The 285,768-nt window shown below is 38.6% G+C and overlaps 20 protein-coding genes, 1 non-coding gene and 3 pseudogenes across 43 annotated transcripts in view; 11 read left to right on the forward strand and 13 right to left on the reverse strand.

The window, feature by feature from the left end:
* Positions 1-17,553, forward strand: part of LOC146467940 (ketohexokinase pseudogene) — a 49,896-nt pseudogene extending 32,343 nt beyond the window's left edge. The window contains exon 2 of the transcript XR_014867632.1: positions 16,541-17,553. The product of XR_014867632.1 is annotated as a ketohexokinase pseudogene (transcript). The remainder of the gene's footprint in view (positions 1-16,540) is intronic.
* Positions 1,661-9,332, forward strand: LOC146467944 (QRFP-like peptide receptor). The gene is made up of 2 exons (XM_085125255.1): positions 1,661-1,761; positions 7,697-9,332. Exon 2 carries the CDS (start codon positions 7,730-7,732, stop codon positions 8,948-8,950), a length of 1,221 nt encoding a protein of 406 aa, XP_084981381.1. The 5' UTR covers positions 1,661-1,761; positions 7,697-7,729; the 3' UTR covers positions 8,951-9,332.
* Positions 17,554-18,333: 780 nt separating the features above from the next.
* Positions 18,334-36,614, forward strand: LOC146467945 (substance-P receptor-like). 4 transcript variants are annotated; one of them, XM_085125243.1, is made up of 2 exons: positions 18,334-20,182; positions 33,460-36,614. In XM_085125243.1, the coding sequence occupies exon 2, from the start codon at positions 33,487-33,489 to the stop codon at positions 34,732-34,734; it is 1,248 nt and encodes a 415-aa protein (XP_084981369.1). In that variant the 5' UTR covers positions 18,334-20,182; positions 33,460-33,486; the 3' UTR covers positions 34,735-36,614. The 4 variants fall into 4 exon arrangements, with proteins under 4 accessions (XP_084981369.1, XP_084981372.1, XP_084981368.1 ...); XM_085125246.1 differs by lacking the exon at positions 18,334-20,182 and adding an exon at positions 25,947-26,081; XM_085125242.1 differs by lacking the exon at positions 18,334-20,182 and adding an exon at positions 29,807-29,921.
* Positions 36,615-47,830: 11,216 nt separating this feature from the next.
* Positions 47,831-49,043, forward strand: LOC146467946 (substance-P receptor-like). The gene has a single exon (XM_085125345.1). It carries the CDS (start codon positions 48,030-48,032, stop codon positions 49,041-49,043), a length of 1,014 nt encoding a protein of 337 aa, XP_084981471.1. The 5' UTR covers positions 47,831-48,029.
* A 51-nt stretch (positions 49,044-49,094) lies between these two features.
* On the reverse strand, positions 49,095-52,605 carry LOC146467947 (neuropeptide FF receptor 2-like). Its single transcript, XM_085125344.1, has one exon. The coding sequence runs from the start codon at positions 52,110-52,112 to the stop codon at positions 50,997-50,999; it is 1,116 nt and encodes a 371-aa protein (XP_084981470.1). The 5' UTR covers positions 52,113-52,605; the 3' UTR covers positions 49,095-50,996.
* A 3,730-nt stretch (positions 52,606-56,335) lies between these two features.
* LOC146467948 (uncharacterized) lies at positions 56,336-74,940 on the reverse strand. The gene is made up of 7 exons (XM_085125619.1): positions 73,268-74,940; positions 70,983-71,069; positions 70,306-70,485; positions 69,041-69,460; positions 62,623-62,844; positions 62,014-62,178; positions 56,336-56,781 (listed from the first exon to the last, which is right to left on the reverse strand). The coding sequence occupies exons 1-7, from the start codon at positions 73,320-73,322 to the stop codon at positions 56,654-56,656; spliced, it is 1,257 nt and encodes a 418-aa protein (XP_084981745.1). The 5' UTR covers positions 73,323-74,940; the 3' UTR covers positions 56,336-56,653.
* Positions 74,941-75,675: 735 nt separating this feature from the next.
* LOC146467949 (neuronal acetylcholine receptor subunit alpha-10-like) lies at positions 75,676-127,086 on the reverse strand. Of its 6 annotated transcripts, none has more exons than XM_085125615.1 (9): positions 103,454-103,645; positions 91,349-91,496; positions 88,070-88,144; positions 87,515-87,672; positions 87,288-87,332; positions 86,721-86,830; positions 85,307-85,606; positions 78,597-79,041; positions 75,676-77,752 (listed from the first exon to the last, which is right to left on the reverse strand). In XM_085125615.1, exons 2-9 carry the CDS (start codon positions 91,401-91,403, stop codon positions 77,444-77,446), a joined length of 1,497 nt encoding a protein of 498 aa, XP_084981741.1. In that variant the 5' UTR covers positions 91,404-91,496; positions 103,454-103,645; the 3' UTR covers positions 75,676-77,443. The 6 variants fall into 6 exon arrangements, with proteins under 6 accessions (XP_084981741.1, XP_084981736.1, XP_084981737.1 ...); XM_085125610.1 differs by lacking the exons at positions 75,676-77,752; positions 78,597-79,041 and adding exons at positions 82,362-84,524; positions 127,043-127,086 and having other exon boundaries at positions 103,454-103,532; XM_085125611.1 differs by lacking the exons at positions 75,676-77,752; positions 78,597-79,041 and adding exons at positions 82,362-84,524; positions 119,652-120,230 and having other exon boundaries at positions 103,454-103,532.
* On the forward strand, positions 111,090-142,101 carry LOC146467950 (neuronal acetylcholine receptor subunit alpha-7-like). 4 transcript variants are annotated; one of them, XM_085125606.1, is made up of 11 exons: positions 111,090-111,240; positions 111,365-111,442; positions 114,760-114,812; positions 117,924-118,014; positions 119,286-119,408; positions 129,037-129,182; positions 130,444-130,488; positions 131,005-131,114; positions 135,145-135,225; positions 136,124-136,342; positions 136,970-142,101. In XM_085125606.1, the coding sequence occupies exons 4-11, from the start codon at positions 117,963-117,965 to the stop codon at positions 137,790-137,792; spliced, it is 1,599 nt and encodes a 532-aa protein (XP_084981732.1). In that variant the 5' UTR covers positions 111,090-111,240; positions 111,365-111,442; positions 114,760-114,812; positions 117,924-117,962; the 3' UTR covers positions 137,793-142,101. The 4 variants fall into 4 exon arrangements, with proteins under 4 accessions (XP_084981732.1, XP_084981733.1, XP_084981734.1 ...); XM_085125607.1 differs by lacking the exon at positions 119,286-119,408; XM_085125608.1 differs by lacking the exons at positions 114,760-114,812; positions 119,286-119,408.
* Positions 142,102-143,031: 930 nt separating this feature from the next.
* LOC146467951 (uncharacterized) lies at positions 143,032-156,303 on the reverse strand. 2 transcript variants are annotated; one of them, XM_085125617.1, is made up of 16 exons: positions 156,199-156,303; positions 156,031-156,074; positions 155,847-155,910; positions 155,619-155,684; positions 154,203-154,364; positions 151,974-152,116; positions 151,615-151,706; positions 150,649-150,756; positions 149,425-149,492; positions 149,065-149,102; positions 148,108-148,160; positions 146,807-146,890; positions 145,245-145,338; positions 144,622-144,734; positions 144,029-144,088; positions 143,032-143,164 (listed from the first exon to the last, which is right to left on the reverse strand). In XM_085125617.1, exons 1-16 carry the CDS (start codon positions 156,233-156,235, stop codon positions 143,056-143,058), a joined length of 1,335 nt encoding a protein of 444 aa, XP_084981743.1. In that variant the 5' UTR covers positions 156,236-156,303; the 3' UTR covers positions 143,032-143,055. The 2 variants fall into 2 exon arrangements, with proteins under 2 accessions (XP_084981743.1, XP_084981742.1); XM_085125616.1 differs by having other exon boundaries at positions 149,065-149,105.
* Positions 156,304-156,407: 104 nt separating this feature from the next.
* On the forward strand, positions 156,408-158,967 carry LOC146467952 (GSK3B-interacting protein-like). The gene is made up of 2 exons (XM_085125346.1): positions 156,408-156,679; positions 157,792-158,967. The coding sequence occupies exons 1-2, from the start codon at positions 156,497-156,499 to the stop codon at positions 157,975-157,977; spliced, it is 369 nt and encodes a 122-aa protein (XP_084981472.1). The 5' UTR covers positions 156,408-156,496; the 3' UTR covers positions 157,978-158,967.
* Positions 158,968-166,007: 7,040 nt separating this feature from the next.
* LOC146467953 (sulfide:quinone oxidoreductase, mitochondrial-like) lies at positions 166,008-179,456 on the reverse strand. The gene is made up of 9 exons (XM_085125241.1): positions 179,212-179,456; positions 175,546-175,716; positions 175,088-175,141; positions 174,004-174,198; positions 172,873-173,091; positions 171,228-171,479; positions 170,395-170,505; positions 168,463-168,530; positions 166,008-167,142 (listed from the first exon to the last, which is right to left on the reverse strand). The coding sequence occupies exons 1-9, from the start codon at positions 179,398-179,400 to the stop codon at positions 167,082-167,084; spliced, it is 1,320 nt and encodes a 439-aa protein (XP_084981367.1). The 5' UTR covers positions 179,401-179,456; the 3' UTR covers positions 166,008-167,081.
* Positions 179,457-185,353: 5,897 nt separating this feature from the next.
* On the forward strand, positions 185,354-202,435 carry LOC146467954 (ceramide synthase 1-like). 2 transcript variants are annotated; one of them, XR_014867698.1, is made up of 8 exons: positions 185,354-185,589; positions 190,748-190,907; positions 192,909-193,089; positions 193,395-193,556; positions 195,550-195,830; positions 197,472-197,625; positions 198,299-198,319; positions 198,442-202,435. XR_014867698.1 is itself a non-coding variant. In XM_085125686.1 (7 exons), exons 1-6 carry the CDS (start codon positions 185,377-185,379, stop codon positions 197,591-197,593), a joined length of 1,119 nt encoding a protein of 372 aa, XP_084981812.1. In that variant the 5' UTR covers positions 185,354-185,376; the 3' UTR covers positions 197,594-197,625; positions 198,444-202,435. The 2 variants fall into 2 exon arrangements, 1 of the variants encoding a protein (XP_084981812.1); XM_085125686.1 differs by lacking the exon at positions 198,299-198,319 and having other exon boundaries at positions 198,444-202,435.
* Positions 189,421-189,493, forward strand: Trnap-agg (transfer RNA proline (anticodon AGG)). Its single transcript has one exon. It is a non-coding gene; the product is annotated as a tRNA-Pro (tRNA).
* Positions 202,436-202,824: 389 nt separating the features above from the next.
* On the reverse strand, positions 202,825-206,336 carry LOC146467956 (riboflavin-binding protein-like). Its single transcript, XM_085125688.1, has 3 exons — positions 205,826-206,336; positions 203,916-204,155; positions 202,825-203,228 (listed from the first exon to the last, which is right to left on the reverse strand). The coding sequence occupies exons 1-3, from the start codon at positions 206,087-206,089 to the stop codon at positions 203,004-203,006; spliced, it is 729 nt and encodes a 242-aa protein (XP_084981814.1). The 5' UTR covers positions 206,090-206,336; the 3' UTR covers positions 202,825-203,003.
* Positions 206,337-206,407: 71 nt separating this feature from the next.
* LOC146467957 (uncharacterized) lies at positions 206,408-215,401 on the forward strand. 2 transcript variants are annotated; one of them, XM_085125689.1, is made up of 6 exons: positions 206,408-206,537; positions 208,838-208,868; positions 210,749-210,883; positions 211,190-211,378; positions 212,284-212,340; positions 213,834-215,401. In XM_085125689.1, the coding sequence occupies exons 1-6, from the start codon at positions 206,535-206,537 to the stop codon at positions 213,857-213,859; spliced, it is 441 nt and encodes a 146-aa protein (XP_084981815.1). In that variant the 5' UTR covers positions 206,408-206,534; the 3' UTR covers positions 213,860-215,401. The 2 variants fall into 2 exon arrangements, with proteins under 2 accessions (XP_084981815.1, XP_084981816.1); XM_085125690.1 differs by lacking the exon at positions 206,408-206,537 and adding an exon at positions 207,024-207,411.
* Positions 215,402-215,484: 83 nt separating this feature from the next.
* On the forward strand, positions 215,485-225,216 carry LOC146467958 (uncharacterized). 3 transcript variants are annotated; one of them, XM_085125683.1, is made up of 11 exons: positions 215,485-216,547; positions 217,341-217,537; positions 218,977-219,288; positions 219,900-220,898; positions 221,968-222,165; positions 222,368-222,571; positions 222,761-222,964; positions 223,111-223,269; positions 223,735-223,876; positions 224,553-224,700; positions 224,919-225,216. In XM_085125683.1, the coding sequence occupies exons 1-11, from the start codon at positions 216,451-216,453 to the stop codon at positions 225,094-225,096; spliced, it is 2,838 nt and encodes a 945-aa protein (XP_084981809.1). In that variant the 5' UTR covers positions 215,485-216,450; the 3' UTR covers positions 225,097-225,216. The 3 variants fall into 3 exon arrangements, with proteins under 3 accessions (XP_084981809.1, XP_084981810.1, XP_084981811.1); XM_085125684.1 differs by lacking the exon at positions 222,368-222,571; XM_085125685.1 differs by lacking the exons at positions 222,368-222,571; positions 222,761-222,964.
* A 1,950-nt stretch (positions 225,217-227,166) lies between these two features.
* Positions 227,167-232,266, reverse strand: LOC146467959 (serine incorporator 1-like). The gene is made up of 5 exons (XM_085125440.1): positions 230,864-232,266; positions 229,786-229,978; positions 228,794-228,990; positions 228,088-228,306; positions 227,167-227,855 (listed from the first exon to the last, which is right to left on the reverse strand). Exons 1-5 carry the CDS (start codon positions 231,243-231,245, stop codon positions 227,179-227,181), a joined length of 1,668 nt encoding a protein of 555 aa, XP_084981566.1. The 5' UTR covers positions 231,246-232,266; the 3' UTR covers positions 227,167-227,178.
* A 299-nt stretch (positions 232,267-232,565) lies between these two features.
* On the reverse strand, positions 232,566-236,787 carry LOC146467960 (putative serine incorporator pseudogene; annotated as a pseudogene).
* Positions 236,788-237,000: 213 nt separating this feature from the next.
* On the reverse strand, positions 237,001-254,189 carry LOC146467961 (putative skeletal organic matrix protein 5). 2 transcript variants are annotated; one of them, XM_085125296.1, is made up of 7 exons: positions 253,631-254,189; positions 250,662-250,689; positions 250,221-250,278; positions 249,596-249,728; positions 249,106-249,186; positions 240,408-240,626; positions 237,001-239,432 (listed from the first exon to the last, which is right to left on the reverse strand). In XM_085125296.1, the coding sequence occupies exons 1-7, from the start codon at positions 253,910-253,912 to the stop codon at positions 239,175-239,177; spliced, it is 1,059 nt and encodes a 352-aa protein (XP_084981422.1). In that variant the 5' UTR covers positions 253,913-254,189; the 3' UTR covers positions 237,001-239,174. The 2 variants fall into 2 exon arrangements, with proteins under 2 accessions (XP_084981422.1, XP_084981425.1); XM_085125299.1 differs by having other exon boundaries at positions 240,426-240,626; positions 253,631-254,188.
* On the reverse strand, positions 241,728-245,155 carry LOC146467962 (uncharacterized; annotated as a pseudogene).
* LOC146467963 (uncharacterized) lies at positions 246,869-249,099 on the reverse strand. Its single transcript, XM_085125300.1, has 2 exons — positions 247,574-249,099; positions 246,869-247,415 (listed from the first exon to the last, which is right to left on the reverse strand). Exons 1-2 carry the CDS (start codon positions 248,252-248,254, stop codon positions 246,888-246,890), a joined length of 1,209 nt encoding a protein of 402 aa, XP_084981426.1. The 5' UTR covers positions 248,255-249,099; the 3' UTR covers positions 246,869-246,887.
* Positions 254,190-258,638: 4,449 nt separating the features above from the next.
* On the reverse strand, positions 258,639-264,955 carry LOC146467964 (uncharacterized). 2 transcript variants are annotated; one of them, XM_085125401.1, is made up of 2 exons: positions 264,645-264,955; positions 258,639-262,686 (listed from the first exon to the last, which is right to left on the reverse strand). In XM_085125401.1, exon 2 carries the CDS (start codon positions 262,644-262,646, stop codon positions 259,752-259,754), a length of 2,895 nt encoding a protein of 964 aa, XP_084981527.1. In that variant the 5' UTR covers positions 262,647-262,686; positions 264,645-264,955; the 3' UTR covers positions 258,639-259,751. The 2 variants fall into 2 exon arrangements, with proteins under 2 accessions (XP_084981527.1, XP_084981528.1); XM_085125402.1 differs by lacking the exon at positions 264,645-264,955 and adding an exon at positions 264,504-264,632.
* A 2,232-nt stretch (positions 264,956-267,187) lies between these two features.
* On the reverse strand, positions 267,188-275,462 carry LOC146467965 (uncharacterized). Of its 3 annotated transcripts, none has more exons than XM_085125682.1 (5): positions 275,362-275,462; positions 272,960-273,001; positions 272,450-272,706; positions 270,272-270,400; positions 267,188-269,892 (listed from the first exon to the last, which is right to left on the reverse strand). In XM_085125682.1, the coding sequence occupies exons 2-5, from the start codon at positions 272,970-272,972 to the stop codon at positions 269,731-269,733; spliced, it is 561 nt and encodes a 186-aa protein (XP_084981808.1). In that variant the 5' UTR covers positions 272,973-273,001; positions 275,362-275,462; the 3' UTR covers positions 267,188-269,730. The 3 variants fall into 3 exon arrangements, with proteins under 3 accessions (XP_084981808.1, XP_084981807.1, XP_084981806.1); XM_085125681.1 differs by lacking the exon at positions 275,362-275,462 and adding an exon at positions 274,304-274,387; XM_085125680.1 differs by lacking the exon at positions 275,362-275,462 and adding an exon at positions 274,068-274,242.
* Positions 273,577-285,768, forward strand: part of LOC146467966 (uncharacterized) — a 12,911-nt gene continuing 719 nt past the window's right edge. Inside the window, exons 1-8 of one of the 2 annotated variants that reach the window (XM_085125676.1) lie at positions 273,577-273,906; positions 274,567-274,987; positions 279,133-279,523; positions 280,277-280,633; positions 281,280-281,505; positions 281,826-281,938; positions 282,855-283,026; positions 283,560-285,768. The exon at positions 283,560-285,768 is cut by the window's right edge and continues 719 nt beyond it. In XM_085125676.1, the coding sequence (XP_084981802.1) occupies positions 273,846-273,906; positions 274,567-274,987; positions 279,133-279,523; positions 280,277-280,633; positions 281,280-281,505; positions 281,826-281,938; positions 282,855-283,026; positions 283,560-283,816 (1,998 nt within the window). In that variant the 5' untranslated portion in view covers positions 273,577-273,845 and the 3' untranslated portion in view covers positions 283,817-285,768. Of the gene's footprint in view, positions 273,907-274,398; positions 274,988-279,132; positions 279,524-280,276; positions 280,634-281,279; positions 281,506-281,825; positions 281,939-282,854; positions 283,027-283,559 lie in introns of those variants that run through there. The other variant, XM_085125677.1, reaches the window with a different exon arrangement.

The raw sequence follows: 285,768 nt of genomic DNA on the forward strand, positions 1-285,768 counted from the left end.
CGAGTTTTTAGAAACACTTCAGTAATCAAGGGGTGATAATTTAGATTGTCTTCTTCGAAATGGCTGTTGCATACATAGAGAAACCATGGTTGAATTGCCATCCCAGGATCTATTTGGTACTGTATCTCCCGCGCAGTTGGGTTTTAGGGTGTACTCCCAGTAGCCTCATTTTAACATCCACCAGTGGGGGAAAACCCCGGGGGGGGGGGGGGGTACTCGGGTATATTAGTTACGGGGAGGTGCGAATGAGGCCAAATTTTGAAACCCCAAAAAAGTCCCGTCACGCTAAGGAAAACCCAAAAATAGTCCAGCAGCCAAAAACGTAACCCAAAAAAAGTCCAAATTTTTTAAGCATCAAAAACAATAAAAGTACAAAACACCAAGAGAATGCGAGATATTTCAAGCGTCCGACTTTATTCATTCCTCGTGCATCTGTCACAAAACTTTAGGCAGACTGCAGTCATTTTTCAAAGTCGAGCGCAATATATGTTTGTTCAGGAAAACCAAAAACGGGTTTCGAAACACTGTGAAACACTGTGTGGCTTCTAGTTTCTTCAGAACTGAACAAGAATCGAAATTGAAATGTACTATTTTGTCGACGTACAATACCTTCCTGAGACGACGAAAACCATAATCGTTCGCTACATTACAAATCATATTCTTCACCACATACACTCGCTGAAAAGATGTCGCTCGCAATTTCATTGCTGACGACTCTACTAACCTAAAACAAAGCTGGCACCTCATTCCAGCGGTCTTGATTAATCGCAGTGTTCAAACTTCGTACTACCGCAAAATAACATGCTAACAGTAAAGTAACAATGACTTAATACGAATGCGTTTTCCACCGTCAAGTCGCCACAGACAAAATAACATGAATCCTTCGCATTTCGCGCATGCTCGTTACGGTTTTCGAATGATTGACAGATTTCTTTACTGGGGCGATCATCACTTTCCGAAAAGCGGCAAGATCAAAGGTAGCTGCCAGCCCCCCCTGATTAGTATTCTTTTTAATGAATCCACTACTACGTTTACTTAAACAAACTTTTATGACTCAAAAAACCTCTTGTTGGCTTAACACGATCGGAGCTTGCAATTGGGCCATTTCTGAGTTCAGTAAAGGTTTTTTCATTGTTTGATGGCTTGCATATGATCCTATTTAATTATTGTTTATATATCCGTTTTCTGAAACTCATCAGGTTTTTTCTCGCAGTGTAGACCTGAACAGCCTTCAGGCTGATGTAAAACTGAAAGAAGTGACCAGCTGGTGAATAAAGTTTGCAAGGGTGTACGCTGTTGCGTTGCAATTGGCTTCTTTTTTTGATTACCTTCTGATAAATGTACCGGTCTAAAATAAATTTTAGCTTAATTTAAGACAGTAAAATGAGCCGCTTAATGTATTGTCATTTTCAATCTTTAGATGTTATATATTAAACTAAAACGTTATCTGTCTAATAAAGTGCCCATGTCATTTTGTCATCGTGTCCGTTTTTATTAACTTTTTAATTTCTGTATTTATAACCAAAGAATATAAAGTTTCTGAGTAGCCAATGAACTCGAATACAAAGAATTTAAAAAAATATGTCAGTCTAAGCTATCGCGTGGTCAAACCTCGCACCCACGTCTTTTGTCTGACAGTTTATGACGAGTATAATGTTGCCATCGATTAACATAAATGTTAGTTCTTCGTGTGATGTCGCATGATCTCATAGCCACTAATACCTACATTTCTGGTTTGTTGTCCCTCGGGCTATCTCTCTGGTGAGTATTTTCATTGCACATTGTAAAAGGAAAAACACTATATTTCGTCATCCAACATTTAATCGTTGAATGAATGGCACAACTACTATGATATCTAAGCGAAAGCGATTGGGTGATCAAAGATCAGTGTTGCCCTTGACGAAGCGCTGATCGGGCATAATACTCCAAAACAGGCCTTACAAATGAATACAGGTTGCCTTGGATGAGAGGAAAACAGAAACTGAGAAAATGTACCATTTTCCCCACGAACTTAACTTATTGTCTGAGGAACAGCTCCTTTTTTTTTTAGTGTAATTTCCAGAGCTTCATTTTTGTAGCGGCACCATACGGAAATGGAGTGTTCATTTTTTATCTTTCTTCAGATCAGTTATATTCAATTGTCAATTGGCAGCTGCAAATCTAGTAGAAAAACAATATGAACGTTAGACATGTACGCGATTGTTTTGGTTCCTCAAACCGCAGTACGAATTGGTTAGGTGCATTCATTCGGTGTTAGATGGAATAGACTAGGGGCCTGACAAACTAATTCTTATAAATTTTCAGAGATGAGGAGGTGTTAAACTTTTCAGCTGTTAATTTGGCGGATAACCTTTCATTTGTTTCTTTGTTCTTTTTCTTAGAGTCTTTTTTTTTGTTTATGTAAATGTTGTGGTTCAATTTTATCCTTGGTTTAATTTTTACTTTCCTTTCAGGTTTTTGTATATGGTAATGTATGATAATGTGTATAAAACAAAGAAAAAGAAAAATTGAACTGAGGATAAAATTGAGCCACAACGTATACGATGCTGCCAATTGCAATTCCTGTTCTTATTGTTTGTCATTATCCTTACTACTAGAAACCCGCAATGATTAACCTAAGCTACTTGCGGGTTACCTGTAACTTTGCACGAATGTTTATAGAACATTTGTACTGGGTAGAGAGTATTGTAAGCAACTTTAAGTAATTGCAAGTCTCTGTGGTAAACCGGATAAAAACAAATGAGCAAACAAACAAACATGGAGGGATGAAGATCCTAGAAGGCGGATCAACCAGAACTGATGTTTCCCACATTAGGTTTACATAAGGAGCTATACTAGCTAGGGTCAAAGTTGATCCTCTAGCTTGCTAAGATGATTGTAGAAGCTGAGACATGGAGTCATCCTAGCTAATTTTAACCCGACTTTTTGTCATGAAAACACCGAGTCATGTACACACACTGTTTAAAACATCGGTGGAAAATGAATTTCTCAATGACTGTTTTGAAAACAAGTTTACTGCACTGCATGTTATGGCGGCTTTGGACAGAAAAGAAGATGGTATAAGAAGACGTATAAGTTTAAGCTTTTAATGCCGGTTCATTCGTTTCGTTTTTTTTTTCCTGGTCATAGAAAGGACAGTAAAACGTTTAAATAACTTTTTATCTATTCTGCAACTCTCGATCTATTTTGATTGTAATTTTTCTCATATCACGGATTTCCTCAATTAATAATACCATGTATCATAGCAACTTTAACATCAAAATATCGATAAATAAATAAAATGCTTCCGGAATTAAGCCCTGAACAGGTGAAACGAAACAAACATGCAAACGGCAAGCATTCATGACATGGATCGATGTTAGTTTTAAGTTCCGCATGTCCGAGTGAAGGAGCATTTGGCTAATTTAAAGTCACGATAAGTGTCCCTCGGCCGAGCTCGCAGTTCAGAATCCACTTCGCACTTTAAAAACTATTTGCTCCTCAGAATACTGAGGGTATATTTTCGTGCCAGTTAGTTGTATTTATTTATGTAATATCAGTCTCAGTGGAAATAAAATGTACGACGTAAAGTAGTTGTACTGTGAAAAGCGCTCGGTTTTCCGTACGGGTTCTTAGAACGTAAGTGTTAGTGGGAAATATGAGGAGGCAAAAGCCGTGATAAAAAACAACCTGGCGTATTTTTCACATACTCCCGAAAAAAATTCGTAACCGAAAAACTATTTTGCATTACACAAAATTCATTACCAAAACTTCAATAGTTATTGTTGACTCTTTCGAAAGCAAAGACATTTTAAGTTTTCCAAGCTTAAGAAACGCATTGCGTTAGTACAAAGAGCAACCGGCAATAAATGTGTAGAAAAGGAATAAGAAGAACACTTTTTTGGAACTAGAAAGAGTCTTCTTTCCATTCAACGCTGCCAGACTAGAGAAACGTCTAGAGTTGCATTAATTATCTGCGCTTAAAAATTTACTTGTCTAGGATTAGGCACGGCTGGTGGTGTCTCATGCGCGGAGAAGAATGACTGCGGTTGGATAATCATTCCGCACAAAGTGAACACCGAGACTCATATGTTGGGGTAGGAAATTAACTGAAAACCAATAGATTTTCGGGAACCTATAATTACATCAGTGACCGACTGGCATGTTAGCACTTAAATTTTCCACCCAGTTTATTGAAAGAAGCAAAATCCGCCATCATACAAAGCCAGGGAAATTAAAATAGACAAGCTTTACATTTCACTTGCAATCAGTAGTCCTTTAATACCCAGAGTACTGCGCGCGTGAAAAGAACGAATTGTATACAATACCCTACGGAAAGTGCTGAGAACTGACTACATATTTTGCAGCGACCAGTTGGATTTTGTTCTCGATTTTTCTGAAAATTATAAATTTCAACACAGATTAGTGGAGAGCTGAGAATTTGTGATTGTTTAAGGATGCTATCTAATTATTTCTGCACCTGGTTGTGTTTTGATTTGCCGACCAAGTGAGCAAACAATCGTCACACTTTTGCGATCGCGGTGTTTTTGTTTTATGAGAAGCCCTAGACGACACTTGTTAGTTAAGACGGCTGTGGAAACTTGCCGATTTTCTAATCTGATAACATGCCAGATATCAGCGGAAAGCGATAAACTTGAAGTGAAGCAATCCGGCTTAGATTGAGGACATAACACAAAGATCTAGCTTCACCATAAATGCGCCATTCAGTGTATGATGACCCTAAGAAAGCATCGAAAGCCACGCAAATTTTTAACAGGTTAGAAATACTTCCAAATTTATAAGAATTTTTTATTAGCATCTTGACTTGACTTGGCTCAGTTTCTCTAGAAATCAGTATCACTTGAAGGCAACTGAAACATTACTGGAGTTAAGTATCATACTCAAAGTGTTTTAATTAATTTTTTCCATTTTTGGTCAAAGCTTGATGGGATGAATTTATTCCTAGCTGGATCCAATTTCAGTGACTGAATTTTTTTCTGTCGATGTTTATCAGCCATACATGGAAATTAGAATCCGCTTCATTTCTCTCAGCTTCCATTTTCTTCAGGCTTGTACATGTTCATTATTTTACCTTTAGTAGATTTCGATCAAGCAAAATATAATATGAAAAGTAAATTGTAGTGTTCGGATACCTCATATATCGTTCAAGACATTCATTGTTTACCTTTTTGTTTTGTTGAAAAAGTAAGAATGAAAACTGATGGTTTAAGTTTTTGCCTTTGCTCTAGTTTTATTCTTGAAAATTTCCTAGTGCTCCTAAAAGGATGGTATCGGAAATGAACGAATGTTTCGATTTTCCTAAAATGGTTTATTTTACAGATCAAACAAACTCACAAGTTCATATCCAATTTAACATGTACTAGTAACGCTTCTTAAAACATTTTCTACGTTTCTTTATCATTCTACGGGATCCTGATTCGAAGCAACCTTTGAAAGCGAACTTAACCGGACGTAGAAGATTAAAATCATCTTTAATCCCGTATAATGCAATTCAAGTTCGGAAAGGGTTGAAATTATCTTCATAGCAACAGATAATAACTTTGTTTCCATAGTATACTGAGTTTTATTAAAGTTCACGACAATATAATGTAGAATATCAGATTCTCTTTTCGACGCTTGATCAGTTATTTGACCAGTTGACATACACTGTATCCTTTTAAATGAATTTATGAGTTTCGTGTACACTGAGATTATGTCTAAATATCAAAATAACAAACCATCTCGTTTAACATGCAACCGTCCGTAAAATTCACCGTATGTAAAATTCATTTTTATTGTCCTTAGATACGGTTATTGGACACTTTTTAAACAAATATCGGTCTTAAAGAGCAATTAAAGTTTCGTAAAATGGGCGCCTTATCCAATGAGATGCCCTGGAGCCTCCTACACTACTTACTTTAAAGAAAGCACTGGAGATTGTTGCCGTCAGAAGGTACCACTTGAGCCTACGATGACGATCGCTTTGATTTACTGATTACAGTCTTCACCATGTTATGACAATGATATTCTGTGATCGTGGTACACGAGGTAAGCGTGTTTTAGGGAAGAAGGATTTACCTGTCAGTTATTAGAAACGGAGGGGCACACAATTTTCATTTCAGTGAAAATTCGGGTTCAGTTGTGAAGAAAATACTCGGCAAAATATCGGCGTTAAAATTTCGTAATACTGGAAGACTAATTTCTTTCTTTCTCAAAAGGGTAGATATGGCTGGCCTTTCCGTAAAAAACAATTGAAACAACTGCTAGTAAATTTGGAAAATAGCACTCAGTTCCCTAAAATAATGGGCAATTTAAATTTTTAAAATTTTCCTTGCTTTAACTGTTCTCGTTGAGATCACCATTTAGTACAGTTAATCACAACTTTTTTGCTTTGTCAGCGTCTTATATTCGAGCTAATCTGAAAGATTCATTAATATTCAGCTTGGATCGAAAGCAGAGATCGATTCTTGAAGAAGTCAAGTCAGTTCAGTAAAAAATATTTATTTACTTTCGTCTTTCATTCAGTTCTTCGCCGCGACACCTGATATCAACAGCAAATCGCCCTACATCACAGCAACCAGATAAACGCTTACGTAACGCTTATTTACACGTACAAATTTATCGCCCAACAAGTTGACAAGATTCAATGATCGAATTGCCCAGTTAACGCCAAACGTAAATGAGAATTTGTCGCCCGATTTCTTTTTCCGTGTTGGTCAGTGTATCTCGGGGTAAAAATCGGCCACATTCAAAACATGATTGTAGAACTGCAACACAGTGACTAGATTTTTACAAATCGGGCCGATTTTTGTTCGTTCGTTAATTCGCTCACTCATTTTCTTTGTCAATTGGGCCAAATCAGCCCGATTAAATTAGCCTGAAGGCAAATAAGCCTTATCAATTATTCCTTCCTGTCTTCAAGGAAGTTCACGAATACGGACGAAATGCCGCTTTAATATTTTTGTCTCAGTTTTCCCCAAATTTTAAGTGGACCATTGGCGTTATCGGGATTTAAGTGAAAACTGTTAATCGTTACATTGGAGTAGTGTTTTGCTGATTTTTTCGTTAACAAAGACTATTTGACATTTTCAGCGACCTTAGATAGCCGTCTTTCGATTAAAGGCCGATAAGCAGAATAACAGTTGTCGTTTTGCTAATGACTGCAACGATAAATATTTATTTTTTAATTTAAAACATTTCCTCTTCCCGAATGGGAAACTAAAATGTATAAATGGGATTCTAAGCACATCTCAGAATACTAAAGCTGTATTTACTGTTTCTACTCTGGAGAAACACTCTGTGAAAAAGGTGAACTTCTTGTTGAAAGCTAGAGAATTTAAGACTTATTAAACAGAATGACATTTTCTCATTTGAATGGCGTTTTGCCCACTCTTTATTTATAACCAGCCACCATTAAATAAATATTTCAGCACCGGGGAGGTATATTATACTTCCCCGTATAGTTGTTTGTGATACAAATGTTTCGTTCATGAATATAGGTTTGGGGTTGCACATTACTATCTAAGACTAACAAGGGGTGCCGCCACCTCCCCCCGGATTTCTTTTTACAACTGAAAATGCAAATTGCGGAAGATAATACCAAATATGGGAAACAAACGGAATTTTAACAAGTAAAAATAAATAAACAAGACGCATAAATTGTTTTTATCTGGATTTTGAGGAAGTATCCTTTTAATCTCAAAACATTTTATTTCAGGTTCGTTCTAAGATATAACGGCTCGCAACAGCAATGGATCGTAACAACAGCTTGAGCTCCAACATGTCCGCCGAGTATATAGCATCGAACGACCAAGATGCTCTAACAACTGAATGCCCAGCGGATGAAGTATACACGTTACTCAAACGTTGCACGCGGACAGCACTGTACATGTTGGCAATGGTCATCTCCGTGCTCGGCAACAGCGCTATCATCTGGATTGTACGCAAGAATCGTCGAATGAGAACTTTAACGCATTATTTGATAGTGAACATGGCGGTGGCAGATCTATTAATAACAATCTTTCACATGCCTTATAAACTGCAAGTTCAACTGACAAACAGTTATGCAGTGGTCGTGGGAGGGCTGATTGGTACACTGATATGTAAGCTTGTGGGGTACACTCAAGACGTGTCCATCGCTATTTCTGTGCTATCACTGATGGTAATATCTATAGACAGATTCATGGCCGTCGTATTTCCCGTCAAGAATGTCGCTTTCCTCAAGAGGCCACGCCATGTTATCATCCCCATTTGGATCACCTCTTTCGTCATGTGCTCACCTCTTCTTTATGCGAACAGAATGGAAGAATACAAAGGCCAATTCTACTGCTACGAGGAATGGTCGCCTCTTCTTGATCCACTCACGGCTGGACAGGACTACACCATCATTCAATTTACACTGCTTTACGCTGTACCTCTTATCGTCATAACAACACTATACTCTTGTATAGTGTTTAGAGTTTGGCACCGACGAATCCCCGGAATTGCTGCACCTCACTTACACCGCGGTCGGCAACATTCAGCCGCCAAAAAGAAGCTCTTGAAAATGCTCATTGTCATTGTGTGTATTTTTGCAGCTTGTTGGCTACCATACCACGTGATATTTTTCCTGCAGTTTGCAAGCGATAAGTATTTGCATTGCAATATTCCCCAGACCATATTTTTTTACTGTCTTTTCGTGGGACACGCTAACAGTGCAATTAACCCATGCATTTATTTCGCCATCCATAAGGAATACCGCCAGGGTCTGCTTCAAGTCACACGACTGCACGGCTGCCATCTTAGAGCCATGAAAATTTCGAGATGTCGAACTTCTTCTTATGATTTGAAGGCAATCCACGACCGAGATGGCCGCACTGAATTCCCTTCATCGTTTCCAGATATGTTCAAAAATAGGCAAACTCTAGAATGTAATCAGCTGCAGGTGGTTGTCACTAGGGCCACTGTACAGGATTCAGATTACTCATTATGATGACTAACCGATGATCTCGGAGCCAGTGCATAGCAGTTACTCAAGTTTGAAACGTTTATAATTACAGCACAGGAATAAAAATGAAAAAAAAAACTTAAGTCCGGCTAAGACCATAGAATGCACCAGAATGAATACGGTATTTCCCTTCTCTCCTCCACAGAGGCCTCTTTCGCGCTCGAGCGGAGACAACTAAGGGACTGGAAAGAGTGAAATAATGAGGAGCACGGAGACGATGGGAAGGGAGTAGAAAGAAAGGAGGCTCCCCTTTTCTCGCTCTTCCCGTCGTCCCCCGCGCCACTATCTCGGCTCCATTTTCCTTTTTTTTCCCTCTCATTTCCAATTTTTCGCTCCTTTCTTTATGAAGAAGCCTCTGCGGAGGAGAATGACTCGGTAATACCGTAATAATTAATAATAACTGCGGAGAAAAACAAAAAATAAAATAAAATAAACTTTATACTCGAACAAATATTCTCTTTGTTTCAGTAATGGGATGCTGTTAGAAGTTTGGTCGTAATTTCTTTTCTCCTGCGAAAGAAAAGAAAATCATTGCCGGGTATTCGGGCTCGCTCGAAGAAAGAAGTGGTTCTTTGACCTAGGAACAAAAACGAGAAGAAATCAGGTTTGTGAAACGAGCACGTTCCCGTGATAAAGAAACTAGACTTCTAAAATTTGGAGCGCGACCGACCCACAAAGGGGTTGCCGTATATGTCAGCTACCTTGAGCAGTTTTGCAACTGACAATTGTTAACTCTGCAGTTAAGAATACAAATAACTTCGGCGCCAGTCTTTGATTAGATTTCTATAAAATGGCTCCCAACCATTCTAAAATAGACTGTTCACAGTCTCCCTATTTTTCCGTGGAATTCTCGAGACTGGTACGTGCTTCGATGGGGCTGCAGCCATCTTGGTTTGTAAAAGCGAGCGCGATCTGGGGAGAGTGTCTAAACTACCGAGGGGAGGGTAGCGGAGTTTTTTCGCTTCCCCTCCCCCACTCAACTAACACTCACTCCCGCTCCCCTCGGTAGTTTAGACACTCTCCCCAGATCGCGCTCACTTTTACAGACCAAGATGGCGGCAGTTCCATCGAAGCGTACCAGTCTCGAGAATCCCACGGAAAAATAGGGGGACTGTGAACAGTCTAATTCTAAAAAAATTTGTTTTGCTCTGACAGAGGTTTAACGTTCGAAACGTCAACACTCGAATCTCTTTTGCGGTGGCCAATTTACCTTTGGTTATCAACTCTAGCTCTGTTGATAAACCAAATATTCGATTCTGAAAGAGAAATCACGCATATTGCTCAGTAACAGAGGCCACTCTGTAAAGCTATTAAAGAGTGATTTAGCTCATGATTCAGCTACTGCCCTCAAGCTGTGTGCGACCGGAAAAAGTGAAACGTTTCGCCGAAGATTCCCAAACTTAGCTTTGTCATCGAAAGGCTCTTATAAAACAAACTTACTGCGCGAGAATAATAAAACCACGAAGTATGTTATTGTTCATTAATTATTAACAGGATACTTGAAATCCGACACCAACGCTACTAATTTGAACTATTTTTTTGTTTCCCCTGGGAGTTCTAGTTAGCAGGGTAAGGGCCCGGACGCACTGGGCAAATTTTGCTTATTTTGCGAGAAAATCTGTCACCAGTTCCCTGAGACAAGTGCGCCCCGGTGATTTTTAGATCTACCAAATTTTGTCAAGGCTTACAAAACTTCAAAGACGCCGTCGTCCTGCCACGGAGCAGGACAATTTTTTGTCAGGCGTGAAATCTGACAGATTTGTTAATTTACACGCCATGATTTGAAGGAAAATGTCAATCAAGAAAATTTGATCTCCATTTTTAGTCGGAGTATTTCAGTTCGAAGCCCGCCAAGAATTATTTCATATTTGCGCGGCAATCAAACGGTGAAGATGGAAAATTCGTACCTCGGTATGCTGCAATGTTCAAGGTTCATTTATTTCACACTATTTACACAACATTAACATAGAAAGAAAAGTATTACAACAGATAATTACAAGATAAAAATAAATACAGTACAAATTATAAAATGTGTGTGGTGGTCAAAGTAGCAAAGGCTTTCTAGTTGACCACCACCTACTTTAAAGTAAACAAGAAAATGACACTGTGCTCTATTGAGATATTAGAAGATGTAGGAGATGTTTGTAGAGCCTAGGATAACAACAACAACAATTTACTATGAGAAAAGACAAATTACAATATTACATACCTACAATTAGCAAGGGCTATTCGAGGTGGGTAGCATTTACAGTTGTTTTCACGCTCAAAAGGAACAGAAAATTAACGGCACAGTACAGAAATTATAAAATGTGTGTGGTGGATTAATGTGCAAGAGAGAATTACATTTGTGTAAATTGCATAACGATCCTTACTCAGACTACAACGATTACGGTTCCCAAGTCTATGTTTCAGCTGAATCTCCAGAACCAAATACTGTTCAATTTGTACATCCCTATGCAAACCGACCAAATACACATCCGTATGCAAACGACCCGAGTAAGCCGAAGTAGCAACTGCCTCTGCTGGAGTTGAACGAATTCAAGGAAGAAAAAAACTACAATACAAGCAATAATATGCCGAAGCAACATATTCGATCGAAGCGGTTAACGAATCACCATAAGCCCATGACTCCTGAGATCTCGTGCAACCTTTCCCGTGCACAGCGCGCAAGCGATGGTGTTTATTTCCGTGTGATTGACACTTGTGGTTAACAAATATTTTGCTGTGTCTCAGTGCGCCCACGCTTGACAAATTGAAAATTTGGCAGAGACAAATTTTGTCGAGATTTTTGGAAGGGCCAAACAGATTTTGTCAGTCCAGTACGTCCGGACCCTAATTTGATGTCACTAGTATTCTCGGTGACAAGTTCTTTCATGAAACATTTATTTGTGAGGACAACAAGAAATACTCTTCAAGAAAACATATTAATTGCCCATTGCTTTCTCACCGCACCACAAAAAATCAAGTTTGAGTACTCCATAGAGCCTTAATTAAACTCCACCAAAAGCGATCGAAGGCAAACTTAAATTTTCTCAAGACGCTTGTAGATAATAAACACCTCACTTATTTTCGAATTCCCGAAAATTAAATCAGCGAAAAAAATCCTAAATATAGTCGGTCCTTCGTAATGTAAATTTGACGATGTTTACTTGCCAACCAAGATGGTTGTAAAAAATGTTAATTTGCCTTGAAAGGGTCTTTAGAAGCTGTAAATTTATCACCTTCAATGAGTCAGTTCCAGTCTAGGTTTCGAAAATTCCAAGGAAACCTGCTGATTTTGAATGGTTGTCTCCAAGATTATGATAAACATACTCAACAGATGTGCCAGTTTGTATTGCTACTCATCACAATGTAAGAGGGCTGTGATTGGTTACCAGGGTAACACTTCCCATGAAAGAGTGCTCTTATTACATCTATGTAAAACATAAAATTGCTAAGTTTTTTTTAATCCCGGCTGAACCTCGGCGGCGCGGCACTCAACTCATTTTAAGATTATCAAGGTACGACTTTCAATTAGTGTGTAGCTGAGTTTATTTTGGGTAGGGGTGAGTTTAATGCCGGTGTAGAAAAGTCATCATGAAGTTACAGGAAAATTAGTTCAGAAAATTCTGACTGACTATTGTCGCAAAATGTACCGGGAAAATACAGGCCTCAAGACAACGTGCAATCATAAACTACCGTACAATTCCAAACCTAAGCCCGGAGCTTGTATTAAGAACTCTTTTAGGGGGCTTATTTTCGGTTAGAACTTATTAAAGGAGGCTTTCACTAACTAATGTGCGAAGAAAATACGGGCCTTCAGAATCTGGAATTTTCCAAGTTAAAACTTAACACAGCTACCCGGCTTAACAGCTCAAGGAGTAGTATTTGGAAGAGCTTATTGTCGCAAGGTTCTTATCGTGTGAAATTTTATCCAAGTCACGCTTGGACTACCAGCATTTTCTGGTTACCAAATATTAACGGCAGACTGATCCCAACGGCCGGCGGTGGTGACGAACTTGATAGAACAAACAACAAAGGCTAGAATAACTGAAATATATTTGTTTTTAAAAAAACAAATTGTTGCCCGATATTTCGATTTGCAATACAAACCTTCCTCGGGGGCTGAACGAAAAAGAAAAGTGAGAAACATGAAAGGATCGTTACAAAGGAAGATTTAAAATATAAAATGCGTGACAATGATTGGTTGTTTAGGACCAAGTTACAAGTGTGAGACATGTCATTGAAATATATTTCAGTTATTCTAGCCTTTGTTGTTTGTTCTATCAAGCTCGTCACCACCGTCGTTGGGATCAGTCTGCCGTTAATATTTTGTATTTGAGATAATTTGCTGATCCAGGTCTACAAGTGATCCGGCACCACTCATCGGTTTGTCGCTGTGGAATTGCAGATTTTATTGTATTTTCTGGTTACCACGAATTTACATTGCGTTTAAGAACTAAGGAAACACTCAGTACTTAAGATATTTGGGACCACTACTCTGGTCCAAATTAGATGCTAAAGTGAGGGAACAGCAATCTGTAGATGCTTTTAAGAAGTAGACTGCAAGCAGTCCCTTTCTGGATAGTCGAGAGGTCGCGCGAAATAGCCGAGTACGAAAAAACTGGAGCAAACGAGCGGAGGGGAGCTTGGGGAGAGGCGTGAAAGAGGGGAAAGGAAAAGAAAGGGACTGCGCTCTTAGCTGTAACAGATGCGTTCAGGGTAACTCCGCCCACAATTCGTTAAACCCATTAAAAATCCAATTTACTGAATGACAGCTAATAAATAACAACTCAACATTGTTATTCAATCACCAGAATATAGGAGCGAAGAGGAAGAATCGCCGAGCTTGGGCATTGATCCAAGCTTCTCTGAAAAGCCAAAATCTCTAGAAGTTGTGGTGCATTTAATTTCTTTTTCGAGGCCCAGAGTAAAAGAAATCGACGACACAAACGCCCGAAGTGTAATTAAGAACGTGGTACAGGACAACTGGAACGCTGTTGTTAATATCATGTTTAAGCATCCTGCGGTGAATTCTGCCGACAAAGCTTGTTCCGCGGATGCAAAAATTACATTGTACTAGTTGACACCAATGTCTTTTAATAATTTTGGGATCTTGTCGAAGGCAACTGCTTTTAAACCAAAGTCATTTGACTGCAACTGGTCTTCGATAATACTGCGAAGCGGATCAACAACCACGATCGAAGCCGTGATGGCAAAGTTTTTCGCTATTTGATACAAAGCTTTGATATATAATGGATTTCCCAAAACCAGTGGGAAGAACGGCCATTACATCTTTTCCCGACAAGAGTGCTTCTACTGCTAGCTTCTGTCCCTCTTTGAGAACCAAGCCGCCGACTTGATCGCTTAAATTTACGAAGACATCGCTGCTACTCTCTTTCACGACTGAAACCATTTTCCTAGTGATCTGAAGTGTTGACTTCAAACGTGTGAAGAAATTAATTACACATCAAACTTGTTTGACAGCAGCTATTGTTTATGGACCAATCGGAATTTTCTGTTGCTGGAGCGACGGGAAATTCGAACGCGTTTGTTACAGTTAGCAGCGCAGTCCCTTTCTTTTCCTTCTCTCCCCCAGTCTCTTCTCGTTTATTTCTCCTCGCTCCAGTCTCGCTGCGCTGTGAGCGCACCCTCTCGACTGACCAGAAAGGGACTTCTTGCAGTCTATTTAAGAAGTTGATTAGGAAACAAAATCTAGCTGCGCTTATTTCTACCTATGACTACGAAAATTGCATACTGTGCAATTCTTAAAATTTCTTTTGTGATTGAGAATGTTTATATTTTGTTAGTTTATTTATGATATAGGTTTTGCATATTTTTATTTTTATATTCTTAGATAGGTGTTCTTACTTATAGTGGGAAACCGCTATATTATATTGAAAAAAATTTAAGTTTTTATTATTTATTATTATTATTATTATTATTATTATTATTAAAACTATTACTATTACTATTATTATTATTATCATTATTATTATTATTATTAATTATTATTGTTATTATTATTATTATTATTATTATTATTATTATTCATCTAAAGGTTGGTCTTGTCACGTTTCTTCGCACATGTTGTTTTTTATTTTCCTATATGTTTCAAATTTGGTTTTGAGTTTTCTAGCCTTGCGTTGCTGTCAGTGTCAGAGAAACTTTCTCAGTTTTGAGCTTTTCACGATCGAACTGAAAAAATACAATGAATTGGATCGAATTTGTCTGATCGCGTTCATTGGTTTCCTATAACGAAGATGTCACCTCTTGATTTATATATCAACCAGAAGTCCACTGGCTGATGAAACACAGACTTTTTTTGTTTCAATAAGGTGTTAGTTTCTAAAGAAATTATGGTGCTGCCTCTGGGGACGAGTGGAAACGAATGTTTGGTTTATCAACAGAGTTGGTAGGGTAATTTGACCACTATGAATAGATTTGAGTTCTGACTTATCGGGTAGAGCCTTTCTTCAGAACGAATCGGTTTGGTTGGTACAAAAGAAAACATATATCTTCCCTACAGCTGGTTACAGTAGGGACGTGCAGTGTAGACCAATGTTTGAGAAAATTCAGAAGACAAAAGCGCTTCCTTAAATCTGACACCTACGAATGGAAAATATTGGAATTTTAAAAAAGGTTATCTTTCATTTCTAAATATTATATTGCTACCATCATAGTTATTTGATCGTCATCATTGGCTAAATTAATTCTGTATTGATAGGAAATAGCACGCTAACAATGTGAGTACGACCAACCACCAACCTTTGACCGTATTTATCTAGGCGCCGCACACCCTTCCGCTGGGTGCAGGAAAAACTAGACATTTGCAAGTCACTGGTAATGTTCATATTATTGAGTCGATCTTTGTTCCAACGCAGACTGATCGATCCGGTGCTCAGTGTGAACAGCAACGGCGGCTAAAAAGACCAGAGAACAACCGGTACCTCGTGCCGGAACAAAACCGGAAAAAGATTTTGTTAATGCCATACCAATCCTGCACCCTTTAACGTTACGCTCGGACCGATCCCGCAACAAAGTGTTCTGCACTTTAAAGACGCGGATCAGCGTAGCCGCGCACCGGCGCAGAAAGTCTTACCGAAGCCAGCGTCTCAGGTGTAAGCAAAAGGCCGTCAATCCGGCATGGCTTTTGTGCCGACACAAAAGCTATCTGAAATGAAATCGATGAAATCGACTTCGTACGTTTTTATTTTGGTGACATAAGAGCCGTGTTGAAAAGCTCGAATGCATCGAGATTGTTGCTCAAATTAGCAGGGATTTCGCGCACAGTGCAGGAAGAATATTGGGAATCAATATAATTCTTTGAAGGTCTCTATGTTATTAATCATTTCTTACAATCACTGAAATAAAAGGCAATGGCAATAAAGCCAAACGTTTTGTTTTAATATATGTTTTTTGTTAGCAGATGGAATTTATTAGATTCAGAACCATAATTGTATACAGAAATCAGGCAGAGTTCCTTGAAAAGCTCACTGAGATAAAATTTCCTAAAACTTCGTACGTGCAAGTTGACCTTGCCTTGTGGTGATCTCTATTACTTAAACAGCTGTTTCTATGTTTGTTTCTCAGCAGATCGAAAGTTGTTATGTCCAATCAACGAATCCTTTGTGTTGGTCTCATTGCTCTCGACATTGTTAGCACTTGCGAACGATACCCTGTGGAGGACGAAGACATCCGAGCTTTATCCCAAATATGGCAGACCGGAGGAAACGCGTGCACCAACGCCACGGTCCTGACCCAGTTAGGGATGGACTGTGAGTTCCTTGGATCCTTGTCACGAGGAGTGGAAGCTGAATTTATCTGCAAGCATCTTCGTGACCGAGGGATACGTTTTGACAATAGTGTTCGCCATTCAGACTGTGGCACCCCAACCTCATTTGTGATCCTGAGTCAGGCAACTGGCAGCCGAACTGTCGTCCATTCGCGAAACAACCTTCCAGAGCTTACGGTGTCCGCCTTCGAAAATATCAACCTGGCAAGGTACGATTGGATTCATTTTGAAGGTAGAAGAAACGAGGGCGAAATTGTCAAAATGATCGCCATTGTGGACAAATTTAATTCCACGCTCTCGCCCCAAGACAAGATTGTGGTTTCCGTAGAGTTAGAAAAACCCAGGAAAAGTCTTCTACCTTTGCTAGATAAAGCCGACGTCGTTTTCACGAGTAAAGATTTTGCTCGGTTCTGTGGTTTTTCATCAGCCTCAGAAACCGTCGAGTCCTTCCGCGGTAAAACTAAACCCAGTGCTACCATATTTTGCGCTTGGGGAGAGGAAGGTGCGGACGGCGTTGGACCCGATGGTGAATTAAAACACAGCAATGCCTTCTCCCCTGATAAAGTGATTGACACCCTCGGAGCTGGTGATACATTCGTTGCTGGTGTCATATACAGTCTTATAAGCGACTCGTCAGTAGAGGAAGCGTTGAACTTCGCCTGTAAATTGGCCGGGTTCAAGTGTGGTATGCGTGGAAATGATGGCCTCGTGAAAGCTCTCTATGATAACCTGGATGGGAACTATGTATCACATAGCTGAGGAAAAGAAACATATAATACTTAGAAAGCGAAATAAATAGATTTCATAAAAATAGTTAACTAAGATGTATGTCGCCTTAGTTTTGGTTTACCGTGTAGGGGGTAGGCAGAAAATAAAAATTTACGGTTAATGGCGACTGGTGAGTGGAATAATTTGTTTGGAAAAAACGTTTGCTCGAATTTTCTCCCCTCATACCTACCTGCCTCGACTAGCTTCAGCTATTTGCGGGTAGGTAAACCGTATAAAACCAGCTTGTAACTGTCTGTTTTAATAAAGTGTTGTTGCTGTTGTTGTCATTCATTCATTCATTCATTCATTCATTCATTCATTCATTCATTCATTCATTCATTCATTCATTCATTCTTTTATTCTTTCATTCGAATTCATTTTGATTTTTTTTCTTGTATAGTTGTTGTCGTTGATCTGCGAATAAGACTTAACTCTAATAAAACGTTTCAGTGCCTCCCTTCCATTTGCACCGAACTACTGTTTATATATTATACATGTACATTTGAAGGCTAAATAGGCACTGTCAGTAAGATAAATTAAATTTCCAGGAGTCATACATCGGTTTCAGTCGATCTCGAACCCTTCTTTTACATCATTATCATGCAGAATAAAGAGAGTCAGGCTTGCCATAATAATTCGCGGGACGTTTTTTTGCTTTTGGGAGCTCTGGGCTAGTGGCACTTACTGGCGATGTGGTGCTCAGCCATACACTAACGAAAAAGAAATTAAATAAAAATAATCAAAAACAACTTTATACGGTAGGAATACCGGCAATGAGTTAAAAAAAAAACTTACCTATGGTCAGTTAAGGTCTGTCACTCATCAATAATAATAATAATAATAATAATAATAATAATAATAATAATAATAATAATAATAAGAGAGTTCTTTATACAGATGGCCTATATCACACAAAGTGGTTTTCCATAGGGCACTGTAAGAAATAAAAGTTACTAAAATGCTAATCACAATACGTTCAGTTTAACTACTTCTAGCTCTTTAAAAGTATTATGTTTACCTTGGGATAATTACCTACCGTTTGTTCCTCTGGCACGTTGCATTTGAAAGGCTGCTTTAAGTACTATTTGCACATTTAAGAGTGCCATTTGTTTGAGTACGTTTATCAAACAAATCAACAAAATGAGAAAGTGCTAGTAATGAAAGCCGAGGGGAACACATATTTTTTTACTTTGCCAACTTGGGAATAGAGATGAAAAGTGTCCAGTGTAGTGTATGCGCTTCGTATAGATACCGGGAAGCGTGCACGGTTTATCATAAACAGTGTCAAGCCCGTAAAACGTGTTATACGTTCAGAATTTGGTCCTCAGAGAACTTTATTACTTTATTACTGATGTTTTCTCGTTTTGTAATCCTCGCTGGACAAGTAGTTTGCAGTTAAAGCTCCTACAGCTATAAGACAAAAACTGATCTTGATAAATATGCAATAATAATAATGATCATGATGATTATCAGCATCATAATCATGATGATGATGATGATAATGATGACGACGACGATTAATAATTGTTCGTCGTTTGCATGTGCGTGTATGTTACTGTGACACATATACTAATTCCAAGTACTCAAAAAAGAGTCTTTAGCAAAGTAGGAGCTAAGTGGCTGTGCGTAAGAACAGTGTTGCTATAAAAAAAACCCATTGCTAATGGAAAGGCGAGGATTCTGTGAAACGTTCTTGGGGCCTGAGGCTGCAGGCGCTCGCTTGTCCTCAATTGCGTAATGACCAGAGCAGATCATAGCTGTAACAATTTAACGATAATGATAATGATAATCTGTCTCGGGCCTGAAACGTCTTCGGGACGCGACACGCATCTCAGCTTACTGATAAAAACAAACTCAAGAATCGAAACGCATGTACGTTTTCTCAACTCTGAAAGCCTGTCATTCGTCCGTGATCCAAGTAAATGACGACGAGGGTAGTCAAAGGCTGCCGACAGTCGCGTCAGAGAGAACTCCAGACGAATGTGAAGAAATATTTGAGCAGGGTCCGAAAAAGGCACCCTACACAACAGGTGTAATTCAATCGTTCTCTTTTTCTGGGCCCAGTTTAATTTAGGAAGGGCGCCTTTTCTTTTTCAAATTAGCAAAAATGAAACAATTGTTATCCTTCTTCCATTAGTCGACTTACAGATGAACAAACTTGTTGTTGTTAGCAGCGACCAAAATAAATAGCGCTTTTGACAGAAACGCAAATATTCATACTATATTACTTTTGAGTACACACTAATATTTTCTGAAACAAAACTAATCCTTCATGCAGACAGTGCTCTTGAAGATAGCGAAAATTGTAAAATAAACTGTTCAGTTAACTAAATCTGAGTTTTTACCGCATGGTTTTGGCAACCATAACAACACGACAATACGAGTTGAAGAAAGCGCACATCAAACACTGTGATTGGACAGTCATGCTTGCGGCATGATAAACACAGGTGCTGTTCATGACAAGTGCTCATAAATTGCATTTCTATATATACAAACTGTAGCAGACAGGTTTCCATTTAATCCTTCTGAGGACAATTGCTTAAGAAAGAATCCTTGAGACATAAGTTGGCAGACTATACCGTATTCTGACCCGTCATATGATGGGATTCGAAGATATTTAGCTCATGCAATGCTGATAAACAAGCCTGAGACGATCGATTTTTACTGACACTGGGGTGAGTAACATGCTTTATAAAGATGCTTTCTTTACCCTTTGAATATGTCGGCAGGAAGGATCCGGGTACAACTGCTTACAATCGCTCAGTTGTGTGTCTGATGAAACTGTTTAAAACAACCGAAGCTTTTCTCCGCCATTAACCTTAATTTCCTTCGTTTCGACAGAACTTGATGATTACCGCTTTTGCGTGCAACCAACACTCATTAGAACTTTTGACTCCCTCGCGGTAATGTCGGATATCTTATCTTCAGATAAGGAACTTAATTAAGGGTTCAACTTAACGCTTTAACTTTTTCTTTCAGTTTTGTTTCCTTTGAGGCTTTCATGTGAATAGTGTCTGATAATATAAGCTCTTAAGAAAAGGCTTTTAAAAAAATGTCAGTGTGTCCGAAGAATAGAGCGCCTTTATGTCAATGTTTATTTTATTCTTTTTTTTCCTAGACGATTGTTTTTTTTCGAAACTCTTTATCCCTCGAAAAACAAAAACGATCTACAGTTTTTGTTTTGCCAAACGAAAGACATGCATCGGTCAGTTTCACGTTATTCAGCAACATCGGTCGGATAAGGCCGCATGTATTTCATTTCATTCCAAGTCAAATTAAAAGATTAATAACATCGCAGCTCTCCCTTTGATGAAAATGAAGTTTGTGTGACACTAAACTTGAATAGCCCAATTTTACGATGGTGTCATTTGACTAGGACCAGTAGAATTCAATTCGTTTTTCCTTTCTTATTCAAATTTTTTAATCCCAGTGGGGTGTCATTAACATCAGCTCTATTTACAAGACATTGTGAAGCAAAAAAAGTCCATGAATAATTCTGAAGCTATTGTGAAAATGTCCAGATTAATTACAAAAGAAGTACTCTTTTAGTGATAATTTCACTTTCTACAGTATATTAACTCGCCGTGGATTACCTCCTTTTTTAAAGACTTCCGCCCAGCCCCTGTATTTATAATACATGTATCTTTCAGTCTAATAAATTTCTTACACAAAGAACGAACTAAATGTATACATAATTAATGTATGGGGCTGTGCGGAAATCTTGTCATTACCTTTCACTTGAAAGAGTGACCTTGTTTAGAATTTAAAAATAAATCAATTTGAAAATGAAACAAAACATCACAACGTGACAATATGACGTTCAATAGCTTTCCTTTAAGGTTACCGTGTACCCTCAGGGGTGGCTTCAGTTTAACGGGTGTAGCGCCTCTCAGTTACATCACAGATACCCAAAATCCTATATCAAATCAAAGCTTATAGAACTGGGTACTCAAATATTTCCATGCTTTTCCAAGAAAATCAATTCCCAAGTTTTCCGTAAAGTCGAAACTTGAACGTCCAGATCGTCGTTGAAGAGTTCCAACTCAACGCGATTTTTATATTTTGGAAGTTTGTTTTTTTCTCCGGCCAGGTCAGGATCCCAAAAGCTTGAAAAACGTGTCGGGGTTTTCCTTAATTCGATTGCGTTCAAAATTTACAGAACATTTTCAAAACTGCGAGAAAACCATGCGGAGTAAACGCACGGAAATGGCTTCAAGGAAAGAATTTTTAGAAATATCAAATTCCCCGACACGTTTTTGTTAATTGTATATTTTCCTAGCATCTGGCCAACTTTGACTGAAATCGAACAAATCGTTGTTGAGTTGTTACTTTTGAAAGTGTCCCCTCCAAGCGAAAATTAAAGTTTGAAAAAACAGCGCTTGAAAAAATTCTCGCTACAAAAACAAGTACCACTCCCTAACGCCTTTATGGAAAATTAGCCAATCACTTTGCAAGCTACTTTTTCTTCCGGTCACCTCCTGTGATAATTTTCTTTTTACAGTACTCGCGTTCCAGAGTAATCAATTCCTTCACCATTTTGTTGGATGTCTGCGGCGTATGTTGTACGTCGATTTTGTAATCTGTAATAATTATAGGAAAACAAAAAGGGGACTGAAGCCGACCTCATCAAGCAAAGCTGTTGGGCCGAAGCAGAAGCGGCTGAGGTGGGCAAAATTGTCAGCACAAAGCACTACGGAATTATCGGGGAATCACCGTAACCGCATGTATTGTCTCTGTCAAAACGAAAATTCTTGCTACTCTTCGAAAAGCCGGCGAATACATCTATTCGAACGAAATATTGTTGAGAAATCAATAGCGAAATTTCGAGATTGCTTATCGAAAGTTCGGGTGAAAATTCAAACTTGAATGAACGTTCCAAAACGTTAATGCTGCTTGAAAGAAAAGGTTTAAACGGAACCGTTTAAAAGAGTTGTCGGAAAACGCTACAAGCAAACGCGGCTACTTTCCCTTCCCTACTTATCTTATAGCGACGGCCGACGTTACTTTTCAATTGCATTTTTGGGTTTTTTTTTCCCGGTTGCCGAGAATTGTAAGTTTTACGCACCCGAACACAAGATTCAGTGATCTGATAACGTTCAGCCGCAAACAAGAAGAAAGAAAAAAGAAAAAAGGAAGCTTATGAAGCGCGATTCACGGACGCCCGAATTAAAACAATCGCGTCTCCAATATTCACGGCTTCGCTGGAAGATTTTAAGAGCGGCTGACTGGGAATATCGAGAACTCGCGGTCAAAACTGAAATTTCGGATTTCCTCATATTTTGTCAAAAGAATATCTTTGGAGAACTATTTACGAAAATAACAATAAAACTTTCCAAAGATTTTTCGTTTTCGAGAATTCCGGCATAATGTGAAACGCCGTGATCGCGTCGCAGCCGGCGTTAAATTTTGACGCGATTTGGTGCATTTTCAAATCGCTCGAGAAGGAAGACGGCTTAGCGTATTAAAACGATCTTTTGAAGTTAAGTTAGGCATCCTACTGAGAATACGGTCTTATGAAAATATTGCTGGAGGATTCTTTTTACATGCAGTTTTCAAAGTCCGAAGAATCTTATTTTCAGCATTTTTGTTGACACTTGAAATTGTGGAAACTTTGCGGACAAAATTCTTTTCCTGGTACATCGAAATTTACAATGAAAGTTACACCAAAGAAAAGCTCTATTCTTGTGCTGAAACTTATAAAAAATTCAACTTGGGTAATTTAAAAGCCAGCCTTTGACGGAATCAAACACATAGGGAATTCTTGACAAATTTTTTTCAAAATATTCCAGTGGTCACGCAACGACGAGATGACATGTTTCAATAAATTATTGTTTGTGTGTTATTTTTACCGGAGAATTATAAAATTATTGTTCCAAAAGTAAATCTAATGATCTAATAAGTTTTGTATTGTTTTATATACCTTAAATAAAATAAGTCTAACTAGGGAGTGAGATCAGGGAACCCCAAATTTGAAACGGTCAAAGTGTCTGGTCGTCCAGATCTCAACCAATTTTTTTCATTGTCACATGGTGCATCTAGAACCAAGTATTTATGATATATCTTACTAAATAAGAACTTGTTTCAATAATAATGCTAATTAATTACAGGCCTTAAAATCACTTTTGGGTTTGTGAAGCTGTGCAAAGCAGGCACGTTCTCTAGATCACAGCCTGTCAACAACATTTCGACTGTTGAACTCCTCGCATGTGAACACTTAAAAATGAGGAAATATTTCGAGGCAAAATCTTGTCCTGGTAAATCGAAACTTACAATAATAGGTATACTTGAGGTACGATCTGTTATTTTACTGCAACATGTAAGAAATCTAGTTTGGGTATAACATTTATAGTCAAGTGTTAACAAATTTTTTTGTGTATTTTCTTCGAACTGATATCGCCAGTGGTCACGCAAGTACTAGTTAACACATTTGAAATACATTTAGTTTGTATAATATATTTTCCCTAGAAAATGACAAAGTTATCTCTACAATACAAAATGTAATACTCTAAACAGTTTTCCATTGCTCTTTTTTCCTATACAAAACATTATTCACAGTTAGAGTGAGTGATAACTAATCTATGTAATGCCACGGCAAAATTCGTAAAAGCCGATTGCCGTGGCATGTTTTCCGATAACGCAACGTCAAATTTCATTATTGTACTTCACGCAACTAGTACATTTTTCACTAAAAAGAAGAGTGACAATTTGCTCATTTCTTAAATGAAGCTAAGCTTTATGAAATAGCGACATTTTCTACCTCACAGTCGATAGCTAGGGTTAATGACCGTTAATGACTGGTTTACGTTTTTTGTAACTACAGTGTAGTATCCGAGTTGTATTTACCTGCCGCTTCGATACCGCTGATATGAGATAAAATTCCATTTTGCCCAGCGCTTTGGCATATTTTCGAGTAGAAGGTTTCATCTACACGTGGTATTGCTCACTGAAGACGAAACTTCCATCAAACAAACGCTGCGGTATTTTCATGTTTTTCGCAGGGGTTCAACACTAACCCGTGAAGCGTTTGTCCAAACGACCTTTATGCATAGCTAACTAAACAGCATTTTCTGAGTCTTTTTGAGTATTTTCTTCTATAGTTAAGAAAATAACATTGATTTAAAGCTGGTTACAACGCATTCAACTTGTTAATAGATACATAAGTTTGCTGAAAATAATCCCTAGATCCCTGGCGCTTGATTTTTCCAACCGGCCCTCAAACAATCTTAGTGAATAGAGGGCAATGAATGTAGTTATAAATGCGGAGAGAAGAGGAAGCGGGGAAACTATTGTTTTATCTAAGAGGAGGGTACAATGTGGTATAGAGACACAAACTCTGGTCTTAGAAGGAAAGGTGACTGATAAAACTTAAACAAAAAAAAGGAAAAAAATAATTTCAAAAAACCGCAATGGTCTCAGCAATCATTCTTTCGCTGTGGCTACTTTAATTTGAACGAATTTTGAATCTCCTTCAGTACACACATACCCTTGCACGTAAAAGGTATTCAACAATAATCCGAAGTATTTCAGCACTACAGATGTCATTTAATAGTAACTGCAGGTTTCTCATGCTCACAAAAAAGCAAAGCAACATGCCGTACCTCTAAGGCCTTTATTCGATTCACCATGATGATCACAGATGACGATAATGGAGATGGTGATGATGATGATGATGGTGATATGGCGATGGTATGATGATGATGATGATGATGATGTTTTTAGGGCTTATTGAGGCATCTCTCAACCCCTTCCGACTAAACTAGACGTCTAAACTAGATGTCTACGGTCTTCGTTGTCGGTAGCCTCCCACGCAGTCGTTTTGAGGGGACTCGGGGAGGAAGTAATACGAGTCCCCTAAAAACGACTGCGTGGTAGGCTACCGCCAACCGTAGACATCTCGACGGCGCGAGCAGATGGTCAGATTGTTATTCGACTCATCCTTTCAGAATACCAAATTCCATCAATGTAAAGATCATCGTAGCTTGATCAGAAATATCGCCGCTGTTTGTATTCCATCAATGTAAAGTCAGTAACGTCTTATGTCCAATCAACAACATCAGATGATCGATAACTTTACTTACATGCGCGCGAGAGGATTAATTGCATTTCACTGTTAGTTTTGTCATCAGAAAACACTTTCCTGGCGTTGGGACCTGGATGACTGGAGATATATTTCTGGCATTCACCCAAAGAAACGGAAGTTGCTGTAATAGTACGAACTTTGACCGCAAACCGGACTCGTCGTCCATCAAGGACGAAAATGAGCACTGAGCCATAAATGCAACCGAAAATATATAGAAACTGCAAAATATGACATCGCGGAAGAAGAAATACAGTTTCTAGTATCGAGCAAACCACTCCAAACCAAGAACGCACATTGCTATTTATAACCATTTTGCGTCATTGTTTATAAATAGCAAGTTTAAAATAGCTATGTCCACAGTGATGGCCATAATATGCAAACAACCGTGGTTATTTTCTGGTGCTCTTCTATCCGGATCGGACTGAGAAGGGTGGGCTATTGCTCGCATTAATGGGGATAGTTCATTAAATGCCTATTTTGCAGGCATTGGAACGGTAAGTGCTCCGATTCAAAGATACTACAGCCGTGTAGCTGTTGAAGATAAGGCCAGCCTTGCACTAAAGTGAAAGCATGATTTTCTCTACCGGCTCTGATATCTCAGTTCTGTTTATGATATATAGTCTAGGACCTGCAAATTGAAAACACAGATACCTTGTTCTTCAGCTTTTAGAATTCTCGTCTTCGCTTGTCCAGCTCAATCAGTACGGTAGTGCCTGCCACGACATTTTATGACAGTGAGGATGAGACGCATCTTTGACAAACCTAGGATTTATAAAAACTGCAACTTTTGGGCAACTTTTCTCAACCAAAGGCGTTTTTCACGCAAGTGGATTAGTTATTTAATGAAACAGTATCGTCTGTTGGGGGTTTCAGATACACCTTGATATGAAATATTTACTGATTTTGTTTCGTATCCTTCGCATTGTTGACGCCAGCGTACCGAGGAAAACGTGACAGAACACCTGAACGTTTCATTTTTTCGTTTGCGATAATAGGAACTAAATCAAATTTTATACGGATAAACCCATCAACACATCAGATTTTGTTTCCGAATAACAACTTAGTTTTATTCCACCAGAAATGAAACATAAACAATAAATTTATTTTAAGCTAATTAACTTGTCCTTGCATGACCACTGCCATTTTTGAAAAAATATATATTAAAATTCCCTATGTGTTTACTTCCGTCAACGCTTGGATTTTAAATTACCCAAGCTGGATTTTTTAATATATTGCAGTACATGTATAGAGCTTTCCTAAAGTATAATATTTGCTACAAATTTCGATGTACCAGGGCACGATATTTGTCCGCAAAGTTTCCACAATTTCAAGTGTCAACAAAAATGCTGAAAATAGGATTCTTCGGACTTTGAAAACTGCATGTAAATAAGAATCCTCCCGCAATATTTTCATAAGACCGTATTCTCAGTAGGATGCCTAACTTAAACTTCAAAAGATCGTTTTAATACGCTAAGCCGTCTTCCTTCCCGAGCGATTTGAAAATGCACCAAATCGCGTCAAAATTTAACGCCGGCTGCGGCGCGATCACGGCATTTCACATTATGCCGGAATTCTCGAAAACGAGAAATCTTTGGAAAGTTTTATTGTTATTTTCGTAAATAGTTCTCCAAAGGGATTCTTTTGACAAAATATGAGGAAATCCGAAATTTCACTTTTGACCGCGAGTTTCCGATATTGTCAGGCAGCCGCTCTTAAGACCTTTACCTACTTTATTAAGGCTGGTTTCCATATGATCGCGGATTGCAGATCGCAGATCGCAGATCGCAATAAGGTCTGCGATCGTCTGCGATCCTGCGATCGTGATCACAGACGATCGCAGAAGATAGAACCATGTTCTATCTAAAGGCTGGTTTCCATATGATCGTGGATCGCAGATCGCAGATCGCAGATCGCAATAAGGTCTGCGATCGTCTGCGATCATATGGAAACTACTTCTGCGATCGTCTGCGATCCTGCGATCGTGATCGCAGACGATCGCAGACCTTATTGTGATCTGCGATCTGCGATCCGCGATCATATGGAAACCAGCCTTAAGTGTAGCTTAAACAATAAGCGAAATGCATAAATTCGGCATGGAATAAAACCAGTGTTTTTCTTATAGGGAGAAAGAAAGTTACGAATGACTTTTGAATAAAATAAAAAAACAAAACAAAACAAAACAAAAAAAAGAAAGAAAGAAACATTATTTTGATTCAGTTTTCTGTTAAGTGATTGTATTTTTATAGCAGTTTAAGAATTACCTTTATTATTTCAGCATAAATACTTTGTTTTTTTGACTGGTGTACGACATACGAACGCCCATATTGTTAACATTGGATGACCATCGTTCACAATTCCGGATTTTATCCAAAAACTCCGATTTATCAGCAATTCGCGTTCAGTCACCTAGAGAGAATAAGCTTCTGGAATATGGGAAAAAAACACAGTTAACATCAGTGCTGGCAATAGCCACACAAATAGGGGTGAACGACATAAAAGTAGATTACTGGTTTTCGCTTTGAATTATTTCTCTCGATAATCAGCGAAACGACCGCACACTCGGCACGCGCGCCTGCCAAATTTGGCATACAAACGGTTTCCACAACAATGTCTTTATTCCTTAAGCAATACAGTTAGTGAATTTAACGAATCAATGAAAATCGCGGTTCAAGAGATGGCGCAACCCGGTCTGGGGAGACTTAATGACGCGGCCCTGCTCGCCTCCGTGACCATCCCAGTAAGACGTGAAATAAATGAGGGAGTACTAATTGCAAGAGTCAAGCAGAGCAGAGAGAATTTTTATCCGAAACTTGTATTTTTGAATGACTGAAACGTACTTTTGGACTTATGGGCCGATCGGAAATTTGAACCTTCAACATCATAACTTCCCCGGGCATTTGACCCCGTACAGACTGCGCGAAGACTCCGAGGGGAGAATTTGACTTATATTAATTATAAAAATTACGACGCATAAATCAATTAAGTTTTTCCAGAAATAAAAAAACCCGGTCCTATGCGTCAAACAGGAAAACAGCAAAAATATAACATATAAAGTCAAATTGTCGTAAATAAACTGAGTTGTATCCATAGTTTGGTTAGAGCTATGTTAAATAGGCGAAAGGAAGTGAGATCCGTTGACGGTATGCCTCGGTGGTTGATTGGCATGCTCATAAGGCACTTACCATTAAAATCAGGTTCTAAGCCGGTTTATCACGTGATTCCGAGCCTCCAGTAATGTGGACGTAACGGCGGCGCATGCTCAAAGTGTCCGGGTATCGTTAAGTTCTTATCGCGGTGAAAATAAAAACGACAAAAATAAAATAAGAAAATAGAAAGCTCTGCTAGCAGGGTAACCTTTCCGTGATTAATCAGTTAACGTTTTTCTTTAAAATGTTGACTATTGACTTTAGATTGAAACCGAAATGTCTTTTATTTCTGTTACTACCAATAGGAATTCAACATTAATTTACTTGTTTATTCAATGTCTGATGCCGCCTGGTGTATATAATTAATAGTATGATTTGCTTGCTCAATTCCAAAGTGGTTTCCTTTTTACTAAAGCCGGCACTTATTAAGAAAAAGTCTTCGAATTTAGTCTTGATACCTTTTTCCTCTGAAAATAACAAAAATGTTCATTACGCCAGTGTGAAGATCTTTCGCGGATATCAACCGTATATATCTTTTCTGAATTCACTAAAGAATAGTATTGCTACAAGATACAATCTTTTATTGAAAACAGTAAGGTAGGCTTTTTCAAGTGTTGCAATCAAGCAAAAATGACAACTATTGATCTTGACATTTATATAAAGAAAAAGTAAAAAAATATATATATTTTCATATTCATTACGTTCTCCAGCAGCCTGCTGGCATGAATTCGTTATATTCTCTCTCTTTTTTCTTTTTTTTTTGTCACTCTGCTGGAGACCAGTTAAAACTGAAGGTAATTAATTATCTTGTTTCTTCTCCCCAAAATGAGACTCCTTTCAGGGCAATTAATTTTCTTGTGTTAGACATTGCAAATTTTGGGTTTCCAAATTTGAAGTCATTAGTATCGCGCCAGTTCGGCGCTGAACATCTTCTGTCATTTTTAAGTTAAATATTATGCCTACCAAGTTGTACAACACGCCACGCATGGCAAGGAGGGGGTCAAAATTTGCACGATAAAATTTGGCTGGGTGCCTGACAAATCCCTTTGATACAAAATGCAAATCCTGATGAAGGTAAATTGGTTTCGTCTTCCTTATTGATTAAAGCGAGCAATAGCTAAGAGGATTGTCAGCAGGTACAGCTAATATCTAACACACGAATTCAATTGAAGGGAAAAGAGGATAAGAGTGAGTATATGAATTACTCATTTGTCTCATTTTATATTACAATATCAAGCTTTTAGAAAGCTGTTTTTCTTGGCGGTGGTTCCGTGACCTTAATTTAAAGCTATAATGATAAAACCACAGCATTTAAATGATCAATGCCCACAGATAAAAGTGATCGGGACATCAGGGCAGAGCCGAACATTAGAAACGGCAAACGTCGTATTCGCGTTTACGTTTCTTTAATGAGTCAGTCAAGAATAGATAGGAATAACGCAAAATAATTCTCGCCTTAATACGAGCGACAAACGTATACGCAGGACAATGTCGTGGTCACGTGATCAGTTTTGCCGTTTGTTGTTTGTCGTTGATCCTAAGCAGCAACGACTCCTCTGGCAATGCCAAAGAACTGAAGTCAGTTGAAAAATATAACTTTATTCCATTTGTGCTACATCGCGATTATTTCAACTCGTTCAAATTTTACGGATAAGGCGTACTACCAAATTGGTAGGCTTGGCGTTCAAAGTAAGAAAGAGAAGGAAAAATTCACCGTCGCAGTCATTTCACGTTGTATGTTTTAAAGAGGACAGCGAAGAAGTGTACTAAAATTTAAAACGTACTATATACGTGTAGAGCGATTGTTTTTGCTCAGTAAATTAACTTATTGTTTGGCAGCATTGTCGACGTTGCCGTCGCCGTCGTCGTTGCTTTAAGTTCTCCAATAGCTCGGTGAGCCTTCAAGGACACGTTAGGACTAGTGGAGGTATTGAACTACATTTCAAACTGAAGATCATCTTCATCCGTTAGCGATAAAATTATCGAGCAATGTTTAGACTGATATCTTTATAACGTCACTGCCAATTTCAAGAGAAAATAAAAAGCTTACTGCATATAACATGTAGGGAAGCTCTTTCGTTTTATTTTACTTCAGTGATATAGAGACGTTGTTCCTCAGTAATTTGATCGCTGATCTTTGTTTTTGAAACATTCAAACTACACCAGAAGCACATCACCTTGAAGCGTAAAACTTTGATCCACAGCTGATGATTTTTGAGAAACCGAAGAACCAATCAGAATTTACTTCCTTGTATAGATGTACAAAATATGCGCGTGTTGCGAGTTTGAGTGTCCCGATGCGGTCTAAATGCAAAACTGAGACACGTATTGTAGGGACGTCAGTTTTTTTATACCTAATGCGGGTATACAGCTGTCTTTGTAATCAGTTTTAACTTCGAAACTCATTCCACTTTTCTTGCTTTTAGGCAAATTAATGGAAATTTTCTGTCGGCTTCTGTTGCAAAGTCAAAGCGAAAATCCAGGACGAACATAATGATGCAAAATTATTGAAACAATTCACATTTTAAATACCTTTTCAAAGCGTGAATGAAATAATCCTTGCAATTTAAAACCGTATTAAGGACGGTGCCTACTAATACCGAAGTATTTTTGTGCGGCTTGTGACTATGAGGGAAAAACAGATCTTAGCAAGGCCTCTTGGAATCCAAAAAGAAAATTGGGGGTAACCACGCATTTTTCAGAGATAATTAAGCAATAATATCTCTAAAAAGCGCCAAAATGTAAAGCAATGTATGGGATTTTTTTCCTAAATTAAAGTTTAATTATCTCTGAAAAATGCACGGTTACCCTTAATTTTCCTTTGAGATACCAAAAGCACTTGCTAAGTTCTGCTTTCTCCGTATAGTTTTAAACTGCGCAAAATTACCCCTGTATTGGTAGGCACCACCCATAGGAAACCCGAGTATCTCGAGATGCGCAGAACGTATGCGTAGTAACAATAGTAGGCACCGTCCTTAAAAGAGTGAAATACAGTACCAAACTGTTAAAATAAATCTTTAAAAGAACCACTAGAGCGATATGAGTACTTCAAATGGACCAGAATTTCTTGTTTTTTCGTCGATTGTATCGTTGCCGTGAACACGGCTGATCTTTTCGTCGCTTCAGTTTTAATCCGTACTTCGCCATTCGTAGAAATGGATTATTCAATGACTTTTCTCATTTTCATTTCTTTTTTTTTTTTACTTCATGATTTTCTACCGCAAGAAAAGAATGATCTAAAAAAGCGAACTCTACGATTTCGCAAGGCTCTGAACAGGGTCTCGACTTCTTGTTGCTTTAAGCGCCGCGCGGAAATGACACTCCATAAAGGCAAAAATGATTCTGCGATTCTGATTGGTTGTTTAAGCCATGTAGGAAATTCCCAAGACGCTTAAAGGTGAGGTTTTTTTTTTGAAGAATTGGTTAGGATATTCTTGACTTTAGTGTAAAGGAGAAAAACAAAGTTTGGGTCTGAACAACATTTAGCCGGAGGTATTCTACGACATCAAATACATCAAAATTTACCAAGCAGCTAAGAAAAAAATCGTCTTTACTAATTAAATTCCCCAAATTACGTTGATCAAAGTCGGTCCGCAGTTTCAAGATAAGCATTAATAGTAATTGGTAGTGGTAGAAAGCAACAAATCGAACAAAGAGAGGGTAGCTTTGCTTTAGCACAAGTTTGAATAAATATATTCACCATCTTACAAGTCAACAATTTATTTTTCATCACAACGTAGTTGCCTGAACTAATGCCGCAGGCTCTAGGTTAAGATTCGACCTCTAAGCTGCTAAGTTTACAAACCTACCAAGCAATTTAATTGAAAATTTAGACAATCTAGGAACCAAGAGCCAGCATCGAGGTATAACTAAATACAGACACAATTCCATATCAAGTCATTAAGGTTATTGTCTACTCAAGACACCGAGAAAAAAAACCTGCAAATTTTCCATATAATTTGTCTGTAGGGCGAAGATATCACCATATTTAATATCTTTCAAAGTATAAACAAACGACTGAAAAGGGGCATTTATACGGACAACGTTATAATTTCCAAATTCAAATGCATTAAACTTCAACAATTTAAGCACCTAATATCATGCTAAATATGTTTTTGCATAGCCTGTCAACTCCCGGGGCCATTTCGAGACAAATAATTAACCGAAAATTTTACAATAACTGAACGCTTATTACTCAGATAGAGACTGTGTGTCTGGCTCGGTTTTAACGACAACGTCCGAGAACGTTTAACTTATTAATCAGTCATGATCATGGACTTTTGGCTCTTTATTTTTCACTTCTTGATGTTATTTTCTCGTCAGAATAGAGAATACAAGTTTTTTCGCTGCCATTTAATTTTTCGACGGATGTCATTAAGATATTACACAAATTGAACCGGTTGTTTATCAGAAGGAATTAAAGCTGCAATTTAATGACAATGCAAATTCAAAGTCATATCATGCCAGTCGTTTTCATCTGTTGTCCCTCTAAACCACAACTGGAAACAAGACAGTACTGAAGCCTTCATTGTCATCATTATCTTAAAAAGCAAAGGTTAAATAACTATTCATTCATGTGACATGTTGCTTTTACGTGCAATCAGTATTTGAAAATATCTTTGGCACCTAAAGCCACGGAGAAACTGCGTCAACGGAACATCTGGTCAGTTTTTATTCACGTATTTCACCCATATAAGTTTTTTTTTTTTTTTTCATTATATTTCAGATGTGATTTTTTCTGACCGTAAACAACATGGAAAGCATCGGTAGAAATCTCACCAACGACACCTTTCCAGAGGAAGGGGAAGATAGGCTTTACACGAATGACTTCTACGACTGTCCTCCGATTGAGGAAAAATCCGCCGTTCAAGACGTGGCCAAGATAACAGCAATCTCGGTAGTAATGGTCATATCCTTCGTCGGAAATATCCTGATAATATGCGTTACCAGGCGGACGCGGTGTCTGCGAAAAATAGCTTACAGCTTTGTTGTCAACATGGCCATTGCAGATCTCTTGACCACCATCATCAACATGCCTGAGTCCCTTACAGTTGAGATACGAAATACAAACCAGTGGCTGCCAGGTGATGTGGGCGTGGTACTATGCAAACTTTTGCCTTTCTTTCAACAGGTTTGCGCATTCTGCTCCGTCCTCAGTTTGCTGGCCATAGCTTTGGACAGGTATTTCGCAATTTGCCTTCCACTGAAGAGGATTATGTCAGAGAGGCTCTCGAAGGTTATCATTGTCTTCACCTGGCTGATACCTATCATATCGAGTGCGCCAATGTTCGTTGCAAACAATGTGGTGGAGGATGAAGGCGCGATTTTTTGCGTTGAAGAATGGCCTGATCCTTTTGACTCCGACAAGGCACCGACGGACTATACCATTATTCTCTTCGTGTTGTTTTACCTGTTGCCGTTGATCGTCATATCTTCCTTGTACAGTTGTGCAGTCTTTCGAATTTGGCGGCGAAAAGCTCCCGGAAACCGTTCCAAAATGACAAATCAAGTTTTCTCACGAAGCAGGCAAAAAGCGTTGAAAATGTTCATCACAACTGTGGTTTGTTTCGCGCTTTGTTGGCTTCCATATCATGTTGCCTTCTTTTTGATGTCTTACAATAAAACCTTTACAAAGTGTGGTCTCCCTGTAGATATATATTTCATCTCGCCCTTTTTTACGCACGCCATCAGTGCCTTTAATCCGTGCATATACATGATATTCAACAAAGACTATCGCACTGGAAGCAAACGGCTGCTTGCCTCTTGCTGCTGTAAGCATTCATCTGCAGTGTACCCTGACATCAGCACGGCCACCCGCGTTCATTCGCGAACAGAAGCAAATGAACACCACGAAATGACGTCGATCTCTCTCCAAAGCCAGGGGTTTAACATCACGAGATTTCGGCGAAGAAAGGTGCAACCAAGTGATCACGATCCGCCAAGGCACGTTGCTTTCATTGTACCTGACGATCAAGGTTCGATAGACAACAATGGTGCATAAGACACAATACACAGTCATTTTTATGTAAGAACGTCTTAATTTGGTGCTGAGGCTGAACGTTCTTAATTTGAGTCTTAATTTGAAAGCGAAACCAGGAAACTATCAAAGAACATTATTTCCTGTTATGTGGTGTTAAGCCAGTGCAGTGAACATCAAGATATCATGCAAAAACCAACTCTCAGCATTTGAGTTAATTTGACTGTAAAGACTGAAGTTTCACATTCTAATTTACCTGTATCTCATTTAAAAAACGAATGGTTATCTATAAACTAAAAATGTTCTATCCTTGGTATGTTTTTAGTAAAACAAGTCTCTAGGACTAACGAGGGATTGTTTGTCATAAATTTTAAAACGAACCCCTAAAATTTAAAACGTAGAATCACAGGGGACTAGTACGCGTTTGTTTATTTAACATAGAAAATGCTACAAATGGAATTTTGCGGTGATGTGTTCAAAAACGCTGTACATTAATTGATAATATTGCAAAGAATGAATTACCTATGTTTCAGTGCCTTTTTCAGTCGTTTGGGAAGAGATAAGCTGCAGTGAGGGCGAGGACGGCCTCTCCTTGCGATTTCAAAATTAATGTTACGAAATGTGAGACCTCGAATTTTCAAAACAAAAAAAATGAAAACTGCGAGAAAGACTGCAAAATTTGCCCGTTTCTATACAAACGTCCATAAAATTTTCAGACTTAACGGAACTATATCTTCGCTATTTTAGAAGTCAAGACTCCCAAACTTGGCAGCCTACTAATTTAAAGTGTTAATTGTTTTTTGTTGCCTGGCACACATCAAAATTGTAAATTACCTTCGTAATGGAGAATTGTTCAGTACTGTTCTTAAAGGTTTAGCTTCTATTATTGGTTTCTGGATGCCGTTTTTACCCCCCAGATGTTTAAGTCAAATACGAGAGAAAGAAATGGTCCAGTCTCAAAAGAGCGCTTCTGTTCCTTCTGAGTGTATAGAATCTGAATGAAATTATTTTTCAAATAATAATAATAATAATAATAATAATAAGAATAATAATAATAATAATAATAATAATAATAATAATAATAATAATAAGAAGAAGAAGAAGAAGAAGAAGAAGAATAATAATAATAATAATAATAATAATAAGAAGAAGAAGAAGAAGAAGAAGAAGAATAATAAATTGATAATTGATAATTATATTAATGATAACGATAATGATTATGATAAAATTCTTAACTGCAGGAGACACCACTCAACAGTGTTAAAAGAATTACCCAAAAGGAGAAAAACGGAAAATATGTAAAACATAAACTAGTATATAAATAATTTGTCATTATGAGATTAGTATGGGACGTACACGATGATTAAACTACAAACAGTGCCGCAAGTGAAATATAAAAGAACGCTAATGATTACTTAAAGAGTGGAGATCATTCCACTTGTCACGAACAGTCGATCGTATTTTCGTTTAGTTATATTTAGTCACGCGCTTACCGTTTTGTTTGTACAGCTGTAACTGCTGTGATTTCAACCTGATTTACCGGTTTTATGCCACTACCAAATTACTTGTATGTACTTTCACACATGTATAGTTCTAGAGAGACGAGATTAGGTTAGGTACAATAAACAAGTTTAATCCGGATTTACCAGTACGTCTGTTACGAGTCTTTAACGAGTTTATTACACCACTTATTAATAACAAACTGTAGGATGAGCGTTGCTCGCCTCGCTTTGACACCCATTTTACTACTTATTTAAGCCTGACATCGTTAGTTTTGCGTATACAAATCAGCCATAAATCTCCCGGGGGGACTCTTTTATTAAAGTGACGAGGGTGATCGTCGTACCTTTTAGGGGCTAAAATTCGTGGCTTTGGACCCCTTAGAGTGCTTCAATCTCAATGACTTCCGGCAAAGGTACGGTGGTCCCTTTTTAGGCATTGGGCCGAAAAATACGAGAGGAAGTAAATGTCAGTCAATTGATTTGATACCTCTCAGGTATAAAAAAAAATTATTCCCACCACGCCCACAAAACAGAATTCTGGTACCTTAACTTTTAGGAATTTTTTTTTCCCGACTATCACCCCCATCACTTTTATATGGGAGTTTCGCCCCCTCCCCCCCCCCCCCCTCCCAACCCCTAAGGCATAAAATCAAGATCATAGGCATAGAATATAATTAACTGTTAATAAAAGAAGGTCAAAGTGTAGTTCGGTAATTAGACTGTTCCATCCCAGGGCAATTCGGGCTAATAAAAATAAAAATAATAATAGTTTAATAGTTTATATAGCACTATTCGCATTCAATAATCATTGGCCCCTTATAAGAATAATAAAATTAATTTAAAAATATATATCTGAGCTGATTTTCCGGCTTTTACTTCGGGTAGAAGAGCACAGAACACGTCATCAGAATGGAATGAACCAAAAGCAAAATTATTCATAATTAAGGCACTGCAGAGCAAATTTATGTATGAAAATAATAAGTTCCAAGCGTGGAAGTGTGGAAATATGAAAAGGAATACTTAAGCTGTCAGCGTCTGTTAAATTTTTCGGACTCGCGCTTTTTGGCAGAAACGATTGAAGGATTTCTTTCATTTTTGCATCCTAAATGAAGAATTTTTGAATTTTAAAGTTACAGTTTCTATTGTAGTAAAAGTGTTTTAGATATGAGGACATTTTTAACGACAAATTTAAACATAAAAATGGCCCAAATTTTGATATGTACGAAACATTTTTTTCTTGATCAAATAAGCCTCACAGTTTTCAAATTATCAGTAGTCCCCAACCTTTCCTCGTAAGAATCAAAATATAAACGGGATAATTACTAACCTAGGACGATGTTGCTGTATTGGAGACGATGTTAGTGTTATTTCATTGTACGTTGCTGTAATTACAATGAAAACATGCTACCAAATGAGTTATAAATAAACAGATATACAAAAAGCATTATCTGAGGTTTTCGGGGTGTACTGAACATTTTTGTCAGAGAAATATAGCATTAAGCTGGCGCATTTTTGTGGTGGAAAGTAAAAGCATAATGTATAGTATTTATGTGCGGTCCAACTTGACCAAAAGCTGCAAATACTGTAAAAACAGTGACTAAGATAGTCCTGCACGTGTTTGATCAATATAAATTCCGTCTGTGGTCCATTTATGATATATGATTTATTGTTTTATATATATGACATTTTATATGTAACCAGTTCAGTGCAAATGTTCAGTAAGCACAATTGCAAACTAGAGGAATTTTTTTTCTTGCTTGTTGTATGAGAAAATAGTTTGCCAGAAAAGCTGGTTATAAATAGAAAATAAATGTGCCGCTTTAACACCTAAGCTATCACGTTCTCGAGCATGTAATTTATTTCATTTAATTGATTACTTAGATACGATGAAAACAAAAATACGTTGATGAGTTAAGGGAAGTCAAAATGCTTAGTTTTGATCTATAGACTGATAAATGGCTTATCATGCGGCAGAACTTTCAGGAGAGGCGCGTCAAGCGTTGCCCCTAGAACCCAAGTCGCTAGTCTCTGGAGAATCTGGAGTCATGCATGCTCCCACAGACAATATCGAAATCTAGATGCTCGGAAAACCTCTTTTGGCACTTCCTCGTTCAGTGACATTTCCAAAAAAAACTCAGTCTTGCTCAAGCGTAAAATGGTAGCCTTTTATTGCTTAATAGTTATAACTATTAAAACAAATTATGTACAGTCGCTCATCTTTGAAACAAGTATTACAGCACTTCCTTCCCGCTCCCTCGGTTTCTACGACTTTGGGGTGTACGTGGTGGAGGAGCGCCATTCAATCATTCTTACCTCTGTTTGTTTTGCGTCTTTGGTTCTAATACCACTTGAGCCATTTCACCTATTGAAGGTTTAGTTTGAATCGTTTAAATGCGTGATATTTCTTACAGCCTTTCTTATTGAGATCTATTTAATGATAGGCTTCTCAATTATTGTTTGGGCCGTGTACAAGTAAGCTTTATCGTGTAATTTTTGAAACGCCGTGCCAGGACATTAGTTCTCGTTGTAAGGTGTTGTGCTTCTATGTGTCTTTGACCCTTTCCGCCTTTCTTTACGTTTTCTTTAACGTCTTAGCATGTTGTAGCGCTATGCAACAAATAAATGAAGGCCGACTGAAGTCTGTTTAGGTTATGGCTGTGTTTTGTCATGGCCTTGCGGCTCCACTTTGTTTGTCAGTTGTGGGAGATCAATCACGGTTTTCCGTAATTCTTTTTCTGTCTGCCTGAGTCTGCCGACTGTGTTTTGAATATGTCATTATACGAAAAGACAGGACCGCAGTTAAACTCTCTAGTTGATTTCATCAGTTTCCCGGCGGGAATTGCAACGCCATATTTCTTGCGGGATATGAAACATCAGTAATTGCAAAACAAACAGAACGGGAGGGCAAATTGAAAATTGAAGAGAAAGCCGGAAAGCCACGGAACTCATAATTCACATAGACAAATAACGTTTGAACGCCAAATTTTAAACCAGCGACACGAGTTCACTACAGGGCTCTATTCAAATCTTCCAGTTCAAAGTAGTAGTAGTAGTAGTCGCTAAATGTCCGTCGTTGGACGTAGGCGACACGGCGCCAGTGCTTTAGGAAACTATCTTATTCGTTCCTCTAACTCGTCCTTGGTCTTCCTCGGTCGGCCTAGTGTGTCCCCGGGGCGTCCAGAACGTAATGCTGGTTGTCCAACGGTTATTTGTTCTTCTCGCTACATGACCATCCCAATTCCATTTGAGGTTGTTAATCATTTCCATGATATCTCAGTACAAAGTAAACTCGCAAGAAATACGGTACAGAAGAAGCTGAATTGGTCCCGAGTGACGGAAAGAAATAGAGGCGAACATGGGGTACGAGTTATGCAGGCCTTCCACCATTTTTAATTAACTAAAACTTACGACTATTGCTTCAGATATATGACGACGGAATTAAAGTTCGACTTTAACAGAGCTGAGCCGGTTTGGACTTCTTCGAGTTCACCATTTAATCTTCTTTATAACTTTCTCGCAATTCCAGCTACATTTGAAGAACCAGTTTTCGTGAACCGACACTCACATTTAGTATTGAAGAAATTCTCTGTCGAATGATTTGCATTTTCCCCTACATTCACTCACCTTTTGGGCTTTTAGCTGTCAGAACACAATCGCAAAAATCCTCTGATTTGGAAATTACGTTTGCTTCGTCTTGCCTCGTGCTATTTACGGCCTGCCGGAAAAACCGTAAATATTCCGAATGAAGCGATTAGTTTTGTCTGATTTCAAATGTGTGTACATTGTTTCGATTTTAGACAAACGTAAAAGTCTATTACGAAAACCACGTGGAGTTACAAGGCATAAACTGGGACGCATTGCTTATTGTAAATTATCCCCCTTGCATGCGTCGATGTTCATCGAAGCCTGACAGCATCCTTAACTTTGAATTAAACTTGAACTGGCATGAAGTCTCTCCGGTTTTCTCGGATTTCTTCGATCAGGTTCTGTTAGATCTAGTTTAAAAAGTGTTTGCGTATTACGTTTTCAATGAATATAAACATAATTTATTTTGTTAATGACAGTCGTGTGGGTTCAGGAAGGAGTTACGAAATATTAGAAGTAGAGACGACAATATTTGAGCATTAATCCTGAGTATGTGAGGAAGATTATTAGCGTCGCCTGAATACGACTGTTGGACGGGATCGTGGAACACTGCGATCGTAAGCGAACGGCTGACGGTAATGTTTCTTTCGAAATAAGAAGACGAGATGTATTAAGTAAACGTGGACCGAACCTGTTTAATTGTTGGCGCGTATGTAAAATTTTTCGGACTCGCGCTTTTTGACAGAAACGATTGAACGATTTCTTTCATTTTCGGCATCCTAAACGGAGAGTGTTTGAATTTTAAAGTTAAAGCTTTTATTATAGTAAAAGTGTTTTAGAGATGAGGACATTTTCAACGACAAATTTAAACATAGAAATGGCCCGAATTTTGATATGTACGAAATATTTTTTCTTGATCTAATGAGCCTCACAGTTTTCAAATTATCAGTAGTCCCCAACATAGCCTCGTAAGAATCAAAATATGAACGGAATAATTACTAAACTGGGGACGAGTTGCTGTATTGGAGACGATGTTAGTGTTTTTTCATTGTACGTTGCAGTAATAGGACATTTTCACTATGGCGTCATCTGGCTACAACTACCATGGCCTATTACAATGAAAAATCGCTACTGGATGAGGTATAAATAAACAGATATACAAATAGCATTATCCGAGCTTTTCGGGGTGTACTGTGCATTTTTGTCAGAGAAATATAGCATTAAGCTGGCCCATTTTTGTGGTGGAAAGTAAACGCATAATGTATAGTATAGTGTGCGGCCCGGCCAACTTGAGCAACAGCTGCAAATACAGTGACTAAGATAGTCCTGCACGTGTTTGAATATAAATTCCGTCTGTGGTCCATTTATGATATATGATTTATTGTTTTATATATATTACATTTTATATGTAGCCAGTTCAGTGCAAATGTTCAGTAAGTGCAATTGCGAACTAGAGGAATTTTTTGTATTCGCTTGTTGTAGGAGAAAATAGTTTGACAGAAAAGTTGGTTGTAAACAGAAAATAAACGTGCCGCTTTGGTGACCTTGCTTTTCATCCCGTTCTTGTACATGCATGTAATTTATTTCATTTGATTGATTATTTAGATACCATGTAAATATAAAACTTTAGTGATTTAAAAACTGATACGGTGGCTTATCATGCGGCAGGACCTTTAGGAGAGGCGATGAAGAAGCGATGTTTTATTAAAATTATTTGACATCGGATTTCCATGTACAGACAGTATTTCAAGACGTGTTCGCCTACCAGTCAAAATGGCGTCAAAAACCGTGATAAGATCTATTGTTTCGGTCGTGTACTAGTAAGACCCCAGTAAGCTTTATCCTGCAATTTTTCTTATATGCCCAGGGCGCGAACATTTTTTTCTTGTTGTAAGATATTGTGGTTTCGTGTGTCCTTTTGATGCGTTCTTTTGTAAAATTGTACATGGCCAGTTTCTTGTTATTTTCGTTTACACGTGTAAAACTCTAGACTTGCTTACAAGTCGAGCTTGGAGAGCGCGAAGCGCGATCGTCAGAGCTCGAGCGAGCGAGCGCGGAGCGCGAGCGAGCGAGAGCTCGACTTGTTTCCCTTGCTGGAAATCGAATCAAGTGACGTCATTCGGTCAGTATAAGCCACAAAATACCGATCTATCGCCTCTTGATGTTGATGTCCATTTAACCGGAACCAAGCAAATGGACATAACCTCTTTTCTTTCGCCGTGACGTAGAAAATCGAAAACGAATGGGGCCACCTCAAAGGTCAAGCTTTTTTTCCCGATCATCCTGTAGGCGCCGATAAAAACACGTCCTTCCCACAACAGTGACTTTCGGTTACTTTGCGCTGATGTTCGCGGACGTCTCTGTACTTTGCTTTTTGCAACCCATACATGAATTGCGTCGTTAAATGAACGTGTAATCAGTGCGAGGAATTTAGAAGTTCTTGGTCGTAGACCGAAATAACAATCGCTATCGAAGAGCTAGTGTTGTATGTTCATGTTGGAACAGCTTTGCGCGTGATCTGGTTATGATCTGGCTTGATTGACGTGTACTTTCATATCGCTGGTTCTGATTGGATAATGCTACAGGAGGAAAATTCCTCCTGTAGATTTGGCGCGCTGCAAGTGATAAAAGTCGCTCGCGCCAGTTCCATCGAGCGACTTTGAGAAAGTCTAGTAAAACTCGTGTTTGTTTATTTATTAAAGTTGCCTCACATCAGGGTAATTTTCTATATCAGATGAATACGATCGATACCAGAATTTTACATAATAAGAATTGTTTTTCTGATCAATCGGTCACTGGTTCGCCTTTTCCACTGATCCATTAAAAGATAACATTGTGATGCACCATAATTTTGACCACTTGTGCGTGCAAGAAGCACATATATAAGGAAGTGGGTAAAAGAGGATAAGTTGTAAGGAGAGTTGGAGCATAAGAGCTACGTTGGAGCCCGATCTGAAGTAAAACATTGAGAAAGAAAACTGACTACCGCCCAGAAAGGTAAGCGCTTTTAAGTTTTTTCGCTCAGGCGTCTGAGCCGGGGAAGAGCGTTGATCTCGTTAAGATTATGCAGGGTCACAGTTTTATTATTCTTTCCTGTTGGTGTATTTTGGCAAAGCCAATTCTTATTTCCGGTAGGGACCACCTGGCCTTGGTTGACATACAGTCGTAAACATGTTTTTAGTACGCTATAAAGTAAGGCGTGATTTGACTGATACTTGTAGAATTGATGTCAATAGAACAGTTTAAGAATAGATGACAGAAGAAAAAGTATCTTGTGAACAAAGAAGACCTACGAAGATTCCCGTTACCTCGGCTCTGCTTAGCTTAGTGAGCCTCCCAACAGCTGGTGGATGCACAACGCCCACTAATGTGGTTTATCTTCAAGTGAAAATTTAAAAAATTCCAAGCCAACTTTTTAAATTGCATCAGTAGCATCCGAAAAGTATTGCACCGAAACTATTCATTAATGTTTTGGGGTGAAGATTGTCAGTTAATCATTACAAAGTATAACAGCAGTGAATGCAGAGATTCTCGGAGAAACCAAGAGAGTGGACATCAGCGTGGTTTTTTTTTTAAGCGTTTCGAGAGCGGCAGGGGTCAAAAGATCTTGTCAGATAGGTAAAGAATAGTTCATTGCGACTAAAAGATCAGCATAATTATGTGTTTGTAGCTCCTACCACAAAGTCATCAAATATGCCCTAAATGGAATCGGTTTTCGTTTTAATGCAACGTTATTAGGAAGATTAATAATGCACGAGACTTTTGTTGTTATACAATTCCTTAACCATACAATAAGAGAAACGTTTCAATTTACATTCATTATATATAAACTCGGTGGCCCATTTTCCAATATTCTCCTTGGGCAAAGAAAACAATTATAAAGAAGTCATGTGATATATAATTTCAAGTTTTGAAGTTAGAAGTGAGATACGGTCATCAACTTCTGCTCACTAAGTTTGGTGGTTTTTCAATTAATTTCTGTAGAATTGCAATTTTTTTTTGGTCTGCCTAAGCCAAGCCTTAACATACTTGAACCGTACTGGTGTGTTGAATCAGTGAATGGATAGAGAAGATGGACTTAAAAGAGTCATTTAAGCAATAATTGGTCTTTTAATGAGACTGTTGATAAACAAAAGGGAGAAGTTCGATGTTAACAATGTCCTTACTTGCACTCGCGCGATTGAAATGTCGAGGCTTCTCCCCAAGCCTTTGCTCAGCGCAATAACCGCGAGGCCAGTAAAATCATGAAGGTGGCGCTTGAACATGTTTAAATCTCTATGGTTCTCTGTTGAGATTGGCAAATTAAATTTTTCTTTACTGATGAATCGGCTGCCCAGAAGTTTGTCCAGACTCTGTTGTGAAATAAAAGGACACCAAAACTCGAATTGTCCAAACGGGGCCAGCGCTGTTCCGGGTTGTTCGAAAGGTGATTAACATTAACCTACGATTAAAAGTTAGTCAAGGTTTTCATCTCGCTCTTTAAAAGTGATTTCAAAGCCTAATTACAAGCTAAAGGTATAGAAAATTCTAAGTCAAAACTGAGAGCCAAAAATCATTTTAAAGAATCTTTATTGATAAGTAATTAAACTCGAATCAAAGTTCACGTTAATCCAGGATTAGCTTAATCGGGCTTTGAACAACTGGGCCCTGATGGTTGAACCATGCGAGTTTGAGGTACGTGCAGAGTTAACCGATTAGCCAATTGTGAAATGTTTTATTGTAAAATACTGTAAAAATCGTTAATCAATGCGTCCGTTGACAGACGAAACACCAGCCTATTACCGGAAACATGCGGAAAGTAACTTTTGTAAAAGTTAATTGATAAATGAGCCACTATTAGCTTCTCGGTTTTAACGAAAGACAGACAGGCAAAAAAACTCCCGCATCCCGTACCTAACTTTTGGTGAATTCGGCTTCCCGGGGAGCCGTCAAATCCCGAATCCCGTCAACATATTTTGCGTTTTCCCGAATCCCGCACCGTTTTGGGGTCAAATCCCGGATCCCGTAAATACCCTATTAGACGAGGCAGGACGCTGCACTCGTAAGACTTCTTCCCTCACTAGACTTCATGATGTCCTCAGGAAAACTTTGCTTCAGGAAGCCAGACAAAACGCTAGGTCTAATGAATTTATTCTGAGCTCAAAGCGCGCCGAATTCAAAGCGCAATCGTTCTGTGGTTTGTATAGCCATTTGACAGAGAATGGGGCTGACTGTGCCATATGCAGGCACGATGGGAGGGGGGGGGGGGGGAGGGGGAGAAAAAGATTTTTGTTTCACAAACGTCTACCAATGACCCTTGTAATCTATGTACTTGTTGATGTGAAATTCAATGGAAAACGCTAAAAAAAAAGAAAGAAATGAATGAATGAAAATCTTAAGAAAAGTCAACAAAAACTTTAAGGGGGGACTTAACGTAAACGCCATTTTACCGCACTTTACATTGCTTTAATGGAAATATCTCGTTCACGTTTCAAGCGATCCAAAAACTCTATGTTCATCCCGTAAACCGTGTGTTGAAACCAGCCAATAGATTTACCGGAAACTCCTACAGATTTTAGGTTCTTGATCAATAAGACACAGTTCATAGCATCAAAGGCTTAAATTTGAAAAAAGCTAGGGACGACATGTTTTAGATCTGTGAACCAGCTTATTTCAGTCTGAGAGAACGACAGACGGGAGAGATAGCTCCTCAAACTGATTAAATGCATCACCATGGTTTGAAGAATTAAAAAGTAAATAAAATAACAACCCAAGTTCTACAGTAAAGCTAACTAAATTACAAAAACATGTTCTTACATTATACAGATGGAGATCCGAAGGTTCTTTTGAACTGCTCTGTGTAACGAAATTTAACCGGTTGTACTTGTTAAATATTGCCGTATTTTCAGCACGAAGCTGAGGGAAAATAACAAGAAAATAGTTCAACTGGATACTGGTTTGACCAAGCGAAATCCAGAGTTAGGGGGCGAATAACCTGCAAGAAGACGAGAAGTAACGGCATAAGGCGAGTGTTACTAGAGCCAAATATGGCGACCACTGGCTAATTAGCAAAAGCACTACTTTTGTCTTCCTCGACCTTTCGGTAGAGTTAGCTTCGATGGAGTTTACTTACCATTTTAAAACAGTGAAACCTCTATTAAAGCGAATCTCTATATAACGAAGTCCTCGCTATAACGATAGATATTATCCAGCCCAGCCTTTTAAAATGTATAGACCAGAACCTCGAAATAACTTCCCACTCTAAGGGGTATAGAATGGTCTTTGCGAGCATTTGCGAGCATGCGAGCAATTCGAGCAAAGGCCAAATTTTGCGAGCACTTGAATGGGACTTGAATTGAATGGGACCATTCGATACCCCAACTCTATGATCAACCCATGCAAGGTGCACAATCGTTGCTATGTGACGTCACACTGACAGCGATGAGTCTGGACAAAGAAGTATTCTGTGATCTAAAATCTTTTGCCACAGCTGCACACAGACAATCTACCTCTCCATGCAAAGTAGTCCCTCAGTGTGTATTTTTAAATGCAAATTTAAAACTTTTCGTTTTGTAAATTTCTTCTTAGGGAGCTGGTCATAACATGTTTATTCAAAGAGGACTCACTTTGTCTGGGGTAGAGGGGTTATCGAAGACATCACCTATCTTATGAACGTTACCCGGGGGCAAATGATTTTATTGAATTTAAAATTTGAGTTGACATACACAGAAATATTCAGCTAGCAAGAGTCAGCATTGCTACATAAACAAGAAAAGTGAGGCTTGAATCTAACTGTCATTTTTTACTGCTGGATAGAGGGGTGGCTATACACACAGAAAAAAAACATCTTTTGAGGTTGAGGAAGGGGGTGTAGACAGACTGACCAACATTTCCAAATTCCAATGCGACCTGGAACGCACGGACCTCTTTAAACGAGTTCCTAGAGCTCTTTGGTGCTTCGTGAGAAAATATACTTTTACATTTTGTCTACACGGTATTTCCTTTTCAATTCTGTGCCCACCGAAAGAGGCATATTGGATAAATTTCTCACGTTGTAAATTTTAAGTCGCCCTTGAACAATCTAAAGGCTAGTGCGATAGAATGATTTCTGTTATTATTCCAACAAGTCAATACACATAAGATCCCACTAAAATTACTGTATTTGAAAGATCATCCAAGAACATTCATTTCTTAAAAAATCATTAACTACGCTAAAGACATCATTGTCATTATGTGTACCCACAAAGGCATCTTAATGGAGGTTTGCCTGCTTTGGCGGACGACGCAAAATTGGTTTCCGTTTTTCCAACGGTGGCGATCATATTTTGATGGTTTGAGTGACAGTTTATCTTGCTTTGGCCAATTAAATTCACGATCGACGGCTTTACTCTCAATTTCCCGCCGTCACGGAAAAAAATTCAGCGAATTGCACGCTCTGACGCTGTATCAATCAATTGACGGTATAAAATATTACCTTATTTATTGGTTGGAGGTTGAAACTTTGACCATTTTACAGGTAATGGCCTGTAAAATGAATGAAATCATAACTAAAATAGCGTTTTCGTGCGCCTATTTTGCAAGGTTTGGCCGTGCTATTTACATATCAAAAAGTTGGGACTTCGAGCTGATAGCAGCTAAATCTATAAAAGTACCGTCCTAATTACAGATAAAAAGGAGCTATGAAAATTTAAAAAGCACCTTTCAAGAGATGTCTTATGAAGTTTTTATTTAATTGAAAAGCTTTCACTATTTGTTTTTTTTTTTCTCTCGAGAGCCTTCATTTAAAAGCCAAGAGTTTGACGATTTATCTCTTAATATCAAAATATCGGTCGGCAAAATTCATGGCCATATTCTAGCTACACAAAGTAATTATAGTTTGGAAGTTTGATCGACTCAGGCCAAATAGTTATTTCTCTCGATATTACTTCAGACTGGCATTCATTAACGGCGGCCAACAAAGTCATTTGAACAATATTTGTTAGTTTACTTTATTGATGATGCAAAATATAGATGAATAAAACAATCTTTGATCATCTATTTTTCTAACAGCGCTTCAAGCGATGAAATGATTTCATTTATTGATGATGCAAAATGTAGATGAATGAAACAATCATTGACCATCTCAGTGCTTCAAGCGATTTGGTCATTTCGCACCTGGCCACTGGATTATCAGTTCTCACTACGCTGAGTTTGTATAGCTCAGCTCGTAATTTCGAATGAACTTTGGCAAGGTCTTTTTTCGACTTTTCCACCATGAACAACAGCAGCATTTTCACGAACGACACCTATAAGGCCGGAGAAGAAGATGAGCATCGTGATGGTTGTCCTCCGAGTGGGGAGAAAAACGTCCTCGAAAACACGGCCAGGATAACAGCGTTCACGGTGATACTAGCAACGTCGTTGATTGGAAATGTCTTCATAATAGTTATCACGCGACGGACACAGCGTATGCGGAAGATGACTGCTTACGACTTTGTTGTCAACATGTCCATCGCAGATCTCTGTACTACAGTTATTAACATGCCTGAGTCTCTGGCAGTGGAAATACGAGATACAGACGAGTGGTTACCAGGTGCTGTGGGAGTGGTATTGTGTAAACTGTTGCCCTTCTGCCAGCAGGTTTGTACATTTTGCTCAATTCTCAGTTTATTGGCAATCGCAATAGACATGTTTTTTGCTATTTGCCTTCCTCTTAAAGGCATTTTAACTCGAAATCGCAGCAAGATAATCATCGCTGGTTCATGGCTTATACCTTGTATAGTAAGCACGCCGATGCTTGTCGCAAATAACGTGATTAAAACAGAAGGGTTGATTCTATGCCTTGAGGAGTGGCCCTCCCCTTTGAATTCCATGAACGCCTCCAGGGACTATACAATAATTCTATTTGTGCTGTTCTACTTGCTGCCGCTGATCATCATCTCGCTGTCGTACGGAAGCGTCATGTACACTCTTTGGAAGAGAAGGCGTCCCGGAAATTTTTCTTCCCAATCTGATACAATTTTCTCACGAAGAAAAAGAAAAGCACTGAAGATGTTCATCGCAATTGTTATTTGTTTCGCGATCTGTTGGCTCCCTGAACACGTTACGTTTTTCGTTATGGCTAACGACGACGAAGTTTACAACTGTGGCGTCACGGAAAATGTTTATTTTATTTCACTTTTCTTCGCGCATGCTATAAGCGCGTTTAATCCATGCATATACATCGTATTTAACAAAGACTACCGCTATGGCTTTAAACGAATAATCACTTCATGCTTTAAGTCGTAAAGAAAACCCTGCGTATTACTGTCTAGAGGCTAGAGACGCATAATACTTATGAACTTTCACAGCTGAGAAAACAATAGTGTTTTCGAGAATGATGCATTATGCAGTGAGTGACGCAGGCATACTTCGAAAAAGGAAATCCGAGGCCTCCTTTGAGGAGTCAAACCTAAGACCTTCTATTATTAGAACGGATCTCAGGGGACCTTTGGATGTCCCACAGTTAAAAAGAAAATCTTATAAAAAAAGAACAATGTTATGACATTTAGCTAGGCTGCGTTCGATTGCCCTTATTCCGGAATAGGAATACATACGTACAATGATGACACGAAATCCATCGTAAGAGGTTTTTGGAGTTGCTAAATGACAAAATATCTCTTAAATTATCGTGCAAGTAGCTGCGAAGGTTTGCAAAAATGTCTTCCCAAATTTTCTTAAAAGAGAAATCTAACGGCTATTCGGCTTGTTCTTATTCAGTACGATCAATCGAAAATTGTAATACATCATACGTTTTCGTAGGACAAAAACTCAATCTAATTGCGGAAAAGGGTTGACCCAAGGAATTGATACAGTTAGAGGCTCCTGGTCACGGGCTCCTGTTTTCTTTATTTTGTTTTTTTCTTGGTTTTAATACGCTTGATGTTTCCTCGCCATATTTCATCATAATCTCCAATCAAAACACTGTAAGCGATCGACTATAAAATTTTGCTTTATTGGGTTTATAAAACGATCCCAGTGGTCATAGAAACTGTCCAGACCCCATAAGTTCTTGGACCACTCACACCAAGGAACCAATCCTGCCCAATGTTCCGTGTCATTAATATGGATTTGTTCTTCTCTAGTTGCTCATAATAGGCCACTTTCATAATGGTGTCATGTGACTACAAATACTACAATTCATGCCGATCATTTTGTTTTCTTTTCAAATACAGCTTTTGTAACTTCAGTGGGATGCCAGAGTGCATGCAACAATAGTTCTTATTAACATGACAAACCAAAAACACTGAGGAACTCTGATAGTTGTAGTGAAATGACGCCAACATGCATGAAATTGTCCTGTGCTACTTTATAGCCATGAAACTGAGAATCGTCTTAACCTTCGGATGAGACGGGAAAATAAAGGGCTTTGTTAAGACAAGAAACTGGAAACTATATCAACCACTTGAGTGTGGGCTGTATTTTTTTAGCTAACAGTGATTGAAATTTCAGCCCTTAAAGTCCACGCAGAATTGCTAATAAATTTTGAAGAACAGTTCACATCAGACTAGGTTTCAACATAAAAGGAGATATCAAAGTCATTGTACTATAAGCAGCTGTTGCCATTGTTTCTGTGTTGCTTTCTTTCTGCGGTCTGATTTTAAATCCATGTCAATGCCCTGGCTTAAATTTAAAGATTTCGCTTCTTCAACTCACCGCAGATTTTGGCTGAGACTGCTTCCGAATTAAGCTGTTTAATTGCAATTTGATAACTAATTGGTTTTGCTTCCTTACATGAATATTTCTGGCCCATAAAACAAGCAGAAATATTAACTGTGTAATTTTGTGTACACTCGGTATGGAAAATCACGCTAATTCGAGCAATTGAATCGCGCTTTTTTCTCAATTGAACATGTGTTTATTTTGTGCAATCTATTTTTTATGTGCAACTGACATTGTAATTAAAGGGAACAAACCTTCAAAAGTTCACAATACATTAATTCAGATATCACTTTACTTTTAATTAAGACATCTAAGAAAGCTTTAACTGGACGCAAGATTTACACTTGTCAGTCTTACATTTCTATATGAGATTTTCCAACAGTGTTTTCATTGACGAGGTTGACTTTTTTCTCTGTTTCGCATTTTTGGCTAGTTGGCGGCATAACGATGTCCTTACTTAGTACAGAGTTTGGGATTTTGTCGCTGGTAGAACCATCATTTTTGCTTTTATCTTGTGCTGTTTTCTGTAAATACATGCCATTAAATATATTGACAACGGGTTGTCTTTTGTTTTGAAACGCGTACTGCTCTGGTGTCAACTCTGGACCGGTCAGAACTTTCTTCCGTCGCCGGTTTTTGCAAGCCGTGAAACATTCGAGCACAGCACTGGAATATTTCCTTTAGTCCTTTTCGATAATTCTTGTTAAACATAAAGTAAATGCATGGATTAATCGCCGCGTTTGAGTGCATGATAAATAAGGCGCTGAATTTGAAGTTAAGTCCGTCTATTTCTGGTGGCGGTGGTTTTAGATCCCAAACGAAATGAATGAAACATCCAAAAATCGTGCTGGGCGTGATACACGAGATGAAGACCACGACCACGGTAACAACCTGTTTTAAGACCTTTCTGTTCTCGTATTCGCGTCTTTGTCTTTCTTGTGACGAACGTTCAACGGGTCCCTTTTGCCTCCAAACTTCAACGCCAATGGCGGTGTAAAGTATTGTGATTACCGCGATTGGGAATAGGATTAGGACGATGAAGATAATCAAAAAGTAAACTTTCTGAGTGGAGAACGTGTCGAAAGCCGGCTCCCACATGCTTCTGCAGTAGGTCACGTTATTCAGTATGTACAGTCTGAACGTGTAGAAGTAAGGAGAGTGAATTCCCATCGCTACGGTCCAGATTACAGCGATGATAACGCGGCACATCTTGGGGGTGATTATGGCGGGCTTGAACGGAAACTTCACCGCGTAAAATCGATCGAATGCAATAACGACCAAACTAAGTATGGAGACCGCTGTTGAAATATCCTGCGTGAACGGGACGATCTTGCACAGGATGCTGCCACCAATTCCTCCAACCAACCACGTACTTTGCCCTGTGATGATCTGCGCTGTTTCGCGCGGCACGGCGAATAACGGAAACAGCAAATCACTGATGGCCATGTTGGCGATCAGATTGTTCGTCGTGGTTCGCATTCTCCTGCTTCGGTATATTATCGCTATAACCAGCGTATTTCCCACCAACGACATCAACATTATCACGCAGTAAAAAAACGTTTTTGTTACTTTGGAGATCACCAGTTCCCCGGTCGATGGCTCACTTTCGGCATTGGTAGTAATGTTGCCATGAAACGTGCCGTTGTTAAGCGCCATAGCGAAGATTCTCCGACCGTTGGCCTTTTCTTTCAGTGATGCAATATTTTAAAGTTTTGTATCAATAGTCTTTCGATATGAAGTACAAACTTATGACTAACTCACCGACGGCTTCTTCGCTGCACTTCACAATGCCTTCGAAAGTCTGAGGTTTCCCTGGAAGCCTGTTAAATTGGGGCAGACCGAACGCTTAGAGGGAAGAACTGATATGTCATTTTGCGCAGCTCTAAACGTGTACCGAACTCGTCTTTATGTCTTGAGCTTGATTGATGAGTGTAAACGATTTATGTACTTTGCGATGTTAGTGTTTCTGGTGACCGAAATAATCACTAAAATCTTCACACGAGGACTCACTTGTTTCCCGACCAAGTACCTGGGTGCATTTACAGCAAAACACAATTTGTTCCATTATCTTGAGCTCTTAGCTCAAGTGCCGAGAAGCGTCTTTTTGTCCATTCACTATCTAGTAATCCCTTTAATGCTTGTGTGCCACCTGCCTGTGCTTTGGTATAAATTAAAACAATAACAAGACAGAAAATGAAGCAAATTGTAATTACTGTGTTCTAATGTAAGCTAAAGGAATTGATATTTCTTACCAGAAGTTGTCGGTAATTCGCCAAACACTGTACTGAATTTTCATATTGATTTATTACAAAAGCAGCAAAACAGAAAGAAAATTAATGTCAAAGAAAGCGTTTGTTTTCCGTCCAAATTTGACAGACGGTTTTGACGTCCAAGGGAAAATTAAACATCGCAGGATTAAACAGTAAAATGCGATTTGGACGCATAACGGCAGCTGCGCCGTCGAAAAATAGGTTACTCATTTTTGCTGAATAGAAAGAAAGCGAAATGGTTGCTCACAAAACGTTTATTAAGTGGTTTTCACTTATAGACAGTGAATGCAGCATTGAGTTAAAACAATAAAAAATAAGTCCAACATTTTATCGTTAGGGTGTTGCAACTAATCTATCAATCTAATCTCTTGTACGGAATACTGCCGTAGAGCATCGTTAATGTGAACGAGGTCCACTAAGTAACATCCTCCACTGTTCGAAGAAATTTGTGAGCAACTTATTTTTCTCGTGGCTGAAGAAAAAAAATTAACCACGCAATACACCAACTTGAAACAAACACTGAGAGGACTAAACGATAGTTTTGTCTTTTCGCAAAAATATCAGTATTCTAAATCTCGATATGATTTCTTTTTGAAAGCGCCGTTTCCTACAAGTTGAAGTGTACGGAATTAGTTGCCTACAGAAATTTGTTTAGGACTTATTGAAATACGTACACTGTTTTCTTGAATTAAATTTTCCTCATTGATTTATTACATCTGCGCACAACCGTAAGACTTAATGAAGACATTTTCTCCATCGGTTGTAAAAGGTGTTAAGTTTATAGCATGTTTTATAATCCTTCGAAACACATTCCGGAAATCTCTCATCGAAATATTGCACAAAAACGTTTTGCGGTAATGAATCAAAGTAAGCCGCCGAATTCAGTTCTCGGCCGTTTTTAAGATCCAGTGTCATTACTTTTCCCGATTTCATCGTTTTTTGCATATCCTCTACAAGGCCGGTTGCTTATATTGCCGCGCAAATAACAATAAAGTTGGGGCGTAAATAAACAAATATAGATTTCCTAAATATCAAAACTTGGAGCATGTAGGACAATCCAATGTGTAGCAAAATTTTAAATTTATTGTTCAAAGAGCAAATTGCTGAAAAACGAATAAATGAATAGCCGCAGAAGCGTTTTGGTCGTCGAAAAGGGTTTTACAAATGAACACCAATAACTAAAATTACTTACGATAATGACTTAAACTTGAGTGCCGGTGAGTTGTTCTTGCTATCGTTGTTGTTGTCGTTGTTGTTGTTTTTTTCATTAATTATTACAGCGGCAACTCTTAGGCCTTTTTTTATGCTGGAATAGCTTGTCATTGAAATTTTTAAGATAGCTTGCCTTAGAAGCCTAGTGGTGGATTTAAAAAATATATTTTTAAATATCAGGTATATCGTTGTGCAGTTCAATTTCTATGAGCAATCACAAATGTAAGATATTATTGCGCGATCACGGCAGATGGGCTCATAATTTCAATAAATAGCCAGTACGGAATTAATTTAATTCCAATGTACCAAAACCTCTTTTCTCCATTTACTCTCACTGCCATTTCGGATCCTTAATTTGGGATCCGTTTGATATGAAAAAAAAAAAAAAGAAAGAAAGAAAAAGAAAAAAGAAGAAAAAAACCGTCCAAGAAAAAAAGAAAAAACCAAAGGATTGAGGGAGTATTCTGACAATACGGAGGCGCAATAAGCCCACATCCCTTTAAGGAACCTGCTGCTGCTTAATGTAACACAATAATTGAAAAACCAGGCAGGATTTGCATGCGTATTTTCAGAAATTATTTGGTTACTGTGGTTACTAAATGTACATGTTATCGCTTCCTTTTAATATTCTTTGAAAACGTCGTATCAAAAGATCACTGCTTTGGCTTCCACTGTGTACTTCCCAGTGTTTGTCAAGAAATTAATTGTGTACTAAAAAAAGAAAAGGAGTTTGGATATTTGGATTGCACAAATTTAACTGCGATTCGTATTTTAATCAACTTGTAAGTAATCGATTCGGTTGGCGGAGAACTCAATAAAACCAAACTATGAACTCATCTTAACCTCTTGTCATATTCGACACATCGCAATTCTAATAGTGTTTAAAATCGAGATTGTATTTCTGGTATCACATGAGGACGCCAGCAGGATTTTTTACTGGGGCAGCGCTTGATACGTCGCCGCAAACTGGTAAGTTGCCCTCATCTCGCTTTCGCGCATGAACCGCTGGGAGGGTACTGCTGTGCAGTATTAGTTTCGTTTAGCGTCATTCTCGTCCCCAGTGCCCTACTGGTCGCTCAACCGGCGATTAGCCTTGACATGAGAAACGTGGACTCTGAAGAAAGACAATTTTCCTGCCCTAGGTTTTTGGACTTCCAGTCTTCATGTAACTGTCTTTGTTTTTAAGAAATGCTGCTTAAATTTTGACCAATAAACACTTTAAAAATACAAAACAGAAAAAATAAACAAAATTCTAACAAATTTCAGCGGCTACTAAAACACTTTCGACCAATTCTTATTCTCTTTCTCCACAGCCCTCCGTTTCTCACGCCAGCGTTCCGACGGTTAAGAGTTTGGAGGGCTCTGGGGTAAAGAATGGTTCCAATGAAGTGGTCGCTACGATCGCAAAGCAACTTGGTATTTGTTGTAATTTCATCTCATTTGCACATGTTCAGCTCTCATGTGATCGAGGAAAAAACACGGGTTTTCAAAAAATGTCGCGCCGCTGTTTTCTCAAATCACTCTTTCCTAGTTACACGGGCAGTCTGAAACAGGGAGGGAACGGATTCTGCCCGAAGTGAGTTAACTTTTTTTAGCAAACGCCGTGAAAATTTTTTCTGGGGACAATTTTTGACAGGCGATTTTTTTAAAAAATAAAATGTTTCTGTTTTAAATGAGGAAAGGAAAATATTTCGTTACTAAATACAGTAAATTTTACGATTCTAGCTCATTCTAGTGTTGTTGTATTGGTTTTGATTCCTTTCTCGTTCGATTTTAACGGTTTACTGACTTTTAGGGAAAATTCAGAATCCAAGATAGCCGTCTTTACCACGTCTTGTGACGTCATAACCTCTCGCCACGGACCTTAAAAGAAATATCTCTAGACGTACTATTTGTCCTCCAAGTATCATTGTGCTTGCTTTGTTAGTCTCGGAGTTATGGAGGCGGGAGGAATCCCCTTCTCCAGGCCACAGAATACAAAAAAACCCAGGCCTAGAAAGGGCTAAAATTGCCACAAAAATCACCACTAAATCGCACAGAAAATTTCACCGTCGTGCGTAAAAAGGCCCATTACAGCGTAGCCTATAAAAGAACCAATTCCAAGTTGACATGAGAAATAAGTACGTACGTACAGGAAAGTGATATCTTCGGAAACTCGATATAAGTGGTTTGCATCGCCACCATGTTGGTGGACAAAACGAAAGAAAATTTGCTCACAAAGTTTGCATAAAAATGGCAGGTAACTCCCAGAGGAGAAAAATCTTATTTTTCCTGTCCACCAACATGGCCGCCATGACGTCACATGCAAACCATCAATTTTTAATCACAACTATGACTTTGTTGGTTTATACATGTTACCGTGTTATGACTACTCAGGGAGTTTTCTCAAGTTTAAGATGTGTTAAACGTCTCACTTTATTATCTGACACAAAAAAGTAATCGTTGTCGTATGGAATAAAAAGTATTTTTTACCAGCAAAAGAACCAGTAAGCTTCCGTTTTTAGCATACAAAATCATTATTCAATAATTCAAGTCACTGCTTAGGTCTGTGGTACGTTGCTGCTCTTTACAGTTTACCAATCGAAGTTTCCCACCATTAAATCGTCTTTAAAGAAGATCTTATTGCATTCTGACCACACACTTATATAGCAGTTAATACAAATGTGTTCACTCATAGCGAAAATGGATTCACGGCAGCCGTTCTATATAATATTTTTAACCCAACAGTTTACTGTAGAACGTGCGACTGCTTTCATTGGGCTGGAACACGTTGTCCATCAGCTTCCCTTTCTCGTTTCCCGCTGGTTCATAACGAGCTACAGCCACGAAGCAGGTTCGTCCTGCTGCAAATGAAAAAACAACAAAAATCTTCAGTATAGATTCTTAAGGAGAATAATGTCTGAGAAATAAAGTCAGGGCGTTTTGATCGTGCAATAATTTGAATCATTTGTCCCTACGCTGACAATTATAATCAACTATTTCTTCTTCTTCTTCTTGTTCTTCTTCTTCTTGTTCTTCTTGTTCTTCTTCTTGTTCTTCTTGTTCTCCTTCTTCTTCTTCTTCTTCTTCTCCTTCTTCTTCTTCTTCTTCTTCTTCTACTTCTTCTTCTTCTTGTTCTTGTTCTTGTTCTTCTTGTTCTTGTTGTTGTTGTTGTTGTTGTTCTTCTTCTTCTTCTTCTTCTTCATCGTCATCATCATCATCATCATCATCATCATCATCATCATTATTATAATATTGATTAATGATACGTTTTAGATTCATGAAACTTAAGAGACAGTCCGCGTTAGATTCGACCGGTCAATTTGGGCCAGTCGTTCGATTTCCTTCAAATTTTCAGCAACAGACAAAGTTGATATAACATTAATGAAAACACATTTCTTTTGATTCTAAACTCAACAAGACCCGAAATTTTGAGGCGAATGTTCAACCCTCCCGAATCCCCGAAAATCGACCTTTCACCGAGTCGAAATTAACCCGTTTTCGGATGTTTGCCGCCGAAATATTATTTATCCGAAAAACCTTACATTTATACCACGAACACATACACTATACTTCTTTACAAATATGGTATATAGAACTCATATTATTGAGAACTTTTATAAGGAGGGCATCTCAAACATACCGATGTTAACGATTCGTGCACGGAGCGTGTCAAGTGCTGCAACAAAAACCAACATTTCTCAAAATTCTGACTTACTCTGGAAGTCTCGTGTATTTTTTCAAAGAGTACTAGGATAGTGTCCTTAAACTACGGAATAATATTTAGTGGATCTCTATACTGCGAAAAGATACGGCCGCAACAATTTTGGGCAAATCTCTTATTTTCCGACACGTGTTGTGTGACAGCGATGGCATCCCAAGGCAAAACATTTTGACTTTTTCTGTCTTGACCGCAACTTAAAGTAGACAAATGCGTTTTAAAAGGGTAAACAATTAAAAACGTACCTTAAAAGTTCCACTGTTTTGCTTCCAAGACTTCATGTTTCACCGATAAACTGTGAGCAAATTTGATGGCCGTGTCACGGTATTCGTGACACGGGATCCGTGTTCTTTATTTGTTGGCTTGCAGGCGATGATCATGCTGGCTAAAAACCTGAACATCTTTTTAGAGTTCCGTGAAATTAGTTCTGTTATTCAACCGGGCACTCTGCCGACCAAACAGTCTTAAGTTGCAGAATTTATATCGAGGAAAGACTTTTGAAAGTTGTCGTCCATCTTTGTTTTGAAATAACAACCGCTGACCGCAACAACACTTCCGGTCTGATCGAACCGGAAACAGAACATCGTCTACAGTAAGAAGTCGTGCACTAAATTCAATTTCTACTGTTAATTACTTGATTATTTCTAGCTTATTTTCTACTTCAAATGCATACATGTTTATGCCGGGCAACTCATTATTTAACCCTTTTACGTTACCTATGATGTATTTTACTAAAATAATAACACTGCGAAATATATAGAAATGAGACCTTAGAAAGGTTTCAACAGCAACTGCAAATTTACGAAACTTGCAATAAATGAGACGTCAGAATGGTCTCATTGAGAACTGCGAATTCCAATGTAAAAGAAGAAAATGAAGGAAACTGCGAAAATTTGCAATTTTCAGTTGAAAATCGTAAACTTTGTAGCGACAATTTCGTCCTTGACCGGCATACCGCTACAAGAGACTCAGGCTAGCAGAGTTTTTCTTTATCTTGTTTGTTTCCCGGGGGTTTTATTTAGGCTAGACTTTTCAGCGGCTCTCCTGTTTGCTATCTCTGAGAGCGACAGGCAGCTGCATGGAAGGCAATCATTAAAAACTGAGTGTACCTAAATATTATTCTGTCTCTTAGCTAAATAATTTTACAGAAAACACGAACATTTTTCAACAAAGATAGCCAAGTGCTGAACCAAATCCTTCTTTCTGTCCTTTGCTGTAAATGGGACTTTGTAATTCTTTAGAATGTTCTTTAGCATTGAAAAAACAAGTTTGTTGGTTTTCCGGTACTGGCAAAGGTGATAGTAGACGTCGTAGTAAATGGGATGTAGAAGGCCGATCTCGTCAACAATGCATTTCACCACTTCTTGTCTGTTGCTTTCTTCTTCCTCTTCCAGTATTTCTTCAATTTCTGTCATCAGCTGCATCTTGCCCTTTCGTCTTGGATGACACTAGCTGAGAGAAAAAGTTCTTTATCTGAACAACTGTTAGCCATTCTTCTCTGGAAAAGCGACGCTCATTTTGTTCATCTCGGGCGTTTCGCATGTCTGCAGAGACTTGTTTTGGGTTAGCCTTCAACCCCGTTCGTTCTCCTTAGTTAAACTTTGCTTTCAAGTAATCCTTTACATTTTCAGAAAAACGAGTTGGGGCACGTGGCTTTGAAAGGGCCCATCCTCGCGTGAGATTTGAGGGTCTGGTTGCCTGTTCTGAACCACGGGCGCTCTCTCTCGAATTATTAGAAGCTTCTTGACTGTCTTCATCTACTGTAGAGAAACGCGCGGCCCACTCTCTCCTTAGTCGATCATAAATACTTTAATTCATTGGCTTCTTTCCATGATCTCCGCTTTCAATGTGTATTTCAACAGACAAGAAGTGGTGAACTGCATTGTTGACGAGATCGGCCTTCTACATCCCATTTATTACGACGTCTATGACCTTTGCCAGTACCGGAAAACCAACAAACTTTCACAGTTTAATGTTTCAATGCTAAAGAACATTCTAAAGAACTATGAAGTCCTATTTACAGCAAAGGACAGAAAGAAGGATTTGGTTCAGCACTTGGCTATCTTTGTTGAAAAATGTTCGTGTTTTCTGTAAAATTATTTAGCTAAGAGACAATAATATTTAGGGACACTCAGTTTTTAATGATTGCCTTCCATGCAGCCGCCTGTCGCTCTCGGAGATAGCAAACAGGAGAGCCGCTGAAAAGTCTAGCCTAAATAAAACCCCCGGGAAACAAACAAGATAAAGAAAAACTCTGCTAGCCTTAGCCTCTTGTAGCGGTTTGCCGGTCAAGGACAAAATTGTCGCTACAAAGTTTACGATTTTCAACTGAAAATTGCAAATTTTCGCAGTTTCCTTCATTTTCTTCTTTTTACATTAGAATTCGCAGTTCCCGGTGAGACCATTCTGACGTCTCATTTATTGCAAGTTTCGTCAATTGTAGTTGCTGTTGAGACCTTTCTGAAGTCTCATTTCTATACATTTCGCAGTTTTTCGAAATTTTTTTTTACAGTTTTTGTTATTATTTTAGTAAAATTGCCGGTTTTCACATGACGTCATAAAAAACTGAAATTCTTATCTAAACACAATTTTGGGTTTTTATCTTCATCACATAAAAGAAAATATAAAATACCATCGGCTTGCTTGTTTTCAGAAGGATAGCATTTTTTTTAAAAATAGAGCAGTTTGAATTTTAGATTTTTGCGCAGTGCGTGACAGAAGGATTGCTGCTCCAAACATGTCACGAATACATGAAAACATCGATTTGCCTCGTGTTTTATTAGGTCTCATCGGCTAACATGTAATAGAAACGTCTATGTTAATGTGTGAAAGTTCAGCAGAGAGAAGAAGGGCTTTGAAATAGCCAAGGTAAACTCCAGATGTTTTTGCTGGTTTCCGGCCGCCATGTTGGTGTCCCTCAGACGGAACACCAACATGGCGTCCCCGTACTAAACTCTGTAATTTTCCGTGGTACATTTTCTTGAATAACTCGTTTTTGAGATATCGCACGGCCCTGTGGCTTTCACAAGTTGTTTATGTATCACTCTTCTACAACATATCTATTTCTTGACTTTATGTATTGAATTGTTAAGGATTTTATTTTTTTTACTTGCGTGACGATGTGTGAGGTGAAAACCACCAATACATCTTAGATAACGTAAAAGGGTTAAATAATGAGTTGCCCGGCATAAACATGTACACCTTTGAAGTAGAAAATAAGCTAGAAATAATCAAGTAATTAACAGTACGTTAATAACAACAAAACTCTAGAAATTGAACTTAGTGCACGACTTCTTACTGTAGACGATGTTCTGTTTCCGGTTCGATCAGACCGGAAGTGTTGTTGCTGTCAGCGGTTGTTATTTCAAAACAAAGATGGACGACAACTTTCAAAAGTCTTTCCTCGACATAAATTCTGCAAATGATGACTGTTTTGTCGGCAGAGCGCCCGGTTGAATAACAGAACTAATTTCACGGAACTCTGTAGCGTTGTTCAGGTTTTTAGCCAGCATGATCGTCGCCTGCAAGCCAACAAATAAAGAACACGGATACCGTGACACGGCTATCAAATTTGCTCACAGTTCATCGGTGAAACATGAAGTCTTGGAAGCAAAACAGTGGAACTTTTAAGGTACGTTTTTAATTGTTTACCCTTTTAAAACGCATTTGTCTACTTTAAGTTGCGGTCAAGACAGAAAAAGTCAAAATGTTTTGCCTTGGGATGCCATCGCTGTCACACAACACGTGTCGGAAAATAAGAGATTTGCCCAAAATTGTTGCGGCCGTATCTTTTCGCAGTATAGAGATCCACTAAATATTATTCCGTAGTTTAAGGACACTATCCTAGTACTCTTTGAAAAAATACACGAGACTTCCAGAGTAAGTCAGAATTTTGAGAAATGTTGGTTTTTGTTGCAGCACTTGACACGCTCCGTGCACGAATCGTTAACATCGGTATGTTTGAGATGCCCTCCTTATAAAAGTTCTCAATAATATGAGTTCTATATACCATATTTGTAAAGAAGTATAGTGTATGTGTTCGTGGTATAAATGTAAGGTTTTTCGGATAAATATTATTTCGGCGGCAAACATCCGAAAACGGGTTAATTTCGACTCGGTGAAAGGTCGATTTTCGGGGATTCGGGAGGGTTGAACATTCGCCTCAAAATTTCGGGTCTTGTTGAGTTTAGAATCAAAAGAAATGTGTTTTCATTAATGTTATAGCAACTTTGTCTGTTGCTGAAAATTTGAAGGAAATCGAACGACTGGCCCAAATTGACCGGTCGAATCTAACACGGACTGTCTCTTAAACATTTGATTAAAAGTTCACCTCCCAAAAATTCTGAAATATTATCAGTCAGTAAACAGCCATTACCTTTGTCCTTAAAGCTCGCTCTGCCAAAACCAGCTTTAGAGGTGTTTTTCCATACCATCTGTGTAAACCTTTCTGTCGCTGGTGTAAGTGACCTGGCATTCCAGTTGAATTTTTTACTTTCGTCGTACCACAGATTTGTGGCTCGAGCTCCAGTCAGAGGAGAAACTTGTACCCAAGAAAAAAAAGGAAAAAAGCTGTTAACACCAGTTATCCAAAGTTCATAGTAAGGTTATATGTATTGTGTAACTTATGTGATTAAGAGTAATACATTTTACGAGTCCGTTGACGTGTTTCGAATGCACTTGTTGAGGTCGATCATTGGTTTTCGCCTACACACCTTACTAAAATTATCGACATCCTAGCTAACCAGTGACATATTCAGTACAGTGAAATTCCCCTCACGGCTGCTTCTTTAATTTTGCTACTCCATTATGTTGTTACGGTATCTTTAAGTTGTTCCGAATCCCTCTTATTCTGACATTGCTGTTAAAACTGCCTGATTTTCGTGGCCCTCTTATGCTCAGATTAACGGAGCTACAGTAAAGGGGAATTTTATTTCAAATTTATCCTGTAAACGGAATTCTAAGCTTAAAAGAAATAAAATTATACCTTTTAAAGAACAGCGAACAGCAATGTTTTCTCCTTTTCCCACTCTATCTTGTAAAGGAGAATGCGTCAAGTTCCTTTGACTTGCCAGTTTCACAGCAAAACTCTGAGCCTCTCTATTAAGCTTTTCATCCTCCCTCAACGGCTGTACCCTATGAAGCAGACGCTTGTTGTTGTGTGCGGAAAGGATTTGTTGTCTGAAAGCGGCCAATTCTGTGCCTTGTGCTGTAGACAAAAACCAATTTATCACTACACGCGACTTTTGTTTGTTCAAAGCCCTCGCTATGCTGTTTACTAACAGCTAGCAAACTACAAACAACAACACTTTATTTCATAAGGGAAGAGAACGTCATGCACTTAGCTTCCCTCAAGTAGCAAAAGCTAATCGAGGCGGGAAACGATTACTTAAGACAATTTACAGAGCTCAAAAACGATGATAATCAAGAAAAATAGTACAGTCGAACCTCTTTATTACGGACACCAAGGGGACAGGAATAAGTGCCCGTATTATAGAGGTGCCCGTTTTAGAGAAGTAGGCTTTATATGGATTTTGGTCTCTCGGGGACCAAGTGAAATGTCCGTAATAGAGAGGTGTCCCGTATCATGGCGGAACTCCCGCGCGCGCCTTGCGGCGCCCCATAGCTAAGAGATTTTGGTAAACCCATCAGTGCGAGAAATTTTGGTTTGGTTATGACGTCACTTCCGTCCGACCAACCGTACAACGTACGTACGTACGCTCCTCCATGTAAGCAATTTGAAATGAGACACTCAAACCTTTTGCTGCAAATCAGGTTTTTTTCGGCGGGAAAATGCATGGCCAACTGCGTTCTGTTGGGGAGTAGTTCTTCCACTGAATGAAGTACTCCTCTTTTCTTCCTTGCGCTCGTTTCGCGACTATACGCTCAACTTCGTAAACACCCATGACAGTGGGTTTTGCCTTCGGTCGGCATTTCAAGCTGCAGCCACGCTCGTGAACGTCATTCAATAATGATGCGTAAAAGCCTGGTGGATGTCTCAAACGCTTCGACATGTCGTCTCCAAAGGTCTTTTTTTTTTAAGAAATTGGATGGAACTTTTATATGTTTTTATCGATCGAAACGGATCCAAATATGAATAAATAAATCAACAAGGAAAATAATGTTTCCTCAGGGGTAAGTCTGCTAGAGGCGGGAGCTGTTTTTTTTTTTTTTTTTTTTTGGCTTGTTTGGGCGTACCTAATTTATTTCACTTTTCCCATTCTCCTGCTCAAAAGAATGACATTGTTTTTTTTTTTTAATTCCCTCTTGGATTCTGGTTCTGAACAGTTTCAACCGGTCGAAAAACGGCACGCGACTGTGAGGTACTTGCACACCTAACGCCCGGCGTATCGAATTCGATAATTGAACGGTCGGCAATGTAACTCAGTCGAACTTTCGATAATCAGTTAGTATAACCGAACATTGACATTTAGTTTGATATTTTTGGGGACGTTTTTCTATTTATTCCCTTCAATAAAGGTTGAGAATGATTACTCTACTTAAGAGATGGATTCCGAACAAAACCTGATCAGATTGATTTCGATTGCATTCGGATTTTGTTCGATTGGTTCGATAATCGAACTTACCTATGATCTCAAATGTCGGCAGACAACGAGGAATGAAAGCTGGTCGGATGCATGGCGCGCTTTTTTATGTTATATCTCTGGGTAGCTTCTAACAACTTAATAGATGGCAATAAAAAGCAAGTCTTTTATACATTTTGATCTCAATAAACGGATCGAAATTTGAATTTTTTTTTTTGCACAAAAAAAACTTGTTTCCACGTTAGTCACCAATTTGCCGTCGTTCGGGATTTTACACTTGTTTTTGGCCTTAAATTCTTTTCGCTAAGTGAAACGCAGCCAGAAGTGTAATCTTTCACCTACTATGAATACTACACATTAAATGCAACAGGAACTGGTGTTGCTCGGCTCAAGCGGAGTTCTTAGATTATTGTTCTTTTACCGCTAGCGGCGCATGAATAGATTTTTTTATCCCGACTGCTATTGTCAATTTTATCTCACCTTCGCACATCTAAAAGTTTGATTGACAGCACCTATTTCAACGAAGTGAACACGACGCGAGCCCGAAACAACGAAGCCAGTTACCTGTTACTCCCGTGGGAACAACTCACCATCTTTATGCCTCATTTTGCAAATTTTGGCACCGTAAGTACGTGTCGCGAAAGACAATAGAATTGTTGGCGATGGCTGCCGGCCGGGTTTGTTTGGCAGGAAATTGCATCGCCAACTGCGTTCGAGAAAAAAAAAATTTTTTTTGAAGACGACGTGTACGACAAAACACAAACTCAATTTATGAATAAGTCTACAAACATGTAAAGCAAAGAAAGGGAGATAGAAAGAGATCGAGAAAACAGGCGACGGAGAAGCGAAGTTCCACGTCAAAGAGAGCGATTGAGAGCGGTAGCAAACAGGCGAAACATGAGTGACGAACAAAGAGAGAAAGAACAGGAAAGGGTGCCGAAAAAACCTTGTGTTGCGGCACAGGGCTTGAGTGTCTCATTTCACATTGGCTTACATAAATGAGCGTATATGCTGTAACCCAGGTTGTTTTTCGGCGGGAAAATGTATGGCCAACTGCGCTGCCGGCCGCGTTTGTTTGGCGGGAAGTTGCATCGCCAACTGCGTTTGAGAAAAAAACAAAACAAAAAAAAATAATTTTGAAGACGACAAGATACAAAGTCAACTTTTATACGTGACCAACAGCAGGAGAAAGAGCAAGGCAACTAGCGGCGGGAGAAACAAATCGACTGGCACATCATCAGAATCTGGAAGTGAAATCATTTTACTCCGATCCGGCGTCACGAAACGTTGGATTTTTCCTCTTGAAGTGAAACTTTTCCTTCACTTAACGTTGTAAAACGAACGGAAAAACCAGCAATGGAATAGAGGGACTGGTTATTCTCAGAAGAGGCAAGTACATTCATGCAATTTTGTTGACAAAACTTTGCTAGTTTGCTGGTTTGCAAGATATTGTTTTCTTGCAGTTTTGACACGCCGTTTAACTTAAGCTTAAGCTAATACTGCTAACTTCAGAACAGTATTTTAAGCTCATTTTTTCGGTCCATGTTAATTATTTTCCTTGGAGTTTTATTTTCTGATCTTGTCCAATTTTGCCGTCAAAAGCGGGAGAAAGAGCAACGCGGATCGCTGCGGGAGAAACAAATCGATTCTTTTAGCAGCTTTTAGAGGCGGCACTTCATAAACAGCGGCCGAACCTTGAAGATAAATTATTTTACTCTAATCAGTGTCTAATCCGGCGCGATGACATGAAATTAAGATTCGATGGATTTTTCCTCTTGAAGTGAAACTCAACGTTGTAAACGAACGAAAAAATCAGCAATCAAATAAAAGGACTGGTTATTCTCCAAAGAGGCGAGTATATTGATGTGATTTTGTTGACAAAACTTTGCTGTTTTTGCAAGATATTTTTATCTTGTAGTGTTGACACTGCAACTTGTTTAACCTCAGAGCAGCCGTTTGAGCTCATTTTCCGGTCCATGTTCGTTATTTCCCTTGGACTTTTATTTTCTAATCTCATTCCATTTTGCTTCATTTAAAAAAAATTGATTCTGAGCCAAAATAGTCAGTCAAACAAACGTCTCCCGACATTGTATCGTTGGCATAAACTACTGACAATTTTTTTCGCATATATTTCTGACAATCTTGACAGAGAACAAACAAAAATACTTAAAACAGTAGGATATAACCGCAAAGATTAAGATGTGTGAGTAATTTTCACTGAAAGTCTTTTCAAAGAACGTTAAAAGCGAATGTAAAATTAAAGTGTGATTTCATTTTCATCAAAACAAAGTTTACGCAAAACATTAATGCATTCGCTTGTTTTTTGTGAATTTTTCAAAGATCGTTGTTTAGTTTATTTCTGTACTTATTGCTATGAATTATCACAGTGCTTTTTTCATTTATTACTCAAAGATATATTTGAAGTGTGTTTTTTGGTTAGTGTATCCATTTTCTCTGCGGTTTATAGCGTACGGCCTTCTTGATAAGCAAAATTTACTAGGCAGTGACAGTGCCGGTAGTGCGCGTTGGCTGTTCACAAACCGTTTTGCCTCGATCATCTTAAAAACTAAAAACAATAATAAAAACAGAAAATATCATTTTGAGCCATTTACTGAATTCCGTTTTAATAACACAGAGGGCAAAATGTTGCTAAAACTATCAAGGAACTTCGTAAAACAGTCAGTAACTGACACTCATCGAAGGCGCAAGCAAACCAATGAACAAATTATTTAATTTTTTCGTAGGGTACAAAACAAACAAAACCGACGAGAACAGTTCCCATTAAACACATCTAATTAAGATAGAATACAAGTTTAATCCAGGAGCAAACTAACAACGATAAATCAAATGTTAGGCATCAATTAATTGTTCACCTGCGCTGTGAAGCTTCCTACGGCTTGGAAATCACACGAACATAGAGCGATACTAAAATAGCAAACGATGGATCCAAAGAAGGAACTTGCGGAGTAATTTCTTCCTGCTCCTTCCTCCCATCAAAAGGACACTTTCATGCTCGGTTATCGTTCGTTGAAAGCACTTGGACGCCATGACTGATTTCAGTTTCTCAACCAGACAAAATAAAATCAATCCGATCCAAGTCTTTAGTTTTTGACACAAATAATCTTTTGCTGTTTCTTGTGAGAAACACCAAAATTAACCTTTAGGAATTTCCCTCCGAGCTGCAGCACTTGATTTCCATCTATTTTTGGTACAAAGAACCCGGCTTAAAGAGTCGAACTTCGAAAGAACCTCAAAGAACTGGTGTTTTTTTTTTTGGACACAAAATGCAGAAACCAACAAAATGTAAAACTGTCGTGCTCAGCCAATCAGGAGCGAGTATTTTCGCCGCTCGACCAATCAGGAGTAAGTAATTTTGCCCTCGGTGAAAGGAAAATTACGAAGAACTGCCCTCTGTTACAACAAATCAGCATTCAGTAATTTTGCCCTCTGTTTTACATTGTTGTTGTTGATGAGCAGTTAGCTGCATATGCATTAAAAAATGTACTCTATAGCTGCAAAATTGATGAGGAACTCATAAGTACGTTCATACAATAAGCAGACTTCTATTGTGGAGCTCCGCTTTTAGGCTTGGCTAAATATATATATTAGAGGTGTCTGTAAGGAGAGGTTCCACTGATATTAATTGGTAGCAATTTCACTAATACTATGGAAACCTTTCTTCAATTCTTATTATTCCCTTGATACTTTTTCTCGTGAGAACAGATCTAGGAAATTGTTTAAAAGATTGCTTATAATCATCACCAGACCCATCAAGTCTTTGCATGTCAACATTTCTAAGAAGTTGTCATGATTAGCATTAATAAATCTCCGGAAGAAGTAGTATAAAGTGGCTCAGCGTATATATAGCAAAGGCCAGAAAAGAGAGAATTGGAAATGTGGAAATCGAACAAGAACTGAATCAAGCATTCAAACAAGATATACCCATGAGCACAGGGCAGTAGATCTCATTACACTTCTCTAATCCCATGCATGATGCTCGACACCATGTATGATATAGCTGTCATATTCAGCAAACCAGTAACAAATTTAGTTCTAGTGAAGCCTGTTAGAATCTGCAAGGCCAAATCGGAAAAACGAAATATCCAGATCACAAGGGCTGGAAAAGTGCGAAAACAAGCTGTTCTACTACATGACACCATAATCCCAAGATTGTTTGTTGAAAAAATCGCAGGGAGTCAAAGAGGATCGGCCTCAGAAGGTCAAATATCAGTTCGACTTGTAACTCTATTCCAGATCGACAATATTTTTGGCAGGAATGTGGCATCAGACATGTTCTCATTTAAGAAACATGTAAAACAGGAAAACGAAAATCCTGTAGACAAGAGAAAACATGTAAAGACAGACAAGAGACTCGTTTCCACGCTAAGGGTAGATAAAGTTCGCAGCCAAAGAATAGATTTCCACGTTCACAGAGAGTAACGGAGGTGCAGGCACGGTACTGCAGTGGCTAGCGCGGCGGGCTTTAACTATATAGAACCTTACGGAGGGTCGGTTGTTCGAGCCTTCTTTAGATAACTCCACATTGTCTGTCTACCTGCAATCCATTACGGAAACCTTATAAACTGCTGGAGGCAGACTTGTATCCCATCCGGGGAGGGGGTGGTTGGGGGGCGGTGGGGTCAGAAAAACTTCTTGTTGCTTCATTGGGCTGCCTGTGACCCGAGTAAATGCGACTTCACCTTTTTTCCCTTTTCCATACAACGATCAATCGCCTGAAGACATACTAAAATTTCCTTAACCGTCGTTTAAATGGTTAAATGCCTGGTCGCTTTACTTTTCAAGCGTCAAGTACACTTCCCTGACTCTTAAAAAGATAAGGAAACAAATGGGGCAACCTACCAGGCATAATAGCTTTCACGTTTGACCGCACATTATGAAACCCGCGCCTTTTTGGTACAAGGAGAAAGGATGGGCCAATGCCGTAGTTTTTCTGTGGCTGTTGAGGTCCTAGAGGATTGCTCACCGGTGAGGGCTTTGCTGCAGATAGGTCACCTTGAAGGCCGCCAACTAGAGGACTGCTCACCGGTAAGGGCTTTGTTGCGGATAGGTCACCTTGAAGGCCGCCACCTGCTAACAAACCGGACGGAGGTAGTGTTGAGACGTCTTCCTGGGTGGTGGCTGAGTTGAGATTAGCGTTCGGAGGCACGATCTTCACCTTATGGGCAACATACTCCCCCGTGAGATTTGCCTTTAACGCTGGTTTCGGTGTTGCATCATCAGAAACGACAGTTAGCGTTTCTGACTCTTTGGGCTTCTTTGCTAAAGAAATGAAAGCAAGCACCGGCTTAATGTTTACACCAGCACGTATTTGAACATAAAGTGGATTTGACACATTGTTTCACAATCCTCCACAAGTCACTGGAAAGAAACCGAATGAACCTTAACAGCATTTCTTCCAATGCCAATGAGCTTTCATGTAAAAAGGGTCTAATTTAGCTTGGTTTTTTAAGAATTAGTTGTCTCTGCTGTCTTTTATGGCGTGATGTCCTCTTAACGCGTGTACCGGAGGCAGATAAAGCAACTGGAAAGTTTCCACCAGTGTAGATCCCTTCATTTTCGCGGTACCTGACAAAACGTTCTCAAGAGAGCTAGAGGCCATTCACTTCCGACTACAACTTATTTCGCACGTTATCCAAAATCAATCCTCTTCAGCGAACTGAAAACAGGAAAATGTGATCGTAATGGACTTAGAAAGCGCTCCAAAGACAGCTTAAGAAACAGCTAAGAGTGGCTGGACTCGCTGTAAGATGCAGCAACAGCAAGGATCGTAAGATTGGGGTAGGTGGCGCACATCAGTTAATAAGTTCGAAATTAAAAACAGTCAAACCATAAAGTAACGGCATTCAAGGTGGAAGCCATCAAAAGCAATCTAACAATGTTCACCACATCTTTCCTATATCTGCGTTAGGTAAAGAAACGCCTGTTGCGTTGCGTTAGGTAAAGAAACGCCTGTTGCGTTGGGATCTATAATTGCGGGCTTGCAAGAAGTATGCATGGAGTGACTTAACAAACTTAACCACTGTATTTAGAAAAGTGAAATTTAACCAATTAACCAATTTACTTAACAAATTTGCTGTGAACACTTAACACTGTTGTAGAGATACCTTGATCCATAAGGAGCCTTAGATTGAGTACTAAGTTGATCGCTGGTGGAGAGTCTGGTTTATTTTGCTCTGTCACTGGAAGCAGGTAGGTTCCTTCAGGTGCTTCTGACGCAATAGCAGCCGGAGCATCTGATGTTTCATGGCTGGTGTGAGTTTTCGGAAGCGGAATATGGATGGTGACTGAAATGTAAAATGTACACGTGAACAATATTATATCGGTACGACTTCCTTTTATGTTCGTAAATGCAGTAAAAATTAAAAGCGCTCCAGAAAACCTTGCGTCCTGCAGATGATTTCCCAAGCCACTGTGGCCACTGAAAGTAGAGCAAGCCAGTGCAACGAACCGATGTCGAGGCAAGATCTTATGACAAAAATGTTGAGCTGATTGGTTAATACGCGAGTTTTCTGAACCAATTATAAAGTGAAACGAAGACTGTTCTATAACGGCAGCGGGAGATCGGCCGGTCTTTTAAGGAGACCATTACATTGGTTGCCAACTTCTGTTTTCTTTAAACGGCGTTAAACATACCAGAATCATAACGTTTAATATGGCCGTAGTGGTCTTGATCACTTGTGGAAAAATCCACTCAGACTGAAAAATCCATTCAGAAAACCCAACAATTTCTACTGATTTATTCTCAACAACTGATTATATATTGTCTTATACACTCTCTTACTTGGAGCAGTGTTGATAGTTTGCGTTCCTTCTCCCTTGGGTTCTAATTCAAGAACAGGTACTGGAGAAATGCTCTTCCGGTGAATATCTGAAATAGAAATTGTATCACTTAGTTTTAGAACACGAAAGTAGCATAAAAAAGCTAAGCATAAAAGGATAGTTACTTTTCCTCTTTTTTCTCAGAGTCAACTAAGGTTATGGTTCCAACCTTTGTGTCTGCGGTCAAAACAATGAACCGTGATGCTGGATAAAACATAATTTTTCTAACGTCATTAAGCAGAAATTTGGCTACATGATGTTTTTTTTTATTTAATTTATCTTTCGTACAAGGCAAAAAATAACTAAACATTATGAGGAAAACATAATGGCATTTTATGTCAAGTCATTTCTCAACAGACAATAGCCCGCAGAATCTGATCTAATAGGTAGCCTTTTGTTTCCTCCACCAATCGAACGGCAGGGCGTGTTGGCTGTTAGTGTTCTTAATTCAAGTCTTACTATTTAGCTCCCTCTTTCTATCATACCATCATACCGTGCACGTCTCTTGACCTGAAGTGAAGTCAACTTTTCTTTCACCGTCCCTTCCGCCGGCCTGTGGGCTATTCACTTATGACATTTCAGGTGGTGCTGTTTTTCCCACACCTTTGCTAAAGAGATAGTTGTTTGTTTTTTTTATATGTTGGTTTAAAATAAAAACACGTCACTTTGGTGGCCTAATTTATTCCAACCATCTGTCTGTCCTTGCTATCTAGTCATACTCTCTTCAGCTAACAAGTGCTTCGCCACGTCCGCAGAGCTGTCTGTCCCGTTCAGGAGTAATTCAGCTCGTTAAGATAGCTTTACATAAAAAAAAATACACAAAAATATTGTTCTTTTGGAAATTGATATATCTAACCCTAGGGAGCGTAAACAACTAGATGTTGACTCATTAACATCATGTAGCACATTTAATATAATGAAGTTTTGATGTTTTTGTTGCTGCCAACTCAGGGCCAGCGAAGACGATAACGATACTTTGCTGGTCATCTCGGAGCGTGTCCTCAAAATGGCTGTGCATGATACTGGGATCAGTCTTGCCAGAGGATGTGAAGACCTCCGCCTACGCATATGATGCCTATAGGGTACCCAAGTAACGCATTCTATAGAACAGTGATAAAAGGAAAGCGGTCCTACACACCAACAATTTAGTTGATAGCGCTAGGCGGTCATGTAGCGGTGACCTCGCCTGGCAGACCCTTGCGCCATCCAAGGACCCGTCAGTTTCCAAGGTACTTGTTGCCTAGCATTTGCTGTGTGCCATCGTTGTAGACTTTGGGAGTAGGTTCTGTGATGCCAGTGGCAGGTTGAAGACAAACCACAGCCTTAACAAGACTGATAGTTAGTCCAAACAGTTTGGACCGCCTCTACCATCTTGCTGAGTATGAGCTGTAGATGATTCTTATTGTGTGCTTTGAGGACACAATCATCGGCAGAGTGTCTCAAGAATTAAATTTAATAGGTCGTTGTTACTAGTGTTTTGGCCATTGTAACAGGACGGCAGAGATCGAGCAGTGAACCGTTAACCCAATACTCCAGGTAGAACCCAATGTCCTTATCACTTACAAAATAGTTCGAGATGCAGATAAAAAATTGGTTGAAGAGATTATATTCTTGTTTTACTCCGTTTGAAAATGTCAAATGGGAACTAAGTATGTTTGTTTTGAAATAGCTGGATGATATGATGGGGGCTGCCTTTCCTTGGACTTTTATTCTTTGTCAGGCTAACGGAATACAAGCATTTCATAGGAGCAACTGTTATTCAATAATATTTTTTTTACATTTTAGGTCACAAGCTCGTTTCTTTATAGTTTAAGCATTTATGATTTTTCTCTTAAATCAGACAAAGAGGTAACATAGCTCCATGAACCCAAGTGGAATATACGAAATATTGACAGTATTGAGTCAGACTTACCGGTTACGGAGTAAATTAGATACAATTAGTTCACCAGGGTATACGTACAGATCGAATGAGTAATAACTTGGGTCAATCAGTCTTTCTTATGAAAGGTATCATTACACAATTAATCGCAATTGAACAATATTTATTCATCGTTTAAATAAACGTCAGTTTTTCTAAAGGGAGCTCCGTACAGTTATTACTATCTTTAGCCCATTTCCGCCCTCCTGGCATTCGGATACTCTCCCTTCTTCCAATAATTTCTTTTTCTTCATCTATATCTTTGATTTTGGGCGCTCACCAGTGTCACATATTCGTGTGTGAATGGTTAGAATGAAAATGGATCTTACCTGTTGCACTAAACACCACTCGTGCAGTCAGTGAAACCCACACCAAGAATATCATTGTGTCGAAGTCGTGAACGGACAGAAAGGAGGAGTACACTGTAAGCCAGACTTGTCCAGCTAAAATATAGCAAAATGGACTAAACTGTATATTAAATACACTTAAAATGTATCGGGGGTATGTAAAAATGGGAGACTTGAAAGAGCTGTGGTTTGGAAGCTGATAAGCTGATGTAAGGACAGTGAGATAAGGGGAAGATGGGTTTAGCTTCTGTCACGCCACCTGAACCGAAGTACTTTTTGCAGGTTGTATTTTGTTTCCTTATGAAAATGTCACCAGTTAATGACCTGAACTTGACCCATCAATAGAGGACAATGAAAAACAGCGAAAAATGTCTGTCATGTCTTCGATGAACATATTCTATAAGGAACCTGGTAATGACTAAAAAAGAAACAACATCCTTTTTATGTACCTTACTTATATATTCCAAAAATTGCAGTAGAGATTTTGTAGAAAATTTTTGGATCGGTACGCCAGGTAAAGGTCACAAAACAACTGATACGGCAAAACAAGGGGCATAAAAGTTGAAAATTGCTTTCAGTAGAAATTGGTCCCTTACTAAAGTTGTTCTACCGGTTTAAGGTCCAGGACGACGTCTAGGGGCCGGATTCATTAACCCAACCCTAATAAGTCAGATAAGTTGTGTCCTAAGTATTGTGTGAATAAAAATTAAAGTTCAATTGCTTAGGATTCATATATGGGGGAGCTTATGATCTGGCCCAAAGCCCATAAACATATACGAATTAAAAATGGTAAGATCATTATATTCAACCATCTTAATTGACCATCACCCGCACTAAAGCTTGGTCAGTAAGAAAATTTTTAAGTGAAAATTAAAAAATTCCTAAAATTTGCTGTGAAAATTGTCCGTTAATAAAGGGATCTTATGGATACAAATTATGCCTTGAACACTATAAATTAAAACTATCGTAAAAGAAGAAAAGACAGGCCATCTTTGAACTTTAGTGATGGCGGAGCTCCGTGCGCCGAACGCGTGCGCGGGGAGCACCATGGGTAATGAAATATGGTAACCCATCGATGCGAGAAATATAATTTTGGATTTAGTTATGACGTCACTGTCCCTCCATACGTACGTACGTCCGCACGCAGCACCACAGGAAAACCAATGCGAATGGCACAGCAGCGGAAGAAACAAAACGACAGAGCACTGGAAAATTAGCCTTTAATAGACGGCACATCATAAACAGCTTTTTAGCGAATACCAGCCGTAAAGACAGAGTATTCCACCGTTTCAGTCGTCTGTGTGCACCTTGTGGAAGCGGAAATTAGGGTTAGGGTTAGTACGTTTTTGTATTTGTTGTGACGCCACAAATTCACGCTCGCTGCGGGCTAAAAATGACACAATTTCATGAACTTTGCTTGCAAACAGATTACTCATCAGTAAATGGCGCATCATAAACACTTTTGTAGGGAAATTCATCCTTAAATGCAGAGTGGAGGCCGAGTGGAATTAAGGATTAATTTTCACGCGCCGAGAGCAATTTGCGGAAACTTTGAAAATACAAATGAAAAATAATCCTTAATTCTACGAGGACTCATTGCGCTTGCAGTTTATAACATAGGGTACAAAAATTTCTTAAAAACCATTGAGGCACTTCTTAAAACAATCAGCCCTGGAGTAAAAACACTCACCCGTAAGCAAAGCAAAGAAAACTGACGAGGAAAGTTGATTGTTGTACACATGTAATTAAGAGAAAATACAAGTTTAATTCAGGAGCAAACTAACAACGATTATACCAATTGCAAACGTTAGGTATCTATTAATTGATTAACCTGCGCTGTCAAGTGAAGCTCTCTGCCGCTTGAAAATCACACGAACACAGATCGATAAAAATACCAAACGGTGGACCCAAAGAAGGAACTTGTTGGGTAATTTCTTCCACTGAACTTGACCTGTTCCTTCCTCCCGTGAAAAGGACACTGTTATGCTCGGTTGCCGTTCGTAGGAAGAAGAATTTGGTCGCCGTGGTTGATCTCAGTTTTTCAACCAAACAAATTCGATCAAAGTTTTTATCTTTTGACACAAATAATGTTTTGCGGTTTCTTGAGAGACACAAAAATTCTCCCTTAGAAATTTCCTTTATAGCTGCAGCACTTGTTTTCCATGTACTTTTAGCACAAACCACCCAGCTTAAAACATTGAACTCCAAAGAACCTGAAAGACCTCGCTGTTGTTGGGCACAAAATGAAGAAATGGCGTGCGCAGTTAATCAGGGGCGAACATTTTAACTTAACTTGGCATACAAACTTGAAACAAATAACAAATAGGTAAAACACTACAACGCTCTACGAATAGCAGAAAAAATATTTGGAAGAACAAACACCACATGAGTAGGCATTTAATCCTATTTTTAATTTTGCTTTATAAATGATACCTAAAAAGGTCTCGTAGCTACTTGAATAACACCTCAAAACAAACAAAGAAACATTATCCTGACCCCTCATCTACAAATAGTTTTCGCAAATTTCCTGTCTGTATTTCTCATGATCAGTAAGTAGCCTTCAGCGTCCATTAAAGACCAGCTATGGAGAAGCTACTGTTTCCCAAACTTAGCTTGTAACTAACCATACTAAGATTCAAGTGAAAGCATGAAATAACTCAACGCCAGACTGCCAGATTTCCATAAGATCGTGCAACGGGGTTGACTTTGGCCACAAGAAGGTACGTTACAGTCATTTTGAAGAATATCTTAATGAAAGCTTCTATACGTCCAATACGTAGAACGGTAAGCAACGAACATACATTTTACTATATTATACGAACTCCTTACTATCTACACACAATTTTGAGTGCTAGCAGCACCATCTGTATAGAGGATATCTGTAGAAGGGAATTTTTTTTACTATCTCCCTTACCTCGATTGCTACTACCATGGTGGATCGTTCAAGTGTAATTTTTTTATATTGAAAAATTGAAAAATCAATACTACAAGAAGACCCACGAAATGTTTTGATGTCTTTAACGCTAAAACGGTTATTACATAGTAAGTCTTAATGTAACAAACTATCATCCTCTGTGTCTTGCAGAGACAACGGCCGTTTGGAGAATGTGGAACAAGTTTGGTATATATCGGTTCAATTTTCCCACAACAAAAACTTCTGGTAGATCGAGCATCTTTAACTTCGTGTTGCATACGTTTTCTCTGCTTTGAAAATGGCGCTCATGGAAAAAAGCAGATCACGTGACCCTGAACTCCAGATAACAGCTAACGATCGATGCTGGAGACATCTACAAGATATCACGTGATCTGCTATTTGCCAACCGCTGTGTTCTACACGCGGTCATTTTAACATATCATGGAGACCTTGGTTATGAGGCAGGGTCAGAGAACCATCTTAAAATCCATTGTTCATCTAGGATGATTTGGATTTAGCAAGAGAAGATGATCCCTAATCCAGAGAATTTTTTTGCTTCCAAACCATTACGGGGTAGGAGTTCCAAACAAAGTCGCTTTTCGGTGTGTAGCGCCAATAATTGAATTCCATAAGTTTTCTCGGCTTTGAAAATGGTGCTCATGGCAAAAAGCAGATCAGGTGACCCTGAACTCCAGATAACAGCTAATGATCGATGCTGGCGACAGATTGTGTTAACTAAAATCTACAAGAAATGACGTGATCTGCTTTTTGCCAACCGCTGTATTCTACACGCCGCCATTTTAACATATCATGAAGACCTTGATTTTGAGGCTCAGAGCACTCATCTTAAAATCCATTGTTTATCTTGGATCGTTTGGATTTAGCAAGAGAAGATGATGTCGAATCCAGATAATTGTTTTGCTTCCAAACCATTACAGATAGGAGTTCCAAACAAAGTTGCTATTTCGGTGTGTAGCGCCAAAAGCATTTTTTCCAATTACCAATAATTGAATTCCATTTTCAACTTAACTTAAATCTTGCTAATGCTTTCGTTCTGTTATTCGCCATTAAACTATACTAGGCCATTACTAGGTAAAGGTAGTTTTTCAGGCACAGCAAACGTTAAAAGCCGCGAGAAATACTCTTTCATCGGTAACGTCAACTAACGAATTTAATTGCCGAGGTTATACCTGACAGTCCCCGGAAACCAATGTTTGAATTCTTAGATAGCTTCATTTGAATCGCTATGGAAACGAGTAATGGTCAGGGATCTCTGAGAGAATAGAACTAATCGAACAAACTAAAACAATCGAGAAAACGATCAAGAATACTCGGTCTGCGATCTGAGAAGCAAAGATCCAGAACTCTCTGTCTAGTTCACCCTCTTCTTCCCTTAGGCTGCTCTTAACGAGCTCGTTAATCCCATCCGTAATTTTGGTGAAAGTGTTTGTGGGTTTGTTGAGCACCGCTGGTAACTTGCTTGGTGTCAAATTGACTGGCTTGAAAGGCCTGGCTCCCATAAGCTTAAGGTAGTTTGACTCAGTCTCGTCCACCTTGAAATAATTAGAAACAAAAAACTTCAATTATCAATAATGAACAACTGAGTAGGCTTGACTCCAATAAAGGTGAATCAGTTAATTCTACTCCAATCTAAGCATTAGGAGGTCCTGCGAATTAACGAAAGAAGTATTGGGTAGTTGAACTATTATTGCCACCCAGCATTCAAATTATAACGTTTTCTTAACACGTGTACACACGTAACATGTCCAGGCGTTGTATGCTTGATTTGTCAGCTACATGAAAAAACGGGTGTAGTACATGCACCTCATGAATTGAATACAGTTGTAACTTTTTTAAATAAACCCCAATTTGCCACGTCCTTGGGAATGCAAAGAATAAAATCGGAGTCCTCAAGGGGACTCAAATCAATACCCCTCCGCATACCGATCGGGGAAATGTAGCCGCTGAGTTGCCGGGAAACTCAGGGTGCGGCAAGGCCATAACAGGTCATTTTACTGGGTTTGTATATCACATGCATTCTTCATGACTCTGACAACAGTAACGATTACAGTACTAAGTAATAATTCCATACATTTCACTTTCATCTCATCACCTCTACAGGTATGTTCCAAAATGACCAGTTCCCAGTTGGCTTGATAGGTCAGTCGGTAGAGCACTGCACCGGTATCGCAGAGATCATGGCATCAAATCTCGTTAAAGCCTAAATATTTCTCAGGCTTTCTTTTCGCATTTGCTTAAGTTGCGTACATAACTGCGATGGTCATCCACTTATTCACCCTTCCACCTGCATTTCAAATATGTGAATTTCACATATTTCTCTTTCACAGTTTACTTAAATTAACTAAAAATTACAACGCACGCGCACCACTCTCCTACCTGAACGTCTACTCGTCTTGAAGACCTCAGATTGGCTTTAGGGTGACCAGTGTCAATACATAATATCCGTGCCAGGTAATGAAGAAAAAACACTCGAATCCACTGCGGCATCTCAGTGGTCTTGTACAAATTCAGCGAGATACAGTTGGCAATTAGGGCGAAGCCTATCTGAAACATGGCGGCCAGCAGGATTTTGACAATAATGGGCGTGGCATCCGACGTCACTGGGATGCTGTCAGCGACATTGAGGATCACAACAGACATGGCGAGGAAAGATTCTATGACGAGAGTTACACGCTCGCCAAATTCCGGAGGGAAAGCGAAGGTGAAGACAGAGAAGGAAGTGACCACCAAACAAGGAATAATGATGTTGAAGAGGAAGAAGCCTGGGATGCGACGAATATGGATGTAGAATGTGATATCGGGATAAGGTTCAGGGCAGCAGCTAAGAGGAGAGAGAAAAGAAAGCCAAGAGAAAGGTAATTAGTAAACAGCAAGGAAGGAAATTTCACCCAATTATCAAATAGAACAGGCATGACAAAAGTCGTCAAAAAGGTGGCCGCTATGCATCGTGGTAGGTGCCAATAAAATAAACTGCAATGATGTTTGTTATACGATGCAGCCATTTGACATAAAGATCAAACCAGTCTATGGTCTGATTCATTCGTCACATCTCTGTCTTGTTCAATCAAATTCAAGTTACAGATGAGTATGGAATCAGTACTCTGTCCGACATTGATGCCATCCACCTATCACTTGTTGTTTGTATAGTTATCGAGGTAATATACAGCTAATTTCGCAGGGGCTTGAATCAGATTTAACACGACTGACATGCGACCTATAAATTGAGTCGAAGGATCCAAGTGACATAAGGCCCCGTCCAAACTACTGCGTTTTCGAAACATTTTGTTTACGCATCAAAAGCTTCGCGGCCGCACGATCTTTTCGTATCGTTTTTCCCATCCATACTAAAAACGCTCGAACACGCTGATATTTGCGTTAGGAAGAAACGCGCATGCCATCTGCGCATGCGACGGATGCGCGCGCGCGATGTTTGTGATTTGAATGACGTTAGTATTTTAGAAAGCCTCGGTTTTCACTGTCCACATCAATACGATACAGCTTGGTTTTCAAATGTCTGCACTCTGAAGAGCGTTTTCGAATGTATACGTTTTCATCGTTTTAGTTTGGACACAAAACGCATCGAAATGTATGCGTTTTAAACAAAAACTCTTTAGTGTGAACATGGCCTAAATCGTGAGAAAAACGACAATGCAATTCCGTTGTCATTAAAAATACAAAGTTTTATCACAAAATGAATTCCACATTGCATTTATGATGAGATTTGATTTTAGGTTAGCTGACATAAGCCAAATGCACTGTAACGCATAATCTCCTAGAATAATGTAATTTGGATAGGGGGTTAGTTTCTAAAGCAACGGTGGTGCTGCTTCGGCGGGGAGTTGAAACGAATGTTTGACTTTATTAACAGAGTTGATAAGGTAATATGGCCACCGTATAGAGATTCGAGTGCTAAGTCTCTTTACGGTGGCCAAATTACGTTATCAACTCTGTTGATAAAACTAAACATTTACTAATAGTTTCACTGAATTGACTCTTAGCACAATAATGGTGCATGGATCAACATTTCACTTAAGCCGCTGTTACACGTTGAAACTTTTAGCTAAAGCTTGCGTGCAACGGCGCTGCGAAACAAGTTTCAGCAGGCGTTGCACCGCCTTCTGTAACATGGTCGGTCTCGAACTTCCGTTGCGAGACAAGTTTCACGAAAAGTAGCACCGCTTTCTACTTCTGCAACGGCTCGCAACGGTCGCAGTGGTGAAAAAAAAAACCAAGAGTTTCACCGTGTAACATCACTTCGTGAAACTGGTCCCGTTCGCCGTTGCACACAAGTTTCAGCTCAAAGTTTCAACGTTACGGCGGCTTTAGTATACTTTCCCACAACTAGAGGTGTCGCAACAGGAGGTAAAAGACTTCACCAGAGCTTATCAAGAGACTTCCTGAGCAAACACACTTAACCTAATGCCTGCTTGCCTAATTCGAAAACCAAACCACGTCAGTCCACCTCAATCGTGATAAAGACTTTCACTCTAAATTAGGACTTGTCAAGTCATATCAAATAATTTCGCCATATGATGCATTTTACTACGTTTAAAACAATTATACTTAAAATCTTAGAGGGTCCGGGTTTTTAAAAGAAATATTTATGCCTCATAATTATAACACTTCATCGGAGGAAAAATGGAAAAAAAACAACCCTTTGGAAACTCCTCACTAATACATGCCAAAATGTTATCGTGAGTCAATGACGTACCTGTACCTGAGTTGCTTGTCGTGTCCTTGGCGAACAGTGAGTTCAGTTGTACGATGAATAACGAACTTGCACGTACAAAGCGTCCTGAAAACCTTCTTCGTTCGGCACGTAAGTTGAGTGTTGTTATCCAGTCACTTCTTTGGTAAGTTTCAGTAGTTCTTTATGTAGCTACAGTCCTCCGTAAACACTGAATTGTAGGAATGTTATGATTTAACGCTGAATACAAATATCTACATGTACTGGGTCTGCTCTACTTCTGCTTACAAGATTTTGTTTAGCCATTATCATACAGTAGAGGTAGCGGCATGCTTGAATGATTTGGTACAGAACTGTAGTTGCCACTCTTTAACTCCGTGCGCCATCACATGGGAGCTAGTGATTGGTTAAGAACGTACGGTGTGGGATTTTACATGCTACCTTAATATTTGTTAAACGTCTAGCTAGAAAACTAGAAAGGTAGCTAGAAAGCGAGCCGAATAACCTCTCCAATCTCCTAAGTGAAGAATTACAGACGAGGTTAAACAAAACAAAGCATAAGCAATTTTAACGGAAAAAGAAAATAGACAATTGAACAAGGAAATTGAAGCATACAGTTTTCTTTCAAAACATTTACATTCTGACTCTAAGTGTTGTTTTAGTACTAGAAACCACTTGCGATATTTGGTATTGAAGTAGTCTATGTTTGGTGATTTTGGCAATTGTTGAACTGGTTGGTGAATTTCTAAATTCAAAGAACAATTGGCAAGGAACGAGGGGACTTCTTTATCTAGTGACATTTTACGAACATTTATCCAGAATAAATTCATCACGAATCATCTCGATCGACCTTGGAATATTTTCGAGTATTTTCAACGCTTTAATTATTGATTTGGTGTCGAAGAGGAGGCAACACCTTTTAGAGTGCACTTGTGACTGAAACGCTTAAAACGCCCCAAAGTCAAATTGACTGGAGATCATGTGTGGGGATATCGATGTAGGAAGAATATTTGAACAGAGAACGAAGAGGTGGGCGGTGTCACAACTTAAAATTAACAGAACTTCTGGTTAGAGCAGGTTTTAGACTCGTTGTTCGATCGACATTAAATTGGCATTTCTTTCTTGGAGGGTTTTCAGCGTCACGTTTTGCTTTTATTGGCATCTAGTGTTTCGTATTGTACGTCTTGACTGCGGCTTTTAAAGTCAGCAAGTGTGTACGTTTTCGTCATAAATGCTAAGCAGTAAAACCAGAAAAAAAAAAACATAATGCAAATTGACAATGAAAATAAAGAAATGATAACAAAGAGAGATTGCCAAAACAGTGGGTCGATGAATTTAGTTTCCTTAAGTGCATATTAATTATTGAAACCTTTTAAAACCAGAACTAAACGTCGGTAGTCTAATGCATGAGTCTAACCAAAAACGAAATCAAATACTTTAGGATTCACAAGTTTTGAGAGATCATGTTACACATCCCCTCCATAAAGCTTGAACGGAAAAACAAAACCAATAGAATCTCTTAATACATTTCCTTGTACACCTGAAAGTTAAGTGTTTTGATAAAACCTCCTAAGTTGGGATTAAGTTTTCAGGTTCTACCGTTCTGTAATATATAACTTTTTTCTAATTTAAATTTTCTTAGAACGTGACTGATTGAATGTTTGTTTATATTGGATTTGAAATCTCTTTTCCGATGTGTAATCAAAACTATACATCACCGTACAAAGGAGATTGTATACTGGCCTCCTGCATCCTCTGGTTATAATCAAAATGGGGACAAAAACAAACAATCCCACACATCCGTAAATGACATTTCTTCTTGCTGATATTGAATTTTACTATTTCCCTCAATTAAAAAAAAATAATAATAATAACTAGCTACGCTTTACATTCAAGTATATGTTCTCTGAAACTCTATACTTAAAAAAAAGGGCTTGCGAGTTGACCTAATCACCATGTAATTGTATACAAATTTAGATCTCTCCTAATTAAAATATTGTCCCAACTCAGTTTTCGCTCGATTCCTTTTATTATTGATATTTTCTTGTCAAGTCTGAAAATGCAATACCATTCATGATTACTTCCACAAAGAGAATTGGTTTTAGTTAACGTGAAAAAGAATAATTTTTAAATTTGGTCTTTTTTTCCTCTCTCATTCTCCGTCCTTGTTTTCTCCAAAAAAGACATAGTGCATTCCTCCCATAACTGGTGCGTTTCTCGTAGATACTTTTGTTTGATAAATAATCTTCCCATCTATAAAGGAAATGCTCTATGCATGCTAGTAAATAAAACACAGACAACAAATGGATTTGAGACATCTTTTATACATAATTTACGACACTTTGTGACGTAGAATTGCAAACAAGTAAAGTCAAGTCAAACATGCACTGGACTTACAGCAATGCTGTCAAAACTGTTTTGCCCAGGATAGAAGACACTTTTTTACATGAAGTTCAAATTCATGTTGTATTTCACTGATGCCACGTATTTACCACATTTCCATGTGTTCTGCAGTCTACTTAATTCTCTCGAAAAACGAAATCCCTTCACACGATGATCTATTTGCAACAAAATCTGATTACTTGTTTCTCTTATAGATCTGTCCACCAGAATTGAGCATTCTCACTGCTGAACAGTGGGTTTGGCGGTGGTTGAAAGAGAGGATTATTCGTTCGTTTACACTTATTGTCATCAATGGACAGTTCAGGGACCCTTTGGACACTGGCATTCTTTACAGAATAGGCGGGCAACCCTGCTACAAGGCTTCTAGTACAGATTTTTCCTGCTATACATTCCAGCCCCTTTACATAGAGAATGAACTTCATTTTCAATTTATCTGTAAAATCTGCACCATCTTATACTACAGAAGTAAATTGTAGTGATCCGGAACCTGGGCAAAAATCAAGCAAGAAGAAATAACAAAAGCTATGGAAAATATCACCAGCAACAACCGGTCGACCACCCGAGATACAAAGATCCAGAAAAAACGATTTGCTTGGTGCTCCTCGTTACTGATCTCAAACTTTGCCAGCTCCATCAGTCCCTCCGCAAGTTTGGAGGTGTTGTCGTGATTGGGTCGATGTGTAATTGCACAGTGTGTTGGTGAGGGTCCAGAGGGTGAGCCAAGCGGTTTTGTGCCCGCGAGCTTTCTGGCCTCTAGAAACGGATCTGGCGGTCGCTCTTTCTGTCGTTGTGCCTTTATGCTATCTTTTGGTTGTCCCGAGTTAATGCACAAGCACCGGGCTAAGTAGTGGAGGAACACCACTCTCACCCACTGCGGCATCTCGTACTTTTTGTAGAGATTCAGCGAGACACAGTTTGCAATTAGTGCGCCTCCGATTTCGATCATGGAAATAAGAAGGAACTTAGTTAATAAAGGCGAGCTGTCGGAGGTGACAGGAACGTTGTCAGAAACCATCAAAACGACGAACGACAGAGCAAGAAAGGACTCAATTACCAGCGTCACTCGTTCGCCAATCTCCGGTGGAAGGACAAATGTCAGGACTGCTAGCGAGGCTATTACCAAACATGGAATGATGATATTGTAGAGGAAATACCCAGGCTTTCGGCGAAGATGAAGAGTGAATGTAACATCAGGGTACGGTTCCGGGCAGCAGCTGTATACAACAGAACATATAGTTACCAGCCGGTAGGGTCCACTGTGCGATGGTGCAAGTGTTGTGAAGGACTCCAGTGCATTGCTAAAGTGACTTTTGTCACAAGTGAATCCTAATGAATCCTTGTCATGCTTTCAAACTAAACTATAAAAAAATAATAATCTAGCGAACATTCCAGCTTCTGATGAGTGCAATAAATTATGTGCAAGTGGAACTTACAGGAAAAGAAACTTTTTTCACACCAATAATGTGATTGACAATATCTCACTCCTAAGGTGCAGCAGATAGTAAGAGTGCCTCACAAAGAACAAAAACGTAATTAAAGTAACACTCAGTTAAAGCGAAATGTGACATGCAAAATGTCAGCCAGTAACTGTCTATCAGTTAGCTCTGGTATTCCGTAATTTGTCATTCCTGTAGTTTCCTAATGAGTAGACTGCTTTTTTTCCTTAGTTTGACGGTCTAACTGTCCAATAAAGAGACTCTGTCAGTAGTCAACCGGTTCTTGGAGTGCAACCAGTCAATCAATTAATTAACCGATCGATATCGATCAAGCGAACGATCCATCAAACCATTCTATTTTTGGTACATTTGCTCAGTTAAACCAATTTCCTGCAGTAATATAATTTTAGGATTGAACTGTTTTCTCACGACCAGTAACTCTCGTGAGGAAAACGTTAGCTATGTCCGTTATAAAAGAAAGCTGTAAAAAGTACTTCACCCAAAGAAACTGACCGGAATTCCCCGATAATTTTGTAAAGTTTCACTCAATTGTGCATTACCTGTATGTTACCACATTTCTCTTGGCCTTTGCTGAGATTAGTTCAAACTCAGAGCTGTTCATATAGAATTTAAGGTCCGCCTCGTCGCTCATTTGAACAACGTTCACCTCCAGGCCATTGTAAGTCCAGGACCCGAACTTCAGCTCACACATTTGGTCGTCAAAAGGGAAGTAGGTGATGTCAATATTGCATCCACTGCGAAGGATTGTTGGGGCATACCACGTACATCCTCCATCAGAAGTCAAGATGACTCTGTTCTTAAAATTGTAGAGAGTACCACTGGGAAGATTCTCTTCCGCGCTAAAAAAAATAAAATTTACAAACATATAACAGTGAGGGAAATTTGCAGTAGATGCCCAAAGTGGTGAAATTAAGGTCTGATCAGACATGTCGCTTAGCTCAATTTTCTGGAGCCCAGAAATTCAATTCTCAAACTCATTAAACATTTATGAAGACAAACAAAGAAAATTTGATCTTAATTATCAAAACATTTGGTGAACTTTGGCTTTGAATTTCTGAAAGAATTATTAATGATTTGAGAAGTTATGTCAAACACTAGAAGGAGTGTTTCATCCGATTTCCAGGTACCTCGAAGTTGGTAAAAAAAAAAGACCCTCAATTCTTGACAAATGACAAAGCAGATTTATGAAGAGTCTGAATTATTCATTCAGACTTAAATAAAAACAGATTGTGATTTGGTGGGAGTTTTGATCCAAGAACAGTAACATTTTCTGTTTTCTGTTTTTGTGTATTTGTATTTTTTTCTTTCAACTACCATTCATTTGATTGCTGTTGTTTTGTCATTATTATCGTCTGTGGTTTTATTTTGACCATAGAAAAATTGTAATCGTGTCTGCCTGTTTTGTACGTATTCATCTCTAAAACCCCATGAAGCCAACCTTTGATACAAACTTGATCAAACCACACTGCACTTTCTCAATGCAGATGGTGTAACTAGTAGAAGCAGGTTACAAAAAAAAGCTAATTTGGTTTCTTTGGACCCTTTCAGACCAGGTGCCGTGTCCGGTTCTCGGGCACGGCCACTAGCTTTTTGTCGGTGCCTGAGCAAAAATCTGGGCACCGTACCCGGGCACGGGCACTTACTCCAAGGACAACGCTCGGACACCTTTCCTGGGCACGGACATTGGTCTAAACAGTATTTCGTCAGTTCTCACGCTTTTTCCTCGTGCCTCCTTGAGTTACAGTAAACAAAATGGCGGGCGCTAAATTGACGGACGAGAACACGATTGCTCCTTGGGCATCAAGGAGTCTGAACAACGTCCTTTTTAGTGCCCGGGCATAGGGTCCTGGCATGGGCACTTAGTCTGAACAGGGCCGTTGTTTATCTGAGATTACACGTAAATAATGCTATCGGTGGCTGATTTTACTTCTGGTTGTGTCTTAATTCCCTTACTTGTTGTGCAGGACAATGTCAGGAAGCCAAACATTCAATGGGCGGACGTTAATCGTTTTTATGTCACCATACTCAGACGTGTTCCACTTTAATAGATGGTTGTGCCATTTCTGTTTAAAATTCAAAGAATAAAATCAACAAAGTTGACAAATAGGAGAGCAAAGGAGAGCCTATAACCTCGAACAAGTTTACAAATATTTAACTTGCTGTAGCCATATTGAGGTTCAAAAGTCGACCGTGCAGCATTTCTGACAGTAACAACACTGTATAAGAACTGCAAAGACTTCTCTTGGCCCCCTTGCTTTAGTCGTCTAACCGCCACGATGGCCGCTTATAAGTTGTACCGCATGAAGAATGTGTACTATAAACATTTTAAGAGTTTTTAGAGCGGTTCAGGGCCGTTTCTAGTCAGAAATCCTTGATCCTCTAAGGAAAGGGTATTTTCTATTATTCCTTACGAACGAAGGAAAGATGTTTGCTTGCAAGAGATTTTGCCAGAGATACAGCTGTAGTCGTTAGCGTAATGAAGAACTAGTCTACTGAAAGATACACGTATATGTGACTCACCATTCTGACCCAAATATTGCTCACAAGGACTTGATCTTTTTCAATCTAGAAAAGAAAGTGCGTATTTTCTCACCAAGAACTTCTCCCTTTGGTACATCTAATTATTTACATCATGAGCCTGACTCGGTTTGAGATCTCATAACCTGTAATGTTTTTAAGCACATCATGAGCGTGATTTGGAACGAAAATCAGTAAGGCGAACCAAGACGTTTTATGAAAATACCTACCAGATCGACAATCTGCGTGTACGCAATCCCAAATTTTACTTCAACTGGTAAGTCTTTCTCTTTCGTGGGACGCACGTTCTTGTTGTAACCGTTGAAGAGATCTCTCACCAGGCGATATTCGTCGTCATCTTCTTTTACTGCAACAACGGCCGGGGGTTCTGGAAAGTGCAATCAAAGCAGTGTGAAGTCTCACGCGGCTAGACGTCCCAGCATTTGGTAGATTTAGCGTCACGTTTCAGTTTACAAATAACCATGTGATCACGATTTTTCGATTTGAAAGGGGGAATAGAACTGATCGTGCAGTTTACCCTTTGCGTTAAAACGCAAGAAAACACAACTAATTAGAGACTATGCATAACTGCAACTGAGGCCTAGGTATTTTTTTTTCCTTTTATGCAAAAAGACCTGTGTAATAGAGAATAACGTACTCGCTGTATATGTAATAAGAGCTCTGGAATAATACTAATACTGCTAATAATATTAACCTTTATTTAACCTCGGCAGTATTTATAAACGAATCAAAACTGGACCAACTAAATAAAAAATAACACTCACCATAATTATCAGTAAGGTTCTCGGAAGCAGCTTCAAACACACTGACATTATACGCCACTTGGGAAAGTACTTTGCCTGTGTTGAAATAAGGTTCAGTTAAAATCGCATGCACTGAGAATACGTTTGGAACGCTGAATTAGCGCTTTTAACGAGGCTTCATTTCTCATCTGCAGGCCGTATCCAAACTCTCAGCTGCGCCCACTGAGCGCATTTATTAGCAGAACTTTTGAAACGTGGTCAGCGAAAGGCAAGAAAGGTAAGAGGGCCTGGGTGTTCTGGAAGCCGTGAAACAATTTTGAACAAGACGGTCAGTTGTACATCACACGCTAGTTAGGAATCTCGGGGCACAGTGCGAGCACACCAACGATACGTTTTCCGAAGTCAAGTCACCGGTTGCTTAAGGGGAAGTGTCACGGTGCTTTTGACCAATCTTTGTGAAAACGGTGGTACAATAATTCTCCAACACCGTGAGAAAGAAATGAATTGAATTCTTAAAAGGAAAAACTTATAATCTGTTCGCGCGTTTAATGAAAACCAAGATGCCTAAACTGGAAAAATGTTAGTGGCAATCCATTTGAACCCAGTCCATCCATGGCCAGAAACACTCAGCGACCGTTTTAGTACACTCAGGTGGTAATTATAACAAAAACAGGTCCATGATATTTTGAAGTTTGTGTTTACACAACACGTTTTGGGGTGTTTGGGATCAAACACCAAATCCCTGTGAAAACAAACCGTGGTTGCTCATGCCATTTACCAGACAATTTCAGAAATTCCTCTCCGAAGGTAAATGCTAGTCTTTGTACTGTGTCTTTGTTGGTGCAATTGGAAAATTTCCGAAAGAAACTGAATTCCTATAAATGTAGTTCCGTTTTCCGGGTTATAGTTCCTGGCTTTCCAAGGTCGTTCCTGGACGGCTCAACCAAAATGCCAGGTTTTTTCCAGCGTCAACTTTAAATTGCAACGGAAATTTCTCGAAGCTACTGGTGAATGGTAAAAACCCAGAATTCTTGGAGAAAGAGTTCCAGTGGGAAAAATTATCTTTTTCAATATATATATATATATATATATATATATATATATATTCACACTCGTAGTTTGCAAAAGGGATACCCGAACTTCATGACATTTTTAGCACCAAAGAAAACAAGAAACGTCTCAAAATGAAAGAACGTGTGTAAAATTACAATAAGTAACAAAACAAGAATAAAAACCATACCAGCGATGAAAAACGACATTTTAGAACAACTATTGATTACTTATTGAAAATAAGATAAAAAGATAAAGATCATTTGACTGTGTCCAAAAATAATTCCGTTTTTTTATGAATCTACATCTCATCGTTTTGAGAAGCTAAAGCCTCCAAAGAGAAGGAAAATAAAAAAATAATAATACTAATATTAACATCAACAATAATAATTTAAAAGGCTAGAAATTTACAGGATAAAAATGTACGAGTTAAAAATAGAAAAACAATAAAATTTAGGTTAAAAAAAATACATTCTAGAGAGCTTGCTTTAAAACTAAAAGTGACTTAATGTCCCGTAGTGATTTATGGAGGTTGTTCCAATTGGCAAGACCTTGATACGCCGTACCTTGATATGCCGTACTTGCCAAAATTACATTTGAGACGCGGTAAATAAAAATTGGATTTGCTGCTAGTATTGTTGGAATGAATGTCACTAATCAGTCTCTTTGCACTATATTTAAAATCAAAATCTGTCAGGCCATTTACATATTTAGACATAAAAACGTGACGATGAAATAGTCGGTAAGCTGATTTGAACTGGGCCTATAAAAGAAACTTGGTTGGTAACGTATGATCGCTAACGCATTAAAAATACGAACGATGTCATAATTAATTGTTTGGTGGGTTTGAACCACCAGTCGTGAAGAGGTTGTTGAGGATAACTGAATTCAATCGCGCAAAGAATCAGTTTTATGACAAAACTTAATGAACCGATTTCTTCCACAATAGAAGCTATGACAAAGTTTATTTTCAGTTGTAGTCGACAAACTTAAATTACTGTATGTATTCCTTCCCCAAGAAAATTTTTTTTCAAAAGAATGTTATTTTATCAAGCAATTGTACCCCCTGTGGAGAAGAAAAGGAATATTGTCGATTCTGGAGCACTTTAAAGTATGAATAATTTTTTTCTTTTTTATTTTTTCTCGATGTCTCTAATTGTTTCAAATTCAAACGACAAGATCAACGAAGGAAGAAAAATTATAGAAACTATATTTTTATGTGACGAAGGTGGTTCATTTGGGGTCTATTTAAAACGCATAACTTTTTCGATAAATTCTCAATAACCGCAGGCAAATTTTCAGTTTTCCTTACTAAGCCAATGGTGGAAAATTCTGATGTACCTCTGTGAATCAGATAAATGAATCATTTATAATATCAATGGTCTCTCTGAAGAAATAAAATCGGTTTAGATATTTAGGTGACATATGGCGCGATCTGGAATCCTGTCAACAATAAAACCCTGTTATAGAAACTCGTGAAATGTAACTTGAATGCAATGCTTTTCCTCAGCATTTGCTATCGACCTTTCTTCAAAATATCGCCTTTAAAGGTTATGAATGTTCTTCTCTGAAAAATTCAAAATAAGTTCATTAGGATTGGGTTTGGATGAAAAAATAAATAAATAAAAATAAAAAATAAGGAAAAAAAACATTATGCTTCTAAAACTTTCTAGTCTTAAAAAAAATTTGGAAAATGCTATCAAGATGAATGTGTGAATTCGATTGTTGGATTCAAAAATTAAATTTATATTTGTCCGGTATGCATGCCTGTAGGTTAATACTTTGAAATAAACTGTAACGAAGAAAGATCTTAAGACGTCCGCAAGGAGTGCATTTGATGCAAAACAGGTGCGTGCAAAGAGTTTCAATTTCCTTTCAAGTACTCGAAATCGAAAGACATATTTTACCACAAAATGAAATTAGAAGGAAGACCAAAACAAAAATATTTTGCACAATTTGCATATTTGTGGTCGTCTTCAGAACACATCGCGATGGCAAATTGTAAAGAAAAAGATGGAACGTGACATTATCCTTAGATGATCGTTAGATTTGTGAAACTATTGCCTTTTTTTTTTCACTGTACAAAATTCGAGTTTAACTTTGCTGACCGAACCTTGGCGGCGAGATTCGATCGCAATTTTCTCGAGTAGTAAAAATAATCTAATAGAAAAGAAAAAAGTGCCCATGACTTACCACTAAGTGCAATGTATGGCAACACTTCAATAAATCAGGTAGCGGTTCATTTCTTACCTGGAATGAATAGAAAGACGAACATGCAAGCGAAGGTGAATGATTTATGGACCATGGTGCCTCTCTTGAGTCAGATTGGAATTCTGTGTTGGACTGCAGGTGAAGCGGTGACGAGATAGCGCGGAATTGAGCGAAGTGTAGCTTGATTCTGCCAAACAAAACCGAGGAATGTGAATTATTAATAACCACCAGCTTTTCTTTTCTTTATCAGTCGCAGTCTGTGGGCATTGCATTTATTATCATAACGTACCTCGCGTAAAATAACATGCGAATTCAAAATATCGAGCGATTTGGTTTTGAAAAACGTTGGTTTTATCCTGACTTGCGTGCGAATCCTGGCTCACACAAAAATGCGAGTGACTAGCTCCGTATCACTAATCTGTTAATCCTCCACCGATTGTAAGTAATTTCGTGTTTTCAATTTAGCCATTATTTGAGAAAGAATATTTAATGAAATACGGGACAGCTTTTATCTTCACCCAATTTGCACGTCAACAGGCTTTGGAGGTGAAAAGGTCTTTTAATGCTATCCATACCAAGCTGTGCAAGACAATAAAGCCCACTGTTTCAATATTTACCAATATATTTGAAGCATTGAGTTAGCTTTTTCACACCGTACACGAAAATAGCTATCCCGCCCCTAACCCTGAAATAACTTACAGTATATTTTATTCAGTAGAAATTTTCCTCCGCTTAAGTCTAATTAACAAGATAAAACTTCAGATTTGGAAAGAATCTAACACTCTCTCTGTCTCTCTATTTTTTTTTGTATAAGTCTGAGGAACTGAGTTACTGTTTCCGCGGAAAATATGCAAGGCGGAATTTTCCTCCGCTTAAGTCTAATTAACAAGAGAAAACTTCAGATTTGGAAAGAATCTAACACTCTCTCTGTCTCTCTATTTTTTTTTTGTATAAGTCTGAGGAACTGAGTTACTGTTTCCGCGGAAAATATGCAAGGCGGAAATTGAGCACAGTTCGCTTCTCCTCGACTTAAATAACTAGAAACCTTATCGGTTTCAACAGCGAGAAAGCGAATTACTGATCATCGTTCAGTATGATTTTGTGCCAGTCATTCTCATACACGGTCCTGGTTGGATATGCATTTATTCTACAAATCCAATTTAAACTGGCTTAAATTGAAAAAGAATCAGACGAATTAAATCTGGCTTTTTCTTTTTTCTTTCCTTTTCGGTTAATTCTGATAAATACTGGCGCTTATCATTAAAACAAATTTTCAATCGGTAAGCCGGTGTAATATGTGCACAGATGTCCTTTTAGTTCATTTAAGTAATGTTTTTTTTTTCTTTTAACGTAAAACATCTTTGGTTTAGATGTATTTTTTCAGTCACTGACACCGGCATACTCCGAGCTCATAACACATAAAATAATTTCTTTCAACTAAAGTTAAGTAAAAAAAAAGTGAAAAGAGAAAAGTGTCTCTACTACTTCTACCGCTACAGAATAGTCGCTAAGCCCCCTGTCGGCAGATATACAAAGGCCTTATTCTGTTTGTGACTAAAATATTTATATCGAAAATTACATATCAGAACATGGACGTCCGCCAACCTACACATGCGGTGGTGGTGTACTTTTAATTTCCAGTGTACGGATATCCATTTTAATTTGCTCCAGACCTTGGCAACACAGAACAGAAATGGACATCATTCTATCCAATCCGCATTCTTCTCTGAACACACACAAAACGTCATGATAATCAGAGAAATTATGTAAGGAACTTGGCCAATTTATCTTGCAATTTTGTTGCTCTTATTTGCATTTTGAACTTAGGTCGATCGTTTATTAGTTCCTAGCTTATCATGTTTGTCTGTTTATTCGTCCGTTCACGTGTGCCTGGCATGTTGTCGGATTGTCTGTTGACTGAAGATAAAGAAGAATACAAAAAGGGTTGTTTTATAAACATAGCTAGCTTGTCGTGTTTCAGAAACGCAACTGGAAAAACATTAAACCAATAATTGTCAAGAAACTGTCAAGAATTATTTGTTATTTATGTTTATAACTTTATAACGGACTTAAAATTTCTAGCGGTCTGCTGCTGGCACGAAATCCTTTTCGAACACAGGTACTGATAACATGACGGGAGATCTGTGTAAATAAGTGACAATTAGGGCAGGGCTTGTTGTCCTGAAGTAAATAACTTACGATAAATACATGGGCCAACAATGCACTTAACAGTTGCCTAATTTTTCTGAGTTATTTTCTGCAAAATTCAATCTATAAAACGAATTTGCTAGTCGGACGAAAAATCACGACATAAATTGTGTGATATTGTTTAACCAATCGAGATTATCCCAGATTGCCAAATGCGGGCCAGAGTGACAATTAGAGTAAAGAAAAACAAAGTATGCACAATTTCTTTCGAATTTTTATCACCAATGTGACCTGTAACCAAGATTTTGTGCAATGTAAAGGGAACAGCATATCTTACTAATTTCAAGCTTTCTGGCCATTTTGTAAGCAGAAAATAAAAAACAAGCGAATACTAATTTGTAAGATTGCGAAAACAGCAGCGAGTAATTATAATTGTCTATAATGTAAAATTACCAAATAAGAAGGTGGAAAAATGTACTATTTGCTTCTAAAGGATTTCTTCAAATTAATTGTGGACTGAGTAGCGGTCGGTTTTACATAAGGAATGCTTAAGTAGTATATTAATTACATCGCTTTGTTAGTCGTCCCTCAAAGGATACCGACAGGATGAAAAACGATTGACTTCTGTAGTCAGTTTTCCATTTAATCAAAGAAAAAACATGACGTTTATAAATAAAATTAAATAAGAATCACAAAATATATATTGCAAGTATCATTTTTAAGGTCAGCGACAACGACACTCGATATATGACAAATCAGTGTCAAATTAAAAGAGATATTTACATTTTTTGTGCTTTTGCTAAAGCCCTCATTAGCAGGCTCGCGGCAAATGAATCTATTGATTCATTTAATTTTTTCTTACCAAGGTGGCTTAACAAAACACATTGTCTTAAGCACGAAAACGTGCCGTTAATCATGGCGACAGTTTGACTATGCTAAGAATCACGTTTGCTCGAGGTTTACATTCAACATTTCAACATTAAATGCTGCCGAGTTACTTACCAAGGTAAATGTAAATGTAAATTAATGATTGAAGTGTTCTTGCAGTTATCATTTAACAATAATTTTCCGGAAAGCATGTTGCATACTCTGCTTGATGTCATCTGGTGATTACCAGTGGCTTTAGGTTTAATTTGACTATTCAAAGCATGCACAAACCCAGCCAGAGGATTACAAGGCACTTCATGTGTATTTTATAAGCTGACAACTTTTTCTTATTTTCAAACAACTGAATGGTTAACCCAGGAGGGGAGTACAACCTTTGGGATTCCAGCGACTGAGATAGTAGGAGTGTTTTGAAAAAACTTGAATCTCGTAACAGGCACATAACCATATTTGAAAAAGACACATGATACACGTATGATGAAATACATTTGAAAAACACAACTTCTTAAATCAATAGTTCACAGTATAGCTACATAGCTACAACGTGCGTGAAAAGGGAGGTTTCCCTAAATTTTTTTTTTTTTTTTTTTTTTACTGAGAAAAATATGCGCGACCACCAGGACTGGGCACGGGTGTGATGAAATACGCTTGAAATGTTTCTATGGTAACACTATTGAAGGTTTGGGAGAACGCGAAATGCTCTGAAAACGCAAACAGAAGGCGAGGTTGCACAACTGCTTTCTGATCTTTAATTCGTGAAATGATGTATGTTTCCATAGAGTTATGGTACATAACTTTCGATCGGAGTGTGTATAGTATCTATTTTGTTTCATAGATAGGTTGTCTGAAAGGGACAGTGTCACATATCTGTAGCGTCACTTTGAGTGGCTATTTGCATCGGTGGAATCGTTAAAATAATTGTTCAGTTTTGTTAACAATATCCCTACTAGTGCACAGAAACTAGTACTAATTATTTTTGGCTGCGGATGGCTGGGATGGAAATAGATTGCAGCTTGAAAAATTGGCCAGTTTTTTCAAGTTCTTCTTGTGTATTTTAGAGAAGTCGATAAAAACTGATTATATTGAGTTATCTCTCCTTTGAAGAAACCCTCAATATTTTTTTCAGACGTTCTAAAAGCAGTTTCATGTTAGCCAAAGGTTTTTCGTCAAATATTTGAGCACTTTTAACCAAAATACAGAAAAATCGCTGTGACAGTGCCCCTTTAATTACTGACCGCATTCAATTCCATTTAAGATGGACCACACCCGGTTGTCTACGATTAGCCATCGTCGACTCTTGTATCCAATTTTCCACAGGATGTCATCATATGGGATACACTGTGTCTTCAGTCGCAATTTCTTTTCCAAACTGAAATGTTTGTTGAAAACATTCCCGATACCGAATTGTTTTGAACTCTATGTAATGACTAAAAATCAATTAGGCCAAACAATTTTACTCACAAAGGGTAACTGAGAACAGAAACAAACACAGATTTCTCCACAGCACCCCTAACAAACTCCTGGCAGCTTTTCGTAACAGCGAAATTTTTGAAAACCTGCACATTGCGGATAAAGTAGTGCTCCTCAAAATGACTCGATATCAAGTAGAATTGTTCGCGGGCTCCGTTCTCTGGTATCGAGTAGCTTTCCTCAAAGCGAATGTAGAACGCGTTGGATTTTCAGAAATAAACATGGGCTTATCTGTACAATTTTCTTGTTTTCTGTGTATCTTCATTCACGCAAACTAGTAAATAATCAATACATATATAAGAAATAGATCTCTCTGGCATTAACAAACCCACATCCTCCATTGCGATTTAATTTTAACCGCTAGTATGACAACATAAGAAAACTTATGCAAAATTTTTGAAGTGTCGACTGAGTAAACAATGGTGTGTTTTCTGATCAGCAAATTAGGTATCATAAATATTCCTCATCGTGTGAGTGTTACTTTTTTAAGCCGATTGCTAAGTCAGGAAAGAACTAATAAGATCCACATTGTCTGAAAAAGAAAAGTCCTGCAATGAATCCTGAGCTAACAGCTGAAAAAGAACTCACATCAATCCAAATGAAACAGTTATCCCAAATAACGATGCCAGTAAGAAAGTAAGTAAGGTGCTCCACTCCTTGGGGGCACCACAATACTGGATCTTCCAAAAGTAAAATCAACAACTTTCGGCATAAGATCATGGGGATACGCTGCCCATGGCATCGAAATTGAGGAACGCTATAGCGGACGAGTCTCGAAAGATACAAACATTCGCTACTTTTAAAAACAATTTAAAAACATTAGATCCCACGGGACTCCGAATGCGATGTAGGATCTATCCTTGACTGATGTTTACTGCTTTTAATGATCACATTTTTTTTGTACATTTTACTTGGTGACAACATTGTTAAATTCTTATATTTTAATATTAGCTAGTTCTTAACCTTAATTTATTCAAATATAATTTCTTTTCTCTTTTTTTTCCGTGGCGTACCTGTAAACTAGCTTTTTTAGCTAAGCGTACTGACCACATTAAACATATTGATTGATTATTGATTGATTGAGAACATCGGAAGGAAATATCGTCTTCACAGACAACGTAGGGGCACAACACGTGAAAATCCAATCTGCACAGAAATGTCGATTCAATTCTCTATTGTATACCAGGTCTAGAATTCGTTGGAAAGTTTTCGCTCACAGAACTTGCTAATAACAAACATCGTTCAGTTTTGTTCTCAAATGAGACGTCTCATTACAACATGGTCTGTATTCACTCATTGACAACCTAAAGAACAAAGCCGTCCCTTTTCTTTTCTTTTTTTTTTTTTTTCCCACAATTGCTCTCGCTACAGACCTTTTGGTAAAGCGCGGTAGTAAAGCCAATAACTCACGGTCTTTTAAATTTGTTTCCATTCATTAAAAATGATACGACTGCTGTTCAACAAATACTCAGTGCCATCATGCCATCTTGGACGTTGAAGCACTTGATCGATCCGCCTCAGTTCCCTAGCAATGTCTAATTTCTAATTTGCGGTCGAACGAAAGGGTTCAAGATTTTATAAAGACTAAAATGCAATGAGTGAGCCTTGTAATTCTCACATGCCTAACATTAATTATTGTTAAGCAGAGCAGACATCTCAAGTATTTAAATCAACCACAGTTACAGCAGGTGGAGCTTTGGATAATATCAGCACGTTGAGAATGTCCGGCTGTCAGTATGCTGCAGTAAAATCTCGTAAAAAAGGAAACACGATATTGAGCAGCTGAGAAATTCAGGAGGTTTTAAGGCAAGTTCCATGAGCCTTCAAAGCGTGTGGATTTTGTGTTTTCCTTTAAAGTAATTTCAATAAAAACATATTAGTTCCAGTTGAAAACCTCACACTGGGTTGATATTAAGTCGAAAATCTATTGATACACAAGGTTTGATTACCAGCTGTCAGGAAACATTCTAACCTTAAAAACATTGGTATTCAATATAATATCTGAAAACTGATACACTTAAACCACCTTGAAATTCTTTTTTCTCTTCTTTTAAAGATTTGTTACGTCTAGTTAATCTAATAAAGAGTATGCTCTGGCTTGAAGCTGGCTTAATTTTTCCTGAGATACAAGATCAAAATGAGAGATATCAAGCCTATAAATTAAATTTGGTTATTATGCAAATCACTGCAAACCGAAATATCTTGATTCATTACCGAGTAATTAATCAAGATGCTTTTGTACTTTCCAGTTCCAAGATGGAAAAACTTCTCACTTCGAAAACCACAACAGAAAACCGTGTGATTTAACTGTTACGAATTGTGTGATTATTGTCTTGAAAGTAAGTGTCAAGGTAAGAAATTATGGGTATAGGATCCATTCCATGCATTTAATGTCCACCAAGTCGAGAAACAAGTCAAAACATACAACTTTATCAAGTTGAGAAATGTAAATCCTCCCTCTTACTGACTTGAGTAACTTCTAACATGCATAAGGCATTTTTCTAGGAGGGTTTACATTTTACACTCCACTTTCAATTCATAATTTTCTCTTTTCAATACCAGTTTGATGCCTCTGTTATGATAATGAGCATTGTTTTATGGTGAACACGAACAGATTGTAATATTTGTCACTTTATATAATGCAGAATAAAAACCTTAAGACCGCTAAAGATACACGGACACTGCTGTTTTATCAAAGAGCACGTAGCATTTACAGATGTTAGTTTCTGTGGCGCTTTCACAAACACCAGAATATTTCAAACGGATGTCGATAATCCCGCTTGGACCGATGAAAGAAAGTGATTAATTATTAGTAACTGAGCAAAAAAAATATCTTTTCAAATGCTCTTCTTAGAACAAAAAGAATTCGAGGAGGAAGGAATTGAAGATTCGCCGAGTTTATTCAAATACCGTGCCACTGAGGAGAAGATGTAAGTACAAGGTCAGTTTGTCAACCCTAGAATGTTGTTATCTCAGTCTCCAAAAATAATCTGAGAATATGACTAAGGATATATATACAATGTATGCTTTTACTAAATTTATTTATAACCTAAAACTGCACTTGTATGGAAAGGGTCTGCAGCTAACATTGAAAGATCACTTAAAAAACTATGAGGTATTCAATATATCGGGGTGCAACTGCAATTCGTGTATGTCGTGAGAATTTAGAAATAGAAATCTCATATTAATATTCCTTCTATATGGCCAACAAGTCTGGAACATATTTAATTTTAATTATGTGAAAGTCGTGGGCTGTTGTTTTTTCTGTTGAATTTACATTACTGAAACGACTTTCACAAAACAACTTTTACGAGGAATGGTTTGTGATTTTACATTGGTCCTAGTTGTCCAACATTTACTGATCATATCTTTTTCATAAAACAAATACAGACATCTCCATACTGTTAAATTGTGACGTGGCGAAGATAGACTTAGTTATCTTAAACGACCCATCTGTTAAGACTAAAATTCAACAACGCTTTACCGATGAGTGTAGATAACGATGAATTATTAACGTTATATTGTTCAGATACATATTGCTGCATGTTCATCATCTCAAATCATCATCATCATCATTGCTAAAGTTTCCTTATAATTTGTCTGCATTTCCACCCTTGTCCAGATAAACGCCATAAATGCGCGGGCTAGGGTGGTTCTAAGTGCTAGTTAGCGCTTTCTGCAAGATTTGCGAAGTTCTTATAGGAAGGTAATTTTCTGCGTTTTCTTAATCCTGATGTTTCCTGGCATTAAGCTGCCATTCTGTCCTTATTAACCTGTCTTTGTTGATAAATCCCGATGCCCCAGTGTGATCATGTGTCAATGTCCCACATTTGCCCAATTTTAACTTCAAGAACTTTGTATTTTGATAAGTTTCCATTTCCTTGACTGACGTATTCCTATCGGATAGAATAGATACCATTCTTTCTTTTTGTGGTTCATGTTGATCAAGACTCTCAAACTTGGACATTTTACCAATTTTTAAGGTGCTCTTTCCAGGAGTGTCAATGAAGGTTCGTTAACTACTATATATGAAAATTAAAATTACCCTGATAAAGGGTTATTAGCAGATCACTTGACTAGAGGACATTCTCTGTGGGTCAAGAGGGCACACTAAAAGATATCTTCATTCTTTCTGCGCATGCATGACTGTGCAACCGCTCCTTCAGCTTCACCACTCGTTTGAAGATATTTCCGGCGCTGATTTGGTATGCTACTGCAAACTGTGGGAAGGACACTACGTTGTACTGTGGGACATTGCCGCACATTATTAGGTCTGGAATGCCGTGTTTACAATAACACCCCAAAGTTTTGATCAATTTTTCCCTTTAAACCTTTAAAATAATACACGTCAGTCGCAATTTTCCCTTTCCCAAGTGATAAAGTAGGAACGAGGCAGTCATAAGTGGTCCTCTTTGTTCCTTAGCACATTTTACAGAGCATTTCAGGTCCTTTATTTCCAGGTCTATTTGTTTATCGAGTCTCGGCCTCCAGACGGATATGCGCCTTTGGGGGAGTGCTCAGTCGTTTGCACGTAATCATTCCGTAGTCGCCAGTGTGGATGCAGTCGAGGATCTGTACTCTCGTAAACTCCTTGGATCAAAAAACGATAATCATACAGTAGCAGTTCATCAACGATCATGGTCAGGAGATGACATTTGACTGCAAACTGGACGACGGAAGTGGTATTCTCGGGATCTGTGTTGAGTCTGGAGCCATCAATGACGCATATATGTTGTAGGAATAATTACCGTGCCATGTTAATTATTTTGTATTTCATTACTCCACTCTACAAATTAATGTGCTTAACTTTAATCGCCTTGAGTGATTATCAGTCCAAAAGTAAATCGCCGGCGCGTGGACCTTAACGAGAGTTTCAAGAACGCTGCACAGTGAAATTCCTAACTATATTAAAAGACGCCATTTTGTTTTTGTTTCTGTCATGTGACATGCTGAATTTTCCATAACTCTACGCTCCACGCTTACACCCGTCGGGTACACTGACGAGCCTATTCAAGGAATTGGGTGACAAAATGTGGCCATTTCTTGCTGGATGTGAGCCACCAGAGGACCCTTCTGTAAACCACTTTTGTGATGTTGGCATCCTCATTAAAGATTACACACACTCACCACCATCAAAGAAAACAAAAGGTGAAGACGATTCATAGAAAAGCGGGCGGAATTACGACGAAGAGGTGGTACCAAATGGTAGCGTGTTAAAACAGCATCGTCCAAATGGTGTTACAAAGGTTGTGCGTAATCTGGACCCTTGAGCAGTGGGTATTTGCTAAAATCACTACTGGATGGGTGGACTTCACGTTGGATTCAAGATGTCGGCCAAGCAACAACACGTGGTTCCCAGCATGCCTGTATGCATGTGTACACTAAACTGTCCTGGACTGGTGATTTTGGTCCTGATCCGAGTTCGAGTCTTATCCGTGAATCTAGGAATTTTAGACGTCTTTGCGCAGGATTTCTGCTGATCCAAGTAGTGCTGCCTTTCTGATCTGTAGCGAACTCAGGTGTTTTCCAAAGTCTCTGGGAGCCGAGGCTCCGACCACAACTGGCACTGTCGTGGATTTCTTTTCCTAAAGTCTCTCAAACTCATTTTTAGGTCTTGGTACTTGGCGATTTTCTGTACTTCCTTTTGCTCTATTTTCCTATCTTCTGGCATTAACACGTCCTTCTAGCTTGTCATAGAAGCTCAGATATAAGTCTTCCCACTATCACTCCGGCGCGCGCATCGCAATTTTCTTTGCTCCCTTCCCCACCATCTGAACGCCTGGAACAGGCTACACGTCCATAAATCACATCTGTTTTTTTCTCAATCACAGTGATTAGATCCTCCATTTATGAAAGAAGTCTATAATTGTAAGTTTGGTTCGTTTTCTTCTCCCATAGGATCTTGACGTCACCTTTATGACGTCATTTCTCGGCTATACGTATCATTATTATAATTACTAAATGACTAATTATAATAACAGCATCACAGAATCCCTTTAAACCAGAAAAAATTTGAATGCAAAATAGCTTTGTCAATTTGAAGCCCAAGAGGATGCGACTTCATGTGGAAATAAAACGTGTCATCAAATATCTCTCATATCAAACTCAGGGCGATGACAACATAACTCACTAGCTACACCCAAATAAGCGTCATTACTTCACTGTGTGAATACGGTGCTATCAGCTAAAAAACAAAGGCTTTTGGTAAGAGTTACTTAAAATTGGGAGTTTGACACCGTTTTGTAAAAATTAAGGGGGCTTAAAATAACTGTAAAGATAAGGGATTCTGGGACTTTGGATAACCATATCTTCGCGAGTTGGTGGCACAAGGCAACCATTGGCAAATTCGATATGTTAATAGAAGTACGTGTAAAGACCGTTACATAAAATTCTTGACTTTCTGACATCATCGGTCACGTGACCGTGGTGCACTGAATAACCCAGTGCGTTGTAAAATTAAGTTAAGCTATAAGCTAAATGAATCGACAATTTATCATCACGGATTTGTGTCATTTACGCATTTCAGGGGAAGCATTATTATTTTTCTGGTAATAATAATGCATGCTGCTTCCAAAAATCTGTAATGTTACAAAGTTGTTTAAAGGCTGGGATAATTTCCAATAGCAATCAGTCACAAGGCAAAGCGAAGTGAATAGTCAAAGATAATTGCAATCTCCTGTGACAAGATATAACCTAGAGTGCCAGAAGATTTCATCCTATGAACAAGTTTACGGTAAGCTAAGTTACGGCACTCATAAGATATGTAAACAAGAGGACACAAGCACTTCCTCGTACTTACTGACGGTCTGGTTACATTATACATATATACATAGCTTGCCTTAAGCCTGGTTCCCACTTGAGAGATAAGCACAAGCAAAAGCATAAGAAAAATCGTGTGGGAACGGCATGAAATAAGCGTGAGTTAAGCATAAGCATAAGGGCAAGAAAAAGAAACTTTTTCCATTCCTTGTGCTTGTGCTTATCTCATGCTTGTGCTTATTTCACAAGTGGGAACCGGCGTGAGGTAAGCACAAGCACAAGCAAGATGATTCCGCCATCTTGAATCAGTTTCCAGATCTCCTCCAACGTTACTGCGCTTGCGTAAGCCTTATTTTCTTGGCTTGTTTCACATGTGGGGACGTCGCAAGCTTGTTTGTGCTTATGCTTGTGCTTATCGCACAAGTGGGAACCAGGCTTGATGCAATACTACATTTAAAAAACTCCTTGATTGGTAATTAATCAATCCAATTTTAACTGAAAGCTGCCTTTGCTCAACATTTTTGTAGGGTATATAGCTTAGCACAGTTTTGTCCCTTTTCCGTTGAAACTTGTTTTCTCAGGCATGTCTGCTCCCGACCACAAATGAATTACGTAAGATCGTTCAATTCTGCATACAAATTCGAGAATTGTAATTTACGACGCCAAGACGACAGAGAGTTGAAATGATCTTTCAAAGCACATCAAAGAAACGTCGCAGCATTGCTCAGTAAAGATGTTAAGTTTACTGATCATGACATTCCTGAGAAAGTGGTCCGGAAAGTGTGAAGTGATCATATCAAATGTTTAAATCGACTAACTTACTAACGTGCCGGCGATTATATTATTTTCAAAAATAAGAAGTTTTGGTAGCTGAGAACTTACTCGAGAAATGTAGATGTCCAACTCCATCAAAAATGGTCTACATCTCATCCAAAAAGCAGTCAACTTCTGTTTGATCCAACTGCAAAGGAGGTATAAGTCAAAATTGATTCACACCGAATATGTTATAGGAATTGACTTAGGTAATCTCATAGCGAAGTGTGCGGATCTTTTGTCCACTCGTTTGACAGTTTATATGCGCAATTTATTAACTTTCTGAGTAAACAATATCTACGTGCGTCTGAATAGCTTTGTTTAACGAATTAACTCATCCCCTTGGGAGGTTGCCGTTTTCAAAACTATATCCTTATGACGCCGAGTGTATTGCCATGCTTGCTAATAGCCATAGTGTGTTATAATGTGCAATAAATGCACTAAAGATGCCTGACACAAGCATCCAGTCCATTAAAAAGAAACATCTCTAGTGACATTTCCAATGAAAAACATGCCCTGTGATTCAATATACGAATTGTTGTCATTTAGAAATAACATTCCATATTAACTTATAGAATTTGTTTTCTCGTTCACAGTCGCTTTAGACAAACAGAACAACAATTCAGTTTCAACATGCCATCGAGCAAAGTGATAATTAGCAGAGGGGTAAAAGCATTTGGCATATTCAAGTATCATTTAAAATGTGCGTGCGAAGAGGCCATCGCACAAAAATTGTAAGTAAAAAGGATCACTTTTTGAACACACACAAAGAGCGTTTTACGCTGTTATTTTTAGGATCATTCAAACGGAAACCTAAGCAAAATTTAATTAAAAAGACCTCGACAGCTCAAGAAGAATTCGTCGCTTAATCTCACTGCCGCGCAATAAATATTATGTTTTGTTAGTAGTAAAATAATGATAAAAAGGAACAAAACAGATAATAAGAATCATTTCAAAGACGACTTATGATGACTCCCGGGTGGTATTCAATTTCCTTAAAGTCGGCTGCCTTTTGACTCCTTCACACACAAACAATAATTAATCAACAAGGCACACGAAACTAACGGTTTCAAGACCTCCCAGAGTTCTGAACTTTGTTGACGTTGAATGCACAAAAACAACAGGTAACCATTGCTACGTTGTGAAACCAAACTTTTCTTCTCCCAAAAACTCTTTAACCAGCTTTCACTTTAGTGGCGTTAAAGATATGCCTTCGTTGCTCAGCGCAGAAACCTGAATTAACAAATTGGGATTTTGTATCACGTACACTTATCAAGCTTTTGTAATGAGCTAATATCCCCTTGTATTTGATGAGGGGTTAGAACTAATCAATTTTTTGTTTTATATATCGAACGCAAAAGCGAGGTTACAGTGCACACTAAAAAGGTGTTTCGAAAAAAATTAAGCGTTCATTTGTATCCCGTTAAATTTATGCAGAATCGAAAAAGACAAGCTTTTTTCACAATTAATAGTGCACCCGGCTTTACGAGAATAGTTTACATGTAACATAATTGTTTTCATGGCTCGAAATAATAATACTATACCTCGGTAAGATGATAATTACTGCTTCAAACAGTCCTCGTAAATACAAACAAACCATCATGAATAATCATAGGCTCGTGAACAGACAGAGACGGTGGGCTATTACATAAAAAATGCATACCGAAGTACAACGAATAAGGCTGGTTGCACACGAGCAAGGCTTCTTTGACAAGTTTTTCGACAATTTTGACTCGTCCATGTGTAAATGGCGAACAAGTTATCCGTGACTACTGATAATTTAATCCAGAGCTCGTGGGTTAAAATTCCGCTGGGGTTGAAGTTTTTCTTCGCTAAACCAAATTTCCCTAACAGGGCTAGCCAGCCCGGAGAATCATAATGATAGCAGTACAGGCATAGTCCTCACATCAGCACTCTAAAATATATATTTAAGCGTTCTTAAGTTTGTTAATAGAGTTTTATGTGTAACCCAAACCTATATATCTAGTTTCGTTGTGCGTCTGTTGGCGCGTCGTTTAAATCCGCTTGATCGTACTCGTGTAATCGTTCAAACGCTGGAACATCAGAAGATTTATCAAGGATAAGCCTGACAAATTTTGTCGGTGGTACTCACGAAGATATAAAACTTGTCAAATTCAAACTTGTCCAGGAAAACGCGCTCGTCTAAGACAAAGTTAATAGACTGGTTATGAAACCTTGCCATGAAAACAATAGTGCTGCAATTTAGTATGTCGCCGGAAGGGCTACGACCGTGCACAATCCTTTGTTCATACAGTTGAATATCTCAATAGGAACGATTCTATTGATCAGTTGGTCAGTTGCTCCAACACAATTCAAAATCTATTGTGGTTTGTGCACGGTCAAGGCCAAAAATGCTAACAAAAGCATACAAAGAAGTTTGTCAGGCTTCATAACCATTGCCTTTTATTAACCATGTCTAAGACAAGCCTAAGTTCAAAAAGCAGGATTTTTTTTCTTTGATGTCACCTGTCCATAATTTATTCGTTGTCTACCTGTGTTGGGATTCGAGCTTATTTGAAGCTGTTCAGCGACATTTAGATCATTGGTCATCCATTCATGATATTGCTGTGAGAAACAACCCGATTGACTAGGTGAGGAATAAGACATTTTTAAAACAACTTCTTGATTCTCATTTCATTAGCAATACAACTTCAGTAAAGGTACCGATTTCCCACCGTTTCATACCTGCCATGCCGCAGTTCCATCTGTTCTTCGGACATAAAGCACACGAAAAATCCCAGGAGAACAAATTAAACTTGACCAACAATGCGTAGGGTACTGAGGAAAACTATAGTCGGTGAAGCGTTTGCATATGAACCGAAAAACTCCCAACCTAGCTATGCAAAAGCTGTAAACACCGTCGACAGATTTTGCTACTTTAAATACAGGTTAAATTATTTGAATGCCTTTATTTATGGAAGAAATAGACCAAACTAAGGCATACCTGTCACCTAAAGAAAAATAATTTATATCTTTCTGTCTTAATGCCAATTAAATGATGACCCAGGAATTTTCTGAGAAAAAAAATTTGAGTCGTAAAAACGTCGATCGTCTTGTTTCTCACCTATCTCAGTAACTGAATGACCAATCAAACCAATTTTAAGAAAATAACTTCAATCGAACTCAAATAACCACAAAAGTTATTTCTTTCCTCAATTGATTACACTATTCACAGGCGGTTACTTACAACAGCCATTCAATATATATGCCTATTAAGCCGCTTTAAATGGGTTGGACACTTCAAAGATCTGATTGCCTGCAGGTCTGGTAATTTGAAGGAAGTGAGGGACCTGGCTTACAAAGCTTCCCTTGGAACTCAAACAAGTTCCAGGCCCTCACAGCTCTCCCCAAGTGTTCCCTTTGAATAGTTTTATTTGGTACTATCGAAACAGTAAGAATAAAACTAGATAAAATATATTGGTACAAGAAAATTCCATGTAACTCTACTTCGAAGTTATTTTGTTGATAAAAATATGCCTCACCAATTCAAGTTTTAATCGGTGATGCCGTTACGAATGTCACAGCATTGGTACTGAAGAAAGAAAACTAATACAACTAATCGGTGCACGTGAAGAAAGAATAGACGCCAACGTTGAATTCTCTTAGTGTTCACAACATAAATTTTTGGTCTTTTTTTACAAGTAATTTATCTTTATTAGCCGGCTTAACAGAGACGCTTTCAAAATGAAGAAAGCAAGGCCAAGAATTGATATCATTATAGAAACCAAGTTTTGGTTTATTCAACATTGTTGAACATTACAATATTTCGGCTCTATTACAGACTAATAATTCATACTCATGTAAAGATTTTAAAGACACTTTCTTTATGATGGTAGTTGAACTTTTGTTACTAATGAGCATATAGCAAAGGGTTTTTGTCACACTATTAAAAGAAAACAAAGGGAAGCCGCGGGGATGAGCTAATGGTCAGAATTAGAATCGATTGCCAATATAAAACCGCTTGACTCTAGTAATTTTGGATCCAAGGTTAGCTTGTTCGTAAGCGCGTATTTTCATGCTGTATCATGTTGGTGCCCGATTCGGTGCCGAAATTTCACCGCTACCGGGGAAGGCTTATTTACAGTTTACCTTGGATTGTGAAATCACGATATCCGGAAGAATCCACTTGGTATGTGATTTAGTTTATTAACAGTTTTTACTTGCTACGTTCTTGTCTCGGAACATGTACGTTCCCTGTGTAGCTCTGAGATTCGCTGCTAATTTACACTAACTAAGATTTAACCGAATCTTGTGCTACGTTCTGCAAACTTCAAGAATCGTATACGTATTTGCATGTTTATTTAGCTACCTCAATGAGTTTATCATAAGCAGTAGATGTTTAACTTCCGATTTGAAGTTTAACTTGAATTTGTGAATAATAATAACTCGGTGTATCTTCCTCTTGGCACGTGATTTGTTTATAACTTTTACTTGCTACGTTTGGTAATGCCTAGATTTCAAATTTGAGCAGCTTCGAGATTTTGTCCTCTCCAGTTAATGTTTATTTGACATTTTTTTTTTAAGTCCAAGTGAAACTTGTGGAATGTAGGTCATATCTCCTTCTTGATATCTGATTTCTTTCATTGTTTTGTTCAGGAATCATGTTTGCTCGGTATTGAACTCCAAGAATTTTTCATTTCCAGAGAATGTTTCCATCACATTTTGAAGATTAACTGAAGCTTGTGGAATCAAATTTGATTTCTTTTCTATTCGCCACTTGACACTTTGGTACAATGTTCCTAACCAAAACATACCACTAATGATACTATATGCTAAGCCCAGAGGTTAAGGCGTTGGACTTGAGTCGATTTTTAGAAACTTTTCTCTGTTAATGTCATAAAGGCAGGGTTTTAAATGGCTACAACCGAACGTTTGAAGAAACGTAAAAAATATACTTTGGAGGCATCCCTTCAATGACCCCTAATAACATAAAAATGGGAGTAATAAATCAAATACTCCTTGTCATACACTTTATAATACGGACTCGGGCCTTAAAAATTGTAAAACTTTTACAATTTTTAAGGCCCGAGTAAGGAATAAAATAAGTCTTGAAGACTTATTTTATTCCTTTCCGTTTCAAGCCATTGCTCTTAAAGTAACTGGATGGAGATCCCCGTAGGCTCAGTCGATAGAGCAATGGTTAATCAAATCCGGAGGTCGTGGCTTCGATTCCCTACGAGGTCAAAGATCTTTTCTTTGCCCGTGTGGTCTCCCTTTTCCTTGCTAGGGCCAAAGCTCAGTAGAAGTTTCACGGGTTCACTTTAGCACTTTAATAACACTGCGAAGTTAATTCTCTGATCCATCGAGCCTGACACTAAATCAAAGTGCAGTTAAGAGCAATCCATTGTGCAAAAACCACACATCATTCTTAATCTCAGTAAAAATGCAACCTATATTGGTAATGCACTTTCCACTTTTAACAAAACTTAAGACTGAGCCCACATTAGTCTCTTCACTCTGGACAGGTGCATATCGCGTCAGCCACGACAGCATCAGTTAGTTGTTTCAAGATTACCACAATTGGTGGAAATGGTAATGAGACACCATTTATTCACAAGCCATCTACCAATTCAGTCATATTCAGTTTAAGTTAAACTTAGTGCTAACTGAGCAGAAAGCTTATGCATTTATCTTAAAGATCTCCGTTCATTGAAGGGTGACACAACAAATATTCGGCAACGAAAGCAATGAAAAACCAGCTTTGTCAACCACAAAATGTAAATATTTCAGAATGTATATAAAACTTTCGCTATTACTGTTGGACGTCTTCAAATCCACCTGCCAAGTTCCAAAATGGAAATTTTTCCAGAAGCTTAACGGAAACGATTACTGTACCACAAAAAGAAATGTTTAAAAACACAGTAAAATACCTGAGGAGGCTTAGCAGAAATCCGAGAAATCATTGTAGATGCTAAATTCATTTAAAGCGACATACAGTTGCGAAAATATCTTCCCTTGTAACCGTTTTTAAACATTCTCCGCCTCTTTTGTTTCGCCCACATGTCAACACGCCACGTCAACAACCAATGAAATACAAGGATCCCACGCGTCACATTAATGGAAAATAACCAGGGGCATATAGACTCCAGGGGGGGCGGTTATTTGCAAGTCTAACTAAGACCATGAGGCGGGGAGGGGGCTTATGCCGTAATACATCTGTTCAAAAGTGGGTCATTCTAAAATAGATGTGTCTGGTTATCGCTGTATGCCTTCTTGATACCGCTTAAACAACGTGTGACCATTCGAGTTGGTCAGATTGTCATCATTTTAGACCGCGGTTTTGCTAAACCTCGTCTGGTGTGGAAGAAGGGCAGGTGAATTTATAAGAAAAAGTTAGCAGTGGATGATTGAGTATTTTGAGGTTCGAGGGAAGGGTGGGCAACATTTTTATGCCTGAAGTTTTTCGAGACTGAACAATTTTGTAGGAAATTCTCTTACTGTATATAGTCTGCAAGATATTTCTTTCCTTCTTTTTGCTGTGACGATGTTTTCTTCTACGAAAGATTGACAATAATTTTCTATAGCGTGGTATTTTCCCAGCCTTGGCATCTGTTTCCCCCGCTCTGAAGTGTTAAAATGGTCAGTCCTTGGCCTGTACTCACACGAGTAAAAAGGTTGCCACTTGTCAAAACAAAATGGCGGCACAAAATACATAAATAATTTTCCCAGCGTTACATACCCTGCAATGGACTTATCCCGTATCTTTCCAGTGTCGCAGTCGATGCATGGAGTAGAATTTCGTTCTATACTTTTCGCAAACATGGCCGGAACGGACAAGAAAAAGTACGAGTTTAGAGAAAAAGGTGGAAAAACATCAAGGTAGCTCTCGAATATTTATGGTCTATCATTCACGACTGATTCGAGTTTACATCAGTGTGTTTTTTCTTGTTCGTCGTCAGGACGAATAAGATCTTCACTTTATAAAGGTGATTAGTCTGCCAACCACTCAAGAGTGTAAACAATATCCAGTGTTGATATTTTTTACAAAAATCTCCAAGATTGTGCTTTCTGTCTCTGTAAATTGACTGGGGAGCCTACCGATTAGAATACTATCATGTGGTCAGTTTCCTCAATGAGCTCGTGTGTAATATTTTAAACTTTATTTGACATAATGTTTAGTTCTTAAATTAGCAGCAAACATTAGCCAATTGTCTCCTTTAGAAGCTCAGCAAAAGAAAACATTTTCAGCCATTTTTAACACATTTAATGGCAGGTTTAGCTTATTTCAATATGAAGGGCGTTAAGACACAAACTCACAATTACGAGCCAAATGTCTTTAATGTAATTTTTAAACACGAGTTGCCGCCAGTTAAAGTTGTAAACATATTTAAAAATTTAAAAAGAGTGGCGTGATATGCCGGGTCCTAAAAACATGTTTTAATTTTTCTTTTCTTCTTGGTTCTTTGTTTCTTCTCTGAACTATTATAACAAAGGAGGCATTGACTTAAATTTCACTCTGTTTTCGAAATAACTGGGGAATACAAAATATCTAATTGAAAATTGTTTATTTTGTATTGCAGTAGGCCCCCATCTTTTTAAAATTCATGACTCGGGGTTATAACGACAAAACAAATTCTTCAAATCCAAGTGTCATTGGCTTTTCGGCGAAAAAATTGACCAGTAACCAAATGACATCGGCTATCAGCCGCCAACCGCTGCGCGCGTATAGTTAGAATTCATGTTTAAACTACAAAACTAACGCAACTTCTCGATTGTGAAAACATACCTTGAAAACCTCGCAGCTTAAATCACGTTTGTAGATGACTTCTAAAAAAGAAAACATCGACTAATGCCAGATCCCTGACAGCGTATGAAAGCTCTGTGAAGGATTAAGCGTAAGTTATAGGCAAATTGTACTTCTTCGTGATCTGAGCCCTAAAGTAACACCTGAAGGAAACTGTCGACCAAAAAAACGTTTGTCTTTACGAATGGAAATTAGTTGTACTCTTTGTTTTTCAGGATCAGTTAGTTGAAGTTAAACTGAGGACAGGATTTGAGCCACCACATTGTCCGATTTGATCCTTTGGCAGCCAGTAGGTAAGTTACTGTATTGCATGCTGATATATACATTGATGCGAGCAAGTACGTAGTATTTCTGGTAATCAGTTAACTATTCGCGAATGCCTTCTGCATATTACCTAGTACTACACTGGAACGAATACATATTTATAAAAATTTTGGGACAAAGAAACTGTCTCCTGGCTGAACATAAATCTCATTACCAACACGCCGATAAGGGGTGGAACAAATTTTACGATTTCTCAAATGTGAAATATCAGCTAGAACTAAACAAAAATATAAATCCACTTTGAAGCGCTCTCAGACACTCCGTAACGACCTGAAAGTTAATCAACTCGCCTAGCACCTGGTTAAAAATTCTAGAATTTACACAGTCGCCGTGCCGATCACAGCAGACGCTGCTGTCTTCGTGTCTTTCTCGTATCCTATCATTTAATTCGTAGTTGCGCTTGGAAAGCAATTAATAACATCATAACGCTTTAATTCAGTTCCTGTCATCATGACTTCAGAAGTTCGGGAGTTACTTTTTCCGTTTGAAAATATTTTTTGCGAAAACAATAATAACTTTTTAGTCTTTTTATATAAACCTTATAAAAGGTAATGATGAGCGAGCGGAGTCTGGTTTTTATCGCGGCCACCTGCTTCCCACCAAGACTACATATTGAGAAAGTTTTTTAATTTTTTTTTCAAACCTGAGCTATTTCAAGTGGGTGTAAATTTTCCAAAAGAAAAAAAAAGCATCCTGGAACCCATGCCAAGTTATTGTCCCGTTGTTTTGCGTGCAAACTTTCTTATTAGTTTACTTTCATTAGCATTTTGATGAGTTTTCTGTTAAATAGTTAAAAAAAAAAACAAGTTTTGCGCTGTTTCGCAATTAAGAGCCGCCACACAGCGATCTTTTATGCGATTCTTGCGGCGGTTTGAAGAACCATTTGTGACTAATGGCGAGCTCTACTTGCTTTTAAAGCAATTTATCGGCGGTTTAATTTCGATATGGCTGCGATTAAAGCAGTGCACATAATATGCAAACAAAAAGGAAGTCCCAGTTCCATGGGGATCCCATGCTGGCGTACGCATGCGCTCTGCTCTCATATTATTCTGCTCTTATCGCAACAAAATCGCAATGAATTCGTAATCGCCGTAACATCACAGCTAAAACTGCTTGCGAGCAAGCTCTTCTGGGCGGTGGAGAGGGAGAATTAATATCTTCTTAGGCCCAGGTGAAACGTCGCACTTAACATCGAGACGAACTGAATTAAATTGCGATTTGGGTCGACCCAAATTAGTAAAGCTCGACCGCTGGATCATACGTCCAACATAATTCGTCGAACATAATTCGCTTCTGCTTCAGAGAAGCAGAAACGAATCTTTCGATCGATCAGCGGGATTTAAGTGGGGATTTTATTCATTAAGTTCGATTCATGAAAAGATCGACGTTTTTCTCACAGTCGATCTTCACACCGCGTTCTATTCGTCTGAATCAGACGGATAGAATGTGTTGGTCGATTCAAATTGAGTCGGATGAACTCAATTGAGTAAAACTTTGCACTTATCATGAACTTAATTCGCTCAGTTTAGTTCGTCTCATGTGAAGTACGACGTTTGACCCGGGCCTAAAACTTGCAATTATTCGATGCCCACCTGATATATTTCTGATCACTGAGAGAAATTCTCCAGATATTACCTTACAAGTCTTTTAGTTCGTCTGTTATGAGAATCTTGCACTGTAGCCGAGAATTTCAGCTAATTTTTGTTCAAAATAGAATTGCGGGATTTTAGAATTTAGATATTCCTATGTCAGATATAAAACAAGATCCGTGTGGAAGTGAATATATGAAATTCATGAGAGCAGTTGCAAAACGAAAGCATGACAAAAACTTCAGGCTTGAGCGGTACTCGCTCCAATCGGGATTTGTTGAATATTACATCTTTACTATTTCAAGCCTGTCCATTCTATATACAGCTATTTCAATTCACGTTGTCGGATCAAAGTATAAAGCTATAAGACAAGACCTCAAGATTCTGTGAAATTTTTGTATGAATAAGTTCATCAAAATCAGCTATGCCTCGTCTGTCCAGTGAAGATATACGATGGCGAGCCATATGGATGAAAGAAATGTTAGGATTTTAAATGGATGAGGTGACAGCCTCTTTGAAGATGTCTTTAAGCTTTAAGCTTTGATCCGACGACGTTAATTGAAATATCTGTATACCTATACCTATAGTTACAAGCCTGCCTATTCATAATCATCCTCAGAAACCCAGGGTAGATAACTGGGTCACCGAGCAGGAAGTCACGTTGAAAACGGGTAAATTTGACTTCCTCCTGACCCAAGTATCTGCCCCTTGGTCTCCGAGGATGATTTACAAGCTAATCATTAACCACCTAACACTATTACTAAAAAATTACCTTCTTTACATTAACATTAAATCTGCCTATTTTCAAGGAGATCTCTCTGCGGACAATCTCGTCACCAGTCTTTGCACGCGAGTTTTTCACCAGTATCTCAGAAACACGTGACAAGTTGAGGTTGCATGGCTATCCACTGGTTTTGTATTTACTAAAAAAAATATTCACGTCAGTGTCGGTAATAAGTGGTCCTAACTTTACGGGTCAGTTATTAAGAGCTCAAGACAGTTTAGACGGTGTTTAACAAAACCACGTTCTAAGCCATTTTAAATTTTGCCAACAGTCGTATCTAAACATTGCCTGTTGCTGACACTAACAAGAAGACTGGCATCCCAGAGTAGAAAACTATTTATCTACTTAAAATAAACCACTTATAAACAGATTTGGACGCCCACTGATTGTCTTAAACCGCGGCCTAAGTTAGACTCTGTTTTAATAACTAGTCCTAAGGGACTTCACGCAACCGCAACGGTAACGCCAGCGAAACGTCACTGTGAAATAGATATTCACGTGATCAAATATACTTTGTGATTATTTCAACCCGTTCAACCTGCACGACGTGGTCGAATCATCTAGGAACATAGAAAGTAGCAACGGCGTCAAAGTTAGGAAAGGAAAGGAAAAATTTACCGTCGTGTGTACGTTCTCTTTAGAACTTTGAATTTGGTCATTTCACGTTGTTGTTTTGCGATGAAATGTATGCACAGTTTTAACGTACGTGCAGACCCATTTTTTGGCTCATTAATCCTTTTGTTTTCTCACGTTCGTTGCAGTCGTTGTCGTGGTTGCGTAAATTCCCTATACATTTACCTCCCTGAGCCGCGGCTCGGTAAATATCCACTTCTATCTCTTCTTTGGTGAACAATTTTAGGGCATAGCTTAGTGCCGCATTTATAATTGATACATGTTTTCTTTAATTGAACAGTTTCAAGACGTGACCGACGAATATTTCATTACCTGGATCCTGAAGACGTCCTGGTAAGTTTAGACAAGCTTTTTTTACTTCTATTTTGGTTCCCATCTAACTTTTTGCCTCAAGAATTCATATTGTATGATTGAAACAATTATGGCCAACCACAAAAAAACCTGTAGAATATGACCTCGTTGTACGCGGGAACATACGATGATTCACCACCTACGCGCTCCACCCTCCCCAAAATCAACTGATAATTGTGATTTGCGTGAAATTTCCTTCTCTTTTTCGAAAACTATCCGGCAAATAACAAAGCCAACCATCTAACCTTTTGCCTCAAGAATTCATATTGTATGATTGAAACAATTATGGCCAACCACAAAAAACCTGTAGAATATGACCTCGTTGTAGGTGGGAACCTACGATGATTCACCATCTACCCGCCCCACCCTCTCCAAAATCAACTGATAATAGTGATTTGCGTGAAATTTCCCTCTTTTTTTCGAAAACTATCCGCCAAATAACAAAGTCTATAAATCCTTTTAGAAGTGAAAGGCACAGTGCTGAACTTATGAACCACGTCAAATAAGACAACATTGCACGACAAACCGTAAGGATAAAGGACATTTTACCGAACCCATGCAAAAAAACAAGAAGCCGAGTTTTGAGAAAATAATCTAATTATGAGAAAATTACCACGAATCCGCCATTTTGAATGACGTCATCGTTCCTCGTTAGAGTTCTTGATGGTGTTATGTGCCAAGAAAATCATATCATCTTCCAGCAGATTCGACCGGGAGTATCGTTTAATGCGTAACATTTTCCCAAATCCGTTAAGAAAAGGCCATCCAGTTTTTCAAGGTGCTGTTTTAAGACGATGAGAGGAAAAATTTATATAACAACAAGAAAGTATCATTTTGGGGGACTGAAATAATTATGAAAAATCGCACGAAATCCGCCATAACATATGACCTCATTTGAGTCCCTACCAGAAGCCTTAATTAATGACAGAGCTTCGAAGTGCCACAATAATTATCATATCTTATATCGGATGTATCTATTACATGCGTTATATTTTCAAAAGCAACAACAAAAATTTCAATTTTTTAAAAGTTTTTCTTCAAGATAATTTGAGCAGATTATCCCCCATGATAGGGTTCGGTACTTTTCCTTGTCTCAGCGGTGAAGAATGGCCGGCACGTGCTGGTGTATTTCCCATCTATCGTATTTCTAAGCCAGTCAGTCCACATGAGAGGGTAGTAAGACTAAAGGTGACGTTACACGGGACAATTTTTAACGTACCACAACGCGCGGACAACTTTTAATGTAACATTTTGCGGCGGCAATGCGTTAGAAGGTTTTGAAGACATATCAAAAACGTGCTCTGTATTGCCGCGACAAATTGCTTTGTTGAAAGTTGTCCGCGCGCTGTCAGAAATACAAGACAACAACTTTTAAGACAACAGTGAACATTGCATTAAACTAAAATAGTCCTGTGTAACAAATAAGCCCAGTGATCATACAAGCAACAAGTAATGTAATTTACTTTAAAAGGTGGTTAGCATAAAAAAGAACAAATTGCAGACGCCATTCTTATCTGCACTGAACTTGAATTGACTCAATTCTTGATTTTGCGCGACTTATCCGACATATAAATTGCAAGTATGGTTATGGCTCTCAGAATTAATAAATTGACCGTACTGAACTACTGATACCTTCACGGCAAAACAGCATGGCAAAACTACTGGACGCCTAAGTTGCGCAAACGACATGTCATCTCTAAATCTTGCGGTGAACACGACAACGGGCTGGAGAAGATAAATTAAGGCAAACTCGGTGGTTCAAAAGTAGGTGCCGCAATAACGAGGCAATTCGTTATCCACTAAGAAAAATATATATTGAACGTTAAGTTCGATTTATTCAGAATTTGTCTCTTTACCCCTCCATTATTTTTGCGAGGCACCTGTGTATGCATGATTCCGTTGTTAAGCCAAACTTTCCATTTCTTTTCTACTTTCCAACTTAGTCCTTGTCAGAAAATAATTGCCCCACACTTTTTCACAATAATTAAGTCAACGCTTGTTAAAACACCTATTTTTTATTTTATTTTATTTTATTTATTTTTCAGTGTTTTTTATTATTGGTTTATGTTCATAAGTGTTTTTGCTCTGTCTTGTTTTATTTTTGTTTTAATGACATTTGCCATCTTCCTCCACATCAAAAGAAACCTTGCTTGGACTCAGTTCAATTCAATTCGAAGTCCATAATTTTTGCTAAAAAAATTGCAGTTCACATATGAAAACAATTATTCGTAACCAATCAGGCTCAAAGCAAAACACAAGCCGTTCACAAGATTTTCAATTTGTAGCCTCTTAAACGTTTTAATTCCCTGCGAAAATAATTGCCTTAATCAAAATTTTGAAAAAGATTGAGTTTATTTTAAGAATTTAATTGAAAATATAAAGAGTTTACGATAGTCAAAACATAAAATTGAAGTTCTTACTTCTCGAGTTGTAAGTTATTATCCGAAAAGTAAATATGGTGTAAGATTTTAGAAAACAGCTAGACTATTGATAATCAAAGATAGCTTGCGCTACCACTGAACTTATTCTCTTTTAAACCGGCTTTTTTTCTTTTATATATATGTACTTTTTTTTTATTTAAATTTTTCAAAGTTTTTATATACCTGAAATTTTCAAAAAGCAATCAAGAAATACAAAAGACACTCTTTATTGTTCCCAAAGATCTGTAGCTATAGCATTAGTGAGTGGGGGTCGCGCAGACTTTGGACAAAAGAGAAAACGTAGGTCGATCTACAATTAATCCTCCCTCGAGACTACGGACAACAATAGAAGAGTTTATACACTTCTAGTTCAATTATTTTTCACACCTTCAAATAAAAGCTTTGTAGTTGGAAGCGAGGGCAGCGAAACCGTATGAAATCCGCTATGAAAACTATGAAAACTTTGCCTCAATATTCGCACAACGATATCAGTTACAAAGGCAGCGCGAGGTATGACGGCGAGCGGATCGACTTTCTTGTCTCGTCGGTTACTGTATTTAAAGCGTAGTGTGTATTCTGTCTATTCAAATTAATCATAACAGAAGGGAATACTAAAAATTGTCAATATCGCACCACACCACTTCGTTAAATATTAATTACTCTCTACAAACAGGTGACTGAAACCGTACAAGAATCCGCCTGGGAGAAGAAAATGGCGGGCTTGCTGTCCTTCGCGTACGTCGTAATCTTGGTGCTTCACTCAGGTATTCATGCCGCTCCTTCCCTCAAACTTTCGCTTGATATGAATTTGATCTTCTTTGTTCAGTGTTTATGTGTAGACGCCGTGAATGCGTCCCCCGCGCCAACGGGGAATCGGAAAGAAAACTAACTTTTTGTGATGAGCAAACCAAACATCATGAGCATGCGAATTATGCGTTTATTTCAAAATCGTATGGTAGTTTGAATATTGCGCAAATACTATAATTGAGCTTTCAAAGTAATTGGGACTCTGTGTATGCAATCTGCTGTAATCTTAGAGTATAGAGTACATTGTTTTCGAATTCAAATCTTTATCTTCGTACATAATGTGAGATTCTAAGTATAATAAGACTGTATCACCTTGTGCTACGTGTTCAAAACACATCGAAAGGAGATGAAAATTTTCTTGTTTAGAAATTAGGAAATCGTAATGTAGCAAACTAAAACGAAATAGAAGATAGTTTTGTATGCTTGTCACGACTTCATAAACGTATTTACTGCAAATGTCAAATTCTAGACGTAAACAATGCCAACGTTGATAGTTTAGGAAATTATCCAGAAATGCGGTTTGTTCAAGGAAGAAGTGAAATTGTGAAAAGAAACTAAAAATATTTACCCATCGGTGTTTCCGTTGCTAGAATTCTCGTGGCTTTGGTTACATAATTTTTGCGGGCAAGGTGCCATGGGGTTTCGGTCCTAATTTGCATGCAAAGATTTATTTCCAGATCGTTCCTAACTTCCAAAATCCCCACTGATTAAAATCGATCATAGTAAAAGACTGGCAATTATAAGGGAAAAAATTGGAATAGAAGATGACATTATGGCTATTCGTGATGTCGGCTTGATCGGTCCATTTCACTACTGCTTTGTTTTCAATGAAGAGGATTCAGTTTAACTTGTTATTTTTGTTTATTTTCACTCTCGCGGTTCTTGGTTGTCTTTTGGTGAGCGTTATCCGCATGATAATCACTCAAGTGACGATAAATATGGGTATTAACCGGATCAATACAGAGAATCCATATCATTGGCTCGTAGCTTAGTCTAATCAAACTCGGTATACTCACAAGCGTTGCATAAGTACTCAGCTCTTGATTACAGCAGGTCTGTTTCTCGTCCGTTCCGCGCGCGCCTCAACTGCGAAAAACAGGTGCAAACATTCCGATTTTCCTGGTGGGTTAAGCGAATCGCGACAAGAAAATGGCGCTGGAAATTTGTCGTGCTCTTCGCGGCGTCTACACTTTCCATTTGCTCACTGCTGTAATATGGCTCGGTCTAGAAGGCAATGGAGCTGGGCTATTGACCAACAACCAGAGTTTTGATGGTATTAAAGCAACGAGTACAGAGCAACCGATGGATTTGGTCACGAGCCCAACCGAGGAGCTTAACAACGACACACTGGGTACGGCATAATATTTAAAGCATCCTACATTTAAATATTTTGCTTTCTAATATTAAGCTAACTCCTACTTTATTGCACTTGAACTTGAATTCATGATTAAGGTTCACAACGCCGATGTGAAGATTTTAATTTACATGCAGATAAGCCAAGACTCACTCGGCTTTTGTACTTGTTATACGTAATGAATGTTTAATACCATGTCAGTTTTCGCACGGGAAAAATGCAACTTATTTGATACAGTACCTTGTATTGTACTCAAGCATATGCGTGACATGTTCCCAAAGACGGCGATACGAAATGCCTCAACGCTCAACCACTAAGGCTGTCACAATGCGTCAAAATCCCCTGGCTTTAGGATGGGCTTTCGAAATTAAAACTTATCACTGACAAGCACGTAACCTGCGATTAAATTGGCACGCTTCCGTCCAGTCCGTCGTAAAAAAAAGTCGTTTAAGTAGACGTTTGAAAATAATACCGCTGTTTTGGGTGTGTTCTTCACTTGGCTTGAATCATGTTTCTCGTGCCTTAAGGAAATTTCAAATCATAGATTAAAATCTCTTAAAGAGGTTTTCGTGCCGTCAGGAGAGATAGTCTAATGTAAACATCCCTTAACCACAACATGCTTTTATTTGATAATTCACTTGAAGTCCAGCTGATTACGCTGTAAAAATACCTCCATGGAATTCAACATTGTGCAGTATGGCTTGTCATATTATGCTAACATGACTATTTGCGTGAAAAATTGAAAATCCAGGTAGTGCCACAATGACTTTAATTTACTCACATTGCCGATTCGCGAGAAAAAGTAACAACGTTATCTACAGTCACTACAAATGTTAACAAGGATTCAATACAAAAATTAATTAACAAGGGTTGTATTTCATTCGCTTTTCGTTTTTTAAACTAAACTCAGGTTCGTTGCCGTCTTCGTTTCAAATGCTCCTCCCGGATGTAAAATAAGTTTGCACGTTCTGCTATGACAGATTTGCTTTGCGGTTAAATTCCGTTCTTTGTGCGGATGCTGTATTTCGGTTGGTTAAGTTTTAAAATAAGATGTGCTGTTGCGTCACTCCGCACAGTATCCGATGCTGATTCTGATTTCCAGTTATCCTGGTGTTTGTATGGAAATTATAACTCACTGGGAAGTTCTAAAAAAAAAACAGGAAATTGGAAAAAAAATGCAGTTTGGCTCAGATGGCATATTCCAAGAGAATATTTCACAGGATAAATAACGAAATGGCATCAAGTCGATCATTAAATTTCAACAAAGAGCTAAAAGGAAGTTTTAAAGAAAGATCGTAAATAAAAAGATTTGGTTTGCGGTTGAATTACGTTCTTTGTGCGGATGCTGTATTTCGGTTGGTTAAGTATTAAAATAAGTTGTAAACTGTTGTGTCACTCCGAGCCTTATCCGATGCTTATTGTGATTTCCAGCTATCCTGGTATTTTTATGGAATTTATAACTCACTGAGAAGTTCTTAAAAGAACAATAGGAAATTGGAAAAAAAATGCAGTTTGGCTCAGATGGCATATTCCAGGAGAATATTTCACAGGATAAACAAAAAAATGTCATCAAGTCGATCATTTAATTTTAACAAAGAGCTAAAAGGCAGTTTTAAAGAAAGATCGTAAATAAAAAGATTTGGTTTGCGGTTATTTCCTTTCTTTGTGCGGATGTTGTTTCTCCTTTGGTTAAGTATTAAAATAAGATGTATACTGTTGCGTCACTTCGAGCCGCATCCGATGCTTATTTTGATTTCCAATTATCCTGGTATGTATGGAAATTATAACTCACTGAGAAGTTCTTAAAAGAACAATAGGAAATTCGAAAAAAAATGCAGTTTGGCTCAAATGGCATATTCCAGGAGAATATTTCACAGGATAAACAAAAAAATGTCATCCAGTCGATCATTAAATTTTAACAAAGAGCTAAAAGGAAGTTTTAAAGAAGATCGTAAATAAAAAGAAATTAACATGAAAGTCAATAATGCCAATGATATAAATCTGGACAACGTGCAGTATTTGTAATCGTTGCCACTGTAAAATTTAAATCTCTGCTCTCCTCATACTACAAAGATGCACTTATTTCGTGCTTCGATATTGAGGACACTAGAACCTGGAAATCTGTCTGTTTAAAATGTAATATGCCACGCAACCTTTCAGAGCCTGTTTCGTGTTGCTATTAGTTTACTATATTTTACTATCTTATTCGAGTGTTTAGAACTTTGTTAATCTTGGGCCCACAGTAATTGGCGCTAGCTGTTGTGATCACCCTGCCTTAACCCAGTACTTGTTTATTTTCTGTTTACGTTGTCATGTTCTGTTTATAGTTTTATTTTAGAAGGCGAAGTCTAATAAAATAAAATAAATAACATAAAAATAAGTCATTCGTTGCTTTATGGCGTTTATGGTTTGTTAGAAAAAAAAGACTCATAGTTCCTTACCTAAACCGCAAACAAACTCACTTTCAAAGTCAGGGATAACAACTACTTTAAACATAGCCGGTGACAATGTCAGGATTCGACAAAGGCATCTTTAGCAGAACTAACGAATCACGAAAAATATTGCCTAACAAAGAAAATGTACCACGAAATTACACATTTTCCAAGAATCATGCATCCAAAAATCACTCGATCATCTTTACAAAGGATATAAATTTAATATTCGTTCATGACAGCGGTTTTCAAGTGAATGTCGTAACACCAGAACCAAAGTAATTACTCTGGCCAATCACAACAGAGATAAAGAGCGCAATGAACCAATCACAAAACGAAGGAAATACATGTAACCGAAGCCAAGCGCGGGAAAAAGCGTGCGAGCAAGTCATGATTGATTTTGTTTTTGGTTCTCACTGGCTGAGAATTGAAAATGGCGCGAGGTATACAATCAATCACAGAGCGTAGTGAAGAAAAACCGAAGAACGGGAAATTGGTTTCAACTCTCAATTGAAAACCACCCTACACCTTTTTACTGAATCCTTCATTATAAAGGCTAAAAACTCAGCAACTGGTTTTGCACGAAAGCAAATTCACAAATTTTCACCAAGTACCTGAATGGCGCTGTAAGTAAGGAATAATTTTCGATCACGTCGTTACCTGGAACGTTACCGTGAAACGTGCTTGGCATACATTTGAAGGAAAAATATTTATTTTGGCAGCATCTACCTTGGGAAACAACAGATGCTCGTATGGTCGTCATCTTTGTAACTGAATTCTAACTATGACTACGACTGATTATCATTATTATTATTAGTTTTTTTTTTATTTTTTGTATTTTCATTTTTTCTTCTTTTGACAAGAAAAGTGCAACAGCGTAGAGAAACATAAAAGTTGACACTACACACTACGGTGCCTACAAACATAAATACTCTACTTCCTAACAAGAGTTACCACAATATAAACACTATTGTTGAACTAAGAAATTCGGGATATTATTAACAATTTGGTAGCAGCACAGTCTAGGGACTGCGGTACCAGCTACTGCTCTATTAATGGAAGGAGGGGCTTCCATTTTTTATTATGAAAATGAAGCTTTTTTCTCCCAATAAAACGTTCGGATTGAATTTTTTTTTTTTTTTCATTTGTCGACCAACGGTCTTAAGGATAACGCACTCTTGTTTAATTTGCTACGATATAATTAGTTGATTTGGGCATTTGTCTCATGTGAATCTATAATCCCGAAGAGAAGATCTTTGGTTTTAAATTGGTCAACAATTATATTCAGTAAGTTGAGTAATTCCTTCAATTCGTTCCAAAATAGAAGCAGTCTTAGTATACGAGAGTCTATAGTATACGAGAGACATAGAGATGTTCTAGAGACTCGCCTCTGCAAAAACTACACAGAGGATTCAACTTTTTTAAACCTTAACAGCATTTCATTTGCATACAAGATCCTGTTTAATATTTTATACTGACTTTTTGTGTTTAAAGTAATTCTGTGAGGTAATAAATATATTTTCGCAGTCCTAATGGAAAAATTACATATTTAAAAAAATTTTATCGTATTTCTTTTGAGCTGTTGGTACAGCGTTACATATTTATGTATAAATACAAATTTCATATAACTTTGATTGAAGGTTTGTCAAATTTATCTTTTTTCCTTGGATTTGAATATAGACATCAGGTGAAACAAAATGATTTTTGTTTAAGGAAACAGAAGATTTGTTCGTTTTTACTGAGAACGTTCTTTCGTTCTGGAGGAAGCGCGTTGAAGATACCAAAAAGTAAAAAGTGTTCAGTTGGTGAAAGAGCTGAATTAAATGGCTACCTGGTCAACTTGAACTCTATCCTAGTGTCACAGAGATCACCATATGTTTCACAATTCCAAGATGGACCAGTCCGTGGCTGTAGATTAACGTAGACTCGACACAGCTAAAACGGTTGTTCCAAATGACTTAAGGACGGTGCCTACTATTGTTACTGCACATACGTTCTGCGCATCGCGAGATACTCGGGTTTGCTATGGGTGGTGGCTGCTAATACAGGAATATTTTTGCGCGGTTTAAAACTATGCGGAGAAAGCAGAACGCAGCAAACGCTTTTGGTATCTCAAAAGAAAATTGGGGGTAACCATGCATTTTTCAGAGATAATTAAGCTTCAATTTAGGAAAAAATCCCATACATTGCTTCATATTTTGGGGCTTTTTAGAGATATTACTGCTTAATTATCTCAAAAAAATGCGTGGCTACCCCCAATTTTCGTGTTGGATTCCAATAGGCCTTCCTAGGATCTGCTTTTCCCTCATAGTCATAAACCGCACAAAAATACTTCGATATTAGTAGGCACCGTCCTTAATTTGTTATTTCAGAGAGTGAGGAACGGTCACAAAGAGAGGTCAATGCTACCAAAACTCTGGGAGTGCTTTCCGTTAATCAAGAAGAGTTAAAACTGCAGTGAAACAAGCCACCCCCCCCCCCCCCCTCCCCTAAATTATTTAGATACTGAAAAATGCAAGAGAGGAAACATCCAAGCAGCTGTTTCATTAGATTGATTCCTCTTGATACAATCTATTCTTTGGGCAGAAATCATCGGCTCAGTTTTACTAATTGATAAACCTCCTTTATCAATAGAATTAACTTATGTCAAGCGCTTTACTTTGTCCTTTCCCTTTCATACAAAAGAATATAATATGGTATTTATTTTTTTAGAAAATCTTTTCTGCTTGAGATACGGATGGCCTTGTATAAGGTCTTTGGTATAGCGAATGATTTGAACACTTGAATTTCATTACTTTCTAAGTAATGTTAGACCTCCCTCGCTCTTTAACAATGCTCTCAAAGATTTCTCAATTTGGACTCAACATTTAGCTTATGAAACGACGATTGATTATATGCATTGTTAACACCGAATTCTAAGCCACTAACTTTCAAATTTACGAGAAGGAGAATTTCTGTTTTGTCTTGATTAATCAATCCGGAGAATGTGCTGAACAATTCAAGGGTGTTAATAAAAAGGATCGTGAGATGATTTGTCACGACCAAATGATGTCTATAACTAATTGATTTCGGCCGTCAAATTTGACCATTATTGTGTATGGATATTGCCAGTGCTATAATAAAGAGGGATGATGACAGTAGATCGCCCTGGCGAACACCCAACTTGAGATTAAAGAAAGGAGTGAAAAAACCATTATACCACCCCACACAGCTCTTTATATTCTTGTAAAATGTTTTGATCCACAGTAGGAAGGATACTCAGAAGCCAAAAGCTTTTGACAACCTAAAGATAAAGTTCCAGTTTGAAGAATCAAACGCCTTCTCAAAGTCTATTGCGGTCATCAGGGTTGGTAGTCTCGCCATTTCGTAAATTCCATGACATCAGCCATTGTTCGTACTGTAACGAAAATGGTTCGTCCCTTTAAAAGGGCACTCGGGTCATGATGAATAATATGGGACAAATTATTTTCTGACTTCTGAGCGATGGTTTTTGAGCTAATCTTTGCGTGAACATGGAGAAATTTGTCTCCAATTTTTAATAAATCTTCCGTCTTTGTCTTTCTTCTCTGCTGAAGTCGATCTCCTGTATTACAGTTGACTATTGTTGTTGTTGTCATTATGCTTATTTATCCTTCCGGATTCATTATTTTTACAAAATGTTTCACTGATCATTTGCGTGCTCAAACCCCTGACGTAGCCTGTCTAAATCAACTAGTCGGGCGCATGACGTAGGTAGTGATGCTTTCTGGAGGTGCATTATGGTGGTATAAGGAACTTGACTGACCAATCATAGTTCGCGATTCACTTTGAACATTTCAGTTATAAGCATTCCAAAGAATCTTCACTTTTCTCAAATTTTCTTCTGTGCGTGTACTGATCACCCATAGCGAATAAATTTTCCGCTACATTATTTCGATTTCAAGAAATAATTTCTCAAAAGAAAACGCTCTGTTGCGTTCATTTCCGCATCCAATGTCAAACTTTCTTGTGTTCTACAAAACGTGAAAAACCTTCTCTGAATGAACACGACAAATATGCTTCGATCATTAGTAACACTCCAACTACTTCACACAAAGCAACTGCACATGTCCATGAAGAAGCTGTTGCCTTAGCAATAGCCACTAATGATACACATTATACCTTGAACAAAAGGTTTTTGTCTTCTCATCTCTCAACTCTTTCTATTTACGAGCATAAATAATTCATCCAATGATGGTCCAACGCCACTGGTATCAAAGGCTCGATGAGAAGGGATTTTAAACGTTGCATGCACAGAAGACCCCTTAGCAACATTGTTTATTATGAAAAAGTTTAAGGTAAACTTAAGGCTCGCAGATTCGATCAAATCAACAACACCACAGTCTTTCCAACCACAAAGCTAACACAACCTTATACATATTTAACCGATTTCTACCTTTGTGGAGCGTTGCGTCAGAAAGCGCAGCGGTGTCCAAGACCTATATCATATCAGGGATCATTTTCTTTTCAACACAATCACGCCTTTCATTAAAACTCTGCTAAAATAAAAATATAAGGCGAACCTCTGCTCTTTACAACTTCAATCCGCTTCTGTTACTCATCCAACGTGACGTCACTAAATTGACCCCCGCGGGAAAAAAATGATTGCCATCTATTCTTAGAATGATTAGGAAACACACGGCTGAAATGATAATCGGTCAACATCGAGAAAGCGAATGAAATTTCGCGAGAAAAAAAGCCAATTTTCTTAAGCTAGTTATCTCGTGCTTCCAGAAAACAAAGCACTTTACATCAGACCAAAATTAATCTGTCCAAGAGGAAGTCCTCAGCTTGACTGACGGTTCAAAATGCACTTGTATTGGCACCGCATTCTCTGGTTGTGTAACCTTGCAGTATTTAACTTCACAACGACAGTAGGTGAGCATTTTTAACAATTTCGCAATTTTCTAAAAGCGGAAAAACCGTCGATAGTATCAAGGTTAAAAATGAAGCTTGTGATAACGAGGCAGACTGATGAATTGCCGATGTCAACGCGAAGGCAAGCCTTAGTATCCAACATCTTTAGTATCTCTTTCTATATGATATCTTGAATTTTTCAATTTTAACCGCGTTTAATTCAAAGATTCCCTGTTACTTCTTTTCTAGCAAATTCTAAATGACAATATTCCTCTTTTCATATAAAGAAGTTTGAGAATTTTTGAAAATGTCACTTGTACTCACCTTCCTTGCCTTGTATCCTGGAGAAGTCGATCACCAATTGGCTTGCCTGAGGTTGATAAAAAATCAAGGAATTAAACTGCGTTTTGCTCAGTGTTCCGAAAGGTTACCAAAGCAACTTTCAATTTTATTTCATAACAATTTTTTCAAATTGCGCGTTTGAAGTGTTCATTATATTATGTAAACTTTGATGCGTTTGCGAATGAATGATAAGCTCGGGGCATTGTCGACTTGCGTAAATCTTATTAGGTACCACCGCAAAAGGAAAACAGTTATTGAGCACTGAAGCATTACAACAATGCGCAACACACGCAAAAACAGAGAAAAGCTTACTAACCGGCGAACAATTTTCGTGCGTTCTTGAGAAAACTAAGATTATCATACCTTTTAACAAAATCTTAGTACATTCTTATTTATAAAAGATTCAACAAAGTTGACACCAATTGTCAATTTGCATCTGAAAAGCAAGAATTTTTCATAACTTTCATATTCCATTATATTTCTTTTTAAAGAACTAACTTAAATTGAGGCGCAGGTGATGGAAGTATTATTAGTTTGTGGGACTTCTTTTATGACTAACAAAGTGAAATTATAAAATAACTTTTACAGGCCTAAAAATTATTTAGTTTGATTGGCGATCTTCAAGTTTCATCCGATTTGCAGCATTGGAGTCCTTATTTTCCTTGAAAATAAAACATAATGTTTGAGTTCGGCACTCTTAGATGTTGGTCCACATCCGTGAATGAAACCTGAATGAATGCTAACGTCCATCTCGCTCTCATGAGTTCATCACAGGTGGTTGGGGTGCGAGACTAGTTAAAGGCCCATTCTTCTGGAGCGTCGCTTCACAGTTACCCATTCCGGAAACAGATGATTCCATATATATATGCCCCAATAAACGCCATCATTTTGTGAACTAATTAAAGGGGCATTGGGATTTTTTATATTATGATTTTCGGGAAAAAAAGCCAAGATTATCATTTCTTTTAACAAAACCATTCTTATCTATAAAAGCTTCAATAAAGTTGACACCAATTGTCAATTTGCATCTGATTAGCAGGAATTTCTCATAACTTTAATATTCCATTATATTTCTTTTTAAAGAACTAAATTAAATTGACTCGCAGGTGATGGAAGTATTATTAGTTTGTGGGACCAATAAACGCCCTCATTTTGTGAACTAATTAAAGTGGCATTGGGATTTTTATGCCATCATTCGCGGACACAAATTTGCTAAATTTATATCAAATTGCCTCGTTGGTACATGAACTGCTTCTAGAAATGACAATTTCGAAGAACTCGAAAAAAGTCGGCCTGGCTCTTTGTAGTTGCATTTTATATAAATTCTACTCGGTCCATCCTTAGTCACGGGAACGTATCCATAGTTTCAATGCTCTAGTATAGCGATTTCATACAGAATTGTAGAAAACGTCTTGAAAATCAGTACCAAACCATTTTAAGAAATATTTTAACTAGCCATCTTAGCATTAGTTTGGACCATCATGATGTTGATTATTGCCCATTTTCGCGCGCCGCCATTTGGAATTGTATGACATCATACGACTGCCGCTGATATCAGAAAACAGAAGTTCTTCTCGGATAGCACGCGGCTCTTAAGAACCGCTCGGGGCCTGCATATCTCGTGGCTCTATTGTTTCAGGGCTAGGGTCCATTGTCTCTGTCGTTTGTTCATGAGCTACGCTATGTTTTTTTTTAGCCAATCCTGTGAGCCGTTATAAGAGCTGCGTGGCCCAACCGTATGACGTCATAGAATCCAAAATGGCGGCGCGCAGAAAATTTTAAACCGAAAATAGGCGATAAAATTTAGACCACTTAAATGTTATGCCCACTTCTTAACCTAAGCTATAAAATCTCAACATTTCCGACAATTTAACGCCAGTTTAAGAGTGGAGGTTCCCTTTAATTGATGCAAAGTAGGTCTTTCGGCTTTTCAAAGTGTACTAAAAAGAATTTTTTTCCTGTCCTGGTTTTTCTAGTAGACGCAATCAAGAAGGATGATGATGAACTAAGACTGGTGTCTGATATCTTCAATAACTACAGTAGGGAAGTAAGGCCGGTAAAAAACAAGGATGCTGCAATCAAAGTTATATTTGGCATTGCTTACACGCAGCTCGTTGAACTGGTGAGTAAAAAGAGTTGATGCTTACTGCGAGTAATCCAGTTCCAAAAGAACGCGAAAGTTTTACCGAAAAATATTTTTATTCTTGATAGACAGTTCAGAAGATTCCGCGAAACTTTGAGTTTAAAAATGTACACTATGCACCTATATATGTTCAATGTTTTCGGACAAATTATACATTTCGTTGATTTCCAAATTCTCGTAAACGAAAATATGTTGCAAACAAAATTGTTCATTTATAGCTTCTCTGTTGAAATGGAAACAGCCACGAAAAGAAATTGCGACACTAATATGCTAGTTGCTTTTCGGTGTACTTTTCTCTTTTTGTCTGAATTTAAATGAATGAGATTGTCAAAGCGATTTGCCCAAGAACATAAAGACATTCATATTTCAGGCATATTTTACGATTTGTTTTCTTACGAATGGAGTATTATCAGATTAGAAAAGTTAAGCGACAAGACACTGCAAAGGCACTACCGTGCATGCACTGGCACAGCGGCAAAATGAGTGCGCATGCTCGTCACGCGTGGGCAATCTTATGCGGCAAAATGGCGGCATTTTTAAAATTCCCATTGTTTGTTTTTATTTCGCGGGGATAAGCCCAAATCAAAAAAGATAAGGTTGCCGCTTTCAGGAAAGGTTCCTTCGAGCTTCCTCCATCACATATCTTATTCAACAAAAAAAATATTGTGGTAACAGGTGTGAATTTGGTGATTGAAGTGGAGCATTCGTAATCGATTCTTTATTTATTTTTTATTTATTTAATTCAATATTTATCCAGGGGCATCCAATTTAGCAGAGCTAGTTTAAATGGAGCCCTGACACAGCACAAGACAAAACACAAAACATTGAAACAAAAAAAAAGCAAATAAATCACAAATCTGCGGAGCATGCGCACTCATTTTGCCGCTGTGTCAAATGTACTAGGGAACATTTACGCATGCGCGCTCCCAGACCCTTCACGCATATCCTTTGGGTGGCCGTGGACGACTGTCGGTTTCGCCCCGGCCTCGTCAGCATTAGCATGGTACAGCCATGCAGAGGCGCGCTCAAAGGGTACCAACCCATTCTGCACACAACAATTGTGGGAGTCGTAGATGGGCAGACGTGTGTTAGTACATGGATCTGTGAAAAGACCTGGTAGTGCAAAATCGAAGAAATGTTGTTATGATCCAAGCCCATTCAGATGACCGATGTAGGCCTTTCCCTCTATTTCCATGTAGAAAGTCAAATTTTAAGCCTATTATCAATCCTTTCTGTTCAGATTGAAAAGGACCAGGTTCTTGTGAGCAACGTCTGGATAAGACAAGTAAGTGATTCATCTTGTATGCAGTTTGTTCTGGAACGATCTTTTATTCCCGTGAACATGGATAAAAACCGGCTTGAATTTTAAAAGTGCTATAATTTTCCATAGAGACAGGAGGAAAATTGATGGGGAATTACGGTTGAAACGACACGAAATAGTACGTGATTTTGGAGAGATAAAAGAATTAAACTCTTTACGACCTGTTACGATAATCCATTAAAAAAAAGTGAGTCGGCTTCAAGGCTTCCATCTTTGCTATGAAGTTTCAAGGAACTTCTTAGTCAATACTAACGTGCGATGTGAATTGATGCAACAACAACGGAAGGCAACCAAATAAAACAGAAACTTGACAGCTCATGTTAGGTGGAAAAACAACATGCTGCACGTGAATCAGTGATATCGCACGGCTGACACCCGCCAGGCTTCAGACGTTTCCATTGTCTCAAAACTGCGAAGAATGCTTTCTCGTTGAAAGCTTTACCAACACTCCACAGTTAATTTGATTTTCATTGTTGTTAGAAATGGAACAATCACCTGTTACGTTGGAATTCATCTTTGTATGGAAATATCAAGTCCATTAACGTGGATCCCAAACTGGTCTGGCTTCCAGATATTGTGCTGTACAACAAGTGAGTACACAGCGACAACACTTGAAAAAGCTCGAGTGCTTGCTGCAAGACATCGATATTTTCTGTTCTTGGAATACATGCATCCTTCTTAGGGACCGTTCATTTTTTATGAGCATGGGGGGGCTGGTGGGATTTGGTTAATTGCCACTACGAAACTGTATGACCCCCCCCCCCTAGCATGCAATTTTTTTCCACATGGCCCCCCCCCCCCAAGCAGAACTATTTTTTTCTGATGACCCCCCCCCCCTCCCGCCCAACCAGAAACAAATCATACTCCTAACTTTAACAAAACGCTTATGCACTGTTTATATCAAAGATAAACGTAATTGTTACTGTGATTTCTTTACAGTACTATTAACAAGTAACCGTTCTCTACTTAAGTAAAGATTTCTCTTGTTTAAAAAAACGTTTTATAGATAGCAACACGTTTACGGCAACGACAAACCCTAAATTTCCATTTAGATTCTCAAAGAAACTATAAAAATTAATCAAGCAAATGGTTAACGTGAAATTACTCCCCTTCGAGTAGAAACAATTAATACACGTACAGATCTGACTAACAAAATACGGATCGAAGCATACCAATCAACGATTACGAGTCATATTAAACAGAAAAAAACAGCGGACGCACAGATATCAGTCGCGTAGGTAAGGGTTAGATAGGGGTGTTCGTTGAGCCCCAAATCTTGCTTACTAGGGGGGTCCGGGGGCATGCTCCCCCGGAAATTTTTGAAAATCTAGGTTCCCAGAAACCTATTTCCTGCATTTTGAGACCCATTTTAGGCAAATCACAAATTTGTTTTACAGCAGCTTTTTGAGCTATATACATCATTCCTACGGCATAATTGTTTCAACTTAAACAAGAAAGTTCAATGTACATTCCGCGCCCTGTCGAGTTCTGATAGCTATTCGATCTACTGATAGTCATACACCAAGCTGGTAAACTGCATCATTCTCGGGTGTAGGCCTTCGAACAAATTGACTATCTCGTCAAAATTGACAGGCATATCATATTTGATATGCATTAGAACCAGGGCAGACATTCTACTCTCTCGCATGGTACACCTCATGTAATTGTTCAACCTCCTCATTAAGTGCTTTTTCTTCCGCCATTACTGATCTGTAAAGGGGGTTCGTTCGAACCCCTCGAACCCCCCCTCCTACGCGCCTGGATATTAAAGTACTGCTATTAAAAATGACAGTTACAAGCTTTTCTGAAGATGGCTTACGGCTCAGATTTACCGTCAACTGAAGTCACCAACAACAGTTCTATTATTAAAACTAATCTGGATGTTCACACTAGGCATACTACTGAGTCTACTGATACTCCTGGGTTCAAATAATTTACTAATCAACAGTCTTTATAAAAGTGAGTACTATTAAAAAGAACATTAAACAATCTATTGATATAGTTCAGAGTACAACCACTTTGTAGAAAACTACTCCCCCAAGGATGATTCAATAGTGAGACTGATACGTTTTTATATTAATTTGAACTTGTACAAACATAGGTGTCTACCTCAGTTTATATTCATTATTGCTTTTCCAACAGATATGCTTCATTTCCTCAGTTGTTGTTAATATAAAATGCAGATTTCGACCTCAGTATGTAAAACAAATTAAAAGTGGTTAGGAAAATCGCATTAAATAAAATTGAAATAATATTCAATTTCTTCATCTGTTTCTGTGTTGAGCCACTTTCAATTTCCCCTACTAGCCAATTATTTCTGGTGATCCCCCCCCCCCCCCCCCTCTTTCACTCATTTTTTTTTTGGTAGCCCCCCCCCCCTTTAGTGCCATTTTTTTTCTCGTGGCCCCCCCCCCTAAATCCCACCAGCCCCCCCATGCTCATAAAAAATGAACGGTCCCTTAAAGGGGAAGTCTCATGGGGTTTTTGACCCGTTTGGTTAAAAATGGTGAAATAAGACCTTCACATAGCTACAAAACAATTTTAGAACAACGAGAGGAAAAAGATCAACTCAATTCTTGAAAAGAACAACACGTGATCTGTTCTGGCGCATTTTGAAAACAAAAATGCGAGAACTTGAAAAACGTTAGCCTGTCCATTCCGACCTATTCTGTCTCTAGCCAGAGGCACTATAATCGACAGTTTTATTGTACTAGAGTGATAATTCAGAACAAAATTAGTTTCTGTTGACAGACAAACAGTTTTTGGGTTTTGAAATGACATCAAACTCGTCGGACTTTAAGCAAATCATTTCACTTTTCTATTCCGGAATATATCCAGTTTTGTAAACCCTCATATTACGCCATGTTTATTAACTCCGTAATAATTCATGGACAAGAGAAAACAAAGGAAACCACTACCGTGAAGGAGGTTTGAGATGTGATCTTAATTATCATAAAATTTGGTGAACTTTTACTTTTATTGCTTTGAATTTTCCAAAACTTATTAATGGACATATCAATCACTCGAAAGAGTGTTTCCTACTATTTCCAAACACCTCGAAATTGGTTAAAAAAAAAAAAAGTCGGCTGCGCCTTGGATTTTAACCCACTTCTCGCAGTTTGGAAATCGAATGAAAAACACTTCCTCGTGAGAATGATGTGTTATTCTAGAAAGTGACACAGGTATACTCGGAAAAAAGAAATCCGACTGCTCCTATCAGGAGTCGAACCTAAGACCTTCCGATTACTAGTTCGGATGCTCTACCACTGAGCTACAGGAGACTCGTGTTTTAATATATAACTTAAAGGGGAAGTATCACGCGAATTTAATGTCATTTCCAAAAACCAAAAATGTTTGTCTGACAACAGCAACAAAACAAAAATAATTGTCTAGTTTTGTTATAAATTATCACCCCAGTGCAATAAAAGTGTCGATTAGTGCCTTTGGCCAGACACAGAATAGGCCGGTATGGATTGAAACTTGAAAAATGTTAGGCTAATGTTTTTCAAGTTTTCGTATTTTTGTTTCCAAAATGCGCTAGAACAGAGTGCGAATTGTTCCTGTCAAGAATTCAGTTGATTTCTCTCCTCTCGTTGTTCTAGAATATTATTTCGTAGCAAAGTAAAAATGGTCAAAACCCCCATGATAAGCAAAGCAAATAATTTCACTTTTCTATTCCGGAACACATCCAGTTTTGTAAACCCTCGTATTACACCATGTTTATCAACTCCGTAATAATTCATGGACAATAGAAAACAAAGGAAACCACTAGCGTGAAGGAGGTTTGAAATGTGATCTTAATTATCATAAAATTTTGTGAACTTTTGCTTTGAATTTTTCCAAAACTTATTCAGAATGGATATATCAATCACTCGAAAGAGTGTTTCATCCTATATCCTATTTCCAAACACCTCGAAGTTGGTTAAAAAAAAAAAGGTCGGCTAGCTGCGCCTTGATTTCAACCCACTTATAACTTAAGGTGGATGGCACCAATTTTTGCAAAGTTTAAAAAAACTAGGGAAGGAGTTAAGAGCCATCATCGAACATCCAAGGTGGCTCTTCACCCGTTCCCTAGAACTATGATTTTTTAAAACTTTTCAAAACGTTATCTCAACATGCTGATTAAATTTCCATAATAAAAATGGGAATCACCAAACGCTTTTGAGTAAAAACATTTAAAGCTAAAATTAGGGGTATTTTTAACAGTTTAACAGGTTACACTGTTGCTATGGTAACCTATTATGTTGAGAAAACGACCATAACCTGTTCACCAATGTTTACGCATTTGTTTGGTACCATTATTGCTTGCTAAATTGATAAAGAGTAGAAGTATTGATCCGTCAAGGTAGAACGGTTGCAAAGTGATGGAAACCGTTACCAGCCACCTTAAACGAAACTTTTTACTTCGTTTGAAAAACAGTTAGTGAAGAAACTCTTGTTCTGAAAGAAGCCACCCTAAAGCCGTGTTTCAGCGAGAAACCCGTTGCAAGGCACCCTATCCTCCAGCGACCACAGAATGAAGTACCCACGCTCCTTCATTAACTGACAACAAAAGTAATGGCAAATGAAGTATTTGGAATTAATTCTACAAACTTCAGTGTGTTGTTCTGTTCTTTTCAGCGCGAACACAGGAATAACAAGCGGCAACATGGACCAGTTCAAGACAAGGGTAATACTTCACAGTGACGGCAACAATACATGGTGAGTTAGTGCTTGGTGGATAGCATGTCAGACCGATAGGTCCCGACACAGAAACATATTTACTGTTTCCATTTTTTTCCCCTACTAAATTTTCTGTCGATCAAAAATCACTGAAACTGTTATTTCGAATCTACTGATCGCCAATTCGACCTCTTAAGGACGGTACCTACTTTTGTTTCTACGCATACGTTCTGCCTATTTCGAGGTACTCGGGTTTCCTATGGCTGGTGCCTACTAATACAGAAGCGGAGAAAGCAAAACTTAGCAAGTGGTTTAGGTATCCAAAAAGAAAATTGGGAGTAACCATGCATTTTTCAGAGATAATCAAGCTTCAATTTGGAAAAAAAAACGCCAAACAATGCTTTGTTTTTTACTACTTTTTTGAATTATTGTTGCTTAATTATCTCTGAAAAAATGCGTGGTTACCCCCAATTTTCTTTTTGGACTCCGATAGCCCTTGCTAAAATCTGCTTTTCCCGCATAATCATAAACCGCGCAAAAATACTTCTGTATTAGTAGGCACCATCCTTGAGTGAAAAGTTTAAGTTAACGAGAGAGAAAAGCATATAAGATATAACAAGCGGATGGCACCATCATGTGACAAATCAGACTTGAAGAGAATTGGGTATGTAACTATATAGTGTTTTCACATGACGTCACGGCGGCCATGTTGGTGTCCCAAAACAAAGAAATGGCGGCCATGTTGGTGTCCCAAACTAAACCTCTGGGAATTGAACTCTATTTTTATGCAAATACTTCCTTTTGTTTCAGTAAACCAATATGGCCGGTAGTCACGTGAATGAAAACACTCTATAATCGATCACAGAACGCTCGGCAATGTAGTGAACTAGCACCTCACTTATAGATCTTGGTGTTCACTGGGTTGACCTCTTTGCAGGTATGCTCCTACAATTTTAAAGAGTCGTTGCGCCATTGATATCAAGTTCTTTCCGTTCGATGACCAGAAATGCGATCTGCATTTCGGTTCGTGGACGTACGATGGAAACAGGGTGGACTTGGTTAACGCAAGCGACGTTGTTGATCTGAAATCCTACATGGCGAGTGGCGAGTTTGAAATGGTGGAAGCACCAGTGAAACGAACCATTGTAAAGTATAGGTAAGGAAGTGCTTGTGATGCTGTTCTGAAGATAAGTTCAGCCGAAGCCTTTCGGAAGGCAAAATCTGGTCAGTACACTGGAAAGCGACCGACGTTCACGCCAGTTAGATGCGGTTTTCATATCTCTAAAATTGTTATTATCCTCCCTAGGAGAAGAGCCTCTACATCCTAACTCAACACTTAGCATTTCCTTAGTTTCTCTTCCCAACAATTTCCCGGTACTCTTTTATACAATGGCATCATAGTAAGGGCCTCTTCATATGAGCCCGGTAACCGGGCTGGCCGGGTTAGCAGGACGAATTTTGTCTTCAGTTCATCATATGAAATATTTCAGATTCTCTGCCGGGATCACATCGACATTTTTACAAAGGAATAAGCGGTGAGGCGCGATCCAGCCTGTTGACTGAGCTCACATAAAAAGGCCCTAAGAGAAATAACTTAGATCGAACAAAGTTTCATGTCTAACAATAGAATGGGCTGCGCACCCGAATTCACTACAAACAGAAGGTACCTGGGTTCGACTTCCACCGAGGAGTCGAATTAATTTTCTGTCAGTAAGATTGATACAATTTATCATGTACTTTAGCAGTGAAGGAGCTAACAGTCGTTTGGTTTCGTTTCACTCAGCTGCTGCCCGGAGCCATATCCGAACGTTATCTTTACTCTCCACATCAGAAGAAAGGTTCTATTCTATTTCAACAATCTGATCGTTCCCTGTTTTCTCATCACTGCCTTCGCCCTCCTGACCTTCGTTTTGCCGCCTAATACAGGAGAGAGAGTAACGCTCGTGATCACAACGCTACTGGCCATGACTGTATTCATGCTGATGATCGCCGAGAATACGCCGACCACTTCCGATGTCACGCCACTGATCGGAAAATTCTTCGTGGCGTCCATGGTGGAGATAGGCCTGGCTTTAATTGCAACGTGTTTCGTTCTCAACCTCTACGAGGCCACAGGACCAAGTTCGGAAGTACCTCGGTGGGTGCGTATATTATTAATCGATATCTTGGCGCCGATTCTTCGGGTGGCCCGACCAAAGGAGAAACCACAGCGACGATTTACTTCGAACAACCCGAACATCCACTCGTACAGTCCGATCATGCCGGAGCACAACGGAAATAATTTGGAAATGGATGGCGGTCCTAAAGATGTCCTCGTAATTGCACCGAGGGTGGGTGACAAGGTTCTAACGTCACGGGATTTCATTAACTCAGTAAATGACAACAATATTCGCCACAGAACGCCTTCATCACAAGACAAACTCCTCGAAGGAATAAACGTGCTCACCGAACGAGCTAGGGAACAGGAAAAACAGGATGAGGTCAAGGAGGAGTGGGAGTCAGTAGCCAAAGTGATAGACCGGTTTTTCTTGTTGCTTTTTATGGCCACTGTTGCCATATCAACAGCGCTTATCTTTTTACAGCGGCCGAGTTATGCCACCATGTAAATGATCTGCGCCCAACAGTATTTGAGCACTGGAGACTAGTACCCATTTTCTCCTCTGGGAGTAGCGACGCTTGGCTGCAAGACTGCTGAAAGCCAAACCGTGAATGCCTCAAGGTAACATTCGATGAAGAAACATTGGGTAGAAAGATCTTCTTTTGGGAGAGTTTAAATTCGACCTAAATGGGACCAAAGCGAACAGTTTGTTGTTTAGACTGATTATAGAATATTGAATATTTAGACAAAAATATTTACATGAGAAAGAAGAAAGGGTAAGAGATTTTAGTAATCTGAAAGATTTGTCTGTGAGTAACCTAACCAAAGAAAGATAAACAAACAAAATTCTACTTTCAAAATGGTTAGATAATTTTTCTGCCGCAAAACAATGTCCGATGTGGAACACGTTCATGTTACACTGTGCACCACAAAGCCTCTAAAGTAATCGAGTCCCGATAGTTTTTCTGTTGTTTACAGGCCAAACATGAAACAATAATTGTTTAAATTGCAACAATTTCAACAAAAAAGGAATAAGAACAACTGCAACTCAAAGCCAGTCATTAAGGACGGAGAATTTCGTTTCCTTGCGTAGAGAAGTACTGGTTTAATGTAGTCACTGATGTATGATATGTTTTTGGCGTTTTGAGATAACACTGGGATAGCGACTTTTTGTCTCTTTTTCATTCCGATCTCAGTTCCACTTGCTATCATCTTTAGTGTCATGGTCAATATCTTCAAGTAATACATCAAACACGAGAAGGTGTGTTTCATCAGATATCCATACACTGAGAAGTAGTTTGAAAAAACAAGGCGCAGCCGAGTTATTTTTTAAACGACTTCAAGGTGTTTGGATATCTGATTAAACACATTTTCGAGTGCTTGATATGGCTTCTCAAATGATCAATAATTCTTGGAGAAATTCAAGGCTAAAGTTGGCAAACGTTTATGGCAATTAGGAACACGTATCCAAACCACGGTCACAGTAGTGATTTTCTTTGTTTTCTCTTGATGAATTGTTAATGAGTTTGAGAATATATGGTCAATATCATGGTCAATAGTTCTATTTTCATGAGTTAGATCTCCTCAAATGGGGCCTGGAGAAGTGTGTGAATGCGTCTTTATGTGGCTTAAGATTGGGGGGGAGATGAAAGCCTATTCTGTTTGTTTGTTTGTTTGTTACTTTTTTACGTTACTTTTACTGGTGTCTTTTTCTTAAGTAGGTCTTAACCTTGAGGAGGAGTGGCCGTAGTGACTTCAAACATTCGCAACGTTTGTAATGCCCAAGCAACAATTTGTTATGTCATTGTTCACATTTCATGATATTCATATGATAACAACATTTTGAAGGACATATTTTTCGAAATTTTGATCTTGTTTTTACCTAAAATTGTACGTATTTCATGGCAACGTTTACAGTTTTATACTTTTACATTCTTTCTTAACTGGCTTTGATCACTTGTGAGCTACCTTTGTCAGTTTTCTGAGGCTTTGAACAAATCGAGAAATTCAAGATGGCGGTTGTTCAGATAAATGAAGTAATTTCCACGTCATCATCCCATTTTGGAGACCTCACAGGGAACAGTTTTTATTGATGAACTGTACACCCGCCTTGTTACATTGTCATAGTTTAAATAGTCTTGAGGTTAAGAGGGGAAAGTAGAATAGGCTGAATAGGCAATATCAAATAGTAAGTTCTTCTAGATCCAGTACAATAATTATGACGCAATCAGTATGGCGGCAACTCCATCCATAAAGTACACGTTAAAACCAAAATACAATGAAAAGAACTCTGATCTCAACCTGACCCTTATACTCTTATAGAAAACAGTGTTTATGGTGGACACGAAAAAGAAAACAGCAACAAAAATCTTGATTAAGCTTGAGTCATTTAGTGAACAAAACAGCATGATAAAATGTAGATATGTGTAGCAATATTGTCTAAATTCTGAGAGAGCAAAAGGTTTTTTCTCGTAGTAGCCACACTAGCATACCCTGCGAACTTGAGAGGTTCCTTCAGTTGGTAGCTCAATCCTGTGTGAATAAGGAACGTCTGCAAACATCCATCCGATTCCTTGAACTGCCACCGTCCACAAATCTGTTTCTAACCAGCTGTCCACTTGCACGACCTCGCGAAGAAATTGACAGGAAATTGTGAGCCGATGATACGAGATTTTGTTGCCCGACACGTTTCAGCGTTGGCAGAAAGCTTGTTTGCAATCACCTTATCCAACAGTTCACTATTTAAACGGCGATAAAAGCTTCTGTGAGGCGCTAAAGATATTAAAATAAAATCAATATCTTGAATGCTTAAAAGTGCGTGTAACTTTTATATTGGCATTTGAGGGAAAACTGCTTTTGAAACATTTGCGGCGGAGTTGTTCACGAGACGGGCTAAAATGTAATGTAATGTAGAATAGATGTAAAAATATGACGTATGGAAGTGAAATATATGAAATTCACATATTTTGAACTGCACCGGATGAAAGAATTGATAAATGAGTGACCATCGCTTTTATGCAGACATCTAAGCAGCTGCGATTCCAACCCATGACCTCTGCGATAGCGGGGCAATGCTCCACGTATATCGCGCATGCACGATAGGAAATCGAACAGTTGTGTGCAGAGGTTTCTTATTCGGTTGCCGGCAAGAAGGGCGACCACCTCTGCTCCCAGGGTATGCTAGGGAGAGTAGTCTAGAACATGACAATGCACTTTCGGTCCTGGTGCAGAAAAATATTGTTCGAATCGGACGCAAAGGCGGCGGGTCCGCTTTGAGATTCACTCCAAATTGTTTCGCGTGGTGCCCGTTTGCATCGAGGGAGTGTGTGCTCTTTTTAGCAGGAATTCTCCTTTTAAGGAATGAAATTATCATTTTATGGAAAGTCCTTTCATGCAAAGTGGTCTTCACGTTTAATTCTGTAAGCCCCAAAGAGCGACTATTCAATTTAGTTGTTTGTTTCTCGATGTGATATTGTTTTCCTTTTCTTTCTTGATTCAATCCACGACACAATCGATGACTAAAGGGGTAAACTAATACCTTGTACACACCCACTAAACATGTTTGTTCAAATGCAGGGTTCAGTGCAATGTTGATGGTAAAAATAATTTATTAGACCATTATTATCAATTTTACATGTTTAAAAGCGCGACGTTACAGGGAGTGTAATAGGATTAGGTCAGGTTAAGTAATTATCATGCATAAAGTGCCAGGACTCCTGGAAATGTTGCTCACTTTAGTTAAGGTCAATTTGGTTTCTAAATTTCTTAGTCTTTTACCAGTGAGTTATAGTTCCCTTTCCTTATTTGAGAAAAATCCGTTCAGTTTCAGACAGTTTCAGTTTAAGTTCAAGTAATCTTACTAGGGTTTCTATGGCCTCTTTACCCTACATGGCACTGAATTTTTATAGTGTCTTTTTAAAGCTTGTTTATTTACGTTTTGATTTAAGTCTCTGTTTTAGGCAGATTCTGTATACTTGTCCGAACAATGAGGTAACTTGCGACAGGTTTGAACCGATACAAAACAACACAAAATGAAATACCAGCAAGGTGTAAATGAAGAGCGACGTTGAAAATTGCTGGTGGAAATGAATATATAAAATCGTGAGATTGAGACTGGTTCTACCCTGTTAGAACAAGAATTTGTAGATGTTGTCCGAAAAACTGAACAACATTCTGAAGATGGCAAAAACCATGCTACCGGAAAGATGACGGAAAGCCAGCGCTAGCATCACCTTGCTACGCCAGCTTTCTATTTTACGTAGAAACTTAATCTGCTAATGCACAGAAATGATACGCGATTAGCGAAAGAATATTCCAGCACAATACCAATACCATCTTTCGAGTCTGTCTTCCTGTGGTGCCGTAAATTACGCTGTACAAAGTGGTTCTAAGTTTGGAGTCTGTGGATAAAATCCTCGCAGTGTTTTCCGGTGGTACTGTTTGTTTTGGAACACTTCTCGAAACTGATTAAATTTAAGACTTTTGTTTAGTTTTGTTAAGCCCGTACTTGAATAATAAAAAAGAAAGACAAGTATCGTTAAAAATGGTGTACCTGCCCTAGCTCATATAAGCTCGGCAAAAACGTGTGTGTGGTGTGATGAGAGAACGTTTTATTCAACTCCGATTTAAACAAACTTTTCCTCCGTAAGCGCACTTGTTAAATATTCGTAATGTCAAATTGTACAGCAAAAGCAGAGCTTACAAACTATTATATATAAATATGTATTTATTAGAAGTTACTGAAAGAAATGCATTTTCAAGACGATTGTAACAAAGAGTTCAAAGAATAATAATTAAAAGATAATGGTTGATTTGAACAGTTCGCTTTGCTTCATATTTAGAATTCCTACTCTTAAATCCGTCCATACTCTTCAAATTCCGATGCGCTAACTCCAACTTCGAAAATTCCCCACTCCACAAGCAATGGGAGGACTGGCGCGAGTGAAGGATTGTGGGATAGTTTGGGGTGACGAAAAGAAAACGCGTTTTCCGGCGTTTTCACTTCACCCAATCGATCCCACAATCCCTCACTCGTACCAGACTCCTCACAGTTTTTGGAGTAACGCATTTCGGCCATTTCCATACGACCAAAGGCCTGCAACCACCGTGAAAAGAAAGATTTCCCGTGTAACCGCGAAAGGAGAACTCTGCTCCCAAAAAGTCGATGGAGACGCTGATTTTGGGAACAAGATTGACGTAGGAACAACGAAACATTTTATCTCACTGCAAGGCTGTCTTAAAAATTGAACAACCCCTGCCCCGGCGGTTTTGTCCGTGTCAATGGGTGAAAACGCTGACTTAATTTTCCACTAAAACGGCGCCACAACCCATAAAGGAACAAAAAGGCAAAACTGCCTTAAATAAAGCGCTCAAAAACTGAAAAAGCAATTGTTGCAAACGTCTGAGTCCGGGTAATTAAAATGCTTATCCTGCATAAAAGTTGGGCAAGATTCCATTTGCATAGAAAAGCCGGTTGCTCCTGTGAAGAATCAAATGGTGGACCCTTTCCAATGGAAATTGTGGGCAAAAAAGAGCGTTTTTCACAAGCATAGTATTAGTGCAATGAAGTAAATGAGAAAGAGGAATACATCCGAAGGTATTCCTTTGTTTCCAAAAAAATTCCTGTAGGAAGGGCCACTCCATTTCATTTCGCACCGGAAGAACCGGTTTTCAATACAAGTAGAAAAGCCCAGCTTTTGTCTCTCAAGTTAGCACATAAATCAAAAACCAAACAAGAATACCTGGAGTGATTGTAGATAGAACAGCTTTATTTAAAAATAAAATTCACTCAGGAGTCCTTCGCCTCTTGCTCGACTGTTCTCTAACTTTTCTCTCGTCACCAGGACCTCTCCTATAGAGCTGGCACAGTTCATTCGATGCCTAAAGCAAAGCAAACGGGTTCAATCGAGTAGCCAATCATAACATCCACAAACTGTGCAATGAACCAATCAGAATTCGTCGCAAATGCACGCAACCGGGGCCAAGCGCGGGAAAACGCATACGTACAAGTCACGATTTGTCTTGGTTTAGCATTGATTGAGAAGGTGGCCCGAGCCACACAGCAGAAGATCTCTTCAGATAAAATTAAAAACACTGGCCAATAATGAAACTCGTGCGACAAACGTTTGGTCTTTATCAGGTAGGAGCTTAAGGAACGACGACGGAAACGGCAATGAAAACGTTACCTGAAAATATACCTTTATTTCATTTGTGCTACTTCGCCATTATTTCAACTCGCTCAACTTTTACAAAAATGGCGAGCTATCCAGGAACCAAATTGGTAGGAGTGGCGTACAAGTTAGGAAAGAAAATGAAAAATTCACCGTCGTGCGTTTACGTTCTCCAAAAAACCTTAAATGTGGTCATTTCTCGTTGTTGTTTTGCAGAGGACGGCAAAGAAATGTACCAAAATGTAAAACGCACGTGTAGAGCTATTGTTTTTGCTCATTAAACCTATTGTTTTGCGGCGTTGTCGTTGCCGTCGCCGTCGTCGTTGCTTAAGCTCCCTATTGTGCAACTGTCAACTTCAGCGTTAAAACTAAAGATCTCATAAATAACACAGCAGTTGGTGGAGACTGACTGAACAAGACGGGTCGATAATGAAACTCGTGCGATGCTTGTTCTGTGCAAAGTATTAAAGCTTCGAGTAGTCCCACCTCAGGATTTCACCCAAAGACTTCATTCTTGCGGTTCTTTTATGGGAATGAAAGTGTTAAAAATGTGTTTTTAAAAAATTTGTCTTACCAATGGAAATGCTGCTCGCAGGCGAGAGCGTTCTGTATGAGCTTCAGTCCAGTTCTGGACCTGCAAACAGATCAAAGAGAGCAAGTGAACCTTGAATGGACTTTGCCAAGACATTGCCAGGGTTCTTAGACTTTCTCACTGCCGCTGGTTGAACTAAATTTAGACCTCACGATTTCTACGCTGTCGCATGGTGCTGTACTTCGTTAAGGCAGAACGCTAATTCTGGAATTTGGCTGCTGATTAACCAAGGTTTGTTTTACTATTGTTGTTGTTGTTGTTGTTGATTATGATGATGATGATGATGATCATCATCATCATCATCATCATCATGATCATCATCATGATCATCATCATGACGACGACGAAGGCGACGACGACGACGATGATGATGATGATGATGATGATGATGATGATGATAATGCTTGATCTGTCTGTTGGTTGGGTGGTTGGTGGGTGGGTGAGTGGGTGGGTGGGTGGGTGGGTGGGTGAGTGGGTGGTGGCAGGGTCAGGAGGCCTGGCGCTTTTGCTCTTCTGAAAACGTGACCTAAATAAACTTGGCTCTATAAACTTACAAATAAGAAGAACTTTCTTACCAGGTTGCATTAATCATGGAGTAATGACTGGTAAAGGCTCTGTCCAGACAAGAAGGACACATTAATAGTTCCGAGGCATCAACAATCTCACAGGTCGATTTACAGCACTTTATCTGAAAATTAAATCACCAAAAATGTTTTCATAGACAGAATGGAACGGGGCACATGCTTTCACCAGCGTTTTTTTCTAATCTCGAGTCAAAGGTGCACTATTAGAGGTCGTTTGTTAAAGCCTTATTTGCTATTTGCCAATTTCTGCGACAAGAAGTTCCACTTTGGCTGCTTTAATTTCCATCACACAAAAAATCGACTCCGTAAAATATAAAATAAGTGTTCAACCTCAGTTTTTTCGTGGGGACAAACAGAACTGTTTATAATGGGCGGGTGTCTGTATTAGGCGCGTGTCCATAAAGCGGGGTTCTACTGAAGAAGGTGAATAAACATACTTCTGCATCACTAGCAGCCCAACAGCTCCTTTAACTTGTCGAATGTTCTCAACCTGGCTGAGAAAGCAAATCGTGGAATAGCTTGCCTAAATTCTGCTCATCAACAGAAATCTGAACTTACGATTCATGTACAAGGACTGAAAATAAAGGAAGGAGAGAAAAACCATTACCACCAACCTGTCTCTGTAGTTTATACGAGTAGAGTTTGGTATGACGAGGATATTCCACAAGATGATCGATAAGGTGTCCACGTCCATCACACAAAGTTAATCTGAAAAACCACAACGAAATTTCAATGTACAGTTATTAAAGACTCTTTTTTTTTTCAGCATGTTGATCCTCCTTGTCTCTAAATCTTCAAGCACGCCGGCTGAAAGCTTCATAAGTCGGCTTTCAATAAGTTATTAAATATTCTAGCTTCATCTCTGTGGTAAAAAAAAACTACTGGAACAAGCTTCCCGACGACATTGTTAATCTCCGAGATCGCGACAATTTCAAATCTCCTCTACGCGACCACTACAATTTTTAAATAATTATTGTATTATGTACTTCTTATTTTAATACTCTATCCTTGTAATTTATTTATTTATTTATTTATTTATTTGTTTGTTTGTTTGTTTTTTTATTTATTTGTTTACTTTACTTTTTCACTTATTACCAGATGTGATGCAGTTACATTGTTTTATCGGTGAACAAAGTCGATGGAGATGTAGACTTACAAAAACGGAAAAAAAAGACTCTTCAACTTAATGTTAACAGCAAATAAAGGGGAAAAAGTAAAAGTATTCTAGTGTCGTTCATAAACAAGTAAAAGTTATGGCATGTTTTAATTGAATCCTCCGAACTGCATGTCTTCTTAACATCGCTGTAAATTCAAAAGAAGGTGGTCGTGTTAACGGCGTTCCGCTGTATATAATATTATACTACAGCGGAAGCCCGTTACGGTAATTTTGTGTGTTTTGGTCAAAACTGCTCAATTTTCGCAGCATGGAATTGCTGTTAGAGCACAATTAAGAAAATATTAAGGGATTTTTCCGAGGAAGAAGAAACTATAATCAGTTTTTAGCGACTTCTCTACAATACACAGGAAGAACTTGAAAAAAATGGCCAATTTTTTCAAGTTGCAATCTACTTCTATCCTAGCCATCCGCAGCCAAACATTATTAATACTAGTCTCTGTGCACTTGTATGGTTATTATTAACAAAACTGAACCATTATTTTAACGTTTTCATCAATGAATTCAACTATGTTTTTTGGCCACTCAAAATGACACACAGAAACGGTGACACTACCTCTCTAACGAGGTTGTACAGCTAAGGAAATGACTGGACTTTCAATTCGTTCGCGGCACAAAAAATTGGTCGTGATAACGTGGTGGCCGTAAGGCGGGGTGCCACTGTAATTATATATAGAGAGCGGTTTTCAATTTAATGTCGAAAGTAATTTCGCGTTTGTTTTGGTTTTGCATTACTACGCTCTGTGATTGGTTAACAAAGCTCGCACCACTTTCTCAACCAATGGGAATCTAAACCAAAACCAATCGTGTTTTGGCCGCACGCGTTTTCCCGCGCTTTGCGCCAATTACATGTATTTGCTTCGAATTCTGATTGGCTCGTTGTGTTGTTTACATCTGTTGCGATTGCCCAGAGTAATTACTTTGGTTTTGGTTTTACGACACTCAATTGGAAACCGCTCTATGACAACAATTCTCTCAACTATAAAAAAAGTGGCCACTTACCCACACTCAAAACAGTAAGCGAGGTTTGACCTCAAACCACAATCACTGCATTTCACATCCTTAGACTCCCGGAGCTTTTGACATCTGGAATCAGGATGATAGAAGAGAGAAATTAACTAATAGACAAGGGGATTACAGTAGGTTTGACATTTGACATTTGACATTTTTTTATACTCTCCACTCTTACTGTTACATAAGCGCAAAATACAAAAGTTGGAGGTATTAAAAAACATAGACTAACACGCAGCTCAAAAATACAATTCAAAAAGGGGGAAGGAGAGTAGAGGGGGCACCTCTAGTAAAACTAAATACTGTGCATCTTTAAAGGTAGTAAATTGATAAGAAAAGAAACTAAGTAGAATAGAAAAAATAAGAAAGATATAGCAGAAGGAAAACAAAAAGCAAAGAGAAACGAAAATAATTGGAATAAAGTATCATTAATAATGAGCAAGGAAGGTGTCATCAATTAGTTAAGTAGAAGCGAAAGATTGGTTTATCAACAGAGTTGATAAAGTAACTTGGTCAGCATAAAGAGATTCGAGTGCTGATGTTTCAAGCAGAAACCCTTTGTCAGAGCAAAGAGCGAAGGGCTAACGCTCGAAACATCAGCACTTGAATCTCTTCATGGTGACTAAATTACTTTATCAACGCAGTTGATAACCAAACATCACAGAAATTATCTGTTGTGTGGGTGGGATGATTCAATGTGAGGCTAGATATCACAACTGGAGTGTTTGTAAAGCCTGGTTTACATGTACGACGCAAGCACAAGGATGTTTACACGTGCGATAAGCATAAGCATAAGGTGACATACGTAAACGCAGAAGCATAATAAATGTGGCACAATCGCGTACCCTGCGAGCAGAGTCTCTTCAATCTTCCTCTAGGAGGATCGAAGAGACTCTGCTCGCAGGGTACAATCGCGCGGCCGGACTGCTTTTTGGTGCGAGATTTGATTCTAACATGGAGGACTAGAATGTACGCTGACAACTTGTCACTGTTTTTCAGTTTTCTTTCCTTGTGCTTGTACTTATGTTTGCGTTGTCCCGGTTTACACGTACGACGCAACGACGCAAGCACAAGAGAATGGAAATCGTTCCATTCTCTTGTGTATGTGCTTAAAATTGCTTGCGTCATACGTGTAAACCAGGCTTAATAGTTATTGCTCGTTGTGTATTGTCACGATATTCCAATGTAACATGATTAAACCTCAGTGCGTGAAAAGGTGTCCTAAAACTCAACATTAAAATAACAACCTTAGAACACGGACACTGATCAAAATGGTCCAACCATTAAAATACCTTTTATAGTAATCTTTTAATGAGCTTGAGTAAAATGATCCTTTTGAGTTATTCTACCACAAAACAAAAATTAATATAATTAAAATTAAATAAATAACACTGCAGGTAATACCCTGCTAGCAGAGCGTTTCTTTCTGGCATGTTTATTATTAGCATGTGCGAAGTCATTTGCGTCTCTGGTATTTTGCATTTCGCGAAGTTGGCTCATTGTTTAGCGTCGTCGGCACGAACGACTATGCACATGCTAAAAAAAACTTGGCAGAAAGAAACGCTCTGCTAGCAGGGTAGCAGCTAAAAGAAGCCAAAAGTACAATTACTTAATCAATGACCATCCAGAGTAGAACATTCATATGAAAATTTCTTCTCAGAAACCAAACTTATAAGTACAGTAACTGACTACCGGTTTGCATCACACATCACAGATTTCGTAAATGTTAGAGATATCAACTTAACTCTTTCGTCCTCAAAGACCTCAAAACCAACCCCTGAGTCAGGAAAAGTGGATCTAAACTTTTAGTTTGTGCATCTCGATGAAGAGGGTCGTACAGGGTTATTTTCGTGATGCGTGATTAACTGATTTTATTTCCCGTGAAACGTGAATGTAATAAATTATTCTTCGTAATCCGTGACCTGAAGGTTTTGCGTGACCCGTGAAGAGCTTGAAAACGAAATTTTCATTTCTGTGATCCGTGATTTGCTATTTTTTCTGTTCGTGAACCGTGCAAGAGACCCCCCCCCCCCCCTTGTACGACCCTCAATGAAATACCACCCTGTCAGAAACTGTGTCCAATTAATTCACAAATACATGTGAAAGCACTTGAGCACTGCTTTTATGTAGTATCATTCACATATTATGACGTATACAAGGTTTTTACTTTTTATTACTGACTCAAACTTGAGTAAAAAGCTCTTTAATGAGTAGAATTTGCCTATTTTAGCCATCTTGTGTGAGCCCACCTGTTTACTGCCATCTCCTCTCAACTGTCCACCATCAACTGCTGAAAATACAAAGCCAAAAAAATTAAACATTTGTTTGGTCCTTGGATCCAAAAATAGAAGAAAAAGTAAAAACAGTTTGCAGACCAAGATGACAACAAAACAATAAACTCATCCCACATACTGAAACATTACATACAAAAACACCAACAACAACAACAATGCTGTTATTTATTTTTAAGTCAAAATCAATGACTTATTAGCTAAAATAAATATAGAAAAGCAAACATAAATACTTCAGTCGTTTGTACATGTTGCCATGAGAGATTTGAATAGTGTATGCTTGTTCATGTTCTTTTTTTATTTCTACAACATGTCTACCTGTCACAGAGTTGCCAGTCTGCACAGTACAATCTTCTGGAAGGTGTCCCACACGTCTGCACTTCCAACTGAAAACAAACACCAAAATATCAGCTCACAGTAACCTTAGATAACTCAACTAATCCTTTAACATATCTCTGAATAATGAAGATCCAACTGTGTTCAGTTGATACTGCAGTGAACTGTCTCGAAGCAGACAGTCTATCACACATCAGACATGCATCTTTCTAAGGAACCGATCCATTTGCCTTCAACTACATGTAGGCAAGAACCTCCCTTAAGGACAGTGCCTATAACTAATAAAGAAGTATTTTTGTACATGGTTTATGACTATGTGGGGAAACCAGATCTTAGCAAGTGCTATTGAAATCGAAAAAGAAAATTGGGGCTAACCACGCATTTTTTAGACATAATTAAGCAACATTTATTCTTAAAAACAGTAAAATACAGAGCAATGTATGGCGGTTTTTTTCCAATTAATTGACGTTTCATTATCTCTGAAAAACACATAATTGCCCAGAATTTTCTTTTTTGAAACCAAGAGCACTTGCTAAGTTCTGCTTTCTCTGCATAGTTTTAAGCCACGCAAAAATATCCCTGTATTAGTAGGCACCACCCATAGAAAACCTGAGTATCTCGAGATGCGCAGCCGGAAACGTTTGCGCACTAAAAAAAGTAGGTACCATCCTTAAGGCAGACAGAGCTGCTATTGAGGGTACGAGGTTAAAGACAAGATACCTATGCTATTTTTTTTACAGATGTTTCATTAGGCTATACTGTCTCTTCTCAGCAGTAAAAAAAATGCAACCCTTGAATGAGTGCTCCAGAGGGTACCCACCTTTAAGAGAGGTCCAGAATGATTGGCCTTATTTTGCATACACTTTCAAAAACTCATTAATAATCCATAAGCCCATTGACCTATCAAATGGTCGATAATAGATGACGTGCAGTGACTTAATATTGATAAACCTCTTCCTTATTAGTATGAGGTGTTTGATCAGCTGATAAAACACTCCTCATTAGTATGCAGCGTTTTTCTTGTATGCTAATTTCCAACGTTCACAAAAGCATAATTGTTATGAACTCTATTGACACACGCTTTTCCAGGAATATTTTTGAAGCCGTTTAAAAAAACTCACAGCACGTGTTTTATCGGGTCTAAAACCCGATAAAGTACTCCTGCTCATTTTTTAAACATTACTTTTAATTGATGAATTTATTTACCATTTGTAGCTGGACAAAGTGCTGACTTGCTCTTTATATTTGAGTTTTGTTTCATCCCAGGCCTCTGGGTGCATTTCTGGAAGACTGCTCAGCTGACGAGGCTGCATTCTAGAGCATTCAAACAAGATATAAATAATAATGATTAACCATTTATTGTGTATGCAATACTTCTTTATCAACAATCAGACCATGTACGTGTATCATGATTAGCATAACCTTATTTTATTGAAACAATTTTCACCCCGGGTTGGGGAAATTATGATTGTTTGCCTTTAAAGGGGTCCATATCAAGGGAAAATAATTATAAGTTAAACCTAATTTGGTACAAAGCTGACATGTTTTGTGATGAAGCCTCACTTAAAACATACTGAGGGCAGCCAGGCAGTCAGAAATAATATAATATTGTCAAACTCTTAAACAGGAAATTCCCATATAAAAGGGGACTTGCCAGTGCCGTAAGTGGCAATTCTCACCATCCTTTGTCAATCAACCATCAGAGCATAAACACTGACAAACAACATGCGTCTTTTTCTATGAACCTTACTGATAAAGTTGGCTTAGTTTTCAGAATAAACCCTCAGTGTTATTTGAATAATTATTAGAAACCAATGTCTTATATTGCTGTGGTGATAATATTATAAAATTTTGAGGCATACTTTTTCATAGGATACTTGAGTCAACAACTTGCCACGATCCAACGACACCTTAATTGGCATGTCATACCCACAAAATGAGGAGCTTGCCCTTTTATAGTGGAACGTCTTGTTTAAAATATCACTGATTGATCTGAATAAACAGGTGCAAAGCCAAAGGGGAACATTTGTAAATGGGAGGAGACACGATTATTTTATTCCAGTAAATTACATAATACACTGTAAAGGCTATCGCAATCATGGCATTTACATTTGCAGAAAACTTGTTTCTCTTACAATATCTAATGACATACACAAATGCACACAATCTTACCTTTCTTGCTTCCTGCGGCTCACTACAGTTGTTGATGTTTCCTTACTTGAACTCTCTCCAGAGGTTTTTACAGATTTCTTGGAGCTAAAACTCTAAAAAGTTGAGGCAAAACCCATTACATTTATAATCCTAATACGATTACATAGGTTTCATTACAACAACTAATCTAAAAATCCAGTAGTTTGTGGAAACTCACTCACATTATATTTAGACAGTCTTGTCGACTGGTGTGATAAATGGACTTTGCTCAGTTGTAATATGAAAACTCGCGCAGTTTTAATACTGACCAGTAGTTACTTGATAAATTTATTAATTACTAAATACATAATTATTAATTAAATTGTGACAGCATTTTAAACCTCTTGTTTAGAACTGAGTCCAAAGAAATCCACATCACCACCATCTGCATCATCACTCTCACTGCAGCTGCTTGAAGCTGACAAATTTCCAATCTTGTCACTTTTAGAACCATCATTGTCTGAGGAGTCACAGTCTTGATATGCTACAAGGAAATTATTTTTGATAAACATTTTTACAGTTTAAGGACGGTGCCTACTAATACAGAAGTATTTTTGTGCGGTTTATGACTGTGCGGGAAAAGCAGACCTTTGCAAGGGCTATTGGAATCCAGAAAGAAAATTGGGGGTAACCACGTATTTTTCAGAGATAATTTAGCAACAATACTTCTAAAAGGCGCCAAAATATAAAGAAATTTATGTATGGCAGTTTTTATTAAATTGAAGCTTAATTGTCTCTGAAAAATGCATGGTTACCCCCAATTTTCTTTTGGGATACCAAGAGCACTAACTAAGTTTGCTTTCTCCGCATAGTTTTAAACTGCGCAAAAATATCCCTGTATTAGTGAGCACTACCCATAGGAAACCCGAGTATCTCGAGATGCGCAGAACGTATGCACAGTAACAATAGTAGGCACCGTCCTTAATTTCAATAGTTTTACATGACTTTTTTTTTCAAGAATACTATCAGCAGTATGAGAAACTCTATATGCCAAGGCTAGGAACATGTTCGAACAACAAGAAGAACATGACATCACGTCTTTTATACACATTCTACGCTCTTAAAAATATTCAGTAAAACTGTAGCTTACATGTAGCTTACATGAAAGCTAAGAAAACATGGACTATTTCAATGACTCTTGCATGAATGGTTTTATATGTTTTTATATGGCAAACAACTGAAGAGGCTTGAAGAGCGAAATATATATCAAACTTTCATATTTTTTTTATTAAGGTACTGTATTTACCGGTAGGTATTTTCCTAGCTACCATGTTTTTACAGTTTTATTGAACATTTTTAAGTGCATAGAACGTGTATACAAGATGTGATGTTGTGTTCTTCTCATTATCAGCAGTATGTTTCCACTGGGTTGGTGGGTCACATGCACCCTCGTCCAAACAACACATTTACTAACAGCATGTCATACAGCTACATGTACACATGTATAAAAACCCAAGAAATGCTTTTCTTACATGCTTTATATTTATTTGTTGCCTGGATCAAGTACAGGTCTGAAATTACCAGAATATGTTTGAGTAGTTTAATCTCTCATTATCATCATTTGATGTATAAAGTGTATTCTTGTTATGCACTATAGTTGCTCTTACTGGTGTAGTAAATAACTAAAAGCACATACAATGTACATAAATATATTTATAACATAGTATGCATGCTTCCCTACCTAATTCCCATTGGCATCATCATGGTACATTTCTAAACATACAGTACCCACAGCTGTGCATCCATAAAATGATGTGTGCAACTTGCAGACAAACTTGGGTTTCTGTCGCTTAGTTTTAGTTTGTACAAACTACATAATTCAAAGAAGCAAATTTTTGTTGACAATTTCAGATGTAACTTTTTTGTTGAGACCATACCATTGTGGCGTGTTTGTAAACAGCTGAATAGAACCTTTTTTTTTTTGGTACACTAGTGCACTGAGAGAATTTTGTAATCAATCACAAATAAAACCTGTTTTCCACACACTACTTTTTGATACTTTGTTGTCACTATGTTATAAAGGAATTGGTTTTTAGCTGTGTGTGTATCAAGCTATGGATGCACTTGGGAAGTTTGGAGAGCACTCAAGAAGCTAGAGTTGCTCTCGGCTACACCTCGAGCAACTCTTACGCTTCTTTCATGCTCTACTCCAAATTTCCCGCATGCATCCATAACTTGATACACGCACGCTATTAAAGCATGAGCCAATTCTTAAATATTGTATTTCAACATGTCTTGTATTGCACATGTACAAAAACCCTTTTCCAAATAAGTAAGCATATGACATCAGAATACAGCTCATATAAGGTAGTGGTTAAAATCTATAGTTACATCAGTGAGCATGATGAGTATTTCTCCATGGATCACAACTTTTGATTTCCAAGAACAAAAATTGGTGTTTTTGAGAGTACTCTATTTAAGACAAAAACTAAGACACTTCCTTTGCAAAACAATATTTTGAGTTTCAATGGACATGTCAGGAACCAATGTTTTTGAAGTGTGGCCAGTCTAGAATAAACCCTGGGTAAGGGAGATTGTTTCAGATCAGACTTTAAAAAGTTAAAAATTACCAAGCAAAGCTGCTGGAATACTGAGTGGTTCATCAAGTGGCAAAGGCTTAGAACATATTTTTGGACTAAACGCAGCCTCAGAATTGTCATCCTCTGCTTCCTCTGTAGCAAGTTTTCTTCTTTTTCGCCTCCTTCTCTTTGCTGGCTTTTCTTTCTTGACACCTGTCAAACAAACAAATATAATTCTACAAAATTCCAAATACAGCAACAACTAATTTAAACAACTGTAGTTGTATTAATATTACCAAAGTCAAGTTCTCTGGACATTGGAACATAAACGGTTATTGGCACTTCGAAGGTTAATAACAAGTTTATACTAACAATGGAGGAAATATAGGAAGGAAGTAATGTAACATCTATTAAAACAGCAAGTGGCAATCCTTTAATTTCTATCAGCTTGGGAATCCTTTTTGTTTTGCATATTCACTTGTTTGTTTACTACTTATTTAAGGTGGCCGAACACAGTTTGCGTGCGCTTTACAGATTCTGTTAGTGATGCTATTTAAAGCACGCGCTAGTGTTGTGGTACGCAAATACCGCGGTCGATAAAGTGATCCCTTAATTTCACATGAAATGGATAATAAAGTTAAGTTTTGATCCTAAATAACTACGTTTCTCGTTTCTGGACTCTTTTTCTTTTCTTTCCGAGCAAAAAAGTCATTCACCAAGACCTTTTGCATGCTTTCATCTTTGCCATGAAACCCATTTCAAGCCACGCATGCGCATTTGACCAAAAAATTGACTGGTTGTTTTCGTGGAAATGAACTGTTTTCTAAGGAACCGCTCATTAGAATTTAGTGACATTTGGCATGAAAATAGTTCCCTAAAAGCGTAACTCGCCTACAAAGAGAAACCTAAATCTAACAGAGGGTATCTTCACAAAACATTAAAATGCAAAATCAATATTTACAGAAGATCTCTCTGTTAAAATTACATGAAAGTAGTGCAACTGTGTCAGTGTTTTGTGAGTTTTTCTAAATACAAAAAATGGAAAAAATCTAATGAGTACATTTTCTAAAAATAAAGGAAACTTACTATTTATGGACGTTTCATAGTTCGCTGTGTTGCCATGGAAACGGTACTTAGCTCAACAAGACGTACGGAAATACATTCCTTCTTAGTTGGTCTTACATCATACCAATTTTGGGCGTCCAGAAGTACATAGTTTACAAATAACATCTTCTAATGCCTGTACACTAAAAAATGTATTCGGCCACCTTAACTTTTATTTTAGTTGTGGCTGTCAATTTGTAAACACCAAATTTATTTGTATTTGTATTTATTTGTATTTGAATTTAGTTTAGTATAGACATACCTACCCGCCTCGACTAGCTTTAGCTATTTGCGGGTAGGTATATAACTAGCTTGTAACTGTCTATTTTTACTAAAGTGTGTTGTTGTTGTTTGTTGTTGTACCTTCAATCTTGGAGCTACCACAAGCATTTGTAATGAGTGCTCCAAAGACTGCTCCTTCATCAGAACCTGGAAGATCAATGATTGGCAACTGACAGAACTTTAAAGCAGTGTTAAATGAATTATTGCATAACTATCAGTTTGAAAGACAGCTGGCGGCTGCTGCAAATTCTACTTATGGTCAATTTGAAAAGATTTTTTGTTACTGTTACATAATAGTCATGTACTTACCGTATCTGACAGAAGCATTTCTAAACTCCTCTTTACTCACTTGACCAGTAGCAATTTTGTAACCCTACATGTAAATGGGCATATATGTAATAAAGCAAGTTAACAAATGTCTTCATGCAAACATCAAAGAAACGTTCAAACAATGACTACTTTTCCCTTCAAAATCCTCCAAAGATTTTCGTACCTGTAAGTTTCCAAGGAATTTGTCAAGCTTGAATCCCTTGGCATCTATTAAAATTCCAACAAACACCAAAAATAAGAAGTTAATTGAAAGATCTATCCACTCAGAGAGGAGGTAAATCGGAGTTATGATGAGAAATATTATGTTTCCTTCCTTCTAAAACGAACTCACACATATAGGCCGGTCTCTTGTTGTTAAAAGAGTTCATGTTGATTCTTCCTCAAAACACAGAATCTTACACAAAGTACCTTTTAAGAAATTCACAACTGAAGACCACAATGTAACATGGGCTCAAACCAAGCCGCGCATGACGTTTTAGAGTTGTCCACTGCTGACACTTTATATTGCTGGCGCTTACAGTCATCCCCAGGTTCCTCTCAACTTTCGGTTCGTGTGGATAGTCGAAACAATGTAGAACGTCGATCAATTGCAGAAGAAAAGTACTCCAAAATCTCCTCTGCCCTTTAAAATGGAAGAGGAAGAAATCGACTTCAAAGTAGAAGCTGAAGCAGTGATAGAGGACATCTCATTTACTGTCATATCGATCAGCATTTCGAGCAAACTTCCTGCCTCGCGCGAGTGTGTTTACCTGAATGTTTTGACCAAGGAACACAAAAGTCTCTGTATCGAGCTAAGCGTGCTCGGATTTCGGGTAAGTGTTGCTGTACTTCTAGCACTTAATGCTCGAGCTGCCTTCATCGTTAAATCTTAAGTAGGGTTAAATCTTGAGAAAACATTTCGTAGATTATGGATTGTCATTGAACATTGCAGCGAGTCACGGCCGGTTGAAGTCAACATGCATGTTACATGTTACGTTAATTAACGGATAATTGCTTTTTGTTTGTGTCGGAGTGTTTTTTTTTTCTTTTGAAAATTACGATATACGGCTTAAATAGACAGGATGAAAGCTTTTTATGTTGGCAAATAAAACTGATCATTAGAAGTTGAACTTCTAACCGACCGATACAGAGTTTTCATCGACACTGGCATGTAAAATATTACACTGTATGACTAATTATTTTTATTAGTTGCCATTTACACTTTAAATATAAAGAGACAGCGAGATTAACCTTTACTTCATTATTTAAATTACATGCGATTTATTTGTTTGAGATATCTTATTGCCAGTCACAATTTTTTTTGGCTGAAACAAGAGACGGCAGTACAAACTCTATATATACACTCACAAAAATTACAAGAACAACAAAAATAATTTGCATAGGAGATGTACTATTATGCCACCCAGCGAAAGCAACCTCAAAACTTGTTATCGTCTACCAAAAATGTTAACTGCCAAATGTCAGTAGCTCAGCCATTTTTCCTTTATGCTGGAACTCAAACCTAACCAGGCAATTACTGCTTACTGCTGAATTATCGTGTGTTTCTACAAAACATTTTGAGAGAGGTGCAAGAGTCATTTTTAATAATTATTTGGAAAATTTATTTCTCAAACATAACTATGATCTGTTAGGGTTGGGAGAACTCTGGTTTTTTTATTGATGGGGAGGTGTGAAGACCTTTATTGGGTTTGAAATAAGTGACTGGGGACTTTTTAGTGGTCAGAAATTTACTGGTAGAAATGCAGAGGTGAGGTGCATACTAGCAGGATCCCTGAAGGGCTTATTCAAGAGTCGGGGTAGGGGGGATGGGGGGTAGTAATCCTCCAACGAACTTTTTGTTAAAGGACTACTGTCAGTTTACAATGTGACTGTGTAGGCAATTGGTGGTCCAACTGTGAATTGACCTTCCTTTACCTCAATCCAGGTTGTTGGAGAAAAGTTTGATGACAACCAAGAAGAAAACAAAACGTTGAAGTATTATGAGACAATGTATGCCTTGTTAGACTCAATCAGTCCTGGTTACACACAGTCATTTGGAGAGGCTCTTGTGCAGAAACTGTCTTCACTTCAAGTAGATGTTGATGGTGATGCTGATTCAAATGCCCCATAAGAGAAAACTGGTGAAAAAACTGAATCCTGACAGATGCTTTTATTATGTTTATTGAATGTGAACTTCAATTCAAATATTTACAATGATATATGTTGTGTGTTGATTATAACACTGAAAGGTGATGGTTTAGTGTACCCTTCGTACTAAATTCCTTTCACTAATCAAGTTGAATTTTCATGAAGAATGCCCTTAAAAAAGAGCTTGGTTGTGCATAAAAACGGGAGTAAGTAACTGAAAAGTGGGAAGAAAAAAACAGAAGATAATAACTTTCTTTTCTTTTGATTGTGCACCCCATCTATGCAATCCCCATGTTGGAACCTTGCTTTGCATGCAGGCTTGTCTGCATTGAACATTCACTTCTGTGCAATTTGCCTTCACATTTTATCATTTGTCTGTGGTCTTTTTGTTTATTTATTTTTAAATTAATTTCAATAAGGTTGGTTGATTTCTTCCGTATTTGTTCTGTTAGTTTAGTCATTAATAATGATGATGATATGTGATAAAGTTTGAATCAACACATTCAATAAGCCCTGCAGGACAGTGCGGTGTGTATAGGTGTAGTGTATAGTGTGTAAAGTCTGAATACTTTCTATATTAGAAGTCCGTATAAATTCTGTACATGCTTGATATTTTTAACTAACTGGAAGATAGAATATAGAGTATAGAAGTGGTGTTACGTGTAATTCAAGATCTTAGTGATTACACCATGTAAATGAAGAGACAAACAGTACAACGCTTAAGTTTTGGGTTTTTTTTTTTTTTTTTTGGAACCATCAAAATCAAAACCATCTAAATGGTTGTTTCCTAAGTTGATGTATAGAATTTTTAAGGCAACTTTTGTATGTAACTTTATATTGAAGGACAGTCAGATTTTTATATTTGTGCAGTAAATTATTTTCACTGGTATTTAAACATTGTCAGTAATACTTTTATTTGAAATTGTGCATATTTGAACTATTTTCCGTATTTAATAAAATACTTGAAATTCTTTGTTTAGCATCTTTTAAATGTGTGTGATGGATTGTGGGTAATGTGTTCAGAACTGACGGCTCAGTGTAAAGAATATCGTTGGGTCTGAAGCAGAAACGTATACCTACACCTGTAGGCGAAAGGGTAAGGTTGATTGTGACAGTTTGAAGAAAATTGTTTGGCTACAGAAAATTGTAATCAAGCAATAGATGGGTACGTGGGGGGGGGGGGGGTCCTCAGGTATGCTAGTGACAGGCAAGTGCGAAAGACGTGAGTTTATTAGACCAAAAAAAATCGTATTAGGGTAGACCCTGAAAAAAAGAATCCAATCCATAGAACGTAACCCTAATACAAATTTTGACATAAAAATGAGAACCTAGCTTTCGCTTGCTCTCAACGCCCCAAAAAAGTCCTTACCAAAAATGCTTATACCTCACTCCCCAAAAAGTCACCAGAAACACTAATTTCAAAATTAAACAAGATGCCCCTAACGGCATTTTCGCGGGATGCTTAATGTGGCCTCGTTTGTTCCCATTTATTCCCATAACTATTTAATAAAACTAGCCGATGAAATAGTTTGAGTCCCAAATATGGCCTCACTCACGTTTTCTATTCTGGTTATCTAATTTTCAATAAAAGTGCAAGATAACAACTTGTTCTCGTTTCACCAAAAAAAGAGAAAGAAAAACAGCCAAAATGCTTTCCTAAATGAAAAGTTTTAGTAAACAATGACAATCAAACTTTTTAAAGTAGATTTCCAGTTGCAATTCGACAAAGTGATGTGATGTGCGTTTTAGCTTATCAATGAGCTTTCCTCCTCGTATTGTGATTCTACAACTGTCAAACTTAGCATGATTCCTTCTCCAGGAACTCTCCAATTTCAACCGTTTAAACTGTCAAGTACTTCTTAGAAGATATTTTTTTTTCGATTTACCGCTTCAAAAGGGTTACTGATTTTCTTTTTGAAAACGGCATAGTAGAGTCGAAAACTTCAGTTGTTAACAATATGGTCTCCACAAGGAGACAGAATTAAATCCACGTTTAATGAATAAATCAAATGATAATTTGACGTCACACAGGTAGGGATGAGTGGGTTTCCCACCTCCCCCCCCCCCCCCCCCCTCGTGATATACGCGCCGATAATAGATTTTTTTGATTGGGCCGTTTTTGTTGAAGACAATCAGAACAATAGATCCCTTCTAGGAGAGAGCAGAGTTTACTGAACAAGATGCCCCTAATGGCATTTTCACGGGATGCTTAATGCCCCGGGCCCGGGCCTCATTTATTCCCATTGTATGCTTCGCAGATGTTCAAAACTATCCTCCCTTCGCATGATCGCAATTGAAATAATTGAATAGTTTATTCAGAAAGACTGCCTGATATTTTATCGTTGTGTTACTGGAAATCATAGCGGAAATTGCTTTCTGATAACTTCATGACCCCTCTGGGCGCTGGGCAACACTGACAGATATAGATAAGGGGATCTAACTCACGTTAACTATTGAAAAAAAAAAACAATGTAGAAACTATTTCTGTCTCCAAATTAAAGGTGAAAACGTAGGGAACAAAGCGTCCGTACAAAGCACGAGGTATTCTTCTTAACAAATGCTTTCCCCTAGACAGTCCGGTGGAACCTCTCCTTACGGACACCTCTATAATACGGACACCTCTCTATAACGCCCCTTGGTGTCCGTAATAAAGAGGTTTCACTGTAGTTAGGTTCCCACTTAGCAATCTGACAACCCAGTTACAAACAGAAACAAAGCTTTCCTAGATGAAAAGTTTTAGTAAAAGTTGAAAATCAAACCTTTTACTTTTTTTGTTAGGTCGATTAGCCGATTACCAGTAGCGCTTAGGCATCAGTTCGACAGTCTGTAGTGTCACGCACCAGTAATCACTGTACTGTGATCTCTGGTCTGGCTTCCTTTACATAGAATTATTCAATCTGTTTGTCAAAGCGTAATTTCTTCGCTGTGAAATCTCCAATTTCCACCGTTTAAACTGTCAAGTACTATTTAGAAGTTATTATTGCGATTTACCGCTTGAAAAAGAGGCTTAAATTCCGCCATTGAAAAAACAACCTTTCAAATGATGATTTCTTTATTACGGACACTAAGGGGACAGGAATAAGTGTTCGTATTATAGAGGTGTCCGTTTTAGAGAGGTAGGCATTTATATGGATTTCGGTCTCTCAGGGACCAAGTGAGCTGTCCGTTATAGAGAGGTGTCCGTAAGGAGGGGTTCCACTATACTTTGACGTCACACAGGTAGAGATGAGTGGGTACCCTCCCTCGTGATATACGCGTTCATAATGGATTTTGATCAGGCCGTTTTTGTTGAAGACAATCAGAATAATAGATCCCTTCCAGGAGAGAGCAGAGTTTAATGAATAAATTAATGTATACATTTGAAGCTACGACGAAGAAAAAAAGAAAAGAAACCTTGGGCGGTCTGCCCTGCGGGCATCCCGCGTAGAAAGATTAGACTGCCCTCAGGGAATCTCGAGTAAAAAGATACCAGACCGAAAACTTGACATGGTCTGCCCTGCGGGCATCCCGAGTAAAAATGTGATCCAATAGTCCCGCATATACAACGTCCCCATACAGACACACAATATTCGAGAATGGGTTTATGTGACTGAATGCTGATATATTTTGAAATTTCACATTTAAATTTTCTTTAAGCCTGTCCATAAGGATTAAGCAAGCTCGATAAAAGCGCGGCAAATTTCGCTTTACAAAAGCACAAGCTTTAGGGCTTTTTTTCCACTCACAGACAGAAGTGTTATCGATTCCCACACAAGTTATTGTTCAATGGAAATTTGCTCGCGAATTTTGTGAGTTACACACTTAAGCTTATGTAGTACTGACTGTAGGTTTTTTCATATCTAGATATCTTAACCACAAAACTCAAGTCTATGAGAAATATCTTTTTCGATGCCAAGTTTTTACGACTTCAAATTTCATAATTTTGTTTTCGCGCCAATTATGCATGCGGAACGAAGAAACAATTCCGTTCATTCTTCATGTGCCACACTGTCCAGTCCGGATCAATTAAACAAGCTGTAATTTTACTAGGTTTATTCTTATTTAATGTAATTCCACAATTCGCTTCATGCGCGATGTTTTAATGATAAAATGCTCTTACTTTGTCCACTTGTGTTTAACACTTTTAGTACGAACATAAGACGGCTTGAATGCTTAGAATGGCAAAACTTTGGTGCTATAAAATTTTACTCACCTGAAATTCTGAACAACGCTTTCGCCAATAAAATATAGAAAAATACAAGAACCCAGAAAAGAAATATCGGTTAAGGTAAATTACTGATGCATAGCCTCTGTGTGCATATTAGGTAATTATTTTGTTGAATATCAAGCGATACGGACGTAGGACTCTGCACTCGAAACTGTGTTGTCATATGCATGGTATTTTCTTTTCTTTTTTAATTTTTTCAATGGCAGTAATCAAGCAAAATTTGCCTTTGGTGTCTCGAGGCTTTTGTATGCACAAGCTCAATGTGCAGGGTCTTGCTTGGTAAAAATAAAAGTCCCTATGTGGAAAAAAGGTGAAATTTTAGTGTTCTAGAGATACCCTGGAAGAGAAGCTGACGTTGAAGATGATGTCCAGCCACCCCTCCTCACTCCGGCCTCTTTCTTGTTCCAGAGATCTAATCCCCTGCCCGAACAAGAACCATGGAGAGAAGAGAACATGGATCTGCGCAAGCGAACGAAGTCCCCGAAACCCTGCAAGGATACAGTCTGAAAACGCTGGTCCCGAAACAGGGATAACATCAAAGGAGGCCGTGTTGGTGCCTATATCAAAGACTCCATAAAATATGCAAGGCGAAAGGATATTGAGTCACGTTATCCCGAGCTTGAACATCTATGGCTCGAGGTAAAGGGCCGAAATAAACACAGCCAACTTCTTCTGGGAACGATTTATAGATCCTCAAGAATTCTTAGCGTTCAGCAGTGGTTATCGCAAATGGAAGATTTACTTACCGACTTAACAACATCATGGAACGGTCGATTGATACTAACTGGGGATTTCAATATCGATCTACTTCAACCCGATGCAGCGTTAAAAAAACGGTATTTAGACCTGCTTGACAGGTTTCATCTATCACAACATGTTAAAAAACCAACAAGAACTACTCCAACTTCACGGACTCTCATTGATCACATTATTTCAAACGAGCCCAAGAGAGTAACACATACTGGTGTTCTACCGTGCTCCAACATAAGTGATCTTGACGGTCCATATGCATTAATATTCGTACGGATAGATTTGTTCCACGTTTCAAGATCTTACGGAGTGAACGCCACTTTGAGGTAGAAAAATACATACAGGACTTTGAACAGCTCCCTCTCAGTATTATCTATGGTGTCGATGATCCTAACGACAAGCTGGACATGTTCAACACACTTGTCATTGAATGCAGTGAAAATCACGCGCCATTAAAACGCATGAAGATCACCCGTCCACCTGCGCCATGGCTACATCATGATGATGTAAGAAGCCTCCAGACTGAAAGGAACATGCTACGTCACAAAGCCCATGAAATTAATACTCCACAGGTATGGGAAGCATTCCGCAAGGTGCGTTGCCTCCTAAAAGAAAAGATCAAAGCTGCAAAACAACACTTCATTAATAAAGCCTTATCATCTTCTAAACCTAAAGAGGTTTGGCGAATAATACACCGAATCCTTCACCCTTCATTACAGCCCCTGAGACTTGATGTGAACAGCCTTAACAGATACTTTACAAACACCGCTCAGCGCACTCTCGGATCTACCAATGTCGATCCTAGAGATGATCTATTCAGTTTCATTAACAATTTGCATCAATCGGTACTGGAAGAGGAAGCCTTCAAGCTGCGGCTGGTTACACCAAGTGAAGTAGCTAGAGAGATAAATAGGATTCGGAATGATACATCTACCGTCCCTGATCAGATTTAAATCAAATTCATCAAACCAGTGACAGATATCATCGCTGGCCCGCTTACACATATTATCAATGCCTTTATAGAGATCTCATCTTTCCCAGAAGCATGGAAGATTGCCAGAATAACCGTGACCGATACCAAAAAATGAAAGTATTGCAAGTGAATCAGACATGAGGCCCATATCCATTCTGCCAGTGCTATCGAAAGTATTCGAAAGACTTGTCCATCAACAGGTTTTGCCTTTTATTGATTCACATAACTTGCTTAAAGATAACATATCAGGCTTTAGGAAAGGCCACTCGACAACCAGTGTACTTTTAAGGATAAAAGACGACATCATCAAAGCCATGAAAAGGGGAGAGATTACACTTATGGTCCTTGACGACTTTTCAAAAGCATTTGACACCATCAAATATAAAACTGTCCTGAAGAAGCTCGATTATCTTGGGATTTCAAAATCTTTTCTTAACTGGACCATCGAATACTTAACTGACAGGCGGCATTTTGTCCAAATAGACGATAAGACATCTGACCGCAGTAGAGTTAACTTTGGAGTGCCACAAGGATCGATTATGGGACCTCCAATATTCAACCTTTACGTCGCAGATCTTCATGCCCACATTAACATGCAATGTCACCAATACGCAGATGATACAACATTGTATGTGCACTGCAAGCCATCAAACCTCGAAAGTTGTAAACGTGACTTAAACAAAAACTTATGTAATCTTAAGGAGTGGTCTAGAAATGCAAATTTAGTAATAATCCATCAAAAATCAAAATGATGGTCTTGTCTACAAAACAATTGTCATCTGCTCGTGCCTTGGAAGACTTAAATATGAAGATCGCAGTAAATAACGAGAACATTGTACGTGTTCCTAGTGCTAAACTCTTGGGAACGTACATTAATCAACATCTGAAATGGGAAGACAATGTTAAGTACATTTGTACCTCTTGCTACGCCACAATAGCAATGCTTCGGAAGGTCAAAAATCTGCTGCCTTTTCATATTAGGAAGAACCTTGCCCAAGCACTGGTTCTATCGAAATTATACTATAATGACATTCTTTATCACTCGCTACCGGAATATTTAACAGCACGTCTTCATAGAGAACAAAAGGCAGCTGCAAGCTTTGTCAATGGTAAATATGCAACAACGCTTGATATCCTGAACTTGAATTGGTTACCGGTGACTGAACAGCGCGAATGGCATATTCTTAAAAGTACACACCAGAGTCTATAGAGCTCAGACTGGCCAAATTATTTGAGACTAGAGACTTACGAAAGTAATCGAAACTTACGCTCAAGCAAGGGTATACAGCTCCAAAGATCAATGATCTCCAATACGTTTCAAGATGAAGCTGCTAATTTATTTAATAACCTTCCCCTTTCTTTAAGAAACGGCATGTATCCAATTTTATTTTTTAAGGAGACGAAGAAATTGCCACAAGATAAAGCCAGGTCCAGACTGTGATTGATTTTCATTTAGCGTTTGGAACCCATATTTTGTTATTCATTTTAACACCGTTTTTCTTAAGTTTGTCTTAGTTGTAATTAATTTTAGTTAGATATTAACGGATGAAGAGCCACTCTGTGGAAATGCTGTTAATAAAGTCTTTATTATTATTATTATTATTATTATCATCATCATCATCATCATCATCATCATCATCATCATCATCATCATCATCCTCCTCCTCCTCCTCCTCCTCCTCCTCCTCCTCCTCATCATCATCATCATCATCATCATTATTTTTATTATTATTATTATTATTATAACGGAGATGGCAAGCAAAGAACTCTGAAAGTCGTTGATGTGGTCATTGTGCATGGAAATGAAAACAATCGTATAAAGTGGCCACTGGGGGTGATAGTGGATCTGTGTTCGAGGATCGTCATGGAGTCGTGCATGCAGCAAAACTACGCACAGGAAAATCTTTCCCTGAGAGACCTGTGCAACATCTTCACCCGTTGGAGCTATCGTGCGACAACCCGAAACAGACGCAGGAGACCTCAAACCTACACCTTAAGTAACGGCCTTTCCTACCAAGACGAGACTTCGCGGTTTTTGTAGCTTTGCGGTTTTAGCATGCTATGCAGGAAGAAGACATGTAGATACCGAATTTACACCCATGTAAATTTGTTTAGCAGAAATCTCAGATCACCTTGTGTGGTGGTACAGAACTTTTAACGAACACTAAGCTTCAGGGTTACAGTTAGCTTTTGTAATTGTAATAAAGCAACATCAGTTTACTTTTGCATATCCCTTCTTGTAGAAACCACATGGGGGAATGTGTCGGAAACTGTACAAAGGTTTTTACTTCCTTTAGCATGATCGTTGATTGATTATTCTAATGAGAGAGAGCATCTGAGGGTGTGGCTTGATTGTATGAATTGATTAAGCTTTTTAGCCCATGCGAATTATTTATTTCAATACGCCCCAGACAACAACAAGTTTTACTTTTCGTGGGTTTTTTGTGTTGCGAGGAATTGTGAGTTGATTTGGGTGTGCTACTGCAATTTTAAAGAATAAATCTTTAGTTAGCGAAATTGTGAAAAGCGTGGACGTCTTTCTTGTGTTCCCCACATTATTAGAGAGACATACAATGGCGTTTACGGCAAATGTGACATTCGCGTTTATGTGTTCTTGAAAAAATGAGTACACAGATGAGAATAGTGTAAAATCATTCTGGCCTTTCATGCCAACGCAAAATTACTGAATGTTACTCGGAAACTGAGAACAGCGAGCGGCCGGCAAACGAATGATAAACATGGTCACTTGGTCACTTCTGCCATTTGCCGTAAACGTAAGTCTAAATCTCTCTATTATTAAGCCAGCAGCACACGGACTCCTGGCTGCTCGAGGATTTTTTTTTTCTTTCTGGAAAAAGAGGCTTGACGACATGAGGTCTAGGGTGCTTACCATTTACATGGAAAACCCGGAAATTCCAGTTGGAAAATCAAATGGTACGCATCATTCGATTTGGAGTACTTCTGAAATTATGGGCTTCTTGTCAAAGTGATGCATTTTTGTTACTCCTTTTGGGATTTACAGCTGATGTTCATACATTTTGCATGTTATCCATCTTCTGTTAAGACAAGCTAAATCATTTCGTACTTTTGCCGAAAATTTCCATCTGGGACGGGTTGTTTGCGTAAATGGTAAGCACCCCTAGTAACTAGTAGGGGACTAATTCTTGAGTCCTAAATGAAGGGTCCTTCTCAGCGGTGTCACTCCTGGCCAGAGGCCCCTGAAACAGATTTAGAAACAAAGACGAATTATCAATAGCCCATTTTACAAATGTGTGCTTAGTGACCTCGCCTTGGAGTGGAAGCGAGGCTGGAGGTGACCTTGTATTGATACAAACCTCATTGCTTTTCATATGCAAATGCAAACTAGTTAGCATAAGAACAGCATGATCTACATATGAAAAGCAGTGAGGTTTGTATCAAAACAAGGTCACCCCCAGCCTCGCTTACAATCCAAGGCCAGGTCACTCAGCACACAACTGTTAAAAGCCTGGTTTTCACCAGCGACGGAGTTGGAGTCGAAATCAGAAGCGTCAGTAGAGCGTTTTGATCAAGGGAAAATCAAACATCAATTTTTTTTTTTCGATTAATTATGCTTATGCAAGTTTAATTTTTTTTTTCTTCCTATAAAATATATTGTATTTCGTTGTAATAAGTGTGAATAAAATTGAATTGAATTGAATTGAATTTATGATTCTGTAAAGTTGCCTACCATGTAACGCAAACCAGATTGTCAGAGTAGCAAGCAGAAGTGAAAGAACAAACCAATCAAAGTGGCTAAGAACGAGCATATATCATATAGGGACGGAATCATGGAGGCAATTGCAAGAAAATGCAAACCTTCTCCGGATTGTTGCGACTCCGATTCCGTTGAGCTCAGTTATGACTGTTGTTTGGCTTTCACTAAGGACTTTCAGATTTGACTACGAGTATGAGTTTGAGTACGAGTACGACTTTTCAGATCTAGTTTGCGTGGTTTACATAACCGCTTGTCACACCAATCTTGTTTCTTGGGTCTCCTTATCTGCTGGTAAACAACGGGAAGGAGCGAGAGTTCTGGGTATATGACTGATTTGAAATTTGAAAGTCGTACTGGTACTATGATCGGAAGGTCCATATTATGTCGTTAGCGCTCTTACGACTCTGATTACGATTCCGACCCCGACTCTGTCGCTAGTGAATAAACCTATGGCAATCAGTTTTCCCGCTTAATCGGAAGAAAAGTTCGCCTACCCACTAATTGCTAACCTGTGGTAAAACTTTTCCCTTTGTTCAAAAGCTGATCTTGAAATATAGTGGGGCATAAATTTGAAGGTTTGAGGTAGAATTTCAGGGTTAACCGAATCGAGCCTGTTCAACGGTGTTCCGCATATTGAACGGCCAAATTACAACATTGAACATAGCATAATACATAGTACGTCATTCGTTGAACAGCAGTTACATCAAATAAATGTTACAAATAATGTTGAAGCATATCACTTTGTCATTTCATTTTGCTAAAACACTTCCCGCCATTTTTAACTATTTTTCTGACAACCTACCTGACCAATCCATTCCAGTAAACTTCTGGAAGAATATCTTTTTTCATGTAATACATTGTGTAACGCTCCTGATAACAAAAAGAAAAACAAATATTGATACATTAGCATGCAGAATTAACAAGCACAACACAGCTGACAAAGTAACTGATTTCATAGACTTCAAAACTCCAAAATAGTTTCCAAACCAAAGAAATTGTTCAATTAAACAAAACCGCGCTTATACTGGCTCTTGTAACTGACCAACTTTCTCGCCCCAGTTGTTCAACTGAAGAGCGGATAATTTTATCCACTGGATAGGTCGCTATGCGGCAAATAAATGTGTGCAAGAATTTCCCTATAGCCCTATAATTTGTGTATAAAGTAGAGCGTATGTCTAATTTAAGTATAGGATACTTGTAAAAAGCATTGGTTGGAGTACATTTTATCCGCAGGATAGGGACTTATCCACTGGATAAAGTTATCTGTCCTTTCAACAACAGTGGGGCCTTGTATAAAACCTGACGGTCCCTATTTTTCATGGTGAATCTCAAAACCCACACAGGAGAGCTTTAAATTTCATGACTTCCAGTTAATGTGAACATCTCTGTAAAAATCGACGCAAGCCGAGCCCCAGAATAAGGATATTCTTGAGGACGGTGCCGGTCTTTAATAGGCTAATTAACAATTATTCCACGAGCGCGCGTTGGATATTAGATGATAGATAGCCAACGAGGCGCGTAGCGCCGAGTTGGCTATAATCATATCATATCCAACAAGTGCAAGTGGAATAATTGTTTGATTAAAAACAATAAAGAAATATTGCTAGATCTTGCTGATTTCGCTTTCGGAAAACCACCAGAAGACACTTTAATGGCCGCTATTCCTCAGGCATGGTACAATGGCTCATATACCATGGCTGCTAAGCCAATCAAATTCCCGGAATTGCATTATACAATGATGCAGTTTTTAATAATACTCGATAATACCGAGGTATATTCGCACGGCTTATGACTATGCGGGGAAAGCAGATCTTAACATCGGCTATTTGAATCCCAAAAGAAAATTGGGGATAACCGCGCATTTTTCAGATATAATTAAGCAACAATAATTCCAAAAAGGGTTAAATACATTACAAAGGAAGGCCTTTTTTTTTCGAATCGAAGCTCAGTTATCTCTGAATGAAATACGTGGTTAGCCCCAATTTTCTTGTTGGGTTTCAATAGCCCTTGCTAAGATCTTCTTTTCCCGACTAGTCATAAAACGGTCAAAAATAACTGTGAATTAGTAGCATCATAAGGTTGTTCTTGCGTTTGAGTTTCCCTCGAACTCGTCAAGAGGATGTCTTCGGTGCTTCGTTGCGATGTGCCGAACAAGAAGATTTGTGAACATGAATATACGAAACATATGTTTAAAGAAATTGTCCCTTTTGAGCATAGTTCGAAACCATAAATGTTCGAACAATCACCAGGAATTTTCTTCAGGATGTTTACAAACACATCTGCGCTGTAAATATGGCCCTTGAACCACCGAGATAAAAGAAGCGAGATCGGCCATTTTGTTTTGAGTATATGACGTCATATTCCTCTCGGTGCAACTAGATCCAGCTCTCTATGTGGTCCTCGGCCATTTTTTGAATCGAGTAATGGCGGCAAAGCGAAGCTGAACTTCACGTTGGAAATAACTGGTCTTCGAGCTGGAATTTCGATTTAACATTTGGCGTGGTAAGTATTTATCACTTCTTCTTTCCAAAGCTTAAGCGAAAACGGGAAAAAAAGTTTGATCATAGAGCCAAGTCATTAGTGCTTTAAGAAATTAGAGGTTCTCGCACCATTCCGGTATGCACAGTAGGAAAAGGATACAACGTCCTTACTAGCACTTCAATTTTAATTCATTCCAAGATTAATAAACATTATACCCCGTGTGACTATCCATTTCATGGCTATTCATACTGACCTTTCCTTGGTCAAAAGGAAACGTTTCCAAGGGGTTGCCATTGTAGTCAAATTCAGCCAAGATTAGCTTGTTAAAACCAGTGACAAGCGGACATGAGGTGTAGCCATCGTACTGAAGTGCAATAAAAATGACACAACTTCTTATTAAATTAAAGTAATAGCAAAGAATGTCACAATTTACAAAATTACTGACTTAAAATTGACATGAAATGCAAGTACAAATCAAAGTGTTAACAGGCAAGTATTATGAGAGGTACTGTCCAATAAAAAAAACTTCCAGTATTTCTGGTGTGGATTCATTTAGCTGATTGTCTTCTCATCACTGTAATATGCTCTTTCAAATCACTCCAGAATCGCAGCGTTCGTTTAAGTGCTCCAGCCATAATCAACCTCCTTTTTTGGCTCAGGTTTGTCAGACATTTCGCACGAGGCCTTCATTTCCTTCAGGAAATGATTTTTTCATTCTTTCATGATTGAGATAATACTGACAAGTTTTCTAGTTTTATCCCGAATGGTGCGCAAAGCAGTGGAGAAAACATCAAGGCAACATTTCCTGAATGAGTTGAAGGCCACCTGCGCCTACAAATAAATCTAGCAAATGAGATATCTAAAACAAAAAGTCAACTAAAATTCAAATTTTATATAGATCTGTAATGCCCAGAGCCATTCAATTGTTGCAAAGCTCACTAAGCAAAGGTGATTACATTTATCCATACATTTTTCCTGTAGCCTCTGTTGCAACCATAAGTTGGGTCCTCTCCAGTACTGATCTGGTGGAGATTTTCATATAAGCTGTAAAACTGTACACTAATTGCAAAATAAGAGAGGTTTTACCTGGGCTGGCATGGCTCGCCCATCAAGCAGGGCAAACAGGTTTGCCTTGATTACACCAGTCTGTCCAGCTACAGCTGCGGCAGTTTTGCCATTAGGTGAATTGGCACAGTCACCAATGGCAAAAATGTTAGGATACTTTTTGTGTCGCATGGTGATCTTGTCAACATCAACAAAACCATTGCTGTCAGAGATGGGACTTCCCAAGAGACAATCTGGTGGTCCCATGGGAGGCGTCACATGAATCATGTCATACTGCAACAAGATCCGAACCAAGTTATTTTTAATCGAACACACCTGTACTATAGTCAGTGAACAACTTCAAATGTATCTTAACAAACAAATGCATGTTTACTTCATGATTTCTTTGAACATTATGTGCACACATGATTTGCCAGCTAAGATTCACATTTTTGTCACAGTTGAAAAGATTTGAAAGCAGTTCAATTAGTTACCTTAACACTAATACTCAAGACTTCCAAAACTGAAAGACTGCTTTGTTATCAAATGAAATCAAATGCTTTGTGGAATGAAGACAGTAATAATAAAAATTATTTTTACCAACTTACAAGTAAATTTTAACCCTCAGCCAATTTTTCATTGCAGCTACTGTTGGGCCATTCAAAAGAAACCATGCCTACCCAGGAAAATTAAATCAATAATTTTTTCTCTTCTTGATGTCCAATAGATATTCATAGTAGATACACCCTACTGACTGAGAAATCAAGTTCCCCTCGTGGGAAATTAAATGAACTTAACCTTGCATGACTACACCCAAATGCATGTTGCCTACACTGGAACATACATTGTAATCAATGTAAACCCGACAACAACTCAGCAACACATCAACTCAACTTAAATTCACAGATCCATGTAAATAATTATATTGAAAGGGGATGTGGAAAAAACCCTATTGTAAGTGACATAAGGGACATTTTGAGGCAGGCAATATAAAAATCCCTCTCAGTTTTTTCACAATTTGATTCAGTGTTTAAACCTAATTTGTCCATTGAGGGACGCCAAAAAACTTCCCTACAATATCATTCATTACCAAGTGAACATAAAATATTTATCAGTAACCAATAACTTAATTAACACAAAACGTCAAACATGAAAACAATCCAAAGTCACTTAAGTTTGCACTTATTTAATTAAATTCGTCGCCAATTCATGCACTTGGGGAAGGTGCCTATTAGAGAAGGTGGTGCCAGGCAAGCGACAAGCAATGAGCAGAGCACACAGGTATCCATGGCAACACTGATGGCGGCAACCACTAAAGCACAATCACACTGATAGAATCAGTGGAGATACTAACATTGTACCAACCCACATAATTACCATGACCAACAGCAGGGTGGTGGAAGGGTCTGAAGGAGCAAAAAGCGTGTTACAAGCAGATTCCACACTCAAGGCAACTGCACGTCCTCACACAGCTAGAATGCAAAACACTTGCATGACCACCAAACACCACTGACCTGCATTGGCTCAAGTCTAAGTTAGCCTAAATTACATTTAGCTGCATTCAAATTGTTCATTAATTTTTTATTATTTTTATGATCCCTATGTACAGCATAATTATTAACTAAAGTACTGTACAAGCATGCATCCCTAAAAGGTGTTAGAAAACTCAATTATCAACACAACTAACCTCGTAAGTTTCCAACTTTTTCTCAGTCGTCGAGTCACCCAGGATCTCAAAGATGGCCTCCTTTGTTTCAGGTCTGATTTCAATTAAGTTCCTTTTGAAGTTCAGTTCTATATCTCTTTTCTTCACAATTTGCGTCAAGGAATCTGCATATTTCTTCACACCAAATATTTTGTCGAGAGATGTGTTAAACATGACCTTTGCTTTGTCACGAACATTATTCTGAACAAAAGAAAAGGAATATTGTAATGTTGACGTAAATGGCAATGATTATTTTAATCCACTTTGCTTCCTTTTCCTTGTAATAAGATATTATTAAAAACATTTTAAATGTTTAGGCATAGTAGATCAACATCTGATGCTAACCCTTGTTGATTTTAACTACAAAAAAAAAAAAAACTTAGGTGTAAGTGCAGTCGATTGAACGACCAATCCCACTCACTGGTTACGCGGTGTTACAGTATACCTATCACATCTTCAGCGAAACTTTTATGTGTATCTAGACTTGGAAACAAGATGTTTATATCTAAATTTACTTGGCTCAAACACATTCTTGCATGCAAAATTCAAGACTTTTTCCATACTTTTTTCAGATCACTATAATTTTCTTTTTCCAGGCTCAAGGTGATACATCAAAAAGTCAATAACAAGGGTTATAGTAATGTCAGAGGGTATAGGGTACAGAGAGTTCTAAGATTCTGCTACTGCACTTTTTGGCTAAGACAGAATTCAAATGAAATTTGACCGGCTGACAGAGATTTGACTTGGCAATTAAGCACTTGTTGCAAGCTTGAAAAAACTCTGACCTCCCTTTTTTCCATTTTCCGGACTTCACCTTTATTTTCCATACTTTGTCCAGACCTGGAAAACTATAGTCTGCAGATTTCCACACTATTTTAAGCACTCCAGACTCTGTATGAATCCTGAATTTAGAATGCTATGAGTAACTTGGTCAGCTGGTGTACTGGCAGCAGTCACACTCATGGTGTGGCTGGTTCAAGGTCCAGATATCTGCACTGTGACCAATATGTTTGCTTGTCTCCTTGTGCTTCAAGCAGCATCAACTTACAAAATAATTAATTTTCTATGTTATCACATCTGATAAAATTTGAATGAATTCATAATTAATCTAACCTCTCTGAAATAAGCCTCAGCCAAGTACATGATTTTTTGTGGGGCACCCAAACACTTTATAGGTGTATTAGGCAAAGTAAAAATTGCATTTCCTCCTTGAAAGTTCTGAATGGCCTTCCATGTGTCGTTCACTGTCGTGTGAGAGTAATTACAGCCCACACCAGGTGTCCCAAAGGCTCTCTCAAGACCAACAACCTATAAAATAATATGAACATGAATAAGCATGTACAACCGGTTCTCTGTTTAAAGGATATTTTTAATTATATATAGGATGCTAACTGGTATGCTACAAATTTAATAATAAAGTGTTACATGTAAGAGGCTGAACACTAGCATGGTATAAAATTTGCAATAAATTTTGAACAAATTAACAAATATTTTTCTTTTAAATAACAGCTGCAGAAATTTTTTTTTCAACCAGCAGCTACAGTATAACACCAATGATCTATCAGGATCGAGCTTATTGATCAGTGATTAATTAATGTCAGAAGATAAAGTCTTACATGAGTCACAGGTAACCCAAACAGCTAGAGCATAGCATCAGTCACCGTTGTGAGAAGTAGAATCGACTTCTACTTCTTGCAACGATTGCGGCAACAAAAAAATTGCGAGACATGCTCATTTCAGGGCATATATTACACAAAGCCATGATTCGTGCAACTTGTGTCCAACGGTGCAACAAAATTGTGAGACAAGCTGCAAGAAAAATTGCCTAGACAGTGTAACAGTGCCTTTAGTGTCTGGCCATGGGGTGTTATGTCATGCTGTAATTTTTCACTTCATTTTGAAAGCTGAGCATCAAGAGATCAAGAGAGTCAGTACCTCAGTATTAGAGACCAGGTGCTCATACAAACAAAAGTGGGTAATAATGAAAATTTTGAAAAATACTTATACTAACATAAAACGTATGTACCAGCAGTAGTAGGAACAGTTTCGCCATAACAGCTAGACAAGTATAACAATAAGAGTATGGACTAAAGCTGGTTTTCTGAAATAGTAATGATTTGATACAGTTCAGAGAATTTATACCTGGCTCACCACTAAAAAGCTATCATGTTTTAACATCAGTTCAAAATAATTCTACCTTGTCAAATCTTAGTTGAAGGCCAACAGCAACGATAAGAAACTCGTAGCTGATCTGAAATGGAAAAAAAAGTAAGGCTCGATTTCTGCCACTCACACTCAGTCCAGCTTTCTTTCGGGTTCATTTCCCAAGCAGAAGCAGGTAATCAAGCCTAAAACAAATTAGCTGCACAGCTATGTTTAAGACACAGACAAGCTCAGACCATTTAATGCCACTAGACCACTCCACCCACATTGTGCAATAATATAAGATGCCAAGTGCTGTTTATTATGCAGTCTCATAATAAACAGCACTTGGCATCTTACATTATTGATACTATTACTGACTTATAAGAGAGATAGTGAATCAATAAGAATACAAAAAATACAATAAAAAAATTACAAAAATATTCCTTCTATAGATTATGGCATGACATTGTATAATTTACTAGCAAATAGAAAGCAAAAACATTCAGTAACCTCATCTCCATCAGCTGTAACGACAATGTTTTTGTCAGGCTTGAATTCCGCAGCTTTAGTTTTAAGCCAAGTGCAGCCATTTGGGATAAGGCTGCCAGTTGGTCGCATGGATTCCTCCAGACGTTCAATGCCGCCTCCAACTAAAGTCCAAAGGGGCTGATAATAATGACTCTGATAACAAGAGACATACATGTATATTGATAAGGTCTTAAGTAAACACCAAAAGTGCACTTTTGACAGGTAGCTCCCACCAGTATTAGTTCCTGAGGTAACAAATTAATTATTCAGTGGTAGATCCAGACCTTCAGGTTTGAAGTGGGAGGCCCACTCTTGAACACTTGACTTGCTTAATTCTTGTTCTGACGACAGTGAAATAGCTCAGTCTAAAAAATGGAGGGGGTGGGGGGAGGGGGGGGAGGCTCCCCAGACCCTTTGTCTAGATCCACCACTGTTATTTATATCGGATGCCACTTTCGTGTATTAGCAACAATGTATGTGCCTTTGTTGATCCACAGGCACTTACAGATGTAGAACCGCATAGGTGCTTTAAAGGTTACACTATACCTATTTTTATTGTATTGCGCACTTTAAGACCCCTAAGCGCTCAGTTTTAGAGATAGACATCATTTTAACACTCATAAAGTGGAGAAGGGTGGAAAATCGAAATTTGGATGAAAGAAAGACTGTACCACTAATAAGAGCTTAATTAAGTCATGCAACTTGTGCCTGGGAAAAAGCCGTAAGTTACTTCTGATAAATTGCTAGATTCTCCTTCATAATTGCCTTATATTTGCTTGTGAGACAAAAGGAGAATTTGACCTTGCATCAAAAGTCACTTAGGGCCTTATTCTGTGCAGCCCTTCAATTAAGGTTACTTCCATGTTTCGCGAGTGCCTTCAGGGAAATCTAGCGTACGCGCACTGCTTTCAATAAAACCACGGAAAACTATATATCACTGTAAAGCTGATAAATTGAAGTTTGCGAAAATATCAATGGTTTTTTTATTTTGTTTGATACATAAGCGCTCAGAGGCCTGCAAACTCAATACTAGCGACGTGTACTTAACTGAATGACCCACTCTCACGTAAAGGCGCAAAACCAAACAGACTGCCCAATATCAATCAGGAGATAATAGGCTAACAAAGTGTGTCAGGCTTTTTCTTTATTCCTATTGGTTTGTGAGAAAACCCATCCTAATGATGGACAATGGAATATTTTTGTAGTCCCGTCAGATGTTAACACGTCACGGGAAAAATATTTTGAATTTCGTAAAAGCCTGACACACTTTGATGCATTAATATCTGATGACCATTTTGGCCAAATTTCATTGAAATCTGGCAAATCTACATACCCTATTAATTCATTTGAAGATGGGGAATTCGCGCAAAAACAAAAGCCGTGTTTTCGGCCTCCAAACATTTTCCGAGTTTTCGCACCTCGTTAAAATACTTGTCAACGTGCTAACGCCGCCGACCAATCAAACACAAAGAAGCATTCCCTGGAGAGTTCTGTAAGCATTTAGTGTTAGTGTAATATTATGTTATCAAGCGATTTCGTTATGGGAAAAGTTAAGTCTGCGAGAAAGCCACCGGCTAAACCAAAACAAAGAAGAAAACGGCAGATAGACGCAGAACATGAAACTGGCAGCCCCAGCGGAGTTGACACGAGACACGCACTTCTCACCGCAATCATGTACGCGAGGCTGCGTGCTGAGGTTCGCTGCTTATTTTTAGCCGGTCAACAACGGCGAAAGTGGCTCAGTGGATTGTCGCCGGCATCTTCGATTTCGGACCCCGAACTGATGTTCGACTCTCCACTATCCGATTTCTCGTCCTTGAATTTCTCTAATGCCGAGGCAGTTATAGAAAATCTGGCTGGTTGTACCAAGAACCCTTGTCGCTCTCCGACAGCTGAAGTTTTTTGGTTTCGTCAAATGATTTTTCGACCTTCTTTGGGCCGGGTCTTTTCCTAACTGTCACCCAAGGTGACTTTGCTAGTTTCGCTTTCTTCATAACAACCTTTTACGCAATGCTTGAATCCAAAAAGGAACGCTGTAAATTCACAGGAAAATTTTACATACAACGCCGTGACATGCGAAGAACACAATGTAGACAAAAATATGCAAATTTGCCGGTAATTCAAGATCGCGGGTAAATTTTGCCGCGTAATATCTCAACACAGTCCCGCATAAATTGGATTATGACACCTTCGCTCGCTCACCGCTTTTCCTACAAAACTTTGTTTTTCAGATAGCTCGCGTTCTTTTTAAGATTTCTAACGGCTGTTTTGACGAAACTTTGCATCCCTTTCTTGTTTTAACAATTATTCAAAAAAAATTATTTGAGAAAAATTCGAGCTTTCTTCCCCATAAGTAACCTTAACCGCAAAACCATTTTACTGAGTGCACAAAACATACAGTGGCTGCAAGATGTTTAGCAGGCATTGGCCACTAATTCCAGCTGTGCCCATCTTCCCCCCTCCCCCCCCCCTAGGCAATAGAGGGGCATTTTCCCACTCTGTCCATCCCAGGGGTCAGGCATTAGCCTTCCACCCAATTACCCCAGGGCATTTGACCATCTCACTTTATTCACCTTACAACATTGTCGCTTCTTTTACTAACCAATAACCAATTCATCGGCAAACACAGTAAGTTTCTTTGTTGAATATGTCTAGATAGGACATAAATGGGATATCAGAGTTACAAAATGACCTATTTTTACAATACTACAAGAAATTAGGCCTAACTAGGACTACATTTGGCCTGAGTTAGCTTAGATTTTCTTGAAAATTAGACGAGAAACGAAGAAAATAAAACATGCTTTAACCACCACCCCAGGGCATTTGAACAAAGTTTGTCCCGGCCATGGCATGGGGCATTTGCCAGTTAGTTTTCAAAATGTCCTTATTTCTGTGGTGGGCCATTGGATGGGGTGGGGGGGGGGGGGGGGAGATGGGCACTGTTGGAACTGACTGATACAAAATACCATAAAATAATATTAATAAATTTAAGCTAATGCAATTTGAATTTTCGTGATTGATTACTGTACACTATTTTTGTCGTTTGGGCTTACAAATTCAAACTAAGGGTATTATTATTGCATATTAGGTTATCGATTATATTTAAAAATCATATTAAACAATTGATACTGATTAAAAAGTTGTGGCCAGCGGAATTAAGTTTTATTAATTAATTATCATCAGAGAGTGCTGATTATATTGAATAGCAATCAATAATTGATTTTTATTGATTAATACCGCAAGCATGTCAAATCACACGCGCGCAAAAAGAGAAAAAAAGGTCAAGCACGTAGGCAAGCCTCACACAAATTATATGTTTATGTCGCAGTTTCTATACAGCTAGTACACGTAGACTATCTTGAAAAATCAAGGGAAACAAAATCTTTTAGAGGAAGAAGAAGATTGAGATAGACAATATCAAATATATCACTGTGGAATAGACTTCCTCATGATCAACACGAATACGGGATAGATAGATCTTTAATTTCGCGATAAACAGAATCGAAACCCAGAGGTACAACACAGTTCAATCGAACATTTTAGCTAGTATAGGCGTATTATACTGACGCCTCTTCTTTGTCTCCTTACTTTCAGCCAGAATTGAAGAGAGCAATAGCAAAATTACAATGGAGCAAACTCCAAGCTTACCTCTGATGGTTCAATGATGGCAGTGGCATGTGGAAATTTTCGACAGAGTGTGGACGAAATTGACAGACCCCCAGACCCAGCGCCAACTACGAGGAATTGAAAATTTTGTTTGGCTTGCCCTGGAAGCGAGGTGCTGAAAGCCCTAGCACCGAATTTGTAGAGTCCACTGGAATATCTCACTGCCAACATCTTCTTCTTTTTGCTAAAAGCACGAATCAGTTTACGCAAGAGGTTTTTATGCTTGATCAATACAGATCAATAACAATGTACGGCCTGGGTTTTGTTTCCTCTTTTGACCGCGCGGAAATTGGGACGAGAGCGTAAAAACGGAGGAGGGGGGAGGCGAGGGGAGAGAGAGGAAACGATCGCCTGAAAAGTGGTAAAAACTACTATACTCTAACAGGGCCGACCCAATCACAAAACAGATGGTGGTCCCTGCATGCCTGCACCCCACCCCTTCGTCAACCTCAAAAGATGGCGTCTTTTTCTTTGCATAGCCACCCCCTACCCAGCAGTAAAAGGACAGGTGACAATGCTGAATCTTGCTAGCTGAATGCTTTTGTACTGTGTGTCAACTCACATTTTAAAGCCAATGAAATTTTGTAGGTAATTATTTCATGAGATGGGTGGTGTCTTTGATGACCACCCCCTCCCCCCTCCGGCTCTCTACCCCAGACAAGGTGGGTCCTCCAAAACCAACGATTTTGGTCATATTTTTGAAAAAACGCTCGATTGACATTTGACGCTTCAGTCGAATTCATCGCTTGTCCTGATGTTAACATATTCTGCATACATGTACCCTTACAAAGGATTTATATTTGTCTTGTCTTTCACATTTCGAAAAAAAAAGCGTAATGTGTGTGTCCTGTAGCGTCCTCCACCATCTTTGTTCAAATATGCGCAGTACGATGTGCGCAATGCAAAAGCAACTTCGCGCCATTTTGGCCAATTATTTCAAAAACCATGTAAACAACAGGAAACTAAGGGATTTTGAGTGACAGGCATTGCTGAACGGGTCGGGTGCAGGCATTCACGAAAGTTTTACGGAATAGTAGTCAATGCTTTTGTTAGGGTTGTCGAAAGCAAGCTGAAATAAAACTGAGATTTTAATTTTCTTCTTAGACAACTTATCCCCTTTAAATTTTTAGAACATGTATGTGCTCGTGCTAATGCTTGTGTCGGCGTTAGTTTTCACTTGTCGGATACCTTGATGCTTGCACTTGTGTAACTTAGAAGACTTAGACTTAAAAGTAGAGAGAACAACTAATGGGAAAATACCTACCGTCGGATCAGATGAATAATTTTACGCAGCATTGGCAAATTTATTTTTCCCCCAATGTTTTTTTTTTCCTTCCTGGGTTAAGCTATTTCACATAAAGAAGGGCGTTTTTATAGTGAAATGCCTTTACCAGGTCTCTCTTCAAACATCGTTTCCTCTCAATTAAACAACTAAGACAAATATACTATAATCTAATCTAACTTGGGGAAGTGTATACAAAACACATATAAGAAAAATTCAAGTGAAACAAAATCATATTGTAAGATTAATATTTTTTGTCAAATCATTTGGTAGTGAAACAGAGAAAGCCAAACCTTTGCTAAATCTACTAGACCTTCTAACAGTTAATAATATTTATCGCCTACAAGTTTTGAAATTCTTGCATTTATGGCATAAAGGCCTCCTGCCTGAAGTGTTCGACAACATGTTTCAATATGCTAGTAATATACATGGCTACAACACAAGATATGCAGCTAAGCATAATCTTTATAAGCCAAACGTACGAACTAATGTAGGTAAACAAATTAATCTCCTTCATGGCAACCGATATTTGGAAAGACCTTCCATCTTCTTTAAAAAAAAACTCATACAAAGTGTGTCTACTTTCCCGAAACAAATTATACGTTGTTTACTGTCAGAACAACAAATGAACTAATTTTCTTTTATGTTGACCACGTAACATACGTTAACATGTTACATTTAAATAATGTCTTTCTTCCTTTTGCTTTTTCATTTTTTTTTTTTCTTATTTTACCTGCTATCTCGAACCTAAATTAGCCAGGGAGCTAACAAGATAACCAAATGGTTCATTTAGCCTCCTTGCTTGCACATCATTTTAACTAATGAATTAATTAAAATCTATATTACCTCTAAACGATTGTAAGGATCAACTATGTAAATTGAAAAAAGCACAAATAAAGATTAAAGATCGAGGGCACTTAATTTTAAAAGGAGGGGTATATGTCAAAACGGCATCGTTTGAAAAAAAAGCATGCAAATACTTCACGAAGTTTCTCTGGTAGCAGTGTCCAATCCAGGTCATTTTCGTAACGCTTCTCCAAATCCACGTAAAGTCGTTGCAAGCGACTGGACATGACTAGAAAGCGTCAATGTATACACCCCGGGACCAATTAGAAAGTGAGACTAATTGCTGTGTTTTAAATGCAGCCTTTGTGAGCCTTGACCGAAAATGATTGGAAATACGACAAATAACAATATCATCATTAAGTTTGATTGATCAATGTATTAAGACAAACATTGCGTAAAGTAGCGGAACGCAATGTAACATTTTGTGTGCATTGCGTGAACTACGTGAATACCGCGAGACGGTCAGCCGGACACCTTTCCAGAACGAGTATAGCCTGCGTAGCAGTCGTTTCCGTTTCGTTTGAGCCAAGCGGGGCAAGCACGAAAGACGCGCAAGGGCATTGGACGTAAAGGGGCAAAAAAGTAGGAGCGGCGTAGGTCGCCCAATGTCCTCGCACGTCTTTCGTGCTGGCCCCGCGCTTAGCTTAAAGGAAACAGAAACGACTGCTACGAAGGCTAGAACGAGGATTAATGTGTAGCGCGCTTATTTCGGCTCGTGGATTAAAGAACGAGATATATTTATGTATAGTGCGCTTGTTTCGGCTAGTGGATTAAAGAACGACGGATACATTCATGTGTAGTACGCTTGTTTCAGGTCATGGATTAAAGAACGAGGTATACATGTATCCATGTGTAGCGCGCTTGTTTCGGCTCACAAGCCCGTAGCAGGGGGAGGCTAGGGGCAGGGGGGGCTTGAGTCCCCCAGAATTTTTGGAAGTTAAAAAACAATGTGCTAAAAAATATATAGTTAAAACAAAAAAATGTGCACTGCCGTCAATCAGTCTTGAACTCTGATGCTGAAAGTGCCTTTTCACAACCTTCAATAATTTATCTACTACAGTACCTGTTAGTTTCCTTCGCTAACAGTTTGTTTTTGTATACAACAACAACAAAGGCACTCCTACGGTACCTTGTGAATCGGAAATAAGAACCAAAATGGATCGAAATCAACCAATTTCAAGAAATAAACTGACATCCGCTCATTGATAGCAATATATATAAATGCCCTTAGTTTATTACAATTTAGTGTTCACGAGTTGTCAAAAGCCACACAAGTATGTCCTCTCAAGAGCCAGAGAAAAAAAATTATCCTGCAGTCGGATTCTTACTGCCCGATTCCAAATTTAAAATGTGAAAGAAAATCTGTCGTCGTTTCGGTTTATGTCCTCCTTCAAACGTGAAATTAGGAAATTTCACGTGGTAGTATGTATGTATGTATGTATGTATGTATGTATGTATGTATGTATGTATGTATGTATGTATGTATGTATGTATGTATGTATGTATGTATGTATGTATGTATGTATGTATGTATGTATGTATGTATGTATGTATGTATGTATGTATGTATGTATGTATGTATCGAAATCAACCAATCGAACCAATCGCTGTTGAAATAAACTACTTGTTTTCTAAGGCATCCGCTCATTTAAAGCAATACAAATGTCCTTAGGGCTCCTTAGTGTATAACAGTTTAGTGTTCGCGCGTCGTCGAAAGACACACAAATATGTCCTCTCAAGAGCCAGAGAAAAAAATTTTCCCACAGTCGGATTCTTACTGCCTGGTTAAAGCCAAATTTTAAAAGAAAAAAGAAAAATTTGTCGTCGTTTGTTTACGTCCTCCTTCAAACGTGAAATTAGGAAACCTCACATGGTAGTCCACGTAAAAAAAAACGGCAAAAAAGATGTACCACAAAGTGTGATGCAGGTGCAAAGTTATTGTTTTACTTACTAAATCTACTTTTTTTTCTGTTTTTTTTTTTATGTTCTCGTTGCATCTAAACTCCCAAATCAGTCTGGCTTTTTGGGGGTGACGGGGGGGTAGTTTTGTTAAACTAGTTTGCTGAGCCCCCTCAATTGTTTTAGCCTTGCTACGGGCCTGTGTTGGACTTCATACCGTCCCATAAGAGGCAAGCTTTAATACAATTTATTTCAGTCAAAAAACCTTTCACCACTCAAGGAAAAGGAGGATTTTACAGATTTTTTGGCGATATACATGAATCAGATTATGTTACTCACTCACGGGACAAATAGTGTTAATCATATGTTGAGGGATTTTGTGGAAAAGTTAATCATTCAGTTTGTACATCACAGAAATTTTTTCAGTTGGATTTCGCTTTGATGCCGTGGTGTTCATTGCCAGACAAGCAGACAACCTATTAACGTAAATATCTTCTGCCGATCACGGAATAACTTTTATTACGATTGCAAGCATCTTTCAGTCTCAAAAGGCAAAGGGCAGCCGCGAAAAACACAGAACCTGAACGGTTTTTGAAAACAAGTTTGACGATGACAATCATCTCTGGTCTTCATTATTACGTTCGGTCCTCTGGTCCTATTTATACTGACACAAAATGCAGCATATCTGTTGGTCGTTCCTTTGAATTATTGTTAGGAAGCAGTGCCATTCCTGGCCGAGATTGCATAACAGTTTTGATTGCATTGTTTGGGCATCTGAATTAATTTCATTTAGAGAGCAGATCAATTCGCTTTGATGCCGTGTTCATTGCCAGACAAGCAGACAACTTATTAACGTAAATATCTTCTGCCGACCACGTAATAACTTTGATTACGATTGCAAGCATCTTTCAGTCTCAAAAGGCAAAAGGCAGCCGCGAAAAACACAGAACAAAGGGTTTTTGTAAACAAGTTTGACGATGACAATCATTTCTGATCTTCGCATTATTACGTTCGGTCCTAAATACTGACACAAAATGCAGCATATCTGTCGGTCGTTCCTTTGAATTATTGTTAGGAAACAGCGCATTGTTTGGGTATCTGGATTAATTTCATTTAGAGAGCAGATCTATTTCGAACAAGTGTTAAGTCGCTAAAGGCAATCAGGAGAAATGAATGGTCGTTATCGTTGTTGTATTTCACTAACAAAGTCGGTTATTTGCTTCGATTTCTCTCGGGAACACCATCATCGTGCAGGATTGGTAGTCCTCTTAATTATATTGTTTGTGTTGAACTTGGCCTCTAGATTAAATCAGATCGTTCCGAGCCGTGTTATAGCACTACGCTAGTAACAGTGACTCAAGCTTTAAAGAAACGTGCAAATAAAGAAACGCCCTTCTTCCCGGCTCACGCTCATTTGATAGTTACATCATCTCTGACAAGTCTTCGTTAACAAATTTGATCTGAAAACACAACAAACAGATAAGGAATAATTTTTTACAGTTCTTCATTAGCCGTGACATCGGACACATAATCAACAATAGGCTAAACTTTCCAATTTATTCGAAAACTTTTCACAGCGTCGGTAACGAAAGGAATTGAGAACGAGTGGAATTGAAATCGAGTGAACGTAGGTGGGTTTCCCGGAAACGATGAGTGATCCATTTAATTTAAATTTAAAAATATTTCCTAGCATAGCTACTGTTGGCTTTTCTAATTATTTTCCCTTTAGTAACGAGCATGATAAGGTTTTCGAGATCATTTGTACAGCTTGGCAAGTTGCGTAGTAACTGCTAGGATCTTTCTTCTATTTGATCATTTGAGCATTTATTTATTCATCCTTCACTGGTATATTACGAACTCACAATATGGCCAGCTCCCTGTTGCCTTGATAGCTCAGTTGGTAGAGCACTGCACCGGCATCGCAGAAATTTAGAATAGGTGCATTTTTCTTGTTTCTTCGATCCGTTAGATCTCCCTCGCTGCTTTCAGCACGCATTGCGAACCGCGCTATAACGTGGACGGGTGGGTGGAACTTTGGGTGGAACAAAGTTGTTGAACCTGTCCCTCCCCTCCCCTCATATGCCTAACTCTTTTGTTCGTGTCAATGAGGCGGTTCCAAAATGGCGACTGGATACTTTGAGGCTCTCAGCAAAATATGGTATCATAGTCAGGTGGAATGGAAAGTACGGGGCCCAACAAAGACGTTTCTGACAGATTTTATCAAAGAGATTTACAGTTATGGCTTTATATCAGTAAATGACATCGTCCTTTGCCTGTTTCTCGGTGTGTGTTTCACCATCTTGCGATATGTCTTGACCATAGCAGTCTTCAAGGTAGGAATGCATATTTTGTTTTGTGAATTTTTCTGAGCGGGCTTATGCGTGGAGCTGGGCATCGTACTATACCATTTTATCGTCCATGTTCACTTAGATTCGGTGCGGTAATTTAATGACAAGTGCACGTTTGTTGCACAAAGTAAACTATGTTTTGTTAGAAGTTCCCTCGCACGATCAATTGAGAGCAAGGGTCGTGATGAAATAATGCGCACCGTTAAGACTCCCTAAATATCGAAAATTGCTTCAAATCAAGAGCTTTTAAGTTTTATCTTCTGTACCACTGTTATTCCTTCGGAATATTTTTCAGTAAGGAAGTAACTTTTTGTTTGGACCGCTAAAACCGAACGTATTCTTTGCCGAAACCTCTCGACCACTATGAGTGCTCGTCGTGTTTATAACGTGGTCAAGATTGATCCCAGATCATCTCAGTTAAGAAATTACTAAATAAATTTATAACTTGCACATTTATTCTGCCTCCTTCGTATCTGAAGTGTGTTATAATATTGTCGTTAACAAAATTTTATGCGGCACACTTGTTGTGTGTTTCCAAGCTTAATTGTGTCTTCTAATTCGTTGCGCGGAATTTTACAGTCTTTTATGATTTTAAAAGAATTCAATAACCTTATTTAAAATGTGAGCTTCATTTTTGTAAAACCGGATTTACAAAGAATTATGGAAGATTCCTTCGCATTCTTTGTATGAGCAGATGTTGGTTTGGTCTAGTTTTTGCTATTGGAAAAGTCATTATTTTGAAAGGCGTCATAATTTACATGAAATTGTGTGGTTGCGAAATGAAACTCGCACCTGTACTTGGTCCGTTCATTTGAATTTAATTGAGAAAGTTCTCCTTAAAAGTGACGGAAAAATTTGTAGGGCCGTAGAAGTTAGCAATAAGTATCCAAGTGGATAGTCCGGGTTTTTTAATTTTTTTTTTGGAAAATATTTAAGCTTAATTCAATATACAATATGTAAACCCAAATTGGTATGCACTTATCTTATCATAATACTGGCCCACGGGCGTGATGTTTGTAGCACATAGAAACTGGATATTATTTTAAAATTAGTTCTTCAAAACAAAACACCTTTGGATCCGGTACAAAAGAAGGGACTTGTCAAAATCAAAAGGTCGGCAATTTATGTCGTCCATCAAAAAAATAATTAAACCTTTCCTGAGTGCTTTTCATTGTGTTTAGTTCCAAGAGAACATCTTGAACTTTACACATTTCATTATTTTAAAAAGACGGGTAATTTTATTTAGTGATATTAATTTGCTTGACTGATACATTGAAATTTTCAACAAGAAAATCAGATTAATGGTAACGAGGTTCCAATATTCAGCTTGTTTTGTTCAAAATAACTTTTTCATGTTGATAATGTGTTCCTATTATCTCGTGTCTTCTAAGAGTTCTATTAATAATTTTATCATGCTGTAGCATGCACTTTTGATTTAGTTCAATCTTTCTCTTTATGATTTTGACATGTTTATAACTTTGTAAATTTTGAGCAAACAGAGGGAAAGCAAGGGATTTCTTTCTGCAACAGAGCTCATATGCTAATAATTGGAACAGAGATGTAAACATTTTTGTTATTCATGTAGTGAATATTGGAAAAATCCTTTGTTCAGATCAGGTGATTAAGTGATGATTCATGAACACTGTACTTTATGCCATAATGAAAGTTAATAACTCCTTGTATTTCAACATGCAACTACTTGTAAGTTATGTTATTGTATAATGTGTGTTCGATGGTTCTGTGGTTTCAGCCCCAAAACAATAATGGGTGTTTTCAAAATAGAGTCACAAACATGTATACTGCTGTATGGTGAAGCTTGAGTAAACATTATATTATGATTATGCAAGCCAAAGAAATAACCACAATAATTGTGGTTGAGAACAGGTGTTCAGTATATGCAGTTCCCATAAACAATTCTAAGCATCATTTGGAAACTTTTATAAGTGAAAATATCTGAAATATATGTTGTTATAGTAGTAGTTGGCAAATGAATGTTGATGAATTTTGATCTGGCTATACAAATGTTTCACTCCCTCTAACTCAATGTTTCTATCTTGAAAAGAAATGCGTTTCCCTTAGTTCCCATTTACAGACAAATTTACTTCTTGGTATCTGAAAGTGAAACTCTTCCTTTGTCAAACAAAGTGTGTTTTCCAACCTCGTTCCCAGGGCCTCTCCTCTTCATGTCCCAGGGAGCGAGAGAGGAGAGACCCTGGTTGGGTCTGGTCAGGTGTCTCCCAGAATCTGGGAGATTACAAATAAATGACTTGAGAGAGGGGCGGTTGAGTGTCAGTTTGCCTATACTAAGTGTACCGGAGATGGGAAAACATGCCCCAGTCAAGTCAACTTGCGATTCGCGTGTGTTTCAAAGGTCATGTCAAGTGGTCATTCAGAAACCCCTATAAAGATAAATAAAGCGAGTGAATCTGTGAATGTGAGCTGCTATCGACTTTGTAAATCAGTTGAAGATACTAGTCATTGGCGAAATCTTTACAGCAAAGGGAATCGACTATTGTCACTATTACTAGTGGCAGCCAAGGAGCTTTACGGCGACGCACTTCCACGAAGTGAATTTTTTGCCACATTTACTTTAAGAGTCGTTAAGTCCACGATCTCTGAAAGTCAGGCATCGTTAAAGTCAAGCGGTGCATCGAGAAGTCGTCTTCCGCGCTGCATTTGACAGCCAGGAAAGAATCAAACGTGACCGGAAATGTATCTCGAAGCCATTGTAGCCAAAGACTAAATTTCACTTTAACGCCATCAACTGGAACAAAGGTTATTTAGTTATTGTTTTGTAATGATTACGGTATTTCAAACTGGGTTCTCTTTGTTCACTGAAAGATCCGTGAAAAATTTACCGTATACACGTTGTAATACCGTCCATCCTCCTTTCGAAAGTGTTCTGCTTATGTGCTATTTCCTGTGTATTGTTTGTTGCTGAAACCCTGCTAACAGAGCGTTTCTTTCTGGCAAATCTTTTAGCATGAGCGTGGTCGTTCGCATCGTTGGTTTGTTTACGTCTCGAGAGAAAAGCGGACGTAAACAAACCAACGACGCTAAATACCAGAGACGCGAACGACTGCGCTTATGCTAAAAGATTTTCCAGAATGAAACTCTCTGTTAGCAGCGTAGCTGCTGCAGAATGACCTTTCAGAACAGCTAGACATCAACCCAATTCCTTTCAAGTTTCCTTCCTTAGTTCTTCAGATTTGATCTTTCACTAGCGCATTCAAAGCTAGAATAAACCACAACTCCATGAATGGAAGGAGAAGGCGCTGTTCATCCACTGTTAATTTTGTCGTTTATACACAGTGATTTTCCAAAGTACAGCGCCTCAAGACAACGGACTTTGTTAAGCTTTAAGCCGATTAATGTTACAATGACACGCAAAATGAAGACTACTGAAAAACATAGCCAGTTGAATGAGTTTCGCGTGGGCTTTGCACAGCAAAGCGGAAGTCTGGTTTTGGAGTCGAAAATAAATCTTGACAAAAATTAGCAAGCGAAGAACCCCTCCCTGGGTCTAATTTTTCTCTAAGAGACACGTGACCAGACCCAAGTGGGTCTCTCCTCTCTCGCTCCCTGGGACGTGAAGAGGAGAGGCCCTGGGAATGAGGTTGTGTGTTTTCATGGGCCTGAATTTTTTTTTCAGGCTTTCTTTTCGCAACTGCTTAAGTTGCGTACTGACTGCGAGGATCTTTCTTCTGTTTGGTCCTTCATCCGCAGTTCAAAATATATGTTTCAATATTTACACTCATTCATTCATTCATCCTTAATGGGTATATTAGGAACTCACAATCTGACCAGCTCCCAGTTGGCTTGATAGTTCAGTTGGTAGAGCACTACACCAGGATCGCAGAGGTCATGGGTTCGAATCCCGTTCAAGCCTGAATTTTTTTTAAGGCTTCACTCCCAGTTCACTCCCAAAGTCAAGCAATGATGCATGCATATAATAATAATGAAAAAAGATATTGTGTAAAAGGACTGCGGATGAAATTCCAGGGGTTTCTTTAGTGGCCAGCCACCAGGCAAATTGACTGTCTGTGAACACAATTTTGCCCAGCTGCTTTTAACATCTTAAGCAGTGTTTTCAAGAAAGGCCATAAAATTATCCAAATTAGCTGTCCCACCCAGGTGCAATGACCTCTTGGCCAACTGTTCAAAATCTTAATGAAACTCCTGAAATTCTAAATCGTGCATATTCAAAATGAGAGTTGCTTGCTGTGAATCTGTTTATTTTACCAGTGTTTTGAAAGCTAAATTGTTAAAAATGTTCATGTGTGTATTAGTTTTATGCACCCAAAATTTATATGTACAGTGGTTTTTTAAAGCTGTAGTTATTGCATGTTTACTAGGATGTCTTTTTATGTGATATCTTGTTGAAACTGATTAGAAATAATTTGATTTCAGTTAAAAATCCATTATTAAAAGTTTATGCTTCTTTCCGTGCCTAGATGCAGAAAATGCATTACAGACCTCCTGTACAAATATCTATTTAAATTGCCTTTTCTGCCAAATTTCAAAATTAGAGTAGCTTTAAAGTTATCAACTCAGTAGATAAAATCAAATAATTTTATTCATTTCCTCTGCCCCGATGACACAGCATCGCAGTTCCTGTAGAAACCATTCTGCAGTGTATGATTCCATACATTCATAGACATAACTTATAAGATGTACTGTACATGTAGGTACTAACATGTAAAATTTTCAAAGCTATATATTTTTGTTGTTTTTTTTTTTTCCAATGCCTTATTAAATCATGCTATCTATAATAGTGACATTTGAATGGAACTGAAGAAAGAAAGTGGGAAACAAATAGAAATGTGAATTTGTGACAAGCCTGAAAACAGACCCAATGCAGGCATAAGGATCTATATGTAAAATTTTCTCCCTTTCTTGTGCTTCTCCGATGTGCTTTAATGTTCACCTGTTTTCAATATTATTGGTGTAAAATGTATGCTTTTTCTCATGCTTTTCATTTCAAATGGCCAGTTGAAACGGAATGGAAAGTGATTGCAATTCCATAAGGCATGTGCACTGTAGTATTGTAACTGTAATGCAAACGAGGAACGGCTTTAATACAAAATGTTGCAGTCATTCAACACATTCATAAATTCACATTTATTTGTGTTTCAATTTGCAGCCTTTTTTTGGGTGGTGTAAACTCCTTGAGAAAGATCAGAAAAAATGTCCAGAAAGTGCCTTCAAGTTTATATTCTACTCCTCAGCATACGGCTATACTTCCTATCTTCTATTTAGTGGCAAATATAACTTTTTCCAGGACCCAAGTTATTGTTGGAGAGGTATGTATGTTTATAATGTTGAGCAAATAAAAAAGTCAATGTCCATGGTTTAAATATGCTTTATAAGGCACAGTAGAAAGTGTGAAGTGTGAAGTGCAGTGTCGTGATCAGTTCCAACTAGTTCATCTACTTGAATCATTTCCTTAAAAGGAAAGTAGTAGGCTGCTTTAAGGATGTTCTCGCTAATTGTTTAATATGTGCACCCTTGCTGCGCACATGATTCATGTCACAATGTCAAGTACAATGTATGTCATGCATGAGCACGCATGCTTTGCCTGCAGTTTACTGTCTCAAATGGTCGGTGACCCCTCGTTTTTGTTACATCTAGATAATTTCTTTTCCAATTCTCCACAGATTGTGAAAAAATTTTACAAAAAAATCAACTTGAGAAGTTAAACATTTCCTTATTGTTCTTACCTACTTGACATCTGAATCCCAATAACTTGTTAGTTGTGGCCCTCAGAGTTTGTAACTACTGTTGTTTAAAACTATGTCACTCTAATCTAACAGACATTACCAGTTGAATGCATTTTTGTTCAGTAGACCCATTCATAAAACATTTGGCATGGAAAGTTGAATTCTAGAGATTCATTTACAATTTTGCAAGACTAACAGACACTGGGGCCATATAGTCTGAGTAAAGAAGACCAATTTTTCAAGATGAGTAACTTGCTGGAAAAGTTTTACGCAAAAGTCAAGGTTAGACAATTTTCACAAAAATGTCCTTAAGAGAAATTTGCCTGTCACCACCCCATGTTCAGTGTTTTTATGAGTCAGCTAACTTCATGTAAGACTTTCATAGTAAAATAGTGTTGATAAAGGTATCTGTTTCCACAATATTCAAGGTGCAAATGCCCCCATAAAATTAATTATTTTTTTCATGTCTGGTCATAATCCTTGGTGAATTCTGATGAGAGTTTAAGTATAACTTACTGTAGTTAAGATTGTCAGGAAATTTGTGGATTCAGGAAATATCCATACCCAACCGAATGGAAGATCACTGGAAACATTAATATTTTTCTGAAGGTAAACAGGGCTCTAAAAGGTCTAAGTTTTTAAAGGGAAGCATTAAGCTAAACTGGAATTTCTGGGGGGTTAATGACTGAAACCAAAAAGAAAGAAACCTGTGAAGCGAACTCGTATGGATATTTTCCTGAACAGCACAATTTTTCCTGTATCTTTATTTAACAGATTTTGTTAATTTTTGTGTGATTACTACCTTCAATGACAAGTTAGGACATGTGACTTTGCAGCTGTTTAAATACTGTATGCCAGGTGCAAGGTGCAAATATCTGCTTTAATAGAAAAAGTCCTTTAAATATTGATCATTTCATTGGTGATATACACCGTAATCTGAAATTTCTTTGGTAATGTTTATGCAAACCTCAGTAACTTTCATGCTGGACTTATTTATTGGCATCTACTGCCTACACCATTGCCTACACCTGTCATCAGTTTATTACTACATGTACAAGGCAAATGCCTGAAGTATTGCAGCTCTAAATACAGTGCTATTAAGGACGGTGCTTACTTTTGCTACTGGTATACGTTCTTGCATCTCGAGATATTAACTAAAGGTTTCGTATGGGTGGCGGGTGTTTACTAATACAGGGATATTTTTGCGTGGTTTAAAACTATGCAGAGAAAGCAGAAATTAGCAAGTGCTCTTGGTACCCAAAAAGAAAATGTGGGGTAACCATGCATTTTTCTGAGATAATAAAGCTTCAATTTGGAAAAAAATGCCATACATTGCTCTGTATTTTACAGTTTTTTTTTTTAGTAAAATTGTTGCTTCATCATCCCTAAAAATGCATGGTTCCCGCCAATTTTCTTTTGGATTTCAATAGCCCTTGCTAGCTAAGATCTGCTTTCCCAGCATAGCTATAAACCACACAAAAATGCTTCCTTATTAGTAGGCACTGTCCTTAACTTGAACCTTAGCTTAAACCCTGTTGTAGAAACACTTTAAAATCAAACAAGAAATGTGTTCTTCATCCCCAGGCTGGTATAAAGGAATGCCCATTCCTCAAGACATATACGCAATCTATATGGTAGAAGCAGGATTTTATTTCCATTCTATATACGCTACGGTGTTTATGGATCAGTGGAGGAGGGATTCCATTCTTATGATTCTGCATCACATTCTTACTAATGCACTCATTCTATTCTCATTCGCAATCAGGTAAGATGTCAAAAACATAATTTATTATAAAATTATTGAAGGGCTTGGTTGAGAACATTGTAAGCGGGCGTTGTCTGTTGCTCCAAATATAGTCGTTATTAATATTCTGCATCACATTCTCACTAATGCACTCATTCTATTCTCATTCGCAATCAGGTAAGATGTCAAAAACATAATTTATTATAAAATTATTGAAGGGCTTGGTTGAGAACATTGTAAGCGGGCGTTGTCTGTTGCTCCAAATATAGTCGTAATATTAGTTGTATTTTATTAATTAATAGTTTTTGTGTTTTTGCCTGTTTCAGGTACCACAGGATTGGTCTTATTGTGCTGTTTCTCCATGATGGCTGTGACATTCTGCTGGAGTTTTGTAAACTCTGTGTGTCTTTCAAGTCGCGTGATGGAAAGTATCACCTTATTCCAGACGTTCTCAGTGGTGTTTGTTTTACTCTTTTTACAGCAACATGGTAAGCTTGGGCAATAAAACATTTTATCATTCTGACTAATACAATGGCAACACCAAGCCTACACCTCAGATCAACCTAACCATCTGTGAAGTAATGTCGAAATCCTTGTTTTAGACCCCCCAGTGACGTAATGGAGTTTGATTACTCAGCTGTAGTTGGCTATTTCAAAGATTTTGACTCCGGATTTTGAACCGTATCTCCCGGTCTCCAGATTTATGTCTGTAATCTCCCGGATAATCGCCGAAGTTTGCTATTTATCGTAGACTCGACTTTCCAATGTTCAATAAAATCTGAAATGTTGAGTGTTGTTTGAGGTACTGTTTCATAGACTTAAAAGAGTCCTGCCCCCCACCCCCCCTTATGAAGCCGTTAATTTAGCCTTGATGCCATGCCCCTGTAAGGCGCTTTGTCGTTGCTGGCTGGGAAGTCATATTCTCCATATTTGAAGATGTGGGAGGTTGACAGACTTGATTCTTTAGTACAGTAATTCCTACTGTAGGATCAGTTGCACAGAAAAATACTCATGGTAGAAATTAGTGGAGAAACATTTAAATGATGGAGCTGTTAAAAGCTAGCACTTGAAATAATTGACATCCTTTAGAATGGTGGAAGGCTTGCATGTCTTTCTTCAAGGGGGAAACTTTTATTAATTTAGCCACTGGCTTTGGGGAATCCCAAGCAAGAGTGACCACTAATGTATTTGTAGACAACAAGTGGAATCAAGATAAAAATTAATTGAATTCTGCAAGAAAACTATGGACATTTGTTGCAGGTGACTTTTGTATATGGGTCATTTTGCCACGTTTAAGTTTTCAGAGACATGTTGATACCTGGAGTGAATGAGAGGCTATTATTTTGGCACCACTCAATACTAAACACTTCATAACTGGTCTCAAGAGAAACAGTTTCTTTAATTTGTTTCCCTCTAGTCTCAATGTTTCCTTGACTTTGTGTCAGGAAACAATGTCATCGAGATTTCTGAGAGGCCAGTCATTAAATGAAATTGTTATACAGTACAACAACTACATTAAGATTAATAGATCACACTTGGAAAACAAATGGTCAACATTTGTAGGTACATGTGATGGTTCAGTTACCCTCTGACAGCATCGTTTTTGCAATGGTACATGTTCGTGGGCTTTTGGCAGTAAACAGTTCTATTGTAAGATGTCATGTGACTATGAATTAGCCAATAAATTAATGCACTTTGGCAGGAAAAACTTCAGCTGTGTAATAATTACTGTATTGTTGACACATACTTTGCCACTAGGACCCAGTTGTTCAAAGCCGGATTAAGTCAATATTGGGTTTAATGGGAATTTGATCTGAGTTTAATTACATGACTTGTACTAAATGCCACTATGTCTTTTAAGGTTGCATTTGATTGACCGTATTCTGGAATAAGAGTAAGCGGAATAGCTGTTAGATTTCTCCTTTTAAGTAATTTGGGAAGGCATTTCTGCAAACTTTTGCTGACACATGATAATTTAAGAGCCGTTTCGTACTCCAGTAACTCCTAAAACCTCTTATGAGGGATTTCTTTTCATCGTTGTATGTACAGTGTATGTTCACTTTGGGCTGTCACCTTGTAGTGGTGGTGAGGCTTGGGTGTCTCAATGACCCTAAGAGATGTGCCGGCTGGTACTCTGGTCCCTGGCAGGTCTAACCATGCCGGATTGGTCGAGGGGTAGAGGCCAGACAAAGAACAGCCGCTGGTCCTCCAGGTTCGGGGTTGGGCGATGGGCCAATCACCCGTCCCCTTAAAACAAAGCAGATTACAGAAACCTTAAACACTCGAAGGCAATCTTCTCTTGGGGCCAATGTGGTACCTTGCTTAAGTGAGGTACAAATCGCAGCGGCTGACAGAGCTGGTTGGCGGAGTTGTGTTGAGGCCTTATGTGCCAGATGGCACGAAGTAGATAGGTAACAGGTAGGTAACTCTTATTCCAGAATAGGGTCAATCAAACCCTAATTCTCCGTAATTATGTTTCAGGTTTTATTGCCGCCTGTACCTCTACCCATTGAAAGTGCTCTTGACTTGTGGCTGTGATGGCCGTGAGTTTGTCCCTACAGCTCCGTTTTACTTCTTCTTCAATACTATGCTATGGATTCTATTTTGCATGAACTTATGGTGGTTCCAATACATTGTGTGGCTCCTAATTCGTATTATCACTGGAATGAGTACTGGTGTAGAAGACACCCGGGAGATTCCAAAGGATAAATTGGCTAATGGCAAGGTGTTTGAAAATGGGGACATGTCAACTGCAAACCATGGTAAGTATTAAAGAGCTTGTGTAAGCTGTATTTAATTTACCCTTTGCAGACTGTGGACACCTGCTTTGCAGGTACAGTAAATCCTTGAACTGTTATAAATAAAATAACTAATTAAATCACTTTATTTAAGTGTCAATGTACATGTATTTAGCACAGAGCACTAATTGGGGACACTTTCCAGATCGAATTGGACTTTAGAAGTGTTGGTTTTTGAGGAAAGGGGAAAACAGGAATACCTGGAGAAAAAAAAGCTCTTGGAGCAAGGGCGAGAACCAACAACAAACTCAACCCACACATTGGCCTGGGCCACATTGGTGGGAGGGGAGTGTTCTCACTACTGGGAATAAGTGCCCCTACTCCCTTTCTGTTTTTGTTTTTTCTGGCCACAAAATAAGGTTTTGACTATATATAAGGATGGACATGAACCTAGTTGAGCATTCGAGCTACATGTAGTAATCTGAAGGTCAGTTTATCTAAAAGAAAGGGCAGCCTTTAGAGGAAACCACATTTTTGAATAAAAAATCTTAAATCACTGCACGTGATAATTTGCAAAATTGGCGCTGTGTACCTTTTCTTTTCACTTGGTCTGGCTGAGAAATCAATTTCAAAAAAAATTTAGTCTTTGCAAGGTTGGCTTGGAATCTTTTCAGAATTCAAAATAATAATTTCAGTGGCTTTCTTTGATAGACGTTCACCAAAACCCAATTTTATCCAACTCTTTTGAACGCAGTAGGTCATGTTTTATTGGTAACTGCTATAAGTCCTTTGAAGTTAAGGTGGCCGAACACAGTTTTCCAGTATACAGGTGTTAGTAAACATTATTTGAAAACTACGTTCTTTTGAGTACCCGAAATTAGCATGGTGCAAGATTAACTAAGAAGGAATAAATTTAGATACTTCTTGTTGAGCAAGGTGTCGTTGCCATGGCAATGCAGCAAGCTATTTACCGTCCACAAATAATGGTTTTCCTTAATTTTTAGAAAATGCACTTGTTAGATTTTTCTATTTTTTGTATCCAGAAAAACTCACAAAATACTGACATAGTGACGCTGCTTTCATGTAATTTTAACAGAGAGATCTCCTGTAAATGTTGGTTTTGCACTTTCAATGTTTTTTAAAGATACCCTCTGTTAGATTTTGTTTTTGGTTTGTAGGCAAGTTACGCTTTTAGAAAACTACTGTTTTGTCAAATTTCACGAAATTCTAACGAGCGGTTCCTTAGTAAACAGTTCATTTCCATTAAAACAACCAGTCACAATTTTTTGCTCAAATGCGCATGCGTGGCTTTTAATTAGGTTTTCTCAGCAAAGATGAAAAGCGTACAAAAAGGCGTAGCTCATTGTAAACTCACTTTCTTTGCTCAGTGATAAATGAAGAAGGAATCACAAACGAGAAACTGAGTTATTTTAAGAGCAAAACTTACCTTTGTGATCCATTTGGTATAAAATTGAGGGACCAATAGTATTTGCTTACCACAACCCTAGCACGCGCTTAATAGCATCACTAACAGAATCTATAAAGGGTGCGCAAACTGTGTTCGGCCTCCTTAAAGTACGTGTATTCCTTGTGACCCAATATGATGGCTCCCAGATCTGCTAGATGGAAACACTGAGATTTTACTCAACCCCATTACTTTTACAGCTTTGTACAGTGGCAAGGAGGGAACCAAAAGAAAGGCTGAAAAAGTTGATAATCCAACAGAAAAAGATAATAAAGAGCAATTCCGTCGCAGACAACCAGGCACCAAGCCAGCAAACCCATAGCATGGAACATACACAATTACGAACTCAGCTCGGTATGTTTGTATTAGAACAACTGATAAAAATATTGCTGGTGTGGAATATCTTGTCAAGAATAGTTGATAGGGTGTTATGCAAGGCTGTTGTAAGTTGAAATTGGACCAAAATTAATAAGCCATATTTTGTTGCAGAGACTGGTTATCATGTAAGCAAGTAAGTTCTTTCGAGGTTCTCTATCCAGGGCTTCTGACAGGGCATGGGAAAAAATTGAAATTGTGCAGGATTTGGGAGACAAATTGGACAGTAGAAAATGTTGATTGTGCGGGATTGTGCAATGTTTTGACCAACAAAAAAAGGTTTTCGTTGAGCCTTGAGAATGATAACTTTGCTTAGATTAGTGATAAACTAAAAAATGCTTCGTGGTCTTAAACACTTTACAATTCTTTATCAAGGTCCTAAAACTTGGAAATATTCTCTTCCAACACATAGTTTTCCTACCTTGAAGAAACAAATGTACGAGTTTTTATTGAAATAATTCTGATTTATTCATGCCGCACATATGCAGCACTATAAATTATTTCGTATTTATTGTGTTTTCTTTAATAATATAAGCCCGATGGTTTCTTGAGGTCTCCTCTCCATATCTTTATTGCTCCTTTTACATTATTGTGTTTTATGGCAAACAAACTTGAGAAACATTTTGATAGTCCAATTTTTATTTTCCTCCAGTTTACCACTGCTGACAAATAAAGTTAATTAGAAATTCATTGCCTTGACTTGTAATAAATATTTGAATGTTTTCTTCTTTTACTAAGGCAAATAAATGATGGTGATGATAATAATTATTGATAGTCCAATTTCTATTTTCCTCCAGTTTACCACTGCTGAGTGACACAAGCACAAATCAGGATGGGCAGAATCACCTTATCAAACTAAGTGCCCACACAGGAGGAGACCCTTGCAAATGTCTGTAGTAAAGTTTGATCACTACATCATACTCTTACATGTAGCAGCATTGTTATTATAAAGTAATTTTATTGTTGGTGTTATTATTATGGTAGTATTGGAACATCTGGAAGCCCAGTACGTAATGTAAAACATCGTTAGATTACATTACTCGGGATGAACTTAACCAACTTTGTAGTAAAATAGTACCCTATAGACTGCACACTAACAAACTTAGTCATTTGAAACAAACCTATATATGAATTTTTTTTAAAGTAGGGCTTTTTTTATTTTAATATCCATGTGTTAAATACTCTAAAGGTGTTTGTTAAATAATGCTAAAACAGCTAGATAAGTTGTACTATCCAATAGTGATTATAAATAATCTAAAATGTATAACAGTAAAAATATTTTTGAGATTCTGGTTCACAGTTAACTGTTAAGCACCAAAATAATAATATTGATTTCAAGAGAATTATTGCCCCTGAGCTTTAAGCAGTGCGCAATGTGTAAGCTGCTTGACAGCACTGATTTTTGCATTGTTTTTTAAAAGGACACCCTTGTGTCTACTGCTGACTATAGTTAGTATAAAACACAAATGCGTTTGTGTAAAACAACCTTGTAGGGAAGCCAGAGTAACCTACATGTATGAGCTGATGGGCAAAATGACTTATCTACGCAATATATGAAATACGCAGTTATTATTATTATTATTATTATTATTATTATTATTATTATTATTAGCATTATTATCATTATTATTATTATTATTAGTAGTAGTAGTATTATTATTATTATTATTATTATTATTATTATTATTATTATTATTATTATTATAAACATATTCCAAGCTATTTACAAGTTAAAAGTTCTAATTTTAAAATATCCAACTCACAAAAAATTTGCGTCTTATTATTATTATTATTATTATTATTATTATTATTATTATTATTATTATTATTATTATAAACATATTCCAAGCTATTTACAAGTTAAAAGTTCTAATTTTAAAATATCCAACTCACAAAAAATTTGCGTCTTATTATCATCATCATCATCATCATCGTCATCATTATTATTGTTATTATTATTATTATTATTAATGCAGTGTAAAACTCTTGAAGGCCATTACATGTTTATTATAATCCACCACTATCAACCTCCACTTCGGGGAAAATCCACCTTCTTGATTTTGTATATGACGCATTTTCAAAACACAGCTTCAAGCTAATTCAGAAATGACTTATTCATTATATAAGGGGCATGGCATTCTATTATTCACAGGTGAAAGATGTAGTATTTTTTATAGATTATGCATTTAACACAGTTTAATATAGTTACCACGTACCATTTTCAAGCTGAAGGTGTGGACATGGTCGTAAGTGGCCTTTATTTAAGTCATACTGTAACTTGCACCCTCATCATTGAACAGCCGAGTAAAATGAGTAGACTTTAATAAATTTTTATATCTAAATAACAAATTTTCAATTTTGAGATGAACACCCTGAAGTGTGTGTATGCCTATGCTTTTTATCAAGAATACTATGCTTTACAAACGTTCCACTTGGCAAAATTGTTATGCTAGTGTCATTACTGAAGAACCGTGCCTACTAATACAGAAGTATTTTTGCACAGTTTATGACTATGTGCGGAAAAAGAAGATTTTAGTGTGGGCTACTGGAATCCAGAAAGAAACTTGGGGATAGCGGGCATTTTTTAGAGATAATTAAGAAACAGTAATTCTAAAAAGCAGTAAAATACAAAGTAATGTATGGTGTTTTTTCCCACTTTGAAGCTTTGTTATCTCTGAAAAATGTGTGGTTACCCCCAATTTTCTTTTTGGATGGCAAGAGCACTTGCTGAGTTCTGCTTTCTCCGCATAGTTTTAAACTGCGCAAAAAATATCCCTGTATTAGTATGCAACATCCAGAGGAAACCCGAGTATCTGGAGATACACAAAACGTATGCACAGTAACAAAAGTTGGGACCGTCCTTAAATCCATATAGCCTTGTAGATTTAAGAAGACTTGGGTCTATATCTTACCTTTTTAACCCACCAACTCTCAAAACTGAAAAAAGTTACAAAAGCGCAGTTTGAGAAGATATCCACAACCGCCTCCAAGGGTCTCCGAGCCAAAGATTTTAGGAAACTAAGGAGCTAAATTAGAATTTCCAGACAGTTGGGATGGGTAGATTTTGTAACTAAACTACGATATACTTCGTTTATTCTTGTGTATGTTTGTTTTACGAGTGCAGTGTAGTTAGGGAGTAGCTATCACTCTTAGCTTTGTTTTGTTGGTGTGTTTTTGTCATGATGATCAGCGAACCAGTAGTATTGAAGTGTCAATTGTAATTTTAGCCATAACACGGTACTACCCTATATTTCAGCTTACTGTATCTTGATTTAAGTTTAGTATTATCTTCGTATTCATTATGGGAAATCGATAAGCATAATGTATATCACGCAAATGGTGGAAATGGGGTGCTACCAGTTGGTTTTGGGAAAAAAAAAAAACATTCACATAAACATAGATTAAATTGTGAAAAAAAAAAGTATTTTCTAAGAGTTGCTCGTGATATACAATGTTAACCTCTCCATATCACAATACATAATTCTAACCTCCGTTGAGGGAAATATACGAATTAGCATTCGAATTTTAATTATATTGCCGCAATTACCCACCCAAAGTGCCAAGACGTTATTTTTGCATGCTTTAACCAGCGAAAGCAAGGCAAACATTCTTGCATAATTTATGCTGCATAAATATAAACTGAAATAAATCAATTAAATTTTAAATGGGGCCTTGCCCCTTAGGATTTTTGATGCTGCTATACCTTTATTAGCAAGAAATTTTAAAGTTCTGTTTAAGCGAGATCACTTAATTCAATGACTTTTAAGGGGAGTTAATTTTGTTGAACATAGCATTGCATAATATGGCAATGGGGAAATGATGTGTTAGAAATATGTGGTACATTCTCATTAGTTTTACACAACAAAAGTAACTATGGCTTTGGTGAAAAGGCGATCTTTCGCTGGCACACTGCACTCTTTGAAGAAGGAAGTCAGGGTAATGAACCTTACATTCCCAGAGCCCGACTGAGTTACCCTTATTTAACAGTAAGAAGTCCTCTTTGCTAGTAAGGGTTATGGAGTCTAGTGGCATTGCCATTATCCTCTTTATCATGCGAGACGGTCCAATCTTCTACTCAGACTTCTCTAACATCTTGGTAAGCGGTTGAAGTTGACCAAGGAGCCAGAGGAAACTGGATACGAGATTGAGCGAGACCTGAGTGTGTGATCGAAAACCAGAGGGACCCGATTGATGCCATAATACAATAACTCAATACGCTTCGAGACCGTACTAGAACAAACAGAAGCAATGCCTTAGTCCAAAAATACAAATTAGCGGCATCTCTCGGAGAATTGCAGCACTTTATAACTGATCGTTTGAATATAACTATTTGAACATAATAAGCTCATTGTTAGGGGACCATGCTTGAAAGATGCTGAAGGCGATGTGAAAGTAATCTTTTAAAAACCAGCCTTGGTGAAGCTCTAGGTCAAACTCTGTTTAAGTGCAAGGCTTCATATCAATGTTGTTTTTTGTTTTTGTTTTGTTTTTTAAAGGTAGATTTCTTGTGACAATTTTGCATTGGGGCGGTCGTTGCAAAGATCCGAAACTTAGTTCAGTAATCTTGGCTGTTTCCCCCAGATAGCCAATCGCCAAAGAGTACATTTGGGTCGTGAGAGGTCGCCTCTTTAAATAAGGACGAGCAGAAAATAATGTTAAGTAACCAAGGGTGTAATACATACGTAAGGTATTTTTGCCTGTATATAATTATTGGGTGTCCGCTAAAATATAATGTCTTTATTTAATTTCTGGTAATTGGTAGGATAAATAAAATAGCGGAATAATTTTGTGTTGGACTCATCAGTGATCTTTTTTCTTCACTTGAGACTTCAAAATAATGAAAAAGGTCAAAACGTCGTGAAAATTTTAACCAAAGTTACCGGGCCTGAGTCGTTGTTACCTTGCAAAACCGCTCACTTGTTCCCAAGTTACCGGCGTCATCCCAACCCCACCCTAAACAGGGGCGTATCCAGGAGACCCAGAAAGAGGGAGCCAAAGAAATTGTGGCGAGAGCGCAAGCGCTTCAGTGGGGTCTTGTGCCTTTTTTTACTTTTTGACCTGGCAGAATTATCGCGCGATCAAACAGTGAAAAACGCACAACAACCCGACTGATAAGGCTCGCTACTCAGGCTAGGGACGCGTTAAGAAGGTTTTTAAATACGAAAGAACAACAAACAGTTAACAAGGAAACCAATCAGTGGTTTCCACGAGCGACAAACGCGCATTTATTCGACTTACTTTTGAAACACGAGGACACCTTGCGCTATTTTACGGAGCAGTTACAAATCTTGGCAAAACAAACGCAGAAAGCAAAGCTAATATCATCGCTTGAGGCATTCATTCAAATTGACAGCGATCTAATGAAGCAGCGAGATTGTAAGCATGGTAACCAACAGTGGATAAGCGAACTTTAAGTAACAAGATGCTGAGACGGTCGGGGGCGGTGGAGTTACCTCACCATTAGTTACCTCACCATTCGGATTCTCGCCAGTGAACCGCATCACCATACAATTATTGCCGGTTTCATATTGAAACGATTCTCCCCACATTGTGTTACACAATTCTTTGCCGTCCTTGTACACCTACAAAACGATATCAAATACAGTGGAAGTTAAGCGGTTGCAGACAGAAACGGAGGGGCATCACTGCATGAGTTTGCTTGTGTTTTAGGGAATGAGATCCGTGTTTCCCGCATAATCATAAACCGCGCAAAATTGCAAAAATACCTCAGTTGTACCAGTAGAAACCCGATTCTTGCCCAATCTCGGAACGGGAACCGTTCCGCTGGACAAGGGTAACGAGGGCTCTGGGAACGAGATTGATTCTTGCTCCATGCCAAGATGCGCAGAACTAATGCGCAGTAACGAAAAGAGGCGCCGTCCTCAGAGAGTTGAGGAAACGCGAATATTGTATGCGACGGTATTTTAACATTTTACGCTAAGCTGCAGTGTTTGTTACTTGGAAGTTGTGGAAGTTTTTGAAGTCGAAAATATCACTAACAACAAGAACCAAACAGCTTACAAACAAAGTTTAGCTTAGGCGTGAACGGGGCGTTTACGTTGGCGTTGTTGCCGTGGTTACTGAAGGACGCCACCTTAAAATTTCAAAGAAAACCGTTTTTTCTCAATGGAAGCCGAGATAAATGAGCAAAATTTTCTTTTAAATGGTTACTCCCGATCTACTGCATGGAAACTATTCATAAACATTTTCAGCTGCTAACGCAAGGCTAACATGTGTACCACAAAGAATATACTTGTTATTTTCATTACCTCAGAAAATTTGCGACAGGTGGATTGTGCCGGACATGTGTTGACATTTGTTGAATAGTTAAAGCCACTCAGCCAGTTTTGCACACAAGTCATGTCGTCTTTACACGCGTCGAACCAGTCGTTGCAATAACCGGAGCAAATGGGAACACGGTTCACTTTCCCCTCCGTGGTGTGCCACTTGATAAGGTTTGGCTCACACTGCCAGAAACATTCTTCGTCTTTTATGTACTTTTCACACTCCTGCGGGGAAGAAAGAACCGCTACTTTTAATTGTCAGGGAAGTAAGTTTATTATTCAAACAATTCCTTACGCTGGGAATTCTTCTCTTCAGGCAAGACTCCTTGCTCCATTAGGTCCATTAGGGAACTTAACCTACGACGACGGCAAAGCCGATGAAAGGTCACTTCGAAATATGAATTCTCATCGCGATTACTTCAGCTCGTCCAAGTTGTACAATGTAGGGGAACCTTTGGGGGAACCATCCAGAAACTAATTAAAATTCGTACGATCTTCCCGTCGTAGGAACGGCGTTCAGTTTGAGTTAAGAACACACGGCGGAGAATGAAAGAGTCAACGTCATGTGCTCAGGTTCTCCACAAAACCTCCAATTTGGTCTTCTCAAGTTGCTGCTTTGCTGAGGAGGGCAAAGAAACGCAATATATAACGCATGTTTTTTGCTCAACTGAAGTACTGTTTTGTGGCGTTCTCATTGCCCTCGCCGTCGTCTAGTTACTGAATTCCACGTCATGATCTAAAGGTCACTCTTTTATTTGAGCTCTTCTCGGTTAAGTTTTCACGCTTCAATGTACCTCTCCGACGCAAACATTTCCTCCCCATTTCAAAAATTTCCTACATGGAGACGAACAAGTCTCAGTGCAAATTTCCTAATCAGCGAACTTCTGATAAACTGTACTCCCCCCACTCAACCTTTAAGAGAGGTTTTTATTATATAAACACCAGTGAAATACAAAGTGAGCTTTCGCGCGAAAACATGATATCTTCACACGTGAAAATAACATGTTATCTTCACACGTGAAAGATCACCACTGCTATGGTTACATAATAAATCGCGCCTTTTGCAATGATTTGATATTTCATTGGTGTTTATATAATAAACAGAACATTACATGGCCCCTTGGAGATACGAAATGTCTCTTCTCGTGTTGGAAAATATTTCACTCGTTCGCTGCGCTCACTTGTGAAATATTTTTCAACACTCGAAGAGAAATTTCGTATCTCCGCGCGGTCATGTAATATCCTCTATAAGTTTCCCGCTAATAACAAGTTCACTGACTTCTTTTACTGTATGTGCTATTTGAATTGCAAATCTAAGAGGATTATTTGTCAACCATTCATCGCAACAACAATTCTTTGTAATTCTGATTACATTTTGAGAAGAGCAATGATTATCACCCCGCGAGTTCTGAGGACGAAGAAACCTTTATCACAAACCGACTAGCGACTACGACAAATAGAGCACACGGATTAGGATTTGGGGTGATTTTCCGCCATTCCGCCGTTCCACGGTTTCGGCTTTTAAGGTCGCCGTTATTTGATGACTGTTTATATTGATCATGTTTGCGTGCCGATCACGCAACTAGTGCGACTTCCTATTGGCTCCGCTTGTTTGCATAACAATTTTCTAAATTTTGCTAAAATGACACGATTAGTCCCTGATAAATTTCGACACAGTCAATAATCTTTATCAGATTATGTGTCCCTGGTTAAAGTTCACAAGATCTCATATCATATCAAAATGGTTCTCAAACTGTAGATAACTTGATACAATACAAACATGTCAGTTAAACTGGTCTCAATGCTCCCTTGTCGAGGACGTTAATTAAACTTGTAAGGTGAAAAGTTCACGAACGATAAATACCTATTTAGTAACCCTCGAAGATCCAACTCACCTTAGACAAATTCTTGCAATGATTCCACGTGAAGTTATACAATACCTCCACTTTGTTTCGCTTCAGTTCGGCAGTGAAATTGGCGGTGCAACAGGCCTTGTCTTTCCAAGAGAGGCATTCAACATAACCATTTCCCTCTGGGGAAGGTTTATCTTTATGGAAAGGACCATCGATGCATTTTGTTACTTCTTCATGTTTGTGGCAAAATACGCCCAGAAAACCAAACAGGAGCGAGAATACGAGAACCTCAGTTGCACGTGCCATTCTGCAGAATGAGTTTGCAAATGAAATCGAAGACAATGAAAACTTTTAAAACGTTTCATCATGCACATCGCATGATTTCAAGAGGTGACCATTGATCCTTGGAATGGACCCTGGACCATGGACAGTGGATTTCGAATGTTTTCAGGAAAAAAGTGAAAGGTGTTGATGTATTCATTACATGAAATACGCTAGAAATAAAACAGCCGAGATAACTTGAAAGAATGACATGTTCTGGACCTCGAAGGAAAGTGTTCTCTAGACCTCGGTACCTCCCCCAGGGTAGTTGTCCCGTTGTCCCGTGATTCCGGTCGTGAAAAACGGCCCACCCTCCACAAAAACTCGAGAAAGACTGGGTCGTTGTTTGCTTCAAAGCAGCAAATCGCGAATATTTTTATCAACCTCTTGTTGAAGTTGTGGGTCTTCTGATTATTATTTACAGTCCAAAATGGTGAGTAGTTAGCGTATTAAGCTTACAATAAGTCTCGTAAGATAAAGTAAGCTAAAACTGCCAATTGTTATTCGTAAATTTACGATAATGAATGGCGAATAATTACCGGTAGCTGAAGTTTTGGGGGTGACTCAACAAGACGGCGAGCGTTCCCTGTAACTGAAACAGCTGGCCAGCACCTTTTCTATTAAGTTTATTGTATTGCAATACTCTTTGTTTCCTTTAGTATGTTTATATCGAATTACACAACATAATTTACACAAAATTGTAAGTTTCGTTCATGCCATTCATGCATAAGGCAGCTTATTTCCATAAACTTTGAAGAAGTGCTTATTGATATTAGCTCGTTTAATTTATTTTTTAGCACATTGCTTGGCAAGATTTCCGCACAGCCCCATTCATTAATTATGTATTCACTTTTGCAACTCAAAACCTCTTTTCATGTTCGTTTTTTGTGATAGAGGGTTCAAGTACGTCAGTGATGCATGTATAATTAAGTCATAATGGTATTAATATGGGGCTGATATACGGAAATCTTTCCGATTGCTCTAAAATCTATGTATTATATGATTATTAAAACATGATTGAGAGCTCTCACATAAGCTAAAGCTTCTAGTAATTAAGCACAGTTGAAAATTGATAGTTTGTAGAGAGATGCCATGTCCACACAGTTGCTTTGAACAGGATCAAGGAATCTGGTTTCTCCCTGGTGTATCGGTAGACAAGGGTTTCACATTGTAATATTTCTCCAGTCCTTGTTTTATGGTATTATACCTGTGTAGTTTTGATAGTGTTTAGTCTTTTGCTTTTCAATGTCCTTGTTTGCAATGCAGCCAGAAGCAGGGAGAATGAAGGCTGGAACTCTACCTGCTGGGTACGCTGCCCTGGAAATACTCAATGTTATTTATAATGGGAAATAGACACACAAAAAAAATAGGTAAAGTTGAACGTGGCTCCAAGACACCAAAAGGATAGACCCAAGTGTCGGCCTTAACAATAATAATACAGATTGGAGTCGAGATTGTATGGGACAACGTTGATTGCCATGAATGAATGGATCTTGGGGTGCATATCTGGCATCCTCTGCAGAATTTGCAGGGGCAGATGACATGTCATTACCAACTTGGCCAAGGAGAGAGAGCCTGCAATTGAGATCGTCGAACACACTTTCTAATCTTTGATCATTACTAGTAATAATGATAATAATTAAAATTATAATTTTGATAATAATAACAATATTTACAGAGGGTAGCATCAAGCCAACTTGAGGTTAATTTGGGTGGTCTTCAGAGAGAGAGGGTCCACAGAGATATTGACTAGTGGACTGAAGGATTTGTGTAAATTTGGTATTTGTCAGATCAAGATCTTTGTTTGTAAAAGAGGTTCAACTGAAGGATACCTCAAGGTGGCTTACAACGATTTCCAGCACTTCTCTTTAGTTATAACTATTTTGAACAATCATTACTGCAACCACTTGTTTTGGGGGGGGTTACTACTAAACAGTAACAGTATGAAACAAATCCCTGAACTTTGTTTAACCAGTCATGGTAATTTTTTCAACTTAACCATAGCAACAATATAACCAGGTGGATGGATTTGAATCAACAGGGTTCCCTTTTGAGCCACCATATTTTAAATCTTTCTTTTCATAACTGCTTAAATTAAGCTGTGTGCCATTAATTGTGACCAGTGGTCTTTATCTTTTAAAACATGGCAAATCATGGCTCCCAACAAAACCCTTTATACCATACTCATTTACCAGATAATAAGACGATGATGGATTCTTGAAGGATATTTATTAAGGGTACAGTTTAGCTTAAAGGGAGGGGTTCACGGTTCTGCGCATGTCCATGAGCCAAATTACTTTTTCGCCTATGGTCGCTATGACCCAAGCCTGTTTAATTTAATTCGTTGTTTACGAACCATTCGGAAGGGAATAGGTAACTCGGGTGGTAATTATTTCATATGATTGCGTTATTTCGCATGCAAATAACTGTAATCACATCAACCGTGGAATAAATCCTACGGGTCAACGCTAAATTCAATATCGACAACATCAGTACAATCCACTAGCATTTTCTGTGAATTTTGGTCATCAGTCATTTTGCTTGGACTAATTATAGAATGTGATTACTGAAGTACATGTAAGTGGGATTTTTAAGGCCATAAAGTTGATAAGAAAGAGAAGAAAGCATTTAGATTCATGCACATGCGCTGAAATGTGAACCCCTCCCTTTAAGCTCCATTGCGAACAGGTAATAATAGTTATTTCCGCTAATTTTTTTATTGATTGATTTCAGGTTGAGAGATTTACAGAGAGCCAAATTGATGGTAAAGTATCAATAATGTTATTAATGATTACTTTAACTGAGTACTAAATATTAAATTTGTAAAGAATTTACCAGTTGCTTGTCAGTAAATGAACTAGTGATCAAACAGGGACCGATCTAGGAACAAAAATTTTGCGTATTTAATTTTTTTTCAATAGCTTGCACCGTTGGGATTTCCCATTGATTTTCATTGATTGTTCATCGATTACCATCACTTGACAGTTAATTATTTTATAATTAGTTATATTATTAATTTTTTTATAATTATTTTATTTTTCATTGACTCTTATTTCATTGTCTATTCATTTTTATAAAATAGCCAGGGTCAAGCAAGCACTGTGATTGGTCAAACTGAGTTCTTTATAACTCCACAATGCACGAAGCATACGTATGGTGCGTGCATTATAATTGTACATATGCACGGAGCACACGTCAGATTTTTTGCCTGTGAAAATCTGAGAAATTCAGCGACAGACCGCCATTATGGCCGAGCAATTTCCCTCGTTTGACTGCGGTTTCGAGTTTCTCAATGATATTGTAAACACTAACCGATGGTTATCGAACTCTGAGGTTGTATCTGTCCAAGTTGAATTCAAAGTGCGAAGCTCTCTTTCAGCTCCCTCGACGCGACTGGACCGAAGCAAACGGCGCCGTGCAAACCGTCTGGTACGAAAATCACCCGCTCGGTGTTAACACTCTGGGCACTATGCTGAAAGAGATCAGCGAAAAGACAGTGCTATCCACCGTCTACACAAATCATTGTGTTCGAGCAACAGCGATAACCTTGTGGTCGAAGCGGGCTCGCAGATCGGCACATTTGCCACATTTCGCGCCACAGAAACCCGAACAGTCTCCAACATTACAATTCCCGGCCATCGTCAACTCAGCTAAGAAAGTGCAGTGATGTTCTGTCGTCTGCTCTAACAGGATCCATTCAGACCACACAGATAAACCAAATGTCTTCCCAACAATTCCAGTCCGTTTCTTCTCGACAACCAAGAGAAATGTCATCCGCAGTTGTAGAATCACACCGATCAACATCCTCCAACACCGCGGTGATTCTCATGGCATGTTCAATTCGTGCACTATAAATTCGGTTCAAATAAACTTGAATCTCCCTTAATCCACAAATAAGTGAAGTATTTGAACTTTTGAAGAGAATCCTTACCTTGTTGTTCAGCTTTTTCGAGAACTTTTCACTTCAAACGATTCTCGTCGTGAACGATCCAAAACGTTTTTCATTGGTTTTCTGCCAAATTTTGAACCAATGACATTGCGTCTGACGTGTAAGGAGAAAGTTGATGTTGATTCATTAAAATTCGCACTTGTCTGAGGAGTTGCGATTGTTTATATTTTATAAAAGAAATAAAAAAACTTGTTCCTCGTGCATTGTTGAGTTATATAAGCACTTGGGAATTTTTAAGAACACTCGAGAAGTGCAGAGAGGCACTCGCCTACGGCTCGTGCCTCTCTGCACTTCTCTCGTGTTCTTAAAAATTCCCGCGTGCTTATATAACTCAACAATGCACTCGGCGCGTTTTTTATTTCTTTAACAAACTGACAGCATCGTATTTTCTGTTTTCCTTTCTGGTTTGTTTAAATGCTGAATACATGTAACTAATAATAAATAAATTATTAACTGTATTAGCAACAACCCCTTGGTCTTCATTCCATGTGTAAAACATCGTCAGGGTACAAGCGCACAAAGAAAAGGAGACGGAGGAGGAGAGGGCAAAGAACAAGAAGAAGAACAAATTATAATTAATTAATATTATCCCTACTTGAAAGTAGATCATTGTAATATTTTACTTGAATAAGAATGAATAAGAAGGCATTATAGCCGTGTATTTTTAACTTCATTCAATGGATTCTTTTTGCCAGAATTCAAAGAATGTTTCAACCTGTTTGATGGAGACAGTGATGGTATGGTAACAGAAAAGGAGCTTGCTCTGATAATGAGATCCTTAGGAGAGAACATAACCCATTTTGAAATTGCTGAATTAATGAGAAAAGCTGGTAAGTGCAAAGAATTCAAACAACATGAAGAGAGTTGGGGGGCCGGTAAAATTTTTCTAAAAATTTGTGCTTGTGATCTTTCTAAATATAACCAACTGATTTTGTTATCATTATGTCATAGTACTCTTATTAATGAGTTGTAGACTCGTACTGTTATAATTTGGAAATTAATATAATTAAATTTGTCTATGATCATCATTAATCCAGTTCAGATGCATGTCTGCACATGTTCCTTGACTAGCGTACACTGAAGTTTTATATGACATTAAATTTAACTGGTCAGAATGTATGTTACATTTTGAACAGGAAAACAAAAGGTGAGATTCCCAGAATTCTTAAAGATGATGGCAGAACAAAGTGGAAAAAAGATCAACACAGAGCAAGAGATATTAGCTGCTTTTACGAATTTGGACAGAAATAAAACAGGCACTGTCAGCCGCACTCAACTTCAACATCTTATGACAGGAACTGGGGACAAGCTTACTACCGGAGAATGTAAATGTTAAAGTCTCTTTCAGTTTTCTAACCATATTTTCCCAATTAAAGGCCTTTTATACATGTTACCCCCAAATGAATATACGTTTGCAAGGGTAAGGTTTCATATAAAAGCCTCTAACCTTTATTTTGAGGTACCAGCATTTATTTAAGGCCTAGCATTTAAGTGAGGAAATACTGTGTTATATGAACAAGGTAGCCTTTATAATTATTCATCCCTTGACCTGAAGAAGGGGGTGAGTGCTGGTTAGCCACATAAGCTGTGAATTAGAACAAGAGTGTATGTATAGTGTCCAGAGTCTGGGGTTGAAAATTAATTGTCTTGGCAAAACCGAAAGTTGGGGTGCACTTGCTTAGCTGGATAGCAACCTATCCACAGTTCTAGATAATGCCCATTCTTTTTCAACTACAGGACCAGTTTTTACATGCACATACAGTACAAGTATGTCAGGAAGATCTTGTTTAATCATAATCATAATACTACTTTTAATTACTGCAGGATAAAAAATTACAAGGCAGTACAGTTTTGAAAGTAGTTTAAGTGTAAAGTTAAAGTCCTCATTCTAATGAAAAGGGAAACATTTTATTTAATTTTACGATTTTATTATAGTGAATAGAGCAGTTTCATGCTATGCCATAAACTATGTGATTGGTTAAAAAAAAACTCACTCCACTTTCTTAGCCAATGAGAATTCAAAGCAAACCCAATCATGACTTGTTTTCATGCTTGACACCCTGATGTATGTACATTCATTTTGATTTTGTGCAATTGCTTCTGATTGCTTCATTAACTGTTATTTAGATGTACAAAATATATTTGTTGTGATTAGTTAGAGTTTTTTTTTATTGGTTTTTGGTTTTAAGAGACCTAGTTGGTTTATCCTGTTTCTTCCTTTCTATTTCAGTTGAGCAAATGCTTAGAGATCTTGGCTTGGACCGCAGCCCAAATATTCGCTACACAGGTAAGCAGACATTTACCTTGAAGTTGAAACCTTAGTGGGCACTGTGAGGGTCTCATTCTGTAGTAAGAGATAAAGTATTGGCATTGTAAAGGCCATAACACCTAAAGTTAATGCACTAGTGTATAAAAACTTACAAAAGGTTCCCCTTCATCTTCACTCTTGGTATAAACCTGTGATCTCACACCCAATTTTAGCAGCCCTCAGTATTCTCCTTTACAATGAATTTGGTCGCTTGCTGTGTTTTGTGTTTCCCTTGGGATTGTTTTATCTAGTGAAATGAAAAAAGAGTATTGGTATGATTGCAGTTACACTCTGAGTAAACTGTTCACTTCTTGGAACAAATGTCTGCTTACAAAATACTTGACGTGCTTTTTTTCGCCATATTAAAGGTAATTTAAAAATTGTTTGTAAATTCATTATTCAGTTGGTAAGCTCAATTAACTGCCTCAATAATATTTCCAAGGACCTAACAAATTATTGATAAATATAGCGGACAGGGACTCAGTGCTAATCATTTGTTAGCAGAATATCTGTAAGTTCAGATGTGATTTAGGGTTTTGGAACAGAATGATAATTATTTTACTAATTCAAATGAACCACTGGGCTCATAACAGACGGTGCCTACTAATAAAGAAGTATTTTTGTTTGGTTTATGACTATGCGGGAAAAGCAGATCTTAGCAAGGGCTATTTAAATACAAAAAGAAATTTGGGGGTAACCATGCATTTTTTAGAGATAATTAAGCAGCAGTTATTCTAAAAAACAGTAAAATACAAAGAAATGCATGGCGTTTTGTTCAAAATTGAAGCTTTTCTATCTCTGAAAAATGCATGGTTACCCCCAATTTTCTTTTTGGATACCAAGAGCACTTACTTAGTTCTGCTTTCTCCGAATAGTGTTAAACCACGCAAAAATATCCCTGTATTAGTAGGCACCAGCCATAGAAAACTCGAGTACGTATCTGGAGATGTGCAAAATGTATGCACAGTAACAAAAGGAGGCACCCTCCTTAAGTAAGAATTTTATTTGACAAAAAAACAATAACACTCGTAACATGGAAAAATTGATTTCTTTAATTTGTTTTTAAGATAGAAAAATTAATGTGCTTAGAATGTGATTCAGGCAGCTCTGCAGCTGTAAGTCTGGCCCGCCTAGATTAGCTCTCGCTACCTGCAGGCCAGTCTCTCTTTTTTGCTAAATTTTTGAATTTTTTCAAGAATAAACTTGAACTTGAGACTTGATTTCTGCATGTATTCCAGAGGATAACATTCCATGCCTTAAAATTTTCTGCAATTAAATATTCACTCAGTTAAATCATCCAAATAGATCAAACTGCGTTAGTTTCTGCAAATATCCTTTAAAGAGCTCTCTTAGTATGCAGAAAATTAAAGAACAGACACCACCGGGATTCAATGAGAATTTCTTGACGATGTTGGTGTTCAGTTCTTGCAGGCCAATGTGGTTTAATTTTTCATTTCCCTTTTATTTTGCAGATCTTGTACGAGCTGTCACACACTGAAGAACTGGAAATTAGTCAGTAGGTAGCTAGTATTTATTAAAAGTGCAGAAAAGGCATTTTAATCAACATGACAATTCATGTTGTAGATATTGGTCTTCTTGCAGACAAGGTGGTGTTACTTCCATAGGGGGAGGGGGGTTCTCCAATCCCAGACCCTTTTTCAGACTAGGGGTTCTTACCATTTACATGGAAAACCCCGAAATTCCAGTTGGAAAATCAAATGGTATGCACCATTCCATTTGGAGTACCTCTGAAATTATGGTCTTCTGGTCAAAGTGATGCATTTTTATTATTCCTTTTGGGATTTACAGCTGATGTTCATACATTTTGCATGTCATCCATCTTCTGTTAAGACAAGTTAAATAATTTCGTATTTATGCCGAAAATTTCCATTTGGGTGGTTTGCGTAAATGGTAAGCACCCCTGGTCTCAAAAATTCATATGCATTTTTCAGACCTGGTTTCAGGAGTCCATACCTGTTTTCAGACTTTCAGACCAAATATATGGTTGAAATCTGTACCCTGGCTAAAAAGCCATATCCTTTGGGGCTTTACATACTTTTAAAGTTCATATAAGGGAGTCCCCACCCACCCCTTGTGTTATTTTAAATTAAGTGGGTACTCCCCACATTCTCCCAACTAGTGGCATAAGAAACATGGGGAATAGTTAGGAGAATATGCTTGTTGATAATGAGGCTTGAACACTTTTTGCTGTCTAAACATGTTTAGGTCAGGCCCCTTGGGGAGGGAATGAGGATTCCGCATTCTGTTATCCCATATTCCATTAATGTTTTTTACCGTAATTATCAATTCCGCATTGATTTGAATTCATATTTATTTTACCCGAATTTGATGCTCAATATCTAAAAATGACTTTGTTGGCAGCCCGCTATCTTGTATTGTTGTTTCAGTGAAGTATCACACTTTTAGTGTTATCAAATTTCCCTGTAATTTTTCCTTCTGTTAATCTTGAATTTTTTCCCAAAATATCCTATATCCCTACAGGTGTATTCCTGTATTTCCACCATTTCAGTGTTATCAAATATCCTTCATCTCTATACTCCCTCAAGGAGCCACTTTTAGTTTCCAAGAAGACGTTCATTCCCCCTTTACAATGTATTTCCACATATTTATTGGGTGTTTTCAACTTTGAGACTCGTACCCAGTTTGTGTCATTTTCCTTGTTGGGCGAGAGAAGATTGGTTACGAGAGTGTCTTGTGGCGCGGGGTGTCATTAAGGGGTGTCATGGGCTTGAACGACAGCCCGCGCGCGCCGACCAGCACTGACCATCTTTTAAACATTGAAAATAATGTGATCGTGTAAACAGCTTATTTAATATTTAACATGACAGACAGTTCGTAGACTTTCTCAAGTACGTTTTCTTGGCTTCTCGCACACTTTCGGCGCAATTAAAAGTCGACTTGTGGCAAGTTTAGACAGTTTGCGACAAATTTTATTGGAACAAAGACATTTCCGTGTTGTAAAGAGTAACCCTTTGTAACAATATGGCAAAATTAGGAAATAAAAAAATTGAACAATGAAGTCGTTAATTTTTTTTTACCCCATTTATTGAAAGCAGAATACAATGAAAGTGATAGTAATCTCTCATCTCTCTTTAAAAATATTATCCGAAATCAGGAGTCCCTTACTAGGAGCGTACAACTCCTGTAACTATGCCTACATTTGTTTGTCAAGCGGTTATAAAGATTGGTCTATTTTTAAGATAGGTAGTCGATTTCTATTTGGCGCGAAAGTCTACATGGAAATTATGCATAGCTTTTGATTGATCAAGAAAGCTTCTGTGGGAGTCTGAATTTGAAGAAACTAAACGTTACGACTTTTCCGAAGTCCTTCGCTTCTTTTTTCCGTCCTAGTAGCTCCGGGCACGAAGGCCGCCGAACCTCCAGCCTGAGTAGCAAACGTTTCCGTGTGGTTTTGTTTGTTTTTCGCTGTGTGGACGAGCGGAAATTGGGGCAGAGCGAAAAAACGGAGGGAAGGGTCTTCGTTGCACTCCGATAGCGCACGCAAAGTAAAAAAAACTGCAAGAGGCGCCTGAAATCATGGCAACTCGAAAATTAAATTCAAAATAAAAAAAAAATAGTTCTTCCTTAAAAACAAGACAAAAAACGGAGTGAAGCTCTGTTTTATTACTGGAAAAATATTTTGCCGCTTTCTCACCGTCCAAATAAGATTTTAAAATTAAAATCAGTTGATAGACTATTTTTACGCCGTAACGTTTGGACCCATGTATTAAATATCTTCTTTGTCATTTTACTTCACCAATTTTATGCCGTTTGTCTTCATCTAATTGACACGCAGCCAATGATCTTTCTCGTCAAGCTCAGCGCCTGTCGTGTGGATTACATGGTCCTGCTTCTGAATAACCGTGGGTTTTTTATTTCCTTTTTCATTAACTTCTAAACTGCGCCGAAACCTTATATAAAACCACTGTTCGTTTGGGAGAAAGAATGTCACCCCTTCGATCTGCAATAAGCGCGCACAAACTAAACTGCCTTTATGACGTCTAGTTTTTCACTTCGTTCTGCGACGCGATGCGAGCTTAGTTGTGTCGTATTCAGGAAGAAGAAAACATGCTTCGTGAGAAGATGAAACTGTTTTTATTATTTGTGATTTTATTCCTAACATTGTTTGGAACCTCTCCTGCTACTGGAAATCTCAGCATAGAAGGTAAGACTTGTTTTTCAAATTACGAATCCTTACGAGCGCGGTTTTCCGCATGGCGTAAGCTGGTAGCAACCTGTTAGGGCGCGTGCGAAAAGCCGTTATTTCACTCAGTCTAACAGCTATTTTTCAAGTTAAATTATCAAGGGAATGTCTAGTTTGGATTCTCAATACCCGCAACTATTTCGTTTTTCATAAAAATAATCAAAAGTGTTGTCTTAAAATTTTTCTTTACCGATTGGCTGAGTTAAACAAATTTCTTTTGTTTGGTTCTGTTGCCATGGCCAGGAAAAAGGTAACCATGGTGACAAAAATAAACAAAACAGAAAGTTCAACTGACTTGGTCATTCTCGTCAACAGAGCTCCGCGGTTTCAACCGCTGACCAAAAGATCTAAAGTGCTGTGCGCGTGCGGCTATGCTGACGTAGTGATCATTGTTTTGCGCGCGCTCTCACACAACAGTTGACTGTTAATTGAAGGTTTTAACTTGGTAATTATTCTTTTTATTTCGGCTTTTAAATAAAGTTATTGAACAAGTCTCTACGCTACCACTTGCACTGGCCGACTTTAAGGTTATGCAGAAATTTCAATTTTGAGCGTTGAAGAAATAGTAAAAACGAAATAGTTTTGAAAACAACAACTGCTGAAATGATGACGTCAATTTTGATTAAACTTTCACTTTATTAATCTTTGTAGTTAAATACAGTTTACAATAACACTGGACCCACATACGGCATTTGCTAATCTAGGCGGGTAGTGTAGAATTATTTACCTTTAAACTTCTCTTTATTTTGTGTAGGAGTTAACGCCATTTCTAACGCAGAGGAATCATTCCTTCGACGTTACACGATCAATGAAGACTTTAGAAACGTGAATGCCACGATCGAGGTCCACCTCACATCAATTGACATGCTTGTCTCCGTGAGACTGGACACAAGGAACAGAATAACGAGTGTAACTACAACATACCTACCAGGAAAAACTGACCCAAATGAGGTGAGTACAGAGAGTGACTAGTTATCACTGACCAATCACAACAGATGCAAACAAATGAACCAATCGGACTCGAAACAAATACAAGTAACATGCGCCGAGCACGGGAATAACACGTGCGCAGGAAACTGATCATGATACCACTGCATGGTTCAGGTTTTCATGAAAATGTTTTTCGGTTGATTTGTTTGCTTGTTTTGGTAGACATACGCAATCACAGCGCTTAGTACGGCAGCTTGTAGGTGCCAGCCGGCATCCGACTTAGAAAATCCGACACCTGAGTTGTGGAATCCAACATCCGATTTGTTTACTCGTATGTCAGATTTTTACAAATGGATGACACCTACAAACTTCGTAGCTAAGGCCGCGGCTACACGAGCGATTTTTACATACACAGGGATGCGTGTTTTTCAAAAACTATCACTTCGCCAGTGCAAGTCGAAAATCTCACGTGAAGCCATCCTGGTACGTGCGCTCTTGTAGTGCAGCCTCTGCAAAGTAACCAGCGATAAGGCTCTATTTATGACCTTATTATCATTTTGCTCGGTAAACCGGTTAGTGAGCAACCAAATAAGCGGACATCAGATCGCTGGTAAATTAGGCCTTACGACAGGTTAGTGCAAGAGTGGTCACACATAGGATATTCACCGCGAGTTGACTCCGCGATTTCTTCGAAAAATCGCTTTGCCAATACAAGCAGAAAAATAATCGCTCGGTAGGGACTCTTGCCGCGGTTTACTCCAAAAGTAATGCAAACGTGATTTACTTCCAACAATCAGTTGAAGACAGTTCTTAACTCTTACTTGTAGCTCAGGCGAACGGGAGGTTTTTAAGAAGCTGCTTCTTCCCCAGTCGTTCGCTCGAAACTGTAGCGCGCAGTAGCTGGTGCCGGGGGAAAGACGGGAAGGGAAGCAAAGGCGAAGCGAGTCCTCTCTTCTCATTTTTCTCCTTCCCATAAGCCCCCGCTTCGCACTAATTTCCAAACCCCCTTATAAAGAAGGGAGGAGGCTGTGGATGAGACAGTTCTGAAATACAAACACTAGAGGCCTTTCTCGAATAGGCTTAAGTGTTTCTTAGAATACCCATACATATAAGCCTTATTAGACAACACCAGATAGGCCTGAACAACTTTAAATGTTCCTAACTTTAACTTGGAATGTCATTACTACTTCTTGCATAGTGTGAACTGAAAGTCTTGTTCGGTACCCTGGTGGGTTTCTTTTCAACCAGAATAACAAATTCGAAGGGTAATTAGAAGTCAAGACTGCTTGATTTATCAACGGCGTTGATAACTAAAGGCAAATTGGCCACCGTGAAGAGATTTACGTAAACAAATATTCGTTTCTACTTCCCACCGACGCAGCACCACAGTTTCTTTAGAAACTAAACCCCTTCAAATCAATTTGAAAATGGAAGTCAAATCTCATTTTTCCTCCAAACAGGCGGGACCGGAACAGACAAAGGAGACGGAAACGGACAAGGAAAAGACTTATACAGACCAAGCACAGGAGACTTCACACAGTGGTGTGTCATTGCCTAAACCAGAGACCGCTCCAAATCAAGAGATCATCCCCAAAGAGTCGACAGGAAGTAGCTCATCTTGGTTTCATGATTTGTGGGACGGCTTTTCCAGCGCAGTGCAGTCCCTCATCAGATGGTTGTACAAGGGTATTGAGTGGCCAAAGGACTTAAACGAAGACTATTTCACGCGCAGGACCATCACCAAAGCAGATCTTACTTGTCCGGCAGACGGTGTAAGTTGATTGTTGTTATTTTTCATTAAAAAAAGTATTGAATTGAGGGTCCCGTAATCCTTCCCCGAACCGTGAGGGGACGGGGCGGATAGGGATGGCGCAGTGGTGAAAACATTCGCCTCCCACCATTGTGGGCCGGGTTCGAGTCCCGGTGTTGACGCCATATGTGGGTTGAGTTTGTTGTTGATTCTCGTCCCTGCTCCGAGGGTTTTTCTCTGGGTACTCCTGTTTTCCTCCCTCCACAAAACCCAACATTTCCAAATTTCAATTTGACCTGGAAACGGTGGATAAAAGAGCACCTCTGTGGGAGCCACTGAAATTCCCATTTATTTTATAACAATGGCTAGTCATCACAAAACGTGTTTCGTGCTTCCTTAGAGCTCAGAGGTGGCTTAGTAGGGGTGGGGCGAGAGGGGCAGGGATGGGGGGGAGGGGGTGAAGATTGAAGACCTGAGGGACTTCAAATGTGAATTGTAAAAGCTGTGCAGTTCGACTTGGATATGTTTACAGGTGTTGGCGAAGATGGAGACCTTATGAACTGAAAGTACAATGATAGTAATAGCCCAGCAGGCGTCTTAACTAAAGAGATTTTCTTCTTTTTTTCTTTTTAGTCCGTTAATCACAGCTTCTTTAATCTGGACATAACGGATGATATGGAAGGCAACACTTGTTCTGTCACTTGCAATATTCCTCTTATGACACTGACTGGCAGTAACAGCAATCCTAATTGGCATCAGAAATCTCAGAATGTTGCCGTTCCAGAGAACAGCGACATCACTACAAATCAGACCACAAACAAAACTGCTGATGAAAAGGAAAACGAACCAAGTAAACTCCGCGAATCGTTCGTGGTTTTTATTGGACATTATGAGAATGAGTTTGAAGAATTTCCTGAACTGCGACCAGAATTTGCACCTGTGGACTACTATGGTTCAAACCCTGAAATGCTGTCGACTTCGCCACTGTTGAAAGAAAATGATGACAACTTGTCGCCTGACGGCCCAGACACCACTGATCTGGAACAAGACAACGATTACATTTATTGGCCTGAAACACCTCCAGAGTTTGCTGATGAAGGATACTATGGTGTATTTCCACCTAAAACTGCGTCTGGAAATCATGCTGATCACAATGGCAATACCGGACCGAAGAGTAATGGAATTCTTACTATCATGAAGTACAATGAGTCGAGCGAGCCATTGAGAGAGGACAATTATTCTAAGCTCGAAGACGAATCTTGGCTTTCAGAGAACTGTGATATTGGAACTTCTGCACTTCCGGACAAAAGCAATAAACCAGCTTCTGCGGATACAGAAACATGGCCTCATCCTGTTGATGCATGCAACGTGGACGTTAATGCTACTTCCACTGCGACTGGGATCCCAGCCAATGGTACCATGGATCAAGGAGAGTTGATGTGTTCAAATCAGCCTGTGGGCGTTAGATATAGGATGCGGCAGGAACATGACAATGACATTTGTGAATCCGTTGACCTCGGTGTCGATAGACCACTGAAAGTGAACCCGGTGAAGAACACAAAGGATAAATGGATGGCAAAAATAGTGGTCAACGAGTCAGTGATGTGTCCAGTGGGTTCAAAACATGATCAGGTGAGTGTTTTAGAGTATTTAGATTCGCACGTACTTTAAACGAAAAACTGAACCTTTGAGTGCATTAAATTTATGCTTGTCCTCATGCCTTTATACATAGATTGCCTTAACGTACAGCTATTTCGTTTAACGTTGTCGGAAAGCCTACGTGATGTGAGGTATTCCGTAATAAGCGTACCGTAGAAGAGCGGAATTGGTCGTGAAATGCAACAAATTTATCTTATCAGCGAACAACTTGACAACTCGTGAAGACGCAGACGCAAGAGCACATGCTACGTGAAAACGAGGCCTACACTAAAACGAGGATTTAAACGTACACCACACGTTACAATACCACAAGGTGATATGGGTGATTTATTAATAAATTTACCAAACTTAGCTATGGTTCACCTTCTAAAGAAATTAAATCACAGAGGTCCAGCCTGGGCGCGTCTTCCCGATTAACTCAACGGGTGATTTGACCGCGCGCCAAGATGCCTGGGGAGGAGGCTTACAGAGGTCGATGTTTTAATATGGCATCCTTACCGATCGTGTGGCACTGAAAACCGTCAAATTACAGCCAAATTAAAAAAGATTTACAGCTAACCTTTTAACCTTTCGGTCTTCTCGCGCAAGCTGGAGTTTTTAAAATCGGACAACGTTAATTGAAATAGCTGTATGCGAGGCGTGGTGTGAAATATGTGTTGGACACATGTACAGCAAAGACAAACGGTTGACTCACAGCTCATATGTGGTCAAGTAATAGGTGCAATAATCAGGAGAGTTTAGGCTGAACAATTCTCTTGAAAATAAATAGACTGGCAAAACCACAGCTAGGGCAAGCTTAATGTAAGATATAAGAAGTCGATCGATGATGTCTAATTTACGATCTCTTAGGCCATGTCCTTGGTTTTCCGTCGATAAAAAATGTGTTACTGATATGATTCTGAGGCTTAATTCGCGTTGCTCTCTCAAATCGATTTGCTTAAATTTGATTTGCTTAACTTTGCGCCCGTACTTAAGCATTTGAGTTGTATTTCACAGTTGTGCTGCAACATTAAATTGGTTAATTGTTTTCTATTTGGAACAGGAAACTGAATTTTGCCCAAACAAAGATGCCAAACATTCCCCTCCTTCACCCTGGCTCATCACAAAGTTGTGGAACAGCTGTACGGGGTATTTACCATGGCGTAAGTCTAATGCTGTTCCCTCACAGAATACAAAGATGGCAGACATTCCAATCAATATAATGGAGATTTGCATGGCTGGCTCAAACAAAACTGGACCGGTGAGTGCATTTTATAGGCTTGAATTTGTTTTAACTTAAATTGGTTTCTACATGATATCTCTGTTAGATATCATTTTAGTACATACCTGGCAATTACGAAGAAAAGACATGATTTCTTTGACTTCGCACTTTCAAGCATTCGAGCTGTATCTGAATTTTTCTGATTGCACTATTATTGAATTTATATATTGTCCATCCTTAGGAAACAAAATTTTGTACCAAGAAATTAAAAGATGCCAAACATTTCCCCACCTCATCTTGGCGTATCACAAAGTTGTGGAACAGCTGTACCGGGTATTTACCATGGAGAAAGTCTTATTATGTACCCCGACAGAATAAACGGATGGCAGACATTCCAATCAATATAATGGAGGTTTGCATGGCTGGTTCAAACAAAACTGGACCGGTGAGTGCATTTTATAAGCTTCAACTTGTTTTTACTTAAATTGCTTTCTACATGATATTGTCGGTTAGTAGCTGGCAATAACAGAGAGAAGACATGACTTCCTTAAATTCACACTATCAAGCATAATGGAGGTGTATTAACATTTTCCTTATTGCACTGCCATTGAGCTGATTTATTTTTTATCATTAGGAAACGAAATTTTGTACCAAGAAATTGAAAGATGCCAAACATTCCCCTACCTCATCTTGGCGTATCACAAAGTTGTGGAACAGCTGTACGGGGTATTTACCATGGCGTAAGTCTAATGATGTTCCCTCACAGAATAAACGGATGGCAGACATTCCAATCAATATAATGGAGATTTGCATGGCTGGCTCAAACAAAACTGGACCGGTGAGTGCATTTATGCTTGCTTGTATTTATTTATGCTTACACTTCTAGTAGCTGGCAGTTACAGAGGAAAGACATTTGTTTGACCTCGCACTCAGTTCAACAATCGAGTTTTGTTCACATTTTCCTTATTTATTTTCTATCCTTAGGAAACAAAATTTTGTACCAAGAAATATGCTAAGTTTTGTAAACCTTCCCGTGCCTCACCCTGGCTTATCGAAAGGTTATGGAAAAGTTGCTTGTCGTATGTGCGATGGAGTGAGTCCAACAACCTCCAGGATAAATGGCTGACAGAAGTTCCAATCAATGTGAGTTTATTATATGTTTTTACTTACTTATACTTGTTTAGAGGTTTATACTCATGCGTGTGGGAGACCTTTTGCTTGATACAGTCAACTCTCGCCTTGCGGACATCTCGCTGTTACGGACACTCCGATAATACGAACAGCAGCTACATCCCTGGCAAAAATGAATACAGACGTTTGACTGAAATAAATTCCTGCTATTAAGGACTCACGCTATTAAGGACACTAACTTCCTGGTACTACCAAGAAAAATTGAGCACGAGAGAGAGCCTCATCAACTGTGTAAAGCGTTGACGTTGACTTCATTGTCGATAAACGACTGTGTTAAGCGTCACAGGAACACCTTGCTAGCCTGGTAGTACTGAATAAACTGAAGGAAAAATTGTTATTCCAAACGTCTACAGCTTAAGAGCTTAGCCTTGCCTATTGAAATATTCAAGGTATGATTTTCATGTTTCCTTTTTTCAGGAATCGTTATTTTGCCCAAAGGAACCAGAACGTCCTGCTGACTCGCCATGGTTTACCACCAGACTTTGGAACAAGGGTGTCGATACTGTACGCTGGATTACGTCAAATGAAACACAAGAGAATGCCCGCAATCTCACTTGCTGTAAGTCAACCAGCTTTTAATTGTCTGCTGTTCGTTGTTTTCACGGAACTTTGGGGATTTTTGTGTTTTTGTAGCTTGAACCGCTATCTAAAGCCGTCTGGTCCACACTAGCGACATAACGAAAAGATCATGTTTTTAATGTGGTAATATTTATGTTCGTTATGTTCCCTTTATGTAGTTGTGTCGAGTTTGTTCAAATTAGTGACATAAAGTCGACATAAGTTGTCTTTTGCGTTTGCATAACCTTGCCGTTATGCCCTTTTGTTGCTAGCGTGAACCTGGTTTGAACAAGACAGCTTAAAAATGAAACCACAAAATCAAATAATCAACTATTCTGCACGGACGTTAATTTTATGGACTTTCCACGAGTTCCTTGCTAAGGAACGACATTGGTGGGAGACGAACACGTGACGGTACCACCAAACATCGATCAGCGCATGTGGCGAGAGGTTGCCAGCGAGAAGGGTGTTCTTGCCACTACCATTTGAGGAATACTCTCTAAAATGTGTTCATTCCTGCTAAATCACAGATCGTTTTATCAGTGACTTGTGAGGGTTATTTTCTGTTTAACTGCATTAAACTCTTGTCTTAAGAAATATTCGAAGGTGCCATTTGGCTACTAAATAAACACTTTTATTGTCTTACTTGTTGTATTGATGTGTTCGCCTTTTTTCAGATTGCTGGAAGAGTTTCGAGATCACGATGATAAATTGGACGTGGCAGAACACGTTTGACGTGATGATAATTATTTGGACGACTGATTACTGCTTCGTGGCTTTGTGCCTCACTGCTGGATACAGTAAGGAAATCATTCAACTTTTGAGGTAAGATTCAATCAGCTGGGCTGGTATTTTCTAGTATTTCTTTTTTAAAGTTCTTAGCGAGATAATTACTTAAAAATCAGAGGGTATTTAGACTGGAGACTGTATATGAAATCCAACATGGAGAAGGCATTGAACTGCTGAGGAAAAATATTAGAAGTTGATTTCCTCGCTGTCCAGTTTATTTAAACCTAACGTATTGCTTTTTGTGTGTTTTTCAGAAAGCGACGTGAAATTCGCCGACTTGAATTAGAAGAAGAAGAACGTGAGAGGCAGTTACGTGAACATGAGCTTGAACTTGCGCGCGAACGAGCAGCTCGACCAAAACCGTTATGGCGACCAAAACCACCCAAAAAGAAGCGTTCAAATTATTGTGGGAAACTGCAAAATTGGAACTGAAAAGCATTCCCTCAATATCGAAAATGGAACATTGATTGTTATGTGATATCATTTTTTAGTTGTTCTTGTAACATACTCTGATGAATGTTTGTGAGAAAACGTAAAGTAAATTCATTTTTTATGAGCATTGTCTTTTGAGTTACGTCGCCCGTATTTTTGTGTATATAATAAATTGACAGTTAAACTGCTACAATCTTGGACAATTCAAATGTAAAATTAAGACCCCACCCCCCCTCCCCCAACTGCCATTTTAATGACGGAAAAATGACTCGTTTTGCTTTGCGGGCGAATTCATCATTGATTTTTTTCCCTTTTTGGGGGGCAGGGAGGAGGCAGGGAGGAGGCTGGTCTAATTTCTTTTTTTATTCTGTCCAAGATTGTAGTTCGAGGCTTCTATCGGTTGACAGAAGGTTGGCGAGGGACGAAGCTCCAGGGTAACTCTAAGTTGCTGAGATGTAGTTCTGGTTGGGATTCAAAAATACTGCTGAGTATCGATTGATAGACATACCAGCACAGCCAATCAAATCGCAATGCTTAGAACAGCCAATCACAATGAATGACGAGGACGCAGTGTAATGGGTATAAATGATAATCTTTAGTGGGTTTGGTGAAGAGGGTTCTTGTTTACTATATGATGTACAGTAATCTTCGGGTTTCTTGTTTGTATTTAATGACAGACATTCAATTGTTTAAGTTTATCAATCTTTCATCTTCAATTGGTTTCCAAAGGACAAACAACCAAAGTATTTTCTCACCGTCTAATGATAATAGACCATTTCCGAGTTGCTGTGAACCTCCCTAAGAAAGCGAGGCTAAGTGCAAAAGTTTTCATATGAAAACTAGTCAGGGGCGTAGCCAGGATTTCTAGGAGGGGGGGTTCCAAATAAAAAAAAACGGTTGGTCTAAAATCCTTACATTACGTACGTACAAGACTTTGGCGTTTACGCTACGCAAACAGAAGACGCCGCGGTTGCCGTTGAGCGAACGTGTTTATCACTTCCTCGATATTTATGTCTCGGTGCTAATTGATGTTCATCAACGTCAGCCCAGACTCTCGCTCGTTTGACATGGTCTACCTCAGGTATGTTTTTAACCTTCTTACTGTACTGAATGAGCGCTCACATTCAGCTGACGTTATCGGCAACGTGCACAAAATGGGGATCAAGGTGTGGATGTTAGGAAAGAACTCTCGATCGCATGCTGCGATTTTCTGAACTGCACTGGTGGGAAGGCCGGCATCCTCAGTGCTGCACCACTTTCTCTTCCATCGCAGGAGCTCAACATCAACTATTTGAGGAGAAGGAAGGTCGTTCTCATAAAAATCCAGCGCTGCTTTAATGTCAGGAATCCTGTCTCCGACGGCTACCAGCCCAGAAAGAAGATAAAAGAGGCTGGACAAGACAGCATCATTAGTAAGATGGAAGTATGTTATCATCTCTGATTGTAGATGGTCTAGAAGGGGAATAGCAACTGCCCTCTTATAGTAATCAGATGGTGTCTGGGCTGGTACATTGTCGCGATGCTGCTGCTGATTGGTCCGGTGCGGGATGGAAGGCACAACACCTACATTCGCCCACCTTTTTGGTGAAAAGAAGGCATCGATCTTTTGCAATCGGGACATTGTTACGAAAACCACCAGCTCGAACAACACCAATGGATCGTCTACTAATTTCGCGGGCATTTCTGCTGTGCACACACGTGCATCCTGTAATTACACAGGAATCCCAGCTCTGCTCATGTCTCCGAAAATGCAAGTGAAACGCAAATAGATACTACAATGACGTTCACTGTACTTATTGTACGCATAGACCAAAACGAAGAATTTCAGGAATCGAGAGTTCATTACACTCTTGCTGGGATAAAATCACTGTTAAAGATAGGAGAGGGGGGTTCCTTGACGCGAGAGAGGGGGGGTTCCAGAACCCCTGGAACCCCCCCCCCCCCTGGCTACGCCCCTGCTAGTTTTGTTTGCATATGAATGAAAACTAATTTTCATAACAAAAACTTTGCACTTAGCCTCGCTTTCATAAGTAGGTTCAAAGTAACTCGGAAATGGTCTATTGCAAAAAAAACGTACACAAGTCATACATTGAGTCCCTGAAGTTCAGCAACTTTGTGTTGTAGCTTGGCTATTTTTTCTTGTAATCTCAAGACCTTTCCTTGAAGTCTTAAAACCTCTTTGTCTGCTTCAGACAGAGGTTTAATTGCAGTCTTTGTAGATTCAGTTTCTTTTTCCATCTCAACGTCACTTTTAAAATGAGTGTCGCCATTATTCTCTACTTCAAAGTCTCTTTGTAAACTTTTCTTAACTAGTTTAACTGGTTCATTATCTGGTTTTTCCGGTTTTGTTTCATGATTTCCCGCCTTTTGAGTGTCCTTCGAACCATGTTCTTGGTTTGAATGCACGCTGACTCCGTGCGACTGTTGTCTATCGCTTTCAACGTTACTCTGAAACATCGACCGGAGCCATGGAGCGAGTAATGTCCAAAGATAAAGGCACAAGCATGCGCTACTTGAACCCATTTTTATCCAAACCGCTGGCCACGATCGTTCGAGCCTCGTTATGGTGTCTTCACTCGGGCTGTACCAGTTTGTTAACGTCATCATAATGTGTAAAGAGGCAAGAAACATGATGAAATGGAACAAAGAATAGTTATATGTAACATCCTCTTCTGTTTTGTCACTGGACTCTACGTCGCTGCATTTTGAGGCAGATTTATTTGCCTTGGGATCTTCTTGAATGCGGATACGCCATCTGTCTAAATAAATTAGGACAAAATTAATGACTGAATTTAAGACGAAAAAGTGATTGAATTTGATTGAAACCCAGGAATTCCATTTTTCTTGGAGGGAAATGTCCTGGGAAGTCAAATGAAGAGAACTGTGTCTGACAACAGATTAAAATAAAGTTTAGTAAACTTTAGGCAGGTCGTTTTATGATCTGGCATTTTTTTCCCTTTCCATCTATGAGTATATATAGAGTAGACTTACTTAGCCTCGAAACACTCATGGCTGTGCTGAAACTGGCGTAAATGAGCATGACGAATACGAAAACACCGCTGACAATTGTCTGCAGACTTAGTCCAGTGTTCTGGTCATACCCGGATATGAAGTAGCCTGGAGGATTACACAAATCATCTGGCTCATGAGACAGGGCAGACCAGGTTAAGTACGTCGTGTATGTTATTACCACAGCGGCTTGGAAAAGACCTAAGAAGAAATTAAAAGATCCACTGTGTGATGTATGTTAGCCACGCCATATTGCCTTATTTCACTCCAAACATTTCCGTGGTGAAAATTTGTACGCTGTTGTGGAGAGAGGCATTGTAGGGCGTATGGGTTTGTGCTCTATCTTTAATTCGACGAAATAACATGGAGCAATTCTCTCCCCACCCCCGACCCCTCCACAAATATAGTTTTGCAGCTTTATTTTGGCGCAAGCTCAACAGGTTGAAACTTGAGGACATTTTCTTTGCATTTCACTGATTTTAGTTGCCTTTGTGAGCAATCCTGGCTTCCAAATGAGTTGTACTCATTTATTGAGTGCTATTTCTGAAAGGAAACTTTTATAGCTTCGTGGGGTTTTTATATACTTTAGGTTCGATATCATGATTTAGCTTTCTAAAATTTCTAGAAAACCAAAAAAGAGCTGTATCGAGTTTTGTCTGTTTGTAAACCATTTCCATACATTACTCACCAGTGCCTGACTGCGCCTCCTGTACTTTGGGAAGCACGCTGACCACAGTGACGGCGACAGACTGGCAAAGGCTGAACGACACGAAAAATAAGTTTGTCTGGCATTGCGCAGAACGGACGAAAAGTTTGTAGAAAAATATCACAGCTACTATGGAGATGGTGAATAAGATACCAGTACACGATAAAAAAGATAAATACCTGAAACGAAAAATAGAGGGAGCAGAATTTCACAAAACGAGAATATACAGTTATGTATGAATAGTTTGGTGTTAATAAAAAACATAGTATCAGAGAGAAAAAAAAACAGCTTAACGTACTGACATTCTCGTTCAAATACAGACGATGTTTTCAGCTGAGGTTTAATTTTTCGTCTTGTTTCTGAACCTTTCAGAGTTTTTTTTTTTTTTTTTCATAAGTAATCACTGATCTGAAAAGATCCAGCAATCAAGTTGCAAAACACATCAGCGGCAGAAATTCACTAGACAACAGTCCAACCAGGCTGCCAGAAATTTTAGCACTGTTTTTATTCACCCTTGAGCCTAGCTTCTACCGTGGATTGACAAAACGTTTTTCACCGTTGCTTGGGAAGGGTGAAAAGGTCGCATTTTTAATTTATTCACTTCTGTTGCTCTATTCTAAGACGGTGGCTGTAGAACACGAAGGAATATTTAGAACTTACTCGCCCATGGTTAACCTTAGCACAGGTTTTTAGATTATTTAGTCAGAGCACAATTTTTTTATATCGCTAGTGAGCCTAAAGAATGAGCATAGGAAACTGTGCACAACTGAATGGCATTGAAATGTACATTAAACGTGTTATCACATCGAGACGTTTTATTAACTGTCGCTTTCTCTGCTTATCATAAATTGAATCAGTTTTCAAATTTGAGAATTCAGCATTTGTGCTTCACAGACCAAAGTTATGTCATTTTTATTATCTACTGGCGTGGTTTACCAACAAGGGGCTTGGAAACGAATACACAATTAACCTACCAACATTTTGAACGGCATGAAGATGAGGCTTGTTCTATCTTTTCGACCCAGGTCTCGCTCCAGGAATGAGACATGTCAACCAACAAAACAAGCTGTATAAGAATAAACAGGAATCCGCCGGCCAGTCCAAAGTACATCCAAACACGGTTAAACGAAAGAGACTGGGGTATAAGCATCGAGCATGTGACGATAGCTGAAACAGAGAAATTAAAAGCGAGTTAAATATGCACGCTAAAGCTAGTCAGGAAACTCAGAGAGAATGCTTGTGTCTTTGCTATAGATATACAGAAATAAGGATTTAAAGAGCAACGTCATGGCGATTTTGCTGTATATTGGCCAAAACTGCTCAATTATTTTACAAAGAACCCCTTGGTATCGCTGTTAGTTAAGAGCATCGGGAGGAAAATGTCAGATGATTTCTCCGAGGAACAATAAACTAAAATCTATTTTCAGTTAGCGATTTCTCCAAAATGCACACGAGGAATGTGAAAAAATTTTCTATTTTTTTCAAGTTACAATCCATTTCCATCCTAGTCATCCGCATACAAAAATGATTGATACCAGTTTCTGAGCATCGGTAGCGTCAGTTATTGTTAACAAAATTGTACCATTATTTTAACATTTCAAAGGATACAAATGTGTTTTTTCGCTAATTAAAGTGACACTAAAAAAAGTTGACGCTGCTCCTTTGTCGGTATCGTTAAAACCCGAGGCTTTATTTTAACGCAGTCACAAACAGTCCAACGTATCTCATCTTGTGAGTTTGTGTGGGATGTGTAAATAGTGTTTGCGACAACATGCGATAACGTGCGTTTGATTATCTTGATCCAAGTAAAATTCGCACGCAACTGGCCTTCTGTGCTTTAAAAATAACTTCCTTTCCTGTGAATATTTTGTTTGCAATAAAAGTCACGGTTAAAATACCCGAAAATATAATTGATATAACTCACTGATTGTACTAACTGTTGAAAATAACTCACAGCTAACAACTTTAACAGCTAAATCTCAAAGTTCAACAATGCAAAACAGGTACTTTTGATTGTACTAAAATATTTATAGTTACAAAAAATTGGCTAACCTATCAACAGCAAGAACTTGATGTACCAGAAGCCATTGTGAATTCGCGCGCGAACTTCCTCGACGTTTTTCACGCCTACTGCAACACACGCAAGGACAAAATAAAAGATGGCCGTCCCAAAACACACGCGGTACACTGCTGTGTAACCCACGAGGCTGTCACAGGTTTTCGAGTCCACCATTTCATTGCAGAAATGCGGAATAGCGTTGATCTTGCTTCTCATTCGTGGAAGTGACAGCGCAAATGATAGGACGGTGACGAGTAAAAGAATTATGGTATAGTTTACACGAGTCAAGGTGGCTCGCCTTAGTTTGCCGCAAATGCCGCAAAAACAGGATACCTCTTGGTTGCGTTTTGGTTGATCGTAGGAATCGTCCTTCATTCTAGATAGCTGCAGTTGGTTGATTCACTCGGGATCGGGAAGAGGAGTGTGTGTATGTGTTTGTGTTCTCTTCTGGTGGTGGTACTGTTTCAGCATTGCGTCACCTGATAAATCGGCACGTGAAATGATAAACCCGGCCAACATCACGGCAAAAGCTCAACAGTTAATAAGTTATATTCTTTTGAATGTTAAAGCTTTACAAAACTAAGGTTTCAAGGATTGCGCTTCAAATTTACAAGAAGACCATAGAACTCGCCATGCTTTCGCTCCATCTCCTCAGTGAAAAAGCTTTACAAATTCTCTTGTCTTTATCATTCTCCGAGTGAACAAAAATATTCAAGGGCGGTCAGGATATACTGAACTTCAAAGCATTACAGCAATGTGAATGCATCACCTAACTTTTAACGATTGACAAAAAGATTATCTGTTTTTAACACCCTGTGACAATAGTTCATAACCGGATGGTTCTCTAGGGATCCCGTTTACCTACTTAAGTATAAATTATTCTGGGTTTTTTTTTTGCCTCTTTTGACAAGTTACGCGCTCTGCCTCGGCCTTGGCCCTCCCTCCTCCACTTCTTCTTCGCTTTGCCTTCCTCACTGTCTTGCAACCTTCTGCTTAGGCTAAATTTTGCCTCCCATATCTTAATTCCGCTAAGGCAACGAGTGGTGTTTTGGCAGTGAGGAAGCTTTACTGTTCAGAGTTTGTTTAAACTGTTACGGTCTGCGAAATATAATTCTTAGCAGTTTCAATGAAATACCCCTCCACTTCCACTCACAGAGAAGGAAAGCAATCTAAAGGGTAAATGAACCTTTACTGACCGTGAATAGGATATTAGTGAAGTTAAAAGAAACTGTTAAAATCTATAAAGAGGGAATTTGTGCCCCGCCTCACGGATGCGTTCCAAAAGTTTGTGTTTTCACCGAAAAGGGGAAAAAGCTCTGCTTCCACACGTTTTATCTGTCCATACGAAGCGATGCCAATACAATACCAGCCCTGAACTTAAGCAACTTGCGCATGCCTAGCACAGATCACAGTTTGCCTTTTCAATGAGTGTTCAGAATACGTCAGTTTTGGATTACAGTGGTTACATTTTCTATTGAGTGTCGAAAATATTTCGCCTTTATTTTTGTTTTTTCTTTACTACAAAGCAAAACTCGCGCCACTTTCTCAACCAATGAGAATCAAAACTAAAACCGTGTTCTCGTTCAGTCATTTAGTTTTTTTGCGTCCGTTGCGATTGTTCCGCGGAGTAATTACTTCTGTTTGGGTGAGTTACGACGTACAAATTAATAATATTCGAACGGTTTTTAGACGAAGACCTACTCTTGGTTAACTTAAAGTATAATTCTAAGAAGGAACGCAATCTACAAAGCAGAAAAGTTTCATTTATTTTATTTTATTTATTTTTGCTGTAATCTCAGCGACTGTATTTATCCGATATATATTAAGAAGTATTTTGATACAAATTCATACAAAACGTTCCTTGTTTACAATACAAAATAAAAGTTGAAAAATACAAGACGAAAGTCAAATAATACAATTATAAATAAAATTACATAAGTTTACGCCAGCGTCGTTATATGCATCTCCAAATTGCCTTTGTTTCATCCAATCTCGTTCCCAGGGTCTCTCCTCTTCACGTCCCAGGGACGTGAAGAGGAGAGACCCTAGGAACGGGGCTGTGTTTCATCGTATCTCTCTCGGGTCAAATACCAGCGCGAGTCGTGAAGTATGTCTCACTGATTTGGTGGATCCTAAAGTGTGACCGTTCAAATGAAAGCTGCTGAGCAATACTTTCCCGTGGGGCTGTTTATCAAGCTGTAGAAGGTGGTTCTAACTTTTGAGTCTGTAGATGAAATCCTAAAATCTGACCATTCAAATGAAAGTTACTGAGCAGTGCTTTCTTGTGGTGCTATTTGTCATACTATACAAGGTGCTTCTAATGTTTGAGTTTGTGGATGAAATCCTAAACTTGAACATTCAAATGAAAGCTACTGAGCAGTACTTTCCTATGGAGCTGTTCCTTATGTTGTCCTTCCTAGTTCTAACTTTTGAGTCTAAAGTGCGACCATTTTCACTGTGGCGAAAGCTCTTGATCAGCACTTTCCGGACAGTGCGGGTACAGTTTGTATCTCAACGTCTAGAAAATTGAAATTTTATTTGCTGTAGCTGTTGTTGGTGCTATTGCCGACGTCGTATTTAAATTTGGCACTCATGGAAGTCATAAAACAAAGGCAAATGTCGTGAGATGATCCTGCACAACTTTACCCCCTTTCAATACATTTTTCTGCCATAATTATGATATCAAACCATCACCCTACCTCCTCAGGTAAACAATCTACCTGCCATGACTGCCTCGGCTATTACGTCGTCGATGTTATGGGTTTCGTGAAATAATCATTTGAAAAAACATAATTAGACTAATTATTGAGTTTAACAACAAAACATTTATCCTCTTTTCGTGCTTGTTTCTGTTCTTGGAATAGTAACTTCCCCAGTTTCTTGTATCGATAAAATTTTGTGCTGAATTTTGACGATTTTAGCCTGAAATCTAAGAATTCTCTCTTGCAGTCTAAGAATTTCCTTGGAAACTTCGGGCTGTTTTACATTGTTATTGAAAACGCCATCTTGCGTTATTTTTTCAAACGGATGATCAATCTGTATTTTTACTGGAAGAGGGGGATCGGAAAGCCTTTGTTGCTTTCCCGAAGTTCTGTCGGAAGAATGCGAACCTTTCCGATTACCCATTGAAGGCAAAGGCGAACATGTATCGACTGACGAAGTTGGTGTTTCTTGACGTTTATCTTTTCGTCGTTCAACAAGTTTTTCTATATTTGGTACATCGGGTTTATTAGTTTCTGTTTTATTTTGAGAATTACTGTTAAAATTCTCAGGATCTATCCTTTTGTTATTCAAAGTCTTTGCGCCGGACTCCAAATTACTTGCTTCATCATTTTGGTCCTTCCGAAGATTTTTCGATGTTTCTTGCAAATGTCTTTTCCTCGCCTTACTCTCTTGTTCAACCTGTTGCCTCGGTTTAGCCCTCTCAACCGTAGCTTCAGCTTTTTTCAAGATGTTTCTAGCTCTTTTGAAATCATCTCTTAACTGCGCAGCGCTCGCCCTTCTTGCAGTCGGCAACCTAACGGGTTCCAACTCCAGCCCAAGATAGTGTCCCCAAGTCCTACGTATTAACGGTGCCACAAGAGTCCATATATACACCAAACAACAAATGTAACTGGACGCCATTTGCACCCAGACCGCCGCCCAGTTCTTGATCATTTTCTTAAAATCTACGTTCTCATCCGGACTATGCCAGTTGGTCATTACCATCATAACGTGTAAAGAAGCTAGGAAGAGCACGAAATGGAAGAAAGAATAACTGTATGCAATGTCGTCGCTTTGATGCTCATCCGCGTCTTTGCCTTCTTCTTCAGACACTTTGTCCTCTTTTCGGTGCCTGGCGTTTTTTTCTGCGCTTTTTTGTAAGTACTCAGGGCTGTCGGACAAAGACAATCCCAGTTTCCCGAGCTGCGACGTGCTTGCTCGAACAGTGCACGCAAATGCTAGCAACGCAAACATCAAAAGTGCGCCGAATATAGCTTGACCGTTCACACCAGAAACCTTATCATATTCCAGTATGACCTCGCCCAGAGGATTGCACTTAGAGTCTGGTTGGGATGAGAGCGTATTCCAGGTAAGATACATGGTGTATATCGTAATAACTGAAGACTGCAGAAGACCGGCTCCTGTTGTTTCTTCTTGTATCCTTGGTAGCACGGATATGATCGTAGCTAAAGCGCAATGGCCAACGTTAAAGCTGATATAAAATGTGTTAGCTTTACACTGCGATATGTCATCTGGGTTGGTGAAAAAGAGATAGAACATCACGGCGGCCGTGATAGAGAGCGAATACACTAAAGCTGTAGAAAACGCCAGCGAGAAGTACCAACACTTAGTGTCAAGAGTATCCATTTTCTCTGCCCAGGATACGCTCCAGGAATGACCAAAATCAATGACAAGAATAACTTGAATCAGTATAAACATGAATCCCCCTGTTAGACCAATATACATCCATATCTTGGTAAGGAGTTCCGCATTTGGCAGATAAAACACGACACCAATGATTAAAACCAACAGAGACAGTTTGATGTACCAGAAGCTGTTGTGAAGTCTGGCGCGAAGCTGTTTCTTCGAGTGCACATTATAAGTGAGAAGCGAGAACAGCAAGAAAAATACAGACATGGCGAAGGAAACTCGGTACACCGCACCGTAACCCACCAGATTATCGCAAACTCTTTTCGACGCAAGTCTTGTGCAAAGTAAGGGGATTTTATCAAGATTTGTTCGCATATTTGGCGCAAGCATAACCAGGCAGAGAATGGTACCCAGGAGTAAAAATACAGCAAAGTATAACCTGGATCTGATTCCGCCAACCTTCTTCTTGCAAAATAAGCTGAACGCTGCTGAGCCTGCGCAACAAGCTACTTCACTCGCGACTTCCGCTAAGCCCAGAGTCTGTAGAGCTGCTCCCATAGAAACCCATAAAGAACTGTGGGATAGGTTCAACTATAATCACGCAGGTACTCAAAACCATTCAGCTTTTACAGTCCTTGTGAATAAAGCGCGCCACGACAAATGCTATGAGTTTTGCCTTGCTGTAGCGGAAACAAGTTGCTTTTGTTTTTCGTTTTACGTTGGTTAGCAGGACTGAAAGACGTTAAACCGCGAACGTTGAAAACTTTGTACGTCCTCTGTTGCTTCCTCTCACGCCCTGTGTTGTTTGTTGTTGTTTCCACTCAATAACAATTTGCCAAATTATTTTCACGTTGAACAGAGTTTTTATCCAAGTAAGTTTACGAGAAGGCTTACGCCCGAAAAGCCAAACTCCTGTTTCATGGAAAATTAAACAAACACTGTGGTCTTTGCGCTCCGATGATTTAGCTTTGAGCTAACAGGTAAGTGATGTTTGCACAGGCCATTGCTTCGAGGCTCAAATTCTCTGTTCTTCGTGCAACCAAGTCAGTTCAAACATGTGAAAGTATATCAAAAAAATAAGTTCCCTCCTTTTGCCAAGTTTAACGATCTTTCCTTCCGCTGGTTGGGGGTCTTTACGAAGAAACCTTTCCAACTTTGGAAACGCCTTGAAATTGCGTAGCCACCAACCGAATGAAATCCAAGATCAAGCGAGCGTAAAATAGACACAAAATAAACCAAAACACCAACAGCTGGAGTTCTACAAAGCGCGCGCGTCTGGTAATAACACCGCAACAGTAATATTGTCTTTTCGCTAGTCGCCTCGGGTAAAAAAGCTCGCAAATCCTGCAATGCAATCCAGAACTTTTCGCTTTCCAGAGCTACTCCCTCGCATAGAGTGTATTGTTATTTTTGGTCGTGACAACGGTGAAGCGAAATTACGCCACCCGCAAACAGGTGAGAGAATCAACAAAACGGAGGTGAGCCAGCGATACACCGCAAAAAACAGCTGCAGAAACCGAGCGGTTTTGGTACTGACAGAAGAAGCAAAGTTTTAGACACAACACCTGAGAGTTATACTATACTATAAATCAATTTGACGTCAATGTATGAAATTCAGTTAAAATGAATTCGGTAAAGGAGCTCGGTACGTTTTTTTTTTTTCTTTTTGCAAATATAGAATCTTATATATTTTGTCTATTTTTTCTATCAAAACTAGAAAACCTGAAAAAATAAAAGCCAATTGCAAAGATGAAACTAAAACTATGATGGAGGAACGTAAGAGAAAAATGCAGTTTTTTATTGATTAAACATTTGTATTGATAAAGTCCCTATGATGGCAGTGCCCAGTATGTGATTTCTCATTACATTTAAAGTACTTAATCAAACATACAGTTAATGAGAATAGAGAAAATGATCACCAATAATAGAAGACCTTGAAGTTAAAACAAATTCTCCTAGATAGCACTATAAGTAATATATAGACCGGAAAGAGCGGTATGGAGAATTTGCATGTTCAACTAAACCTTTAACATAAATACTGCAATCGGTGCAACTGAAAAATTAAAACTGAGTTTATTTGCCATTTAAACCAATAGGTCGCCAGTTATAAACGTTTGCAGCGCTGCTGAGCTTGTAGTCAAATTATAATCCAACACTAATTAGTAACAATTTTTTTTTTTTTAAGCTACTCGTATAATGTAACTGAATTTAACACTTAAACAATCCGTGGCCCTAAGGTAAACTCAGTCTTGCTCTGATGATATAACACTATTTACTCTTTCTCTTCTGATAGGCAAGCTAAACAACTACTATAAAATATCAACTAGAAGAACCCCATTCCCCAAAAAATCGCACACGCTAATACGCCCTCCCAAATATGCCCCCACCTACTGTTTGGGTGTTAACCCGGCGATCAAACGAAAAGAATAAGTAAAGCCCTTTCGAGATTAGAACTTAAAAACGATGAGCTTTTCCTGAGTCTGTAAGTTTACTAAATCATTTTACGATTTACTTCAATAGTTTTAACCTAAAAGAGTATTTCCTATACAACTGGCTACCGAGAAATGCACTTATTCACAGTTATTCATTGGCGCAATTATTTCCATCCGTCCCATAATCCCGCACTCGCCCCAGTCTCCCTGTAGTTTCTGGGGCGGAGAACACGCACAAACACACAGTAAGTTTCGGTTGCCTGTGGGATATTCAGTTCTTTACTCTGAGATATAACCCCAGACGAACCAAGATCGTGTCACCTAGGCGCCTTACACCCCCTCTTGCCCGTAGCAAGATTGACAGTGCAAAATGTTGGGTGCTCCAAGCGAAAACGCGTTTTTATTTTTTGTTGATGCAAGTTTGATTAAGGGGAAAGGGTGTTTAGATGTCTGGAAGATTCTTAACTGCGATTGTAGACGTTGAACACACTAGTTCCGTGCCTTCCGTTTTCCAATCCTTTAATCTATCGCCAACTAAGATGGAGCCCTCTCTAACTCGGTCACTTATCAATGCCAAACACACTAATCTAGTCCCGTGCCGTCTCAACATTAGGGACTTTAGAAAGATTAAGCAGCACGTTTACGGCAAACGGCAAACGGCAGAAATGACCACGTGACCATGTTTATCCTTCATTTGCCGCTCGCTGTTTTCAGTTTCTCAGAAAAATTGAGTGTTTTTGCGTTAGAATTAAAGGACAGAATTATCTTGTACTACTTTCATCTACGCACATAAACTCGAATCTCACGTTTGCCGTTTGCCGTAAACGTGATGCTTAAGCTCTCTTTTAAGAACCACGAAGGCAACGCCAACAAAAACGTTACTTGAAAATGTGAGTGCCGTTAACGTTGTTTAAAAATTTTCGCGTTAATTCCAGTTAGTTCATCTTGCACGACGTAGCTGAACCATCCAGCAACTGAACTGTTTGGAACGGAGTGCAACCTATGATATAAGATTGAAAATTCACCGTTTTTGCTCACATTCTCCATAAAACTTGAGGTTTGGTCATTTCACATTGCTGCTTTGCAGAGTAAGGGAGACAAATGTACCAAAATACATAACACACATGCAGAGCTATTGTGGTGGTCATTAAATCCAATTGTTTCATAACGTTCTCGTTCAGACGTCGCCGTCGTAGATCTTAAGGTCTCTGGTGTCAGGTGATTGCAGAGAAGTTATCTTTATTACAACACGACTCACTAAACTATATGACCACTATTACTTATTACTACTGTTATTCGCACACCGTTTGGTGACACGATATTCGCATACAAAACGAAAGTAAGGTCAATGTTTTCTGGAAGAAATGATCTTCGAATTCTAATCTTATTGTAATGCTGTAGTCCATTCCTTGAAAGTATGCGAATACTCTTTCGCATCGCTAGATAACCACTAAAGCCTACCCTCAAATGTTTATGACACCAACCTTATCAAGTATACCTTTTACAATGTCTGCGTAAGCTATTTTATAAATATATAGCAAAATGCCTTGATGGATTTTGCGCCGCCGTCGGCGTCAGCCGTAGCCTCGTTTCCACACGTGTTGTTTGGGTCCATTCCTCCAGCGCTGCCACCCATCCCAAATCCGATTCTTGACGTAAGTACTGCTCCCGGTCTACACGGATTGTCATGTCCTATCAGTCCTATTCGAGCTCTGGCAGCAGCATTGGATTGGCCATTCCTAGCGTTAAATCCTGTCTTGGCTGCATCACAGCTTTCCTGAACACGAAAAATTGTTTTAGGAACATTTAGTCAAGTTCGTTATGAACTAACTTTTCAAATCATTAATAATATAATTCGTGAAGAGAAAACAAAGGAAATAACTACCGTGAAGGAGGTTGAGAAGTTAATTATCATAAAATTGGGTGAGCTTTTGCTTTGAATTTCTCCGAGAATTATTAATAACATTAGAAGCTATGCAAAACACTCGAACGAGTGTTTGATTTGATTTCCAAACATCTCGAAGTTGGTAAAAAAAAAAAGAGACCCGGTTTCGTCTCGCTTTTTCCAACACACTTCTCGTTGTTTTGAAATCGGATGAAAATCTATTCCTCGTCTTTGATGTATTACTTGAATCGAAAAGTCTTGTATCTCTGGTCTCGTCAACTGGAAAAAAGAAACCAGAAGGTGAGATCAGACGTCAGCATATAGAAGGCGCCTCTGGCTGCCGTCTCAGTCCATATATGATCTCACCCCACCCATCTAGACCAATGACGGCTCTATTCAGATAGACCATGACACCGGGAACTCCATGCCCTACAGATTATTATTAGGAACAAATATGGTGAGACGGGATCTACGGTTTATCGTCCTTATCCGAGAAGACTAGAAAGTCTAACCATTTGCAGATGTCATTACAAAGGCAGCACTTTCTCCTCAGATATTCAAAGAACCTGGGATGTGGTCCGGCCACGACCTCCCGCACGATAGTCCGGTACTCTACCAACTGACCTAGCCCGGTCGGGCTACTTCCAATCAAAAAATGCTTCAATATTTGGCAAAGTGAGTTGTAGCCGGGTTCCCAAGACCGTGAGACCAAACTCCAGGTTTTCCTCCTTTTCAAAATGAGTCCAGAACAAAACAAGCCACCTAAACTATTTACACCACTTCTGCCTATGTAGGTTGCACGTACACTAGAATAAGTCCTGTTCGTACCATAATACTTTGTTGACAAACGTTTAGCCGTGTCCCTACCATAACATTGGTACTTACATCCACGGACGATCCATTTATCAATGATTTCCACTTTTGGGGAACCATGTGGCGTCCTTGAAAAGTTTTTTCAAAGATTCCATATAGAGTATACTGCGGCGGTGTGGTTATCTTGAGCCATTTTGTGTCCCCTTGAACTCTCATTCCGACACAGAGACCTTCTATCGGAGTAATTGATTTAAAAACATCAAGTTTTGTTTCCTAAATGAAAATCAATAAGTAGGTAAATTAATTAATAACAAATGAAAAGAAGTCTTTAACAGGCACTTTGCAAAGGGTATGAGAAATTAATTATGTGCACATTTATACATGGCGGGAAAAAGTCTCCCCGTGACCAGGGAAATAGGAAACAATACTGAACTGGAACTAAACAGAGAGTCGAGTGAAGAGTTGACTGTAGATCACCGAAACTTTTATGCGAAACGAATAGAGTGAAGTAACCTTAACATTTTTTTAAGTCGTTCATAATGATATGAAAGTGAGAGCAGTCGTCATAACTTTCGGGTTCCCTTGCGATTCAGTTACCATGGTTACTTGTTACTGAAAGGTAAAGGGGCAGTGTCACATGTTTATAGTGTAACTTTGAATATAGCGAAAATAAAGGGTATTGAGGAAAACTTTAAAATAATGGTTCAATTTTGTTCAAAATGACCCTAACAGTGCACAGAAACTATAACTATGAATCATTTTTGTTGGCAGATTGCTAAGATGGAAATGGATTGCAATTTGAAAAAAATTGTCCAATTTTTTAAAGGTCCTCCTGTGATTTTTGGAGAAATCGCTAAAAACGGGTTATAATTTATTCTTCCTCAGAGAAATCATTTCACATTTTTCTCCCGGTGCTCTATATAAGACCGATTCCTCGTCAGAGAAGAAGTTCTTTGTCAAGCATTTGAGCAGTTTCGGCCAACATACAGCAAAATCTCCGTAGGAGTGTCCATCTAACTTGATTCTCCTAAGGACGTACACAGAGATTAGCAGAAACTTCCAAGGCACTGCACCCTTTGAATGTCCTGCTCGAAAAGGCAATAAGCACTTAATGAATGAACCAAGAGAAACAATGAGTTTTGTTTCCCCGAGACCCCTCAATGTTCGCCGAGAGGAACATTGAGGGTCGAGGGGAAACACTGAACTCACTGTTTTAAGTGGGGTCAGTCATTAAGTGTTTTGTTATACCTCCCAACTCTTCACGCGGTTTCAAGGTACACGACCCGATCACGTGCGAGTCGAAAGTTCAAGTTGTTGTTTCCCTTGGGAGTTAGTAAGTTTTAACCCCATGGTACTTGTAATGGACACTCCAAGTACAGTTTGAAATTCGCACTTTAATACTTTAACGCGATTCACTAGAATAAATCTAACGAAAGAAAAATACAGAATTAATAAACGCGAACAGAAAAAGTGAACGTACAACAATCGAACAAGAAATCAAACCAAAAATTCACAAGCAAAAATATAACTACTCACAAGATCTGTACGGCAACTCCGGATAAACAACAACTGCTTACAAGGGCGGAATACAAACTTTATACTAATTTGAAACGAAAAGAATAGGCTAAACGAAGTTACGAACTAAACAATAAACGATTACGTAACGCGATGCCGAGAAACTAACTTGCTAGAAAAATGCGCATATAAACTAAATTCCAAAAAGCTAAACTAATACGCGATGACAAATATTTGCATTGATTACACAACAATAAGAAAAAAAAAATTTTAACTCTCGTGGCTACACACCGGCCCCAATGAACTACTTAAGTCTAAGAGTTCGTTATAGCGTCACTATTTTGACACCAGCGTTTAAGTCGTTTTTTTTTTACTAGAATTGTTAGTGTTTTTGAACCTTTTCATTTCTGAAGAAACAAGTTCTTAGCTCAAAGTTCAGCTACTTGAGTTACCGCAATTTATCTCCCTCGAGAAAGCATAGTTTTGTCACCGGTCTAATGAGAATTGTCAAACTCGTTTCAACCTTGGCAGATCTGACGTATCCATCCTTTCCGTGGAAAACATCGATTACTCTGGCTAGCGGCCATTTTCCGCGGTGGACATTTTCATCCGCGATCAACACTAGATCGCCGATCGCTAAACAACGACGAGGCTCTGACCACTTTGCTCTCTCTTGAAGGGTTGGCAAATACTCCTTAAGCCAGCGCCTCCAAAAATATCGGACATGTACTGCACTTGGCGCCAACGGCGCTTGCTGTAAACATCTTCCTTGCTGAAAATGCCGACAAGTAAATTTGGATTGGCTCTCAGCAACAACAGATGGTTTGGTTTAGGTGGCTCGAGGTCGTTCTGGTCGCTGCTAACTGGGGTCAAGGGTCGGCTGTTCAAGATCCCTTGAACTTCAGTCATCATGGTTCTCAGCATTTCGTCGGAGATAAGTTGTTGCCCCAGCAACGCCCTCAAGATCTAACGAATGGATCGAATGATCCGTTTCCAGGCACCTCCCATATGCGACGCTGAAGGCGGATTAAATTTCCATATGACTTTCCTCTGGCGTAGAAATTCGTGGATTGACTGCTGATTCCAATCCTCTAAAGATTCACGGATCTCTTTCTCTCCAGCGCGAAAATTTGTCCCGTTGTCTCTGCATATGGTGGTTGGATTTCCTCTTAGAATGATAAATCTTCGTAATGCGTTAATGAAGCCATCGATATTGAGCGGATGAACAACTTCGATATGGGCAGCTCTAGTGACTAGACAGGAAAACAGACACCCATAACGCTTCACATTTGAGCAAGCTTGACGCACATAAAGGGGGCCAAAACAGTCCACACCTACATGCGAGAATGGCGGATCTCCTGACATTAATCTTTCCTTTGGCAGGTCCGCCATCGGTTGTTCTCCACGCACGGCACCAAGTTTCTTGCAAAGGAAACAGCTGCTAATGACTCGCCGTACAGCTGAACGTCCCTTTATTATCCAATATAATTGACGTAAACTTGACAAAACGTACTCTTGACCGAGGTGACCGGTTTTCTGGTGATGCCGAGAGATGATCAACTCGGTAACATGGTGTCGATAAGGGAGAACAATTGGATGTTTTGTTTCAAACTTGATTAACGCATTTTCAAGTCTTCCTCCAACTCTAAGGATTCCTTTTTCGTCCAAAAACGGATGGAGCTTTTTCATGTGAGCCGGTATCTTTGACTTCTTTAACTCGCAAGTTGCTTGACGGGAATGCTGGGATGAATCAATGCTTTCCAAGGCATGAACGACTTCTTGAAATGATAATCTTTGTACATGTTTGATAACAGCATTTTTAGCCTCTTGCATTTCGTCCACCGTTAGGGAGGGTGTCATCTCTAAACTTCCTTGAGCTTTACCATTACTCGTACTTTGGCCGTATCGCGCGATAAACCATGTTCTGAATCTTGATAGCCAGGCAACAGCTCTCTTCAATCTTTCCCACGACGAGTACTGCTTCGTTAAGCTTGAAACAACGTCTTCACTTCGGTGATGAATTAACGATTGACTGTGGGTCTGGGTGTCACGTTTGATCTCCGGATCGTCTTCTGATAGTTCCAGTTGGTGGACTGTAGGATCGCGAGGCCAAAACTCCTCCTCCTTTCTCAAAAACGGGGGACCGTTCAGCCATTTGCTGTTTGCACTCATTTCTTCCACCGTGAGACCTCTGCTAACTTCATCTGCTGGATTGAGCTCAGAACCTACGTGTCTCCACTGGGTGGGTGTCGATTTCTCGTGAATAACGGACAGTTCGCGACAAATGTATGAAACCTCCTTGACTGATTTCTGATGTACTGTAACACACAGGTGGAGTCTGACCAAAATGTCGATTGTGTGATCGGGATGTCCAGTTCCTCTCTTATAGACTGGTCTAACTGAACGGCTAACACAGGGGCTGACAGTTCCAATCTTGTCACAGTCATATAGGTCTAAGGTGAGCCAGGCGAGATTTTCCGCGAGAAACGCACAATGGATCCTATCCTCGACATCCACCAATCTGAGATACGAGACTGCCCCATATGCAATTTGTGACGCGTCTGCAAAGTTGTGTAACTCGGCGAGCTTTAAGTCTTCAAAGACGCATCTGTTTACTCTTATCTCAGAGAGACTGGGCAACTGGCTCTTCCACTTCTCCCACCTTTCGCTAACAATATCGCTGATTGAATCGTCCCATCCAAGCTTCTGTTTACAGAGGTCTTGCAACAGCTTCTTGGCCGATAGGATGATTGGTGCGACAAACCCAAGTGGATCATAAACGGAACTTGTCAAGGAAAGTATACGCCGGCGGGTATTTGGCCTGTCTCAAAGGGCCACCTTGAACATAAACTTGTCACTCTTCATATCCCAGTGAAGTCCTAATGTTCGTTGTATCGGTGGTTTCTCTTTGTCTAGGTCAAGGTCTTGAGGAATAGAATTCAAGACCTCTGGTCTGTTACCTAACCACTTGGTGAGTCGAAATCCGCCTTTGGAGAGGATATTTCGGAGCTGATCGATCTGCAACTTCGACAGTATTTTCAGACGATTTAACCGTCAACATAAAAGTTTCTCTTGACAGTCTTCACGACTTCATCTGCGAATTCACCTTTGTTGTCATCTGCTGTCCTTCTCAATGCAAAGTTGGAACAACTCGGCGACGATGTTGCACCAAATAAGTGGACCTCCATACGATGATCTACTGGTTCTTCGCTTAGATCGCCATCCGGCCACCAGAGAAATCTGAACGCGTCTTGGTCGGCTGGTGGTACTCTGACCTGGTAAAACATACACTCTACGTCAGCAGATAACGCGACCTGTTCCTCACGAAATCTGGTCAACAGTGATCGTTAAGGGATGTTCCTCTGTGTTGTTAAACACCGGGTGGTGAGGCAGATACCATAGCGGCTTATCTTCTGCATGGGACTCATTTTGTGGTAATCTTCTTGCATGAACCTTAACAAGGTATTGTTCCATGGTGGCCTTGTAGTTTCCAAACAGTTCGCCATCTTGTAGGAACCTCTTCTTGAGTGCTTTCAGTCTTCGTTCTGCCATGGGTCTGTTATATGGCAAGAATGGTGGGTACTGTTTCCAGGGAAGTGCCACTTGGTAACGACCACCTTCGAGTTTCACAGATTGTTCCATGATCGCCAGCGCCTTCCTATCCTCCACAGACATGCACGGCTTAGAGTCAGGAGACACTCCAAAGTTTCCTATTGCACAGAATCTTTCAACTTGTTTCATGAAACAATCATCTTCTCTTGCGACCTCCACTGAACGTACAAAGTTCCCAGGTCACGCATGAACGATATTTTTGAAATTTGAACGGAGTTGTGGAATTTACATGTCAGTTTTGAAAATCGCCAACGACATTTCAGAGTTCCCGTATAAATTTCCCCAGCTTGTTGACGGTATAAAGCTATGAATTTTTCTTTACATCGCAAAATTGAATGTTTCAAGAATAACAATTGTTTACCAAGTATTTTGAATCTTTTTTTCAGTCAATGCGTCTTTTTCGGAACGATTTCCACAGAAACGTCCAACATTCCATTCACACGTCAGACATTACAAAGAGAAATTCGAATGTTCATTTCATTCTTGGAAATACTGTTCACGCGTGACCTGGATTGACTGTAACGTTTACATGGCATTCTTGGCTTTGGATCTTCTCCATTGGGCCCATCAGTGTCCAACCAAGGGGTTTGCGTATGGCATACGGCTCTCCTCTCTCACCACGCCTTTCTTCTAATACCCAGAAGGCCTCTGGAGCGTTGGTGCCAATCATTAACCGGACTTCTTTCTCGCTTATACTTAGCAGATTGATGTCTTCCAGATGAGGCCACCTCTTTGCATTTTGTTCTGACGGGATACTTCGACTGGAAGCGTTCAACCTATCAACAGTCCACAGTCTTTTGACCTCTACTTTATCAGTACCGTCAAGTGGCTCTACGGTTAGGCTTATTTAATGACCCACTCTCGGGCTATCTTCTTTCTCTTGTGTCGTCGGGAAGAATGTGCCAGATTCTTGTCACATAAGGATATATCTGAACCACTGTCTATAAGGGCGTGCGTTTCCACTGTCTTGCTTGCATCATGCTTTCCCACTTTAACAGGGACTACCCTCAGGCACACCTTTCCCTTCCCTGCTGAGGTACTGTTTGCTTGTCCACTTCGTAACGGTGTACTACTATCTACTTGGGTGCCTTGGTCAGCTACTCTAGCTCTGCTTTCCATCGTGTGTTGTGGAAACGGAGGGTGAAGCAGGGTATGGTGTCTTCTCTTGCATCCTTGAACTTCACATGTACTCCTGGCTAGGCATCCCACTGCGATGTGACCATACTTAAAGCAATTATGGCATAACTGAGCCTTTCTCGTCACTTGTAGACGTTCTTCGAAGTTCTTGTCGACGAAATTCTTGCATTTCACCAAGGAGTGAGCTCCGTTGCATGCTGGACATATCGCATATCTGGTGGCTGGAAATTCTTTGGTGTAATGCGCACTCTGCCTTCCTCTGGGGTCAGTTTATTGAGTGTTCAGTGTGGCAATACTTTCATTTGATGATGCAGTTCCCTTCGCCTTTGACGTTCGCCTCTGGTCATCTGGTTTGCCACGCGCAACATCTACCACACAACCGAACACTGGATTGTTCGTAGCTCTCGCTTTCACCTTGACAAATTCTGCGATGTGGCTGTTTGTTCTCTGACCAGTTTGCTGGATTTGATCCGCGACTTCAATAAACTTTGTTCGGAGATGAAACGGCAGCCTCTGAACAATTCTTCTTAGGTTATTTGCGCTGTTTATTTCATCCAGATATCCGATAGATTCCAGTGTATGTTTGCAATCCTTTAGCTGGTCTGCAAATGCTAACAATCCCACACGGTCCGATGGCTTTAAGGGTGGCCCGTCCGTTAACTTGGTTACGTATTTTGAAGCAATTGTGAAGGGATGTCCAAATCGTTCTTCGAGTAGCTTTCTTGCCATTTGGTATCCCAGGGAAGAATCCATGACTAAACAACACTTGATCGTGTCCTTTGCTACGCCCGATGTGTACTGAAGGAGATAGATAGATACGTAGATAGATACGTTTATTAAGACACTACATGGCAGTATAAACTGAATTGCGTAGAGAAAAAAAAAATTACAGACTATTTACAAATGTATATACTAAAAATCAATAATCAAAATATATAAAACTAAGCTATTTACACATCTTCATAGTACATGAGCTTCTCGCTTTCGCTAGATGCGTTGGCTGTAATGCTGTTTTCAAATGATTTGATAAAGTTCCAGTACTCGAGAGAATCACCATCGAATATTGTCAGCTCCTTCTTCGGCAACGAAAAACCCTGCTTTATGGTTAACGCCATCTTATCCATAACTACTTCAGGCCAGGGGGAAGGTGACTTGGACCCTACTGGTAAACCCTTAAACTCCCGCGCGTTGGGGTTCAGGCGTGATTCGGCGTCTTGAGAACCAATTTTCTGTTCGGTCCGAAGTTCAGAATCGTCCTGCTTTGATGGATTTGCGACTTCATCATTAAACGGATTCGGTTCTTCGAAAGCTTTCGAAAGGTTAGAGTAAATGGGCTCCTCATCTTGCAACAACTTTTCTTGAAGATTAGTCCTTTGAACTTCATACTGAGCTTCCAGGACCTTAAACTTTAATTTCGTCTCCTCTTCTTGGCGTAATAATTCTTGCTTTTGTTTCAAATGATTTAACTTTAAATGCGCTAGTGCTTGTTCGGCTCTTAGCTGTCTGACGGATAAGTGTGAATTGCCACCACTCGCGATGTTCAAGGAATCTTCAGAAGGCAAATCGTCGTTTTCGTGTGTCTGAGTGGGTGCCGTTGCGCCATGTATCCATCGCTCGATTCTCGATTCAAAATTCATTTTTCGGTGGCAATGTTCCTTTAAATAACAGGCTTCGCTTTCCCACACTTCTAGGTCAACCGGCAAGGTAGCGATGTAGTCGTAGTGGGCCCTTTCGAAGCGAGCGAAAGCTTCATTAACTTTCAGTAGTTTCTCCGAGACTTCATCAACATTTTTAGCGTCATTGAGAAGAACTTCAGTGGCTCGGCGCAACGCTGTGAGTCTCGACAAATACCCTGATCTCGAATTCTTCAGTCGTAAACTATCGATGGCTTCTTCTGAATGGACTCGGCGTCTTCTTTGCCTTTCGGATCGGACAACATGGCATTCACCAGATCTTTGAATGCATGTAATGGACACTCCAAGTACAGTTTGAAATTCGCACTTTAATACTTTAACGCGATTCACTAGAACAAATGTAACGAAAGAAAAATACAGAATTAATAAACGCGAACAGAAAAAGTGAACGTACAACAATCGAACAAGAAATCAAACCAAAAATTCACAAGCGAAAATATAACTACTTACAAGATCTGTACGGCAACTTCGGATAAACAACAACTGCTTACAAGGGCGGAATACAAAACCTTTATACTAATTTTAAACGAAAAGAATAAGCCTGACGAAGTTACAGACTAAACAATAAACGATTACGTAACGCGACGCCGAGAAACTAACTTGCTAGAAAAATGCGCATATCAAACTAAATTCCAAAAAGCTAAACTAAAACGCGATGACAAATATTTGCATTGATTACACAACAATAAGAAAAAAAAATTAACTCTCGTGGCTACAGCACCTGACAAGTTCTCCTCCAATCGGAAAACGTATTTGAGTTGGGAGGTATAGCAAACGTATTTTAAAACAGTTACCGTGTCACCGAGATCCCTTCCTCCAGCTTCGTTATAGGACTCGAGATTTGTCCAAAGCTTGGAGTCGTAGCTGAAGGTCATCTGCGATAAAGTGGCTCCGTGTTAATTCATTAGATTTCTTACTATAGAAGAATGCTGGAATAACTTTTACTTGCGCGGGAACTTTTTTTCAAGCAGAGAAAAGCTTTTGTGTAATCTTAAGAAAGCTGATGTAGTTTTCCACTGTAGCAAATGACAGCAAAAAAGAAAACACAAATCACCCTAATCAGGTCAATGGTAACGTTAAAAAAGGAAACATTTGAAGTCACTTTCTGAAAATCTGCCAATCCAACTGGTTGTCTCATAGCTTGCTATTAGTTAACAAAAGTTCGCTTGTCTACTATTCTACGTAGGAAACTTGAGGCGACAGTGTTAGCCCCTCTTTTTTAAAGACTCTCACAGAACATTTGGCAAGCGGCCTAAGGAACAGAAAGATCATTCATTACTATACCTTACTGCCGTTCATTTTAAGAGCTAGTGTCCACCCTCCCTCGCCGCACTCAGGTGTACTTTCCATTTTACAATAAATCAAGCTTGTTTTCTGACCGACTGTTTTAATATGATAGGCACCACTGGAAACATTTCTGTTATAGGAACAAAAAGCAGAAAAGTATAATGAAAATAAGTAACCATAAGCCCCTTCGATGGCTTATATTGAAGCATAATGTCTGGGGCTTATAACTTGTCTGTGAGGTGAACAGTTGTGAAATTTAAACTTTTTCTATTCCTTCTGATCAAACTCAGTCTATTTTGCGATAAAGGTGCTTGTGGTGAAGTGGTGATGATGATGATGATGATGATGATGATGATGATGATGATGATGATGATGATGATGATGATGATGATATGGCTGTTTCCAGGTTTTCCTCACGGAAAAAGTGTAGCGAAGGCAAAAAAATCAAGTGTGTCACATGACAAAATACTTCACGATTCATAATTATTTTTGCAACGTGTTCCAGCGTCTTCTTGTATGTGGCGAACGTGATCCTGGGGACGAGGTTGCTGTGGTTTTTGTCATGTCCTTTAGATTTTAGGTTTTATTTATATCATTTTCAGTAATAACTTATCAGTGTAACCTTTTTTTTAATATTTCTAGGCAGGATGCTTCAGCTGTGCTCGGGTCATCTCCTGGTTCTGTTTGATAGAGGGGAAAGAAAAATAACAAAATTTAAGAATTACTCCGGCCAGTTATAACAGACTGAAGTAAGCAGCGTAGTTGACCATGCAATTGGCGTAAAGCGAGGGAAAAAACGTGCGAGCAAGTCATGGTTTTGGTTTTGCTTCTTATTGGTCGAGAAAATGGCGCGAATTTCACGAGCCAAACGCAGAGTAGAGTAAAGCTGAACTAAAGAAAACGCGAAACTACTTTCGACAATCATATGAAAACCGTTCTATTCAGCGGGGATAATTGGCATTTCTACTCAACGAGGCACAGCGTGCCTTTTTGGTTACAGTTTATGTTCGTCTCGTTTTCCAGGAATAATTGTTTTGAAAAATGACAAAGTGCAGTTATTTACCATATTTGATGGGTTCCACTGGTGCTGCCTGAAAAGAAAGAAAGAAAGAAAGAAAGAAAGAAAGAATGGGGCAATGATTAATCTTCAACCTACTCATTACTTCTAAGTTTTTCTTTAATCCCTAAGAAGGCTGGCTTGTTGTGACAAAATTATCCGTTAAAGAAAATAATCTACTGGGCGCGGTTGTTCGAAAGGCGATTAACGCTAATCCCCGATTAAAAGTTAACTGAGGTTTGTACCACGGTCGTTAAAAATGTTTTTAAAAGCTGATTCTTAGCTAAAGCAAAGAAAGGTCTAAGTGAAAACTGAAGGGCAAAATTGTTTGGAAAAATGCTCATTGATTAGTAATTAAATTCGAATCAAAGTTCACGTTAATCCAGGATTAGCTTAATCGGGTTTTGAACAACTGGGCCCAGGTCCTACAGAATCATGCTTTAGGGGTTAGAGTCAGTAGCAGTCAAACTGTCTCCATCTTTGGCGGTAATGTCTCCGGATGAATACCAGTAGCTGATGACATTATGTTACCGTATTTTGTTATTAAGTTTCTTTATGATGGGAAGTGTTTATTGAACTGCACCCACTGAATGGTTCGCTTCGGAGAATATCTCAGTGTTCGGAAGGTCGGCCTAAACTACCTCAGACTTTAGGATTTAATTTATATATAAGTGAAAAAATAATGTTATCTTTGTTGAAATGTCACCTCAAAGTTTCGTAGCATTTGAAAATTAAATATGCGAGCTTTTTGTCGCGACAAACACTAGTGTCCGTAATAAGCGGGTGTCCGTAAAGCGGGATTTTTTAATTTCTTGAATTTGTTCAGTTGGTTGTCTCTGTTTATTCAGTTTGAAAATTTAATTAGGAAGAGTAGAGAGAGAATTTGTTTTTAAGAAGCAATATCAAGGTATTTTCCCGGGTTTCCAGGTTTTCTTTCTTGGTTTTCAGCTTGAACAAACGTTTTTAAATTTAATATCCAAGAACTTTGCTAATGTACAAATTACAAGGCTGTAGCTCTAGACCAGCAAGGCGACAATCTGATTAAGTGCACACTGATTAATAAGCCACTTTCGAATTTTTTGCCTTTTTTTATCTAACACACAAATGGAAAAACTCAGTTGAGACAAGGACCTCTTCCAGATCTTATTTTCGCTGATCTTTTCAACCAGTAACCGCCATTAGTATTAAAAATAAAAGTTAGAGGCAACGCTTGGCCCATCCGTTGCTAAAGACACTCATTCAATAACTGACCAGTTTAACTCAGGTTGTACGTTAATTTTGCTCACAAAACAACGCAGTTTGTTACGCGTGTAACTCAATTCAGCATATCATGACTCAATATATAGCCTTGCTAAGTGTTAGTTTCCATACTCTAGAATAGCCATTTTTAACAAAAGTTCCCTTGGTGGCACCTTGATGTTAAGGGTGATCTTGACTGTTGTACATAAATTTTGCTCGCAAAGCAGCACCGAGTTTGTTACGAGTGTAGTTCAATTCAGCATATGATATGCTCAAAACATAACTAGCCTAGCTAAAATCTAATTTCCGTATTCTAGAAAAGCCATTTTCAACAAAAGTCCCTCGATGGCACCATGACGATGTTAATTTTATTCACAAACTAGTAACAAGTTTCGGTTACGTGCGTAGCTCGATGCAGCAAAAGACGTATGCACCGCTTATTAAAGGTTTCCACGTATAAGGGCAAAGGTAGACCATTATTTTTAGGCTACCATTGACCCAAACAAATAGAGAACTAGATGATGTAGTCTCTTCAAAGTACGTAACGTATGTAATGGTTGGAATAAACGTAAGTTCCACTCCTATTTTGGTTTGGCATTTCCAACCCAATTCCAAGACGGCAAACGCGGTATTAAACTCTGTTTTAAGTCACTATACGCAGTAAGATATCGCCAATATCAGTCACTTTATATTAAGTTGGCGTTCTGTTTACGGATGGTGGTTTCCAGGGACAACCGATGGAAAAGCTTTATTGCTGTTGAATAAATATTTCTAAAATCTTCATCAAATTTTCCTTTAAAGTTAAATATTGGCCCTCGTTTTTCTTTGTCGTTGGCACTGCAAACACACTCAAATCGGCCACCCGCAAATATTGCTAGGACCCCTTGGAAATATGCGAAAAATTAAAAAGCATTTACGTTGACATTATATGTGTATTTTCGAGGATGGCGTGGTTTCGTAAACAACAACAGATAACAAAACAAAACGTTTCTTGGAACCGCGGAAATTTGAACAAATTTCAACGAAGCTAAATAAAAAATTATAACCGACTTCTAAACGGAGTTATTACAAGCCACCGAGATGTCTGTTTACTTCAACGCAAAAACAGCATTATTTGATAAATTATACCAATAGACTTCCAGTTTAAAAATTAAAGATTACCCCCATTTTGTTTTTGTTTTTTTGTATTTTAAAATTTCGCTTCACGAAAGTGGAATTTCCCGTTTCGATGGTCTTCGTTTGGGTTTTAAACATTTAATAACCCCAGAAATGAACATCATATTTGAGATGCAAAACTTGGAAATCACCTAGATGAATAAAATTTATTACAAAAAAAAAAATAGATTAATTGAGATATTACCAATTCATTTATTTCTGCAGCTAACGCGTTGATATCGCGGATTTATACGAATACTGAATTACCTAACATTGAAGAAAGTCCTCGATTTTCGTAACCTCCCTTTCAAGACTTCCATCGTCAGGCGAACTCAAGAAATGTAACATTGCCGACGCAGCTGATTCTATACAGAGTACAATCCTTTTACTGGAGGCTACGAGAACTGTTTTCATGTTTGGGCGGTGTTGTTCTTTAATTTCTTGTTTATAATCACACGCACATTAATATTATTTTGTTTTTACTTACTAACCGTGGGAAGTGAAATAAAGTGTTGGCGAAAATGTTAGCGGGCGGTGCACAATTTCCAACAAAAATTATTTTGAAACTAAATAGCACTTACTCTAATCTGGTGGAAGGTCCATCCTCTTGAGAATATCGTCCTCTTGTTGTCACACTCGTCTCTTAAACCATCCGAGTTTATCTCGCATGTTTTCTTCCTTCTACGGTAGTTGTAAGAGATACATGTCGGCTCGTCATGGCAAGCTTGGAGACATCCCATCCAATCCACATCGAAAATTGTCTTATGTACGTGACCCGGTAAGTAATACTCCTTTAATGTCACTGAGGCACAAGGCGCAATTATCAGTCCCACGAAAAGGCAAAAAAATGAAGCAAAAAACATTTTTGACCGATCCACTTTGTCCTAAACTAAGACATCTCTAGCGTTCCGCAATTGGTGATATCAACGAGACTCGTAAACTGCGGAAATGTTCTTATCGGAACAAGAAAAATGAGAGCTATTCTCCCGCGTTAAAAGTTCCTTTTCCTTGCCCTTTCATTGCGACAACTGAGTTCTATTTAAGATCGTTCAGATCATTCAGGTCGTTGTCCTTTTACCCTGCGAATGAATTTTAACTGTGCTTTGAGAGAGGCTGTCGCTGAACGACAAATTAGACTTGGAAATGGGAAATTTCCGACAGGCCCACTGACGTAACAAAAACGCTCTTTACGTACTTTACACGAATCAAACATAATTAGCTTTTCCATTTTGTTTTGGCAGGACGCCGTCAAGTTGTGAATGATACTCAATTTAATATCACAGCCGTGAGAGGAAAATTGGATTAAAACTGCGAATTGAGTAAACAGACTAACCAGCAAACACGTTTTGGCAAATTTATCAAGCGAGAAGGCACGATTTCTTTTATTAAAGCCCACAAAGGCAGGAAAGAATTGATTGAAGTCTAATTAACGCAATTTACTTCTTTTGCAAAACGTAAAACATTACACCTTTAATAACAATTGCTATTCCTATGTTACAAATTACTGAGTTCGAATCGCTAATGAATTTTCATTATTGCGTTCGCCAGAGCAATAAATATAATCTGCGGTAACATTGGCTTCTTGTGCCATCAGAAGGAGCTCAGAACAATTAAAATAATGGTATCGCGAATCAGAATTTTTGAATTTAGAAAACAAAAAGTTCGTATAGAAGCCATGCAATAGCCCATGTCCGGTTCTTGTAATATTTGAAGCAATGAATTACAGTGTCTTCAAGGAGAGAAACCACACAGATGTACTGAAGCAATGGACTCTGTCATTGTCTATATTCACTACTTCAGTCACTGTCGATCTAAATAGACCGTATTCGTATTCTCGGTATTGAACTGGAACTGGCTTGCACACGAGGCTTATGCGGGGAAATCTTTTCACATGCAAATAGTTTCTAATATATTCCCCCGCATGAGCCTCCATTGCAAGCTCGATCCAGTTCAATACCGAGAATACGAATATGGTCTATTGCTGCTTTTTTGCATCCCAGCGTTTTAAGATGATGTCCCGGTGGTTTCGCGCAACTTGGCTGACAGCGTTAAAACCGAATTGCGCGTTGAGGCGTTGCGAGGAAACAGGTCCCCATAATTTTCTTATAAAGGTACTAGGAAGACGTTATTGAAATATCAAGGAAATTCACCTTGGGTGATCATATACTTAATTCTCATGACCTCAGGGGGACTGTTGGGGCCACATACTGCATATTTTTCAATAGGAACCTTCGGATCAAAGTACCAGTACTAAATCAGTCACATCCCCAGAACTCTTGCTCCTTCCCGTTGTTTACCAGCAGCAAGAGAGGCTTGCCAGCAGATAAAGAGACCCAAGAAACAAGATTGGTGCGACAAGCAGTTATTTGAACCACGCAAACTAGATTTGAAAAGTCGTACTCGCACTCAATCTCGTACTCGTAGTCAAATCTGAAGATCCCTCATATTTCGTCAAGCACGCGGCCTGACTTCTTCAGGCTTCTGGTCGTACTTGTATAGTCAACCTTTCTTCATTAATTTAATTGAATACCCACCCCACCTTCTCCATATTTTGTTTTAATTTACTGAAAAGAAAAAGACATGTTGCAACATATCAGGGTTGGCTACGTCTTGCCTGTGGCTGCTTTTGTGCTACTCCGGATCGCTGATAATCACCAACGAAATGTTTAATTTTTTTATTTTGTTTCTACAGAAACTTCTGAAAGCAAAATTCACCTAGTTCGGCATCAGTCAGTACTGTTATTTGACACTATTGGCAACTAGACAACGGGCACTGTTTGACTAACAAGAGACTGATCCAAAGCATAGTTAATAAAAGGCCATGGTTATGAAGCCTGACAAATTTCTTTGTTATATGTTTTTGTTAGCATTTTTGGCCTTGACAGTGTACAGACGACAATATCTAGATTTTGAAAAGTATTGGAGCAACTGACCAGTAGAAACGTTCGTGTTAAGATATTCAACTGTAGTGTGAAGATTCAAACAAAGGATTGTGCACTGTCGTGGCCCTTCCAACATAAATTGCAGCACTATTGTTTTCATGGCAAAGTTTCATAACCAGTCCCTCAATTAACTGTGTCCAAAGGTAGCGATATTAGTCACTTTGTACAGTCATCGCAGCCAATGGCATCAGAGCTTTACTGAGCAATAACACTGTCACTTCGTTCACCAATCAGGTCAAAAGCTAGAGACTTAATCGTGTACTTTTGTGAATTGTCAGATACCTGGCGTGAATTGTAATAACGTTTACAGTGAATTTTCTCGGTAAATTTTAATAGGCAAATATTATAGTAAAAAGCCGACGTTTCGGCATCATCATGACTTACTTACAAATTATGCGGGATGTAAAATATACCTGGTGTAAATTGCAATAAGGCTTGGCGTTTTTTGGAAGCAATCAATCAATCAATCAATCAAAATTGCCGAAAAATTGCTACCTTTTTAATGATAATAATATTAAAAAATGCCAAAAAGATATTACCTGTATGTATAAGAGAAACCGTTCGGACGACATGAAAGCATGCCGCCAACGTTTATATAGGTGTTATACAGTTTGGGCGGCGTGTACTGTGGTTAATTGTGAAACGTCGTGAATTTGAATACCAGCTGTCCTTTTACTGCGGTAATGACCTATCGCAAATCGTAATAACACGCTGTCGTAAATTGTAAAAAGACATTGTCGTGTTTCGTAATACTTCTATACAATGACGGCTGATTGGTGAGCGTAATTTTGGCAATCCGCTCTTGCAAATAATCCAATTAAAAATGTCTCTGACTCAAACGCCCTAACAGTACATGAAGGGAGTGAATATCAAGGATAACAACGCAGTGAGCGACTGATCGATCAACTAGCAAACCAACCAACCAACCAGCCAAACAAACAACCAATTACTGACCAAATAACTAGCGGATAGGAGTGTTTTTACCTTTTTATAGTAGAAACAACGGAAACCGTTTGGACTACTCAGTAGCGCCAATATAGTTTCGCGTAATGTTTCTGTTTACATGCGTGGAGGGCGGATAATATACATGTCAATCAAATTAAAGCCGGGCGGAGATGTTTCCGCACCTTAGAAATGAGCACATTTTAAGCATGGAATAGGAAAGTATAAGTTAACTATATCGCAAATGAAGGAGCATTCGCGTGAAGTGCTAGGGTTACACTAGTTTTGTCTTTTGATAACAGTTTACAGGGCGTCTATTACTGTTCCAAGAAAATAACCTTGTTTGCCAAGAGTTTTTTTGCTGCTGGTGTACGGAGAGGCATGGATGCTTTACCCGTTAGCGACTCTGCCCTTTTTCTGTAGTCCCATGCTAAGCCTAACAATCCGTATTCCCGCTGAGACGTGAAGAGATTGCAATGCTCTCTTGGCAGACGTGGAATCCGGAATCCACAATGCGGCGGAAATCGGAATCTAAGACCTCTTGGATTAGCTTACACGGGGCAGGAGATAGGTGAGTTTGTTCGGGTTATAGTTGTCATTGGTTTACTTTGATTTAAATTTGCTGTTAGTAAAAATGTTATTGTCCTGTGTCGAGGGTTTTCTTTGGATTCTCTAGTATCTACTCTATTCTCAAAAATCAACATGTAGCAGAACCATGAAAATACGGTAATTCGCCCATGTTATTTGCGGATGGCAAACAATGAGTTATTTGCATATTGTAATTTCTATGATATAGTTCAGTTAAGATTTGTGTGATTGGAGAAGGCTAAGCCGGCATGGAAGATCATCTTCTTAAAATGATGTCGACCATGGTTGAAGGCTGGCAGCACAGTCATCCATTGAAGGCCACCGTGTACCCGGCAGTGGGTCAAAGCTTTAGATTTTAGACCTAAATCAGGTCTAAAATAGGCCTAGATAACCTACATTAGGCCTAGATTAGCTTAAATTAGACAAAAAAAAAAATGGTTGTACTGAGGAGAGGTTTCCGGTTTCGAATTCTATGCTAATATAATTTAAATGTTTAGAATAACGCTGGTTGTACAAGAATGAGTTTTTTGCTACGTTTTCCGACAAATTTTGACTTATTGGCTTATAAACTTGATCGAACACTGGACCGCCAGTTAGGAAACGATACTTGCCAAGGAAAAAACTAAAAATTTAGTCGTTCGGAATGTGAATAGTTGCCAAATGCAGACTTGTCAGGAGAACTGTTGCTGGTACACATCCAGCATAACAAGACTGAAAAGCTGTTCAAACGGGCCGGAGACGAGTGTTTCCGCCATCAACTGTTTCGAGTTCAAACCTTCACGAGCACTGCCATAAGCTTATGGAAATCAAAAAAGAAAGTTCACACTATTTTATAAAATAGACGCCCGCCGGAATGGATATATTTGTTTGGGTGTATATCGATAATTAACAATTATTCCACGAGTGAGCGTTGGATATAAGACGATAGATAGCCAATGAGACGCATAAAGAGCAGTGACAAGTTGGCTATAATCATGTCATATCCAACAAGCACCTGTTGAACTGTTTTATTAGAGACAAACAAAAATTTGCACTAGAAGACGATTTATGGCCCCTCTTCCTTGCCCACGATATTGGCTCATATAACATGGCCGTTAAGTCAATCTAGACTCTGGAATTGTGATATACAATGACCCAGTTTTAATAACATAATATACACTGTGTATATGATACAGGACAGCATTTCCTTAAGTTAAGCTTTTCGGAGCATCTCAGTGGCGCAGTGACAGTATGGCACCTGCTTGGTATTGTGGTACAGAATCATCTAACATTAATTTTCTGACTTCGTAATTACCCTTATCCTTCAAAAACACGCGCAATCTGAAGTCCAAAATTCAAACAATAGCTGCATTTTACACGGTTGCCGTCATTTGTACACTCAGCAAATCCGTTAAATAAACAAAGTGGATCGAAACCGAAAAATGACTAGCTAACTTTTTTTTACCTAAACTAGCTACAGTGTTTCCTGTGATGACGTTCACTACGACAATGGATGGACGTGTAAAACACAACTGTCGGCTTAAGTTTTAACGTTTAAAAGTGCATTGTCCATGACATTAATCCCCTAAGAGTCTTTCCAAGTCCTAACAATCGAGGCACCTCTACGTGACATCCTATGCGATATAAAACTGTAGTTCTCCTAAACTTGAGTGAACCGAGCATTTGTTCAAAAGAAGTTTTAACTGTTAAAATAATGAATTGCGAATCACAACGAAGAAATACTGGTTTGTCGTCCATTCGGCTATGATGCATTTGAACGTGGTTATCGCCAAAACAAAGTGTTTTATAGACATAGTCAGTTCAAATGAACCGATGCAAGAAGTTTTGCAAGATAAAAAGCTGCAATTTTACAATTTTAGTAACGGATGACGGATGGTGGAAAGAGCAATTAGTAGCAAAATCACATTCCCAATTAATTTCACTCTCATTGTGTCTTGATCAATATAACAAAAATAAATAAAGCAAAGGCTTTCTATTACGCCCTGAGATATCTTGACTGCGTTTGGACATTAGCAGCCACCAGAAGTCACCAGATGTCATTTGCACAGTTCAGGACAAACGTTCGCCAAACTTCTTATTTTTCAGTCCGTTTAAGACAACCGATACAGCCAGCAAAAATGCAATATAAACTTTCTCTTTTCCTTTCTGAATAGTCTCTGAAAAGCGGCGCTACACGCCTTTTACTGGCGGTATAGAGTCATTTGTTCAAGTCCGCAATTATGTTTCAGAGCTACATCAACGAACAGCACTTGCACTGAGGGGAGGAGAGTCCTTTCTTTCCCTTCTTTCCTGCTTCCTTTTCATCCGCTTTCTCTCCATCTTCGACATCCAGCAATCCTTGCTCATCTTCTGCACGGGATAATGATTCTTTTTGATCGCTACCTTCAGCTTTCTCGGAAACTTCGACATCTCCCTCTGTAATGAGCTTTTCTTCATCGGAAACATCTTTATAAGGTTCCGACTCCAAGGGAACTGATTCCGTTCTGACTTCAGTGCTCTTGGTTGTCGAGTCCTTTGCTTGGGAAGCATCTTCAATCATGACATGTTCTTTTGAGTCTAGGAGTTCACTCTCCGATAGTGCCAAAGGTGCCGAACCATCCTTCTCTCTCTCGGGGAGTACTTCTGGATCCGACAGCCTTTTCCTAAGAACCGGGAGTAAGAGCCCGGATTCGTCACCACCGTCGTCTCTTTGGACTAGCTTGGTGTACGAAGTTGACTTGAATGATTCTTCTGTGGATGTCACTGTAACAATAGGCGTTGGATTACCGGCTGTCTCTTCAGTGCTGGTTTCAATCGTTTGCGTTATTTGTTTGGTTGTAATGGTGACTGTGGAAACTTCTTTTTCTGTTGTGACCACTTCAATGTGTTTGGGTCTCTCTTCTTCTTTGTCATTTATTTTGTCACCGTCCTTCACAATTTCTCGACGTTCTACCTCTTCACTTACATTGTCTGGTTTGTTGTCACCTGCCACATTTGTTTGCAGTAGCTCATGACGAGTTTCGGAACGCTTTCTCACCACTGCGGGAGGAAGTGTTTCTTGCACGGTGTCCTCAACAGCGTTGTCGCTCTGTTCGGAGTGTACTGGTAATGTGTCATCTATTACGGATTCGATGTTGACGAGCAAGGATTCGACGGTAGAGTCGTCATCTTTAGGACCTTCTTGTTCAATTAACAGCTCAGTTTCAAGTGCAGCCGGTGTCTTCTCCACGGCCACAAGTTTACCCTCGACTTCTTCTACATTCAACAGATGTTCGTCAGTATTCGTCTGGCCTTCACCTTCGTCCTGATCAGGGAATTGTGTAATATGCTCTATATGAAGTGAGAGAGGCCCCTTGTCTATAACCACGGGCGCGTCTTCTTCAAGAGCTTCGGGTTTGTTTTCATCGACTGGTTTTGGGGCAGGCTCTTGGTGATCTATTACAGATTCAATGTTTACAAGCAAGGATTCTACTGTGGCATTTTCATCTTCTTCGGGGCTTTCCTTTTCAACCAACAACTCCGACTCAAGTGCAGCAGGTGTTTTCTCTACCACCAAATGATCGTCTTCCACGATAGTCTCCCTCTCTTCATTCACTGGCTCATCACCAACGTCTTTTTCGTCGGAATTCTTTTCATCTTTAACTCCTTCGTCCTGATCAATCGCATATTCTATGTGAAGTGAGAGAGGCCCCTTTTCTATAACCACGGGCGCGTCTTCTTCGAGAGCTTCGGGCTTGTTTTCATCGAACGGTTTTTGCGCATACTCTTGATGATCTATTGCAGATTCAATGTTCACAAGCAAGGATTCTACAGTGGCATTATCATCTTCGCCGGGGCTTTCCTTTTCAACCAACAACTCCGACTCAAGTGCAGCAGGTGTTTTCTCTACCACCAAATGCTCGTCCTCCATGATAGCCTCCCTTTTTTCATTCACTTGCTTATCACCAACGTCGTTTCGGTCGGAATTCTTTTCATCTTTAACTCCTTCGTCCTGATCAATCGCATGCTCTATGTGAAATGAGAGAGGCCCCTTGTTAATGACCACGGGCGCGTCTTCTTCAAGAGCTTCGGGTTTGTTTTCATCGACCGGTTTTTGCGCATACTCTTGATGATCTATTGCAGATTCAATGTTGACAAGCAACGATTCTACTGTGGTATTATCATCTTCTCCGGGGCTTTCCTTTTCTACCAACAACTCCGACTCAAGTGCAGCAGGTGTTTTCTTCACCACCAAATGCTCGTCCTCCACGATAGTCTCCCTTTCTTCATTCACTTGCTCATCACCAACGTCGTTTTGGTCGGAATTCTTTTCATCTTTACCTTCTTCGTCCTGATCAATCGCATGTTCTATGTGAAATGAGAGAGGCCCCTTCTCTATAACCACGGGAGCATCTTCTTCAAGAGCGTCGGGTTTGTTTTCATCGACTGGCTTTTGCGCATACTCTTGATGATCTATTGCAGATTCAATGTTCACAAGCAACGATTCAACTGTGGTATTATCACCTTCTCCGGGGCTTTCCTTTTCAACCAACAACTCCGACTCAAGTGCAGCCTGCGTTTTCTCTACCACCAAATGCTCGTCCTCCACGATAGTCTCCCTTTCTTCATTCACTTGCTCATCGCCAACTTCTTTTTCATCGGAATTCTTTTCATCTTTAACTCCTTCGTCCTGATCAATCGCATGCTCTATGTTAAGTGAGAGAGGCCCCTTCTCTATAACCACGGGAGCATCTTCTTCAAGGGCTTCCTCTTTGTCATATTCTGGTTCCTCGGTGCGTTCCGATGATCTGTGCTCCATTACAGATTCGATTTTGCTGAGCAAGTTCTCTACTGTAGAATTCTCATCTTCATTGGGTTCATCGTCCTGACTTTCTTGCCCTGATGAAATTTTATTAACCACCACAAGATCGGCTTCCGTGATCGGTTCCCTCAACTGATTGTCGTTTTCTACATTAACATCATTTTCATCCGCTCCGTCGACTTGCCGAACTTCTTTCTGCTGAGAGTTAGAATTGTTGTTGACATAAACAAGAGACGTTTCTTTCTTTGTAACCTTGTGTCCTATTTGAAGAAAAATTTGCGTGGTCTCGTGATTTTCACAACTGACTTCGCCATTTGCATTCTCTGCCACGGATTTGCCTTCCATTGTTCTGTTGCTACCTTCCTCTCCCAATGATTGGTCTAGTCTGTTTGTTAAAAAAAGTTCAGAATACAATTACTTGCTATTGACCTTTTTTCGCTTGTAAAATAATGATAAATTTAAAAACTAAAAAAAAAAACCTTTAAAAGTGCTCTTAAAAAGAAAGCACCTAATATGTTCGAATCACCTGGAAGAAAAGGTTTTTCAAATAAATTAAGGTGGCTCACAACGGTTTCCAACAGATCCCTTCCGTTGTAATTTGATCGATCATTGCAGAAGTAGAGGGAGGACTGGGGACAAGAAGCTCCTGCCGTAATTATGACCCCCGTTCGATCGATTTCTGCATTCTGGTTGGTTAATTTTGAGAATATGTCTCTTGAGGATTGAAGCAATTTCTCACGATCGGAACCAAAACTCCCTTTGCAATTTTTAGAAAGTTCCCGACAGCCTGCCGAGTTTAAAAGCTTAAAAAATACAATTTTCTCAACAGAAATTCAATTTTTATTGATCTGAAATTTTTAAAAATCACCACCTATTGATATAATACGGACTTTCGGGAACGGGTCCACCATTCTACGAAGTGTTCGATTGTGTTCCACCATAGCAAATAATCTAACATTTAATAAACAATTAGATGCGGAAATAACGTACAAGTGTAAAGAATCAAACGGCTATTAAAATGGCTTGTAGCGTGACGGAAATAATCTTTATCCAACATGTAAAACTGATATTGTTATAATAATAGAAAAAAAAAACATCAACAACTCGTCTGGTCTCATTCGCATTTGAGATTTGCATGTAAATTATTTCCCTTGTGTTTTGCGTTCTGTAATTAGAAAAGAGTTCAATTCTAATATACAAATGGTAACATTCTGGTTTGCGTGTTAAAGCGATTACTCATAAAAGGAAACTTTAGTCTGACTGGGCACTATTAAAGTGCTTTTTCAGGTTCCTGGTTGCGTAATCAAACCAATTAACAATCTATCAACACAAACAGCTATCCGGCCACATGCCATAGGGAAAAAAAGGCATTAAAAAATGGACTACGGGGATGATTGATATGACGGAGCGAGGAATGAAATGGGAGACCATCAAAATGCTTTTAAGAAATATTTGCTTGAGAAGTTTTAGTAAAATTTCCGCGCGAGCTATATCTTAAAGTGACAATGTCAGGAAGCTGAGAAATGTCAGGCATATCATTCGCCGCAGGAAACCAGCGTGATATAAAAGGTCGTTGAATATTTCGAATTGTAAATAAGCAAATGCAGGATTGTTTTCAAAACAATAATAATTCTTTGTGGTGTCTTCGTAAAATCTTCACTTCAAATCGGCGTAATTTGTTTCTCTGTTTATATATCCATACAGAACAAATTTAGTGGAATGGAATATTGTGCGTGTTTGAATATTCCCGAAGCCTGTTTCGATCTGATATGGAAGAGCGGCAATATTTCTTCAACCACGAAGATATTAATAACGCACATGTATTTTTTTGAAATGAAATTTTAGTTTCGATTAAAATCCCTTATATGAAATAAGTTCAAAATTTCACATCAAGCCTGTGAAAACCAATTAAAGCTAGCAAAAAAATCCAGTTGCAGATTTAAATACCAACCAGGCATTGTTCTAGAATGAGCCAGATCGAATTTGAATGAACACACAAAACCTCTTGAAGAAATTCTCAATACAAGAATGATGCCTCTGGTTAATTGCACACATCTGTTGCTGTCAACGGAACCGGCGATAAAAACACAACTTTCCGCTTGTAGCTTTCAAAAAAAGCACAGAATCGCAAAAGGCTGCCGTATTTATCGATCTACTAACACACCCTACGTATGCCGTAAATGGAGATAGGGCACAGCTTACCAGACGATGTCTCCGTATTCAAAACAAAGGAAGTTATGTAGTTCACACACAATGAGGAACATACGCGGTAGAAGTCTGGTGTATCCGTCTGCACACGAATACTTTTCCGTTGTTGATTTCGGGAATTTTATAAGCACTCACCTTTACACCTTTGAGGAAAGACTATGAACCTGATCACGAATGAAAGATGCTTGCCGCAGTGTGAGACGCTCGCGGTCCAATCTGACAGCGATCGACTCGCCGCAAAAACTGAAATATGATGATGATGGATGACAGATATTAAATTATAGGTTATTCAAATTGGCAGCTCAGTCTCTGGCTAACTGAAACCTGTCGTCCTAATTTCCCACAACTATAAATTCGCCAGCTTGCCCAACAGTGTAAAATATCCTGTTTCCGTCTTTACTTAATTCTCGTCATATTTTGAAAATTTCCCTCCATAATCCTATCATGTCGAGGGCTCCGGCAGGATTGACCTCAGAATTATTGCGGCACGAACAATTCAATGTTCTCGCGTGTGTTCTCGCGTACTAAGCATCACTCGCATGATCGCGCTTGGAAATTTCAAAGATCTCAAAAAGGCTCAGAAAAATAAAAAAATTACCTTTCGTATTGTATTTTGCACTCTTTTTTATAAGAATTTATTTCATTTTAGAATATCGAGGCTGAAATCTCCTAAATTTTAAGAATATACCTGAGGCTGATATTTTGAAAAGAATATAATTTTTTATGTTGAAAATTTGTAAATACAATACAAATTTTATGTTTTTAACCGTATAAAATTCTTCCTTTCTCTTAACGGCAAAACTAGCCAAAGAACGAGAAAAACCTGCACTAGCCAAATATTCGAAGCTAATGACAGATCTGGACACCAAACATGAAAATACTTGGATACCTCCTGATACATTCTAAAACGGAAATGTCATACGCTATAATCAGAATATTCAAAAGAATATTTTTAGCCTGACATCGGCAGAAAAAATGAGAATATTCAGCCTGGGCCTGAAAAAATATTCTTATATATAAAAAAGAGTGTATTGATAATGGCGCGGCTAACTCGATTAGAACACACGTGCGAGAACAGAACATTGTACTGTCCGTGCACGTAATAATTCTGCGGTAAATCCTACTTGAACTCATGAAAAGTTCATGGCTGTCATGGGTAATACGATTATTGGATTGGAACCGATCTAAAATATTAAGTAAAGATGGAAACACGATATGTTGCACTGCCGAGCGAGCTGGTGAATTTATAGCTTGTGGGAAAAGGACGAATGAGGTTGACCATTTTCAGCTGAAACTGTGATAGTTTTTTCTTTAGCCCACGCGTGACTCGCACTTCGAGATCGCACCTGTTCTGCATATGTCAGAGAAGGCTCAGTGAAAACCAAACAACTGGCAGCCAAACAAAAACATGTCCTTCACCCTTTAAAGTTACAAGGAAAAATTCAAGGAGACCAGATAAGAAGATCGTCCATCCTATCTCCGTTTGTCAACTTGAAGTTGTGTTTTCAAGAGTTCACGTTTCGTCGAAAACGGAACAAAATTTCTGGGTCAACACAACACTATCATTTTCAGTTCGTTCGACCGGTTCATACGAAAACGAAAACAAACAATACTTGTTTATAGTGATAACCGGGAAACACATGGCAGTCAAACAGCTGCATATCCATGTAGCAGGCGTGTTTTGGTGCCGTTACGGTCATTAGCGAGCGCTCTCCTCGCGTGTCGCGCTCTCACCCTTGAAACGCACAAATATTGCTTAATAGTGACATCTCGTTAATTACGGACAGTTTTCTTTGTCCCGCCCCATACATTTTCCAGAATTTTTTATTTACTTATTTATTTTTGATCAAATCTTCATGTTGTTTTCGTATGAAAAACGAAAAAAATTCGGATATAAATTTTTCTTCCCCAGTGTTTGAGGCGTCCAGAAGTGTCAAATTTCACTTCCGGTTTGGTACAATACCGCGCAAGACGGGAGATTGGGGATAGTAGGGCTGTAACGTCAGTCAATACAGGAACGCTAGTCTCGCGATTTCTCTATTCCTGAGTTGTTTTTCGTGTGCAGAGGAAGAAAGCTGTGTGTAGGAAATATGAATGGGATTGTTGAATACTCAGAATGAAACAACTGAGGAATAGAGAAACCGCGAGACTAAGCGTTCCTGTCAGTTGACGTCACAGCCCCACTATCCCTAGTCCTGCCCTTCCAATTTACGAGGGAAAAGCCCTGGGAACGAGGTTAGACTTTGACTGTATTGCACATTTTTATATCTTTTCCATATTTATGCTATTTAATAACAGTTTACCGCAAACGTCTTCAAAAATATATTTCGCTTAACCTGTTTTGTTCCCCTCCAGGTAGGAGGCTCTCATGTAAGAGCTACAGGTGTGCTCACTGTTCTTCTTAGGTGTGAAAATGAATACGAGACACGTCCACAAAATGAGCCCACAACTGTCACTCAACCATGACATGTGAACCTTTAGCTCCCGATATCAACCTGCAAATTCTCCTCACTGTTGACTCTATATTTCTAATGATACAAGTTAGGAGAATTTGTTTTGAAATCCAGGCATTCATCTTTGGTGGTCATTTTCTCATGACGAAAAGTTTCACGTTTGTCACTATATATTGGGGCTTAACAAGATAATAGCATAATTTTCAACCAAAATACGACAAAAACGTCCTTTATGTACAGTAATTTTATTGCACTCTGAATGCACTTCTGACAGTTGTTTTTCATTTTCTCAAAAGTGCAACTAAAAAAACACAAATTAGAATATAAATAAATCCAATTCACATTATAGAATTATTAAATATTAATTCTACAGTGCCAAGAAATAACCCTCTTGATTTCCACTGTGAGCAAGTTCATATCTATTTGCTACATTGGTACACTGGCTAATTAAATATCAGAATATTACTTTAAAAAATCATGGTTTCCATACAAAAGGGCAGGAGCCTATCGCCTCCTCCTAAACAAGACAATCTCATGCCAAATAAAAAATCCTAAACACCATATGCTCAGACCATGAAGTACCAAATTAGAATATAAATAAATCCAATTCACGATAAAGAATTATTGAATATTAATTTTACAGTACCAAGAAATAACCCTCTTGATTTCCATTATGAGCAAGTTCGTATCTATCTGTTACATTGGTACACTGGCCAATTAAATATCAGAATATTACATAAAAAAATCATGGTTTCCATACAAAAGGGGACAAGAAACTCCCGCCTCCTCCTAAACAAGACAATCTCATGCCAAATAAAAAATCCTAAACACCACATGCTTAGACCATGAAGTACCAGCTAAAATATATGCAGTGAATGTAACCCTTAAACAGGAAGTTCCAGTATAAAAAGGGCCTGGCCAGGCCATTCCCACCTTCAGTTGTCAATCAACCATCAGAGCATAAACAACTGACAAACAACATGTGTCAACATTAGGCTTTTACCAATAAAACTGGCATAGTTTTTAGAATAACCCTTGTTAAACAAATAAGAACTTGACATCTTATACTGCTGTGGTGATATTATGAAATGTTGAGGTATATTTTTCAGAGGACATGTGAGTCAACAACTTGCCATGACTGAACAGCACCTAAATTTGCATCTCACACCGACAAAGGTGTGAGACGAAGGAGGGGCTTGCCCTTTTATAGTGCAACTTCTTGTTTAAAATATTATTCTAATTTCTGCAGAATGAAATAATTTTAATCTGCCACCTTGTGGCTCAATTAGCGGTGAATCTGATTTAAGTCTAACACTAAGGCATTGATCAAGCAACCCAATGATGGGCTAAACGTTTAGGTAAACTGGCTATGCCAGGGTGTTCTAAGTTTTGAGAACCTCCAATTATATAAAATAAATTACAAAAATAATCAAACCAAACCTAAAACACACCAATTTAACACCTGTGTTGGTCGAGGGTGACATTTTGCCCTTGTCACCTTTACAAAACAAGAGTCCTACCAAAAGTTTGCTTTATATACATGTATGATTAAAATCATTCCTAGCCTCTATTCAGGGGCACCCAACAGATCGTTTCAGTAAATTATCTGTTCGGAAGGCCCTTAATCCCCTGCAATTTTCTAAAGGGAATTTTCACCTCGAACGTTCGTGATATGGGAAATTTAAGACCTTGTGTTTTCGGATTGATAAAAATGTGGTTTCGGGTACCGAAGAAAGGTCAGCTAAGATTTTCGAAAAGGAAATAAGACCTAAGGTTTTCGGGAAATGGACAAAAATGCCCTAGTAATTTCAAAAAGACTCAAGTTGCCCTAGAATGACCGAACAGATAAAAATATTATAGTGGCGCCTGAAATGAACCTGGAGAGCTTTAAAGGCACTCCAGATAGCCTAAAATATTGTGTTTCAAAGGATTTGAGAGAAGTCGGTGGTTGGGTGCCCCTGTCTATTGACTTCTATTAGTATGCAACTGTCTGTAGAAACCTCAAGCATAATATGTAGTCTATTGTTAACAAATGAATGGCCTGGTGGAAAAGGGGTACGTGATGATCGATTTGGCCTTTAGAATTAGACTGCGAGTAGTCCTACTTTTTACCTCAGATGATGTGCGCAAAGCGCCGATAAAATTATGCAAATTAGAAAAGTGCCGCTCGCCACTTGCTAGAAATCACGCGTTCGCAACAGAACTTAGGGAAAGAAAGAGACTACTCGCAGTCTACTTTAGAATGGAACTTTTACATATTAGAACATAGCTCGGTATTAAGTTTACAACCAATTAATTGACATGCATCGTTTCTCATACTGCTACCCTGATCTCAGTTATAACTAAAATCTCTTCTTATCACAAATTGACAGCAGCTATTTCCCTTGAATGCTACAGGACTGCAATTTATTGATTTTAAAGGGTGTGGGATGACATCCACCTCTCACAGATGCATGGTCAAGAAATTTCCAATTTCCTCCTCCAAGCAACCAGACCATCAAACTCATTTCTACTCTCTGGTGTGAAAAGTCTTGCCTCTTGAGGTGAGAAAGGACTAATAACAAGATTGATGGGTCTGATGACTGATGAAAACCATCACCATGCCAACTAGCATGTCATTAAAGCAGAATTGAACTGCTAAGGAATAGGTGGAGATAAGTGCCAAAAGTGTGGCATGGGTAAAAGTATGTAATTTATTTAATGTCAATCATATGGGGAGTGCTTGTGCAATCGTCGACCCTGAGGCAAGGAACTCGATTCTAATCATACTACTTTGACACAGATGATAATATAAAGAACATAATGATTAAGGCAAGATATATCATGACAAACACAACTCCAACACCAACAGCTGAGTAAGCAAAGTTCCGTGCTGATTGAGAAGCAATTCTGGCAGAGTTGATGTCTCCACGGGCAAGAGAATTACGAACCTAAAGTAAATGAGAAAAACCAGTACAGCTGCATACATTACAATCTAGACACTACAGTGCAGACAATGAAAGAGTAAAATTTCTTGTGCAAGAAAGCAACGTGACACATCTCAAAACACCAACCTTCCAATATTATTGAAAGTTCAGTGAAAAATTGTACTTTGGGTGCAGGGAACGGCAAGCGGGGCACAACCCATCCACAAAACAAAAAATAAATAAATAAAATAAGTGAAAAAATAATGATTATAATGACAATGGCAGTGCAACCTGACAGAAACTCTCTAAGTATTAGGACTTGGAAATTGAAATAGCAAGAATGTGGAAGTAATAAATACTACTTCCAGTAAGGCTCAAAAGTGACCAATCTAAAAAATCTCACCTCATTCGATTTTAGTATAGCCATAATGCCGAGAGGCCAGCAACAGCAAAGGCAAGCAAACCACGACAGGGCCTGGTGGTCAGGGGGGGCCATTTCAATGGATGGTTGCACCATGTAGGCTCCAGGTTGCTATAAACATTTTTTACATAATTTATTAGCATCAACTTGTGACTGTGTGAAAAGGACAAAACTTGACTTTTAGATAAATCAGCAAAATTAATGTTATGAGCACTCTTGTGGAAAATAATTTAAGACTTTTTGTAGCTCACAGATTTGCCTTTGTCATACTAGTGAGTTTACGTAACAGGGCGGCGGAGGGAAGGGGACGGTGAAGTATCGTTGTGTGACCAACATAACATCTTAGTATCTTCACATTTTTAGGCCATTTGTGACTAAAACTGGAGAGTGTTCTCTCATCTGTGACAATGTGAAAACCACGAGTGGTAGGAATTTTACAATCTAGAGTCATGAAAACTTGGCGGTCATGTTGGTCACACAAGGACAATTTGCCGTCCCACCACATCAGCCGTCCTCTTGTGTAAACTCGCTACTGTCAGAGAAGAGAAGCCATCCAAAATGTTACTTTATAACTTGTATTGTCAAGGGAAACAAAAACAATTTTGAGTCTAATGAAAAATTAAACACTGAGTTAAAGGTAAGAGGTTAAATTACTGAAATGAGTGAACCAGCAGGGATGGCTTCCAGTTTAAAGTTCGCACAACAGGGGGAAGGGGGATGAGCTATCTGTGGAGGCTCCACCTTAAAGGGTGACATGTTTTACCCTCCTAGTATCCAAAAAAAGTGGTGAAATTTGTTTGCAATTAATACACTATTTTAACCAATTATGCACCAGCCGTTTCCAGAGGTTTTCCAAAATTTAACAAAATTGGCAAAGTCGTTATTTCCTACCCCATCTGCAGTAAAAATACGTAACTTACAGGGCAAAAACAAACAACACCCCTCTAGTCTAAGATAGTTAACATTATTAATTATGGAATAAAATACACTAGCTGCCAATTAAAAATTTTCCAAAAAACAAACTTGAAGGTAAAAATTTCCGAAATTTCGATGAAATTTGATCCGCGCGTCACATGGGTGAAATCTGATCTGTCTCGAGAGCATGTGTTTGTTTACGCAAGTTTACACAGTTGTCATGTTTTCTCAATGAAAATAGAAAGAAAAACACACAGAAAGCTTTCTTAAATGAAAAATTTATTCAGAAAAGTCTTTGTTTACGCCTGAGAAAGAAAAGCATATAATTATAAATGCGAGACGAGCGACGCGCAAGCAATTTGAAGGAACTAACAAGTCCAATTCGAAGCAAATTAATCGACCCGTGCGGGGCACGTTTTTCAAATATTTCGCAAAAACTGTTCGGAGTACAAAGAATCGGTCAATTAGAATAGTATTTCAGTACAAATTCACAATCAAACCTGTAATTTTTTGGCTGTTGAATTCCCAGAAGTACTTTTAAATTTCGCAGAAAGTCTGTGGCCTGAATAATGATTTGAGCTGTCCGCTCGCTCGTCGCCTGGATAAAACAACAATTCGTACTCAAAGCGCTATTTCTTCGCCGTTATTTCTTGGATTTTCGCTGTCGAAACTGTTGAGTATTCCTTAGCAGTTCTTCTTTCGATTTACCATTTCGAAAAGGTGTGTTTTCCTTCGGAAAACGCAAAAATCGGCAGCTAAAAATTTAGCCGCGCAGCCCACGAGGCAACAAAAATTGAAATCGGACACCCCTTTCTGAAGACAAAAAGCTCTTTTGTCTGGGCCCCCCTAAGATCTAAAAACATATGCGCAGTTAGTGGATTCTGATTGTTCAGTCCTTTCTGAAGACAATGAGAACAATAGGGGACAAAAAATTCCCTTCTAGGGGAGGTAGGCTCCAATCGTGTAGTGCGCGCAGATGAACCCGAAATCACGGCCGGTTTTGGCCGGCACGGTGCGTAATGGGTTAGGGGGGTTTTTGTTTGTTTTATGTTTGTGAAAGGGGCACCACTCGTGTAAAATTAGGTGTACAAGAAAGACTAAGGGGCTACACCTCCAGGTAGAGCCTTGCCTATGACATTGTAGTAACCCCCAGCCCAAATTCCTCCAATTTGAGTTATCAACTTGCTACTGTAGATAGATAATGCATTGTCTTTTTTTGCAGAGGTCAAGAAAAATAACACTTACCGCTGAAATTACACAGCCAACAGGAGCACCTTGATATACTTGCCCTGGGTAACCTTGGGCTGGATAACCAAGTGGTGCCTGGTAACCAGGTTGTGCTTGGTAACCGGGTGGTGCTTGGTAACCGGGTGGTGCTTGGAAACCTGGTGGTGCTTGGTAACCAGGCTGTGGCATGTAAGGGGGTGGGGCCTCTGATGGATACGGGGAGGGTATGACATCTGCTGTATTTCCAGGGGCTTGTGAGGGATCATGATCAGTGGCTGAGAAGAAAAGGTCACCATTATTACAACAATCTTTTCAAATTGATGGCTTGATGCCTTTGGAAGGAAAATTAATTGAAAAAAAGAACTTTCCAAACTTTCTCAGTGTTTGCATTCACTGTAAATTTTGCGTTATTAATGATCAATGAAACCTGTGTCCATGGTTGGTAGTTGGTATGCAATCAATCATTGCACATGTTATGTGATCAAAAAATTATCAGTTTTCTTGAACTGTTTTCACTGTCTCCCCTACCTTTATCTGACATTGTTAAACAAACACGCCGACTTCACCAATCTGTCATAAAAGAACAAATTAAAACAGACATCAATTGGTAACTCACACTTATATTCTACATTGTTATATATATTTTGCTAATACATTTGTGTTCATGGTACATACAGGGGAACCCTGTAAATGTGACCACCTCCAGGCCATAAAAATGTAATCGTAATAACAGGTAGGTTGGATTAACGAGGCAGAAAAACAAAGGAAATGACTGGACTTTCTATTCCTTCGGGGCACAAAAAAGTGGTTGTAATAACAAGGTGGTCGTAAGGCGTGGTTCCGCTGTATAATTATGTTTTTGTGATGTATATATATTTTCCTGATACTTACATTTCAAACTTCAAAATACATATATTGTGATCCCGGTATATATTTTATTCATATGATGTTTTGTCACAATTGGTGCCTCGTACATTTAAGTCCACAAAAAAGAAAATAAGAAACAGGAAAATCTATTCACAACCCCTTTAACAGTATTAAATTTTTAATAATATTTATTAGTCATGCAGCCTCAAGGTCATGCTGTCAACCTCGATGTGAGTTTTCCTAATGCTATGCCACGAGGTTTCGTTTCTAAAGCTGATCTAATATGAATTGTTGTGATTGAGTCGTTGTGTTCGGAGCTCTCCCTTCACGTAACATTTCTATGGTAATAACGCGTCATTTATTCTGGGTTATTTTTATTCCTTTTTTCCCTAGAATACCTACTATATTTTGCACAATTCTTCAATAATGTTGTCCGAACTCTCACAAATTATTTTTGGGTTCGATTAGTCACCGGCTCCAACATGGCGGACGTTAATAATTCAAGCCTCGCGTGAAAGTACACAACTTATAAATTCAACGTACAACAATGATGACAAAACCCTCACAAGACCGACTGGCGGACGCAACTGATGAGTCGATAAACTACAGTATGTCTATCTTATCTATTATATGAATTATGTTAAATGAAGAATCCAAACAGCTTCTTTGTGGCGCTCATGATGATCTGCGTCACTGCAGTGTCATCGTCAAATTATTGATCACTGCACCGACAACAAACAGAATAAAATTGAAAGGAGAGTTAACTTACCAACATAAGGCAAGTATGAAGTAATAGTTTCCCTTTGATAGAAAAACTGAAAAGTTTCGCTTTCAGACGTTTGCCACCGTGAAAACCGTAATGTACCCCGAGCTGAGAAAAAAACGAAATGGCGGCGCGGAGCACTTCTCACGTCATGTAAAGACAATGAATTGTAGCTACCGCGTTTTCTCTAGTAGAGCGTTTCGCGTTGAACGTAATATATATGTCAAAGGTTTTTTTAGTACCTTAAAATTCCTCGGTTTTGGACGCGCAGTGTGGCTAAATTATTTCAAAGCCTCCTACACTGGTCCTTCGATTTTGAAGTGGGCGCGGATCCGCAGAAAAGAATTTTGAACGAGCGCGGAGCGCGTGGCACCATATAGAAGTCTGGGACGAGGCAGCCAACTCCACCTTGCATTATTATTACCTTATAATTCATCCACCACACTGTGCTTTCACATTTCGTTTGCAAGCAGCATGTACGTCTCCGTTTTTTTCTGTTTTATAGCAGCCCTAGGAGCTGTAAATGGACAAGTTCAGCCCGTTTGTCAGCCATCAAGCGCCAGCAACGCATCCAGTCCCAAGCTGCCGAATTTGCCCACAGCTTTTTCAACCCTCTTGGAAGTAAACATCGTGAATAAGAACTACACGGCCGTGTACAGGGAAGTCTACGACCAGAAAGCAGACAAAGGCAAGCTTGAGAGAACAAAAAATGGAACTAAGCACGTGGATATCTACGACTACACTTTGGATGAGGTTATCCATATTGACGATAAAATCTGCACTGTCTCGTCCACTTTACACAGGGAGCATTCTCAGTTTAGCTTTTTCGGCTTTGGTTCGCATATCGAAAGTGTGTCCCAGTTGTTCAAGTTTGGAAAACAATTTAACGAGACGTACATGGGTGTCACATCCGTCCGGGGAATAAGGTAAGTTTAATTCCTTACTGCAGATTTGATTCGCTTAGATTTAGAGGTGATGGACGATGGCTTATGGCCTAGAAAGATACTAGGTTGGAAGCGCGCGGAAGCTACACCAAACACCTACACCTTTAAAAGGCACGTGGAATTAAGAACTTAATTCATTGTTAGGACGTTTACCTGCATCAGATTTTTTTTAATAAAAGCTGCAGCTTTAATAGCTAAAATTCTCGTGGTTTGTTCTCATGATTAAGAAGGATAACTGAGAAAAACGTTAGCTTAATCTTGGCAAGAACAAAAGAACGTGACTTATGACTGCCAAGGAGTCGAGGAGACCAATTTTTAAATTGACATATTCAAAATGACTTATTCAAAGGAACTACCTTGCTCGTGTGAATTACTCTCCCTTGATTACACTCCCCTCTCTGAAGTTCGTTTTCACCTCTATTTTGCTGAACAAGTGCATCTCGTCAGTCCAGAAAAAGGATTGATACAGGGAAATGCGCGCGTGATTCGCATATATTGCGCGATCAGATTACAGTTCGTGTAAACAAATATTACATAACGTATATTTACTCAAAAGCCCTTTCCAAAATGCTGGCTGAGAATGCTTTTAATATTGTGCTGTAGTTTGTAGGGGATAAGATTATCTACCAAGCTAGAATCTGATCTAAAAATGCAGGTTCATTATGGTAGTACTACCACAATGGACCTGCATCTTAATTGTCCTGTAAGTAGTGTTCACCTAACTGTAGTCTTTCTTATTTAGGGTAGACTTCATCTTTCGTCATCTTCAGGGTTAGAGGTTGTTATGTGCTGTTTAATCAGTTTTGTACGACCATGAAGTATCACAGTTACGTAGCAGCTATGCACAAAGAAGCCAAATAATTATCATAATACTCGCCTAAAATGATAAGGTAGATATTGCATAACAAGGGCAGTACATATGCTGCTGAAATATTTTGAATTATTTTCTACATCATAAATTATTATAAATCTTTGTGCCTGACAACATGTTTTGAATTCAGTCTAAGTCTGTGTTATTATATTTTCAGCACCACATTCCACTGTTCCGATTTATTAGGATAGTTTCATAACACTAACACAGTGACACTGCAGATTGTGGTCATGCTTTGTGAACTTGTTATTGATTTCCCATCCAATGAGAGATCTGTTTACAAGCAATAACTTCATATTTCTTTGTTATTTAAACAAAGAGGAAAAAAACTTAAGAGAAATTGTTTCAACTTTACTGCTTTGCAATATTCATTTGGTTTGGAGCTTGATATTGTTTGTGATAATACTCAGTATGGAATTACCAACCTGTGAATTAAAAATTCACAGCAGTGTTATGTGGACACAAACTGCAATAGACCATTTCCGAATTACTTTGAACCTCATAATGAAAGCAAGGCTAAGTGCAAAGTTTTTGTTATGAAAATTAGTTTTCATTTATATGCAAACAAAACTAATTTTCGTATGAAAAGTTTTGCACTTAGCCTCAGTTTCATAGCGAGGTTCTGAGCAACTTGAAAATGGCCTTGTTTCTCTCTGGTTACCAAGAGTGCTTTTAATGCTATATCTAGCCATAGACTTTTGTGAAACAAAGAACTTTTCATCTAAATTTTATAATTTATTAATTTAATAAAATGATGATGATGATGATGATGATATGCAACCCACACTTAAATATATTTGGAACCTTCAAATTGTTTTCTTATTTTTCCACAAATTTAGAAATATTCTAATTTGTCTGGGATTGACCACTGTAGTCCTTATTACCGAAATCAAGGGGATTATAATTATATTGGCACTGTCGTGCTCTGATGACTCCATACAGGCCCATCTTAATTAGACTGCGCGCTGCCCCATCCCAAACCTCTTGTAGCCCTCTTCATTCGCCGCTCACCCTATCTGGCTTCTGCAGCTTGCCTAAAAGAGCTTGTTCGCAGGCTACGTCTTAATTTGCCTTTAAACAGGTTATAACTAGGGCAAATAAGGGGTTTGTGTTGGGAGTCATAAGATCATGAAGGTACCAATGCCTCACCCCCAAAATGTAATATTTACCGGTAGATGCTAATATTAGGCAAGTGGGCCTTTTTTACTTTGCTTTCTCTATAACAGCTAGGGTTCGTTCGGGTCATGCATGGCAAACCTGGAAAGTCATGGAATTTCGTAATGTCATTATCCAGGTCTGGAAAGGCATGGAATTTAATATACAATGTAATTATTTGTGGGTCATGGAAAGTCATGGGAAACGTTGATTGTGGAAAAAATCACTAAGAAGGCATTCTATTCTAAGGGGATTAAAAAATAAGAATAACGATCAATTTAAAAACCAAAAAGGAACCAAGAAACAGATTTTTACTCAGTACAAATGCATTTTGAGACTAAAATGTGAACACCCATTTATGGAAATCTTGGAAAAGGTTATGAAAAAGGTCATGGAAAGTCACAGAATTTTAAAAGTCCAAATGAGTACAAAACCTGCATAAATATCTCAAACCAGATGTTCCTGCACAAATATTACATAAATTAAAAGAAATAAATAAGTTTCTCATCAAGTCCCACCAGGAAAACCTTTCAAACGTTTTATACCGGTAACAAAAATTATAACTGAATAATTTTTTTGAGCAGCTGTTACACTTCAATTAGCTGAAACTTGTGTGAGTTAGTTAAAGTTTCATCACTTTAGACATGATCAAAATCAATATAACGCTTTGGGCAAAAAGCACTTGTGAGGCAATTTATAGGTTGACAATATATTCAATACTCAGCAGTAGGTTTAAGGTCACACTTGTCTGATTTGCACAGTAACTTTGTCCATTTCTTTAATGAAACTTTTCATAAAATCTCTAAAACAACACCTGTCTTGACCTCACCTGGATATTAAATTTAGATAATCAGGTATTCATTTCAGGTTTCTCTCCTGGCTCATACAATGACTTTAAACTGTTTAAATTATATTGAGGTGGAAAGGGAAATATCAAATTTAAATGCAGAAAAAAAATATAATAATATTGGAGTTTTTGTTACAGCTGACAAATTATAACACTATTAAACAAATTAGATGATTGTGATAAAGCCACAAAATACAATAATTGTAATTATTATTCTAAATGCCTTTACCGTAGAATAGTATTACAGTACATGTACATTTGGAATGTCATTGTGTGATAGGGGAAAATTCAAGCAATAAGCTGCAAGGTCACGAAAAATTATTGAACTTCTGGGCATAATGTTAATTATCTGGGAGGGGTTACATGTATATTATTTTGTGTGTGTACTTTGATCTTAAATCAGATTATAGTGACTACAGGTGCAATAGTCAATACCAATTTTTACATAATTATTAAAATTCAAACTTGGCTCTGAGGCTTAGAGAAACATATAAACAGGATATTGATATTATGCAGAAGATCATAAATGAATAATAATATTTTTCTTCTGTTTTATTCCCCTTAGCCTTGGAGCAAAGTTCAGGGCTCGAGAGAAAAACATAGTGACAACTAGGTTTTATTTCACTACTGGTCGGTAGTCAAAAGCAAATTTCCACTGACCAGACTTTGTCATGCAAGGTTTCACTAACTTATTTCAAGAGCAAGGAGTTGGGGAGCAGACATGCTTATTTACAAACGGAATGTTTATAAACATTGATAAGAAAAATGTTCCAGACTTGTAAACAATGTTGCAACAGTTATCCTATTTTCCATTTTCTAATTAATTTTTTTTTTGGTTGTTCTCTTTTCTTATTTTCCATGAAGGACTTTCTTTTAGTTTCCTCTCCTTGGTTGCTTTCATGATTCATCATAAATAGTTCTCAGTTTGATTTCCATCTGCTACTCCGACCAATGCTTCACAATTTTCATTTTCCAAAATGGCTAGTTAAGGCTTATTTATAAGACCTACTTGTCAAAGTTGAAATTTTACTGGTCTGCGACTACATGTAGTTGGCTATTGTAACAGTCTCAAGCCCTGCAAGTTAAAATTTGAAAATAATGATTGAGTTAATTTTAATTGAAAATATTGCGGTCTATTTACATTGTATGTGTCAGTCAACTTATTAAGTATTCAGACAGACAAGATTTGAAGCTTTTGCACCCTAGCACATACATGTACCTTGGTGAATTAATCTCTTTTTATTTTTGTCCTAGATGCCACCACTGGAGAACCTGTATATCATCCAACTATACTTCCTACAATCTGGATTACTATTTCTCGGTACCAAATTGGGAAACGACCTGGGGCATGCTGAACTCCACTGTGGTCCGTGCTGTTGTTAATGGTACTTCTCTTAATTTCAAAATGAACTTCACTAGTGGCAGATTTACTCTTTTGAATGACACACATGATTTCTATCATGTTTACGACTTTTTCAACTTCCGTCCTGGCCCTCAGGACCCCGCCAGTTTTCAGCTTCCAGAAGGTGTGTATTGCAAAGGACTTAAAGGTGCAAACAAGACAGTACCAAAACTTCCAAGTTCAGTTTTCAGCATGGAGTTTGAATTCACAAGCAGTCGATATAATACTCTGTCAAGCTGGCAGGTGAGTGTATGATAAATCTAACTTTCTGTTAAATTAAAGGTATACTGGCCTGGAATGCATGTTGTTTTTTCTCTGGAAGAAGCACTGCTAGAAGTTTTGTCTGATCGAGCTCTGGTAATTGAGCTCATTAAATTAAGAACACCCAACCATGCAAGTATATTTTTGCTTAGTATGGTTCTTTAAAGCCTGTAGGTACATGGTGAATTTAAGCTTGGGCTGAACCTTTGGTGTTTATATCGTTAGTTTTAGTTGTATTATATATACATATTGTAAATTAATTCTGAAAAACCCCTCGGGGAGAATTTATTATTGTATTGTATTGTATAACATTATAGTGGTGTATAAATTATAATGAGATTCATCCTGGGTGCACTATTATTGAAATTTTGTGGGAGATCATAATTATTATTAATAATATTATTGCATTTAGTTATACATGAGATTATTTTTTCAAGCCTGTCTGCGGATCTAAAAGTTGTAGACTGTTTCAGCCGGGGGTGAAACTTCCTTCAGTTGGTGTATAAATTGTTATTTCATGCAAGCTCTTTCCTAAGAGGATTTGTTAATGAATCCATAGTCCGTCTGTTATCCGTTGTAGTACCATATGATATTAGATCAGGTGTCTTGTACCCAACTGAACTATGTTATTTGGAGACATTTGCAAGAAGCAATATTTCTGGTGTTTTCAGTTTATCAAATTAGTAAAGCCAAATGTTTGAGTCTTTTTTTTTTCTTTCTTCTTTCTTTTGACAGGAAATTTATGATGTAGAGAAAAAGCTTGCATTGTTTAAGCATCCGGACTGGTGGAATCCCAAAGTGGGTCCAATTATTCTAATTCATGATTTTAACACAGGAATTGGCTATAATATCTCTAGCCATCACCCTGGTACCACATGCCGCCTGTTCAACATAACTTTGAAGACTTGGGATGCTACTGATGACGGAAGTCATCATATTCGTATGAAGACAGTTCAGGAGCTTTGGGAGCGCCTCATGGGCGCAAATGGATCATCAGCATTGGTGTATAAGGGAACTGCTACTGTACGTGGTATGGGTGCTGACATCTGGGTTGGGAAGACAAATATGAAGAGAAAGAATGTTACATACCAGGTGAAGACTGTCCCCCTTTTCTTGGAGCATGTTGTGTTTTCAGTGTGTGCAAAGGCACATTTAAACGGTTTCAACATTTTGACCGAAATTTGTTCACAAAAGTTGAACGGATGTTGCGCAAATGTTGAACAGGTTGTTAAAATGGCTTTAACTGCGTGCAAACTTTTTAAGAGCAAAGGTATTGCAGAGTATTATTATTAGTAGACTGCAAAACAAACAGTCCACTCACAGAGGTTTAGGATTGTTAATTGAATTGCTGTCTTAATTTTGTTTTGGTCAAGAGTTGATGTCTATCACTGAGAACTAGTGCCAAAAAACTATAATTTACCTTTTGCCAGTTTGAGGGAGCTGTGATTAAAAAAATTCAAACTGACTAAGGGTCAGGCAAAAATTATATGCTTAAGAAATTTTTACAAAATTAATCCCTGACACAATCTGTTTTGATATGTTTCAATTCAAATCGATCACTATAATCTCCATTACAAAAATTTTCCATTATTACTCAATTAAATCGTTTTCTATCACTGGTATCGAATAATAATATGCTTCTTTTCACAAAAGTGTCAGACTTTTGAAAACATGCTTAGCCGGGCTGTGAAATTTAATTTATCTGACACCCTTGTTTGTTGTAACTTTGTCCCTCCAGATTGTTCACGAGTGGTACTTTGCAAAACCAAACTGGAGAGTCGAGTCATTAGGCTTTCAAGGAGTACAACACCAGGTTCTTCTCAGAGTTGACTTTTTCTCAAAGCGGGGTCACAGCGTCATGAGCGTGTTCAATTTTAATCCTGATGCTGGTGAACCAACACTTTTTGACATCAAACCTTGCTTCACGCGAGAAGAACAGCGTCTTGTTTGGTTTAGTTTGTATGGTAAGGATGTACACTGTTATTTCTGCGATTTGGGTAATCTCAACACATTGATTGAGAACACATGAAAACTGAGGAATTTCTAGAAAATTATTCTAGAAAAAATATACCATTTTGATTTTTATTCTGAAAAGAAGCACCTAAATATATAAATGGCCTGCCGAAATAGCCAGAAGCCCATGGATTGTGACGTTAGATATCTTGGTCTCCAAGGAATTGTTTCTTCATATGCCAGATTGAAGTTTGAATCTCTAGAAAATTAGTTCTTATATACTGCAGTTGTTCATTAATTAATATTATCATAATGGTTTTTATGTTTTCAGACCCAGAAGGGAAGTATGAAAAGTATGTAGGTTCAAAGGAGTTAAGGCTGAGCCTTGCCAAGGCCGTCAGTGCTGCTGCTAATGTGACGATAATCAGAGTGAATGGAATTCGGGTAAGGATCAAAATACATGACGGCATAATTCAGTGACATACATGCAAGCTAAGAATTACCCTGCGTAGCAGGCGGAAAATTAGGCGCTTTTCTCTTGCTGGAAATGCTTGCTGTGCAGGCTAGCTGAGGATCTAAGAATAAAACAATTTAACTCAAACAAGTTTTTCTTTACACTCTGATGACAAGGTTCATTAACTTTTGTGCATGTGTGTACATGAACATACATGTGTGATGAAATGTGGCAAGTTTTTTGTTGAATTACATGTATTTAGAGCAAGCTTCATATTACTATCAATATTAAATATTAGTATTGCAAATGATTATGATACTGATACTGTTCCCAGAAACCTTGCAGCTTATTACTGAGATCAGCATAGGCTGCTGCCAGCCTATACCTGTCTCATTTTCTGCATTTTATGCAATAGGTGGTTGCCAGCCAGTATGGCGATGTAGCCAACTCTAGTTAATAGCAATTTTTTAAGAAAAAAATTTGTTAATACAGCATGTGCATTTTAACACCTCCTTACTGTCAGTCTACATCACATGTGACCACGAGAATGAAGAGAGAATGACATGAACATTCAAATTCCTTTTGGTACGTGTAAGGTCCAGCATTTGAATGGAATGTCAAGAAATCTTTCCCAAAAAGACGCATTAACTGAACAAAAAAAATTCAAAATACTTGGGAAACGATTGTTTTTTCTTTTTTTTAAATACTTAATGTAGAAATGTAAAAAGTATTCATAGCTTTATACCGTCAATAAACTGGAGTAATTTGTACGGGAACTTTGAAATGTCCCTGGCGATGTTCAAAACTGACATGTAAATTTCAAAACTCCATTCAATTAAAAAAAAAAAAAAAACTGGTCACGCGTGATGTACATCACCTGCAACTAATACGCTGTGGATTATTTAGGTGGTGGATTATAAGAAGGAGGAACTGGTGGTTACCTTCACATTGTTGGACCGACCCAAGGCCGAGGGAGGCAATGTGGCAATTGTATATCCTGAGGAAGGACTTATGGGTGCATTGGATGCCTTGAATAATTCAGTGAATAATGGAAAACTCAAAGTGCAGTTCCAGGGTGGTAGGTGTTGATTGAGATTAATTTCGAATACGGTGATATCAATAATTTATTTGAACTCTCCCATATGAAAATTGTTAAAATAGTAATCGGAAGGTCATAGGTTATTGTTTATTATTTTCCAGCCCTAAGTTTGGTTTGGGAAGGTCATACGTTGTAGGTTATTTTATTTTATTTTATTAGCTTTGCCTTTATGATACCAAAAAAAAAATCGCAATCAATATGTAGAGGTTGGCAGGGACCTCGCAACAGCTAAGTAGCCAATTATTGCGGGGCCAGAAATAAAATATATGTAAGAGAAAGAACGAAAAAACACATCACATGCAGCACATTTATTGGTTAGACTTCTGTTGTGCGAAATCGGATTTTCCTTTGCCGGATCATACCCGCTGTATCACTGCACGACTGAAAAATACATTTATGAACAACACTAAAACAACTTCTTTTGCAAGAGGTGAAATATCAAGGGTTGAAACCTTGTTTGTTATTTTCCAGCTCTAATTTTTGTTGTCTTTCTCTTTTTTTTGTCTCAACAGACACGTTGCGGGCTATCAAGTCATCATTCGTTGTTGGGTTTTCACCCGGAGTCACTCCCCCTCCCATCCCTGTCACACCCTCCAGCAAGCCCCAGCCGGGAGGGGGTGGCAAACGAAAGAAGGGTGTCTCCAGCGGTGTAGTGGCGGGCGTTTCTATTGTCATGCTTGTTGTGGGGATTGCTGGAGGCTTGCTCATCGCACATGTGATCATGAAGCGCCGTGGAACCGGCTTGTTTTCGTACCAGAGACAGGAGTAGCTGGATCGTGCCTCTGCATTTCACCGATATATAGGGGGCTTGTGGTTTGTCTAGTTATATGTAGTTTTCTAGAGCGGTTTTGTATTGATGGTAATTTCCCCGGGAGTGGGGGGAACCCCACGTAAAAGTGACAGGAGTTCATCGTGGGAAATTTTGAAAATAGCCCCAAAAAGGCATTAGAATTCTGTTTTGTGAGCGTGGTCCAAACAATTTTTTACGCCTAACAGGTACCAACTCTAAAACAATATACTAAACATTTACTTCCTCTCATATTTTTCGGTTCAATACAAAGGTTCCACCATACCTCTGACGGAAGTCATTTTAGATTTTGGCACCCTAAGGGGTACCAAACCACGAATTTTAACCGCTAAATGGTACGACGATCAACCCCGTCACTTTTGTATGGGAGTCACCCCCCAGGGGTAATTTTGTATTTTTTTCCCCAAAAATCTTTCACGTAATGTTTGCGTTGGGTGCCCCCCATTATTACAATTAGCGAACTTCAGATGGGAGTTTGTCACGAGATTGAGGATCTCCACTCAAATTTGAACGTTATAGGTCACTAAGTGTCACACGGTCGTGCCACAGTGGTATTTCGTGTCACCAGACTCCTTTGGTAATCCTGGCCCACATCGTAATCATGTTGTTACTGATCAGTGACAGAGAGAGTCACTGGCCTTGGAAACTTGACTGATTTGAAATTAGGTACCTTGTGGTAATCATACCGTTAAGAATCTTGCACTCATGCCATGACCTCCATCAGTCAATGAAAAAGGTCTCAGTAGGTGTTATAGACCTTTTCAAACAGCAAACTCTAAGCTAACGGAACGTAAAGTCGCATCCGATACTAGCGTTAGTGGTTTGTTCGTATTCATTCTATTTTCGTTTACTCTTTGCCCTCGCTCCTGCGAAGGCCTCATTACCTGCCACTGTTCCCCCCCCCCCCCCCCCCCATTTCTCCTCTTGGGGAGGAACGCAGACCGGGCTGGAAAGAGCATCAGAAATTCGTTAGGCCAGTTACACAGTCATAGCTTTCCTCTCAGAAGGGGAAGGGATGGGGTGAAAGAAGAGAGGCTAATTTGTTATAACTGTTTAGTTGTAACTTTGTTTGTACTGTGAGCTCGTCCAAAGGGCATGCTCTAAATTGTATTTTTTAAAATATCATCCGGGAAAGTCTCGCTGTACCACAGGGAGTACTGCATGGATCAAGCGAGGCTTGAAAACCAAACATTTTGCTGTGCGTTTGTCAAGGATGCCAACTTTTAAAACTGGCGTGTAACGTAGTATAGTTCGGACAGTATGTAATGGTTAGTTATATAAAGTGGACGTTAAAGTCGTTTCAGCTATTCAAGGATCAAACAAGAAAACATCAACCCCCCCTCCTCCCCCGGGTGGGTACTCCCCCCCCCCCCCCCTATATAAGGTACATAGGTATGTGCCGCCCCATGCGAAGCTTAATTACGCTACAGCAAAGGTCTGAAAACGGTTATGGAAAATGGCATGTTTTGGTCTGAAATAGGGTCAGGATTTGGAGAACCGGGCGGCACATCCCTACCGAGAATTCCGAGGAATACGCCCCCTCTCCCCCCACCCGGTGTCAACCCTTCCAGTGGCTAGTAAGTATCAACGGTTCTCAGTTAGCCGAAAGTTAACCTTGGGAGAGCAGTTGTCCTCTATTCGAGATATTTCAGCTGTGTTCAGCATGTTGCTGCCGGCGAGAAACACACAAGAGCGACTCCTCGATGAAGCATCGAAGCATTTTAAGCTGGTTGCGCTCTCTGTTAACCACCGGCAACTTGTTTCCAGTCCCTGAAAACGCGGCTTGCGAAAGTGTTGACGTTCTCTTAAATAGACCAGCGGTTACAGTATATTATTTACTCTAAAGGTTACAGTAAAATAATTATTTAAACGTATAGCATAAGTGCCAATTCACTAACCGCACTCGAGAGAAA

This window comes from Pavona decussata, unplaced genomic scaffold (assembly GCF_977016875.1).
Source record: "Pavona decussata unplaced genomic scaffold, jaPavDecu1.1 SCAFFOLD_134, whole genome shotgun sequence".
Lineage (NCBI taxonomy): Eukaryota > Metazoa > Cnidaria > Anthozoa > Scleractinia > Agariciidae > Pavona > Pavona decussata.

Coding starts and splice junctions, on each gene's coding strand:
- LOC146467944 (XM_085125255.1), top strand. CDS start 7,730: ATGGATCGTAACAACAGCTTGAGCTCCAACATGTCCGCCGAGTATATA.
- LOC146467945 (XM_085125243.1), top strand. CDS start 33,487: ATGGAAAGCATCGGTAGAAATCTCACCAACGACACCTTTCCAGAGGAA.
- LOC146467946 (XM_085125345.1), top strand. CDS start 48,030: ATGAACAACAGCAGCATTTTCACGAACGACACCTATAAGGCCGGAGAA.
- LOC146467947 (XM_085125344.1), bottom strand. CDS start 52,112: ATGGCGCTTAACAACGGCACGTTTCATGGCAACATTACTACCAATGCC.
- LOC146467948 (XM_085125619.1), bottom strand. CDS start 73,322: ATGATATTCTTGGTGTGGGTTTCACTGACTGCACGAGTGGTGTTTAGT. Junction 71,070..73,267: donor AGTGGTGTTTAGTGCAACAG/GTAAGATCCATT, acceptor TTTCTATTTCAG/ATATTCACCGGAAGAGCATT. Junction 62,179..62,622: donor TGTTCGCTGTTCTTTAAAAG/GTATAATTTTAT, acceptor CTTGGGTACAAG/TTTCTCCTCTGACTGGAGCT.
- LOC146467949 (XM_085125610.1), bottom strand. CDS start 91,403: ATGGTCCATAAATCATTCACCTTCGCTTGCATGTTCGTCTTTCTATTC. Junction 85,607..86,720: donor GACATTGTCCTGCACAACAA/GTAAGGGAATTA, acceptor TATTTTTTTTAG/CGCGGAAGAGAATCTTCCCA. Junction 84,525..85,306: donor AGAAATGTGGTAACATACAG/GTAATGCACAAT, acceptor TGTTGTATACAG/CTGCTGCCCGGAACCGTACC.
- LOC146467950 (XM_085125605.1), top strand. CDS start 119,207: ATGGCGCTGGAAATTTGTCGTGCTCTTCGCGGCGTCTACACTTTCCAT. Junction 131,115..135,144: donor GATATTGTGCTGTACAACAA/GTGAGTACACAG, acceptor TGTTCTTTTCAG/CGCGAACACAGGAATAACAA. Junction 136,343..136,969: donor CGAACCATTGTAAAGTATAG/GTAAGGAAGTGC, acceptor CGTTTCACTCAG/CTGCTGCCCGGAGCCATATC.
- LOC146467951 (XM_085125616.1), bottom strand. CDS start 156,235: ATGAACTCTTTTAACAACAAGAGACCGGCCTATATGT. Junction 155,911..156,030: donor AATTCCTTGGAAACTTACAG/GTACGAAAATCT, acceptor ATTTACATGTAG/GGTTACAAAATTGCTACTGG. Junction 145,339..146,806: donor GCTTACTGTTTTGAGTGTGG/GTAAGTGGCCAC, acceptor GTGGTTTTTCAG/ATTAACTTTGTGTGATGGAC.
- LOC146467952 (XM_085125346.1), top strand. CDS start 156,497: ATGGAAGAGGAAGAAATCGACTTCAAAGTAGAAGCTGAAGCAGTGATA. Junction 156,680..157,791: donor TAAGCGTGCTCGGATTTCGG/GTAAGTGTTGCT, acceptor ACCTCAATCCAG/GTTGTTGGAGAAAAGTTTGA.
- LOC146467953 (XM_085125241.1), bottom strand. CDS start 179,400: ATGTTGGCAGTGAGATATTCCAGTGGACTCTACAAATTCGGTGCTAGG. Junction 170,506..171,227: donor GGCGAGCCATGCCAGCCCAG/GTAAAACCTCTC, acceptor ATTGCACTTCAG/TACGATGGCTACACCTCATG. Junction 167,143..168,462: donor TACTGGAATGGATTGGTCAG/GTAGGTTGTCAG, acceptor AATCTGTTTCAG/GGGCCTCTGGCCAGGAGTGA.
- LOC146467954 (XM_085125686.1), top strand. CDS start 185,377: ATGGCGACTGGATACTTTGAGGCTCTCAGCAAAATATGGTATCATAGT. Junction 190,908..192,908: donor CCCAAGTTATTGTTGGAGAG/GTATGTATGTTT, acceptor CTTCATCCCCAG/GCTGGTATAAAGGAATGCCC. Junction 193,090..193,394: donor CTATTCTCATTCGCAATCAG/GTAAGATGTCAA, acceptor TGCCTGTTTCAG/GTACCACAGGATTGGTCTTA.
- LOC146467956 (XM_085125688.1), bottom strand. CDS start 206,089: ATGGCACGTGCAACTGAGGTTCTCGTATTCTCGCTCCTGTTTGGTTTT. Junction 204,156..205,825: donor ATTGCAAGAATTTGTCTAAG/GTGAGTTGGATC, acceptor TCTTCCCCGCAG/GAGTGTGAAAAGTACATAAA. Junction 203,229..203,915: donor CCTGTCGCAAATTTTCTGAG/GTAATGAAAATA, acceptor ATCGTTTTGTAG/GTGTACAAGGACGGCAAAGA.
- LOC146467957 (XM_085125689.1), top strand. Junction 208,869..210,748: donor TACAGAGAGCCAAATTGATG/GTAAAGTATCAA, acceptor TCTTTTTGCCAG/AATTCAAAGAATGTTTCAAC. Junction 211,379..212,283: donor CAAGCTTACTACCGGAGAAT/GTAAATGTTAAA, acceptor TTTCTATTTCAG/TTGAGCAAATGCTTAGAGAT.
- LOC146467958 (XM_085125683.1), top strand. CDS start 216,451: ATGCTTCGTGAGAAGATGAAACTGTTTTTATTATTTGTGATTTTATTC. Junction 219,289..219,899: donor TTACTTGTCCGGCAGACGGT/GTAAGTTGATTG, acceptor TTTTCTTTTTAG/TCCGTTAATCACAGCTTCTT. Junction 220,899..221,967: donor TGGGTTCAAAACATGATCAG/GTGAGTGTTTTA, acceptor TATTTGGAACAG/GAAACTGAATTTTGCCCAAA.
- LOC146467959 (XM_085125440.1), bottom strand. CDS start 231,245: ATGAAGGACGATTCCTACGATCAACCAAAACGCAACCAAGAGGTATCC. Junction 229,979..230,863: donor CAAGTTCTTGCTGTTGATAG/GTTAGCCAATTT, acceptor TCTCTGTTTCAG/CTATCGTCACATGCTCGATG. Junction 228,991..229,785: donor TCATGCCGTTCAAAATGTTG/GTAGGTTAATTG, acceptor TTTTCGTTTCAG/GTATTTATCTTTTTTATCGT.
- LOC146467963 (XM_085125300.1), bottom strand. CDS start 248,254: ATGAATTTTGAATCGAGAATCGAGCGATGGATACATGGCGCAACGGCA. Junction 247,416..247,573: donor AGCTCATGTACTATGAAGAT/GTGTAAATAGCT, acceptor TATCTCCTTCAG/TACACATCGGGCGTAGCAAA.
- LOC146467961 (XM_085125296.1), bottom strand. CDS start 253,912: ATGTTTTTTGCTTCATTTTTTTGCCTTTTCGTGGGACTGATAATTGCG. Junction 240,627..249,105: donor GAAGGGATCTCGGTGACACG/GTAACTGTTTTA, acceptor ATTTTCATTTAG/GAAACAAAACTTGATGTTTT. Junction 239,433..240,407: donor ATGTAAGTACCAATGTTATG/GTAGGGACACGG, acceptor TTTCGTGTTCAG/GAAAGCTGTGATGCAGCCAA.
- LOC146467964 (XM_085125401.1), bottom strand. CDS start 262,646: ATGGAAGGCAAATCCGTGGCAGAGAATGCAAATGGCGAAGTCAGTTGT.
- LOC146467965 (XM_085125682.1), bottom strand. Junction 270,401..272,449: donor TTGGCTGTGTAATTTCAGCG/GTAAGTGTTATT, acceptor AAATGTTTATAG/CAACCTGGAGCCTACATGGT. Junction 269,893..270,271: donor CTATACTAAAATCGAATGAG/GTGAGATTTTTT, acceptor CATTTACTTTAG/GTTCGTAATTCTCTTGCCCG.